This window comes from Sebastes fasciatus, chromosome 9 (genome assembly GCF_043250625.1).
Source record: "Sebastes fasciatus isolate fSebFas1 chromosome 9, fSebFas1.pri, whole genome shotgun sequence".
Classification (NCBI taxonomy): Eukaryota; Metazoa; Chordata; class Actinopteri; order Perciformes; family Sebastidae; genus Sebastes; species Sebastes fasciatus.
The window spans coordinates 448,301-698,623 of record NC_133803.1 but is presented as its reverse complement, the minus strand read 5'-3'; the positions used below and the strand labels follow the sequence as shown (position 1 = coordinate 698,623).

Below are 250,323 nucleotides of genomic sequence, written 5' to 3'. Positions count from 1 at the left end.
TCTCCGTCCACATGAATCCAACGCGTATGTATATATGTAGGCCTATATATGTATGTATGTATGTAGGCCTATATGTATGTATGTATGTATGTAGGCCTATATATGTATGTATGTATGTATGTATGTATGTAGGCCTATATATGTATGTATGTATGTATGTTTGTAGGCCTATATGTATGTATGTATGTATGTAGGCCTATATATGTATGTATGTATGTATGTATGTATGTATGTATTCATGTATGTATGTATATATGTAGGCCTATATATGTATGTATGTATGTATGTTTGTAGGCCTATATGTATGTATGTATGTAGGCCTATATATGTATGTATGTATGTATGTTTGTAGGACTATATGTATGTATGTATGTATGTAGGCCTATATATGTACGTATGTATGTATGTATGTATTCATGTATGTATGTATATATGTAGGCCTATATATGTATGTATGTATGTAGGCCTATATGTATGTATGTATGTATGTATGTATGTATGTATGTATGTATGTTTGTATGCATTTATGTATGTATGTATGTAGGCCTATATATGTATGTATGTATGTATGTATGTATGTAGGCCTATATGTATGTATGTATGTATGTATGTATGTATGTTTGTATGCATTTGTGTATGTATGTATGTATGTATGCCTATATATGTATGTATGTATGTATGTATGTATGTATGTATGTATGTAGGCCTATATATGTATGTATGTATGTATGTTTGTAGGACTATATGTATGTATGTATGTATGTATGTAGGCCTATATATGTATGTATGTATGTATGTATGTATGTATGTTTGTAGGACTATATGTATGTATGTATGTAGGCCTATATATGTACGTATGTATGTATGTATGTATTCATGTACGTATGTATATATGTATGTATGTATGTAGACCTATATATGTATGTATGTATGCCTATATATGTATGTATGTATGTATGTATGTAGGCCTATATGTATGTATGTATGTAGGCCTATATATGTATGTATGTACGTATGTATGTATGTATGTATTCATGTACGTATGTATATATGTAGGCCTATATATGTATGTATGTAGGCCTATATGTATGTATGTATGTATTCATGTACGTATGTATATATGTAGGCCTATATATGTATGTATGTAGGCCTATATGTATGTATGTATGTTTGTATGCATTTATGTATGTATGTATGTATGTATGTATGTATGTAGGCCTATATATGTATGTATGTATGTATGTATGTATGTATGTATGTAGGCCTATATATGTATGTATGTTTGTAGGCCTATATGTATGTATGTATGTAGGCCTATGTATGTATGTATGTATGTAGGCCTATATATGTATGTATGTATGTAGGCCTATATATGTATGTATGTATGTATGTATGTAGGCCTATATATGTATGTATGTATGTATGTATGTATGTTTGTAGGACTATATGTATGTATGTATGTATGTATGTATGTAGGCCTATATATGTATGTAGGCTTATATATGTATGTATGTATGTATGTATGTAGGCCTATATATGTAAGTATGTATGTTTGTAGGACTATATGTATGTATGTATGTATGTATGTATGTAGGCCTATATATGTATGTATGTATGTATGTATGTAGGCCTATATATGTATGTATGTATGTATGTAGGCCTATATATGTATGTTAAAACCTACCTGACAATAAACCTGATAGTGTTTCTGCTCCATCTGTCTCCATAAAGTCATGTGCAGGTATGCTGCTACTTCCCTGTAGGTGGCGCGTTATTGACGGTGTTGCCATTGGATGATGTCGCTCGGAGGAGGAGACCCCGCGGCAGTTAGCGCTTGATTGACGTCGAAGAAGAAAAAGAACACAAGATCGGATTACAAGATGGCGGTCTGTGGACGTTAGCAAGAAGGCCGTTAGAGTTGTTGGGTTCTCTGTGAATTTCACTGTTTGATAAGAGGCCTTCTGTTGACTTGTTTCACGTCGTGAACGTAATATGTTTATGAAATAGCTAGCGATACACGTCACTGCTGTTGGGAACTTGACTAAGACGTGCATGTTTTATAACATGCGGGTGGAAACCGAGTTAACAGGTCGAGGCTAGGAGGCTAGGAGGGTAGGAGGCTAGGAGGGTAGAACACAGCAGACGGGCTGAGCTGATAGCTTGTTAGCAGCCTGCTAGCCTGCTAGCCTGCTAGCTCCGACTCGGTTCACCATGTCGGACACTCGGCGGCGAGTGAAAGTCTATACGCTAAATGAAGACCGGCAGTGGGACGATCGGGGTACCGGACACGTTTCGTCTACGTTTGTTGAACGACTGAAGGGAATCTCGCTATTAGTTCGGGCCGAATCAGACGGTAAGTTCCCAGTTAGCATAGCCACAGTGATGTTCCGTTGGCTAGCGTTAGCTAGCGTTAGCACGCTAACTTAATACTTCAGTTGGCCAGTATGTAGAGCTACGTGGTTCACTTCTTGGGGTTGCTTCTTTGACTTTGTTGCAGCGTTTGTAGCCAGTGGTTTGAGTGTGTGGGAACAAGCAGTACTATCACTGCTCCTAGATACAAGTCCATCATGTATTGAGTAGCTGGTGCTAGCAGGCTCGTTAGTTTAGCAGGCTACGTGATCTCAGTAGCATGGGGGGTGGGGGCGGGGGGCCTTCAAAGTCTAGTCTGAAATTCACAAACTTGTTTTTGCTCAGGATAGTAAAACAGTGTGGGTCTACGCACAGATCTCCTCCAAAACATAAATCCCACTGGAATAGGCTAGCGATAGTGAGCCCATCTGTTGTTAGCTTTAACTTCGTCTTTTTGGAACATTGTTTTATTCAGCGTTTCACTTTGTCTACTCAGCGTTACATGCTCTCTGACTGCCAGGCACATTAATTGGCCTTAACCTTCAAGAATTGGTTACCTTATCATGTGATAATCTTTGTTGTGATCATTCACACTAGCTCGGAATTGAAAAGTTAACTAAGTCTTTGTGTTTTAGGATCTCTACTATTGGAGTCGAAGATAAGCCCGAATACTGCATATCAGAAACAACAGGTAAGAAGAGATCTGAGTCTGGATCAGCTACAAAAGACATGCACATGCATACCTCAGTATTTTCAAAGTTAGAGTGTGGAAATGTAACAATTTCAACATTGAGACTTGTTGATGGACAATTAACTACTACCATGATGCAGTGCAGACAATGGGAATTCAGTATCTGGAGAGTGTAAACCTGGAAACAAGCAATAGGCAGGTCACATCAGTATTTACAATACCAGCATGTTTTTCATCATGTTAACTATCAGTACCATGAATTTGTAACACACATGCCATATGATTTGAGATAATATATGTGATTGTAGACAAAGAAATCACATTCATCATTTTAAAGGACATTTAAAATGCATAAAAGTGCTTGTATACGTGTTGCTAATATGTGAGGTCTCCCTCTTTTTGTAATGTGTTTTGAGAATGTTACCTTTGTGTGTGAGCGCATGCAACCATGTTCTGTGAATATGGTGAGCATTTGTATACAGTTTAATGTTTCTTTCTCCTCCTTCCAGGACACACTGATTGTCTGGTCGGAAGCAGATAATTATGACCTTGCCCTAAGTTTCCAGGAAAAAGCAGGCTGTGATGAGATATGGGAGAAGATTTGCCAGGTAAAGTCAATCCAGTTATACCAAGTTTTGTGCTTTTAAAACATTTGTTTACCGAGGAGTACACAAACGGGAGTGGTGCCAGTTTGCTGCTGCTGAAATTCTATTGACACCACCACTCAGGGCAAGAGGTAGTACATTGCTATTTTTAGTTTAATTCTTCACTTCACATAAGCCATCAGGACTCTGAACTCATCCCTACACACACACCACTGACATGCTTAACCATGATTGTCTGCTGTTGTCCATTTATGTATTTGTATTTACGGATCTGTTTGCAGAGTCTACATACTGTATTGAAAACAAATTCCACCAGGCTTGGTTTTGTGGCTAATATACAAATTAATCTAATCTACCAACTATTTATTTCCCAGGTTCAAGGCAAGGACCCTGCCCTGGACATCACGCAGGACCCCATTGATGAGTCGGAGGAGGAGCGCTTCGAGGAGATTCCAGAGACAAGCCACCTGGTGGAGCTTCCTCCTTGCGAGCTAAGCCGACTGGAGGAGATCGCTGATCTGGTTACCTCTGTCCTGTCTTCGCCCATCCGGAGGGAAAAACTCGCCCTGGCCCTGATGAGCGAGGGCTACATCAAGAAACTCCTGGGTCTTTTCAGAGTATGCGAGGACCTGGACAACAGAGAAGGTCTACATCACCTCTATGAGATTGTCCGAGGTGTCTTGTTCCTCAATAAAGCGGCCCTCTTTGAGGTGATGTTCTCTGATGACTGTATCATGGATGTGGTGGGCTGCCTTGAATATGACCCAGCGCTTGTTCAGCCTAAACGGCATCGGGAATTCTTGACCAAGACAGCTAAGTTTAAGGAGGTGATCCCTATCACGGACTCTGAGCTGCGTCAGAAGATCCACCAGACCTACCGGGTGCAGTACATCCAGGACATCATCCTGCCCACGCCATCTGTTTTTGAGGAGAACTTCCTGTCCACACTCACGTCCTTCATCTTCTTCAACAAGGTGGAGATTGTCAGTATGTTACAGGTAAGGATCCAAACCAGGTAACTTATATCACTTTAAGGCACAATTCATCAACAAGCCATTGTCAAATGGGTCTCTCTATACCAAATTTAATTTCCAGTTGAACAGGTTGCAGTTGAATATTATTGCATGTACAGTATTTTAGTCTATAATCAATTGTCCCTGACTGACGTTTGTTTGACAGGTGTAAGGGAACCTGTCCCCCCTGTGGTTCCAGACAATAACAAAGCTCAGACTTTATGATAAATTAATAACTGTATTTTCATAAATTGAAATGGATAAGGATTGTGATAATCTACCTGTACTAAGGCTGGACGATATGGAGAAAATCAAATATCAGAATATTTTTGACAAAATATCTCAATCGATAATTTAGGGCCAGGGGTATAAAGTGTGTTTGGGGGACAATGCCCTCTTCCCCACTTCCTACCCCCCTACTTCCAGCGCCTTTGCTTGGACAACACCCATCTTCTAACTCTGCCTTCATATTGACCTCAACTACATACCTGTAAAGTTTTGTGTCTGCATCTTGCACGGTTGCACTGTTGCACTATCGCCATGACAAAATCTGTTGGCAGAAATATAAACACCTAGCAAAGCACTCCATAAAGCTTTTGTGGTAGTTCCCGATACAGTAGGCATCTCAAGGACCACATTTTGCCATGTTGGCACACACACACCGACTCACAAGGTGAAAACAATACCAGCGTCGCTGTCACAGCTGGTAATGAAAACATTTTTGAAAGGTCTTTCAGTGAAGGTCCACTGTATTGCTTGTAAGTGGATTTTAATATGGAGCTTATGTGAGGCGGTAAATTGAAAATAATTTGCACCATACAATATTTTCATGTTTCAAACCGTAACTTACAGTCCATCCATTTTATATTCAAGTGTTCGCCATCCAATGATTGTATTTTAGAGCTAGTCATTCAGTGAATTTCTCTGTGTTGTTGGAATAACTCACCCTTTTTGATTCTTATTGCTGCAAAACATGAATACAAACTGTCCAGGATTCAGTTTTGTATTCCTCTTTTTTGTCTTTGTATTTTAGCCTGATGTCTTCAGTATCTTGATTTCTTAACCCTGTTTTTCATGTGCCACAGGAGGATGAGAAGTTCCTAACAGAGGTCTTTGCACAGCTCACAGATGAAGCCACAGAGGACAGTAAAAGGAGAGAGCTTGTAAGTGATGTTAGCTTTCATTGCTCAGTATTACTGTTCTTGTTATATGGATTCATTCTGCTCTGTATAATGCCATTTCTTTCACAAGGGTTAAATATTTACTGCACAGTTTTCCATATTGTTTTTTTTACGAATTACCTCTTTGTCTATTGGCTTGTAATACAACAATGTTGGCAACATATTTTTTCATTCAACAGTGTAGGCTCTCATTGAGAGTGAAATAGGAAATAATTCCTTCATTGGTCCATTCACTTGTCATTTAATCAACTTTTGAAAAGCTTCACATCCTGGAATGGAGAAGATGACTGTGTTTGAGACCAGAAATAAATTCTCCCACTGCTGTACAATATGACCAATGAAACAATGCTTGGGGGTGGTATTTTTGTCATTGACCCTTGTTTTAATTGTCTAATGCTGATCAACCATTGCATCTGTTTTTTCCCTCTCTACTCCTCAGGTGAACTTTGTCAAGGAATTCTGTGCTTTTTCACAAACGTTGCAACCACAAAACAGGGACGCTTTCTTCAAAACTCTGGCAAATCTAGGCATTTTACCTGCTCTTGAAATAGTCATGGTATGTTCTGGCTGTTATGTGATTTTGCTGTTAATGAAACAGTTCCTTGGTTTAACATACTCCATATTAGTATTTTGTCTATGAATGGGTAAACCGTTTATTGTGTAGAATTGTCTCTTTGTTCTGGGCTTTAAATCGTTTTTCTCCTGTTCAGGGAATGGATGACCTGCAGGTGAGGGCAGCAGCTACAGACATCTTCTCTTACCTGGTGGAATTCAGCCCCTCCATGGTCAGGGAGTTTGTCATGCAGGAACCACAGCAGACAGACGACGTAAGCTTCTACACATCACGCTCAACAAGCTCGCTTGCACTTTTTAGATGCTAGGGAGTAGTTAAGTTCACCCCAGGATTGCATTTATAAAATTCTACATCTTTCAAAAAGTTTTATGTAGCACAGCATTATTGTGACAAAAGTAATAGTTGAACAGAATATTTAAATGATGTATTGTGCTCAAGATGGGTGAGTGATGTACAAACATAGCCTGACTTGTACAGTATTTCCCTCATGCAATTTTTATAGCTTTGTGCTGCATCAAGTTTACATACAATCCATGTGCAGAAATAACTGCACATGGCAAAAAGCTTTCCAAATGAAAACCTAAATGTGCACGTAAAGCCTTACAGGCCCTTAGAGCAGTGCTCCTTCCGAGGACTTGGCAATCGAGGTGAACTCTAAATATCAAATAAGCCTTTTATACCCATGTGATTGTGAGCATTTTGCTTTACTCCAGTCTATGAGATATACAGTGGAGTAAAATGCAGACCTGCCAACCTGTACGCATTTTGACATGAAAGTACGCTGGTACGAGTTGTAACTTAAAGCTAAGCTAAAAGAGGCCATTTGTCTTTTTTTGTGTGTTGTCACAATACTGGAATTTCTAACTTTGATACAATACCTTGAAAAATAATGATGTTCGATGCCATTTTCAATACCACAGGGAAAAATTGACAACATTGAGGACATATATTTTAAGAATTTTATTAAAAGATAAATAGCATTGTGTGTGCCCAACTCGCTGTGGGAGAGAACAGACAGCAGAAAGCGCCGCTGATACCAGTGTATCAATACCGCAGAAAATGAGTATTGAAACAGCTTCAAATATTCAGTATTGATGTATACAGTATATTGATACTTCTATATTTTTGACAACACTACTAAGTAATGGATAAGAAATATAGCCGAGCTATTCCAGAGAAACGGGGTGATTGTTCCTTCTCCTACCAATAAACAATGACCAATAATGGTTTACCTCAGACAATAGCTTTTAATCTCAGTCATGCCACACTGTGTGGACCTAGAAGCTGCTGCAGGAAGCCTCCCAAATTGGTAAAGTCCATGTATTTTTATTCATCTGTCCAATGTTCTCAGATAAGTCCGTTTTCTTGTGGGATAATATTGATGGGAAAATCCTAACTGCATGTTTGCAAATGATGTACTGTAATGCGTACGTACAGTGTTTCCCATTAACAATTGTGGCCCGCCTTAATGTAATTTGTCCCGCCACAGTTTCATAATGAACTGAAAATATCTTTACACCTCTCAATGGTTGAGCTGCGTGGCCCGTCACCAGGTGCATTTCCTCTGCGGCAGTGCGCCACGCCAGGCTCGAACTTAAGGGCGTCCCGTTGTCCCGGGGCCGGAAAAAATAAGATCGGGGAGGATGAAAATTAAATTCGAGAAGAATTTGGGATGAGAGTTGAAAGAAAAATACCCATTACATTAGAACGAACGGAGATGAATATTACTGCACGTTTGCTTTGTGTAGCGCGCCGTTATCATTAATCCATGACAACATCCGACCCAATCCGTCCCGTACGTACACACACGGCACATACCTGTGACTACTCCCAAGTCAGTGAGGTAAACGTTCTAGTATTAACGTTACCAGTTAGCTAACGTTAGACTGTCTGATGTTAACGGTAACTTCACAGTTAACGCTCGCTAACGAGTCAGCAGCCGACGTTTGCATTTACAGTGAGTGAGCTGATTATAATGTTACGTTAACTATGAGGAGTCAAAACTCTGCAACAGCTGAAATCATGTGTCTAATGTTAACCACTTATTTACTTACTTACTCCTCTTTTGTCCCCTATGGGTAATAAGGCTGCAATGAGATCTCTCCGTGGCAACATGCTGCGTCTCACCCCACGACGGAAGCATCTTGTCCAACAGCTCCACCCACTTTAGGATGTGCAGCTAGCAGAGCCGGTTCTAGCTTTTTGGGGGCCATATACAAAATCTTGTTTATTGACCAAATGCTACGTTTTACACATAGAACCTTTTTAAATTTAATTTAGCTGCATTGTTAACATCAAAATCAAAACAAACATGCAAATTATAAATAAAAAAACAGACAAAAAATAGAATTACTCTATAAAATAAAAAAGTTTGATCTACTAGTTATCGACGAGGCCCTCTTGTGTTTTACTTCCACTTCTATACATAAAAGAAGCGGAGCCTGTCTAGTTCAGGGAATCCACTATCTTTCTTTGAAATACATTTCCTTCCAGTAGGGTTAGGGTTACTTTACTGTCATGCAGAGTTTTTGTTGATTTTCCCTTTTAATCTGAATACACTATTAGACCGAAACTGCATTGTTTTGACTGTATCTCCTTCTTCTGCTGTGTGTTTCCTTGTGTTTACAGGACGTTCTGCTGATAAATGTTGTGATCAAGCAGATGATTTGTGACTCTGACCCAGAGTTAGGAGGGGCTGTCCAGCTGATGGGTCTGCTCAGGACGCTCATAGACCCTGAGAACATGCTGGCTTCCACCAATGTAAGCACAAGAAGTTCAATAAAATTACGTATTGATGGCCAGGGTTATATTTTACATTATATTTCCCTTAAAGCTGAAGAAGGTGAGATTGGAGCAAATATGAAAAAAGAAAATATATATAATATATATAAATATAAATATATAAAACGATCGCTATATCGTGACAGTAGTACATGAAACAGGTAACCTGAAAAAAATCATGTTCCTCTGTGTCCTCCGGTGCTCCTAACGGCATCTGCAAGATTTCACAGACCGGAGGAAAACATGCAGTAAGAGCTGATCTGAGGTCTGCTGTCCATCTGCTGTCTATGAGAGCCAGCTGTCAATCACTCGCCAACTCTGATCAAACGGTCAAACTAGGCAGCGCTGATCAAATATGAATCAATATTCTGTTACGTTAATGTCTATTTCTCTCCTCAGATGTTCTCAGAATCATCTTGTAGTGTAGTGTTCAGCTGTAAAATGAGAAAGTTTGTGACGCTGCCGCCATTGTGAAATCTGGTGAAGGAATGCCATGTTTTTTCAGATGCACTGTGGCCAACTGGTAAATTGCAAACCCCTGTTTGCTATGTTCAACACTAAAACATTAACAGCACTTATCAAATCTTCTTGTCATTTGATTCCTTTTAGAAAACTGAGAAGACAGAGTTTCTGAGTTTCTTCTACAAGTACTGCATGCATGTCCTGACTGCTCCTCTGCTGGCCAACACTGCTCGTGACAAAAATTCAAAAGGTGAGCTGGGGACAGAGGCGTCCCATAAACTGAGCTGGAGTGTTTCAGACTGTAAGATAAACAGAGAATTTGACTGATTATTCTGTGTCATGGCCTTACAGATCTGCAGGAGGGATCAGCTAAGATCAACCCGGTCTGTCCAGGTGAGTGTTACGTAACTCAACATCAACCACGAACCTCCCAACTGTCAAAAACCTGTTCATGTCAGAGTTTACTGGAAATGATTAGTCTTAGATCATAGTTATAGTAACATTACATTTTAATTCAGTTTTTCTTTCACCTGCACCCACCAGAAAAGGATGAAATAAATGACCAAGTACTTCTTCATAATAGCTTAAAGGTCCCATATTGTAGAGAGGGAGATTTCCTTGTCTTTTTTTTTCTTTTTAATAAAGCAGGTCTAAGTGCTATAAATACTGTGAAAATATCAAAATGCTCTATCCACGGAGAAATGCACACACCCTGTATCCAGAAACTGTGCCTTTTAAACACATTTTTAATCCAAATTTTCGTACGGTTGTGATTTCACAACTGTACAGTCACTGGTAGAATTTCAGCTAAACTCTGTGTCACCCAGTGAGTCCCCATCTGCAGTGACGCTGTGAAGACGGTGACAGCGCAGATGCGGAAGAACGGAAATACTAACCAATCAGAGCAGACTGGTCTTTTTTGGGAGGAGGTCTTAAAGAGACAGACACTAAAACGGAGTATTTCAGACAGAGGGTGAACACGGATATTCAGAAAGACAGTCTGAGAAAGATAATGTTTTTGAATATTGAAGCAACATGTTCTAGTAGAAACCCAAAATAGAAGTATGAATCTGAAAAGGAGCCCCCTTTAACTGATGATGTGGCTGTGATTTTCTGCATCATATGAATAGTCCCAGAGCGGTAAAGCATTATAACTAGTTCTGTCAATCAATTAGAATATTTAATCGTGATTAATCACACATTTTTTTTCTGTTCAAAATGAAACCTCAAAGGGAGATTTTAATAGTCTTGTCAACATTGGAGTGGATAAATACTGTATGCTGCTTTATGCAAATGTATGTATACATTTATTATTGTAAATCAATTAGCAACACAAAACAATGACAGATATTGATCCAGAAACCCTCACAGGTACTGCATTTAGCATAAAACAATATGCTCCAATCATAACATGGCAAACTGCAGCCCAACAGGCAACAACAGCTGTCAGTGTGTCAGTGTGCTGACTTGACTATGACTTGCCCCAAACTGCATGTGATTATCATAAAGTGGGCATGTCTGTTAAGGGGAGACTCGTGGGTACCCGTGGGTACCCATAGAACCCATTTACATTCACTGATCTGGAGGTCAGAGGTCATGGGACCCCTTTGAACATGGCAATGCCAGTTTTTCCTTGGCAAAATTGAACGTATGTTTGGAGCGTTATTTAGCCTCCTTCCCGACAAGCTAGTATGACATGATTGTACCGATGGATTCCTTCTAGTTTCATATGATACCAGTATCTTCACTCTAGCTTTAAAACTGAGCCCGCTACAACCTCTGAAAGATTGGCGTCCCATCGAGGTAAATTTAATGCGTCAAAGAAATTAGTGGCGTAAAAAAATAATTTGCGTTAACTTTGACAGCCCTAATTATAACCAATGCTGTTTTGTTTAAAAGAACTTATACGATAATTGTATATTCTTGCATTTCACACTTGCTTTAAATTGAATAATTGAACATTATCAGGCTTGTAAGGAAACATGGCAGGACCGTAAAGTTTAGTCTGCAGCTTAATGTGAATTTTTGGAAATTTGCTTTGTTTTATTTTGTGTAGACAACTTCCAGACAGCTCAGCTCCTAGCACTGATCCTGGAGCTGCTGACCTTCTGTGTGGAGCACCACACCTATCACATCAAGACCTACATCATGAACAAAGACCTGCTCAGGAGAGTGCTGATGCTCATGAACTCAAAACACACCTTCCTTGCTCTTTGTAAGTTTCCACAGAGTTCCCGCACATGCACACTCCTTTCTGCTGCTTTCTCAATGAACACACTCACTAAGTTGTTGTCTGGTTTTGTCCAAGGTGCCCTGCGTTTCATGCGCAGGATCATTGGTCTGAAGGATGAGTACTACAACCGCTACATCATCAAAGGGAACCTGTTTGAGCCCGTCATCAATGCCCTGCTGGACAACGGCACCCGATACAACCTCCTCAACTCAGCCATCATAGAGCTCTTTGAGTTCATTAAAGTGGTGTGTAGACTCACAAAACATACCTTAAAGAGGACATATTCTGCTTTTGTGCTTTTTCCCTTTTTTTAGTGTGTTGTATAGTTTGTTTTGTGCATGTAAAAGGTCTGCAAAGTTATAAAGCCCATAGTCCATGCCAAAGGGAGTTATTCTCCCCTACAGACACTCTGCTCCTGAAACGCCTTGATTGAAGTCCTGCCTTTCTTCTGTAACAAGGTGATGTCACCAAGTAACACATTTGCATAACGGGTAGTTTGGCACGCCCTCAAACAAAGCTAGTTAGAGCGGAGCTGGAGCGGAGTCCAAAGAGATTGGTTCGTTGACCAATCACAACAGTGGGCCAGCTGACCAATCAGAGCAGACTGGGCTTTTCAGGAGGGCGGGGCAGGAGCTCAAACAGAGTGTTTCAGACAGAGGGTGAAAAGAGGTGCTGCAGCACAGCCGCTATGAGAAAAGAAGAAAAAAGTTTCTTAAGTATGCACCTGAAATATGCACATGTCCTCTTTAATTAAATGTGTTCATGTGGATGTGGCACTGAAAGTGGATTGATTGTGATTTTCCACCATTTCTTCTCTTTCCAGGAGGACGTCAAGTCTCTCATAGCTCACATTGTGGATAACTTCTACAAAGCACTTGAATCCATTGAGTACGTCCAGACCTTCAAGGGTCTGAAAGGCCGGTACGAGCAGGAAAAAGACAGGCAGAGTCAGAGACTCAACAGGTCAGTAGACTGATTCAACACACGTCAATTTTATTATGCCTTTTTAAAATATGTCCAGTTCCCACTGCTCCCCCATCCTTAAAGGAAACTGATTTATGGTTTGTAGATAACTGTACTTCATGAAGTAAATTTTCCCCTGTAGATATCGCAGAGATGCACGGTCGTTGGACGAGGATGAGGAGTTGTGGTTCAATGACGACGATGACGATGATGATGGAGAGGCTGTGGAGAAGAGCCGAATGGAGGACGACTTCTCTGACAGCTACGGCAAGTACATGGAAGCCAAAAAAGGTAAGCTGCTCTGGTATTGTTGTATGTATAGTTTCCCCCCAGATTGCAACAACCCTTAAGTTTGATACTCACAGTCTCTGTTACTGCAGGAGCTGCCAACGGAGCTAATGGTGCCAACAATAACGGGAAAGCTGCTGTCATCCCACCTGCCTCACCAGCCGTCACCCCAAACAACAGTTCAACTTCCTCTGTCAAGACAGTCGCTCTTCCTGCCACACCAGTAGTGAAGGTAATGACAAACTGACAAACTTATTTCTTCCTCGTGTAGAAATGAGAACTGATCATGATTGACAGACAGAACCTGCAGAAATCAGTGTTGAGAAATAGTGTTTTTTTGTTTTTTTTTAACTTTTCCTCTCCCCCTCTCATTTCATAGACCCGTTTTTGTCCTCTTTAGGGGGCTACAAGGGGTCTTTAGGAGGAGATAGCAGGTCAACAGTAGATGTCACATAGAAGTGGTGTACATCATCTGCATGCAACTCCGCGCTGTGTGTCGAATTGTTCTTGTCATTATTTAATGAATTAAAATAAATTGTGAAAGTGTATGAGCGTAGAACATGATGATAGAAGTATATGATGGCTATCCCCATGCTCACTTTTGTCTCGTAAGTTGTTGTAGTAATTTTTGGGTTGATATCATTTGTTACACAGATTTGGTGCTAAATTTAACCATTTTTTACCACTGGAGAATTGATAAAAATTATCAATAATCCCTCCAAAATCCCACAATAAGACACCAAGACGTTGAGGAACACTACATAAAAAGACATGCTGTATTTAGAGATTTCTGCAAGACTTCATTTTCCGTCAATAGGATGGCAAGCACTTGTGTTGTGTAAACTGCTAAAAAAAAACGTATTGTCAATGTAGTTAGGAAGCCATCCATCCTCTGAATGCTAGTAGGTCTCTAGTTTGATCCATCCATCCTCTGAATGCTAGTAGGTCTCTAGTTTGATCCATCCATCCTCTGAATGCTAGTAGGTCTCTAGTTTGATCCATCCATCCTCTGAATGCTCTAGGTCTCTAGTTTGATCCATCCATCCTCTGAATGCTCTAGGTCTCTAGTTTGATCCATCCATCCTCTGAATGCTCTAGGTCTCTAGTTTGATCCATCCATCCTCTCAATGCTCTAGGTCTCTAGTTTGATCCATCCATCCTCTGAATGCTCTAGGTCTCTAGTCTGATCCATCCATCCTCTGAATGCTAGTAGGTCTCTAGTTTGATCCATCCATCCTCTGAATGCTCTAGGTCTCTAGTTTGATCCATCCATCCTCTGAATGCTAGTAGGTCTCTAGTTTGATCCATCCATCCTCTGAATGCTCTAGGTCTCTAGTTTGATCCATCCATCCTCTGAATGCTCTAGGTCTCTAGTTTGATCCATCCATCCTCTGAATGCTCTAGGTCTCTAGTTTGATCCATCCATCCTCTCAATGCTCTAGGTCTCTAGTTTGATCCATCCATCCTCTGAATGCTCTAGGTCTCTAGTCTGATCCATCCATCCTCTGAATGCTCTAGGTCTCTAGTTTGATCTATCCATCCTCTGAATGCTCTAGGTCTCTAGTTTGATCCATCCATCCTCTGAATGCTCTAGGTCTCTAGTTTGTGGCTGTAAAGTTTCATGAGGCTGTGATTATCCTAGAGGTCACCACAGGTCATTTTATATAGTGAGCTCAAGTTTAAAAAAATGGTCTCACTAAAATGAAATGTCTCCTATGGGGACTAACATCATCACACATGAATACAGTTGGGCTCATTGGATCCACCTGAGTCTCAGCTTTACAGTAATACCCAGAATATATAATTCTAAGACTGTTTAGGGACCCCAGTATACAGAAATATTCAAATACATCATTTTAGAATAGGCGAAGATAACACATTTGTACTGCATTAAAAAAAACTGCATGTGATTATCATAGTGGGCATGTCTGTAAAGGGGAGACTCGTGGGTACCCATAGAACCCATTTACATTCACTGATCTGGAGGTCAGAAATAGGGATGTTAATAATTAACCGTTAATCGACATTAAGCATTTTAACCGATTAACGCTTGTCGGTTAAAATAAATATTAATAATTGATTAAAAAGCTGAGCAAAACTCAGAGGAGCTGCTCGTCACTCTAAGGAGAAATGGCCTAGCAGACAGAGTATGGTTACGCCGGGCAGACAGAGTATGGTTACGCCGGGCAGACGGACAGGGCTGGACTGGGACAAAAAATCGTCTCTGGCATTTTGGCCCAGACCAGCCCCATGACCAGACATTTGTGCTGTGTGTACCACGTTTTGTTGAAGGCTCTGTTCAACGAAATCCCTTCAAATGTGGTTGTTGTGTATACTTGCTAATCTTCAGAACTCAAAAAAAGTGCGGATTTCAAAACCAAAGTGGGGGATCTGGGGGTTGTCCCCCAGAAAAAGAGTTTCAGAGACTTTGTTTCCTGAATTCTAGTGACTTTAAAACAATGAAAATAACAAAATAATAAGTACACTGCAACAGCATTTTTATGTTAAACTTCTAATTTTACCTTTAAATCTCAGGAAAGAAAATGAATAATTCGCCCCTCTGGCATAAACTTTGCGTGTGAATATCTAGCATAAACTAATATTCATCAGTTATAATTCTTTTTTTTTGCCCCTGCTGTCCCTTTTTAGGATTATACATGCTGTACATTGTCAGGAACAGGTTAAAAAAAACTAAATTTGACATAAATTGCCCTTGGCTTGGCAAGTATGCTGTTTTGGCCCATCTGCCAGATACTGGGATATGTCTGGGAGGGAAAAGGGATTCAGTTATAAAACTGAGTGATACATGGTTGTTAATTTATAACTTACACTGCATTAAGTCACAATATCAATGATGCTGAATTCCTTATTAAAACATGTTGTGAACTTCAGATGGGTCTCATACAGTATATCAGTAATACATTAGATCATCATTAATGTTTGTTGAGTCTTATCGGACCTATCACATTCAGACTCTGATGGAGGTGGCACTTGGGGGTGGCCGGTTCCATCCCCGGCTTCACTTTTGCCCCATCCCTGGCAGACACACATAAGCAGACAGACACAGAGAGACAGATGGATAGTAAACAGTGGAGGATCAGAAGAAGCAGAGAAATGTGCTTCTGATGTGGGCTAGGCTTCAGCTCGTGCAGAGATTAATAGCGTGGCGCTTCAGTTCACTACGGAAACGCACGCAGCGCAAATCCGCTGGCGCTGCGCCGTTATGTATCTCCATTATGAATCTCCTAGTGACCTGATATGGAGAGGGCAGAGGAGATCCGGCAGCTTGTGAGAAGCTCCAGTATGCATGGAAAAGTCACGGTACGCCAGAGTAAAATGAGTAAAATAGTGCGTACCGCTACCTACTACCTACTGCTCATCTCTCATGACATATGTTGAGCCAGGCAGCCCAGAACTGCTTACCGCAAACTCTACACTCCCTCCCTCATCTCTCTCTCTCTCCTCCTCACTGTGGCCGCTCGGCACAGAGCGATTGGGCCAGCCCAGTGGCAATTAAGGAAAAGAAAAAAGGACGTCGGCCCACCGGGAAAACGCCCGGTATGCCAGATGGCCAGTCCAGCCCTGCAGACCGAGTATGGTTACGCCGGGCAGACACAGCTGAAAACCTGCTGAACTCAACTAAATGGTGGTGGTGGAGACCTTTACTGGGAAAGTGTCTGCCTGTCAGCAACACTACACGCAGCACCATGGCTGCTACAGTAACGCTCCCGGACGGGTGAACTGGGGACTCAGTTATCTGTTGTGCTCATACACTGCAGCTGGCGCACCGCTGCATGCGAGGCACAAATCTTTTCAGTTAACGGTTCATAATTGGTTAACAGTAACGCTCGGTTAAGAGTTTTTTCAAAATTAGCATCCCTAGTCAGGGGTCAACGGACCCCTTTGAAAATGACCATGCTAGTTTTTCCTGACCAAAATGTAGCCTAACTTTGTAGTGTTATTTAACCTCTTTCCTGACATGTCAGCGTGTTTTAATACGTCCATGGTTGGTACCAATGGATTCCTTAGGTTTTCTGGTTTCATATGGTACCAGTTCAGCTCTAAAACTGATCCTGCTACAGCATCTGAAAAAAGTCAGGTCAGCTGAGGGCGCCCTAAAGGAGTGGAAGAGGTTCAAATGATTTAAGTTGCCTTGCTTGTGCTTCATATGTGGCCATTTTTGTCATTCTGTCTCTTCCTGTTTCTCTTAGACTGCTCTGGTTGGTTTGGTGGACTACCCTGACGATGAGGACGAAGAGGAAGAAGACGAGGAGGAGGAAGAGCAGTCTCCAAGGAAGCGGCCCCGTCTGAGCTCTTAAGGCTAATTGTCCTCTGTTTGGTCGTAGTGGACGGACACGGAGTCCCTCCCACCCTCCCTCCTCTGGTCGTCTCATCGGTCTTTGGCCTGCCTGTGCCACCTGTCAGTCTCACTGAGGAGACGGGCAAAGACGAGCTCCCACCTCACCCAGTCCCTCCTGATCTCTGCTGCTCTATTCTCCCTCCGTGGAAGGAGACGGAGAGCTTCTCTTTTGGAAAGAAAGACAAATCAGTCTGTTCCTTCAGCCTGTTGATTTTACCTCTTCCTTTTCACCTTCAGGAGATCCAAATATCTCCTTTCTTCCTCCTGAGGAGAAAGTCATTGACCCTTTACAAACTCACCCCTCCTCTCTTTCATAACACACTCCCAGTTCTGACCTCCTCCTGACCAACTTTCTCCTTCACGTCCACCATCTTACGTACCGACCAGAGAGGCTGCAGTGGAAGTACCAGTGCCAAGGCGGTTCCCAACTCTGCTCTGTTGCTATAGCAACAGTAGCAAGGAAGCTGCGGTACTACAGCAACCCCACAGGAACCGTCACGTCCTCATTTTGAACTCTCCCTTCCATCCTCCTCGAACCCGAACCAATGAGCTCCAGAGACAGAGGATGCCACAACACAACCAGCCAGTGTATGAACTGTTCAGCAGGCCAGTCAGGCTAGCAGGACTAGCCGTCATAGTTATAGAGAGCTTGACTGGCTGAAGCAGCGTGTGCCACCCTACCACACACCTGTTCACTTTTGTCTGGGCGAGAGGGATCTAGGCAACATAGAAGAATTAAACGAAATGTTGAGAGACGAGGGAGGTCACAAATGACAAAATGTACCAGGATGAAAACTCAGCAGCAATGGGGCTCAGATCCAGAGGAGCAGGACTCAAAACCTACTAAAGCCATGGCGTCAGTTTGGCCACGGCACACACACAACACACACGGGGTCTCACACACAGGACTGCGTTTGCCAGAAATCCTGAATTTCATGAATTTGTTAAAAAGTACTGTACAGATGTTTTTTTCTTTTTAATCATTTTTTCCCTGATCTGATTTTCAAAGGGGAGAGACACCTACCTACCTGTGTATTTTTGTTGTTGTTGCACAAAAGGTGGGGTCACTGTTCACCCTTTCAGTCCACTTAATTTGATTCAATGTAAAATGCAGAGAAGTTGCAAATGCTGGTTTTAAAAATAACGTATTAAAACTGCAGTAAAGTCATTTTTGCAGCCAACATTTCGAGGATGTCTGGATTTTTGTATTTTAGCGGATTTAAGAATTTAGTGGCCTCATTGCGATGCACACATAGCCCAGATTTAGTTTTAACTGGGTGACAAACCTGAGCTGTCGGTGTGCTTAGAGTAGATTTAGTGCACACGTTTCAGTAGGTTCAAGATTTGGCGCCCTTCTCTCAGACAGATCTCAGGTTCAGAGTTGAGAAACAAAAAGCTACCCGTCTGGTCTGTGCACTGTAACACTGCTAGTTGGTAAAACATCTCCCATTTCTTACTGAATGAAGAATGATTCTAGAGCTACGAGGGCCGTGAGGTGCCAGGGGCTTTATCCCAGTTTGAAGGTCCAGAATGATCCAGGTTTGGTTTGTGACATAAAACAACTCAAAATCAAGTTAAAAAATGAGTTCAAGGAAAACATTTTTTTACAGACTAATTCAAACTCCATTATTGGATGATCTGTATTTATTAGTTATGATTAAGATGATTTAACCCAGAGTTGACAAAGTGCTGTTTTAGAATCAAACGGTGTTTTTGAAGTGGAGTATTTCTGACACAACACACAGGTTTGACAACGTCACAAGGCAAAGAGACATTTTATGTCGGGTTGACACATTTCTCGTGTTGTATCTTCACCACAAGCACACTGAGGCAGATTGAAGGGAATCCAAATTTGCTGGAAATGCCAGATGACACAGACTTCTGTCTAAAACTTGTGAGTCGTGAGCGGCCGGGTAGGAGCACAAGTAAAACCATTATTACCAATGTGCTTTTCAGGAGTTCAGCAGTACACGAGCAGGCGAATTGTCTTTCTTCCTGTCTGTTAGCGTCATCCAACAATATGACTGTTTTGCTCCCCCTTGATGAATTTGTACCAAGTGCATTTACTACCACTATCCATTCTTAACATTTGTATGAATTTATTTGATAAGTTTTGAAATTAAATGTGACCCTGACATGGAACTTGTGAATCTAGCTTTGTTTGAATAATTTACTGATTTGGCAATTGGAGCTACAAAATTTTTAATTGATTCTGAATTAATCATTTGAGTCCAGATGGTTGTATTTGATCAACTCATCCCAAACTTGACTCTTAAGCAATTTTAGGTATTAGTTATTACTTATTATTACACGGATTTGTTGAATTCTTGATTCTGATTGGTCAATCAGTGTTCTACGATCTATTCCTTTCGTGCTATGTATAACAGACCGTTGCTATGTATAACAGCCCGTTGCTATGGGCGCAGCTCTGATGTCGGACTCTGGAGGACCGTTTTTTGTGTCAAATTATTGATTCCTTCAGTAAGTAGCTGTGTAATAAGCGGGGTAATGTACAGCTAGCGGGTCATTGTTGTGAAATGTACCGCATCACAACAACCGGCTCGCTGTAATCCCTTACGTGCAATACAATTTGTGCGATTTTGTACCAGGAAAATGATTCATACACAGTATTCTGTACTCAGGAAAATGTTTCAAAACAAATGACAACATGTAAGGGATAATGTACAGCGAGCCGGTCATTGCTGTGAAATAAACCCTGACTAGCTAGCTCTACATTATCCCGCTTATTACAAGACTACTTAAGGAATCAATCATTTGACACAAAAATGGTCCTCCGGAGTCCGAGATCAGAACTGCGCCCATAGCAACGGTCTGTTATACATAGCAACGGTCTGTTATACATAGCAACGGTCTCTTATACATAGCAACGGTCTGCTATAAAGAAATAATGGACCATAGAACGCTGTGATTGACCAATTAGAATCAAGTATTCAACAAAGCCGTGTAATCAATGGTAATCAATGATAATAAATATATATATATGAATAATATAAATATGTTTCTGAAATAGGCATTACAGCAGAATATTGATTCATAATTGATCAGCGCTGCCTAGTTTTACAGTTTGATCAGAGTTCACCAGTGATTGACAGCCGGCTCTCATGGACGGCAGCTGGACGACAGACTCCAGATCAGCTCTTACTGCTTGTTTTCCTCCGGTCTGTGAAATCTTGCAGATGCCGTTAGGAGCACCGGAGGACACAGAGGAACATGATTTTTTTTTCAGATTACCTGTCTCATGTACTATTGTCAGGATATAGTGACCATTTTATAAAAATAACTTTTAACCTTTTTTTGATCATATTTGCTCCGTTTCTACCCGCTGCAGCGTCAAACGGGGGCTTCTGCAGCTACGGGCATTTTAAAGTCCCTGCAATGAAATTTTGGATTTATGTTAAAATTTGCAGTGCAATGCTTGATAATATATTATATAGTGTTATTACCCATCTTATCATAAAAAATAATCACTAAATAATGTGATTTAATGACATTTATGAAGCATTTTATGGGTCCAAACACCACTTTTCTTCTTTTCCCACAACTGTGATCTCAATGTTGAGATAAATGAGCTAATTCAGTTATAATATGACATGTCAAATGGAATTGTTTCATAAACAACTTGACACCATATTAAAATGATTTGTTTTGTTTTATGAATCATTAACATGATTTTTTTCATCTAAATGTCCTGTCCCACACTTCTGAGTCCTTGCCGCACAACACTGAATAAATACCACGGTAAAAGTTTTATTCAAAGCCAAACCAATCTGGTTTCCATGGAAACAGAAGTTAAAGGGTGGGCACATGGATGACAGGTTGGGCCGCCCACACAGGTGACTCTCAAGATCCAGAAAAACCAGGTTAAGATCACCCTTTCTTCTTATCGTGTGTCCTCACCACACAGCTTAGTGATTGTGTGTTTTGAACTACATTTAAACATAACTTCATATTACAGTTGAATTCATGAATCTTAGATGCTAAGAGTCAAAGCTAATGTAGCACACCGCGCTAGCTGACATTTATTCAAGATTCAAGATTCAAGATTCAAGATGTTTATTGTCACGCCGGTTGTACAGGTACAAACGTGTGAAATACTTTTCGCTAGGAAGCTCCATTAAATAATAAATTATATTACATTTACATTACAATTATAAAAGGAAATACTTTATACAAGGGCATATTAAGAACATATGTATTAACAATATATACAGTATATACAGTATAAGAAATATTTTTGTGTAAGAATGTGTCAAATTAATTATAGATTTAAAAGTCTGATGGCCTGGGGGAAAAAACTGTTCCTCAGTCTGCTGGTGAGAGTCCTGGGGGTCCTGTATCTTCTACCAGAGGGCAGGAGGGAGAACAGGCTGTTGTGGGGGTGTGTCGTGTCCTTAATGACCCTCAGGGACTTCCTGAGGCACCGCTGGGTGTAAAGCTCCTGCAGGCTGGGCAGCTCGCACCCGGTGATGTGTTGGGCCGAGCGCACCACCCTTTCCAGCGCCTTACGTTCCACGTTGGTGCAGCTGCCGAACCAGGTGGTGAAGCAGCCTGTCAGGAGGCTCTCTATGGTGCCCCGGTAGAAGTCCCTGAGGATTTGCGGTTTCAGTCTGAAAGTCTTGAGTCGCCTCAGAGCGTACAGTCTCTGCTGGGTCTTCCTGACTACAGCGGTGGTGTGGGTGGCCCATGTCAAGTCCTTATGGATGTTGAGGGCACTATGGTGTTGAACGCTGAGCTGTAATCCACGAACAGCATCCTCACATAGGTGTCCCTTCCTTCCAGGTGGGAGAGGGCGGTGTGTAGTACATGGGCGATGGCGTCCTCTGTGCCTCTGTTTGGGCGGTATGCAAATTGTAGGGGGTCGAGTGTAAGGGGAAGCATGGGGCAGATGAGGGATTTAACCAGTTTCTCAAAACACTTGCTGATTATGGGGGTGAGGGCTATGGGGCGCCAGTCGTTTAAGCTGGTTACTTTTTGTTGTTTGGGGATGGGGATGATGGTGGTGGATTTGAAGCAGGTGGGGACAGTCCGGAGAGATAGTGACAGGTTGAAAATTGTTGTGAAAACCCCCGCCAACTGGTGTGCGCAGGACTTCAGGACGCGTCCAGGAATGCCGTCTGGGCCGGCCGCTTTGCGTGGGTTGATACGCAGGAGGGTCCGGCGAACATCAGCCTCTGTGATGGAGAGGGGACGGTCCTGTTCTGCAACAGTCATGGGGGAGGGGTGTGGAGGTGGTGGGCAATCCAGGTTTTCAGCTGAGGTGGTGGTAGAGGGAAGGGGGTTGTCAGTGTTGGATGGTAGTGGTTGTAAGGGGGGGTTCTGATTGTCTGCAGGGGTGGGGGTGGGGCAGGACATGACACAGGGTCTGACAGAGGAGTCAAACCTGGCATAAAAATGATTGAGTTTGTCTGGGAGGTTGGGTGCTGTGTCTGTGATCTGTTGTCTGGGTCCTTTAAAGTCTGTCATGGTTTGGAGTGCTTGCCACAAGTGCCTTGGGTTGTTGGAAGTGAGTTTGGACTCCACCCGTTGTCTGTAGTCTCTCTTTGCCTGTTTGATTACTGTCCTTAAAGAGTAACGTGAATGTTTGTAGTCGTCTGGTGAGCCTGAGGTGAAGGCTGTGTTCCGTGCATTGAGGGCTGCACGGACATCACAGTTTATCCAGGGCTTTTGATTTGTCTTTGTCTTTATGGTTTTTGTGGGGACTACTTCCTCCGTGCATGTCCTGATGAAGCTGGTGACTGTGTCTGTGAAGCCACTGATGCTGTCGTTTGCAGTCCTGAACATCTCCCAGTCCACGTGATCAAAACAATCCTGAAGGATGGCGTCTGATTGGTCTGACCAACAGTGAACGGTCCTGTAGGCGGGGGCTTCACGTTTCAGTCTCTGCCTATAGGCGGGGAGAAGGAGGATGGAGGAGTGATCCGATTTGCCGAAAGGTGGGCGGGGGAGGGCTTTATAGCCGTTGCGGAAGGGTGTGTAGCAGTGGTCCAGTGTGTTGTCCCCCCGTGTGTTGAAGTGAATGTGTTGGTACAGTTTTGGGGAAATGTTCTTCAGATTGGCCCGGTTGAAGTCCCCCGCAACAATGAGTGCGGTCCTCGGGTGCGCGGTCTCCTGCACGTTAACTGCCCTGTGTAACTCCCGGAGCGCTCTGTCCGTGTCGGCCTGGGGGGGGGATATAAACACCGGCGATGGTAACCGATGTAAACTCCCTTGGGAGCCAAAAAGGCCGACACTGCAACATGAGGTACTCCAAGTCAGGGGAGCAGAAGGTGCCGATGGTCCTGATGTTCTGTTGGACACACCAAGTCCGGTTAACCATCAGACATACCCCTCCGCCCCTTGTTTTCCCGGAGAGCTCCTGGTCTCTGTCCGTCCGATGGACGGTGAAACCCGGGGGCTCGATGGCGTGGTCCGGTACCTCAGCTGATAGCCAGGTCTCCGTGAGGCAGATAATGTTACAGTTTCTGATGTCCGGCTGGAAACATATCCGCGCCCGCAGCTCGCACAGTTTGTTGTCGAGCGACTGCACATTTGCCAGTAACATGGTGGGGAGTGAGGGGCGATGAGCGCGCCGTCTCAGTCGAACCAGGACCCCGGCTCGCCGGCCTCTCCTTCTCTGTTGGGACCCGGACTTCGGTCGGACCCCGGCTCGCCTGTCTGTCCTCCTCAGTTCAGGAAAGAGAGTTAGATCCGGAGTGAGGAGGTCCCGGCTGTGGTGAATGCTCCTCTCTCTGATGTTCAGAAGAGTCTCTCTGTTGTAACTGATCCTGGGGGCTTTGTTATTAGGGTTATAGCCCCGAAGGGGCATAACCCTTCTAAGTTTGCTCCGATTTGTTATTATTCTTATTATTATTATTATTTGTTGTCTGCCGAATAGGCGCAATTTGCCGTGAGCTGGAATGAGCGAGAAACATGAAACTTGGCACACTAACTGGAAATGATGTGCAGCTGCTTCTCAAGAACTATGACCCCAATCGACCACATGGTGGCGCTGTAATTAACGCCCAAACATGCGATGTTGGCAAGGCCACGCCCCGCACACCGTAAGTCCGATTGACTTGAAACTTGATACACATGTGCAGCTCCGTGTGATCTACAATAAAGCCTCTGGGACCACTAAAGTCCGCCTAACTAGATTTTCCGCCATATTGGATTTTTTGAAAAACACATTTTTGACATCTACTCCTAAACCGTTTTTCCGATTTCTACCAAATTTTCTGAGAATCATTATTGGACTAATGTCATCTAATGTTGCATAAAGCGTGTTGATACCTCATTGCGTTATGAATCTGTTGACCAACGAACTTTTCAATGGGAGGAGCTTAGCAGGAAATTGGCCATAATTCATTGACCATTAGTCAAATCATCACAAATCTTGGTAGATATCTTCAGTACGTGTTTGGGAATTGGCGTACCAAAGCATTTTCCGCTTGACCCATAGGGGGCGCCAAAACTGTCAAAAACTTATATCGCAAGATCCGGTGGACAGATTTTTATCAAATTTGGTGCATATACTCTGGGGGCAAGTATTAACACAGACCTGAAGTGTGATATTGATCGGTGCATGTGGGCGTGGCCTATTCAGCATTTTATGCTAAATTATGCCTTTGCTCAATTTGCTGTGAGCTGGAACGAGCTAGAGACATGAAACTTGGTACCATAACTGTACATGATGTCATAATGCTTCACATAAAATATGAAAACAATTGGCCACTTGGTGGCGCTATATACATTTTCAAGGCCAGCCCCCTCACACCATAAGTCCCATCAATGAGAAATTTGACAGACATGTGCTGCTGATGGTGATCTACAAAAAAGTCTCTTGGACCACGAAAGTCCACTGACTAGTTTTTCCGCCATGTTGAATTCTTTGAAAAACACATTTTTGACATCTCCTCCTAAACCGTAGGTCTGATTGCTGGCATATTTTCTGCGAATCATTATTGGACCAGGCTCATCAAAAGTTGCATATAGCTTGTTGATATGTCATTGTGTTGTGAAGATATTGACCAATTCATTTTTAAGGGGCGGGCTCAGCACATCAATAGACCTAACTTCACAAGCCTTTGGCCCATCGTCTCCAAATTTGCAGCATATGTTCACAAGAGTAGCTGAAACATTCGCTGAAAGTTTCATTGAAATTGGCCACTAGGGGGGCGCTTTAAGCGCGAAAGGCTATAACCCGCGAAATGCCGCTTGCGGCTTTAATTGTTGTTGTTATTGTCGCCGTCGTCCATTCTTTGAAGTTGCTTTACTTAACTGATACTATAGAGCCTGAAACTATCACGAGACATAAAACTAGCAAAACTTAACAAAATAACATAAAACTGGCCTAATAATAAAAATGAATCTTTAAAAAAAAACACTAAAATAACCTTAACATGTACGGAGCTCCTGGCATGTCGCCCTGTCTCTACGGCGCCATGGTAACCGAATCTGACATTATCTGACATATTAGCAAAAATGTCATTACTGCAACATGTCCAAAGCTGTTGTGATAAAGACATTAGAATTGCAATATCTGTCATATCACAACATATTTTATATTTTGTGTGTATGAAGACTGACATCTATGATTACTGTCTACATTTTTCAGGGTTTACAGAAAATCATGCAATCCCCTATTTTTAAAGTTTTTATATCAATATTTACAAAGATGCACAAAGCTTGATGAAAATTAATTTAAATGTCTTAAAATATTGTAGAAATTAAAAAAGCAAAATGTATCAAATTAACCTTATTGTAATGTAAGGACATTTACTAAGAACAAGTGATGAAAACCATAAAAAAAGAAATGTTACAAATTAAAATCTCAACCCATCTATGTAACTTTGTGTACCTGTTTATATGCATTATATACTCGATGGTTAAAATTATTGTAAAAGTATTGACTTTTTTTAGTTTGGGAGAGTCAAAAGTGACTGTAGTTGCAGAAACACTTATTATACATACAAGTATAATTTCCTTAAATGAACATATACGTTATCGTATCTCTTCCATTTGTTCTTTAAACGCTCCTTTTAAAGCACTTTTGTTGCTACATTTGATGCTTTTCAGCTTCGGTTTATGACTATTAAAGTATTATCTTATGAGTCGTTTCTTAAACATCTTTTTCGAGGATACAAATAACTGATAACGTTACTTGCGAGAATTGTCAAACATTTTACACCTTTACATTTGCACCTACGGGCTCTATACAAATAGCAAAATTGTCATCGGATAGTATTTATCAAATGTAAAAATAAATCAGTACCTGTTATAGGCCTATATACTGTACAGGCAATATGACTCAAGTGCCTCTTTAAAACAATGTATATGTCTCTGGAAGTAGACTGGCTTAAGAGAGAAGGGAGCAGCTTGTAAACCTCAAAGGTGTTGTTTGAAATCCTTACCGCTAGGTGTCAGGATTGTCTTACCAAAATCATATTTCAACTTGAAAGAACATTTATAGACATTGATCAACCACCACCTCCCTTTCATAAGACATAAACCATACTGTAGCCTATATAATTTAGAAATTAAGTTAATGTCTAGGGCTGTCAATCGACTAAAATATTGAATCGCAATTAATTGCATGATTGTCCATAGTTAATCGCCAATAATTGCAAATTAATCACACATTTTTTGGGAGATTTATCAAATATTTAATCCTCTTATCAACATGGGAGTGGACAAATATGTTTGCTTTATGCAAATGTATGAATATATTTATTATTGTAAATCAATGAACAACACAAAACAATGACAGATATTGTCCAGAAACCCTCACAGGTACTGCATTTAGCATAAAACAATATGCTCCAATCATAACATGGCAAACTGCAGCCCAACAGGCAACAACAGCTGTCAGTGTGTCAGTGTGCTGACTTGACTATGACTTGCCCCAAACTGCATGTGATTATCATAAAGTGGGCATACCTGTAAAGGGGAGACTCGTGGGTACCCATAGAACCCATTTACATTCACTGATCTGGAGGTCAGAGGTCAAGGGACCCCTTTGAAAAATGGACATGACAGTTTTTCCTCGCCAAAATGTAGCGTAAGTTTGGAGCGTAATTTAACCTCTATAAGCCACTATTTTCATTAGTTTGATCAACCCCACTTTTCATATAGCCGACACATCAATGAAACATCAATGGCCTTTTAATTATTGGAGTTTACAGCAAGCCTGAGTGTGTTTGTATGTTCTTCATATCGTCAAAAGGCTCCTCTTCTCAAGCCAGCTGTTCCAACTGTTAAACTGTTACCCGTGACATGTTTCTGAAAGAAATGGACTGTATAGGCTTTAAACAGCCAGTTGGTTGGACTGTCAGTAAATCAGTGGCCTGCTGATCAGACAGTAAGTCCAGAAGTTAGCTTAGCAGCCAGACAGCCCTCCAGGTGGTCAGTGCGCCAGCTCACTAACAGTGGGGCTGCTGCAGTTGTTATGGGAACAGATGAGAGTTAACAGCATCTCTTCTGACACTCTCTGGATTACTTTGCACATGCACACACACTTGCACACAAACACATGTACACACTCTAGTACATTGCAGGATTTCACACAAGCCCACACTCACTGAAAAACACAAGCACACACTCCCATTATTACCAAGGTTTCTACTGGTGTCCTCTGGTTTCCATGGCTCGGGGACACACTGAGATCTCATTACAACCCAGTCAGTGTTTCGTGGTAAACTACAAGGAGCATAAACAGCTCAGTGGAGGATGCTGTTGCTTTGTGGCTTCTCATGTAAATGTCCATCGAGCAACATAGAAATCAGTTGTGGACCGTCTGTCAATCTATCCATCAATTCTTTATTACAATTTATACAATTGCTTAAGCACAATTTTGAAAACAGGGCTCATTTTATCAAAACACTACACACAATTCACACAACCAATCACACAAGTAGCAAAACACCTCAGATCTTTTGCAAAACCTCCTTCAAAGCTATGCAATGATTTATAAAAACACAGTTCTGTCACCATATGGCACATCCATGGTTCAAACGATCTGATTCTGTGTGAACCACACCACTGTGCTCAATCTGAAACACTTCTAACATTTCTCCTTTTAGAATGATATAGTTTGTTTAATTTTTTCAGAGATTGTTAGAGTAAAGTACATGAATATACTGACCAAACACAACTCAAGTGTCTGTTGTTTCTGCAAACTGATAAATATATTTATTTCTCTCCACATTGTAAAAATCTGTAGTAACACTTCATTTTACAGCTCCACAAATGTCATGGTAATTAGGGGAAAATTAGCAAGTAACCGATTTGAAATTTCTTTAGAATTACTTCCAAATTACCCCAATATTTAACTCAAAATGTATCGAAAATGACTATTATAAACATGATTTAATAATTATATCCTGAAATAGCATATAATGGTTCAAATAGGGCCCTTAGGCTTGAGAAGAGGCTGTTCGCTGCTCTTCGTCGGAGGTAGAAAACCAAAACTAAGAGAAAACACTTGTGATCAGGCACAAATCTCACCATTGTGTAACTTATTGTCGACACAGATGTAACCTGGTAGCTGATGTGATGATTCAGGGAGGTTTTTAAGATCTCAAAGAAGTTATTTGCTAATTCTTATTTATTGACCAGAAGACATGGAAGTAAAGCATATCAATTAACATCGTATTCTTTTCTTGGAAATGTATTCAATAAATTACCAGCTATTTATTACTGCTTATATGGAAATAGTGGAATTTAATTATTAAATACTGTTTATAATAGATATAAAATAATAATAATAAAAGTCCAGAATCAAGTCCCAAGTCAAGACAGCCAAACAAAGTAATTTTTGATACATTTTGAGGTAAATATTGTGGTAATTCCAAAGAAATTTCAAATAGGTAATTATCAGCTAATTACCATGAAATTTGCGGACCTGTAAAATGAAGTGTTACCAAAGCATCCTGCAGTTCCAACGGTTGTATTTTGCACTGAAAATCAGAACAGAACATATTTTTAAACACAGGTCTACCTCCAACTCTACCTCTTCCTCTCCCTACTCCTCTTCCTCTGCGGTTTGCCCCTCTCATCCTTCTTCCTCTTTCTGCAATGTTGCCTTCCATTTTTTTTGAAGACAGGTACATTCACCTGTTGCCTTTTATGGTGATTACGCCTGGTTTATGAGTTTACAATGAAGCACCTAAGTGTCTGTACACCTGATGGCCGTCTTTGATCATAGGAAAAAAAGACGGCCATAGGAAAGTAGATTTAAAGGCAGTGCCTTGAAATGGCAAAGAAGTGACATCATGTTACATTTCTGTGTCTAATGTAGATTTGTGTGTAGTGTTGTGTGAGACTGAGAATATGCTTATAGTTGTGCACATCTGAGGTTTTGCTCCATGAGTATCAGTTTCAATAATTGTGCTTTATGTGTCATTTTAGTGTGTTAGCAACTGAGAAAAAACTGTAAACCATCATGTCGTCATCTTACAGAGATCTCTGTGACCTTTAACATTATTTGGACCAAGCTGTATAAGAGATGATTGATCAATGGTTGTTATTGATGAGAAGTGATATTCAAACAGGCCACATTTCAACAACCAAGACAAACTAAAGAACACTAAATGAAATAATAGTCCACCTTCCCTTGCTTAGGAACACGTCAGTGATAACATTTTTGGAGAAAATTTCCAAAACAATTTGAGCCATATTAGTCTTCAAATTAATGGACCATGTATGAATCGATAAAATACAGACAGATTTTTTTGTTTGTTGTTGCACCGACCGATCCGACTTTTTTAAACCCAATAGAGAGAGCGATACCTGGGCTTTCGGTATCGGCCGATGCCGAATACCGATCTGATACCAGTGTTTAATTAATCAGCTGTATGCCTCACTGTGTGGAAGTGACTGGATCATTCTGTTATGTGTAAGGAAACATATGGCTGAACTTAAACATTGCTTTCTTAACTTAGTAAAACAAAATGTACTAAATAAATACAGAGATATACATATATTAAATTGTTATTTATTATTAAAATAATAAATGGTACACCAACAACTTGGCAAAATCTTTAAAATTAAGTTGAATTACAATTCAAGTGTGAACCTTTTTAATGCAGCAACAAATTGCTCAACACTTAACAGGATTTAAAATGCCAGTATATAAAATAATATGGTATATAAATATAGAATTTAATTGAATAGATCGGCCCCATTGTCACCGATACCCGATCCAAATATTTGAGTCAGTATCGGCCCAATATCCGATCCGGTATCGGTGCATCCCTAGCCCAGGTTTAGGAATAATGTCAAAGACTAAACTAGCTTTGGTCTTTCCCTGTGTGTGTGTGTGTGTGTGTGTGTGTGTGTGTGTGTGTGTGTGTGTGTGTGTGTGTGTGTGCGTGCGTGCGTGCGTGCGTGTGTGTGCAAGCTGGAGGGAACCACCGCAACATGAATTGGCAACGCATGATTTCCTTTGTGACAAGCGTGGTAATTACATTATGGCACATGGCAAGGTTCCACGTTAAAGGTTCCCCCCCTCAGAACAAAGAGGAGCAGGATTTTTCCACTACAAATGAATTTAAGCTATCTTAAACTACTTTCTCTTTATGTTTGATCAGAAAGTATTTATCCAGCGGCCATTATGTGCCTGTTATGGTACATCAGGGTTTATGTTGCCATGTAAACCCCTCCATCTAAAGAAAGTCAGCTATCCATAAACATACAGCTCAATGGCAGGTTAGCTTTGTCAGTATAAAGTTCCAATGATTAATGAAGCTCACAGGATCAGTCTAATGATTGGATGCAGATTAGAAAACCCCCATGATGTGTGTATTTGTGTGTGTAGACACAGTGTTTGAATATGAATGATGATTCATAGATGAGTGGATAAGTGTTTAAGCCTGTATGATACGTGCACAATGAACAGCCAGCTGTTGCAGCACTGATCAATCAAATCTAAGTAACATTCAATGATTAATAAAGAACAGGGAGAATAAATGACACAGAGAAGACACTTTTTTCCACTAAGTGTCTTGGTAATCCAATTTTTGATGGGCATACAGAGTAGAAGATTAATTTGAGGTGCAGTTCAGAACTGTGTTTCAAGTTGTTCTAGTCATTAATAACAAATAAAAATGAATTAATAAATGAATTAATCAATTAAAATAAATTCTGAAAGTGTATAAGGGCGTAGAACATGATATAAGTATATGATGGTCATCCCCATGATCTATTATGTCTCATAAATTGTTGCAGCAATTTTTGGGTTGATATCATTTGTTACAAAGATTTGGTGCTAAATTCAGTAATTTTTTACCACTGGAGAATTGATAGAAATGATCAATAATCCCTCCAAAACACCACATTAAGACACCAAGACCTTGAGAAACACCATAGAAAAAGCCATGCTGTGATTTGGGATCAAACAATTTTGACATTTGGAGATTTCTGCAAGAATTTTATTTTTCGGCGTTTGGATGGCGAGCACTTGTGTTCTGGAAACTGCTCAGAAACCCCCTTATTGTCAGTCTAGCTAGGAAAGCCACCCATCCCCTGGATGCTCTAGATCTCTAGTCTGATCCATCCATCCTCTGAATGCTATAGGTCTCTAGTTTGATCCATCCATCCTCTGAATGCACTAGGTCTCTAGTTTGATCCATCCATCCTCTGAATGCTCCAGGTCTCTAGTTTGATCCATCCATCCTCTGAATGCTCTAGGTCTCTAGTTTGATCCATCCATCCTCTGAATGCTCTAGGTCTCTAGTTTGATCCATCCATCCTCTGAATGCTCTAGTCTCTAGTCTGATCCATCCATCCTCTGAATGCTCCAGGTCTCTAGTCTGATCCATCCATCCTCTGAATGCTTTAGGTCTCTAGTTTGATCCATCCATCCTCTGAATGCTATAGGTCTCTAGTTTGATCCATCCATCCTCTGAATGCTCTAGGTCTCTAGTTTGATCCATCCATCCTCTGAATGCTCTAGGTCTCTAGTTTGATCCATCCATCCTCTGAATGCTCTAGGTCTCTAGTTTGATCCATCCATCCTCTGAATGCTTTAGGTCTCTAGTTTGATCCATCCATCCTCTGAATGCTCTAGGTCTCTAGTTTGATCCATCCATCCTCTGAATGCTCTAGGTCTCTAGTTTGATCCATCCATCTTCTGAATGCTTTAGGTCTCTAGTTTGATCCATCCATCCTCTCAGTGCTCTAGGTCTCTAGTAAAGTTTCATGAGGCTGTGATTATCGTAGAGGTCACCAAAGGCCGTTTTATACAGTGAGGTCAAGTCTCAAAAAATTGTCTCACTACAATGAAATGTCTCCTATGGGGACTAACATCATTCCACATGAATACAGTTGGGCTCATTGGATCCACCAGAGTCTCAGCTTTACAGTGACACCCAATTTATGGAATTACAAGACTGTTTATGGACTCCAGTATGCATAAATATTCAAACATCATTTTAGAATAGGCAAAAATAACACATTCATACTGCATTCAGAAAACTGCATGTGATTATCATAAAGTGGGCATGTCTGTAAAGAGGAGACTCATATAGAACTCATTTTCATTCACATATCTTGAGGTCAGAGGTCAAGGGACCCCTTTCAAAATTGCCATGCCAGTTTTTTCTTGCCAAAATTTAGCGTACCTTCGTAGCATTATTTAGCAATCTTCCCGACAAGATAGCATGAAATGGTTGGTACCAATGGTATTGAATAGGTATTCATTGAGGACTGTAGTGGCTATCTTTAGTCTTCATACTTCTATCTTCGTATTAACTTACTTTCTTTCGTTAACCACACTTCAAGAACGACATCACAATGTTTTACGCGTTGAGTCGGCCCGGTAGCAACGTCAACGGCAACGCCAACGGCAACGGTAAAACAACCGTGTTGCTCCGCCGGTAACTCATTTATTTACAACAGAACCGTTTCACAATAAAAGTCATTTCACAATAAAAGTTCACTTCCTGTCCCTAAGTCACATGTGTACGGAAGCCTCACAGGACTAAACTCAAAGTCACAGTGGTAAACATACAGGAAGGAATCACCATATATAGTCATAATATTCTCTTACATTTAACTGAAATATATTTCTGACTGAACTTCAGCAAATAATATTATCAACACAATAAACATAAGCTTGGCACTAGTAAATGGCGCTTACAAGGACTGTATAGGTGTTGGTTGCAGGTAGCGATGTAGCCTTGGTGTGTCGGTAAGAACACTCAGGACGCTCTTATAGGGTTGATTCCTCCTTTTACTGGATAGTCTTTAACATAACACCACAGTATTCCACACACAGGCTTACAGGTTTCCAGATGAACAATGTGTGATCTTGAATGTGTGTCTATAACAAGAACATAAGAAAATGCCACATTATAATTATTAAATTAACCAGTTATATTCAACTTAAATGGCTTATTAGCATTAAATCAGGTACAGATATTGTTCTGGAACCAGATCTGTTTGAATTGCGTTTGTCACCCCCTGGTGGTTGTTCTGTGTATGTTTTATTGTTGACACTGGAAACAGGAAGTGCTTCACTTCCTCTCCAGATCTTACCTGAGACAGCCACATGTTACTGCTGGCCACAATCCAATGCCATCCTCTCTTTCTTGGTTTATACATGGCATCATCTGTGAGTAATATTGTTTATTAACATAATAGTGACATGTATGCATTGTTATTTGTTTGAATATGTGTGAGATACTGTGCAGCATTTTGATTTGTATTTTTCTGTACTTTGTCCACAGTTTTACACTTACTCCTATTAAACTGCCAAATTCAACACATCAGCCTGTTCCTTGGAGCTTGATAAGGAGAGTGTTTAGCTGCCTGTATAGCTGAGTATACGTTCATGGGGACAACACTTAGCGAGGACAGAACAGATATATAAAGGAATAAATTATACTGACTGCTGCTTTAAGTTGCAGTACAAACATGCTTCCAAGTCATTTAAACCTATATAGCAGAATGCCAAAATTATCTACATCTAACAGTATACCAGAAAAGAGCAGCTAACGGCATTAGCATGGACAAACATTAGCATGAACAGATTAGCTCAGCATCTGTAAAACAGCCCCAATCACATAAACCAAACTTCTCAATCAAAGTCGTGTTCAGTGGGAAATAGCGGCGTTTACTCAATTTTCATCAGACGCACACAAATCACACCACTTAGATGCAGTAAAGTCCACTTTTTACACTCTCTGTTCAACGTGCTTCTTGCTCTGCCTCTCGCTCTCTCTCTTAATTACCGAGTGCGCAGCTCCATGTGCTCAATAGCGCAGCTTCACATTCTGCCACACGAGGTCGCTGACAATAGCCTTTCCAACAAATGGATTCCTTAGGTTTTTCTAGTTTCATATGATACCAGTATCTTCACTAGCTTGAAAACTCAGCCCACATCACCCTCGAAAGCGTCAGCAGGGAATTAACACACACGATGGCGAATGTGGCAGCACAAACAAAGTCAATAGTCCACTGTGATCCACAGGGAAACTCACACTGCGATACCGTTGTCGGAAAAGCACCAAAAAGCCCAGAGGAGCAGACAGAAACCAGGAACGCTGAGGCAGAACTTGTGGTCGGGGACAGAAAGCTGAGGTTATTTCCTGATTACGACGAGGCAGGTAAATCAGAGACAGACAAGGTGCTGGAGAGTCTTGCATGGAGGTGAAGAACAATCTGGAGTGAAACGGGGAGGCATAAATACTGGGATGACGTTGGTGGAACTCCCTGATGAGCTTGGCATCCAGGATATGTCGTGCCGGGACCCATGACCTCTCCTCTGGACCATATCCCTCCCAGTCGACTAGGTACTGGAGACCCCTCCCACGATGACGGGAACGAAGACGGTGGCGAATGGTGTAGGTAAGACCCTCATCGATGAATCGGGGCAATGGAGGAGGAGGAACTGTGGGGACCAGAGGGCTCTCACGGACTGGCTTGACCTTGGAGACGTGGAATGTCGGGTGGATCCGTATGGACCGGGGTAATTTGAGCCTCACTGCAGCTGGGTTGATGGCCTTCTGGATCTCGAAGGGACCAATAAACCTGGGTGCCAACTTCTTGGACTCCACCTGCAAGGGTAGGTCACAGGTGGATAACCACACCCTTTGGCCCGCCTGGTAGGTGGGAGCCTCGGTGCGGTGACGGTTGGCTGCCGTGGTGTAGCGGTCGACGGACCGAAGGAGAGACGCTATGGCTTGAGTCCAGGTCCTGCGACAGCGGCGGATGAAGACCTGGACTGACAGGCAGGAAACCTCCTTTTCCTGGGTCGGGAACAAGGGAGGCTGGTACCCATAAGCACACTGGAAAGGGGAGAGTCCGGAGGCAGAGCTGGTAAGGGTGGTGTGGGCGTACTTGACCCATAACAGCTGTTGAGACCAGGACCAGGGGTTCTTGGCCGCCATGCAGCACAAGGCTGTCTCCATCTCCTGATTTTTCCTCTCTGTCTGACCGTTGGACTGAGGATGGAAACCGGACGACAGGCTGACAGTGGCTCCTATCAATGTGCAGAACGCCCTCGAGAATGCTGAGGTGAATTGAGGTCCCCGGTCGGACACCACATCGGACGGGAACCCATGAAGTTTGAACACGTGTTGCAAAATTAGTTCTGCAGTCTCTTTGGCTGAAGGGAGCTTGGGTAGGGGCACAAAGTGAGCCATCTTACTAAACCGGTCCACCACTGTCAGGATAGTAGTGTCACCGTTGGACAGTGGCAGACCGGTAACAAAGTCCAGAGATATATGGGACCAGGGGCGATGAGGCACAGGCAGAGGTTGCAGGAGACCAGCGGGAGCCTGCTGGGATGGTTTGTGCAGGTTGTAGACGGGGCAGGCATTTACAAATTCCCGAGTGTCCTCCTCCAGGGTTGCCCACCAGAACCTCCGCTGCACCACCTTCAGGTAAGTCGGGAGCTGTGGGCCCACTGGAGAACGTCAGATCGCAGAGCAGAGCGAACAAACAACCGATCAGGGGGACAGGAACTAGGACCAGGCTGTTCCTCCAGAGCCGCCTTGACCCTTTCTTCCACCTCCCAGGAAACCGGAAGCAGAGTCCTCCCTCTCCAGGAACTGCTGGGACAGGGCATCGGGCTTCATGTTGAGGGACCCGGATCGGTAAGGGAGGGAGAAATTGAACCTTGTCAGGAACAACAACCACCTGGCTTGTCTGGAGTTAAGTCTTTTGGCCGACTGGATATACTCAAGGTTCTTGTGGTAAGTCCAAACCAGAAAGGGTTCCTTAGTCCCTCGAGCCAGTGACGCCATTCCTCCAGAGCCAGTTTGACAGCTAAAAGTTCACGGTTCCTGATGTCTCTGCTGGGGTCAGCCGTCTGGAGAAGAAGGCGCAAGGATGAAGCTTCTGGTTAATGGCTGCCCGCTGGGAGAGAACCGCTCCCTCCCCCACGTCGGAGGCGTCCACCTCCACCACAAACTGTCTTTCGGGGTCTGGTATTTGAAGGGATTGGAAGGCCTCGTTGGCAGCGTGGGACCATCGGAAGGGAACCTTGGATGAGGTCAGGGCCGTAAGTGGAGTGGCCATGGTGCTATAGCCCCTAATGAACCTCCGGTAGAAGTTGGCGAACCCCAGGAACCTTTGCAGCTGTTTGCGAGAGTGGGCCAGGTGGCGACGGTGGAAACCTTGGCAGGGTCCATCTGAATGCCCCCCCCCTCCCACCATGTACCCCAGTAAAGAGAGGGAGGAGGAATGAAATTCACACTTCTCTGCCTTAACGAAGATTGAGTTTTCCAAGAGTCGCAGCAAAACCGCCTGGACATGGTGGACTTGTTCCTCCTTAGTCCTGGTGAAAATCCGGATGACGTCCAGGTAAACAAACACGTGCTTATTCAATATGTCTCTGAGCATGTGGTTAGCTAGGGCCTGAAAGACAACTGGGGCATTGGTGAGGCCAAAGGTCATGACCAAATACTCAGTGTCCAGTGAGAGTGTTGAAGGTTGTCTTCCACTCATCGCGAACCAAATGAGAGGAGTTGCGCAAATCCAACTTGGTAAAAATGGTGGCCCCTTCCAGGAGCTCGAAGGCAGAGAAGATGAGGGGGTAACGGTTCTTAACAGTAATATCGTTACTGGTCGTTAAGAACCCGGTAGTTGATGCAGGGCCTCAGGGACTTATCCTTCATCTCCACAAAGAAAAAGCCTGCGCCAGGCGAGGATGAGGGACAAATTATACCAGTGGCCAAAGAGTCATTGATATATGTTTCCATGGCAACCCTCTCTGGAGCAGACAGGGAGTACAAACGGACCCTCGGGGGGTCGTACCGGGCTGTAGGTTGATGGCGCAGTTGTGAGGACGGTGCGGGGGAAGGGAAGTCGCCTTCGCCTTGCTGAAGACCTCCCTGAAGTCGTGGTAATCGACGGGCACCCTGACAGATCTGGAGCTGGACAGGAAGGAGAGGGTGACTGGGGAGCGGTGGCCTGCTTCAGGCAAAATTGGTGAAAGGCCGGGCACCAGTAGCCCAGTCAATATTGGGATTGTGGCAGCGGAGCCAGGGGTAGCCCAAGATGAGGGGCAGCTGGGGAGACTGCAGGATGTGAAACTGGATGGTTTTGTGGTGGTTACTGGAGAAAAGCATGCGGACTGGACCGTCTTATGGGTGACCGTGCCCATTATATGACTGTCAGGAGCGCTGACAGGAACAGGACCTGGAAGGTGAACCTGATCGATACCCAGCTGCTGGGTCAAGTCTGCATCTATCAGGCTGACGTCGGAACCACAGTCAATAAGAACAGAGAGGGTGTGAGACCCATTGTCTAACATCAGTCAGGCATGACAAAGGTTGTTGACTAGGGAAGTGTTCAAAAGTTCGACTCACCAGTAATCCCCTCTCTACTGATCTCGACTGCCTTTTACTGGACACTTCGAGACGACATGGCCCGCCAGACCGCAGTAGAGGCAAAGGTTTCCTTGACGGCAGCACTCCCGCTCCTCCGTGGTGAGGCTGGTACGGCCCACCTGCATAGGCTCGGGCTCCCTCATCGGCTGACTAGTAGGAGGACCCGCAGCCTCATGACTGGAGCGTGGTCGTCACTCTGTCCCCGTCGTTTCTCCTGGCGCCTTGCCTGGATGCGGCGATCCAACCGGGAAGCCAGCTCGACCAGCCCGTCCAGTGAGTAAGGAAGGTCATAGGAGACCAACTCGTCCTTGATGTAATCCCGAGTTCCAACAGGAAGGCATCACACTGGGCCGCCGCATTCCATTCATTTTAGCGGGCCTTGGTGCGGAAGTCGATGGCGTAGTCGGTGACAGTCTGGGCCCCCTGGCTCATGCTCAGAAATCCACCAGCTTTCGGTCCCACGGATACCACCCCGAAAACTTTACGGAGCTCCATGGCAAAAGGCTTGGAAGTAGACACAGGCCGGAGTTTGACGCTCCCACTCGGCAGTTCCCCACAGACGTGCCCTTCCAGGGAGATGATTAATAGTGAAGGCCACTTTAGCTTCCTTGGACGCAAAAGTGTGGGGCTGCAGGGCAAACAGGATGGAACAGTTTGTGGTAAACGGGTTGCAGTTCTCCGGGTCTCCAGCATAGCGCTGTGGGGTGCCCACCAGGGGCTCTGGTGACGGCCCTGGTGGAGCTGGCTTGATTACTGATGATTTGCTGCTGTGAGCTGATGAGGCGGGAGTGGCTGACTGGTGGGGTGAGGTGAGGGTGGAGTAGAAAAATACTGAGTGCAGGCATGAAGAGGAGCAGACTGTGACAAACGGTTATGATAAAACCAGATCCTTTGGTTTTAAAGAGTTGCAGGGTGCAGTTAGCAGAAACCAAATTGTATCAGAGTGTAAAACTCATATGTTTAAACATGAAAAAAGATTTCAGCAGGGAGATTAATCTTCACAATAAAGCAAAATCAATTGTGTATTTGATTTTTATCTTCCAATGGAAATGTTCATGAAACATACAGAGTAACTCCAATTGTTTCATTACAACTCTGACCCCTGCAGAAGTGTTGGCTTCTTGCAGCGCTGTTGATCGAAAAAGCCTCTCAGACAGATAGAGTGATTCAAAGCCTTGAGGAGGAATGGACTGCAAAGAGCTGATTACTTTTTGGTCTCAAGCCTTGAATCCAGAGCTCATCTTGAGATCGTCGGACTCTTCTGTGGCTCATGATGGGTTAAATGATAAAGCACAGCTTGGTGTTTGAGACAGGAGAAAAGAGAATCACATTCCAATCATGGTAAAATAACAGTGTATCTCTATGTTTCTATGAAAGAAAATACTTATTTAATCTCTCTGAGTTAAGGGATGCATCAGAGTTTACAGGATGCAGAGGTTTGGGACACACATCACACACATCTTCATTGCTATGTAATGTTATGCATTATTAGGCTTTGACTCTGCCACAGGGGGTCTTAATCATTTGAATGTCAGGAATTGATTTCCTATAGCAGCACATAGAGGATGGAGACAAACCGACAAAGAGAGGATGGTCAGAATGACCTCCGCTTCGAGGATAGAGGTCAGACCTTTACATTATTTAGTCAATCCAGAAAGGTGGCGTAATGTTGGTTGTAAAATTAGTGTTTTTGTGCTGTTGTTTCCATGAAGATATGTTATTAATGTCATGTCTCTGATGGTGCATTTTTATGTTTGTCTCTGCTCAACATAATTCATAAAGTCCACTTAACCACCTGATCATCAGTCCAGAGTATGACTCACAGTGTGAGTATTTATTAAATTTACAACTGGCTTGTGTAAGTGTTGTAATGTTGGCCTGTCTGTTCAACACTTTGGTCCAAAGCAAGATATCTCTGCAACTACTGACCAGATTACCATTCAATTTATTTCATGGTAATACAGGGGTTCTCACCTTTTGTAACTTAAGGCTCACTTCTAATTGTTGGAAAATTTCTGAGGACCACCTTCCCAAATAATAAAAAAACAAAAAACAACGTGACAAATAAAGAAGAAAAGAATAAACCGGGCTGTGATTATGTGTTATGCCACTGCTGTATTGAAAAAAAAATAAGATTCAGCTTACCCTCACCCAACATTGCCTGCCATGTTGAATCCAAATGGAATGTATTCAGGGTCATATTTCCTTACCACACGCTTTGGTGCTTTTAGTGGCACGGGTGTCTCTCACATCACTTTTTTCCATTTTGTGTCACTGCATCATATTAGCTAGCTCACAGTTTCTAAACACATTTTTATCTACCTGATGATGTGTCGTAAATGACGTGGTGATGTTCAAATGTAACTGGTCTTTGAAATAGTGCTTTCGTTGAATTGCCATGTTTTTTTTTAATTATGTGAATTGATGAGCACATTTAGATATAATTACCAAAAAATATATACAGTATATATAAAAAAAAAACACATGGCGCTCTGAGGCCCACCAGTGGGCCCCGGCCATAGACTGTATATAAGAACGACATAGTCACCGTAACGTCACCCATTGGTTTGTGGACTGCCGTTTTGAAGCCTCGAGTTCAGCATATTGGCCGTCGCCATCTTGGTTTTTGTCCCTCTCCATCTTGGTCTTTTGCAACCAGAAGTGACACGAGTATGAGGGGTGGAAGTAGCAAAGATTAAATGATAAAAATGGAAGTGATGAAAACGCATGTGAATTGGAAAATGGAGCTGTAAAAATTTATGTGAATCAAGTGATTTGATTAATTTGAAGCCGATTTGATTAAAACATCGTGATATGATAAAAACAGGGCCATGTTTCATCATTTTCACCATCTTACATTCATCATTCATCATTCACACAAAAATTGGCATTTATCATTTAAGGAAAGTGGCTTGAAGGATGGAAGTAGCAAAGATTAGTTGAAGAAAAGGGAAGTGATACAAATGCTTATGAATTAAAATTGGAAGTGATGAAAATGAATGTGTATTGAAAGGCCTTCTCAAATGAACTAGAGCAGCATGCACCAACATTATCTGTATAGAAAACACTTTTCATAAAGATCAGGGACCACGTGTAAAAATCTGTGATACATCTGCTACAAACTTTTGTTTTAACAGCCAACACAATTGTCAATGTAGTAACACGATATGAGAACATGAGACAACGAATCCTGCTGCTTTCTTTGGACGATGACATTTTCAGATTTTTGACCAAAGTGTGTTACTTTTCTGAACACCCAACAACATTACGGACATACAGTATGTAACATATTTTATGGACACTATGGAAGCTGTCTCAATACTATTATAAAATGTATTTGTGTATCAACATTTTCCTAATTTAACATGTAGATTTAGATTTAAATGGCTTGATAAATAAATAAATAAACCCAAACTACAATATTTATATTGCAGATTATAGAGTAAAACTGCTTTTCTGCAAAAAACTTTTCTCTAAGAGGCAAAAATATACATTACCTTAAATATTACGCAATACACAGCACCCCAAATCAATATACTTCAACTAATCTTTGCTACTTCCACCCTTCAGGCCACTTTTCTTAAATGATAAATGGCAATTTTGTATTGTGAATGATGAATGATGAATGGAAGATGGTGAAAATGATGAAACCTGGCTCTGTTTTTATCATATCATGACTGTTTTAATCAAATCGGCTTCAAATTAATCAAATTACTTGATAATTTATCACTCCATTTTTCAATTCATATCAATTTTTACAGCTCAAGTACAACCAAATGCTGAATATGACATTTTCAGGCTACCAAAAAGGTTATAATCAACTTTCATGACTTGAATACACACTGTGAAATGGTTAAAGTTCTAGGATGAAAACACAGACAACTCCCAGACCGGACAACATGTGGTAGCGACCTGTTCATCACAAGGTACCTGCATTAAAGCATCCCCTGCTTTATGGTCTATTTGACTCTAAATGGGACCATAACTTACTAAATGAACATCATGATGTATTGAAGAAGACTTAAAACTAACGACTGAGACCATAAACTCATGTTTACAATGTTTACTGAGGTAATAATAATACAATCAGACTTCTTTTTACAACCAGAGGAGTCCCCGCCTGCTGGCCAAACCGGAGTTAGCCTGGGCTGGACTGGCCATCTGGCATACTGGGCATTTTCCTGGTGGGCCAATGTCCTATTGGGCCGACGTATGTCTTTGTTTTTTTGGTCCATAAAACAGGAAAATCGGCCCATTTCTTTTCCTTAATTGACACTGGGCTGGCCCAATCACTCTGTGCCGGGCGGCCATAGTGAGGAGGAGAGGGAGAGAGATGAGGGAGGGAGTGTAAAGTTAGCGGTAAGCAGTTATGGGCTAGCTGCCTGGCTCAACTTATGTCATGAGAGATGAGCAGTGCTCGAAGTGGGCCAGTAAGTAGCAGTACGCAGTATTTTACTCATTTTGCTCCTTGGCGTACCGTGACTTTTTCATGCGTTTTTCAGGCTTCTCGCAAGCTGCTGGTCTCAAGGTTGGCAAGTATGCAAAACAACCACATTTGAAGGTATTTCCTCGAACAGAGCCTTCAACAAAACGTGGTACACACAGCACAAATGGACGGTGATGGGGCTGGTCTGGGCCAAAATGCCAGGGCCGATTTTTTGTCCCAGTCCAGTCCTGGCCCTGGCCCAGTGAGAATAGCTGGCCTATAGTATGATTCCTAATGATGTTGGTCAACTCCGGACATGGTGTCAAACTCAATTGGCCATATTGCCATGAAATTTGGTATAAATATTCATTGTCCCGGATGAATCCCAAAGTTTATAATGTAATATTTTTGACTATGTAATTCTAATTATAGCCTACAGAATTTCATTAAATGTGTTAAACATGCGCTTTACTCAGAATGTGCTGTTTGGTTTTGACTTGTGTTGTTTCCTATTGTATGAGAATTACTAAAGAGCACGAGGGATCTCTCCTTATCAACTTAACTACACTGTACCTGTAGTATTAGTCATACTACCCTATTAGGGGAAGTCAATACAGGTTGTTACTTGAAGAAAGATGAAATGCAAACAACTCAATTCTGTCCAGCATTACTCAGCTCACCCTGCATTCAAGGCCACATTAGACCAGCACAGCTCCAAATCAAATGCTTGTGGTCACTTACTGGTAAATGCCAGTGAAATAACTAACAGGAAACTACAGTCTCATAAAGAAGACGGAAGGAGAGTGTTATCTGAAAGAGGAACTGCAAGGTCATCTGGTTGTTCATATACTGTATATCATTTATTTTTTCTCTAGTGGATTTCAGAGCAGCAGACTTTATATCCCTGGGCTGGATTAATACCAAGAGGAAACATTTCCATGTGTTTCCATGCACACTGCTTCTGTATAGTTTGAGCCAAAAGAGGCAGTCAGTGGGTTTCCTCTACATAGTTTTGCCTGCTGCCATAGCTGAGTGTGTGTGTGAGGAATGCTGCGATAGGTCTGCACAATCACTGAGTCATTAGGTGGAGGTGGAAGCCGCTTTGCGACAAAACCTCTTAAAAGCATCATGAATAATAGATTTGAATTAAACAGGCAGGAGCAATCCTAGGTTAATGAATCCCACACTAACGCAAATAAATGCTATAACGCACAAACACGATCATAAACACACTGAGATATACAAAATATCCACCTCCTCCTCCATAGTAACTGAGCAGAGTGTTCAGGCAGCAGGCGCTATAAACGAGCCATGAAAGGTTTTCATTATCCGCGTCAGGGCTTAATCATGTGCTGGGGTGACAAGGTTAGTAGAGAGTGTGTGTGGGTTGCCACAGGAAAGGGCTATATTTGATTTAAAAGATTTGATTTGTGTAGATTCTGAAGAAAAATTACCCTTTTTGATTTTTGACATCATTAAGATCAACGTTATTGATTTCTAAGGAGGAAATTAAGTCATTGTGGGAGCAATGGGCAGAGGTATGACTAGGGAACAAAAACCTATTTTCACAATCAGCTTCTTATTCGGAATGCATATACGTGAACACAACATTTTCTGTTGAATTTGGTCAGTTTTGGTTGTTTTACATGAGAGATTTTCTGTGTTTTCCAGTTCTATCCATGCTCTTCTAACAGGTTTCAAGCGGGTGGGACTCAGTGCATTACAATGATGTCACATTTATGTATCTCTACCAATACAGATTTTGCCACATTTGAATCAAAATGTGATGAAAGATGTGTGGGGCTGTTTGCTTATGTTGCCAGACCAGTATCAATCAAATCTGACAAAACCACACCCACACAGTCCTGATGAAGCAGAATAGCTAAGTTTTCGAAGGTTAAACTCTTACATTAATAAATATAACTAAGGATGTTTGATTGTTGTACAATTAGAAATTAATATTTAATGTTATAGAGAAATACTTAGTGAGAATGTATAACCTTTGAAAAAAGAAACTATGCATTCTTCGTCCTATATGGAAAGTTTAATTTGTGAGCAATAAAACACACTTTTGCTCAATCCAGTACACTCAGGGGTTTTGCTGCTACAGCCTCACTTGGTCTGGTATGACCAGTAGTGTATATTGGCTAATATTAGCTAATGCTAATGCTGTATAAAGCATATTACTGAGTCAGTCTTGTTGACTTCATGAACCCTCTCTGCTTGTGCTACTGCTACACTCATTTTTTACACCATTCTACTGTAATTGCCACTTTAAAAAATAAATTTGTTTAGATATAAAACAAGTAAATTATTGCAATAGGGCCGGTATTCAGTATGCAAGAGATGTGATATTGTTGCATCTCTACAAAAACAAGTATCTTGGTTGACTCATGACACATTTGGTTTTGAAGAAGGTAAAGTCTCCAAATGGCAGGTTTTCAGTGTAAACATGTCAGATCTTACCCCAAATAAGCTTCTACATGGAGATACAGGTGGCCACAGACACAATCAGACATGATATTTTAAAACTTATGTAACTTTGAAGCTTCACCGTGATGCTGGATCTAATGAGCATTTTTGCTGTCTGTTAAAAAGAGAGCCTAATATTGAACGTCTAGATGAAGATGTAAACTTCATTGTGACAGTGACGGCTAAATAAAGAAAATTAAATCTCTTTTTCTTTTTTTTTTTAAATACATTGATAGTTTTTGGTGGGCTGTTTAGGCATACATTCGATTTTCAAGAAGCTGCACTTCATGCTGTAACCTCCTGACGTGCACTCACTGAGCTTACAGCCCTCCAGTCAAACACGTTTAGCAGAAAACAAGAGACAACAGGTCTAGTCAGGATCCCATACTGTATAGCCTCAAGCTGAAGCACCAACCACAGCTACCGACCGTTACTCTAAATGCAAATGAGAACCTCTTGTTATCCAAGAGAGCTGCTGCTGCTGCTGAAATGTGCTTACTAAACGATTTAGGGGAACATACAATAATCTATTTGTTCCTGACCCAGGTCCCCAGCTCCCAGATCAGTGATTGTGTTTTAATTGGCTATTGGGCCACACAGCCTCTCCACACCAACACAGCCTTGGGTCCCTCGGTCATTACCTCGCTGCTGAAGAAATACTGTGTGTTTAAAATAAATCTTTATTTATTTATTCATTCATTTATTTATTTCAGTCAATTGTTTTAATTCCTGCAAATTTCTTAAATGGGCTTTTATTTAGATGGTATATCTTTGGTATCTTGGCATAGTTACAAAAGATCCAGCCACTTTTTTGGGTGCCAACTAAAGCTGCAACTAATTATTTTCATTTGATAAATCTGCCAATTATTTTCTTGATTAAACGTCAGAAAACTGTGAAAAATGACAATCATGATTTCTTAAAGCCCAAGTTAACATCTTGAAATGTAGGTTGGTGTGTCTAACCTACACACCAACCCCCCCCCCCCAAATATTCAGTTTGCAATGACATAAAAGACAGAAACACAGAAATTCTTCGCATTGGAGAAGCTGGAACTAGGTAATGTTTGGCATTTTTGTTTGAAAAATTCTTTTGAATGATTATCAAAATAGTTGATTAATTTAGTATTTTCTTTTCATCCTGCATGATAGCTTACACTTTTGAGACTGTCCCTCTATTTTGCCAAACAGGATGTGATATGATTTTAATATCTGGATAAAACTCACAGACTAGTCATTTACTGTACATTTACAGTAGTCTCTTTGTACATTACCCACCAGGTGTCACTAGCCCGCATGCCTTGTTGCTTTAGTGCACTGTATGGTGTAAATGTAGACAAAAGGTATGCATGGATCCCCAGTATTTTCTACTTACCAAGGAATAAAATAGGCAGAAAATGTTTAGCATGCCATAGTATACAGTATCAATTACAGCACGAGCTGCACCCAAACGGATTTCCATCCCATTTATGTCTTCTTCATTCCTTAAATACAGTTCCTTCTTTCCAACACAGCTCTTCAAATAACATATGACCAAATGTTTTCAAAGAACAAACTAATCTAAATAAAAAGGGATGATTTGATAAATGGCCTATTTTTTCTTTCAGAGCAAAAGAGGCGGAGGGAGATGCAGAGGGAGGCGGTGCTGAGTGTCCTCCAGTCATCCTCTCAGCTCTCTCTGTTCACTAGGTTGCTGCATCTGAACGGTGGCAGACAGTAACAGTAACCGGCGGTTAAATGACATCACAATTCATGTGAGGTGGAAACGGACCATTTTAAACCACGACCCCTCTGGATTTTGTTTCGCACTGGATATTTTCCTTTATTTAGTCGTGTTGGAGGAATATTTTCCCTTAACGTTAAATTCCCCTCTGTGAGACCTTTTTCCATTAACGGTCTTTTTTTTTCCAGAGCTAGCTTCAAACCATACCCGGCTCATGTTCTGTAGTTAGCGAGCTAAACCAGCGGAGGCTCAAACAGAGACGATCTTTAGCTAATGCTTTTTCCTTTAACAGAAATGTGGCTTATGTTCCTTCCCATGAGGTAGCCAGAACAGCCGTTGGCATCTCAAACAGCTGGCTCGTGTGGAGAAGATTGTGGATTACCGTTCCCCCCCTCCTCCAGTATCTCAGAGAAAGCCCGGACCCGGTTCTTCAGAGTCCATCATGAGCGTCGTTTTAATACAATCAAGTACATGAGTGGAGTGAGAACAAACACGTCTTCCTCTCAAGGACTGCTCATTCTTTAAACGGCGCCAGTTGATCTGGGAAATATGGAAAGCGAGGTTTTCACTCCTTTGCTGGAGCAGTTTATGCAAACGCCTCTGGTGTGCTGGGTAAGCCCCCTGATCAACTATTTCCATGTGTATTAAGCTCACTAATTCAACAGCCCTGCCCTGGGAAAGCATTTCTTTCAACTGATTATTGATTATCTTAACACCTCGCTATTCGCATTGTCCCATTTCTTTTCAGGTGAAGACAGTCGGGCAGGCGACATTGACGGATGGCACCCAATTATCGGAATATATTGAATTAGTGGATGGGATTTACCTGAACGAGATAATGCTTGAGATGTAAGTAATTTAACACATATTCAGAAATGTTACAGACCGATATAGCCTATCTGTTCCCTGCACCACCATTGTGTAACAGGATTGGTCAAATAAGAGCATGCAGACCTTGGGACCTCAAATGCACCATGTCAATAGATGTGTGAATAGTACCTAAAAAAACTTGCATGATATAGTATAGGGCTGCACCGATATCAATACCAGATCGGATATCGGGCCAATATTGACTCAAATAGCTGGATCAATTCAGTTCTATGTCTATATACTATATACATTATATACTGGCATTTTAATGCCAAGTTGTGAGCAATTTGTTTCTGCATTAAAAAGGGTTTACACTTAAATTGTAATTTCTGATAATTTTATTTAATTCTGGTATCGGATCGGTACTCGGAATCGGCTGATACCCAAAACCCAGGTATCGCTATTGGTATCCCGACTGAAAAAGTCGGATAGGTGCATCCCTAATATAGTAGCCACTTTTAATAGTTAGGTAAGTAGATATATACAGTTTGTTTGCTCAATGACAGGGTCTGTGGTTGTGGACCAGAGAGACAACAGATCATACCCTGGGGCTTGTAGTTGCGTCATCCCCACATGAGCAAATTGAGCATTTCTTCAAGAACTCCATCCTCTGCCCAGCACTTGAAATTGTCTGCTGAAGTGAATGTAGGCTGCGCACAAAGGGACCTTGTATTGGGGGCAATCATGGGTCAGAAATCTTTGCAGACAGTTATAGTCAGGATCCCTTGGAGCTGTGTAGGTTGCTCGCAAGCATCCGTGGTGCAAGGAGGCAGCTAGCAGATCCCCAACTTCTAGTAGCCTTGTTTTTTCAGTCACCCTACACTGTCATCTGCAGCCGACTTGAACACACACCGCCCCTCGAAGCTCCACAGCTCACGTTTCCTGCTATGCTGCAGATTAAACTAGAAATAGTAGCCCTAAGCAGACAAACACTGGAATCACTGCAAAATCTGAATGCAGATTACACAGCAAATGCAGATCCGTCATTAATGTAGCAGACACACACATTTGTTTGTTATTATTCAAGTAAAACAGAATGATAGTGAGAGGGTGGATGCTGGAGAAGATGAGGCATTAACTGTCTTTCCAGTCACCTCTTAACATATAGCATGACAGAAGACAGCTTTCCATTCCTTTGTCTGGCTCAGGGCTGCTACTTCCCGCTTGCAGGGCAATTTTTTCATATTTTCCGGCGCTTATGCCGCACTCTACGCTGTCAGCATTTACTCGTCCTGTTTGCATGTCAAAAGAGCGCTCAAAAAGCCGGCTCCCAGTGGAATTGATTTTCACCTCAGAGGAGATTATAATGAAGCACTTACACAGGCTAGCTTCTTGTGTCACCTCGCTAGAGTATCTCTCATATTCCAAGGTCAGATTGGCAGAATTGTCTTGGTATGGGGAAGCTTGAGTGTCTCTGTATGTGCAGAGTATACCTCAGTGTGAATTGTTTTTAGAAGGGTTAAGCTGTAGCTGTGTTGCATGAGGAGCTGATTAACTCTGACTGGTCGTTTCCTGTCTCTGGTTGGTGTCCTCTTCCTCCTGCTCTGCCCTCTTCCACTGTCCTCGATCCCCCGCTGCTCAGCTGCATCGCTCCACTAAACTGCCTACCTTCAGGTTTCAACTACCTCCTCCACTTCTCTTCCCCATGCTTGTTTTTCCCTCCTCCTTCTCCTCCAGGCCGTGTCTCCACTCTCAGAGAAAGGTGTTTAAGGAGGCCATTGCAGGTTCAGTAGGACAAGGGCGTTTTCCTCTTCCAGACGATGAACAAGTCAGCAGTATTAATAGAGCATTTTCCCCTATGGGACATTATATAGTGGAAAGCAACCGGAAGGATATGAGGGGGAAGGTTTCGAAGCGTAAGCGAGACAGAAAATGATCTGCCAAAATGGTTGAAAATCTTAAACATGACAGAGAAAATATGCAAAGAAAGAGCAAGAGGGTGACATGCAAAAGACTAAATTCCAGCCCCAGTTTGTCGAGCCACATGGCAACTCCTCAGATGTACATATCGAGACTGAGATGTTTGACCACAGGCACTCGGTAGCATTTCTGTCCGCAAATAAATGGAATGAGTTGCCGGATGGGAATTTTCTGTGGTGCGTTGAATTCTCCTGTACAGAAGAGCCAGCGTTGAGCTGAAATGAACTGTGACTGGCTTAGTGATCGCCTGACAGGATGTCGGGGATTGCCAGTCACAGCCAGCTCTGTATTTGTGTGTGTGTGTGTGTGTGTGCTTTTCTGTAGGGCTTCTGTGTCTGAGTGGGAGTGTGTGTATCTGTGGGAGTTTTTTTTCTGTGCAGTTTCTTTTGGACTGAGGCAGCTGTTGGTAGTCGTCTAGCCCAGCCACCCTCCCACACAAAAGGCCTACAGTATTGGTCAGATATTATGTTGTTGAGACTGCTTTTTGTCTGCCTCTCCCACTTTACCAGCACCACGTGGTCCCCTCCAGTAGGCTGAGCTAACTAAAATAGACTGTATCATAAGCTAAAATACATGTTACCGCTCATGCATCTTAACCACCCTCGCAGGAAGTCAGTCATCAAAGACATACGCTATATCTTTTTGTCCTTGTCTTTTAATTTTAAGACTTAATGAGTTAATTCAGTATTAAATGACAGAAATGTAGTTGAAACATGCCACATGATGCAAAGTTTGTTCACATTTGAAGCTGGTTGTGTTAAGAATTACTCTCATTAACCCTCTGAGACACACAATAAACCCGTTTTGGTCTTTTTTAAGGGGGGGTGGGGGCATAAGGTCTTTAAGGGGACATAGCAGGTCAACAGTATTGTTGTAGTGGTGTACATCATCTGAAAGCTGGAACCTGAGGATTCATTTGAGATGCAGCTCAACACTGTGTGTCAAGTTGTTCTAGTCAGAAAACGAATGAATTAAAAAGTGAAAGTGTATAAGAGCTTAGAACATTATGATAGAAGTATATGATGGTCATCCCCATGCTCACTTATGTCTCATAAGTTGCAGCAATTTTTGTATTGATGCCATGTGTTACAAAGATTTGGTGCTAAATTTACCATTTTTTACCACAGGAGAATTGATAAAAATGATCAATAATCCCTCCAAAATATCACATTAAGACACCAAGACCTTGAGGAACACCATAGAAAAAGCCATGCTGGGATTCGGTATCAAAAACTGTTGACATTTTGAGATTTTTGCAAGAATTGGATTTTTTTGGCAATTGGTTGGTGAGCATTTCTGCCCTAGGTCTCTAGTTTGATCCATCCATCCTCTGAATGCTCTAGGTCTCTAGTTTGATCCATCCATCCTCTGAATGTTCTAGGTCTCTAGTTTGATCCATCCATCCTCTGAATGCTCTAGGTCTCTAGTTTGATCCATCCATCCTCTGAACGCTCTAGGTCTCTAGTTTGATCCATCCATCCTCTGAATGCTCTAGGTCTCTAGTTTGATCCATCTATCCTCTGAATGTTCTAGGTCTCTAGTTTGATCCATCCATCCTCTGAATGCTCTAGGTCTCTAGTTTGTGGCTGTAAAGTTTCATGAGGCTGTGATTATCCTAGAGGTCACCACAGGTCATTTTATACAGTAAGGTAAAATAAAAAAAATAAAAAAATGGTCTCACTACAATGAAATGTCTCCTATGGGGACTCACTTCATCACACATGAATACAGTTGGGCTCATTTGATTCCCAAGAGTCTCAGCTATTTATGCAATTCCAAGATTGTTTAGGGACCCCAGGATGCAGAAATATTCAAACACACCATTTTTAGAAGAGGGGAAAATAACACATTTGTATTGCATGTAAAAAACACTGCATGTGATTATCATAAAGTGGGCATGTCTGTAAAGGGGAGACTCGTGGGTACCCATGGAACCCATTTTCATTCACATACCTTGAGGTCAGAGGTCAAGGGACCCGTCTGAAAATGGCCATGCCAGTTTTTCTTCGCAAAAATTTAGCATAACTTTGGAGCATTATTTAGCCTCCTTCCCAACAGCTTCAGTCTCTGAAAGACAATAAAGTCGGTCGGGATCACCCGAGATCCCGCAGGTCTCAGAGGGTAAAAGTAGCTTAGAAACAACAGGCGAGTTTTCCAACTTCTTTGAGGGACTGTAGATGATAATTAACAGACATTGTTTTCGTTCCAATGCTCGGGCTTCCACAAACTCCCTCTCACTTACTCATTCTGTGTTTTCCTCACACCCCTCTGTTTTGACAGCTTGAAGTGTTTTGTAGCCAGTGTTAGTTGGCATTGCGCTGCTTGCGATTGATCCATTCTTGCTAAAAAGGCTCCGCCGTTGTTAGCCTCCAGTCAGTAGCTGCTGTTTACGCTGGGGGGGGAAAAAGCTGGAGTTCAGAAATGATTGCACTGCCATTGAAGAAAATGTTCTCTGCAGCCAAGAAACCCTCTTGTCTTCCAGAGTGGATGATAAAACTCCAAAGATATTCACACATTAATAGATGAAAGTCAGCGTGCAGTAATGTGTGCACGAAACCTTGTTAAACAGGGTTTAATTATTTTACTTCAAACTATTTTTCTCTTTATCTCTCACAAGCTCACACTTACAGTACTGTAGCTGAAGAAACTTGAGCTTTTTTTTTATTGGTGATGTCAGCTGTTGTAGTATAAGCCATAGTGTTGCTGTGTGAATGTCTTTGTATGACCTTAGTGCAGACATGGCTGACAGGGTGGCAGCAGTTGTCATCGGAACAGCATGGGAGAGCAGAAGAGAGAGACCCCAGGATTATCTAACGGTTTGCTGACACCCAGATGGCACCACGTCACCTCCCACCCCCCCTGCCCTCTTGTGACAGACATTACCCAGCCAATTAGATTGCCTCTTCAGTGCTGTCAAACCAATTAGTTTTCCCGCTCAGCAAGAGGGGGCCAATTAAAGTTTTGTCAGAGTGACAACTGTCAAGTTGAATTCTCTGTTTTCATGCCAAACCCGTAGACCCATGCTGGCTCATTGGCCTGTCTGGTGAACCGGTCAGTCTGTCCTCTACGGGCTGTTGGGACACAGTTATGTGAGTGAGACAGATACATGCCAGAATAAAAAAAGGAGATTTGATGTGATCTACTTGATTTTTTTACTAGGCCTGTCAATCGAAAATAGTTACTCATGATTAATCGCAAATTAATCGCAATTTTTTTTTGATTTGTCAAGTATTTAATTGATAATACTCTTATCAACGTGGGAGTGGGCAAATATGCTGCTTTATGCAAATGTATGTATATATTTATTCATTTGAAAATGGCCATGCCCGTTTTTCCTCACCAAAATGGATCGTAAATTTGGAGCTTTATTTAACCTCCTTCACGAGAAGCCAACCATGTTGGTATTCCTTACGTTTTCTAGTTTCATATGATACCAGTATCTTCACTCTAGCTTTAAAACTGAACCCGCTACAACCTAAAAATCAGTTTTTGATGCGTTGAAGAAATCAATGGCGTTAAAACGAATTAGTGTTAATGTGTTATTGCTTTAACTTTGACAACCCTATGTCTTACATAACATTTTTCATGTTGACTTACACAGTGAGTTATGTTGTCTTTTTTTTAAGATCTTAACTTGTACTGCAAAGTTGTGGACCTGAAAATTAGTTTGAAAACTGATTGTTTGCTAGTTTGAGTGAAGAAAGTGCACGTATAGAGAAGTAAAACATGGATTACGAAAAGAATGCTGTTACGCATGCTGTACAGGTTAATTTCTGTTGGCTTGAGTATTCAGACAGATCCATGCATGTCTATAAATCTGTCTGAATGGCTGCACACATGGGGATGAGAGTGTAAGAAACGTGAAGGTACCGATCACCTTCCAGCAGTTTCATCTGCATATTTCTTCTGCTTATAACATGCAGACAAGGGTGCTTGCCATTGGTTGCCCTACCAGTAAACCTGCTGCTCTAGTAGAGTGTTCTGAGGTTATCAACCATCTGGGAACGTTTCATTATTACTGAATGCAGATTTAAAAGCCTATTTTTTCTCTCAAAGCCATGTTACAGTAAAACCACTATGTAGGCTCACATACACAGGATGCAGTCCTCACTTTGCCTCCTGTCATCACTTCCTTTAATGACAGAATTGGGTTTTCAACACATCATGCATACACTAAACACTTGACCAATGGGCTCTGTTGAAGAGTTTTGGTGTGGGAGGGACACCACTGAAAGATGTGTGTTGGTTTAAGCCTTCCACCCAGTTGGTCTTTTGTTGTAGACTATCAGATGTATCATTTGATTCTCTGGTAATTGTTATGCTAACATATGGAGGCTACATTATGTTCATACTCAGCTTTTTATGGCTTTGCTGCTCTAGTAGAATACTCTTAGGTTACCAACCATCTGGGAACGTTTCATTACTACACGCAGAATCGAGAAAAGACCACATACTAGAGCTGTGAAATCATAATCATGATTATTTTGGTCAATATTGAGATCACGATTGTTTAACATGACTACTCATCGACTTTGGAAACTTCACGTGTTTAGAGAGACAATTTTGTTAAAGTTAAATGCATCAATCTGGTGCACTTTGAGAGCAAAATTAAGAGGCTTGATCTATGAATAACTGTGCTCTTGCAAATAATTTAATCATACACTCTATTGGTTGTATAGATATGAATGGTGATGACACAGCAAAAAACATCACACCCACAAAGCATGGCAAACAAGACGGGGTCCGGGGTTCTAGACAGCAAAAGCGCCCTGCTGTAAAGGAACGGGTGCGCTGGATTTATAACATGACAAAACGAGAGCATCATCGCGAATCGGAATGCGGCACAATAATCATTTTATGTTGATTATATAATTTTCATAATCGTTGGAAGCCATAATTGTAATTAAAATTAGGTTAATTGCACAGCCCTACCACGAAAAAAGAAACTTATGAGTCTGCTCTTCTTAAGATTTTTATTTCAATCTTACATTCAACTTATTCTTCATCAACATACGGGGAAAATGAAACGCAGTCCTGTTTATGTTGCCCTTTTAGACCTACTGTAATCAAGAATAAGACATGATTGATTCATGAGGGATCTTTAATTTGCCATTTTGAATTAAATGCTTAGAACAAAGAAGTTTCCCACACTTCCTTTACTGGCTTTCTCCCTTGTTGTATTCATCTGATTGGACTAGAGCTGCAGCAATTTATCAAGTAGTTCTAAAGAAAAAAATCTGAAATGAATCTGCAGCTGTTTTGTTAATCGATTAATCATTTCAGTCCCTTTTTCAAACAAAAATACCAGAAATTTGCTGGTCCCACCTTCTCAAATGTAACAATTTGCTAATTTTCTTCGTCATGTAAATTAAATATCTATAGGTTACTGGACTGTTGGATGAAACAACACATTCACATACATTACCTTGGATTCTAGAAATGGGCCTTTTTAGTCGTTTTTGACATTTCATAGATTAAATGATCGGCAGATTCAACGATAATGGCAACAATTGTTAGATTGGACTATGTTTCTTGTTGTCCTAACCCTCATCTTGTTTTTCTCTCTTCCTAATTCAACTAATTTATCTCCCTCTTTCTGTCCTCCCTCTTTTTTTTATCATGTCTCAACACCCACTGCTACTGTACCTCTTGCTCTTTCCCTCTTCCCCCCTCCCCTCCTCCTGCTGGAGTCTTTTTCCTCTTCATCTCTGCCTGCTCTCCTCTCCATGCCTCACCTCTCTCGCGCTCTTTCCCTCCTCTGTTTTCTTTGAGCAGCATGTTGAAGCCTTTGTTGCTTTCTCTAGGGCTAGACATAGTTGGGATTCCAGCTCGACTATGGAAAAGAGGCAGGCAGAGGTACTGCTGGGGTGTCAGTCTGTTCAGTTTTCCCACTGATGCTGCCTGGACTGTGGGGTCCACAGCCCTCTGCATCAAAGTGTAGAATCACACATTAATCTGGCATCTCTCATAATCATCTTTGTGTCATGCTGTTCTCGCTGTGTCTGTCTAGCAGGAGGATGTACAGTATATCAAGTCAGACAGGAAACAACAGCTGTGACCTTGAGTCTTTAACAAGGCTATGTTAATGTGAGGCACTCAAAATCCCACAACCAAGGACATGGTAAACCCATCGGGACCATTTTAGGCTTTTAGACACAGGCTTGTTCTCAGTCCTAGCAATTCAATGGCAACCTGATTTACAGGGATCAGCATCTGAAGAAATGTATTCTCGGGATTAGTTTGGATTTCTGGGCTGCACCGTGTTCAGCATGTGTCAGGTAATGGCATAGATATTACCTTTTTACTGGATATCTTGTTAGAGACCGGTGTTTGTTTCGAATTTCCCATTTCCCCTGCTTTATATTTGATTATACTTAATCAAATTTGTTAATTTTGCTGTTGCTGCTGTTTGCTGTTAATGCAAACAACACTTCCTCCATCTGCTTCATGTTACCGGACCTTCAGGGGGCATAATTCCTTCTGTTCCCTGGAAGTACTTTGCTGTCAAGCATCTGCAGTAAGTGTTGAGTTTCATTAACAGCAGCTTAACATTGAGAATGAGCAGCACTGAATTAGTCAGTGACCAAGAACAACATTTCTGTTTAAAAAGAGGAACTCTGAGCAGCAGAGCAGTGAGTCTGGGTGACTGTGTTGTTGTCATAGACTGTATATAAGAAGCAGTCACTGTGACATCCACAATTGGTTTTGTGGACTGCTGTTTTGGCATTTTGGCCGTTGCCATCTTGGTATTTTGCCGTCGCCATCTTGGTATTTGGCATCGCCATCTTGGTATTTGGCGTCGCCATCTTGGTATTTTGTTGTCGCCATCTTGGTATTTTGCCGTCGCCATCTTGTTTTTTTGCAACCAGAAGTGACAAGAGAGGGTTGAGTACAACCGAACACTGAATAAGACATTTTTAAGAGATAGAAAAGGTTATAATTAACTCTCATGAACTGAAAACCCATTGTGAAAGGGTTACAGTTGTAAGATGAAAACACGGACAACTCCCAGACCCGACAGCGCGGTGGGAGCGCCCTGTCAACCAGGAGGTAGTCACGCCCTAATGCATACCCTGATTTATGGTGTATGTGGATGATTTGACTCTAAATGGGATCATAATTTACTAAATGAACATCATGCTGTATTGAAGAAGACTTGGAAGTAGTGATTGAGACCATAAACTCATGTTTACAATGTTTACTGAGGTAATAATAATACAATCAGACTTCTTTTTCAAGAGAGAAGTAGGCTCATTTTCTCAGACTTCTATACAATCAGACTTCTTTTAGCAACCAGAGGAGTTGCCCCCTGCTGGCTGTTAGAAAGAATGCAAGTTTAAGGCACTTCTGCATTGGCTTCACTTTTCAGACCCACTGGTTGCCCACTGGTTGTTGCACTAAAGGAATCGTTTGGTTCACTTTATGAGCCAATATGATATACACAATTGTGCCGTTTATTTGAGACATTGAATTGCATTTCAGTGTTCTATGGTCTAAGTGCTTGTTGTCCAGTACAAAGGTCACGTCCAGTTAGGCAGTAATGAGTTTAGCCGCAGTCCCTATGGATACAAAGCCAGAGGAGAGGAATGGGAATAGGCCCTGTGGAAACAGAAAGACAAAGACAGGAGAGAAACGAGTCCATGAAAAGCCAAGACTAGGAAACGGGATGATGAGAACCACATACCAATGGTCAGATCCTCACTGGGCTATTTATATACTGCTGTTCTCATGGGAAAAGGGTGGGGGGTGAGAAAATAGGATGTGGTCATGTTGAGCATTAGGTCTGCATGATGGCAAAATATCAAATATTTACATACCTGCAATACTAATGAGTTGTGTTTTGTAATATCTTCGTATTGCAAACTGATAATTGGTGGTGTGCACTGAGTGTAAAACAAACAGTATTTTTGTACGTGGTATGTTGATATTAGGGATGCACCGATTTGTCGGCCGAACATTGGTATCGGCCACAAAAAAAGGAATAAATAACAACGACAACAAAAACATCGGCATCGGCTATCGGCCAAATTGTTATGTTAAACATCGATATTGGCCCAGAATTTCACAATTGGTGCATTCCTTGCTAATATGCATTAATGCCCTAATTCAGAAGTAGAAGGCTGGTGCGTTCGAAACATACTGTATGACATATGAAGGTCATCGCGTCATTCTTCTCTAGTTTGAGATTAATTGCATTTGTATAAGTACTGGCTAGCCTGCCTGTTTGTGCTTATAAATGTAAATGTACTTAGTCTTCCATTTGGAAAAGCAGTCAGTGTGTTAACATGCACTCCGGTATAACAAGATTAAGGCTGAATTCCAATAATTGGAACTGGCGTGTAATTATTTAAACAAAGTTACCTTGCTGTACTCTGAGTACTCATCATATGATTTACAGAGTTGTATCACTCATTACTCTCTTGGATTAGCCTACTCCTGCCATGTTGATTCTGTGCATACGCCATAAAGGTCACAGAGGGATGTGTTTGGGGAGTGGCATGGCAATATTTAAGGTGTAAAACACACAATCCTATAAATTCATTAAAAGGCGGGTCCATCTGTGTTCTGTTACGTTTTTTTCTAATGGAAATGCCCACTTAGCTGTTTCAAATAGCAGTGATGTAGGTAACCAAAGTAAGCTAATCAATAAGGTCATGAATAATGTGTACACTAGCTGAGGCAAAGTTAGCTGTGCTAAGTTTGGAAATAACTGAAAGAGTTACTTTGGATTTTTTGAAGTGGGGTTGTATGTATGCTGGGGAAAAAAAGTTCGTAAACTTGTGTTTGGTGGATTATTTCTCTGTTGTTACAATGCTAATGGTCATCGTATTTTACATCGTTGGAAAACCTGTTTATTTACCTTCACAATGATGTCCAACTTGTAAGGATCATGCATTTGTGGGATGAGCAGCACAGCTGATTATGTGGGTAGCGCCCAAGAAAAATGTTCCAAAATGCTTTGCCCCAATGGTAAACAGTGTATTCTCATAAGGCTACCAGGAAGCCTGCAATGACTGCCCTTCACCGTCAGGCCCGTTTGCGCTGGTGTCGACAACACAGACAATGGAACCTGAACATGTGGGGGAATGTGATGTTCAGTGATGAGTCCAGGTTCTGTCTGCCAAAGTTGGATGGCAGGGTCAAAGTATGGAGACGACGTGGAGAACGCTATGCTGATTGTTGCACCGATGGAGTAACAGCTTTTGGTGGGGGCAGTGTCATGGTGTGAGGGGGGGCATCTCCCTCACTGGCAAAACAAGGCTTGTCATCATTGAAGGCCATCTCAATGCAGGGAGATATCGAGATGAGATTCTGCAGCCAGTGGCGATCCCATATCTCCACAATCTGGGACCTAACTCCATCCTCCAAGATGACAACGCTCGCCCCCACAGAGCCAGGGTTATCACAGACTACCTCCACAATGTGGGAGTAGAGAGAATGGAACGGCCTACCAAGAGTCCAGACCTCAACCCAATTCAACACTTGTGGGATCAGCTTAGGCGTGCTGTACGTGTTAGAGTGACCAACACAACCTTGTTGGCTGACCTGGAACGAATCCTGGTTGAGGAATGGAACGCCATCCCACAGCAACGTGTGACCCGGTTGGTGACCAGCATGAGGAGGAGGTGCCAGGCTGTTGTGGCTGCGTATGGATCTTCCACCGCTACTGAGGCTCCTGACGGTATATTAAATGAATAAAGTGTAAAATAGCCAGTATGTCTTGTTTGTTCCCTGTTACTGATAGAGAGTTCAATCATCCAATCCACCAAACAACTCAAAACAAGAGTCAACACCAACAGGAGAATACACTGTTTACCATTGGGAGAGCATTTTGGCAAATTTTGAAGGTAAATAAACAGGCTTTCCAACCATGTAAAATACAATGACCATTAGCATTGTAACAACAGAGAAATAATCCACCAAACACAAGTTTCCGAACTTCTTTTCCCAAGTTTATACTCGCGTGTTCTGCGAGGTAAAATGGCTGTTTTGTGAATTGAGTTAGGTCTGATCTTGAAGACCGTGATATAACGGCTTCAGTTACTGTCGGAACGCGCTGTCTGATGGCGAGGTAAAGCGGCTGTGGACGAGAGCAGCAGAAATACGTATTTTAGCCACCTAAAAAAACAAACATCCGTTTAAGTGTAGGCTATATTTAGAATATTTTCACCCTTTTACCTCGCCATCAGACAACACTTTCTCATGGGGGACTAAAGACCAGACCAGACTCCATTCACAAAAACATTAATTTGACCTGTCAGAAGAGTTGCTGGTCTACCGCTGCATCGATCGGTTCGTTTGATGGTGTTATTGTTCTTATTATTCTTATCCAAACTAGCGTGGCGTCCACACAGCAGTACATTGCTTAGCTTCTGTGCCGTTACTCCTGTCTGCTTCTCCAAACTGGGAGCATGCTAACCGCCATCAATGTTACTATATGTAACGTTAATACACTGACTATAAGGATGTGTATTAACTGTACATGTAGCAGCATATATCATTGTGCAGAAACCTACGTCAGGTCACATGGAATAAAGGTTTTAGAAGGGCTTGGGAAAATAGCATTTTGACACTAAAACATACATACTTTGACCATAATTTGAATGTTTGGATTTGAATACATAAGGAACACCACTGTGAAGCTACAGAATGATATAAAAACCTAACAAAATATATGGATATGGATCCACCCTTTAAATATGGTAATTCATTTTCCCAATCTTATTTCCTCTTGGCCTGTCAGCTACTAAGAAACTTCACAAACAAAAAAAAAATGTACATCTTATTGATTGCTGGGTTAGTTGTGTTTCTGCAAGGCGTGTAAATGGTTTAATTAAAGTACAACTTTGATATGGGTAATTGAGAGAAGTGTACTGAGGGGTATTAGGACACACTGGCATGTTCCAGTTAGTTTTGAGTGGATTACTACTCATGTTGTCCTCAGACACATTTTAATTTGGATGTTACAGGAACAGACCCACAGACTTATCCTGAACTGAACTGTTTAACTTAGCAGGTCTGCTAATAAGTGCTCATCCTCCAGATTCCTCTTTACTGAAGCTCTTTGGCTTCCTGTTTGTGCTGTGTGTGTGTGTGTCTCTCTGTCTCACATACACAGACACAAACACACACTCCCCAGCTGTGTTTGGACAGTACAGCTCATAAGCTCTATCCTCAACACGTGGCCAAATGTAGCCTGCATATTTTTTCTTTGTGTGTGTGCATTTAGCCTGCTTTGTTGCATGCGTGCGTGTGTGCGTGTGTGCGTATGTGTGTATGTGCCTGGCTGCCCATGCTGACTGTAATGTAGCCTGTCATATATAGGTTAACACTACTCTCTGACCTACCCAGCCAATCAGAGGCAGGAGAAGAGAAGAGAAAGCCCAGTGGCCCTGGGCTACGCATAAGGCTGCAGTGCCCATCGACAGAACCGACGGACCGGCTTATTGACTGGCCGTCTGGCTCACTAGTTGTCTGCCTTGCTGGCTGTTTAGCTGATTTTCTGCCTGTCCATACCTAATCTATTTGTCTATTTAACGTCTTAGGTTTTCTGTATCAGCAGGAACGGGGAGGGAGGCAATAAGGGGGGTATTTGACCCCCGTTAGCGTTCTAAGTCCCTGTATTTATTCGCCTGCCGCTCTACAGGGGGGGGGGGGGTGTCGGCCTGTCGCGTGCTTGTTTGTGGCATTAGAGCCAAAGAAACGAGGGCTGGATTGTGTGGAGTTGTCACGGTCATGTTGTTGTGGCCGCCATGTTCTTGGCTGACGCTGATGGTGAAGGAATGCATGAATGGGCAACCCTTTACTTGCTGTTTTTCTCTCCTTTAGTCTCTTTCTCTTACACACACACACACACACCTCATTCACCACATCACCCGGCTCGCCCTGACAGGATTACAGCCTCCTCTGCTTTTTAATTAACGGGTTAAATAGACCCCCCACTATGGACCTCGAAAGGGGCTGAGTGTGTGAGGAGGGGGGAGATGGGGAGGTCACATGACTGTTCATTTAGACCAGTATTAAAAAGAGCCCTGTGTACTTCTGATTAGCATGATTGTGTTTGTGGGTGTGTATATCAGAGCGGAGGCTCATCAAAAGACTAATTAACACATCCACACTGCAGCCGGTTGATTTAAGAGACAGGCATTCTGCCCTTTTTCTAGGTGTAACAAAATAAGCTTATTCTAAATTATACTAGAAAATTATTTAAGAGTTAAAGGCAGGGTTGGTAAACTTAAGAAACTAGAAAGAGTACACTATATTTTAAAAATGATCCAACTGAAAAACCCAGCCCAGTGTTGCCAACTCTTTTCCAATGAAAGAAGGTAGCAGTGCTAGCTCCAAAAGTCCCTAAATCTAGAGAGAAAGTCACCAATTTGGTATGCTGACAAGCCGTCCCTTCAGGCCTCCAAAGCCACTCCCCCAAATGTATCATAATGAACGTAAACGACAGCCAGAGATACCAGATTTTTAAAAAGTTTTTGATTTATTGATTGCTGTCGGGATGTAATGACAATTTCAGCAAATATAACAAAACATGTATTTAAACAGCACTACCAACCGTTAGGGGTGTAAGAAAATATTGACATACATGACTATCGCAATATTATGTTTTGCGATACTGTATAAATTTTCCAAAACGCTCTATCGATTTTTAATTAACCTCTTAAAAATCTGTCTGTTATTATGTCCTTAAGAGGTTGTAGCGGGCTCAGTTTTAAAGCTAGAGTGAAGGCTGGCATTATATGAAACTACAAAACCTAAGGAAACCATCGGTACCAACCATGTCATACCTGCATGTTGCGAAGAACGCAAAATAACAATCCAAAGTTATGCTAAATTTTTTGCCAAGGAAAAACTGGCATGGCCATTTTCAAAGGGGTCCTTTGACCTCTGACCTCCAGATCAGTGAATGTAAATGGGTTCTATGGGTACCCACAAGTCTCCCCTTTACAGACATGCCCACTTTATGATAATCACATGCAATTCTGGGCAAAAACCATACAGTTTTTTTTAATGCAGTATAAATGCATTATTTTTGCCTATTCTAAAAACGTTGTGTTTGAATATTTCTGCATACTGGAGTCCCTAAACAGTCTAGGAATTACATAAATTGGGTATTACTGTAAAGCTGAGGCTCTTGTGGATCCAATGAGCCCAACTGTATTCATGTGTCATGATGTTAGTCCCCATAGTAGCATTTCCCATAGTGACTTTTTTTTACTCAGATTTTACACATATGGTGGTGTGTTCTTTATACTATGATAGTTTTCCTAAAATTTTATTTGAAAAAATTGCAATATATCGCCTTGCTTACAGTATCGCAATATATTGCAACATATTAAATCGTTACCCCTGTATCACGATACGCATCGTATCGCCAGATTCTTTCCAATACACAGCCCTACCAACCATGCCTTTGAAGCTACTAAAGCATTAAATATATAGTCCAATGAGGACATTAAAAAGATAAAAACACTGTTTCAGCAGATGCTTGGCAGCACAGTTTATATAGCTGGAAACTTGGGATATTTATGTTTCTGGGTATAAGACAGGTTTTATAGATGTATGTTTAATCAGTCATAGTAGAAACAGGGCAGCACCACGGTAAAGTGATTAAGAAGAGCCATTCAACCAGATGTCTGAATGTCCTTGAGGAAGATAACTTAGACCTCTCTCAATCAGAACAGACAGACAATACAAACAAATATCTTGATTTCTATACTACTTATAAAGCCGTCTTTACGGTATTTCAGGATTAAGCTTTTTGTTAGCCCATAATAGGGATGCTAATTTTGAAAAAATGTCTTAACCGATAACCGACCCTCATTAACCGATTATTAATCGTTAACCGACAAGATTTGTGCAGTATATGAGCACAACAGACAGCCGAGTCCTCAGTTCACTGTCAGGAGAGTTACTGTAGCAGCCACGATGCTGCGTTCACTGTCTCCAGTTCACCGTCAGGAGAGTTACTGTAGCAGCCACGATGCTGCGTTCACTGTCTCCAGTTCACCGTCAGGAGAGTTACTGTAGCAGCCACGATGCTGCGTTCACTGTCTCCAGTTCACCGTCAGGAGAGTTACTGTAGCAGCCACGATGCTGCGTTCACTGTCTCCAGTTCACCGTCAGGAGAGTTACTGTAGCAGCCGCGATGCTGCGTTCACTGTCTCCAGTTCACCGTCAGGAGAGTTACTGTAGCAGCCGCGATGCTGCGTTCACTGTCTCCAGTTCACCGTCAGGAGAGTTACTGTAGCAGCCGCGATGCTGCGTTCACTGTCTCCAGTTCACCGTCAGGAGAGTTACTGTGGCAGCCGCGATGCTGCGTTCACTGTCTCCAGTTCACCGTCAGGAGTTACTGTGGCAGCCGCGATGCTGCGTTCACTGTCTCCAGTTCACCTTCAGGAGAGTTACTGTAGCAGCCGCGATGCTGCGTTCACTGTCTACAGTTCACCTTCAGGAGAGTTACTGTAGCAGCCGCGATGCTGCGTTCACTGTCTCCAGTTCACCGTCAGGAGTTACTGTAGCAGCCGCGATGCTGCGTTCACTGTCTCCAGTTCACCGTCAGGAGAGTTACTGTAGCAGCCGCGATGCTGCGTTCACTGTCTCCAGTTCACCTTCAGGAGAGTTACTGTAGCAGCCGCGGTGCTGCGTTCACTGTCTACAGTTCACCGTCAGGAGAGTTACTGTAGCAGCCACGATGCTGCGTTCACTGTCTCCAGTTCACCTTCAGGAGAGTTACTGTAGCAGCCACGGTGCTGCGTTCACTGTCTCCAGTTCAGCTTCAGGAGAGTTACTGTAGCAGCCACGATGCTGCGTTCACTGTCTCCAGTTCACTTTCAGGAGAGTTACTGTAGCAGCCACGATGCTGCGTTCACTGTCTACAGTTCACCGTCAGGAGAGTTACTGTAGCAGCCACGATACTGCGTGTAATGTCGCGGACATGCAGCCACTTTCCCAGTAAAAGTCTCCACCGCACATTTAGTTTAGTTTAGCTGGCCTGTCAGCTGTATGTCTGCCCGGCGTAATGATACTCTGTCTGCCCAGATTAACGATAGCGATTGAACGACAAACAGTGTGTGTGTTTGTGCTACGTTAGCAGCTGTAGCTCTGCTGATAGCTTCATTGTCACACACATACGGTCAGTCAGCCTGGCGTGACATCAGGGAGTTTCTGACAGATGTGTGTGTGGTGGCGGTGAATGTGGGTTTTGTCGGTGGCGTTCTAGCTGTGAATGTAGTGTAGCAGACAGTGTGTGAACAGTTTATTTGTCGGTGAATAAATGCTACGATGCTACAACTCGCTCCGCTCAAGAGCTATAGACCGGAGCCAACTTCCTGTATCTGTAACTCCGGCTCAGACTCTCTTAAGGTGGACTCTTAAGGTGGACCAGCTTTTCTCCTTAAAGTGACAAGTTTTTCTCAGCTTTTTAATTAATTATTAACATTTCTTTTAACCGTTTTAACCGATAGCGTTAATCGGTTAAAATGCTTAATGTCAGTTAAACTGTTAATTATTAACATTCCTAGCCCATACAGACACTATTCTGGAGTGCTAGAGCACAGATGCAGACATGCACACATATGCATGACTACACGTGTGCTACACACTACATGCATGCATGCATACATTCACAAGCAGCCAGGACTCTCCTCCCCCCTACTTGGAGCATGTTGACCCTCACATATAGGTCATGGGATGGATGTACATGCTTTGAAGTCTGAAGTGCATATCATTATAAAGAGAGCTGCTCTTTAACAGTGTTGGTGTAAGGCTCTACAAATCTAGTGTAGTGTTGAATAATGTTGTTTTCCCAGACAATCCCAAGGCAGTTGTATCATGAATTAATTACAGGGTAGTTTTTTTAGGGAGGTGGGTGGGACTATATATATTAGAATATATTAGAAAATATATTATTCAAATAGATAAAGTGATGTTTATCTTGATATTTGATTGAATAATCTTTCAATTATTCATTGTCAGTTGTGCTGGATTTAATTTAACTATGAATTTAGTAGGATCCCAGTGCCTTACTCAGATAGTTGAGGCCTGCAAAGTATGCAAGTGTCCAATTTTTCAAAGTGTCCCTGTCTGTGAAGTAAGGAGTCTAGGAAATAGGAATTTCCCTCAATCATAAGATATAACATTGAAGCCACAGGTCTTGCATAGTATTAGTCAAGAACTGCCATTTCAACAAGCTTTTAATCAATACTACTACTACTAGGGCTGGGATGATACACTTATCTCCTGATTCGATACTTGGGTGCCGATTTGATATGTATTGCGATTTTCAATTATTGCGATTCAGTATTTGATTTATTGCGGTTTTTGTTAACTTTTTTAACTCTAGACCATGGGAAAAACTTGAATCATACACTTCTAGGGATTTTTACTTTTGAAAATATCTAAATGAATCTTGTAAAAATGTTTGATTTTCAGCATGTATGTAGTCAGAGATGTCCTGAAGTCAAATATATCAGGATCATTGTCGGGCATTATTTTTTAATTTTTTTCCAGCAACTCAAAAATCAAAGAATAAAGACATTTCCCTCACAGATTAGTGGTATTTTCTTTTTAATTTATAAGGGACATGTAATGTTTTATATTTCTGGTGAATATAATCCAATCAAATTTTGTATATACAGTTCCATTTGTTAACACCTTATTTTCCAAACCGGACGTAGTCACATGTGTCTACTTCCGCAAACTTCGCCAAGTCCGTCGCTAGCTCTCCCGTCAGCTCTGTTCTCTTTATCCATTCATGGTCAGCTCCATCGGGGCCGTTTGAATGCAGAGAACAGAAATGTCAGCATATGGGTGTTGTACAGTTGTAGCGTCGGCCCATTTGACCACGGAGACGAGAGCGACTGCTGGCGTGACCGCATTTTACCGCAATACGTTAACGTTTCCTGTCCGTGACACAGTTAGCGTGCAGCTTTAGCCATGATGTCTAGCTCTACTTTTCCTGTCAATGTGTGAAACCCAAAGTGTTTCCATCCTTTACTGCAGGGGTTCTCAACCTTTTGCAACTGAAGGCCCACTTGTGATTGTCAAAACATTTCCGAGGACCACCTTCCCAAATAAATGAGTAAAAAACCTAACATGTTTATACAACAAATAATAAACTGGGCTGTAGATATGTGTTATGCCACTGTCAGCTGTAATGACCAAAATACATATTCTGCTTACCCTCAGTGAGACACTTGGGCTTGCCTCTGGGAAATAATGAGATCAAGTCGTGGTGGGATGGGTGAGAGGCTGACACGCAGAGTAGCATTCAAAGTTGCTTTCAGTTTGTTCCTTGCCTTTGATTTTGTGACAGTCACAATGGAAAACCCTGACTCACATAAATAGGTGGTGGTGAAAGGCAACAGAAATTTGATTGCCCGTTTTGACAGAGAGGGATATTGACTGGCAGCCAGTATCCAGAATGAAGCAAGGTCTACTTGTGTGAGCTGAAGCTTCAGGCTGCTGTCTGCTGATAGTTCCATCAGTTCATTTTCCAACACAGTGGAGAGAGCTATGTCTTCTGAAGCAGGATCCACAGAGAAAGGGTCCAAAATCCAAAGGTTTCCATCTCGTGCATCTTCTGGGAAGTAGTCTGTAAACTTTCCTGACAACTGAGTCAAATGCTGGGTTATAACACTGGATATGTTGACATGAGGAGTGGCTTCCAAAGTTTCACTTAGGAGTGAAAACACGTCAAATCGTCCCTCCTTGACTCTTCTGTTCCACAGAATAAGTTTTTCCTTAAAGCCCTCAATTTTGTCTGAAACCAAAAACACTGTGCTGTTTCTGCCTTGCATTGATATATTGAGCTGATTTAACTGGTCAAATATATCTGATAAGTAGGCCAATTTTGCACAAAAGTTACCATCAGTGTAATGCTCAGCAAGAGGGGAGTGCTGCTTTTCCAGAAATGTGTGCACTTCTTCTCTCAGTTCAAAAAGGCGATTAAGCACGAATCCTAATTTAATGTATTCAGGGTCATATTTCCTCACCACACGCTTCGGAGCTGTTACTGGCGCAGGGTTGTCTCCCACATCACTTTTTCGCTTTAAAAACCGATCCATTTTGTCTCACTGCATCCGAGAACGTTAGCTAGCTAACAGTGGCAAACGGGTTTGTCTCTACCTGATGATGTTTGGTGTTTTTACACAAGGCCTATTGAAGGAGGTTGGGTCACACTTAATCAACGCGCCTTCGGGGTACCGCACATGCGCAGTAATATCTGCTCTGCACTCGCCGAAATTGAGCCGATCGCAACGCACGACCGCAGCTCCAGTTACACTGCGCATGTGTTATACCCAATACAAGACCCGTGTCCGCCCGTGTCTCAGCCTCCTTCAATAGGCTTTGATTTTACAGCAGCTGGCATCTTACCTCCTTTAGGTTTTACCTGTTCACTTTGCTAAATAATAATAAAAAAATAATCTAGTACCACTGCCTCCGCGGCACACTAGATGGCGCTCTGTGGGCCGCAGAGCGCCATCTGGTTGAGAATGGCTGCTTTACTGGATGTGTAGTGTTTACCACGCTGGATTTAACATGGGAGGGTGCAGGTCGTGTCCACGCTGACCCTCCACCGCTTTCTACTTTCTCGTTTCGGCTCGCTGTGGTTTGTTCTGGTTGATTGATACGGAACGGATATGACATCACATTACTCAGACTACAACAATAAAAGTGGTAACTTCCTTCTACCTCAATATAGATTAAATGAAGCAAATATATCGATTCTGGCATTAAAATAAACAATTTCAAAATCTTAAAAAAAAAAGAAATCGCGATGCATAGGTGAATCAACTTTATTCCCCACTGTACTACTAGCAGTTCTAAGAAACCCTGGCATGATAGCTTTACAGTTCAAACATGGTAAAGTAATTAGCTGATAAATGCATGGATTGCTGACTTTACTGACCATGTCTCTGGCAGATAGTTGGCATGTTGAGCATCCAAAGAGACAGAAGGACAGACACAGAAATTGCCAGGAAACTCATCTCTTTGCATCAGTTAGTTACAACAATTACCTTGTCAGTAACTCTGGTTTTAAGAGGCTTGAGATGAAATGAGGTTTGGTATTTTAAATTGAACTTCCATGGATATGCAAATGGTGGTTTGGATTGTTGTAGATAACAGCGACTGGGGAGGTGGTGCTGTGTGAGTTTGTGGAATGTCTACGAGGCTCACTAAAACATGTTGACACCCGTAATAACACCAGTCGTCATGCATGCTCCTTTTAATGTCCCTTGGGGAACACACAGTAAGATAAAACTCACAGGCTCTGTATTCTGCAAGCACTAAAGAGATACTTCTTCTCTTTGAGTCAGACAGATGAAATGGGGATCATGGTTACAGGTCACAGAATTACTGACATACATGCTCTCTTTACCATGCTAATGAAATTCTTCTCAGTAGTTTGAAGTACAGTCTGCAGAGGGTCTCTTGTAGAATGTAATGGTTATCACAATGTAGCCGGAAAATGTCAGTGCTTCATAAAGATGTTTGAATTGTATAACTGACTTAACTTAACTGACCGAAGAATTTGGTTTGAGCGCTGGAAACAACATGGTCTGAATCATTGGGGCCTCCAGATTAGGTAGGGCGGCATTTCTACTTGGCTCTGTCTTTGAATGCGTCTGTGCTTTCTTTAATATGGTTATGGCACTGACCCGGCTTGGACAAGGGACCATTGTCACTGTGTTGCTAATGATTTTAGTCAAATACACACTTGTTCCATGACATAGAGCAACATAGTGTCAAACAACAACCCAGTCACACGCGCCTTTGAAACATTCATTTTAAAATGTATCTGTCTACATCTTCAACTGACTTTGCTACAAACAGAGATTAAATAACTGTATGCCTTTTTTTCCCCCACAGAAATCCTAAGGCCACGGTGCAGAGGACCAACAAGAAGGTGAACAATGACCCCACACTGCGCATCCAGAACCTTTCTGTTCTCATCAGACAGATTAAAGCCTACTATCAGGTATGATTTCTTTCTGCTGAACAAGCTGCAAAGTCCGTTATCACGTGTTCCTCTTTTTGCTTGATCAGAAGTTAAGGTTGTCCAACAGTGGCCATGTTGAGGTGAAGGTTGCAAGCTGTTTTTGCAGAATCTCTGGGTCAAAATCATAGACTGTATATAACGATGGACGACATGACAGCTCCCTAAAAGTGAAGCCAAAACAAAGAATGCAATTGCCAAGAAGTGAAAGTCAATTGTTCGTTCAATTGCAACATCAGCACCTACCAGCAAAGCTACACCTCCGCCATTTTGGACTGAAAGGGACTACCGGACGTCGGTAAAACATCTGCCTACAAAGTGCCGTACAAAAGTAAAACAAAATTATTTCTATTGTATTGTCATATTTCTTGTCTTTACCAAAATGGCCCGTGTTGAACAATACAAATATTATAAATATAATAAGCTTTTTCAGTCCAAAATTGTGGCAGCAAAACCCCGGAGTTTCGTCTCTTTGCTTCTATACTGTTTGGCCAAAACATCTTGAGCGCCCCCTGGTGACTGGCTGCAGTGTAGGTCATAAGACGCCATTTTAGTTAGTTCTTATCACGCTGATGTGTGTTCATGTGTTATAAGTTTGGTTTTAATTAGTTATTTGATGCTATAAAAAGGGGATGAGACGTCATGATTGACAGCTGCGAGTCTCTCGCAGACAAGCTGCGGCCGTGCTCGGCTCGTTTGGATGGATGACCTTGATACCACGGCTCCAGTCCCCGATCACTACCGCGCAGACTCTGGCTCCAAATGACGTCAAAATATCAAGATGGCAGCTCCCGTATCTGGAATATTTTGGTTTCACTTCTGTACAGTGCGAGGAAGTGGAGGCGTGTCGTCCATCTTGATATACAGTCTATGGTCAAAATCATGATGAATAACTTGCATAAACGCCTTCATGCGTGGCTTGGGCTGAAGCTAAGCTCTAAGTAAAGCCGAACAATGTTCTATGTTCCCTTCTGCCTGAGCCGGGTGGTCTGCATTCAAACAGTGGGTTCTTACCCCTTAGGGTACAGGGAAAACATGCAGCAGACAACACAGCTTTCACATGCCACACAAAGTCTTGGCAGTATAAATAGAGATATATTTGTGTATGTGTGTGACTGCGTGTGATGTGGTATCATGACCCCCCATCCAGATGCCAGAGAGGGACCCGGTAAATATACAGCGACACCAGGAATGTGAAACACATGAAGCCACTGATCTCTGTCTCTCTTACTGAGATGAATCAGTCAATTCATTTACTTTTCTCTTTTTATTTAAAAAATGATCTTGTGCAACAAATTCCCTCTTGGATGATGACCTGATATATCAGCTTCAGCTTGTCTCGGGTGTCCCAGAAAGAGACCCAAACTACAAAAAGCAGCTCACGGCAGCAGAGAGATGTGAAGGTGATAGAAGCACACTAAGTCACATGTAGCGAAGTCTTATCTCATGTTCAGTCTGTGTTTACTGCTTAGCATGGTATCAGCTCATCAGGCCCTGAAACATGCCGGTTAACTCTCTCACCACAGTTCATCTTTACATTTACCAAAAGGATTGAGACTTAAAGAGAAAGTGGAAGAGGATGTGTGGGGGATTAAAGATGGAGGAAAGATGAAAGATGGGCTCCTTGATCACAAGATATCAGAGAGTGAGCTCCACACTCTTTTTGGTGATGTGATCACATGTGGAAAGCTGTAAATGCAGGTGGGAGTGATGCATTGACATAGAATTAGTCAGGAAAATGTTGTGCTCATACTACATTTGTACACATGCATCCTGACCTGGACCATCTCTTAACCACATAGTCCACTTTGCAGTACACACATATAGCACGCTACGCGGTTGATTTGCCTGTGTCAAACAACTTTGACCAGAGTTTACAGCCCATATCCGAGGCTAGATGTCAAATATTTGATGTAATCCTAATCTGTAATCCATCTCACTCTGTATGGCTGAGACTATGGCTAAATCTGGGTAAATGTAGATGCAATATACTATGTCTGAACTAGGCTTGCTGCAGTAGTCAGTGTTAACGGTGTTCAGGCATACACCGATTACATTACTTATCCACTGCCCCCGCTGTCGTTTGGCTTTTTCTAGAGAAATAAAACCCATTTATTGTCATTGCGTATCAGCATCGTGTTATCCATAGTCGGACGACAAATGCTACAAACTGAAAGTGAAAGTGTCTCCTCTGTACAGCACAGGAGTCAGATTTCTCACACGGGACGAGACGATGGCGGAGGATTTGGTGTCGAAGCGAAAAGCAAAAGCGCCTCTTTGGCAATATTTCGGATTTAAGTCCAGTGAGGCAATCGCCGTGCAGAGGTAGCGTTCACAGGCCGTGTGCATGGCGCCGGGTGGAAACCTGCGGTCCCGCAGTGAAAGCTAAACTGGAGAGGCCAGACACACAGCCATCCAACGTTTAAGATCAAAGTAAGCGCTCGACATATATTGAGTGTATTCCGTTGTAATTGGTAACACCAGTGTTGTCACAAGTTTATTAACTGGTGGGAAAACTCCTGTGAAAATGGCTGAACCGAAGCCTGGCTTCGCATGATAGCACATGGTCCTAGTTTTCTCTGCATTGTGCAAATTAATGTCGACTCTTAGACAGTGCGTTATTGTTACATAATCATATCACCCGTACTATCGGGTCATCTTGACAGGTGTTAAGAAATATGTGGTGATTTCTGCTAATACACAAAAATTTGATTTCAACACGAATCAGAACAAACATGGTACACACAACCAAATGTCAAGTTGCTGTTACAGTTGTACAGTTCTTTGGCTTTACTTGAAATGTGTATTTCTTTTTTACTGTCTGCTGTCATACCGTATTACTTAAATGCTCAGTAACGCTTAATCCAATTGTGAAACCTGTGAGTTTAGCGAATTGAAACAATCCAGAGAGAATAGGATTCATTACATTGCTGCAACAGTGTCTCAACTGTGTTGATGATAACCAGGAATTGAGCGTGACCTAGCATGCTGTTGCGACAGTGCAGTGAGTTTAGGAATGTTATCGTGGCCAAGCAGTCGCACTGACGGAGACACAGATTTCCCACACCTCAGACTTATGAGTGTGACCCATATCCTCAGGGGCTGTAGCTGTGAAAAGGCACTTACTTATCATGTCATTTGGTAGTATGAAATGGAGAAACAGTGCATTTTACAGCCTAGTTTTAGCTGAATCTAATTCCATTTTTCGTACTGGATAAGACTAAACAGTTCTTGAGGTTGATGTGTTTTAGATAGTTTATAATTCTGCTATTTCTATTTCTGAAGTTCCATTTTTAATTTTTCCCCATAGCCAAGTGAGGAGTGTCACTGGTTGGTTAATTGCTTTGTTAGCTCCAGCGCCTTGGTCCTAAACATCCTGTTAATCCCTCACCATATCCTTTAAACAATCAGCCTATTGTATAGACTTTGACATTATAAGCCGACTAAAGCTCCACTAGGGCGCCTCAAATGGCTAGCAGAATTATGGGGCTCAGAGTCAGTGGCTGCTGGGGTTAAGTAGTGACCAGCAGACTCGGTGGATGATGAGATGACAGGAAGGGTTAAAGACATGAACTGGGAGCATCTTCGTGACTCGGTTAGTAACAGGACATACCTTGTATCTTTACCATCCTGAATCTAGCATGTTAATGCAATACTACTCACCTTGTTTGTCGAAAACAAAACCCATTACTGAAAATATAAATAGTCTATTTTGTCATTGAAAGGATGTGTACATTGTAAACCTTGTAAAAACCTTGTAAAATCTATTTACTTTTAGTTTCATTTTTAGTCAAGTTTTACTTCTGTTAAGCATATTTCAGAATGTGTTGAAAATATACTGAATTGAATCATTGTTGTGTCTTCAATAAAAGTCGAGTCAGCCAAGATCCATGTGGCCAAAATGTTTAATATAAAGCGAGTTTTTGGCATAATTGGGCAAAGATTCTATAATAACCTTTCAGCATATTGTTCACTGTTTAGCTGTAAAATGAGAAAGTGTGCTCTGTCTGGTGGGCGGTGCTTGGTATGTCCTCAACAGATCTCAACATGGCTGCCGGGTCACAAACTTTCTCATTTTAAAGCTAAACAGTACACTACGAGATGATTCTGACAACGTCTGAGGAGAGAAATAGACATTAACGTAACAGAATATTGATTCATATTTGATCAGCGCTGCCTAGTTTGACCGTTTGTGAGTGCGCCTGCTCAGAGACGGCAGGCTCCAGCTCGGCTCTGATTGGTTGTTTTCCTCCGGTCTGTGAAATCTTGCAGATGCCATTAGGAGCAGCGGAGGATTACCTGTCTCATGCACTACTGTCAGGATATAGTGACTGTTTTATAAAAATAACTTATATATTTGTTTTTACCCATACTATTCAGAGCTGTTTTAGCTTCAGGAGGACATTGTAAGCCAACAATGAAACTCTTGTTCGTCTATGGTGTTTCGATAATCTTCTCTGTTTGCCGCTGCATCGCTTTGTTGACCTGCTGGTCACACTATTGTTCAGCCACTTGTGTCTGCAGGCTCTGCCTCACAGAGACCACCTGCACGTTAAATATCCCCAGTAGATCCCTGCTGTCCTTGCTGTCCGTCTGTCTGTCCCCTTAATGGCCTTTCAAAGACTTAACCACCCACTGAAATGGACTGATACTTTTATCGCAATTTAGACAAAAGCCAGACTGTATCATCATGTGGTTCTCAGTTGCCTTGTTCACATGGGGATATCAGTACTTCATGCCAAAGGGTTTGAGGTTGGATGACAGAAACAGTCAGGAGACCCTCTTGATTGTTTGCTCTTTGAATTATCTCAGTTCTTGCATGCATTTCCCTTTAATCTCCGACTCTTTGATTTATAAGTAGTAGACTATCAGGGACGAGACTTGAAGTTGTTCTTATTTTACTGCTGCAATCATTGCAGTTGCTAATCAGCTGGAAGTGTCAAGAAGGTGGATAATGTGTATTTAAACAGTAAAGAGACTGAAGGTGGGTTTATGGTTGCAACGAGGTGCGTGAACCTTAAAATTACGTCATCGCGGCTTCTACGCCCCCTGGCATTTCGGAGCATACTGCAACAAATAATGCGCTGATCATAAAAGTCTGTGTGTGTGCTAATAGCACGCATGCCATCTACGGAGACCTGCGTCAAGGTGTCGCGCACAAGTAGAAACAAAGCTTGACTCAGATTAGTAATGGTCAAAATAGGTTTTGAATGCAAGACCACTAAGGAAGAGAGCAAGTCAGAGAGCAGAGGAGGGGTATGTAGCAGACCTGCATCCATCCGTGTGGTCTTGTTCTGTTATTACTCGTCAATGAGTATTTGGACAGTGACACATCTTTTGTTGTTTTGGCTCCGTACTCCAGCTCATTGGACTTGAAATGAAACAAAGACTTTGAGATTGAAGTACTGACTGTCAGCTGTGGATCTGTGGAGGTTTTTTACAGCAGAAAATGTGTCTAAATACATACTTCTGGATCCCACTGTACTACTCACACACCGTTTCTGCTCTAAAGTCAAAAGGAGACAGTTCTTATTGAGATAATGATGAGGAAAATTGGCTTTGATATATGGTTTTGCAGTGGTCTCCATTTCCTGTGGTTGTTTTGTCGCTTACTGGTTTCAGATTTCTAGAGCAATATGGATGAAGACGGAACCATTCAGATCCTACTAGGCTAATGGACTTACCAGGTTTTCAATTTACTGTACTACTCAGCACTTGAAAGATGACTTGAGTGAGTGGAAGCCTTGTATGGTTGGTTGCTTCCTGTGATTCAATAAATTGATCTCACTTGAGAGTCTTTTAATTAAATTTTCCCAGAAAGGGTTAGAAACCACTCTGGGTAAAGATATCACTGTATGGCAACAGAGCAAATGGTCAATATGTTTTCTTCATTGGAGCGTAAGAGAACAAACCTAAAAGTATTAAAAGCTGAATTCACCTACATAAAGTCAATGTCTAACTGAAGGCTACAGTGAACTGGCTCCAATTCAATAAAGTCTTCCCCTCCTCCTTCCTCCCAAAGGCTCCTCTGGTGTCAAGAGATGACTCTTCATTATCCTTCTTGAACCTTCGTCAGAGGCAGTTGAGGACGTTTCCTGGGACTTTGTCCCTTTCCTCCCCATTCCCTTACCTTCACTACTTTTCCACTCCTCCTCCCTGCCCCTTCACTTCTGTACCAGATGTAATCCTAGCAGTATCTGTGTGTCATTTTCCACATGGGGAACCCACGGAGATCGACTTTGTGCAGAGGCTGTGAAATGTGAATTGGCGCAAAACAAGAATTTCAATAATAATTTGGTTGCTCTCTTTAGCCGAGCTCGAGTGTGTGTCTGTGATCAGAGTCTCTGTTATTGTTCTGGTACAGTAGATTGTGTAGGAGGAGGTCAATGTCTAGACTGGCTTCAGACTTTGATTTCAGAATCTGGTGAACAGATCAAGTCTGAACAGCTGCAAGTGTGTGCGTTTCTGTATGAAAGCTAGCAATTATCACATTCTGTTTCGGGGGTGGGCTATCAACTTTGCCGGTCATTTCTGTACAGCAGACTCCACTGAAGGTTTCATTTCCCTGGTGGTCAGTCCAAATATATACTGGGCCTCCTTTTTAATTTAGTGGCCTTGGTTTGGCATTCTTAAGCGGGGTGTAATATGGAGGTTCAGCCAGCTGAACTAAATTCTTTGTGCTTTTACTGGCTTTTTCAAAGCTTGCTAAGTGAATCCCTTCATCCTGGTTTATGAAAATCAGGCTCAGAGAGCACCAGAGAGTGCCATTCAATGTCAAAACTAGTCATTCAAATTGACGGGATGGTGATCTTTTTTTTCCAGTGACAAATAGTTGGGTACTTTAGTTGGTTTAGTTTTATAAAATTCTATAATTGAATGTTGATTAGTTTTATTGCAGGCTGATATGCACTGTTAAACAACATTTTTCTCTGTTCCTATCCTTAAAAAAGGTTAAGACGTTACTTTTGGAAATAAGAGCAGTTCTGTCCTCTGCTTGCCACTGCTTTGGTTTGGGGTGTGGTGTAACGGCTGGGAGCTCTGTTTGGACTGTTTAAAGGATGACAGAGGGCACCATTCATGTTGAGTGGGCCTGGCCCCAAAGGCTCTGAAAACATGTAATGTAGGATCGGTTATCAGGCCCTCTTGTGCCTTTTTATTTGTTATCATTTGTAGGCTACGTTGAGACCAGACTGAGAATATCTAGATTTTGATGTTCCTCGGCTGAGAGAATACACTTGTTTCATTACTGATATTGCCAAATGTTTTTTCTGGCCTGCTATTTAAAATATTCTGAATTATCATGTGTTATACTAATTTTTCTGCAAATGTTCTTCTCAGTTAAGCATTTATTAAGATGAAAAAGATTTCAGGAATTCAGAGAATTCAACTATTGCCTGGTTTGGGGCTTAAGAGACTGACTTTTTCCTCTCCTGACCCAAAGCTTCACAAAGATGCTCTGTTGCTGCTGGGCCAGAGTAAAGTTGAAACACATACAGTACACTCTCTCACCCTCACTCCCAGGCATACATGCACACACATTCTGCTGCAACATACTGTATGCTTGTTTGGTTTTGACTTCATCAAAAAAGGAGAAAATCATTGTTCATCCTTATTACATCTTTAGCCTCAAGCCAACAGTTATTTCTATCGCCTTCAACTAGAACTCAGTCAAAATAAACACACATTGCTTTTAACATATGTTTGTTTTGTAAGTCTGGAATTCCCTATTGACTTCCTGTCTTGCTGCTCCTTTCAGCATCATTCATGGGCAAATCAGTTTATTAGGGCATGTGCTTGTAGCTGCAGGCTTAATGCGTGTTGTCATGCAGAGTCACATGCTAATAGTATGAATATCCTGTTGATGATGGTGTAGCAGCTAACTAACTAGCTAGGTTTTAAAACAGTCACATAGGCAGCAGGCAGTCAGACATCACAAAGCTGCAGGCAGTAACTGTGAGCAAATATGATATGTTTTTATAAAACAATCACTATATCCTGACAAGTAGTGCATGAGACAGATAATCTGTGAAAGAACTCATGTTCCTCGGCCTCCTGTTAGTGCTCCTAATGACATTTGAAAGTACCCAAATGAAAACAGTCGGTCGTTCGGTCGTTCGGTCGTTCGGTCGGTCGGTCAGTGTGTATAAAATAATGTATAAAATGGATTTAGAGACTAATGCACCAAATCAACCAATATAAAAGTTAATTGAATAAGAAAGCAATAAGAAAATAAAAATAAATAAATAAATACAAATTACAAAACTACACAAAATAAGCAGACTGTATTAAAATAATGAAATATTAATAAAATAAAATAGAATAAAAGAGATAATAATGATCAGCAATAAAATGTTGATTAAACAAAATAGAGTAAAATAAACACTATAATGATGATGATAAATAAAATAAGTATAAACAATAAAACCATAACATTATAAAACTATAAAACACTACATAAAAGCCCGACTGAATAGATGGGTTTTAAGTTTACGTTTAAAAATCTCTATATTTTCAGCTCCTCTCAGTTCCTCTGGGAGGTTGCTCCAACAGCTGGGGGCGTAATGGCTGAAAGCAGCTTCACCAGGTGTTTTTGTTCTGCTTTGTGGAACAACTTAAAGAGAAGAACCGGAGGACCTGAGGGGCTTTCCTGGTTCATAAACCAAAAGCATTTCTGCAAAGTAGTCTTTTATAGTATATACTATAATATACTTTTTTACAGTCTGTGATATCCAGGCCTTTATATCTAAAATACAGTTAAAAAGTGAGTCAATCGGTCTGGTGTCATAGAGCTAAGTGTCATCAGCATAGCTGTGGAAGGAGATGCCATGCCTCCTGATGACACTGCCCAGGGTTAACTTGTATAAATTAAAAAGTAGAGGTCCTAAAACTGATCCTTGTGGTACCCCACATGTAACCTCATAGTTTTTGGAGGAGTGGCCATCTTTACATACAAAAAAATTTCTGCTGCAAAGATATGAGGTAAACCACTTAAAAACAATTCCAGACAGTCCAACATGCTCACTTAGTCTATCTAAAAGAATGTGCTGGTCAACAGCATCAACGGCAGCACTAAGGTCAAGTAGCACCAGAACTGAAGGCTTTCAAGTTTCAAGTTTATTTGTCACATACACAATTCTACAAGTATAATGTGCAGTGAAATGCTTATGTACCTCTCTGGCTTTTTGCTGTTCTAATATCGTTCACTACTTTAAGCAGATCTGTCTCTGTGCTGTGATGTGTCCTAAAACCGGATTGAAACATTTCTAATTTAGTGTTTGAATTTAAAAATGTACTTTGTTGATTTAAAAACTAGTTTCTCTAAAATTTTGCTTAAAAACGGGAGATTTAGTGGCGCCGCTGTAGCTTTCCTGGTAGAGCAGGTGTGTACCAAGGCTGAGTCCTTACCGCAGCGGCGCAGGGTTCCAATGCCACCTGTGGCCCTTTGCTGCATGTCATCCCCTTCAGTTCTGTTACTATTCTACTGAGTGTTCCAGCATCAACCAGGTCAAAATGTTCCAACTTGACATCACTCTGTACACAAGATATAGGTAAAAGTGCAGTGTGCTTGTTCTGCTGGCAGATACCACATTTAATGTTGATTATTTTCTCCCAGAAGTAGCCAGCAAACTCTTCACATTTAGAACCTGGAAGCTCGATACTAGAGTTGGATGTGGGGTTTACCAGAGAGTCTATTGTACTGAAAAGCAGTGTGGGATTGTGAATGTTGGTGTGTATCAGGTTTGAAAAATATGCTTGCCGTGATGTTTGAATTGCCTTGTTGTAATTTTTAAGTTTTTCGGTGAGTATATTGTGATGTATTATTAATTTAGTTTTACGCCATCTGCGCTCAGCAGTTCTGCAGTCTCTTTTTAGTTCCATGGTTTGACTATATTTCCATGGGACAACCTATTTTGTTGTTATTTTCCTGGTTTTAACTGGAGCGCCTGCGTCAAGCACTGTTTTCATTTTATGGTTAAAAGATTGAACTAAGTCTTCACAGGATTATGGTAAGACATCATTTTTGTAACTTGCAATATGTGATGTGAGAGTTGTAGCTACTTCAGGGGTAATGCTGCGTTTTCTAACAAAACGTTCTGTGGCACTTGGCAGAGAATGATCAGAACTGTTTAAAAGCACACAGTGGTGGTCTGACAGAGCCAGATCAGTGACAGAGGATATATTGATATTAAGCCCATATGATACTATAAATCCAAGGTGTGTCCATGTTTGTGAGTCGGTATGTTAACATGTTGTTTAAAAGCCATACATTCCAACAATTCTAACAACTCTTTGGCTCTGGTATCTGCCAGATTATCAACATGTATGTTAAAATCACCAAATAAAATGCATGTATCATAGGTCGTATGAATGACAGACAGTAGGTCTGAGAATTCCATTCAAAATGAGGGGACAGATAACTTACGGAGATCGATATACAGTTACTGCAAGAAAACGAGGCTGAATATTTGAAAGAGTAGCATTCTATTCAAAGGCATGAAATGTGCCTAGGTCCACATCCCTGCCCTTCAGTGTCTCTGTATATTGCAGCTGTCCTTCCACCCTTCTTTCCCACTCTGGACGAGTAGGAAAAGGTGTAGCTGGGTGGACAGGCCTCAGTGTGGCAGGTGCATCTGTGCCCAGCCAAGTCTGAATAAGAAAAAGGCCGTCCAGATGGTCATTAATGAGGTCATTGACACAAAATGAATTGTTTGTTAGTGCCCTTATAGTGAAAAGAGCCATTTTTTATTTCCGTGTTAAAATGAGTTCCAGTTTATGGGAATTATAACCACGTTCTTTATATTCGGCCCCTTCCTAGCTCTGTTGGCAGTGTTGTTTCTAATTGAGATGATGGGTTTTAGAACATCAACAGAGGTGGGTGGGGTAGTTAGTCATGGAGATATACACTGATCAGCCATAACATTCAGACCACTGACAGGTGGTTTACAACCAGAACCACTCACCAGCCACATCCTAATCGCAGCCTGGAGTGTGAACTGAGCATTGGCTTACCAAAATAACAGAGTGCATTAGGGTTGGGCGATATTGAAATTTCCCTATTGATGATATTGCTTTAAGAAAAAAGACGATATACGATATTATTGTCCAAAAAAAGCTGAAGACAGACGCACGTAGATGTAAATATCTATGGACTGGAGACACATACACATACATAAGTGGCCACAACGTATAGACAGTTAGCACTATTTTACACAAGGACATGCTGAGATCAATAAATCCGATCGATCAGCTGGTGACTAGTAACCTCGTACAGTCTCTCCACCGTTTCTATGTTGTTACCTCTGATTGAGGGCTGACTGCTCAGCGTGGGAGGAGTTCTGGTCTGGCTACTCTCTGTGGAGGGAGTCAGTGGCAGACTAGTGTATTCTGGATGGAGAGGTTTAAGAAGGGTTTGTGGCGTTTTCATCTTTAGTCCAGACTTGTTTATCACACAGTTTACAAATCACTTTGTTCGTTCATGTTCACTGGCTCTCCTTTTTCGTTTGGTTTAAAATCAAAGAATCGTCAGTGACCCCCCCCACCCCCTCCCACCACCCCTTCTCCCCCTCAAACAAGTGTGCAGGAGACCAGAGACAAAGACGATGTGTGTTCAGCTTTCACTACTTTTGTAGCTTCTAACTGAATCTGCTTCACTGTTTGTACTTTCACACAGTGGCGGCTGGTGGATTTTTTTTTGGGTAGGGCCAATCAATTTCAACAAACATCCTAGTACGATTCAATGCAAAAAAAGGTATCAAAAACGCATTACTACTTTGCAGTTACATTTTTATCATTTATTCCAACACTGACATAAGGACATCTTATTCATACAATTCAGTATGTTAATATAACATACGACAGATCATTTATAAAGGAAATGGGCTGTGAGAGAAGAGAAGTGGAGAGAAGCGAGAGACGAGAAGACAAGATCACGCGAGAACTGACATGAGCCCTGACGAGAACAGAGAGAGACACATGTGAACGTGCGCGCGCACACCATGGGCCAAATCAGTTTGGCCCTCCCGGAAGTCTTTTTTACGGCGCTGATTGGATGAATTGTATGTCATTCATGCTTGTAATCATATATATTTAATCAGTGATTGGCTGTACTGCTTATTAGACCCGCCTTCCTTGGGCCAAATCCATTTGGCCCCAGAAAGTGCACGTGCAGCAGAGCAGCTGAGAGGTGCACTAGCAGAGAGTTCAAGGAGGAAAGCAGATATTTGGCGCAGTTATCCTATTTTACAAATATTACGGGTATATTCCATAGGTCAAAAACACACATATTGACAATTTTTAGAATTTTTAGAATTAATAATTTTATAATTTTTTTTTTTTTTTTTTTTTGGTGGCTCAAGGTGGGTTGGGCCAGGCCCCGTGGCCCTCTATTGGCCGGCCGCCACTGCTTTCACATATCTGTTTTATTTTAATGTTTCACTTTTCAGCTGCATAGGAGTCGAGTTTAGTTGCTGTTGATGAAAACCCAACATATCCTGATTTTGCTGCTTCAAAATAAAAGCTTTTAAATAACAAAATAACGGGGGACTTTTATTGTGAAGAATATAGGAAATGAAATGTGTTTATCACTGTTTTACGGACGGTCCTTTAAGTAGCGGTTAACTGTTGTAATGAAGATGTAAATCCCTGCCGTGCTGGGCTGACGCGCCAAGTCATGTATGTAAAAATCCTACAAGACACAGGAACTTGGCTTGCGCCTTGAGGAGTTGTAGCATTTATTCACCGACAGCCTAAACTGTACACACTGCTACGCTCACAGCTCGTTCCAGCTGACTTCCTCTCACCGTCACTCTGTCACACACACTCACAATCTCTCTTGACCACAAACACTGACACTCGCTAACGTAAAGCACTCAACCTACGTATGGAGTTATTCCTTAAAGCAGTTTGCTACTTGCATAACAAATTACAGTTTAAAAAACATCTTAAAAATACATATTTCTCCGATGCTTTGCCCCTGCGGGGAGTCATCTCAGACCCGCCAGGCTTCTGTTATCGTGGACATGTTGGGACCATTATCGTGGCCAATCAATATCGTGTCTAACGATGTTCTTGTTATAACGCCCAAGCCTAGTGTGTGTACATTTCTGCAAGCACTTACTTTGTGTGTTAGTTTGTGTGCCTAGTGAGATAGAGTACATGTGAAGGGGAAATTGCAGCAGTTATGATGTAGAGTAGGTTCCATATGCCGAAGGGAGGCTATTTTAGGCGCTAGCAGAGTTGCTGTATTAAGGGGAAGCTAGAAGCTAGGTTCTTCTTTTCCATCAGTGAACTAGAGCATGTGGATTGAGTCTGCAGGAGTCACTGGACTGTGGTAAAACAATCAAATAAAATCCAGCTATAAAATTAAAACAAATTGTAGTGATAGTAGTAGTTTGAAGGTTTTTGTACTGTGTTCTTTCAGTAGTTGCAGCTTTTATAATACAAAATGGGGATAACAGGAAGCCCACTTTAAATTGACCACTTTTTATTGTAACATCCAAACATACAGGTTGTAGCAAGTAAACACATTTACTCTAAATCATCATTGCAAAAAACAATTATCACAGCAGCTCTGTAAGTTAAATCCAACAAAGCTATTAAAGGGGGGCGTTCTTTTCCATTTTGTTCGAATGGAAACGCCCACTCAGCCGTGTGAAGAAGCCGTAACGTAAGTTGCCAAAGTAAGCTAGATTAGTCCAAGCTAGCTGTGCAAAGTTTGAAAATAACTGAAGTGGGGTTGTCTGTATACTCCTGTGTTCTGCGAGGTGATTTAATAATAATAATAATAATAAATTCAACTTATATAGCGCTTTTCAAAAACTCAAAGACGCTTTACACTATAGGGGGGAAACGGTGTGAGACAAACAGGAGACAAACGACACACACAGGCGCACTCTCATACATACACACGGACAAAACCACAAGACCAGACTCTAAGGCTGTATAAATACTGTATATGTAGTAGCGTCATCATGTGCAGAAATGTCAGGTCATGTGATTGAAAAGCTTGAATGGGCTTGGGAAAATAGCATTTAAACGCTAAGACATATGTATTTTGACCAAAATTTGAATGTTTGGATTTGAATACACAAGGAACACCACTGGGTGTTCTGTAGCTACAGAATGATAACAAAAACCCCTCCAAAAAAAACCCCAGCCCACCTTTTGAGACGAGCAGCAGGAACAACTCGTCCACTCGTTCAGCCTCAGGGGTCTGTTGTAAAAAGCACTCTAGCTGATAGATAACAGCAGAGAACAAAAGAAACGGGTTACTAATGGCTCGTTCTCTCCTCCTCCTCCTCATGTAAGAGATGATCTGTCCATCTGGCTGACAGTAGACCCCAACTGCTGCTCTTTTCACTGGACTTTACTGTTGAGCCAAGAGCAACTGTTGATTTTTTTTGTCAGGTCAAATTGAATTAACTAGTAGTTCAACAAGCACATTTATTTCACTTCTTTATTTATTCAATTTGCACCAGGAATAATTTAAATGATTAATAGAACAGCTTTCACAGGGTCACTCTTAATTCTCCATAATTCATTCTTTTTCAAGTTAAAAGCTCATGTCGTACGGCAGGGCTTCATAGACACGTTTTTTAAGTTATTGTCAAAGTAAATTAGTTTGAGCTGTAAATTTAATCAAACAATAATGACTTTCTTAGTTGAGGAGAGTTAACATTAACATTGAGGCTATTCTTATTAATCTTCTTTGCACAAATGATTAGAATCTCTAGATTTAAAGAAATCCAAAGTGGTGATCTGTAGACGATCACTCTTAAGATCATTGTTATTTTCCTGAATCTGAGGCCACATCCACACGTACTCTGGCGTTTTTGAGCCCCTAAAACGGAGACGTTTGAAAACGCTGCTCACCACGTTACAGTTTTAAAACTCCAGAGTTTTAAAACTAACATTGTCAGCAGCGTTTTCACCCGTGTTGCGTTTTAGTCTGGACGGACAGAAACAGAGACCTTTCAAAACGATGACGCAGACGCCCATGTTCGCTTCTTGATTGGGTCTTATATCAGTCATGACGTGTCCTTCCCTGATTTGCCATGCCCCATCACGTGAACCTTTTCCAGAAGGAAACAAATGACATCAGCCTCGACCACCAATGGTTAATTTCAACATGGATAATGAGTTACAAGCGTTGCTGACCTTGTTGTCTATTAGGGGTGTAACGATACGTTTTTACTACGATACGATACGATTTCCATGGTTCCGATACGATTCAGGGCGATATCTGGCTCATCTAGAGCGATACGATACCATTCAATGATTTGAAATGGATACAGTAACTTTCTTTGCCAAATATTCAATCAGTGTGACTGAGGAATCCTGACCTGCTCTGTCCAATATCCAGCTATTTATTTCGCAAGTTTTTCCTGTGAGGGAATCAGGGATAAATTAATTATGGATATAAACAAGTAAACAACGATTAATGGCAAATACATACAGCTTTTATTAGAAAATAATAAAAAGTGCAACTGCAGGACCTGCTGCTTCAGTTCTCCAGATACAAGGCAGTGCAATATTGAACACTACATATAATAAACCAACTTCTATTCAGTATAGTATTCTAGTGATCAACAGCGTGGGACAGAATCATTCCTCTACAAACGCTGTTTAAATAATCTGCTGATAGTAATCCAGTAGTCCACCTACAGGGTTCATTTGGGCTCTTTTCATACATGAAAACATCTGGAGAAACATCTGGAGGAACATGTTAAAACTACGTCAGACTGCCGTTAGCTGAGTTTCTGTTTTGTTTTTTACTTTACTCCCGTCGTGATAATTCACCTCGTGGACCGTCTGCTCTCCGGCTGGATACGTGAGGCTGATGCTGCGTGCACGTAGATATCATGACGGGGAAAGGAAAGGAATTTTCTCTGAATGAAACAAAGTCAGTGCACGGGGAAAGCTCCGGTGGGTGAAGCCGCCCTCGTCAAGTGATCGATAGCACCTGAAACTCTGCCGACCGGCTCCTCTAGCGGGTCAGAGAGCGAGGAGTCCAGTGCGCCGTTCGTCTGCATGCACGCCATGGATACGCCATAGGGCAGAGCTGGCAAGCTGGCGCATGTCTGGAGAGTGAACCAGAGTAACATTTAAGGGGATATCGATGCAATTGATTTTTGCGTTTCAAATGGATTTTATATCGATGTACCTCCCCTGTGAAGGACAACTTGCCGAGTACCTATGGATGTAGTTGGATCGTAGGAATATAAATCGATACCGATCGATGTAGTAGATGAATCGTTACTCCTATTGTCTCTGCTAGCAGCTGTTGTGCAGTTAAATTCTGCATTTTATAATGCTTCTACTGCCTACATGCGCAGGAGGCAAGCTATTATTCAAGCGCTTTGCATCAATTCCCGTGTCCAGCGCTGCTTCCTGTTTACACCGGCACGCACATGCCCAGTGTACGTCAAGGCTCATGTGATGTGCGTTTTCAAGCGTGGTAGTATGGACGAAGATTAATTTTGAAACGGCCCTATGATGCTCATCTGGATGGAGATGGAAAATTTATTAGTGTGGATGTAGCCTGAATAAGAGGAAAAAAAGAGGTTGCCTTTATTCATCTATCCAATAGGCTACTAGAGGGATGTTGAACTGCAGTGCGCAAACCCCCTTTGTGTTCTTATGGGTCTATTACAGGGCTGAACAGCAGGAAACGCTTTCTTTGCATTGATTCAGTTCCTGGGGATGTAGTGAGATCTGGTGTGTGTGCGTGCGTGCGTGTGTGTGTGTGTTAGCTGTGAGGGAAAGAGGAAGCATGCTCCTTCCTATCGTTGGTGGTAATAACCTTTTCAAGTTCATAATTTCTGCAGTTTTTCAGCAGGAGAGAAGTCTGCAGTGCCATACCCAGGAGAGGGCGTGTGTGTGTGTATGTGTGCGCATGTGCGTTTGTACATGTACCTTACTGTGTGTCAGACTCACTAGCTTGGGGAGAATAAACCCATCTCCTCGTTTCTATGGTAACACTTCATGTCTGCAGAATGGGTGTGATTCAGGGTTCAGGCTGCATTTGTTCACACACACACACATATACACACACACAGTGGCAGTACAATTAGTCCTCTGTTAAAGCCGTGCCGGCAGCGGAACTTGTGCTTGGGTGGATAGATGGGAAAGAGTGGTTGGGAGGTGTGTGTGTCTGTTAGGGAGGGCTAGTTGAACAGACAGGGCTCCTGTGAGACAGAAATACAGCAGCCTTATAACCTTTCCTCTGATACCACTTTAACACAAACTCACACACCTACCTACTGTACACCGGCCGGTCAGTATACAGAAGCACAATGATGTGTCTGCAGTGTTTTTGTAAACTGTCACTGCCAGATAGACGCCGGGTGCCGGGTAGACAAAAGTCCCCACTAGAGAGTTGAAATTTGAGAAAGAATTGTCACTGCAGGCCACAACAATGCTCACACCGATGCACCCGTTTTCCACTATCTAGCTAGCTAGCAGCTAGCAGCTAGCTAGCAGCTAGCTTGCGCTAGATAGCTAATACTGGCTAGCTAGCCAGTTAGTTTTTTTTTATTTATTCACATCTCCAAATTAGAAAGTTAGAAAAAGCTATCTAGTGCTAGCTAGCTGGGTTGTTATCTATCGCCAAATTGCTAGCAATAAACAGTTATGGCTAGCGCTAGCTATGAATAGCTATGGCTAGTGCTAGTTAGCTGCTAGCTATCTGTTGTCAAATTGGTGTGTTTTTTTAAAAATTTGATTTAACTTTATTAATATTGTTTTTGTACCCAATGGTTAAACCTGTACTGCGGACCTGTCTAGCCCTTCTAGCCGTAAGAGTCATTACTAAAACACTGTTGACGTGTGCTTTTGTACGCTGACTGGCTGGTCTCACAGCTCCAAAGACATCGGCGCAAATTTCCAAATTCATGTGGATGTCTGGTATTTTCGTTCCAGAAGAAATGTCTGAACAGCACAGGAAGGATGAGGCAGATCAATATGTCTGTTAGAGTATACCAGTTTAACAGACCTGCAGTGCTAATAAAAGACTGTATTCACATATACATCAACGCACATGCCCAATACTACATCTCTTTGCACCAAATATATTGAATCAGTAAATCCCATTGTGTTTGACAAGCTCTCCTTTAACCAACGCCTCATTCTATCAGTCTGTCTAAATGTCTCTATGGGATGGAAGAGGAGCCAGTGTTGAGGAGCTGTGAATCCTGCTGGAATCAATAATACAGCAATATAGTGTCAGGATAGGGGGATGGGGGGAGAAAAGGAAAGATGGTGAGAGGAGGAGGAGGAGGAGGAGAAGGCAGCTCAGCCCTGCGTGCCTGGAGTGAGAAGTGTTGGAATCAAAGCTGCATCTCTCTTTCTCTGTCTTCCCTTTCCCCTCTATTAGTCTTTTTCCTCCATCATCACTCACTTCTCCTCCTCCCTGTGTGAATATTATCTTTTTATGAAAATGTAAATGACAGACTCCTCCCCATTCCCCATGTGTGAATTGGATGTGATTAGATACTGAATATTGCAGAGTGACAAAGTGACCAAGCCAAGGACGTTTATGCTGTCACAGCTACGGTGAAGCTTTCCATTTCAAAGCACTGTAAGCGTGTGTGTGCACTTGCATGCCTGTCGATGTTTGTAGCACATTGCCATGACATGATCAGCGTGGTGGCTGGTCTCCCTCCTGCAGTGTCCATCATGTTTTATGTATGAGAGCTAAGCCTTCACCAGCTAATCCAAGACACATATTAGTCTACTGTAGTATAGCTTTATTAGCCTGCAGCTAATCCTCAAAGCATGTAATTACCCACATCTTCCAAAACTTTATGTACATGCACTATTTGACTGGCAGCATACTTAAAGTGTTGTGTTAGTTATCCATCCATCCATCCATCCATCCATCCATCCATCCATCCATCCATCCATCCATCAATCAATATGATACAAAGAATGCTGGCTGGACTTGCATGCCTTTTGTTAGCTTTGGATTGGTTTTATTGGTAACCTCTTTGTTTTGGCTATTTCATTCCATCTACAGCTCCTTAAGCAGTCCAAGTGTTGTAGTTTGTAACTAGTGATTTCTCTCCATATGTCATAAAATATAGATGTTGTGCTGCACAATACTCTGTGCACATTAGGTGGGAGGGACGAAGCAGTGACGGATAGTGCCATGCTCTGTGGGAAAGACACAGTGGTGTTAGCACTCTGAACATATATACAGCATTTAGTCTGCATTAGTCCTGTAGTGCTACAATCTGTCTTTCTACTGTTATAAAGTCATCTACAGAATACAGATTAAATATGACAGGAAAAAATCTCAATGCATTGAGATATCGGGATGAGATTCTGCAGCCAGCGGCAATCCCATATCTCCACAATCTGGGACCTAACTTCATCCTCCAAGATGACAACGCTCGCCCCCACAGAGCCAGGGTTATCACAGACTACCTCCACAATGTGGGAGTAGAGAGAATGGAATGGCCTGCCAAGAGTCCAGTGATAGAAAATCAAAGATCCCATAGACTTCAATGAAATTTGAAGTATATTTTGATTTTGAAGTTCGTATGCATTCATCTCTTGTCATATAAACGTTTGTTTTGTACACATGTCTAATAATTATTTTGCTGATCTTGCCTGAACCTTAGCATTCGTGATACCTCAATAAATAAAGGTTGCGGTCATGTCCCTTCAGTCTAACCCCCGTCCAACACAGTGGCCGGATATTGCTTATCCAGATATCGTAGGCTTAGTGATGTCTGTACAAATCCAACGTGTTAATAGACAACTGTTTAATCTATAGGCTGAGATTTAGTTGGAGATGACAGTCTGATGCTGCTATGGTATGTATGACTGTATTACTGCAGCAGCAGCCTCCCACTCAAGCTAACGTTAGCTAGCCATGCTAGTCACTGTCACCAGCATAATTTAGTGAATATTCTCGTATCGTATGAGCCTCAGATGTCAGTGTGAAAGCCCCGGTTAACCCGCTACACAGCAGCTTTTCATCATTTTCTCTCCTGTGACAGCGAGTTTCTTTCCCCCAAAAGGGAGCGCAGCCTCGGCGATGACTCCATGCTGGTCAGGTCTATAGCCTGGAGCCATAAAGCCATGCTGCTCAGGTCTATAGCCTGGAGCCATAAAGCCATGCTGGTCAGGTCTATAGCCTGGAGCCATAAAGCCATGCTGGTCAGGTCTATAGCTTGGAGCCATAAAGACCCTCTATTATATATTTTTTAGGACACGGCAGGGGAACAAATCAGAGATCGGCGTATTTGGATTTATTGTAGGTACCAACAACACAGCAACTCTTCAGCATAGCGTTATTACTATTACTGGTTTGTTTAAAATAGAAGTTTGGAGACATGTTTCAACTTCTTCTCTTTACGCTGTTACCATCTATGTGGGACTGTTTTACCCCAGAAGGGGGCACAGTCATGAGAGGCTACTCTGGATGACGTATTACCGGTGTGAGCATGTGTTGATGGGAAGCAGTGGTCAGAGCTGGGACAGGTGGGAGAGAAAGCGTGTGTGTGATGGTGTATTGTTGCCAAACTAAAGATCCAGTTGAAGTGTTCTTCTCTGTGGTGACTCATCATTTTCTACAAAGCTAAAAGGACAATTAGCAGTTTGCACAAGCCTGCAAGATATGTACAAACACATGCTCTTTTAAAGTCCTGTCTGATTTCTGCACAAAGCGGTTGTCATGAGTTCTACATGGTGGATTGTCTTTCAGGCACACCAAACGCCTCTTGGTGAGACACCAACTGTGGCTGTCTGGGCTACACTGATTATTCTATCTGATGCTTATTATGTCAATTTGTCTTAGTCTGTTTGGTCATTTCTGACTGGAACTGCCTGATTGAGTATTAGTCATCATGAGTATCAGAGTCACCATGTAATATTATATTTGATACGTTATTATCAGTGTTGTTTTTGGCATCACCATATTTGCTTATGTCTATGCATATATATATATTGCATATCTGAAAAGGTAATAGTCTCATTAATTTTCTGTTGACTGGTTTGGAAATGGCTGGCTTTTCTGTCAAGGATAGAATCATTCATAACACACCATAACCTCTCTCCCTGCATGCCCCATTCACCAGTGTAAACAGAGAGATAGACAGACAGGGCAGATGGGGTCAGTGCTCTTATCACCCGTCAGAAAAACCGTGGTAACCATGCTCTTCATTTAATAACTGTGACTGACGATCAGTGCAACCCCAACTTTGACCTTCACCTCAAGCCATAGAAGCTTCTCTGTGTGTTTGACAGAGTGTGTATATGGAGGTTAAAGAAGAAGAAGAAAGGCACTTTATTGATCCCCGAGGATCACTCGATTCACTCTGGTATTTTATACACACAGTATTTTTTTACACAGGCCTGAAATACACACACATGCACAAACAGGACCTATATACATGCATTAATGGAGAGACGTCAGAGCGAGGGGGCTGCCCCTGACAGGCGCCTCGAGCAGTTGGGGGATTGGTGCCTTGCACCTTGGCAGTGCCCAAGAAGCAAACTGGCATCTCTCCAGCTACCAGTTCACACTTGGTCCATGCGGGGACCTGAACCGGCGACCCTCCGGTTCCCTATGCACTGATCTACTGCCATCCCCAAAGCATGGGTCTGTTCCTCATGATTTTGAATACATTTAGTTAGCACCTACAAAACAGATTATTTTCTTTTGGCTGGACCGCAGAGGGCCAGCCCTCTGTCACTGAGTGAGTGACTGATGAAGTTACACTATTGGTCGGCTGAGTGTTGAAGTTTCCTCATTGGCCGTTGCTACTTCAAAATGAAAAGGCGGGAACAGTCCTTTATGCAAATGAACACGTCCAGCGCGATGTGTCTGGCTCATGAAACATGGACCAAGCTGTCAAACTAGGCGATCTAGTTCTAAAATGAGACAAAATTTAGCAGAGGCATAGCCTATTTCTCGCTTAAAATGTTTTCAGAAGTAGATTTTGGTGGATTGTTTAGACGGGATAACAGAAAGTTTACGAGCAGGCAGCCATGTTGTTTCCTGTTTGAAATGACAAGCAGAAAACCAGGGATCAGTCAGGTGCATTCCACAATCGGGTACGTCACCGTTTGAACGGCTAGTTGAGTGGAGCAGTGCGTCCACTAGTCAAAGAGTTTAGAAGCAAAGAGACGAATCTGTGGTGTTTTTTGACGGCGGCCGCTGCCGCCCTTTTGGATTTAAAAACGCTTATTATATTTATAATCTTTTATTGTTCAACACAGGCCATTTCCGTAGAATATGATAATAGAATAGAAATGATTTTGTTTTACTTTTGTACGGCACTTTTTAGGCGGACGTTTTACTGGCGTCCAGTAGTCGCTTTCAGTCCAAAATGGTGGAAGCATAGCTTTGTTGCTGGGTGCAGATGTTGCAATGAAACAAACAATTGACTTTAACTTCTTGGCAATATTGATTCTTTACCCTAGTGTCCTCTCTGGACCTGATGGACATGTACCGCTGCATTCAACATTATAGACATGACCACAGACTAACCTTACACGGTCCATCCATATACTCGGTTTTGACCGAGTCTTGTTAAATGTGAAAATACATTAAAGGGACAGTGTGTAACATTTCAGGGACCTATTGGCAGAAATGGAATATGAAATTCATACCTATGTTTCCTAGTGTATAATAACCTGAAACAAAGAATTGTTGTGTTTTCGTTAGCTTAGAATGGGGAGCAGGTCCTCTGGCGGAGTCCGCCATGTTTCTACAGTAGCACAGAACAGACAAACCAAACACTGGCTCTACAAAGAGACATTCAAGTTTTTAACGTTACCTGAAGGCCACCGTAGTTCTCCGACACGCTTGTGAAACTGTGGTAACGTGAGCCGCAGAGTGCAAAACTGTTTCCTCCGGCCGCCGTCTGACTGTTATGAGTGTTATTATGGTATGAATGGCCTCTGAGCGAGACAAACGGCGTAACCATCGTTTTGCTCTTGGCGGCTCACGTTCACGCAGTCTTGGAAAGGGAGGAGTGAGCGGAGGGGTACTCAGTTGGTTGCAATCTGCAACCACACCACAACCACAAACCCCAGATGGCAACAAATCCTACACATTGCACCTTTTAGTTTATTTAAGTTGGTTACATTGTGAGTTTCGTAACGGGCAGTGTCACCTGTTTGGTCAAATGAAAACCTGGTAGTGTATGAAGCACCGGTACTTTGAGGAGTTAACTGCAAAACCTGACCCACAATCATCATCACAGGGGTGGGTAAAACAATAAAAAGACTTTACATTACAGCATGGTGCACAACATCTTGTTGCAGCTCCTGTTTGTCTGCAGGGCTCTGTAGTACTATCTCCTTGAAACCAGATGTGAGTGATCCACTTTAAATCTGCCACCCCATTCTCCACGTCTTCCTCTGTAAACCAAATAAAACAGCCCACAAAGATCACCTCTTCTGCAAGCTCTGATAAGGAGGACATATCTGAAGTTGTGTTTGCAACTGTACTGAATACATTTACCTTGACATGGATAAACAATGAGACATGTAAGTTCTTCAAACAACAAGCACATTGTGTACAAACACAGGTAGATGGGAGAAAGGAGGAACTGAAACAGTGTTGAAGAAAGAATGCAAATTTGACATTTTTAAAACTACAGCTTAGGAGTTCGGAAACATAGGAAACATTTTGAGGTAGATTGGAAATGTGTAGAAGATATGTTGGGTATACAGTTTTGAATTCATCAGCTCTCAGTCAGATTGATTGGTTGCTGCTTTCAAGCATTCTCAAAATAATCACAGTTGTGGCTCTATTTTTAACCAATCAAATCCCCCCTTTACCTCCACCATGAGGTAATGCAATATGTATAGGGCAGATGGTTAGGCTTCTCCAAAACCCCTTACTTATATAGGCCTAAGGCTCATTGTCATGACATCAGCAGAAACCTGCATAGAATAGTCAAACTGTCGGGTCAGAGGAGTTCTTTGTACCTGATGGCAGAGAACAGACATGAAATATTCAAGTTAGCTGACCTTTATGTCCCTTCAGCTTGAAGAAACCAGCCTTTCTTTTCAACACAACTGTGGTTTGGACTTGGTTTATACTGCCCTAAAGGTTAGGACTACAAACATATGTTGGCAGGCTGTTGAGTGATAGCCTCCATGTATGATTTTATAATGCACCACCAGGGATGGGAATCACGAGAGGCCCCACGATAAAACATAATCACGATACTTAAGTCACAATACTATCTTATAAGATATTGCGATTTATTACCTTTTTTCAACTGCAAATTATGCAGTTTGTCAACTTCTGTTTTATCTAAGACTGTTAGATACTAGGGCTGTGTATTGGCAAGAGTCTGGCAATACGATACGTATCATGATACAGTGGTTACGATTCAATATATTGCAATATATCGCGATAATAATAATAATAATACATTTTATTTAGTGGCGCCTTTCTGGACACCCAAGGACACCTTACAAAAATCTGTTAAAACATAGACAGATAAAACAATATAAAAACAATAGGACATGACAGAGACATATTTGTACAAACACATAGGATGGGTGATGAGTTCTAGAGAGAGTAGGCCAGTTTAAACAGGTGGGTTTTCAGGAGGGATTTGAAAGATGTGATATTGTCAGACTGCCGGATGTGTGGGGGGAGTGAGTTCCATAACCTGGGAGCAGAGCAGCTGAATGCCCTGGCTCCCATGGTGCTGAGGCGTGAGGTGGGGGTGGTCAGAAGTCCGGCTGATGATGAACGGAGGGAACGGGAGGGAGTGTACTCCTGGAGGAGGTCTGTGAGGTAGGTGGGGGCGAGGTTATGGAGGGCTTTGTAGGTGAGCAGAAGGTTTTTGTAGTCGATCCGGGATTTAACAGGGAGCCAGTGCAGCTGGATGAGGATGGGGGTGATGTGGTCGGAGGATTTGGTGCGGGTGATGATCCGGGCGGCAGAGTTCTGAATGATTTGGAGTCTGTTGAGTAGTTTGATGGGAATGCCAGAGAGGACAGCGTTGCAATAGTCGATCCGGGATGTAACAAAAGCGTGAACCACGATTTCAGTGCTGGAGTGGGACAGGGATGGACGGAGTCTAGAGATGTTGCGGAGGTGGAAGAAGGCAGTCCGGGTGATGTTTTTTATGTGGGATGAAAAAGAGTGTGCTGTCCAGGGTGACCCCAAGACTCTTGACATGGGTGGAGAACGGTACTGGGAAACCATCAATGGTGATGTTTTGAGCAGTGGTGTGTTGAGTTTTGGAGATGTTGTTCTTGGAGCCGATGAGCAGGGCCTCGGTTTTATTGCTGTTGAGTTTCAAAAAGTTCCTGCTCATCCAGCTCCTGATGTGTTGTAGGCAGGTGGTGAGGGAGGTGGGTGGCAGGGCAGCAGTGGGTGTAGTTGAGATGTAGACCTGTGTGTCGTCGGCATAACAGTGGAATCGGACATTATGATGACGGAGGATAGTGCCAAGGGGAAGGAGGTAAATGATAAACAGGAGTGGACCCAATACTGACCCCTGGGGGACACCCAGTGAAACAGCGGAACACCTTGACCTGTGATTACCCAGTTTTACAAATTGTAGTCTGTCGGTGAGGTATGAGGAGAACCATGTGAGTGCAACACCGGTGATACCAATATCAGTCAGACGTGTGATGAGTAGTGGGTGGGAGATGGTGTCAAAGGCAGCAGTGAGGTCGAGGAGGATGAGGATGGTGAGCAGTCCAGAGTCAGCTGCACGGAGGAGGTCGTTGGTGATTTTGACCAAGGCTGTTTCAGTACTGTGTTTGGGGCGGAAACCAGATTGGAAGGGTTGATGGAGGTTGTTTGAGTTGAGGTGGGACTGAAGTTGGGCGGCGACCACTCTCTCAAGGGTTTTGGAGATGAAGGTGAGGTTGGAGATGGGCCTGTAGTGGTTCAGATCAGCTGGGTCAACACCGGGTTTTTTGAGGGTTGGTGTAATTGCAGCAGTTTTGAGGGTGGGGGGTACAGTACCAGTGGTGAGGGAGGAGTTAATGATTCTTGTGATCATGGGGGAGATGGAGGGCAGACAGGCTTTGACGAGGATTGTGGGGAGGGGATCGAGCTGACAGGTAGTGGGTTTGGCTTTATGGATGAGCTCAGTGATGGTTAATTCCGTTGTGGGTGTGAAGTTAGAGAGGGTGCTGATGAGTGGTTGGCAGGAGGTTGCCATCCAGGGTGGGTCACATGGGGAGGTGCAGGATGAGGCCAGCTGTTGGTGGATGGTGTTGATTTTGTTTTCAAAGAATTGCAGAAAGGCAGTGCAGTGATCAGTGGAGGTATTTTGGGGGAGGGTTCTCGGTGGCTGAAGAAGGTGGTTTACTGTTGAGAAGAGGGTTCTGGTATTACCTTGACCGGTACTGATGAGGTTGGAGTAGTAGGAGGATTTGGCGGTGGAGAGAGCGTTCTTGTAACGGTGGAGGTGTTCTGAGTATAGTTGGATGTGCACTGAAAGTCCAGTCTTTTTGTATAAACGCTCAAGTTGACGGCCGGTGGTTTTGAGATGGCGGAGGTCAGCGGTGTACCAGGGAGCTGTGTGGGTGAAGGAGACTGTGCGGGTTTTCAGGGGAGCCAGGGTATCCAGGGAAGAGGAGAGACAGTTGTTGTAATGATTCACCGGTTCAGCAGGGGAGGCGGATGGGGGAGGACTGGGGGAGGAGTTAATAAGGGTGATGAGATCTGTGGGGTTGATATGCTTGATGTTTCTGAAGGAGATGGTCCGTTGCTCTTTTATTTTGGATAGGGGGGCGTCGATTTCAAACAGGATGACTTTGTGGTCGGAGATGGGGAGGTCAGCATTAGTGAGGTTTTGAGGGGTGATACCAGTGCAGCAGATTAGATCAAGTATGTGTCCTTTGTTATGGGGGGGCTGTGGCTCAGAGGGTAGAGCAGGTTGTCCACCAATCGGAAGGTCGGTGGTTCGATCCCCGGCTGCTCCGGGTCACATGTCGATGTGTCCTTGAGCAAGACACTTAACCCCAAATTGCTCCCGGAGGCATAGCCATCAAAGTTGGCACCTTAGTAGCCTCTGCCATCAGTGTATGAATGTGTGTGTGAATGGGTGAATACTGACATGTAGTGTAAAGCGCTTTGAGTGGTCGGAAGACTAGAAAAGCGCTATATAAGTCGAAGTCCATTTACCATTTACCATTTATGGGTTGGGAAATTGACATATTGGGTGATATCTAGACATTCAAGGAGTGAGGTGAAATCATTTGTAAAACCAGAAGAGTTGTCAATGTGGATGTTGAAGTCTCCTAGAAGGATGACAGTAGGGGACATGGCACACACAGAGGTTAATAATGCTGACAGTTCAGTGATAAAGAGGGCAGAGGGCTTTGGGGGTCTGTAGATGGTGATAATGATGATGGGTGTGGAGCCTGTGAGTTGTATGGCTAAGCATTCAAAGGTGGAATGAGGGGGGACGGTGACTGTACAGACTTTAATGCTGTCACGATAAAGTACAGCAAGACCGCCCCCCCTCCCTGATACACGAGGTTTGCTGGTATATTTAAAGCCAGGTGGGACAGCTTCATTGAGCTGGGAGAAATCGTTTGGCTGTTGCCAGGTCTCAGTGAGGCATAAGAAGTCCAGTTTGTTGTCCATAATAAATTCATTAATCAGCAAACCCTTGCTAGTGAGGGATCTAATGTTAAAAAGAGCCAGTTTTAGACAGACAAGTGGTGTATAGGCGATACTATAGGCAAGGTGATGATAAATGGACTTGCATTTATATAGCGCTTTTTTAGTCTTCCGACCACTCAAAGCTCTTTACACTACATGTCAGCATTCACCCATTCACACACACATTCATACACTGATGGCAGAGGCTGCTAAGGTGCCAACTTTGACCATCAGGATCTGATCTAAATACTCATTCACACACCGATGGCTATGCCTTCGGGAGCAATTTGGGGTTAAGTGTCTTGCTCAAGGACACATCAACATGTGACCCGGAGCAGCCGGGGATCGAACCACCGACCTTCCGATTGGTGGACAACCCTCTGAGCCACCATGATATATTGCGATTTTAAAAAAATCATAGTAGTCATAGTATAAAGAACACACCACCATATGCATACAATCTGAGTAGAAATACGTATTTTTTTTATTCAAAAAGAACAGTGGGATCTTCATTTGCATTTATCACAGTCCCTGTAAAATCATAGCACTACTTTCAGAGGGCACATCTCTTTGCATGTAAACTATTAATTAAAAATCGATAGTGTTTTTGAGAATCGATACATTATCACAAAACATAACATTGCGATATTCATTTTTTTTTTAAAGACAGAATAACAGCTGGGCCGGCTGTTGGATTGTTAAGAGGTTAATAGTTTTATAATAAAAGATAGATACTTGATGTACGTTTATCAATATAATATTGCCACGCAAAATATCGCGATACTATCCTGTATTTGTTTCCCCTACTATCCTGGTTGTGTTTAAGTGAATACATTTTGCATTATGTCAGTTGGGGCAAAGATTAGGCAATATGGTAAGTCATTTGCTGTTGTTAGCAGCTTGTTTATGCACTATTGCAGTGCCCATACTGTAATTTGATGATCCGACTTAAACCAAAACATCAACACTAATTAAGTCTTGCCCACCTTTACACGCTGTGTGTCTGTGTATGTGTGTGTACACATGTATTTATCTGTGCATGTGTCTGCAGGAGTGCTGTAAACTGCAGCTCATAGTTTCATGATTGACATGTGAATGGAGGGGGCCCTGCGGCAAAACCCACACCAGCAATTTAACCCACATAAATACCACTGTCACTTGGATCATTTCGCACGCACGCACGCACGCACGCACGCACGCACGCACGCACGCACGCACGCACGCACGCACGCACGCACGCACGCACGCACGCATGCCAGACGCACATAAGCACTCACACATTGTATGACATCCCCAGTGCACACAAGACCATCACTGTGTCCATTATAGGAGATTAATAGTGTTAATTTTGCTGTCTCTTTGACTGTCTTTATAATCTTTTAAAGTCCACAACAGTGTTACAGACACTGTCTGAAAAAGTCTTAAATCCAATAACCCGTATTTAAGGCCTAAAAATGTCATGAAATGTCTTAAATACAATTTTGACATATCTTAAAAATTCATTAGTGTTCCTTTCATTTAATAAAAGCAATGCATTATCTTGCTTTTAAATGTTTCGTCTTTTGAGCACGCTGTAACAGAACTATAAAACGGAACCAAAAGGGAATGGCTGTGCTTTTCGGATCAAATTTATCAGAGCACACCCATTTCACGTGCAGTCAAGGGGAGTGCTACGGATGTATTAATAGAACTGGATGGGGAGTGCAGGGAAACGAGCCATCATGTTTTGGTTTTCGGCTGGATTGCTGCAAAGCGGAGCGACAGTGTTTCCGCTGGTAACTTTTTCGCCACCACAGCAAAAAACATTACTAAAATAAACAAAACTCCTTTTCCCTCTCGTTTGATGTTTTAATCTAGTTTTATATTGCTAGTTGGCGTTAATAAATGCCGTTCCTAGCGTCAGTCTGTGTCTGTGAAAGCTGCTCTATCCGCCTCTTTACACGTGTTTCTAAACATTTTCATATTGAAGTGAAAATATTTGTACACTTCTCAGCGGGTTGGCTGGCTGGTCCTCACCCGTTCTCAGATCTTTTACTTAAGTAAAAGTAATACCACAGTGTAAAAATACTCTGCTACAAGTGAAAGTCCTACATTCAAAATGTTACTGAAGTACAAAAGTATTAGCATCAAATATATACTTAAAGTACCAAAAGAAAAAGTATCCTACTCATTATGCAGAATGGCCCATTTCACAATAATATATATTATGGTATTTTATTGTATTATAATGTCTGATGCATTAATGTGTTCATCACTTCAATGTTGCAGCTGGTAAAGGTGCTCATTTTAACTACTTTATATCCTTAATGATATACTACTTAATAATAGTTTATTAGTTGATTTTTATGAAGTATCTGAATCGGTACATAGCTAGTATCTAATATTGTTAAATAAATAAATAATTGAAGTAAAAAGTACAACATTTCCCTCTGAGATATAGTGGAGTAGAAGTGGGCTATAAAGTTACGTAAAATAGAAATACTCAAGTACAAGTGCCTCAAAATTGTACTTAAGTACAGTACTTGAGTAGCCTACGGTCCTCCAAGAGCACAAGATGTAGTCTCTTAATTTTGCTTCAAAGTGCAGCAGATTGATGCATTTAACTTTAAAATGTAAACATTTTTAAAAACTGAAAACCTGGAACAAAGACTGGGAAAACTGCTGGAAGGAATATGTTTCAGTGAATAAATAAATTTACTTTGCAAGTAATTCCGGGGTTCCAATTTTCTTTCATACCCTTAGTACTTTCTTGCCAGTATGGACGTAAAGTAGGTCTTAAATTGCATTCTTGGTCTTAAAAGGTCTTTAAAAGTCTTAAATATGACTTGTTGAAACCTGCAGATACCCTGAATGAAATCAGTCAAATATAAACTCTACGGTAGTTTTTGATCAATTCCAGCACCCTCACAAAACCCAACACTCAAAAACTCCTTTGAATAATTAGATCAGGTTATTTGGGCTTCGTTAGGGTTGTGTAAATTGTATCTCGGTATTTTCTTACCCGTAATTCTTTTTGAATGCCAAATAGTGATCTCTCTTCCTGACTTTTCTTTTTTGTGTAACAGGAGACTCTCCAGCAGCTGGTGATGATGCCTTTACCAAATGTGTTGGTCCTGGGCCGGAACCCTCTGTCTGGTAAGTGTCAAAATGCTAAACAATACTACCACAACATTATACACACTAATACTTTGACCAATGCTGTGCAGGCTATAATTTGAAAACCATTAGCAAAAAAAAAATATATTCATATCTGCTCCAAGACGTTCCTCTAGGGTGTCAAACTCAATTTCATCCCGGGCCACATCAGCATTATGGTCGCCCTCAAAGGAACGGTTGTAACTGTAAAGCCTCGGAAACACCAGGAACGTCAGGATCGCGTGGCGGCTGTGTGGCGTGGTTGGTGGCTGCCTGATTCACGCATCGGGCGTTCACCCCAGCTGCGTGTCAGCTGCGTGTCAGCTGCGTGTCAGCTGCGTGTCAGCTGCGTGTCAGCTGCGTGTCTGCTGCTGCAGCTGCTGCTGTCAGCCCTTTCTTTCTACATAGAGTTTGCCTTTTAATGGCCGTTTCATTTCATTATAAATATCATTTATATTTATTTTAGACAGAGAAAGGTTAAGAAAAGTGTGGTAATTTGTAAATAATAGTAATAATCCACAATTAAACTCCGTACTATATTCATTCATGGAACTGCATGTTCTAGAACACTGTCCGGCACATATTTCAGAATAAAAGACTAATGTTAACAAATTAAGGAATTCTGAAAAAACGCTTGAGGGCTTTTATTTCGAAATGAAAGCGGGAAGTGTTGATTTAAACCCCATACTTTATAAATTCATGGAGCTTTCTAAGTCACTGCATGTTCCACAGCACTGACTGCTCATATTTCAGAATAAAAGCCTTGTGTTAACAAATGAAGGAATTCTGTCCACAGAAAAAACGCTTGAGGGCTTTTATTTTGAAATGAAAGCAGGAATTGTTGATTTAAAAATAAGTCTTTCCTTTTTTTCATCTCCTTAGCATATTCTATAGATGTCTAGACATCGAAACTGTAGTAATGTAGCTGGTATGATGTTAATATACAGTCAGTAGATCACTTTCACTGTCTGTTGCTGCTGTGAGATGTGCGAGGCATGCGCCAAAACTAGGCGAGACCTCTATTCCCTAGAAGAGACGCAGCTGAGACGTGATGCGCGTCTCAAGCGGGCAGTGTGGCTGCTATAACCTGTTAACACGGACACGTAATAAAAAAACATCAGGTAACGCAGCCGCCACGCGCTCCTGACGTTCCTGTTGTGTCCGGGCTGTTAAACTATATAAATATATCTACTCTTTATCATATTACATAATTGCCTCTGCATTCGATTATTATTGGCTTTAGTAATAACTTCATTAATAACTAGCTCTGAAAGCAGAAGTCTAGGAACAATTATTGCAAGCAGACATTCAAGTGTACAACTGTTGTACAATTTATTTAAAAAATGAGTTCAGTAACAAAAACACATGCTCGATATATATATATGTATGTACGTAGACACAAAAATACTGAATGTGGGCACACACACTCACATTTCTATGTGTTATTATAACATAGATACCATGAATTTATGAGATAAGAAACCCTCATCATTACTCATCCACCAAAGATCAACATTTTCAAGGGTGAATAATAAAGTTCTTTTTTTTACCCTCACACAAATATTATCAAGCACTATTTATTACATAGACAATGTTTAACTTTTTGGTCACAGTTGAGAGGGGCTGAACTATGATACAACAATATGACGGAGTAACCGTCACTGACGGTGGGTAGCGCACACACACACACCCCCAGGCCACACACACCAACATTTCTCCGCTGCGTCGCTGGCTGCAGGCAGCGCGCACACACACACACACACACACACACACACACACACACACACGCACGCCAAACATTTCTCCGCTCCCTTCCTGATTCACTAAGGAGTTAAAACACCTCGCGACATCCCTCTCCCCTAAACTGTTTTTCAGTAGTACGACCAAGGGTGCACACTTTATTGTTCTGCTGTTTCCTGCACGCATATTTTCACACAAACATTATTCTTGGACATTTTGGCGACCACATCACTCTGCTAGAGTGCCGCTACTGGAAATGGCTGATACTGAGACGCTACAGCGCGCAGGTAACAAAATCGAGATGCATCGAGGGACATGTAGTTTATGGACACCGTACTTCTGGAAAGCGGGATAGAATTGTATGATAAGCAAATTATACTCTTTGCAAGCTCTCCCGGGCCACATAAAAAGAGGTGCCGGGCCAGATTTGGCCCGCGGGCCTTGGGTTTGACACATGTGCTCTAGTGGAATCACGTGAACAACGGGCGTGTGTACGTTTCACAAAAAGGACACATGCACCTCTTTTAATTATCCATTGCTTTGATGTTTCAACTGACTTTCTCTCTGGCTTTAGATTTCATTTTCCAGCCACCTCTCCATGTGCTTGTTGAGCTGATGAACTACCTATTGGACCGTCATTTATAACCCACGCCATCAAAAAATGGACTTGATGGCAGAATTAAAAAGGACTTAACAGAAGAAAGTGAACAATGCTGATTTCATTGTTGAGTTCATGGGAAATTGGACAGATTGATGGGTTGGTTTCAAGGACAAAACCAAAATGTTCTCATTAACACTAGTCTTTAAACAAGACTACGAAAAAAATCTGAGTGTATTGCTGTACTGTGTACGGTCAGTCTGTGAATTTGTGGCTAAATTGTTACACAAATAGTCAGTGGTCATGTCTATAATGTTAAATCCAGCAGTACATGTCCACCAGGTCCGGCGAGGACACTAGGAGACGCGCTCAGTCAACTGGCCGTTCAAGCGGTGACGTACCCTATTGTGGAATGATTGGTCCCTGATTTTCTGCTTGCTGTTTCAAACAGGAAACAACATGGCGGCCTGCTCGTAAACTTTCTGTTATTCCGTCAAAACAATCCACCAAAATCTACTTCTCAAAACATTTGGAGCAGAGAAATAGGATATGCTACTGCTTAATCGCGTTTAATTTTAGAACTAGATCGGCTAGTTTGTCAGCTTGGTCCAAGTCCACCTTGAGCTGGAAGGGCTCATCTGCATAAAGGTGAGATCACGTTGGTGAGAGGAACCGCTGACACGCCCCCCCTGAAAACGTAAACAAAGGACTGTTCCCGCCTCTTCATTTTGAAAGAGCAACGGCCAATGAGGAAACTCCAACAATCGGCCGATCAATCATGTAACTTTTTTTCGTTGCGTTTGTAGGGCTGGCCCTCTGCGGTTCACCAAAAAACAAAGGCAAATGAATGTTTTTACGACCCCGTAATGCTCAAATACTCTGGGACCCACATTCTAAGCCATAAGGACTTTTATGTGGTCAATTAAATATTATTGTTATAAAGCAGGGGTCTCCAACCTATATTTCCTCTGAGAGCTACATTGACAAAATGAAAGTGGCCGAGACCTACTCATATTTTATATTATTAGTAACATTTATTCGGGGGCGGCTGTGGCTCAGAGGGTAGAGCAGGTTGTCCACCAATCGGAAGGTTGGTGGTTCGATCCCCGGCTGCTCCTGGTCACATGTCGATGTGTCCTTGAGCAAGACACTTAACCCCAAATTGCTCCCGAAGGCATAGCCATCGGTGTATGAATTAGTATTTAGATTAGATCCTGATGGGCAAAGTTGGCACCTTAGTAGCCTCTGCCATCAGTGTATGAATGTGTGTGTGAATGGGTGAATGCTGACATGTAGTGTAAAGCGCTTTGAGTGGTCGGAAGACTAGAAAAGCGCTATATAAGTCGAAGTCCATTTACCATTTACATTGCTCAGCTCCAACCAAACCAGCTGAATAAGCTTCTTTTGTGTTAACAATTAGAAAATGTTGATATCCAACACTCATATTTTGACATCATCAACATTTTAAATTCAGCAGCATGTGCATGTTTTTTTTTCTGTAAGCATTTCTTTACATTTTCAATGTTGTTCACACTATTACATTCACATCAGATTAATGTCATAGAAAACAAAACTATGTTGTTACTTCTTTTACTGTCTGTCCACATATCACTGTATCACATCACTTCCCTTCACATTCCCTTCATCATCTGTAGTTCACATGCATGTATTACATGCATTCAGTCTTTTTAACAGTCAACAAGAGAGGTGTCTGCTGGAGGGATCCACTTAGGATCACTCTTATGGAGTCATTTAAATGTTCATCTGTCAGTCTTGTTCTGAACTTAGATTTCATGACATTCAAGACAGCCAGCTGGGCCGTATCGCTGGAGTCAAGCGACTCATCACACTGGATGGAAAACCATTTGCACCGGTCCATGTCCCGTTGTAGCTGCTCCACAGCATTCGCAGACAGCGCAGACACTCTCCCTGCCACAGTATTAGCACCAAGTTGTAAATCGACGATAGCAGACCTCATTTCTGTCTTATTTTTATGGTCCTTGAATAGCGTTTCAGTCATCGCCATCGGGTGAAGGTTTTTTGTGTTTCGTTAGGATGTTCGCCACTTTAAACGAAGCCTCTGTTGCTGCGTTGGCCTTCTTCGTCGGTTTGGTAAACAGAGACTGTCGTCTTTTAAGCCTTGTTTCAGGTCCTTTACCTTCTCTGTTCGTAGACCGCTACCAGCCGGAAAGTCCTGTGAAAAGTTGCTGTGGATTTTGGTGAAGTGGCGCTCAACATTACATCTTCTACCGACTGACACGCTCACACCGCAAATGAGACACACACACTTGTCATTCACATTCGTGAAAAAAACTCTGTTTCCCATTCCTCATGAAAATAGTAGGTTTTTTATTTCTTTTCTTGGCCTGGCTATTTTCCGCAATCATTGTCAAATCTGTTGTGTGCTTGCTAGCCTGCTAACATCTCCTAATGTGATCACTGATGTAACCAAACTTGGCAGCAGCGTAACTCCTTTAATTGATAGCTGATTGGCAAATAATCAGTTTGTGTCAGAAGGGGGCGGGATGTCTGTGAATTGGATTGCATAGAAGTTTAGGTTTACTAAGTGACTTTGTCTTATCAAATTTGTTTACATATTCTTTGAACCTTTGGCGAGCGACTCAGTTGGTTGCAAGCAATGTGTTGGAGACCCCTGTTATAAAGTATTGTTTCTTAGAAGGCACATTTGGAGCATTTGATGATAGATTCTAACCTTGACTACACGTGTTTCTCTGAGTCACGGTTAAAGGAGTCATTTCCATCTGTGTCCTTTAGCTTCGCTACAGGAAGTTAAAGAGGGACAGGAGAGATGGCACATTTAGAGACCATTTTAAGTCAATCTCATACAGTGGAACAGCCCAGTGACTTAGCGTGTATGGGGTTGAATGTTGCCATTTCCCCAAATATGTTCTTTATTATAATAGCCCTATACAGAGCACCATCTACTGACAGCATGTTTTATGCATACCATTCTCAAAGAATGTGATTATCAGAAGGGGAGCATGCTTATGGGTGACTTTAAGATTAATTAGGGGAACAAACATGCAGGAAAAAGCAGTAATTCCTAAGAGGGAGAAGCATAATCATACATCTGTGAGTAGTCGAATTGATTGGTCCAATGTGCTGTCCAGTGAGGCTGTTGAGTCTGGCTATAAAACACTGTTAACAGTGCTTGATAGCGTCACTATGTCCTTTACAAGAACAATTAAAAGTAAACCACAGCGTAAAACGTCTTTGCCATGGCTTAATGAAGATCTAAGAAGACAGATAAAAGAAGGAAGTGTTCAAAATACTTTAACCATTTTGCAGCAAAGCTTGGACCTCCTGAACCCAGACGTGTTATTTGATATGTCTGAGCAGCCTCAAAGCAACAGTAGTGCAGTGTCAAGTGTTTGCAATTCATCTTGACCTCTGTAGCCCCAACAGCTACTTGATATTCCAATGGGACGTTGATGAAGCCACTAAAGAGATGAGATAACAAGTCGCAGGCCAGCATTTAAGATCATGATGTTCTGGCTGTGGAAATAAAAGGATTAGGGGTGGGGTCGATTCACCTATGTGTCGCGATTTCTTTTCTTGTAATATCGAATCACAATACTTGTAGAATCGCGATACTTAAAAATTGCAATGCATATTGAAACGGCACCCAAGTATCGTGATAGCATCGAATCGGGAGATGGGTGTATCGTCCCAGCCCTAGTATGGATATCAGGACAACTATGGCCCTGTTTAGACCTGGTATTAACATGCGTCCTCAGTGATCGGATCACAAGTGGACAGCTTTAAGTACAGGTGTGAACTCACTCAAGACGCATTGAGGACACATTGAAATCGGATCTTTCAGACCACATTCAGAGGTGGTCTGGGCCACATATGACCACATTCTTTTAGCAGTGTGTAGTGAATGCGTCCTGGGCCACATTAAGGACCGCCTACTCATCTGATGTCCAGCTGGGATCCGTGGGTCTCTGCGCTCCTCAGATGAATAAACAGGCAGACACGGGCGCTTGTCACCATGGAAACAGCCTCTGTGCTCTACTGTATGTAGACTAGGCACGAGGAGTGCATTATTATCATACTGTCGGAGATGTGTCGGTGTTTTTGTTCTGCTGCTTTGCGCGGAGCTGACAACCGCCCGCCCGCCCGCCTGTTCTCTGTCCTCCCCGGCTCTCGGGAGCGTTGTACCCCGCTGTTGTCTGGCATAAACAGCGGTGCCGGCAACGCAGCTTTTGCCACTATAATACAATAACCTTTTATTTTGATGTTAATACAATGTACCAGAATTAACGAATATGTAGGATATTACTACTGACATTCATGTAATATTACATCAAAACGGCTGCTGTATTAGCCATGTGTTTACTACTACTACTACTACTACTACTACTAATAATAATAATAATAATAATAATAATAATAATAATAATAAATTGGACTTATATAGCGCCTTTCAGAAACCCAAGGACGCTTAACTACGTGTTTATTTACATATGGGGCGGGGAAGTGAGATCGGATCACAAGTGGTCACTGGAGACGCATGTGGAGACGTATTTTAATGCCAGGTGTGAACAGAAGTACTCAAAGCTGTCCACTTGTGATCGGATCACTGAGGACGCATGTTAATACCAGGTGTGAAAATGGCCTCTGTGATGAAAAAAATGTTTCCTGCCTCGCAGCCTGCATAGATCAATTATTGGCCCAGTAGCCCCCACTGCAAAACTTTAGCTAACACCACGACAAGGTCATTGGATTGGTTGTTTTTACTTTTGGAAAAGTGCATCCATACAAAGATTCATAGCCTTTGTGTACATCTCTTATGTAATCATCAGCTCTTCACAGTGAATTGTTTCCAGGCTCAGCTAGCGAAGCTTGTTGAAGGATAGCTGTACCTTTTTTACCTTCTAAGCTGGTGATGAAATGGCCTCTAAATCCCTGTCCTCCCTCAGCTGCCTTTGTCACACTTTCACCACAGCCATTGCTGTTATTTTGGGCTTTTCATCGCTTTTCAATGGTCACAGTTTTCTCTTTAATTTTCATACGCCCCCCACAGCCATGAAGGGTAAATAAAGGAACAATGAGAGGCTGCAGCGAGTACACACATTTGTGAGCGTTGTTGTGTTTGAGTGTGTTTTTGTTTCACGCAATAAGTTGGCTGTTAATCTACCACTGCCCTGCAAAAGAAACAGTAAAAACAAGTTTTCATAAGTAATTTTTAATGAAATATTTGTTCAGCTACTAATGATAACGAACATCAGCGGGATACTTCATAAGTCTACTCATTGAAGCCAAGAGGGATTCTTTCATGAACATAACCCCCAAAATAATGTATACTGTTTGAATTTCACAGCACTACATTGCTGAAGATCTACTGTATGTACAGCGCCTTGAAAATCTCCCGAATCTACCGCCTTAAGGTCTTTGCACACAAAGTCCGTATTTTTGGTCCGAAATTGTCACATGTTTAAAAATAAATATGGCCCCACGTTGTGTCAATCACATTTACACACCGTCTCCAAAACTTTTGTCTGTCATTAAAGTTTTCGGAACAGGATTGACTTTCATTGTTTTTTCGCATCCGTCAAAAGGCAAAAGAGGGTTGTTTGACCACTTAGAGCCACCGTCCCAGCCAATGTCAATCCTCCATGTCACCGTCCGTGCATGGAGGATTGACATTTAGGAGTGACATGGATATATATATATACATATATAGTGTATATATGTATATGTGTATATGTGTGTATATATATGTATGTATATATATACATACATATATATATACATATATATATTTTTTTATATATATAAATATATACATATATATTTTTAGATATATATATACATATACATACATACATACATATATTCTTGAAATTCTTGCAGTTTTATTAATGCATGCATTTATATATTTCTTTTAGATCCTATTTTTCAGCATTAATATTTGCACTGTTCCATATATTTCTTATATTTTCTTATGATTTCTTATGATTTCTTTATTTTTATATATTAATATTCTAGAACGGTAGCAAAACGTAACTCAATTTCCCCCCCGGGGATCAATAAAGTATTTCTGATTCTGATATTTACTTCCTTGCCGAAGAGAGGGGAGTTGGTCCCGAAGTGGCTGCCGTATTTCTTTTTTTTTTTTAAACTTTGATTTTTATTTAGCATTTTCAGCTCTGGGTTGAACATCATGAGCATCCATACAGAATTCAACAAACAATACAACACTTAACAAATTCAGCTAACAGTACAACATTTAACAAAAACAGTTGTCAGGGGCAGTCAAACATGTATATATTCTCCAACAACACATGTCTCATGTTCCATGTAAATGATCCATTTTACCCAGTTCTTGCCATTTTTAGTTGGTATTTTAGCTTTTCCATTGAAAAACTATCACGGACAATCTCAAACCAGTGATCTTTCCCAGGAGGTTCCGCTTTATACCAGTTTCTTGTTATAGCTTTTTTGCTGGCTATAAGTACAATTTTTGCCAGATATCTATCTGCTCCATGCACAACCTCTTCAATGTTCCCTAGGTACATTACAGCACAATTGTTTGAAATAGCATATCCCATAATGTCATTAATAGTTACATTTACATTATTCCAGAAAGGCTTTAGTTTAGTGCAGCTCCAGAAAACATGGGTATGGTTGGCCTCCAGATTGCCACAGAGCCTCCAACATGGTTGCTGGGTCTTTAGCTGTCTGCTTTTGATTTGCGGTGTTATGAAGAACCTAGTAAGATTCTTCCATCCAAATTCTCTCCATACTCGTGAACTAGTAGTGGTACACTGTGTCGTACACATTTTATACCATTCTTCGTCTGAAATTTCTATATTTAGCTCTGATTCCCATTTGTTTTTTATATATAGTGTTGAGCTTCCTCTATTCTCCCCTAAGGCTTTGTAGAAGGTTGAGATGACACAAGATCTACCCTGGTGATATGAATCCACTATGATTTTAATAGCTGGGAGGAGACCACGGGGAAGACCCAGGACTAGGTGGAGAGATTATATCTCTACTCTGGCCTGGGAACGCCTCGGGATCCCCCAGTCAGAGCTGGTTAATGTGGCCCGGGAAAGGGAAGTTTGGGGTCCCCTGCTGGAGCTGTTGCCCCCGCGACCCGATCCCGGATAAGCAGTTGAAGATAGATGGATGGATGATTTTAATAATACCATTCAGATCTATTTTAGGATCAATTTTCACCTCTTTCATAAAATAGTCTCGTATTTGTAAGTATCTAAATAAATCTTGTCTTTCCAGACCAAATTTCACCTTTAGGTCTTGAAAACTCCTCCATGTCCCATCTTTAAGAATGGTACATAGAGCAGTGATACCTTTCTCTGTCCATTGTTTGAACCTAAGTTATATACCCCTGGTATAAATTTTGGATCATATGCAACCCAGTTCAGTATATTTCTTTCCCTTTCAAGTTTATATTTTTTTATTACTTTATCCCAGATTTCTAGTGTAAATGTTGTAATTGGATCCATTAAATGTGTTGTAGTTCCTGTTCGTTCTTTGTTTCCTACCAAAACTGGAATTTGTAGATCCTGAACTTTCATCTCTATATCCTTCCATCTTGCTTCATAATCTGAGGTGCCTAGAGGCCTTAGCTGTGCCGCGTAGAAGTTTTGGTAAGGACAATCCTCCTTCATCTTTAGGGAGTTGGAGTGTTGTATATCTTGTTCTGGGTTTTTTACCATTCCAAGTGAACCTTGATATTTGTTTATCCCAGGAGATGAATTTGTTTTGTGGTATTGTTGTTGGTAAAGACTGAAATAGATACAGCGACCTTGGTACAATATTCATCTTAACCACCTGGATTCTAAAGCTGAGGTCCAGGGGAAAAGTTGACCATCTCTGTATATCTTTTTGGATATTTTGTTCTAGGGGCGGCTGTGGCTCAGAGGGTAGGGCAGGTTGTTCGGAAGGTCGGTGGTTCGATCCCCGGCTGCTCCAGGTTACATGTCGCTGTGTCCTTGACACTTAACTGTGTCCTTGACACTTAACCCCAAATTGCTCCCGAAGGCATAGCCATCGGTGTGTGAATGAGTATTTAGATTAGAACCTGATGGGCAAAGTTGGCACCTTAACAGCCTCTGCCATCAGTGTATGAATGTGTGTGTGAATGGGTGAATACTGACATGTAGCGTAAAGCGCTTTGAGTGGTCGGAAGACTAGAAAAGCGCTATATAAGTCCAAGTCCATTTACCATTTACAACACTTCATACAGTTTGCTGAGTCTCTTGGTTATAATCACTCCTAGATATTTTATAGTTTTATAGTCCCATTTTAAGTTGTATGTATCCCTAATTGGTTGAGATGGAGAGTAATTAAATGTAAGGATTTGAGTTTTTGCCACATTGATTTTATATCCTGAATAGTAACCATAGATCTTTAGAAAATTCATCAGCAGGGGTAATCCTCTCTCGGGATTCTCTAAAAAAATTATTATATCATCTGCGAAAAGGCCAATAACTATTCCCTTCAGATCTTTATTTTGCCTGATTGCTTGCGCTAAAGGTTCAATATAGAGAGCAAGGAGCGTGGGGTTCATACAACAGCCTTGTCTGGTGGCCCTTTCTAATCCTATTCAATTAGATAAATGTCCATTCACCTTGATTCTGGCAGTCGGATCTTGATATATGGTTCTAATGCTCTGGATTGATTGTTTGTTTAACCCGAATTTCTCAAGTACCAAATATAACAATGCCCAGCTGACACTATCAAAAGCCTTTTCTGCGTCAAGGCTGATCAAGGTCGCGCTAATGCCTTTACTTTGTATTTGTTCTACAATGTGGAGAGTTCTTCTAACATTATCCTGGGTCTGGCGCCCTTTAATGAACCCAGTTTGATCCTCATTAATTAATTCCGGTATAAAGGTCTCAAATCTTTTACATAGTATTGAGGTATAGAGTTTATAATCAACATTTAGAACTGAAATTGGTCTAAAGTTACTGCATTGTTCTATATCCTTGCCTTCTTTGGGTATGAGGGATATAATCGCTTCTCGCCATGACGGGGGGGCCTTTCCCTCTCTCAGAGTCCAGTTAAAGGAAGACGAAAGCAGAGGAGTTAGTTCATTTTTAAATATTCTGTACCACTCAGATGGGAACCCATCACTACCAGGAGATTTATTGGCCTTCAGTCTACTAATTGCATCTTGTATTTCTTCACTTTTTATTTCTGCAGTAAGAGTGTTATTCTGCATTTCGCCAATAGATGGCAAATCGAGTGAGTTGAGGAAATTTCTGATTGTGTTTTCAGCAGCTAGGGGAGGTTCCGAGTATAACTTTTTATAGTATTCCTCAAACACATTTAATATTTCCTCTGGTTCATGTAATATTTGGTTGGCCTGAGGTTCTCTTATCTTGTTAATCATGTTAGAGGCCTGCTGTTTACGCAGACGCCTTGCCAATAATCTAGTTGCCTTGGGACCTGATTCATAATAAGTCTGCTTTATAAATCTAGCTCTCTTTTCTATCTCACCTTTCAGGATGTCATCTATTTCTCCCCTTACCTTTTTCTTTTGTTGAAAAACTACCGGATCATGTGATGCTTTATGTTGTTTTTCTAATTCCTTCAAGATTTCCACCTGCTGTTGATATCTGGCTTTTTGAGCCTTCTTCTGTACTGTCATTAGAGCAATACATTTTCCACTAATATCTGCTTTTAAAGCATCCCACTCTGACAGGATCCACCTCACCATTATTATTTTCTTTTATTTATCTTTTGATCTCCGTCCTTATCTGTTCCACTACTGTCCTATTATTCAAAATACCAACATTAAGCCTCCATAAAGGGTTTTGTTTTCTTTTGTTTAGGCGAATTGTCACAGAAATTAGACTATGGTCTGAGACATCCACCACCCCAATAACACTCCTCTCCACTCTATACCTTTCATTGATGTTCATAAAGAAAGATTCCATTGTGCAGCAGACAGAATGAGGAACTGAGTGGTGGCTGTCGCCTCTTTCCAGGGACAGAATGAGGAACTGAGGGGGGGGTGTAGTCTCTTTCCAGGGGATGAAATTCCCTCCAAACATTCCCATTTCCTGCAGTGTTGTTGATAAACCTTGTTAAATGCATTTTGTTTTTACGAGAACTTGTTTTGTCTAAACTATGACACAAAATCACATTAAAATCACCTCCACATATCAAGATGCCTTCGGCTTCTAGTGCTATAAGATTAAACATGTCCTCCTCTCTGGAGGACATGTTTCATACACATTAACTACAGTTACCACCTCATTTTGTAATTTCCCTTTAACCAAAACGTATCTCCCGTCTTTATCTCTTACTTCTTTATAGCTTTCAAATTGTACAGAATTTGGTATGAGTATTGCTACCCCCCTTTTGTGCTTAGGTTCGTAGGAGCTGTAAAAAGTCTTTCTGTAACCCTATTCTTTTAGTTTCTAATGTTCTTGTTGATTCAGCCTTGTTTCTTGTAAAAACAGTACTTGAGCACTTTCTTTTTTTAACTTGGAAAAAACCTTATTTCTCTTAACGACATTATTCAGACCATTTACATTGAGTGATACCACTTTCACACTGTTATGCATTGTCCCTGTTCATAGTCCATTCATGTGCACCCTGACAACTGAGAACAATTCAGACCTGAACATTTGGCCTATTAACACTAAAGAAAAAAGAAACGGAAGGTGTTGACTTCCAAATGAGGACGATGACGTTTCACCACCCTGAGTCCCCGTTGGTGGGAAGAGGGGAATTCCTCTCACGTGAAGAGGGCCCCTCACTAGTGGTGAAAAGGGATATTCCACACATTCTAGCAGTCCAACTGTTTATGGTTCAATTGTTCCCCGATAGAGAAGACTGTATAATCCAGGCGAGGTAACTGGTGTTGGTTAATTAGTAGGACTATTTATCCTCTGAGAGATCTAAAAGTCTGATAATACCTGCATGTGAAGGATTGATTACTGTGGGGGAATCCGCTCAAATCCCTGCAGCCTCTCCTTTGCTCGTCGGGCCGCGCTGCCGCCCTCTCTCCCTCCTCCGACTCGTTGCCATGGTTGCGCCTGATGCAGCCGCTCCATCGTTGCATCTGTATCCATGGTGGTGGATCCCGGTAGCTCCACCGTATATCCCCGTTTCCTCAGGTCGTAGGCTGCGTCCTGCGCGGTCTCATACAGTTTCGGTCCAGAGTCCCAGTGAATTCTCATTTTGGAGAGGGGGGTTTGAAAACGGATCCCTTTCTCCTTTAGTATTTTCTTGATCCCGCTGTATGCCTTACGTTTCTGAACCACTTCTGTTGCATAGTCGTGGTCAAACATCAGCTGTCGTCCTTCCATGACAATTTTCTTCTGCCAAGCTTTTTTCAGAACCATGTCCTTAACAGTGAATTCCATAAAGTTAACAACCATGGACCGTGGTGGAGAGTTGCGGTTGGGTTTCTGAGCTAGCGCTCTGTGGGCCCGCTGGATGTGAAGGTTAACGTCAGGTGGCAGCGACAGCTCGGTTACGAGTAGCTGCTCAACAAACTTTATGGTCGAGTCCCTCTCTTTGTCCTCCGGTATACCATACGAATGTTGTTTCCTTATGCTCCTACCTTCGATGTCTGTCAGCTTGTTTTGCAGAAGTCTATATTCTCTGAGATCTGCATAGTGCGTCCTTTACTTCCAGATTCCACCTCTCTATTTCCTCCATTCGTTCCTCTGCTTCAGTAATTTGGACATCGTGTGTTTGTATGGTTTTGGTGTTAGCCGCGAGTTGCTGGTATATGTCCTGCTTTAGCTCGTTGATTTTAGACTTCACGTCTTTCGTGGCTTGGTCTTTGAGTGTATTTAAGTCCGTCTTCATTTCAGCTTTGAGTTCACGTATCTCTTTGCTAATTGTATCCAGCCCCAAGCACATTGTTCTGGTTAGCGGAGTTTCGAGTTGCTCCACATTGTCCTCCGTCTCATCCATTACGGGCGAATTACGTCCTTTCTCCTTGTTACGGTTTTTCTTTTTACCTCTTGTTTCAACTCCCCTACTCATTACACTTCTGGTCTGTTAATTGGTTTATGAATTATGGGTAGTTAGTTTAAGCTAGCTATCGGGAGCCATTTGCTTCACCTACCGGAAGTCCCTTCGGCTGCTGTATTTCTACCTTCCACCTTAAAGAAGGAGCTTCATTGAGCTGAGAGTGTGACTACAGACGGAGTTCACTCCACCACGGAGTGGAACGGGGCCTTAGTCAGGGCCAGCTGAAAGTCATTGGCCATGTGGCTTTTATTATGCTCTCTTTAGGGGGCAGGGGATGACCATGCATGTGTGTAAGTGTGTGCACGTGTGTTTAGTTGGTGAGTGGGGGAGGGGTGTCTTCAAAACTGTGAACAGTGGGAATGCACTGTAGTATCCCCCCAGGCTTTGATTTACCTCAACCTGCCTTGCATACAGAGACACACTCCCTTGTGCATGCAAGTTGTGTTTAGTGAGTATGCTTGTGTTTAGTGAGTATGAGCACGCACGCACGCACGCACGCACGCACGCACGCAGGCACGCATGCACGCACGCACGCACGCACGCACGCACACACACACACACACACACACACAGACACACACAGTGATCTGATCTTCTGAGAACTTCTTTCCCCACAAAATCTGTTTGTGACTATCAGGGTTCCTCCCTCACCCCAAAATGTCAGATGCTGCTCTGTAGCTGCTTCACCCAAGTCACTAGCAGTCATTTATGTTATCGTTATTTCATAAATTCAGTTTGCAACAGTGATTGACTACAAAAACATTGTATCCTCTATCCACTGCTCCTACTGATGGAGAACACTGGACCGTTGACAGATTGCCATATACAAATCTCAGATGCAATCCAGAGTTTTGTTTATCTTTTATTAATATTAGGGCTGTCAAATTTAACGCGATAAAAGAGTTAACCCAAATTCGGTTTAACCCCACTAATTTCTTTAACTCATTAATGCAATCGATCTTTCGAAGGTTGTAGCTGGTATCCTGGTATCATATGAAACTAGAAAATCTAAGGAATCCATTGGTACCAACTACCTGTAGGCTTGCCGTGGTAGTCAGTGTTACCGGTGTTACACGGTGGTCGGGCACACACCGATTAGATTACGTACCCACCGCCCCCATCGTCGTTTTGCTTTTTTTTACATAAATAAAATTCATTTAGTTCATTTTCGTGTATCAGCGCCGTGTTATCAATACATAGTCAGACGACAGACGCTACAAACTGAAAGTGAAAGTGTCTGCTCCATACAGACTCCCAGCACAGAGCAGCCGGTGTCAGATTTCACACCCACGGGACCAGAGAGAGATGACAGACGAGACGATTGCAGAGGATTTGATGTCAAAGCGAAAAGCAAACGCGCCTATTTTTGGCAATATTTGAGATTTAAACCCAATTCTATAAGGGAACCATAACGTCAATGAGGTATTTGGTGTGAGGAGGACGGAGCGGTCAGGGCTGGCGTGCGCAGCGGAGCAGCGCTGGGTTGAAACCTGCGGCCCCGCAGTGAAAGCTCTACCGGAGAGGCCAGACACACAGCCACCCGATGTGAAAGATCAAAGTTTGCCATGTTACGATTGTTTTATGCTAAATGCAGTACCTGTGAGGGTTTCTAGACAATTTCTGTCATTGTTTTGTGTTGTTCATTGATTTCCAGTAAAATATATAAAGCAAGCAATATTTGCCCACTCCCATGTTGATAAGAGTATTAAATACTTGACAAATCTCCCTTTTAAGGTACATTTTCAACAGATAAAAAATGTCTGATTAATTTGCGATTAATCACAATTAGCTATGGACAATCATTTGCGATTAAATATTTTAAAGGGACTGTTTGTAACTTCTTACAGGTATAAATCTACTGGGTCGGGATCCCATGCGCACTTGCATATGCGCGCTCGCGTGTGGCTATGCTGTTCAGACCGCTCCTCTGCCTGCCTGCACTAGCACAACTCGCGCGTTCTCGCTCCACCTCACGTTCATGCGAGCACACTCCACACTGCAGAAGAGTTAGTTTAGCTCTGAGAATATCTAGTGAATGTTAAGTGGATGTTTGTGCAGAAATAACTGCTGCAGCTCCTCCAGACCAACAGAGGTTTCCCGTGTCTTGTGAAGTGACGGGGCTCTGCAGAGAGAAACGTTATCACCGGCACCCGGTCGGAGGTGATAACATTTCTCTTCCTGCTTCAGTCCCGGAGGCTGAGGCAGGAGAAGCCAACACTAGGATCAGCATTGATTCATGGAGAGACCTTCGTCTGGTCAGCTAACATTACTGCCAAGCAGCTGAAATATAGAGTGATATTGTGCTTTTAGCTGACGTGTCTCCTCACTGTGTTGAGCGATGCTCCTTCATGTCTATGTAGAGCGAGCACAAGCGCGAGCAACAGGACGCTGACTTTCGTTGACTTAACGGACACAGGTGAAGCTGTTAACAAGACATTTCTGAAAGTTACAAACAGTCCCTTTAATTGATTGACAGCCGTAATATGAATACTTTTAACCATAAATATGGCCAAACATGAGGATGACTCATAACATGGTTTTAAATGAGCAATGATCAGAATTCGTATTAACAGTAGCAACAACAGAGGAGACAACTGTTGACAGCTGGCAGTGAGCATGAACCAAAGGGCTTGACGGTTATGTGTGTGAGTAAAGGAGTAACTTGTCTAGCAAAAATAGCAGGCCTGACTTTTTAACTCAACTAAACAGTGTTCCATGTGTGTAGGCGAATGTTTGGTTTGTTTATACAGTCTGCTTTCACAGTGTTGTGGTGTCTAGTGTCTCCAGAAAGAATAGAATAGACACAATGGTTTGTGTGTGTTTGAGAGAGAAGCGCTGTGTTGGCTCTGAAAGTTCTGAGAATGAGACAATGAAGATAAGCAGGAGAAAATGCCAGTTTGACCAATATGTTTTTTTTTTTTATTATTTGTTTTTTTTTGTGATCATGTTTATCTGGGGCGGCTGTGGCTCAGAGGGTAGAGCAGATCGTCCACATATCGATGTGTCCTTGAGCAAGACACACCCCAAATTGCTCCCGAAGGCATAGCCATCGGTGTGTGAATGAGTAGTTAGATTAGATCCTGATGGGCAAAGTGGCACCTGAGCAGCCTCTGCCATCAGTGTATGAATGTGTGTGTGAATGGGTGAATGCTGACATGTAGTGTAAAGCGCTTTGAGTGGTCGGAAGACTAGAAAAGCGCTATATAAATGCAAGTCCATTTACCATCTGGTTCAGTGCTCCTTGTGTAAAGGCAGACTTTGGCTCATTTTTGCTCATGACACTGACCTCAGCTCCAGGCTGTCTGTCTTTGGTGTCCATTGACACTCTGTCTTGTCCTTTAAAGCACATATGCCTTGACATAATGTTAAAATAAAGTTGAGCCCACTCTATCCTCTGCTCCAGTGAGATGGGCTGAATATACTCTGGCATGCTGTCAAAGCAATATCAGATTGCTTTTACCAGTTTCACCGCTAACATGCAAGTCATGGGGTCCTGAATGAATCTATTCATGATGGCAGAAGACAGGGTTGGAGCAATTGATTGCACATGTACGCAGCCACACTTTTTTTTAATTATTATTATTCACTCACATCCTCACACACAGATTAACAATGGCATTGCAGGAAGAAGGGTTGGTCACTGTCCGTCTGACCTCCTTGTTTCCTGCTCAGAGGATAAAGTGGGGCGGAAGGACAGGAGGTGAAAAAGGAAGCCTAGATGAGTGAATGCGAACACTCGGGAGGCACAGATGATCTGTAACAATGTTGAAGGAAGGAAGGAAGGAAGGGAGGATGGGTGGATGCGTGTTGCAGAGAATAAATGGATGGATGAAGTGAGTGTGTGTAAGAAGGGAGTAAGAGAGGGAGGGAGAAAAGATGAGGCTAGCAAAGAGATGGTAGCGCCTCCTTGCTGCTGCTGCTGCTGCTGCTGCTGCTGGGGGGAGATTTCTCTTTTCTATTTTCAACCTTGCCTCTTTGCCTTCCTCCTGCTCTCTTGGTTTCTCTATTTCTATACGCCTCCCTTGTGTTTGTGTTGCTTTCCCTCTTTTGTCTCTTTTCCTTTCATCTCTCCCTCTTACCATTTCTCCCTCTTGTTCTCCCTCTCTAGCTGTATAAATAATTTATATTATGAGGGTCCTTATCTTTCCTATGTTGCCTCAGTAGATTTGCTGAGTTAAATCCCTTCCCTTACTAGAATAGGTTCCTGTGGCTCAAATTGTGTACCATTACGTCCTGCAGCTGTGAGAATTAACTGTTATCTCCATCTATGCCCAAATTTGCTCATATTCTCTTTATATGCTTAATATTTCTTCTTATATCATGAATGCAGCTGCTGATGATACATTTTCCAGTACTAACTAAGCACACAACAGTGACATCCTCTTGACTGATAGCACACCACCATCAGAGCAGGAATGGAAATTAGGTTTTCCAAAGTGGATAGATTGCAGGCAAGAAACTCAAGTCTTCATTTGAGCTTTTCCAACAGTGTCCCAGTTAACACGCATAAAGCCCTGTCATTTATGTCTGGATGCTACTTGGTACAATCAGTCCTCTGCAGGTGCACTTATTTAATCAAATTAGTTAGGGCTGTTGCAGGAATGGACATCATTAAGGCACGGGTATGCTTTTTTGGAAAATTCTGTTTATTCCTTTTTTTCCAAACAAAACATAACACCGGTGCCATAATACAAAAAAAATTATATCTTACATTTAACATTTAATATGTACATACATAAATACACACATCGCCTCCCACTCCCACACAGAGACAGGTCCAGCCTTCTTCCCACCCCTAGAGGTAAAGTTACAGAAAAAATAACATAAGAATTAAATTTTTAAATCATTTAATTAGTTAGTTAGAATTCAAAGTAATAAGTACTACAGTAGTATAGTTCATGGTGGTAAGATAGAAACCTTAAATAAATAGATTAATTAATTAATTAATTAAATAAATGTAGAGAAAAAAAGAAAACAGCAGGTAGAAAATAATAGAAAATAATAATTAATAATTAAGTAAATACACTAGAAAGGTTAATAAGAATTATATAAGTGATCCATGGATCCCATACCCTGTAGAAAAACTGTGGGCTACCTCTTATAACATAGGTTATTTTTTCCAAGGGAGCACATGAATTGACTTCATTAATCCACTGAGTAATATTAGGGGGATCCTCATGATTCCACTTAGATGTGATGCATCTATTGGCAGCCGTGATTGCCAGGTTAACAAAACCCCTTAACCCCTTAAGATTCAGATCAGTCAGGTCCCCCAACATAGTAATCACAAGGGAAAGAGATATTTTACTTGATAGGACTTTTCCAAGAATGTTACTGATCTCCAGCCACCACCATTCAAGCTCGACACAGGACCACACCATGTGTACCAACGTACCAGTTTCCAGTTTGCTGCGGGGGCAGAGAGGCGATGAGTCCGTTTTAAAACGACATAGTCTCTCAGGCGTAACATATGCTCTATGTATAAATTTGTAACTACAGAGTTTGTACCTGGTACTATGCTCATTAATATCACTCCAGAGCTCATCCGTGATCTGGATCTCCAGATCCCTCTCCCATTTCTCTTTTAGTGCCATTGTGTCAGCATTAGAATACTCAGATAGTAAACTGTATATTTGTGATATAGGTTTGTTCACATTTTCCTTGAGCAATAGAAACTCCAATGGGGAATAGTTGGGCCTAACCAGAGAGCCTCCCTGCTTAGATTGTATAAAGTGTTGTATCTGAAGAAACCTGGATAGGTGTGTGGCCGGAATCTGGTAACGTTCTCTCAAGTCCCCAAAAGACATCAATGTGTCCCCTTGGTATAAATCCTCTATTTTTTCTGATACCCTTCTGCAGCCACAGTCTAAACTCTTGCTGCTGCCTCTTGGCCAGGTCATCATTGTAAATGAGAATTGGTTCTCAATTGATTTGACCTGGTTAAATAAAGGTCAAATAAATAAATAAATAAAGGAATGGTCTCTTAAGGCTAACGGTAGAGTGTTATTAAGCACAATGGCTGTCTTGGGAGAGATAAAAATTGGATGCTTCAAGTATTTATGAACATCTTCCCAAATCTTCACTGAGTGGCTAAGAAGGGGGTTAGCTGTAAATGTCTAAACATTTTTTGACATAAAGCAGTAAGGAATATAGGATAGGTCTTGTGTCTTAAGAATATGCCTTTCAATTTGGGTCCATGCTGGGCAGTGTTCCCTATTAATCCAGTAATATAGGGGCCTTACACCACCCTACACAAAAAAACATGCTGTCAGTCACTAATCTGGATGTATTAATAGGAATTAGAACCATTGTTAGCGCTCATTACACCCTGGGCCACATGATGAGCTGGCAGCACTGTTCAGCATCACATCCCTCAGATGAGCTCAGGCCTGTTGAGCATGCTAGCAGCTGTTTGTGGGTTTCAGCGGTTACTGACAATATGTCCTGACATGTGGAAGTGTACTGGAAGTTCATCCGGCCTACTCTCTACTCTATGGAAAACATTGTGGCACTGTTACTAGAGAAGGGGGTTTTATTAAAGGGAAATTGTAACAACCGGAGAATTTCGTTAAAGCAGCAGCAATGGAGCAAATATGATTAAAAACAGTTATTTTTATAAAACGGTCACTATATCCTGACAGTAGTACATGAAAAAGGTAATCTGAAAAAAGTCATGTGTCTCGGTGTCCTCCGGTGCCTTCTGGTTTTCTCCGAAGTCCTCCGGGTCCTCCGGTGCTCCTAACGGCATCTGCCAGATTTCACAGACCGGAAGAAAACCAACAGTCAGAGCTGATCTGGAGTCTGCCATCCAGCTGCCATCTATGAGAGCCACGAGTAAATCACTCAACTCTGATCAAACAGTCAAACTAGGCAGCACTGATCAAATATGAATCAATATTCTGTTACTGTAATGCCTATTCCTCTCCTCAGATGTTCTCAGAATCATCTTGTAGTGCACTGTTTAGCTGTAAAATGAGAAAGTTTATGACCCAGCAGCCATGTTGAGATCTGCTGAGGAAATACCAAGCACCGCCCACCAGCCAGAGCACAGCCAATAGGAACGCTCTCTCTCTGAAATGACCTGTGATTGGTCAAAGTCTCCCGTCACAAGCTCTATTTTCTAAAGCCTGAAAACAGAGCCATGAGGAGGAGCAGAAGTCTAGTTTTCTCTCAGAACACTTGAATTACAATATGCTGAAAGGTTATTATGGGATTTTTGCCCATTGATGCCATAAACTTGTTGCCTACTGGAGCTCTAATTGGTATTCCTAAGTAAATGCGGGATATATGGATGATTTTTCCAAGCATACCAACCTTGAGATCTCAAAAAGAGGGAGGATTTCAAAACCAAAGCGGGGGCTTGGAAGTCATCCCCCAGAAAAATGTGAGTTTCAGAGACTGTTTCCTGCATATTGGTGACTTTTAAAGAATGAAAATAAAATAAGTGCACTGCAACAGAATTTTTATGTTAAAAAGGCCTACTTTTAATTTTACTTTTAATTCTCAGGAGAGAAAACTGAGTAATTTGCCCCTCTGGTGTGAACTTGTTTGAATCTCTGGCATAAACTAATATTCGTCAGTTTTTATTAATTATTTCATTTTTTGCCCCTGCTTGAGTATTTCTTTCTCTTAGTGCTCTCCATTTCTCTCTCTGTTTCTCACTCACTGAAGGCCCTTTCACGCGACAACGGCACCACCGCGCTCTAAAACCCATTATTTCCAATGGCTAGCGCCACACATTGACTGCTTTTTGCTGCATCTTTAGGTGCTGCCTGCTGTGATGTGCGGCGAGCACAGCTCAAACCACATTGTGTCACAAGCATCTCTTCCAACGGGAAACAATATGTGGTGTAGCTCTATTGTCGTCCGGGTGGAAACAGTAGGGCTTATACTGTACAGTGTCAGAAACAGGTTGAGATAACAAAAAGAAAAAAAAAGGTGTGAAAATCTGCCATAATCAGGAGAAATATGGGATAATTGTGACCACGGGAGGATACAGAGAGAGGGCGATGAAAATCAGGAGCGTTGGCAAATATGTTTGCAAGGTGGCATCTCTACTGTGACCTACGATATCTTGAATTCTTTTTCTTTTTTTTTAATAGAAAAATGACTTTAAACATGTGCCAGAGCAGGCAAATGAGTAAGACCCCATTTGCCCAAGAAACATTAGGCTATAACCTAGATAATTGTACAGCTCTATTTGAAGAAAATTACAATGTTTTATTACAAAGCACTTTGTAAGACTTCATTGTAAAGAACGGCTTTACAAATATAATCATGTCAGTTATCACCCTCCATCAATCACCAGATCTCCCATTTTGTGGTGAGGTGCTTGTGGCAAAGATTTCTACCACTATCAATAGTTATCTATCGTTGTTAGCCTACTCCTTCTTCAACCAAACACGCTGATTGAACAGAATGTCAGACAAGACAAAACAGAAACAAATGGTTGCAAATAGTTTGTTGTTTGGTGTTTCATGCAGACATACTTGAAGTGGTTTGGCTGTATTCATAATACTCTGTATCTTTGTATGTTTTTCTTTAGAGCAAGGTCTGGAGGAGGTGGAAAAGCTGTTGCTGCTGCTACTAGGCTGTGCTGTCCAGGTAAGAGCACAGTTTAGTCCACTTAAACGCTTTCACAAGCCAACATTTAGTCTGTTTTTAATCAAACTCTGGTGCGGTCTTCAATTGAGCTACAGTAGTTATTGGTCATCTTTTAGTGATTCCAAAGCCAGTCTCCATTTGGTTCAGCCTCCTTTGACTACAACCATTTGCTCCCTTTGATAAAATGAATGAACTCAAACTCTTTTGTATAGCTAATACTTTGTAATAAACATCTTCCTGTCTTGTGACAAAGACCCATTCAGCTCTTACTCACTGCATTTCAAACACGGGCATTGACCTTTCACCAGCTCTATTGTTTTAGCAAAAAGACACTATAGTTGTATTCATGCGGGTAACTCCGACTTAATATCCTGTCTACTTCCAGAAAAAGAGCTTACATCTGTAGTGCAGAGTCTTTCTGTTCTAATCTCATCTTCTGCCAGCAAGAGAGGAACATGATCTTTGAATGAATGAATCTTTGTCTGATCCACAAGATAAAGTTGCGTTGGAGACTAGCCTAAGTACAACTAATTCTGCCTCTGCCTTGTGTCTGCAATGTTGGTCTACTAACCTCCAGTTGACCCTCAACCCACTCTCTAACATCTCAAAAATGCCCCCCCCCCCCTCCTCCCCCACCTCTGTTTACAGTGTGAGAAGAAGGAAGAGTACATTGAGTGTATCCAGACTCTGGACTTTAACACCAAAGCTGCCATAGCATCCCACATCCAAGAGGTATTTCTCCCCCATAGAAAACAAAAGTGGAGAGAATACATTAGACCGACCATATTTCATCCTGAGTAGGCTTGCATGACCACACCTCCTTTTGGGGGAAAACAATCCTGTGTCCCTCATAGATGGTAACAGCGTAAAGAGAAGAAGTTGAAACATGTCTCCAAACTTCTATTTTAAACAAACCGGTAATAGTAATAGCGCTATGCTGAAGAGTTGCTGTGTAGTTGGTTGAACCAACAATAAATCCAAAAACTGATCTGCGATTTATTCCCCTGCCGTGTCCTAAAAAAGATATAATAGAAGGGCTTTATGGCTCCAAGCTATAGACCAGAGCGGTATGGCTTTATGGCTCCAAACTATAGACCAGACCAGCATGGCGGCATCGCTGAGGCTGCGCTCCCTTTTGGGGGAAAGAAACTTGCTGTCAAAGGAGAGGAAATGATGAAAAGCTGCTTAGTAGCGGGTTAACCGAGGCTTTCACATTGACATCTGAGGCTCATACGATATATGAATATTCACTGTGAGTGTGGTAAATGGCTAACTGCTGCTGGTGACAGTGACTAGCATGGCCAGCTAATGTTAGATGGATTGTGAGGCTGCTGCAGTAATACAGTCATACATTAACGTTCTAGCAGCATCAGACTGTTGTCTCCAGCCTATAGATCAAACAGTTGGTTATTAACACGTTGGTCATTTACAGACATAAACACCTAGCCTAACGGGATTCAGTCAGATATGTAGAGATGTCTGGATCAGCTATATCTGGCCACTGTGTTGGACAGGGGAAGACTGAAGGGACATGACGGCGATCAACCTTCATTTATTAAGGTATCATGAATGCTCAGGTTCAGGCACGATCGCAAAATGATTATTAGACATGTGTTTAAAATAAACGTTTTTGTAACGAGATGAATGTATACGAACTTGTCAAAATTACAATCCAAATATACGTCAAAATGCATTGAAGTCTATGGGATCTTTGGTTTTCCATCACCCAAAAGGGGGCGCGGCCTTGAATTTTTGCGAAGTACCTGTATGTGCCGGTTTGATGTATTAAGATATTTTTTTTTTTTTTTTTTTGGGGGCATTTTCCATTTTTTTTTATGACAGGACAGTGGATAGAGTCTTGAAAGGGGGGAGAGAGAGAGTGGATGCGGAAAGGGCCACAGGCCGGATTCGAACCCGGGCCGCCGCGGTCAGGACCAAGCCTTAATACATGGACGCCCGCTCTACCAACTGAGCTAACCCAGGCGCCCTGTATTAAGATATTTTAACTACTAGACCTCCTTTAGCTCCAATAATGTACAGTATGCTAATAGTTTAATAGTTGAATATAAACTTTTGAGAAATGTACCGGGGTCTAAATTTGAATGGTTGTCGGTGATATGGTGTTTGTGGTTTTAGGTGACTCATAATCAGGAGAACGTGGTGGACCTGCAGTGGTTGGAAAGTGGGGAAATGCCTCCTGAGGACCTGGATGGCCTCTCCAGAAACCTGGCTTTCCACCTCAAACGCCTGGTGGATGAGAGGGACACACAGCTGGAGGTAATAACATATACTGTATAAAGTAAGGCTGTCAATCGATTAAAATAGTTAATCTATCCATCAATCAATCGCAAATGAATCGCACATTTTTTATCTGTTCGAAAAATTTGCCTTAATGGGAGATATGTCACGTTTTTAATACTCTTATCAACGTGGAAGTGGGCAAATCTGCTGCTTTATGCAAATGTATGTATATATTTATTATTGGAAATCAATTAACAACACAAAACAATGACCGATATTCTCCAGACTTGACTGTGATTTGCCCCAAACTGCATGTGATTACAGACATGCCCACTTTATGGTACTCATGGGTAGCCATAGAACACATTTGCATTCACATATCCAGAGGTCAGAGGTCAAGGGACCATGACAGTTTTTCCTCTCCAAAATGCCAGCATGACATGGTACCAATGGATTCCTTAGGTCTTCTTGTTCCATATGATACCAGTATCCTCACTCTAACTGAGCCCGCTACAACCTAAAAATCACAAGTTGCGTTAAAGCGTTAAAGAAATTAGTGGCATTAAAACAAATTTGCGTTATCACGTTAAATTTGACAGCCCTAATATAAAGTTTTTATGTGTGCTAATATGACTTTATTGAGCAGTCTTGGAAATCTCTTTTATCACTAAAGCAACATCAGCCAAACAGCAATAAATAAGTTCAATAGACAAGGCAGGAAACTTGGAAAGTGTTGTACATCGTGTGTTTTCATATTCTCTTTCTATGGGTTAGCGGGGAGGTTGTTGTGTGCGGATGTGTATTTGTGGATTTTTGTTACAGTTCTACGAACAGAACTTTGCAAATGAAACTGACGGGCTAATTCTAGTCAGGGTTATGTGGAAACTTTTCCCTTTTTTGCCGTTACCACAAGAGAGCAGCCTCAGGAAGGAAGGGTTGAAACCGTTAACTGTGTGTGCGTGTGCGTGTGTGCGCGTGCGCGTGCGCGCGTGTTTTACATAGAGTATATGCGTCATTAATTGAGTTTCCAACCCATCGGGTGCAGATGCCCACAACTGATATAGCCTATCTTTGTGTGCGTGCGTGCATCCGTGTGTGTGTCTCTAATAGCCTCCAGATTATCACTGTGTAGTCCAGCCGCTCTCAATTAAAATCCCATTTCCTGTCACGGGCAATAGATGAAAATAGTCTATGTGGGGGACTGTGTATGTACTTTTGCTAATGCCTATGTTTTGGGTTTGAGTGGTGGGGTTGCTTTGGTTGAATCTATAAATTAACTCTCCTCTTTGCATCTAGTCCAATTGTTCAATCCTTCTTGTAACTGTTGCCGTTGCAGGAAATAGCAACACTGGTTAGTTCTGTACAGATTCCCCTCAATACAGATTCAACATTCTATTTCTGTTTAACTCTTTTTGCAATGTGTTTTCTTCTTGAGTCTGGTTTTGAGTAGTCAAATGTGAACTCACACAGTCAGACTTCTATTGAATTGGCAGTAGGCAGAATATGTTTGGCATAATTGGGCAAAATTTCCATAATAACCTTTCAGCATATTGTAATTCAAGCGTTCTGAGAGAAAACTAGACTTGTGCTTCTCGTCATGGCTCTGTTTTCAGGCTTTAGAACATCTAGCTAGTGACGGAAGACTTTGGCCAATCACAGGTCATTTCAGAGAGAGAGAGCGTTATCGTAATCTTGAAGGTAGGTTCATACCCAGAGGGAGGGGAGTTTGAGTTGGATATTGGGAGGACCTCGCTCTTCGACCAATTGATCTTATATCCGGAAAACTGACTGAACGTTTCTATCACACTCAACAGGGCCCTCAGCGATAGATGAGGTTTCGACAGATATAGTAAGATATCGTCAGCGTACATCGATACCTTGTGCTCTGTGTCTCCCACCAAAAATCCTGCAATACGAGAGTCCTCTCTTATCTTCTGAGCAAGGGGTTCGAACATTAGTGCGAACAGTAAGGGACTCGGGGCAACCCTGTCTTGTGGATCGACCAATAGGAAAGGGATCTGATACCATTGCTCACTCTGGCAAGGTATCCTGACATAGAGGAGTCTTATGCAGTTAATTAAGTATTTCCCAAAATTAAAGTGCTCTAAAGCCTTGAAAAGATTCTCCCACTCTACGCGATGAAACACTTTTTGAGCGTGGAGGGATACCACTATTGTAGGCTCCTCTGACTGTTTTGCTTCGGATATAACGTGAAAAAAGGCGTCTTAAATTATTACTCGACATTCTATTTCTGATGAATCCGGTCTGGTCTTCATTTACTAGCGAGGGGAGATATTTCTGTAGTCTAAGGGCAATAACCTTTGCATAACCTTAGGTCATTGGGTAAAGAGACTGGACTATATGAACTAGGTAGGGTGGGGTTCTTCTCTGGCTTGCAAATCAGTGAAATCAGAACCTCTCGTAGAGTTGGAGGCAACACACGCTTGTCAATAATGTATTGATACATTTCCATTGGCGGGCCAATCAAATGTTGTTGGAATTTCTGATAAAAATCGACTGTGTAACCATCTAATCCTTGGGATTTTCCCGATTGAAGACACGTGAGAGCACTCAGTGCTTTCCTCTGGTTATTGGTTGGTCTAGAATATCCCTCTGATAAAAAAAAAAAGAAAAGTTTATGGCCTTTGTCTCCAAGCTCATAATAGCGCTGTCTAGTTCTCAACATAGCCTTCTCTACTTTATAAGTGTTGTAATGTCGTACTGATTTCTTTTTTGAGTTAGAGCTTTATCTAAACCTGCTGATCTAGTGCGGAAATTTTCCTTTTCTAGTTGTTTGATGTCTAGTTCTAATTGTTTATGTGACTCTTTTTTGATCCTGGAGGTATATGAAATAATCTGTCCTCTCAGGTAAGCTTTTAAGGATTCTCAAAGAATAGATGGAGAGGAAGCAGATGGGGTGTTGATTTCTAGGAAGAAGCGAATCTGTTAGGATATAAATTCTTCAAATTTCGAATCATTCACCTCCACATCTCACACAAACCATAATCCTTCATGAAAGTGTTGATTGCCTTTGCTGAATTAGTTTTCTGAACTTTTCTATCGGAAAAGCGATCTAAACTTTGGTCCAGTGTCAAATTAAAATCTCCTCCCATGATGACTTTACCCTCAAGGCTGCTCAGCTTCAGAAAAATGTTCAAGTCTTGTCAAGTCAAGTCTGGGAGCGTAAATATTCACCAGAGTAATCCTCTCAGAAAACATCTTGCCTTTGACTATTACACACCGTCCTCCAAGGTCGCTCTCTATCTTTTCAGGTATAAAAGGCACCTGTTTGTTTACTCGGATGCAAACCGCTCTTGAACTAGATGTGAATGAGCTGGAAAATATCTGACCCCCCAGAGCCTACCCAGTTCCTCGTGTTCTTTCTCACATAAATGAGTTTCTTATAGGAAATTAATATCACATTTTTTTTTATTAAGATACGTGAGAACCTTCTTCCTCTTGAGGGAGGAGTGTAAGCCATTTAAATTCCACGAAATGAAACGAAGAGCCTTATCCGTACTCAAAGGTAAATAAAATCCGTATTTAAACAGTGATATTATTGTAAGAGTGTGCTGTAAGGATGTACACAAAATACTTTTAATGTCTGGCACAGTAAACATAAGAACAGATTATAACATAGAAACTTCCTTTTCCCCCCAGAAATGGTGATACTGATAATAAGTAGCTCCACTAACAAACAAAATAGTAAAATAATAATTCTAATAATAAAAATAAATGAAGGAAAGTGAAGACGTTTTATAATCATGGCAGATCAAATCAAAGCTACTTACATAGCCAAATCAACTTGGTAGGACAGATGAATTTATCAAATGAGTTGAAGGCCTCTTGATGTGGCGTTGAATATGGGCCATAGCCTTCTCAGAGTGTCAAAGTGGTGATCTCTCCCATCATGGGTCAGCCAGAGACGGGCAGGGAATCGCAATCCATATGTGGGTGGTCTCGTAACTGTCTCTTGACGTCTACGAAGGCAGCGCGTTGTTTTGCCACCGTAGGGGCCAAGTCCTGGTAGATAGAGAACTTCTGTCCCTGAAACTCCAGTGTAGCATTGCGGGCTAGCCGTAGAATCTCCATTTTAACATGAAAGAAATGCACCCGGAGGATAAAGTCACAGGGCCACTGGTCTTCTCTGGGCTTTGGGCGTGATGATCTGTGTGCACGGTCTAGCAGAGGCTTCTCATCCATAGGAAAAGTGTCTTTGAGCAGCCCTGCGACTAAGTCTGTAGGACGAGGGCCTTCAACTGACTCTTTAATCCAGACTATTCTCACATTGTTTCTGCGTGAAAAACCTTCCAAAACATCAATCTGTTCTGTGCCACTTTTAGCTCATCCGATAGCCGCTTTATTGTCTCCCAGGTGGTAGTTAAACCTGAGACATTAGTAGCCGCTGATTCCAGGTCTGTGATCTTTTTGCAGTTTACTTTGCTTGTATGTTTGAGCGCGGTGATAGCAGGGCGAAACTCGTCTCTAAGAGAGTCAATTTCCATTCGAAACATCTGCGACACCGTTTCAATATGGGCATCAATTGTGGAGCATTGATGGAAACTACCTCAGAGCGCAGACCTCGGATGGCCTCGAGTACAGGTGCTTGTTCCTCCTGGAGCATATCGCTATGTGTTCGGGCTGTGATGAGTTGGCGAGGTCGGTGCTGGCGACAGGCCTTTGTTGCTCTTTCCTCTTCCTCTCCCTCTAGGCATCGGGCTCTCTATTGGGCTGGCCAAAAGAGTTAAAAAAAAGTCTCGGGTACTTCCCGTAAACACAACCAACTAAAATTATATGGAATAAAAAACAAAAATTGCAGTATAATTCACATATTTTCAAAGTTTTTTCAGGAGCGATTGGAAATGTGTCACTCGTTCATTGCGCCCCGCCCCATCTTTTCAGTTATTTTGAAAATAAAAAATCATGAGACTTGTTTAGATTATACTGCACGAGTTGTCATGGTCCAGGGTTTTGGTTCTAGTTTGCTTCCTGTTTTATTTTGAAAGTCTTGTTTCCCCTCTTTTCATGCAGACTATAGTGGAGTTAACCCAGGAGAGAGACTGCGTGCAGCTGTCTCCACAGGCTCCCTGGCCGACCCAGTCTCCCAGTGACTCCCCCAGTATGAGGAGGACCGAAAGCCGACAGCACCTCTCTGTGGAGTTGGCTGATGCCAAGGCCAAGATCAGACGCCTTCGACAGGAATTGTGAGTGCCACGGCTTTATCAGCTAGATAAAACAAATACTGAACTGAATTCAGTAAAACGGGAACTATAACTCCATAAATAGCCATAGACCAGCTCAAAGACTACATAGAAAAAGGGCATTTGCTGGAATTAGACTGTAACTATTTACCCTAATCTTGTTTGCTACTGTAGTTCCCATGTTTGATTTGTTTACAGTCCTCTGTATCAATCTGAACAGGGAACTCAAAGTCCCAGATTGTCATTGGCTAGTTCAGTGGTTCCCAAACTGGGGGGCGCGCCCCCTTGAGGGGGCGCAGTGGATCAACAGGGGGGGGCACGGCTTCATCACCAACCCGCACACACAGGCACACACAAACACACAGACACACACACACACACCGGTAAAACAATATAAAATAAAATTATAACAAATACAATTGCAAACAAGTTGTAAAGATAGGGCACTATATCACATGGTTGCACCTAACAGTGTGGACACACATACAGTCAGGAGCGCGTGGCGGCTGCATGGCGTGTTGTTTTTTATTTCGGCGTCCCTGTTAACAGGTTAGAGCAGCCACACTGCCCACATGAGACGCGCGTGAGACGAAGACGGGCGTCTCTTTTATAGAATAGAGGTCTCGCTTTTGACGCGAGCCACGCGCGTCTCAGCTGCGTCTCACAGCAGCAACAGACAGTGAAGGTGATCTATTGACAGTATATTAACATCATACCAGCAAGAATTTACTACAGTTTCGAGGTCTATCTGTAGAATATGTTACGGAGATGAAAAAAAGTAAAGACTTATTTTTAAATCAACACTTCCTGCTTTCATTTCAAAATAAAAGCACTCAAGCGTATTTCTATGGACAGAATTCCTTCATTTGTTAACACAAGGCTTTTATTCTGAAATATGAGCAGTCAGTGGTGAGGTACCTGCAGTCACTTTGAGAGCTCCATGAATTGATAAAGTGCGGGGTTTAAATCAACACTTCATGCTTTCATTTCAAAATAAAAGCCCTCAATCGTTTTTCTGTGGACAGAATTCCTTCATTTGTTAACAATGTTCCTATATCATCGAAGGGGGGCTTGACAGAAAAGGTTTGGGAACCACTGGGCTAGTTCATGATGATGATGTTGGGTCCTAATGGTAGACATTCATCCAACTTTTTTTGGCATAGTTATCTATTATTTAATGCTTAATTAGATAGCGATAGTGGAGATATGACAGGAAACGAGGGAGAAACAGAGATGCATTGAAGTTCCCTGGTGGAATTCGAATCAGGGACGTTGCTGTTTATTGGTGGCGTGACATCTTTACCTTTAAGTCACGAGGACAAGGTCTGAAATTAACACCAGCCACCTGCAAAATAAACTAGATAATTATACTATTACCACTATAGATGGTGATAGCAAAGTACAATACTGTGTACAGTACCATCTCACCCCTGAAAATAGGGCTCCCCCTGAAGCTATGGTGTAATTCCAACACTGTAATTTACCATGTATACAATGTTTTTTATGTAAAATATATCGAACATTGAACGACATCAGATCTAAAATATTGTTCCTTTATTTAGCGCAGAGATTTCAAAAGTGGCAGATAAAAGAATACTTACATGCCACAGTGGCAGGCAGAGGAAAGCCTTCATTTCAGACCCTGACGGTTATTGCATTGGATGGTGTTTTTTGCTGTTTGGAGACTTGACTGGTTACATCAGAATGGGATTCTTCATCATGATCCTGACAGGAACACACGATGACTGTATGCTCTTAGTTGTTATTGGGAGTTTTAATGACTGCATTCAAGCCTCAAACATGATGCTTAGAGAACAACAGCGACAATGCAGAGAGGAAGAGTCATGGAGACCAGCAGTCAAGTTCCTCCTACATCTGTGTTACTCACATAAGACCAGGATGTTGTGATGTCATACTGCACCACACACGCACGCACGCATGCACGCACGCACGCACACACACACACACACACGCAAACACACACACACACACACACACACACACACACGCAAACACACACACACACACAGTAAACCCCCTCTCACAAAGCTTGGAAAGGCCTTTTAAATTCTGCCTATGAATAATAGAACTTCCTTTTTAAAGTGCTATAATCCCTTGCCAGACAAAGGCTTAATGGTCAACACAGACCAGTTAGAAAGGGAGTACCTTCTGACAAGGGGAAGTATTTAAGTGTTGCTGCACCAACATTACCTCTAATCTAACAGACTGGCTGGCATCATGTGGTTGCTGTTGATACTGAATGCTGTGACAGAACCGGTTTTGTTGTAAGAAGGTGAAGAGGTGTTGTATGTTTCACAGCCTATCCTTCTTTTACACAATGTTTTCAAGATGAAATGCTGTAAAACCTCTAACCGTGGATTAGATTTCAGTGATGGTCTATGACAGATATTGTGTACAGTAGTCTCTCATTGAGCCTAAAGTCATTCGTTGTGGTTCTCGTGCTGAAAAGGTCTGACATTCATCACTGTAGACATCTCCCTTATACTTCTTTGACCTACATTATGACCATTTCTTCAGTAGACCTAAATAGGGCCACAGAATAACACCCGACAGCCAATGAGTTGCTTTGTTTGTTGGTTGCCATGGTTTTGTTTACTTGTTGCTGTGATGGACCCGACGAGGGACAAAAAGGGCTTTAAGTCAGTCTGTGCTGATGTCGTCTGGTCACATGATTGCAGTTTCTTCTCTCAGGCAGAGGAGGAGTGTGTTTATTGTGTCTGGTTGCATGCACATGCACAAATATTGTCACTCTGCATACAAATGTAAATGTGTGTGTCTACTGTGAGTATGTGTCGGAAGGAGACCAGGTCAGAGCCGGGGGGTATGGTTCCCACAGTGGTCTGTTTGTTCATGTTTCTGTGTCTTGGCTGCTTTTCCTGGTCCTGTCCAAGCTCAGAAACACGCTGAGTTTATACATGAAACACTTTGACAATCCTATTTAGAGCTGCTTTTCCTCAATAAGTGTTTACCCAATTCCCTTGCCAAAAATGTATTTTGTACTGCTTCCATTCATCTGCCTCTAAAAGTTCTGTATTAGCTTTAAATATAGGTGTCATGTACCTGTTTTTGTTTTTCAGCACAGTCAGGGATATTTAAAAAAATGATTAGGGCTGTCAAAGTTAACGTAACAATAACGCTTTAACACAAATTCATTTTAACACCACTAAATTCTTTAGCGGGTTAACACCTTTCAGAGGTTGGGGCTCAGTTTTAAAGCTACAGTGAAGATACTGGCATCATATGAAACTAAAGAACCTGATGAATCCATCGGTATCAACCATGTCATACTAGCTTGTCATGAAGGAAGTTAAATAACGCTCCAAATTTATGCTCAATCTTGTTGAGGAAAAACTGGCATGGCCATTTTCAAAGGGCACCTTGACCTCTGACCTCCAGATATGTGAATGTAATACACTCAGTTTATTAGGTACACCTGGCTAAAACTAATGCAGTCTAATACAACAGTCTTGCAATAAATGCTACCTTCATGAATGTTATAATGTTCAGTTTTTTCTAAATGACAGTAACACCTCTATGTATAATGCAACACAGTTCAACAGCACCACAAAATCTATTCTAATCTTCATGAAGGTAGAATTTATTGCGGGACAGTTGAATTAAACTGGCAACGGAGTGTAAATGTTCAGTTTAGACTGACCTAGAAAAATCCAGATAAAAAACACATGAATTAGTCGAGGTCTTTGGATCTGAAATAGGGTAGTCGTGATATACCGTATTGACGATAATCGTGATATTTAAAAATGAAATATTAATATCATGTTAATAATACACATATGATAATGTGTAAATAATCCAGTGCCTCTTAAACCATGCTTTTGTACAGTTATGGTTACAGACTTACAGACTCCCTATACTATTTTGAGTGTACTTCATTTGCCAAAAAAGAGTCAAAAGGCACAATAAACAAAGTTAACGATAAATTTGACTGATTTTATTATTTTTATTTTTATTTTTATTTTTATTTTTATTTTTACTCCAGACCAACTTTTCAAGTGGACTCGAGTACGGATCGATGAATTGCGCCCGAGTATGGTACGGAGTGTTCACACTAATCAATCGAACTGGACTTTGGGGACAAGTGTACTCGGATCCGGGCCCGGGTCCCTGATGTGAAAGCACCCTTACTCAGTGAGATGAAAGGCAGGAATGCATATTTTGTTCCAGACTGATTAATAGTCGGTCGACTAACACACGTTCCTGCAGGACTCATTCATTGAATACATCATTTGTTTATTGTACAATTAAATACTGAAGGTTGATTTTTTTCTTTTTATTCATCTTGTTTGGAAATGTTTTTTTATTTATTTTTTTTCAAAAAGGCTGTCAATCGATTAACGTTTTTATTCGTGATTAATCACATGATTGTCTTTGGTTAATTGGGATTAATCGCAAATTTATCAAATTTTTTATCTGTTGAAAATTTACTTTAAAGGTCACCTATTATGCAAAATGCACTTTTCCATGTCTTTTAAACATCAATATCTGTCCCCAGTGTGTCTACAGGCCACCATAGTATCATAAAAGACCATCCTCTCTCTTTTTCTCCTCCTCCGTTTGTCCGGAAATGGGTGCAGAAAAAAAATTCGCTTTTTTCCTTGTATCTTGACGTCATTAGGGAATGCAAGTCACGTGAGGGTTTCCTGGTCGAACCAGAGAGAACCTTCAGTAGCTGACCCCGCCCCACAGCGCGTCACTGTCTCTCCTCCTCAACCTAACTTGAGCAAAGTAGCTCCCTACAGTTAGTCTGCAAGAACCAGCAGAACAGGCTTCATGTACTCCCATCATCTAAATATAACATGTTCATTCACAAAGGCTTTATGTAATTACACTGTTTAAACAGATGATATTTATATATTATATATATTTGATGTCATGCATGTAGCAGATTACAGGTAGTAAATAGTGACTTGTAAGCAACACAACACATTTCTGTTTCACAGTCAAACTTTATTTGAGTAGACAGATGACAATATTAATTATTCACAGCATTTGTAATCATCTCACCTGTTAGTTAGTTAGTTATGTTAACATGGTACAGGAGAAAGTCTTCAGCTCTGGTAAACTATGGTAAGCTAAGCTCCGGTGGTCTGTAGTCATGGTAACACAGAGACAGCTACTACTGTAAATAATATACCATTACTCTGATCTTCCATACATTTATCTTTTAGCAGAAATAATGAACTGACTACTGTTTCACATCTTCTATTTTCCACCCTGATGGTCGCTGTGTTTACACACCGTGTCATAGCGGTAGCATGTAGCTAACCCGTTAGCATGTAGCTACATGCTAACGGGTTAGCTACATGCTACCGGGTTAGCTTTGTATCTCCATGTAAACAGAGCCATCTGCCCACAGCTGTCTGCTCTCCTCTGGGATGATTCTGTCGGTCATTTCTCACAGATGGATCTGTAAAGACAGACGTAAAACAGAGTGTATGTTTACGGTTTACAGAGTTGATGCATGAGGTAAACACTGAGCTAACTAACAGAGATATAAACAGCATTATTTACCTGAGAGAAACCGTCAGGAAAACCTGGAATCTGGACCGCAGATGTTCATCATGTGTCGCCGATTTCTGATCAGATTCCTCCGGTAACGTGCGCTGGGTGAAGTTTCTGGTTTATAAACTTTAAAGTGGTTTATAAACTTTATTCTAGCTGCTATCTCTCCACTCGTCTCTCTCTCTCTAGAGAGAGAGAGAGAGAGAGAGAGAGAGAGCTTCTCCGGGAGGGAGGGGGAGGGTGACGCTGTTGTTGAGGACGTTTGATTGACAGAAAACGCTGACCAATCAGAGCAGAGTGGGAGGAGACAGAGGCTACAGACACAGAAATCAGCACTTTTGGAAATGGGCTGAAACAGAGGTTATAGAGACATGCTGGAATGCATGAGCTGATTGTTTTTTTGAAAAAAAAACTTCAGAGACATGGTTTGGAGGTGTCTGAGACCTATAATAACTAGTTTAAATGGAGTATAATATGTGACCTTTAAATGGAAATTTGTCAAGTATTTAATCATCAACGTGGAAGTGGGCAAATATGCTGCTTTATGCAAATGTATGTATATATTTATTATTGTAAATCAATTAACAACACAGAACAATGACAGATATTGTCCAGAAACCCTCACAGGTACTGCATTTAGCATAAAACAATATGCTCCAATCATAACATGGCAAGCTGTCAGTGTGTCAGTGTGCTGACTTGACTATGACTTGCCCCAAAGCATGTGGAGCGTTAGTTAGCCTCCTTCGTGACAAGCTAGTATGACATGGTTGGTAGGTACGAATGGATTCCTGAGGGTTTCTATCACTTTAGCTTTAAAACTAACTGATCCCTACGACCTAAAAATCACAAGTTGCGTTAAAGAAATTTGTAGCATTAAAACAAATTTGTGTTATCATCGCATGAACTTTAACAGCTCTACTTACAACCACACTGAATGTGCATATTTAGTTTGGTTTTGTAATTTCAACCAGTCCGCTGTATTGTAATCCTCAGTGAACTAACACACGTTCCTGCAGGACTCATTCATTGAATTCATCCTTTCTTTACTGTACAATTGAATACTGAAGGTGAGGGTTGATTCTTTGTTTCATTCATCATGTTTGATCATTTATTTTTTTATATTTTTATTTCTGTACTGAAGAGTACAGGTACATCCCCCTGTTCCTTGACAAGCTATTGTAGTTAAGAAACAGTTCAAATATTACACAGGAAATGTTTGGTAATGTTTGACCCAACATGTGTTTCTATATACAGCACATGTGAATGGGAGTGGTTTGTGTAGACAAAAGTCAGCCACTTCCAGGTGATAGTGATATATTTGCTTATAACAATATTTATTATTGCTACTTCATATTTGAAATGCTTTTTGCTGGTTCTCAGAAAGACACGGTTCTGTTTTTAGAATAGGGTCCAGATGTAGGGTGACTGAAATATTAAGATGAGGGTACCAGTTAGACATGTAGTAAACTGGAAAAGGTTGCCTTTGTTTCTTTGCTTTTCAAATACAGCAGTGCATAAAAGTGTTTGTGTCTGTGCTTGCGCAGATGCAGCGCATGTTAAACCATTAGCATAAGCAGCAGAGCCAGCTGCATCCATAATATGAGCCCAGAGGTAATCCGCCACGCTACAATTGACAGGTGTTTGTGATTTGGGGAAGGGGAGTTGCAGGGGGGACGGGGAGGGGCTGCAGGAGGTGGAGGGGGTTAACTGATGAAACCAAAATAGAAATGGGTAAAGGAACATCCTGCCTGCATGTCGACTCCAACTTCCCAAACATTAGATGTGGGAGGAAGGAGATAAATGAAAGAAAGTAAGAAGAAAAGAAGAATGCCTTTTCCTTATTGAGATGCACCCTGAATCTCCAGAGAGCTGTAATCAAATAGGCCATCAGATGTTCAGTGGAGCGCTTTCTCACACACACACACACACACACACACACACACACACACACACACACACACACACACACACACACACACACACACACACACACACACACACACACTCACACAGAACAGCATCTCAGGAATGCAGTCATTTTACTTCAAAGCAGTGCGACACATTTTCCCTCTCTGGTAGGAGCCCGGAGAATTTGTGCATGCACGATAAGGGGTTTGAGTCCCAGGGGCAAATTTACATATGTTTACCCCTGAAGTAGTCCCAACAAATCAACATGTGAGTTGCGGAGTCCTAATATGCCTAATGGGATGTTGTGTATGCTATGATTTAATGCTAACAGTAGTTTTTGAATTAAGAAGCCTTTAACTTGGACTCTCAATTGATTCAAATATTTAATCTAAGGCTGTCAAAGTTAAGGCGTTAATAAAGCGTCAACACAAAATCGTTTTAACATCACTCATTTCTTTAACACATTAACGCAATCAATCTGTCGGAGGTTGTAGCGGCTCAGTTTTAAAGTTAGAGTGAAGATCCTGGTGTAGGGGATTTACAAATGGGAACAGGTTTGGTTATTAGCTAATTAATAAATAATATTCATAGAATTATTATTATTATTAGTAAGAATTATCAATAAACATTAATACTGAACGGGGCACCACCCTGGAATCAGGGACCAATAACCAAAACGTTAATTCAGTCTCATAAAGGGATTGTTCACTCCAAATGCCAGTATTTAATCACTACTTTACATTTAGGAGATGAACGGTGAAGGGTGAATCCGAGCACTAACTCTCACAACCAGCTGTTACTACAATATAAATGCACAATAAACACAGACAACTGCTATTTAAAATAAGACCATTTATTTAAATATAGTGATCTCAATCAACAATAAACAACACTCTAACAACATCAATCTAAATCAATAGTTATTAAACAGTAGTAATTAAAGATTAACAACACTTTTAATAAACAAATGGATATTCTACAATGCAGCTCTAAGCACTAAACTAGAATTAAACAAAACACAAAAGCAAGAGAAGGTGTGTGTATGAATGTGTGTATGTGTGTGTGTGTCTAGGTGTGAAATGGGAGTGTCTGTGTGTGTGTGTGGTATGGGAGGAGCAAAGGACGCCCTAAGTGGACGTCACCACGTAAATGGTTACGTCCCGTAAGGGGGGGGGGGGGGGGGTTGCTCGAACGTTACAGACCACGCACAAACGGGAGGTGAATCCCACGTGTCGATAAAGTAATGGATGTGTAAGCCTATGTGAGGAGGAGTGTCTGTGTGTGTGTGTGTGTGTGTGTGGTGTGGGAGGAGCAAAGGACGCCCGCGGTGGACGTCACCACGTAAGTGGTTACGTCACGTGAGGGAGAAGTTGCTCTGGTGGCGGAAGCGCCACGAAAGTTACCGACAACGCACGAACGGGAACGTAAAGTCCCCACGTGGTCGGTAAATAGGAATGTTGTGTGTAGTAGGAGTGGAGAAAAAGAAAGGCGGGGAGCACACAGTGATCACAGTCAAAACAGTAAACACCGCAGCAGCAGGAATCCTAACTGCCGCGCGAGAGATGTAATAGCTGGATTATTATTACTCAGGAGCTCGGCAGGCAAACTCACGTTTGTCAGCCGTGCACTGGTCTTTTGCTAATAAACTACAGCTACAGATCTTCCCGTTTTGGCAGAAGCTAACACAAGGAGCACACAGTGATCAAACAGTCAGCAACAGTAAACAAAGCATAACAAACAAGCAAAGCAAAGCAAGTAAAGTAAACAAAGCAAACAAACGGACTCGGCGGTCCGTACGTTCAGTATAAATCAACAATAGTTATTAACTTATTGGAATACACAATTTCACTAGTCTCTGCCCAGACACAAGCCTCTTACTTGAATCGCTTCTTCGGAGCGATAGTGGAGTATATCGTCGTTAATTGGTCCGGCGGCGTCACGCAGGCTCGGACAATAACGGGCCATTATGATGCTCGTCAGCTGATGAACGGCAGGCTGGACCTCCGTGTGGCAGCGGAGGGGAAAGCAGCCAGAAATGAAGGAAAAGGCGGTGCGCTCGTTTCCTTTTGTGAAGAACGGGGTCCTTGTCGTCTTCCTTGGTGAAGAGCGGGGGTTGTTTCTTCCTTCTGCAGGTATGATGATATCAAAGTCTGATGGACACAACAATAGCTTAACTCATCCGGCGAGGTCAGGAACTGTGGCTTGGTCTTAAGGTGAACGCGGCAGCGTTGGGTACCTCCTGTAGCAACGTGAAGTCGCAGTGGAAAAGGGAATGATTCTTCAGGTTGGCGTGCTTTTATCTCCTGTGAGATTGTGGGCGTGTCACCGGAAGGACCCCACATTTCCTGTTAGCCTCGTCCAATGGGAACCCTTATTTGGATTCAAATTAAATTTCACACCCACCCGAGAGATTTCAAGAGTTGGCCGTTAGTCTGTGTTACTGTTATCAGGCTTCTAATTTCCCATGTAGGCCGGTTCCTTAGGCCTATTCCTAAAGCTCTGCTTTAGGCCGCTCTTTGTCTGGTGAGGTCCCTACACTGGTTTCATATGAAACTAAAAAAACTTAAGGAATCCATCGGTACCAACCATGTCATACTAGTTTGTTGCGAAGGAGGCTAAATAACGCTCCAAAGTTACGCTCAATTTTGGGGTACGCATAGAACCAATTTTCATTCACATATCTTGAGGTCAGAGGTCAAGAGACCCCTTTGAAAATAGCGATACCAGTTTTTCCTCGCCAAAATTTGGCGTAAGCTTGGAGCGTCATTTAGCTTCTTTTGCGACAAGCTAGTATAAAATTGTTACCAATGGATTCCTTAGGTTTTCTAGTTTCATATGTTGTCCCCTCGCGCAAATCAACGGAACAAAAACACCAACACATCTCCGACAGTATGATAATAATGCACTTCCTGTTCCCAGTCTGATAGTCTGTAGACTATGTAGCCTATAGATGGTCTATAGATGCTGGCCATGATGAAATTAGTAGTTCATTAGTAAAAGAGGTATCTAATTACATATCGGAACCTCTCACTCATATTTGAAGTCGATCTATGGTATATATCGGGTATTGTTCCCAGGGATCTTTAAAAAGCAAAAATGATACTTTTATTTAAAACTGGTGATCCATCTAGCTTTACAAACTATCTTACTACCTTGCTTTTCAAACATTTTGGAAAACTTAATTTACACCAGAATTCTAATGCATTTAAATGATAATAACATCTTATATGAGCATCAATATGGATTTAGAAAGGGACATTCAACCTACAGTATATGGTGTTTTTACAACTCGTAGATAAAATACATGCAGCTACAAATGATCACAAATTTGCACCTGGTATTATTTTAGATCTCTCTAAAGCATTCAATGCTGTTAATCATGACATTTTGTTAACCAAATCGGCAACTTTGTCAAACTCTAAGGAGGCCTCCGTTCCTCTGTTCAGGAAACTGAACATTCTTTCAGTTTACGACATAAATATTTATCAGATATGTGTGTTTATATATAAATACATGTTCTGGCCTTCTTCTTTACCATCATCGTTTAGCAACTTCTTTAAATCTAATTCTCAAATTCATTCCCATGATACTAGACGGGTTAATCATCTTCACCAGAACGTGGCTGGTCCTCCCTCAGATATCCTGGTGTACAAATATGGAACACCAAAATACACGTTATCAACAGCTCGTTATCCTCAGAACATTTTAAAAGGAAGTTATCATCACATTTAATTCATGATGTCTAACTATCTTTTGATATGTTTAGAAATATATTTTTTTCTTTTTCTCTGTACTGTTTTTTAATGTATTTCATTGTTTTTATTGGATTGTTTTCCACTGCTCATTTTGTGTGCTTCTTGTTGTTGTTTAACTTTTGTTGCATTTTTTAAAATGATGTAAGTTTAGATCTTTCTTCCATTTTTGTTATTGTTTTTTTCTCCTAGGGTTGGGGGGGGGGGGGGATTGTGCAGTTTTATGTATGTGCAAATAAATTAAACTTAAACCTAATAGATAAGGTATATTTTAATAAAATACAGATGTACCGACAGAATAGAGTATAAAGCAAAGAGGCTGATTCCATGCTGCGAGGCAGACGAGCGCTCGTCTGTCGGTTCACCTGAGGAGCTCAGTGATCCTGTGGATCAGATGAGTAGGCGGCCCTTAATGTAGACCAGGACACATTCACTACACGCTGCTAAAAGAATGAGGTCATATGTGACCCAGACCACCTCTGAATGTGGTCTGAAAGATCCGATCTCAATGCGTCCTCGATGCGTTCACACCTGTACTTAGAGCTGTCCACTTGTGATCGGATCACTGAGGACGCATGTTAATACTCAGTTAACAAAGATGTTTAAACTCTAAACTCCTGCTTTATTAATAACGATCATTTACTGAAACAGTCCAAAATATTATCAAAATGTCAACCTACTGAAACTAAAATACTTCAAAGTCAGTGAAGATGGTGAAGCTATTCAGGCAGATTATGTAACATGTCGTTATTCTGTGTAACTATGTCAATAGGTTGCTACCATTAAACCATTTAGCAGCAAGCTTGGAAATGGAAACAGCCTAAAGGAATGTCCTTGTTAATACTCTGAATTGGTACAAAGACATGCAGGCACATAATAAAACAAACTTGGCACATGATTTTTGTTGTACGGTTTAATCGTAATCACACAAGCAGAGGCACAAAACATCATACTTTCCTGCTTTTTTGCTGCAGAGAAACCTGTATCTTTCTCTACCTCCTTGCATTCTCTCTGTCCTTCCTCTCTCTGGGTTACATTCTACCTATTTTCCATTTTCTCCTTGTTTAACTCCTCTCCCTCCCCGTCTCTTTTTCAGGGAGGAGAAGAGTGAGCAGCTTTTGGACACCAGGCAGGAGCTTGAGAACATGGAAGTGGAGCTCAAGAGGCTTCAGCAAGAGGTAATGCAAATTAATCACACACCTACACAACACACACAGACACTTTCATATGACTTCATCTTTCCTTCCCCTGCTGCTCCCTCCTCTTTCTAAGCACTTTGTGTCTGCAGCTCTGCCAGGCTTTAATCAGCTAACTAGTGACTTAGCTCATTACAGGCTATTAGAGCTATCTTTAGTCTAGCAACAGCCTCACATGGCTTTTGATTCGAAGTGGGCGGCAGGCTGGATGCTGTAAACAAGGTGGATGAGTTCAGGGCACGGAGGACGTGTGTGTGTGTGTGTGTGTGTGTGTGTGTGTGTGTGTGTGTGTGTGTGTGTGTGTGTGTGTGTGTGTGTGTGTGTGTGTGTGTGTGTGTGTGTGTGTGTGTGTGTGTGTGTGTGTGTGTGTGTGTGTGTGTGTGTGTGTGTGTGTGTGTGTGTGTGTGTGTGTGTGTGTGTGTGTGTGTGTGTGTGTGTGTGTGTGTGTGTGTGTGTGTGTGTGTGTGTGTGTGTGTGTGTGTGTGTGTGTGATAATTAATAGTGTGGAGACTTTGTTCTGTTCTTTATCCGTTTATATAACAGACATGACTGTTAGTTATTCATAGATAAGTTACCAGTCATACCACATTACAATCCACTGACTTCTAAAAACATCTGTAGCTTTTCATTTAGGATTGTTATCTGTTGACATCTTTGTTTGTTAGTCCTTATTTCAAAATATGCATATATTCATGCTATATATTTGGCTGTCAACTCCTGCAGAGCTTCCAGTTGGCGTCAGATGCCCGGTCGGCGCGGGCCTATCGCGACGAGCTGGACGCGCTCAGAGAGAAAGCGATCCGCGTCGACAAACTGGAGAGCGAGCTGAGCCGATACAAGGAGAGGCTTCACGACATTGAGTTTTACAAGGCCAGAGTGGAGGTACACAACTCTTCACACAGAAGACAGTGTTTGTTAAGGGACACCCCCTGGATGATTTAGCATTATGTAGCTGACATTAAAGGAACTACATATTGATGAAACAGTCTTGATGATATTAGTTCAAACTGGCCAAGTTGTAAACAGCACACAAGCAACCAATATGCAAGACCCCCAGCAACTTGCAATTTTCAGGTTGTAGCGGGCTCAGTTAAAGCTGGAGTGAAGATACTAGTATCATATGAAACTAGAAAACCTGATGAATCCATTGGTACCAATTTTATACTAGCTTGTCGCGAAAGAAGCTAAATAACGCTCCAAGCTTACTCCAAATTTTGGTGAGGAAAAACCGGCATTGCTATTTTCAAAGGGGTCCCTTGACCTCTGACCTCCAGATCAGTGAATGTAAATGGGTTCTATGGGTACCCACGAGTCTCCCCTTTACAGACATGCCCACTTTATGATAATCACATGCAGTTTGGGGCAAGTCATAGTCAAGTCAGCACACTGACACACTGACAGCTGTTGTTGCCTGTTGGTCTGCAGTTTGACATGTTATGATTGGAGCATATTGTTTTCTGCTAAATGCAGTACCTGTGAGGGTTTCTGGATCAATATCTGTCATTGTTTTGTGTTGCTAATTGATTTACAATAATAAATATATACATACATTTGCATAAAGGGAGCATATTTGCTCACTCCCATATTGAGAGTGAGTATTAAATACATGACAAATCTCCCTTTAAGGTACATTTTAAACAGATAAAAAATGTGTGAATATACAATTAATTGCGATTAACTATGGACAATCATGCGATTAATCATGATTCAATATTTTAATCGATTTAATTGATTGACAGCCCTAGTAATAATACAAATTTTCTGAAAAAGACGTCTTCAAAACCTTTTTCTTGTACTAGCTGCAGTGTTGATGTTTTGTTGTGTAACTTGTACTCTCTGCTGATGTGGTGGTTTGTGTAGGAGCTGAAGGAGGACAACCTGGTCCTGTTAGAGACTAAGAGCATGTTGGAGGAGCAGCTGGATGCTAGCAGGACACGCTCCGACAAACTGCACCTCCTGGAGAAAGAGAGTCTGCAGCTCAAATCCAAGATCCATGACTTTGAGATGGTGAGATGATGGATTTCTATATCCCTGTGATGAGTGTTAGAGCTAGACAAATCCAAAATCGGGGGCAGTAGTTTGGGCAGTCATTTCAGCAGGTTTGTTTATCTCAACACACTGTCTATGTCTCTATTATCTCCAGGAGCGGGACATGGACCGTAAACGTATGGAGGAGCTGTTGGAGGAGAACCTTGTGCTTGAGATGGCCCAGAAACAGAGCATGGACGAGTCGCTGCACCTGGGCTGGGAGCTGGAGCAACTATCCAAGACGCCAGATCTGACTGACGGTAAGATGAAGATGGAGCCAAGGATGTTTTTAAAACCAGAGAACAAGAACACGTTTCTGTATGTTGACTGAAAGTTAAACTACGAGGAGTGTTAAGGAAAGCAAAGGATGGAGTGGTGAGTTAAAATACCATGAGGCTGCCACTCACCTGAGGCTGCCACTCACCTGAGGCTGCCACCCACCTGAGGCTGCCACCCACCTGAGGCTGCCACCCACCTGAGGCTGCCACTCACCTGAGGCTGCCACTCACCTGAGGGTGAGACTCACCTGAGGCTGACACTCACCTGAGGCTGACACTCACCTGAGGCTGCTACTCACCTCAGGCTGACACTCACTTGAGGCTGCCACTCACCTGAGGCTGCCACTCACCTGAGGCTGCTACTCACCTCAGGCTGACACTCACCTGAGGCTGCTACTCACCTCAGGCTGACACTCACCTGAGGCTGCTACTCACCTCAGGCTGACACTCACCTGAGGCTGACACTCACCTGAGGCTGCCACTCACCTGAGGCTGCCACTCACCTGAGGGTGAGACTCACCTGAGGCTGACACTCACCTGAGGCTGACACTCACCTGAGGCTGACACTCACCTGAGGCTGCTACTCACCTGAGGGTGAGACTCACCTGAGGCTGACACTCACCTGAGGCTGACACTCACCTGAGGCTGACACTCACCTGAGGGTGAGACTCACCTGAGGCTGACACTCACCTGAGGCTGACACTCACCTGAGGCTGACACTCACCTGAGGGTGAGACTCACCTGAGGCTGACACTCACCTGAGGCTGCCAGGCTGAAGGCTTCAGAAGGCCAACAGATCAGGCTTTAGTTTGCTCATTGGCTCTTGGCCCTGGTGTCATCCCCATGGCCCCTCTGCATTTGCCAGCCCCCACTGGGTTTTTTCTCCACTTGATTAAGACCTGTAATTAATATTCAGTGGCTCTTGGAGGATAATCTGTGCGTTTGGATTATGAAAGCTGTTAAGAGGTTTAACTAGCCAGGGATCTGGATAAAGACTTTGTGTTGTGTGTTTGTTAAAAGGCACTTTAAAAGCTTTAAGACCTGTGAAGTTAGACCCTAGGGCTTTGTATTCATTTATTTTTTGACGTACTGTGGTTTTGACTTTGAACACCAAAAATCTAAACCGAACTGTGATTTATTTATTAGTATTTGTTAAATCATTGATGTATAATCCACATTTTCTTGCTGTCATTGACTCAGCCCCTCAGAAGTCTCTGGGCGCAGAGGTGAATGAGCTGACCTCGAGCCGCCTGCTGAAGCTGGAGAAAGACAACCAGACCTTGCTGAAGACTGTGGAGGAGCTCAGGGGAGCAGCCAGTCAGGACACTGTGACAAAACTGGCCAAAGTCAGCCAGGAAAACCAGAAACTGAACCAGAAAGTAAGCCTTTTCTGTGGTTGATAGTTCAACCTTACTAATCATTGTAGTTAGTAAGTCATTTCCTGTCTTTTTCTTCTGGATAAACACACGTATGACGTATATTTCATTTGACATCATTGACATACTGATCTGATACAGTCTCAGTCCACAAGATTATTTCCGATGCTCTTCTTTGAGGGGTACCTCAGGGCTCCATTCTTGGTCCAATGCTCTTTCTAATTTACATCAATGATCTACTATCTCTGCTTCTTAAGAAATATTGCCCACACTGATTGCAGATGATACAAATGTACACATTTCACAATTTGATATAGTTCTAATAATGTTATTCAAAGGTCGTAGGTGAAATGCACGCTTCAACCCATTTCCATATACTAATCAAAAAATGGAACTTTAAAGGGACTATTTGTAACTTTCAGAAATGCTTCTTAACAGCGACACCTGTGGCCGTGAAATCAACGAAAGTCAGCGTCGGGCTCGCGCTTGCTCGCTCTCAATATACCTGAACGAGCATCGCTCAAAACAGTGAGGCGACACACGTCAGCTAAAACCACAATATCACTCTATATTTCAGCTGCTTGGCAGTAATGTTAGCTGACCAGACGGAGGTCTCTCCATGAACATGATTTAGATCTGATCCTAGTGTTGGCTTTTCCTGCCTAAGTGCAGGCTGAGGCAGCGGGGCTCTGCAGCATGTCTCCCCTGCTCTCTCCGCCCGCAGCCGGAGAGAGCAGGGGAGACACAGGCACCCGGTCGGTAACGAGAAGACTACGTAAAGCTCCGTCACTTCACAAGACACGGTAAAGCTCTGTTGGTCTGGAGGAGCTGCAGCAGTTATTTCTGCACAAACGTCCCCTGTGCATTCACTAGATATTCTCAGAGCTAAACTAACTCTTCTGCAGTGTGGAGTGAGCGCGCGTTCACGTCTAGAGGTGGAGCGAGCTGAGCTGTCTGAGTGAAGGAGAGCAGGCAGAGGAGGAGGGTACAGCGGTTACACGCGAACGCGCATATGCGAGCGCGCATGTGTGACGACCCGCTACATTTACGCGCGTACAAAGTTACAAATAGTCCCTTTAATTAGTCATCTTATGCCTATCATACATATGACACCCTCTCACATCTAAAGTGTGTCTTAAGTCACAGAGTTTTTAGTCACAGACTATAATATTTTCAAAGACTGTCTTGCAGGGTCACTATTTGACTTACTTTGCCTTAAGCCTCTTTATTCCCTGCGGAGCATAGGCCATCGACGACCCCTCGCCACTTTCTCTTGTCTTGTGCTGCCCTTGCCAGTTCTTGCCAGGTGTGTCTGCTCTGTTTCATTTCGGCTTCAACGTCCCTCCGCCAGCTGTTACACGGTCGCCCTCTTTTTCTTTTCCCTTGGGGGTTCCATGTTAGAGCTTGCCTGGTGATGCTGTTGGGAGGCTTCCTGAGCGTATGGCCGATCCAAGTCCATTTCCTCCGCCTGATCTGGGTATCGATGGGTACCTGTCTTGTTACTTCCCATAGTCTGATGTTGCTGATGGTGTTTGGCCAGAATATGCGTAGGATCTGTCTCAGGCATCTGTTGATAAAGGACTGGATGTTTTTGAGAGATGTTTTTGTTGTTCACCATGTTTCTGAGCTATACAAGAGCACCGATTTCACATTTGAATTGAAGATTCTGATTTTTGTATGTGTGGTGATTTCACTTGAGCTCCAGATCTCTTTTGGCGATTAAAAAGCAGTTCTAGCCGTCCCTATCCTTGTTTTGGCGTCTTCATCTGAGCCTCCTATGATGTTAACGATACTTCCCAAGTAGGTGAATGATGAAACCTCCTCAAGAGCTGTGTTCTTGATGTAATAGGGGCATCATTCTTGTTGTTGATTCTCATGATCTTTGTCTTGGTTAGGTTGATGTTTAGTCCTAACTTTCCGATGTTGTGGCAAGATCGATAGTATTCTCTTGCATCAGTGTTGCTTCTGTGTGAGAGAAAAGGTTGCAAGGTCGTCTGCAAAATCCAGGTCCTCGAGATGTTCTGTGAAGGTCCACTGGATGCCTCTCAGTTTCCCTTCAGTTGTCTGCCTCATGATCCAGTCGATGGATAGTAGGAACAGGAATGGAGATAGTAGACATCCCTGCCGCACACGGTGTTGACTTGGAACTTCTCTGAAGTTGCGCCATCATGTAGGACTTGGCAGTTCATTCCTTCGTAGGTGTTCTTCACTAGAGGTGATTTTGTAGGGAATTCCATAATGTGCCATTAGTTTCCAGAGGGCTGACCTTTTTCGTAATCAATGAAGTTGACGTAGACTGTCGTGTTCCATTCTAGTGACTGTTCCAGAATGATTCTCAGAGTGGCTATCTGGTCTGGACATGATCTTCCTTGCCGAACGCCTGCCTGGTTGTCTCTGAGTAAATTGTCTACTGATTCAGGGTCACTATTTACAAGACTACAACTAGATTCCTTTTGAGATGATGTCACATCCAAATTTACATGAAGAAAAACTGTTGAAAAAGAAGTGTACAGAAATTGCTGCAGCCCTCGAAATGCTCTTTGAGTATGCTATAGCTAGCTAGCTAGCTAGCTAACCACTGCCCTGAATGGGGCTACTTGCAAGCTAATGTTAGCTACTGGAATGTTTGCTATTAACCTACGAGCTAACTGTGTTTCAGCTGAAGATTGATGGCTTCAATCATATAAATCGACACACATGTATATATGAGAGAAAGAGAGCGAGCGAGTACTGCAGTCAGATTTATATGATTGAAGCCAGAAATCTTCAGCTGAAATGTACATTTAGCTCGTAGGCTAATAGCAAACATTCCAGCGCGTTAACGCGCTAATATGCACGCACCAAAGGCTTTTTCATGAGGATGGCTAACTTGCCACACCTGTGGCGCATTTGAGCACGAAGTGGGATCAGACAGAAGGCATTATTATAGGGGGGTACATTAGAGGCTGTGACAATCAGGACACATTCACTACTTTCTCCCCCTTTAATCACAGACTATCCCCCTCATGACGCACTGCCAGTCTGGGAGTCTTGTAGAGAGTTTCCCTCAGAGGACACTTATTGTTGTCTGGGACTATGGAGATTATTTTTCAACTTTAGTTTTGAAACCAAACAATCTCTATCACATCACGTTGCTCGCCACAGCCTCAGGCTATTATAATAAACATTGTGGAGCTTAGAGGACATTTTGTCCAGGATGAAGACACCGGGTGAAAGACTGACAGGAACGGACGGTCCTGAGGGAGTTATAAGCGGAGTGAACTGCCTGTTGATGCACAGAAGGAACTGTGTAGAATATTTAATCAAAACTACACGTTTAATGTGCACATAAGCACGCTGGTTACACCTAATGTAACCAGCGGATATCTGTTGTGTTTTTACGCACGCCGTAATTGTGGCTTGACAGCGTGCAACATCACTCTCTATTGCAGCGGTGCGCTGTGCTGGCTCTATATATACTTATCTCATACGCACAAATTAATTAATGAGTGGAACATGATTAACATCTATGTAAGTATAATATTGTTATTATTTTAATTGTAGTGAAAACCGGGACAATTTGTCAGTGACTGTTGAAAACCGTGACATTTGAGTGTTTTACAGATATTTGTCGGGACTTGGGACACCCAGCTTGAAAACCGGGACTGTCCCAGACAAACCGGGACTGTCCCTGACAAACCGTGACGTCTGGTCACCGTAGTGTAAGGTCAACATTAGTTATATCGTTTTTTTAAAAGGATTTTTAATTTCACTTTGCAGCCTTGGTTGGAATTGCAGTTTAAGTTTCTGACCCTCATCAGGGTCCCCACCGAGATTAGCATATTGGACCAGCACTCCTCCATAATATATCACCCCAACACTTGACTTTAGACCTTTTCACACAGCAACAGTGAGAAATAAAAAAAGAAAAAGAATGAGAGGGTATAGAGGAGGGTGGATAGGAGGATGAAAGCAAAGCTGTAAATCCAGACAGCCCCGCATCGCCTTTTCTTTCCCAGTCTTTGACACCCAAACGCCCCTCGCTAAGAGAAGTCTCTCAGCTATTTTCAGAAACATAAGCCTCTCTCTGTGCCCTCTGAATAAAAAGCATAATTGTTTTTTTCTCTCACAAAGGGAAAATCCAGAGTGGGAAATTCATTTCCAAGTGACTTGAGGTCTAGAGCCAAAACACATTAAAATGTGAATGCAGCTCCTGGTAGACTCATTTAATGAGTATCAGTCTGATTGTGTGAATACATTCACTTGTATGCGTTTGTCTGCAGAGTCGTGACAGAATGAGGTGAGGTGATGTATTATATGTTTCTATCATGGATTAATAATTGCACCAGCTTCTTAGGGACTGGGAATCACATGTAAAATATTTGGCATTACTGAGCCTCCATCAGTGTTGGTTATTAAAACCAAATCAAGATAATGTGTCTTCTTAAAATGTTGCTTAAACATTGTTTCCAGTTGGAGCAGCTGGGGGGGGAACTGACAGCAGACAGAGAGTCGCTCCGCACCGCTGAATCACTCAGTACGGACCTGATGAAGGAAAAGGCTTTACTGGAGAAGACTCTGGAAACACTCCGAGAAAACTCTGAGAGACAGGTACACACACACACACACACACACACACACACACACACACACACACACACACACACACACCATATTCTACATTTGAATATATATTCGAATAATAAAAAACATTGTGAAAAAAAAGCAGCACTACTGCAGCTGTCTGCCTTGTGCACACTGAATGCACATCATGACGGGAGTTGCACGTCACTTTCATTAACTGAAAATGAAATGTAAGGTCAAACTGAACGAAGAATAATTCAACAACATCCGTAATGATGGCAGAGAAGTCCGTCACAGAGAGAGTAACTCTTTGTCCTAACAGCAATATATGTTAAAACCACATTCCTATCAGCTGTGAGCTCCAGATCAGACTGGAGACGGAACCACTTAAAAGATGGGAGAGTAGTGCATACTATCCTCCGACATTTTTACTTTTTAAACAGAAAACACACATTTAATATTGTGATATTTACTGTGCAGTGCTGCAGCAATCACTGCCAGTTATGACACGGTGTCATGGACATAATGCACAAAATTAGATATTTGAATTAGGGCTGTCAATCGATTAAAATATTTAATCGCAATTAATCACATGATTGTCCATAGTTGATCGCGATTAATTGCAATTTTTTTTATTTGATCAAAATGTACCTTGAAGGGAAATTTGTCAAGTATTTATTACTCTTATCAACATTGGAGTGGACAAATATGCTGCTTTATGCAAATGTATGTATATATTTATTATTGGAAATCAATTACCAACACAAAACAATGACAGATATTGTCCAGAAACCCTCACAGGTACTGCATTTAACATAAAACAATATATGTTAAAATCACAACATGGCAAACTTAAGCCCAACAGGCAACAACAGACTTGACTATGACTTGCCAAAAAATGCATGGGATTATCATAAAGTAAAGGGTAAAGGGGAAACTCGTGGGTACCCATAGAACCCATTTGCATTCACATATCTTGAGGTCAGAGGTCAAGGGACCCCTTTGAAAATGGCCATGCCAGTTTTTCCACACCAAAATGTATTGTAAATTTGGATCGTTATTTAACCTCCTTTGTTGATACTAATGGATTCCTTAGTTTTTTTAGTTTCATATGATTCCAGTATCTTCACTCCAGCTTTAAAACTGAGTCCACTACAACCTAAAAATCACAAGTTGCGTTAATGAATTAAAGAAATTAGTGGCGTTAAAAAGAATTTGCGTTAACACGTTATTATCACGTTAACTTTGACAGCCCTACTTTGAATAGTTCAAACGTGGGTGTTTTTAGAACGAATATTCAAATCTAATTTTAGCCCATTTTGACAGCCCACACACTCCGATTTGATTTGGGAAGTTTATCGCAAAACAGAAGGTCATCATTTTAAATAACCCTCACTTATTCTTGATTTGTGCATCAGTATAAAGTATGTTAGTGTATTAAATCTTCTGAGTGATAATTACGTGTATGCCATTTCTGCTGAATGATTATTTACAGATTAGGCCCTTGTGTTGGTGATGGCAGAACAAGTTAGCGCAGTAAACCTAATATGTTATAGAGACGGACTTGATGAGAATGACTATAATCATAGCTTTGGAATATAGTTGATGTTGCAGTCTATATACGGGACAAGCTTATGGTCGGACACCCCAACACATTGAGACAAACGGGGCATTGATCCTATGCGTCATACTGTACACGCTGCTCTCTACAAAACTAGCATTGATTCTCGTTCCAGAAACCTCCAAGAAAATGTGTCATTTACTAAAGCTTATACAGAATTCTTTTGAGATCAATCTTTGTGCAATGTTTTGCATTTGGCTCAAAAAACTATTGGTGGAACTACCACTATGTTTTATTGACTACACAGATTTCTGGTACTCTGTGGCCCAGATGCAGTCGCTTGTTGTGTGTCTGCAGGGACTTTGTAGCTCTTAGACCCAAATCTGACACCTTTGATTAGTTTAACCATCTGATTTGTAAAATCCGCCTTCGGTGAGGCAGAGAAAACACGACATGCTGCTCTCACAGATTACTGTGATCAATTATATCCAGTTGGTTGTAAACATAATGAGAAGTAACTAATGCAATGTGGTTCCAAAACACATAATATTCAAATGAACTGTAGAATCCATACATTTCAATTATTCTGCTTGATAATTAGTTTAGTTTAATTTTTCATCTAATTTAACTAAAATGAGAATTTGAAGCAGAACCTTTTCCAGTCTCAAATCTCTCTCCAAGCATCAGCTCATACAACCATTCTCATTACAGCGAGCTGGAATCCTTTCAAAAATAAAGTCACAGAACACATGAGAAAACGCGCAGAAAAAGTGAACCTTAAAGAGGACCTATTCTGCTTTTTGTGCTTTTCCCCTTTCCTTTAGTGTTTTGTATCATTTGTTGTGAATGTTAAAGGTCTGCAAAGTTACAAAGCTCAAAGTCCACGCCAAAGGGTGTTACTCTCCCCCACAGAAAACCTGCTCCTGAACTGCCTGAAATGCCTTGCTTGAAGTCCCGCCTTTTCCTCTGTAACGTGGTGATTTCACAAAGTAACACATTTGCGAAATACCCGTCTAGCGGCTAGTTTGGCACGCCCTCAAACAAAGCTAGTTCCAGCAGAATCCCAAGAGTTTGGCTCAGTTGACCAATCACAAGATTGGTTAAGAGCAGAGCAGATTAGGCTTTTTGGGGGGTTGGGGGTAGGTCTGGGCTCAAACAGAGTGTTCCAGCCAGAGGGTGAAAAGAGGTGCTGCAGTACAGCCGGAATGAGAAAAGGAAAGAGTTGTTTTTTTTACATTAAATCATGTAAACATGTTCTAGTAGAAACCCAAGATACAAGTATGCACCTGAAAATAAGTCCTCTTTAATTTGGTCAATTTAACAATTAATAATTCTTAAAACTAAGTGGCAAAATTGTTTAAAATGTCACTGGCACTTTTTTGCTAATTTTTTTTTTAGTCAATTAGATAATTTATTTATAGTTTTTTTAACGCAATAGCTCAGGGATAAAAAATAAAATAAATTTGCAGTTATCCAAATAACAACTTTCTCCGAACAGCATATACTGTACATTTGTGGATCAAATGTTTTATCATGACAACCAAATCCTTACTCTGATTTTGTCTCATGATACATACTTTGAGCAGCACACACAAAATGCACTCTTTTTGTTTGCTTGTTTTTGTCATATTGAACTTGATGGTGATTGTTGAGGGCACAGTGATGGTTTAGTTTGACCGTGATATATGAACATCATTTAGAGGCAGCACATTAAAGCATGTAAACACGTTTTAGTAGAAACCCAAAATACAAGTACAGTATGCACTTTAAAATAAGCAAAATAGGTCCCCTTTAAACATTTTCCACTCACTTCACTCACTTTAAACATGGCCCTAGGACATCATTAAAACTCTGCTATCTGTTCTCCAGCTGAAGGGTCTGGAGCAGGAGAACAAGCACCTGTGCCAGACGGTGTCGTCTCTGCGCCAGCGCTGCCAGGTCGGAGCTGAGGCCCGGGTCAAGGATGTGGAGAAAGAGAATCGCGTTCTCCACGAGTCCATCTGCGAGACAACCGCCAAACTTAATAAGATGGAGTTTGAAAGGAAACAACTACGTGAGTGACATGTTATTTGATAGCTTTTATGTGTCATTGGAATCAGTATCTTGACAGCTTCCTTTTTTATACATCAACTTCCTTGTGTTTTCATTTTGAATTCACAGGATCAACATTCTGGTTGTTTGTTCTTTTTATTTCTGCAGGTAAGGAGCTTGAAGTGGTGAAGGAGAAAGGTGAGAGAGCAGAAGAGTTGGAGATTCAGATGCAGAAGCTAAAAAGGGACAATGAGAGCCTGCAGAAGAAAGTTGCCAGTCTTGGAATCACCTGTGAAAAGGTTCGGTGCATGTTGTTTTCTGCCTGCTTTATATTTTGAGTCAATGTCAGGGTGTCTGTATGCTCTGCTAGTCAGTCATTGCAAGTTTCCCCACATGGTTCCTCATCAGTTCCCTCTGCGTCGTGTATCAAATAAGATGTGGGATATTAGTTATTCTCCAAATCATTTAAGTAAATGTAGCAGTAACATGAGAAATGTACAGTATGTTTGTATTTGGCTCTGGTGCATCCTAGCGCATTTTCATATTAGGTACGATTGATCCGTACCGTGCCCGAGTACGATTAACCCCCCCCCCCCCCCCCCCCCCCCCCCCCCTCTGGTCAGCTTTCACATTAGTAAAGTTGTTCCGTACCCGAGTACACTTGCGTCATCATCCATGTGTATTTGTTTATGTTGAGATCAGCTGTTCTAGCAGCGTAGTTTCGTAAAACACTTCATTCAAACTGGACAGAAACTAAATAAAACTCACCTATACTGTTGTCGTTAGTCTTTCCAACAATCACCAACTCTGGTTTGATCTAAATAAACTCTGATTTCACAGAGTTTGATGTGAAAATAGGCCGACTCTACAGTTTGTCTCCCGTCTCTCTCTCTCTACCCGCTGAGCAGCTGAGCATCTCGTGTTCTTCGCAGACAGACAAATAAACCAGCTGGATAAAATAACAAAAATTTGCCCGACCCTAGCGCCTATTGTCTATATTTTAAGGAACCTCTGCCTGCCTTCCTACTGTATCATCCACGGCCGTGCAGTTCAGAGGATGAGATCGGTACATGCTGCGTGCAGATACAGACATACTGTAGATATGAAACAGATTTATATGTATACAGATTTCGGAGGAGACGGGCGGCGTTGAAAAAAGCCTGACCTTTCAAAACTACTACTACTACTTCTCGCGTTAAATAGCGGTCCACTTGTGTTTCGGTACGGTTGGCTTTCACACCTGATGCGAACCATACCCGAGTACACATGATCCGTACTCCAGACCACCTTTTCAAGTGGACTCGAGTACGGATCGACGAACTGCGCCCGAGCACTGCAATGGTGTCGCTCCCGCGTTTGAGCACATTTTAGTGCGCCTGCCACTACATTGACAACAATGAATTTGAGCACGCAAAAGACGTGCCATGTGTACGGCCCCTTCGGCTGCCATTACACAACACCATCAGGACCAGCTTGGTGTTGTGAGACAGAAACGCTTTACTCCTCATCTTCAATCATCACGTTTGTATGTGTGTAGGTGTCTTCCTTGGAGAAGGAGAACGCTGACCTGGAGGCAGAGGGCCGTCGTCTGAAGAAGAAGCTGGACACTCTGAAGAACATGGCCTTCCAGCTGGAGATGCTGGAAAAGGAAAACTCCCAGCTGGAGCATGAAAACCTGGAGCTTCGGCGCTCGGCTGAGAGTCTCCGGTCAGCGGGGGCTAAGGCTGCTCAGCTGGAAGCCGAGAACCGGGAGTTGGAGAGTGAGAGGAGCCAGATGAAGCGCAGCCTGGAGCTGCTCAAAGCCTCGTCCAAAAAGACGGAGAGATTAGAGGTAAGACTTCAGCACTGCCAGTTATACAGCGGGTACTTCTGTGACTGGAGAGCAGTGAGACGCAGCTAAAATTTAACTATGTACGGCAAGAAGCTTTGTTTGAGAAATACAAATCAGACTACTGCTAGTTCTAGTGTTTAGTCAGCATCAGTGGTGCTTATGCGAGAGTAGTATTGTTATGAGAACCGGTACTTCGGTACCAAGTCGATGCCAAAATTCTAGAAAAGTGACTGTACTTTTTCTACAGTACTGAAGGTACCGTACGATGCCTGTAATGGTCGTTGGTAGGGATGTGACTGTGAGGAACATTTTCCCACCGGTTAATAAACTTGTGACAACACCGGTGTTACCGATTACAGATGAAGGTCAACATGTGCAGAGCGCTGACTCTGATCTGTACCATCGGGTGGTGGTGTGTCTGGCCTCTCCGGTAGAGCTTTTGCTGCGGGGCTCCGCTGCGGGGATCTACCTGGCGCCGCTGCTCCGTGACAGCTCCATCCACCTTGCGGCAATAACCTCATTAACGTTCTGGTTCCCTTATAGCACTGTGATTAAACGTGAAATATTGCAGCTTATTCCTGCTCCTACTTCTCTGAGCTGATGGACCAGATGCGTTCATGGTCAGTATGTAGCGTCCGTCGTCTGACTATTGATTGATAACACGCCGTTGATACGCCAAAATGAACTAAATGGGTCAATTCTTTTCATTTATTACTAAAAGGCTACATGCCTCTGTTTTTTGTAATGTTCAAATGCTTTTAATAAAAGAGTACATGTTGAATTACAGTACAGGGGATTTATTGTTATTGTTGTTTTGTTTTTTGTACCGTGGTATCGAATTTGTATCGAGAATCGTGGAAATTCACTGGTATTGGTATCGACTACTAGATTTCTGGTACCGTAACATCCCTATGCGTGAGTTATCAGGTCCTTAACGGAGACGTGTGCCGTTACACAAGCTCATGCAGAACAGCTGTAGAGTCAAAGGCACTTTACATGTTACATTTTTGTAATTTATTGTCAACAATGAATATTTTTACAGGTAAATTACAGGGCATCTGGAATATAATGGCATTAGGGAGCAGCGCAACTAGTTCACGGATGCTTTTAATATCCTAATGTGGCTTCTTCTCTCCCAGGTGAGTTACCAGGGCCTAGATACAGAGAACCAGCGCCTGCAGAAGGCATTAGAGAACAGCAGCAAGAAGATTCAACAGTTGGAGGTCGAGCTGCAAGAGGTGGAGACTGAGAATCAAACCCTCCAACGCACCCTGGAGGAGCTCAAGATCTCCAGTAAACGCCTAGAGCAGCTGGAGCAAGAGGTAGGGAAAAAAATAACCTTTAACTAGGGCTGTCAATCCATTAAAATATTGAATAGTAATTAATCGCATGATTGTCTGTAGTTAATCGCGATTAATCGCAAATTGATTCCCAGCAGAGTTGGATTATCCCAGATTATTTGTCAAAATCGATTTTTGGCCTTTTAAATTAATCTGTGTCCACTTTTAGCCAAACATGTATTTACAAAGCATTTAGACTAAAAGTAAATCCCATCCATCTGCTCTGCATTACGCCCTCCTCTACCCCCCCGTTATCCCTCAGAACAAGACTCTGGAGCAGGAAAGCTCCCAGCTAGAGAAAGACAAGAAGCTTCTGGAGAAGGAGAACAAGCGGCTGAGGCAGCAGGCCGAGATCCGTGACTCCAAACTGGATGACGACAACCAGCGGATCTCCGCCTTGGAGAAAGAGAACCGGACCATGGGCAAGGAGATGATCTTCTTCAGGGACTCCTGCACGAGAGTCAAAGACCTGGAGAGGGAGAACAAGGAGCTGGTCAAACTGGGTACTATCGATAAGAAGACCCTCAATGCACTCAGAGAGGTAAGAATAGAAGTTAGAGTGTCATTTGCTTCCAGATTTATCTATCATGATCCTCCGTTGGTGCAGGAAGTGCCAAACTATTTTTCTTTTAAAGTCGTGAAGACACTTGAAGAAACAGACAAAAATAGTTTTTTCAATTACTCTACTAAATTCTGTTTTAGTGGTAATTAATGGGCGGGTCCATCTGCGTTCTTTTTCTTTTTTTTCAAATGGAAACGCCCACTCAGTCATTAGTAAAAAGCAGTGATGTAGGTAACCAAAGTAAGCTAATCAACAAGGTTATGAATAATGTGAACACCAGCACTAGCTGAGGCAAGGTTAGCTGTGCTAAGTTTGGAAATAACTGAAAGAGTTATTTTGGCTTTTTTAAAGTGGGTTTGTATGTATTCTCCCGTATACTACCTTCTGCGAGGTCAAATTATTGTTTTTGGTGTCTTTGAAGACCGCAATATAACGGCTTCCAATCCCCGTCGGAAAGGGCTGTCTGACAGTGAGGTAAAGCGGCTGTGGACGGGAGCAGCAGAAAAACGTATTTTACGCTATATTTAGAATATTTTCACCGCTTAACCTCACCATCAGACAGCCCTTTCAGACGGGGAACTGAAGCTGTTATATTGCTGTCTTCAAAGCCACCAGACACCATTCATAAAACCAGTCATTTTACCACTCAGAACATAGGAGTAGCTGGTCTACCGCTGCATCCATCGGTTCGTTTGATGGTGTTATTGTGCGACCTTCAGATCCGAACTAACGTGGTGTCCACAGCAGTACATCGCTCAGCTTCCATGCCGGTACTCTTGTCTGCTTCAAACTGGGAGCATGCTGACCGCCATCTAAGTTACTGTATGTGAATTGAATACACTGACTATAAGGATGTATATTTACTGTAGATGTAGCAGCCTCATCATGCAGAAACCTACGTTAGGTCATGTGGGAAAAATAGCATTTTGACGCTAAAACAAACATACTTGGACAAAAAATTTGAATGTTCGGGTTTGGTTCATTATTATGCATTATTATGAGTTATTGAAGAATTAATGGAAGGTGGTAGTACTCAGTGTGTGCATGTGTGTGTTTAGGAGCTTGTGAGTGAGAAGCTGCGGACTCAGCAGATGACTAATGATCTGGAGAAACTGACCCATGAGTTGGAGAAGATTGGACTGAACAAGGAGAGGCTGCTGCATGACGAGAGCTCTGACTACAGGTATCGTCTCACAAAGGCACACACAAACCACAATGTTCACCTTCCTGTGATGGCTCTTAAAATGGAGAACTAAAATAAGAAATGAGTCGATCATCTTGGGGTCAGAATCAATAAAAGTGATCAGTACAGGCCAAATAAGTCAGCCCTCTGGCCCATTTGACATCAAGTGTTGAAGTTTTAATGAATCAAAGCCTATTGCAGAATCCTCCTGTGGGACTTTTCTGAGCCAATACCTCCCCCACCTGCTGCTACACTCTTGCCAAGAAGTCAGTCGGCCTTGCTATACTGTGGCTATGACGATAATGCATTATCTGTGTTAAGGATTACAAATGTGTGATCACACTCTAGACTGGAGACCACAGAGCTAACTGGAGTATTTATTTTCAGGTTCAAGCTCCTGGAAACCAAACTGGAGTCGACTCTGAAATCATCTTTGGAGATTAAAGAGGAGAAGATCGCCGCCCTAGAGGCCAGACTGCAGGAGTCCTCCAACCTCAACCAGCAACTTCGCCAGGAGCTCAAGACAGTCAGTAACACATACATACGAAAATCTATACATTTAAATATAGAAATAGACGCACAAACATCCAGTATGTTGGATGTGCTTCATGTAGATGCTTAGCTCCAACACAATACAGTATTAAAAGTAGGGCTGTCAAAGTTAACACCATAATAATGCGTTAACGCAAATTCAAACGCCACTAATTTCTTTAATGAATTAATGCAACTTAAGATTTTACAATTAAAGTTAGAGTGAAGATAATGGCATCATTTGAAACTATAAAACCTGATGAATCCATCGGTACCAACCATGTCATACTTGTCGTAAAGGAGGATAAATAACGCTCCGAACTTACACTAAATGTTGGCGAGGAAAAACTGTCATGGCCATTTTCAAAGGGGTCCCTTGACCTCTGACCTCCAGATCAGTGAATGTAAATGGGTTCTATGGGTACCCATGAGTCTCCCCTTTACAGACATGCCCACTTTATGATAATCACATGCAGTTTGGGGCAAGTCATAGTCAAGTCAGCACACTGACACACTGACAGCTGTTGTTGCCTGTTGGGCTGCGGTTTGCCATGTTATGATTGGAGCATATTGTTTTATGTTAAATGCAGTACCTGTGAGGGTTTCTGGATCAATATCTGTCATTGATTAGTGTTGTTGATTAACTTCCAATAATAAATATATACATATGTGCATAAAGCAGCATATTTGCCCACTCCCATGTTGATAAGAGTATCAAATACTTGATAAGTCTTCCTTTTAAGGTACATTTTGAACAGATTAAAAATGTGTGATTCATTTTTGATTAATCGCGATTAACTATGGACAATCATGCGATTAATTATGATTCAATATTTTAATCGATTGACAGCCCTAATAAAAATACATTCCTCCCACTAAGCCAAAACACCAGCCCGTCCACTTGAGAACAGCGTGTCCCAAAGTCTTTCCCCTGCAGTCCAAAACACGAGAAACACTGAAAACACTGAGGCTCAAGGCCGATACATTATTTATTCATCCAGTCTTCCACTTCTATCGCCAGCTTATCTATTCATGAGGCAGCAGGAGTCTGAGAAAGAGGTGGAGTGGAGGATGTCTGCTTTCCTTTAGGGAGGCATTTGTGTTTTGAACCCGCTGACACAAATCTGATCCAAAGCTAAAGGGCTGAGGTCTCTGTATATGAACTCTGAGTTACAGCTGTGAAACTATAATGGATCCTGTCTGCTGTTGTACTCCACCATTACTCATGCCATCTTCTACTAGTGTAGTCTGTAATTTCACAGTCAAGCCTGGAGTCTTATTTTGTTTTCAATGGTCCTGGATTTACTGTACATGATATTTATGTTGAAGGAATTCAATTTATTGTACTGAAGGACCACAAAAAATACTCAAAGTGAAGTGTTGACTCACGTCTCTCTCCAGGTGAAGAAAAACTACGAGGCGCTGCGTCAGAGAGAGGAGGAGGAGAGGATGGTGCATAGCTCGCCCCCTAGAGGAGGGGAGGAGCCTCAGGTTGTCAGTAAGTGGGAGAAAGAGAGTCACGAAGCCACCAGAGAACTGCTGAAAGTCAAAGACCGACTCATTGAGGTGGAGAGGAATGTAAGTCAGCACAATATCAGGACGGCTTTTGGGACTTTTCCCAATATGAATTGTGAACAAACACATTTGGGTTGTGTGCTTTTCTCTGAATGTATTCTTGTATATCCAATGTCTTATATTATGTGTCTGTTTTTCCCAGAATGCCACACTGCAGGCAGAGAAGGCGGCCCTGAGGAGCCAGCTCAAACAGCTGGAAACTCAGAGCTCTAACCTGCAGGCTCAGATAGTGGCCGTTCAGAGACAAACGGCTTCTTTACAGGAGAACAATACAACGCTACAGACGCAGAACGCCAACCTGCAGGTAATCCCCTCCACATCCTACACAATATAGTGTCCAGTACTTCTCACAGAGGAAGACATTACACATATAGATAACAACGCTACCAGTTTAGTGGTGTACAACTGAAATCTAAGCATCAAGCATGCAATCAATAGAACTTAGTGTCTCACTAAAATACACGAACATGAGCAGACAGAAGCACATTTATATTATTGTTAGAATACTCTGCCTCACACTCACAAGACACTATAGACTACAATCAATGGTAGACACACTCAGCTGACACATCAACCAAATGTGAAACAGATCATGGAAGTGAAGATTTGAAGATATCGCACACTAGCTTGACTTATTTCAATACGAATGACCTGATAACCATTTTAAAGTGCATCCAAAGTGCAGTGTGCTGGCGGCTGTAGCTCAGTGAGTTGAGCGGGTTGTCCTTAAACCACAAGGTTAGCAGTTTGATCCCCGGCTCCTACTGTCTGCATGTCCTTGAGTGAGACACCGAGGCTCGTCACAGCAGCCCACTGCTCCTAAATGCCTAGGTAATATTTCATGTATGTGCCTGTATGTATATGACGGATATTATAAAATTAAGTTTTAATTTTTTAATTTTTCTTTTTTAAAGGGACTGTTTGTAAGAATCAGAATGTCTTGTTAACAGCGACACCTGTGGCTGTTAAGTCAACGAAAGTCAACGTCGGGTTCGCGCTTGTGCTCGCACACGTCAGCTAAAAGCACAATATCACTCTATATTTCAGCTGCTTGGCAGTAATGTTAGCCGACCAGACGAAGGTCTCTCCATGAATCAATGCTGATCCTAGTGTTGGCTTTTCCTGCCTCAGCCTCCCGACCGCGGTCGGAGGGAACGGGGGAGATGCCGGAGTTTTGGTCGGAGACGATAACGTTTCTCTCTGCGGAGACCCGTCACTTCACAAGACACGGGAAACCTCTGTTGGTCTGGAGGAGCTGCAGCAGTTATTTCTGCACAAACGTCCACTGTACATTCACTAGATATTCTCAGAGCTAAACTAACTCTTCTGCAGTGTGGAGTGAGCAGCATGCACGTGAGAGGTGGAGCGAGCTGTGAGTGAAGGCGAGCAGAGGAGCAGAGTACAGCAGAGACTCCGGTCCTGGAGACCAAAGCTACGGTCTCCCCCGCGTCCTCCGACCGCGGCCAACACTGTTTAACAGACGGGCTTCACCAGATACAACCAAGAGGTTTTGGTGCTTCATTGTAGTTTGTGTTGGAGTCTGAGTCTGAACAGCATAGCCACACGCGAGCGCGCATGGGACACCGACCCACAATGATTTATACCTGTAAGAAGTTATAAACAGTCCCTTTAAGTCATTTGAAAAAACACCTCAACATTTTTATCTGTTCAAAATCTACATTAAAAGGGAGATTTGTCAAGTATTTAATCCTCTTATCAACATGGGAGTGGACAAATATGCTGCTTTATGCAAATATATGTATATATTTATTATTGGAAGTCAATTAACAACACAAAACAATGACAGATATTAGGGCGGCTGTGGCTCAGAGGGTAGAGCAGGTTGTCCACCAATCGGAAGGTCGGTGGTTCGATCCCCCGGCTGCTCCAGGTCACATGTTGATGTGTCCTTGAGCAAGACACTTAACCCCAAATTGCTCCCGAAGGCATAGCCATCGGTGTGTGAATGAGTATTTAGATCAGATCCTGATGGTCAAAGTTGGCACCTTAGCAGCCTCTGCCATCAGTGTATGAATGTGTGTGTGAATGGGTGAATGCTGACATGTAGTGTAAAGAGCTTTGAGTGGTCGGAAGACTAGAAAAGCGCTATATAAATGCAAGTCCAAGTCCATTTAACATATTGTCCAGAAACCTTCACAGGTACTGCATTTAGCATAAAACAATATGCTGCAATCATAACATGGCAAACTGCAGCCCAACAGGCAACAACAGCTGTCAGTGTGTCAGTGTGCTGACTTGACTATGACTTGCCCCAAACTGCATGTGATTATCATAAAGTGGGCATGTCTGTAAAGGGGAGACTCGTTTACACTCACATACCTGGAGGTCAGAGGTCAAGGTGCCCTTTGAAAATGGACATGACAGTTTTTCCTCGCCAACATTTAGCGTAAGTTTGGAACGTTATTTAGCCTCCTGCCCAACAAGCTAGTATGACATGGTTGGTACCGATGGATTCCTCAGGTTTTTTATAGTTTCATATGATGATCATACAATAAAACTGAGCCTGCTGCAACCTAAAAATCGACTAAAAAGTCTCATTATGCGTTAAAGAAATTAGTGGCATTAAAACAAATTAGCATTAATACGTTATTATCGCGTTAACTTTGACAGCCCTAATAAATACCTAATATGTATGATAAATATATGATTATACTAGGGTCATGATTGTTCCTAATAGGATCAGATAGTTGCATAACATGTTTCCTGGAATATTCTATACAAAACAGCATAAAGAATTCTACATTTCAAATACACACAGCAAAGCTATCTGTCCTTCTGTCAACAGGGCTCTGTTTGTACAGTTACCTTGTCAGACTGCTTAGCTCCCTGCTATGGATTTAGACCAGTACTCCCTGGTTGGCAGCAATTCAAACCCTACTTATGGGTGACGGGATTTACCCCGACCATACAGTAGCTTCTAGCTGTGTGGGTGTGGCTGTACATCTCTTGATGTGTCTGGGTTGTGTGTATGTGAGAAGAGGTGTGTGCACTGGACGTAAAAAGCTGTTTCTGTTTAAATGTACAGAAAGTGTGTCAGCACCTGGACAGAATGTGTGTGTATTCATGATTGAAGAGGGATTTGAGACGAGGAAACCACTGTGACCACAAAGGAAACATGAAAAGAAGCAGTTTGTGTAGATGGAGCTACAGAGACAGAGACACAGTGCCCCCTGTAGACAGACACCCCAACCACTTGTACTTCCTTTACTTTATGTCCTTTGATAGTTGATTTGAGACGGGTCTGATTGCAGTCGTGGAGGGGCGTTTCTGTAGAGCATGACAGGAACGCCCACTGCTTTGTTTGGCTTGTGGAGTACAGGAACACTCCCTTTTTCTTCTTCTCTATGTTCTCAATGCACAGTTGTTATCACCGTACGTACGTAAACCAAAAAGACAGCAGATAACAGTAAAGCAAGATGAAATTTATTCATATGTTTTCATGACACGGTCAATAGTTATCTTGTGTAGGTTATGTGAGGACAGTTGAGGTTGATGGTGGCAGTTCTAGCACACCTATTTTGATATTGTGTATATAATGACTTTATCTGTTTTCAGGACTAAGCTTGATAGAAACTCTGAGAATTCAGATAGAAATTCAGAATATGGGCCTGGAGCGCGGTACACTATAACAAATAAAATTGGCTGTAGTGCTTTCCAGGTTGGGTGTGAAAGACTAAGAACAAGGCTTTCAAATGAGTTATAATTTAGTTTAGTTTTAGGGTTTATTAATAGGCTTGAGTCGAAGATGGCTGCAACTCCACCTCCTCGGCCGGTGTCTCGAGGAATGTGAGTATTAATATGACTCGGGGGAGTGGATTCGTTTAGGCTGACATATTCTTCCTGACACAGCCAGGTTTCAGTAAGACAAAATAAATCAATGTGATTATCTGATATTAAATCATTTACTAGTAGAGCTTTAGATGACAGAGATCTGATATTTAAGAGTCCACATTTAATTCTCCTGTTTTGTTGCTTTATTGCAGTGCTAGTGTTAGATTTTATTAGATTATTATGTTTAACTCCTCTTCTGTTTACTTTTGATTTAATTAATTTAGGTGGGGCAGACACAGTCTCAGTTAGGTTTGGGGTTAAGCTATGGGTGGGTAACTGCTCTAATGGAAGCGCAGAGAAGTGTGTAAGACTACAGCTCTGCGTCCTGGAATGACCCCTGGTTTGTCATGGATTTGTTCCACCAACAATCTTGGTCAGATTTCTGGATAAGAGAGAAACCATCCAAAGTAGGATGAATGCCGTCTCTCCTAATCAGACCAGGAATTCCCCAGAAAGGGTTCCAATTGTCAATGAAGCCCACATCGTTTGCTGGACACCACCACGACAGCCAGCTGTGGAATGACTTCATGCGGCTATACATGTCGTCACTGGTCAAATTGGGGAGGGGACCAGAGAAAACTACGGAGTCCGACATTGTTTTTGCATATGCACACACCGATTGGACATTAACTTTAGTGACCTCCGATCGACGTAACCGGGTGTCATTACCGCCGACGTGAATAACAAGAATACTATATACATTATACTGTATACTGTCATTTTAATTCCCGTTTAAGTTTTGACCATTTTTTTGCTGCACTAAAGATGTTTACACTTGAATTGTAATACCTTAAAAGATTTTTTTACCAAGTTGCTGGTGTACGATTTATTAGTTTAACACAATTCAGTAAAATTGTAGGCTATCTCTGTATGTATTTGTTACATTTTGTTTTACAAAGTTAGGAAAGTAATGTTTAAGTCAAGCCTGATGTTGCCTTACACATAACAGAATGATCCCAGTCACTTCCACACAGTGAGGCATACTGCTGATTAATTAAACACTGGTATCAGATCGGTACTCGGTATCGGCAGATGCCCAAAGCCCAGGTATCACTATTGGTATCGGGAATGAAAAAGTTGAATCGGTTCATCAATAGAATTTGACAAAAAGTGAGTTCTATCATACATAGAACCGCTGGCTGGACTGACTGAAACCTACGGGGGTGTTCTTATCAAGCTCTACAGGAACGCGCCCCCCCCCCCCCCCCCCCCCCCGTGGCGGCAATCAGAATCTACTGTTGGATTTGAGGCCGATACCGAGTACCGATCCAATACCAGTCTTTAATAATAAGCTGTATGCCTCACTGTGTGGGAGTGACTGGGATCATTCTGTTATGTGGAAGGAAACATCAGGCTGGACTTAAACATTGCTTTTCTTTGTCAAACAAAATGTAAAAAATAAATACATAGATACAAATTTAGTGAATTGTTATTTATTATTAAAGTAAAAAATCATGCACCAGCACCTTGGCAACATTACAATTCAAGTGTAGATCTTTTTAATGCAGCAACAAATTGATCAAAACTTAAACAGGAATTAAACTTCCAGTATAATGTAAATGGTATATAAACATAGAATTGAAGTCAGTATCGGCACGATATCCGATCCAGTATCAGTGCCCCCCTACTCCTTGTCTGCCCCTTATTCACCTCCAAATCTCACCCCAATTCTCCCATAAGCCTTGTTGCATTTTTTTCCCCACCTACTGTATATGATTCCTTTCCTCTTTTCTTCTTTTCTCTGCGGTATTCATGCTCCATTCATTCTTTTCACATTCATCCCTCTCTTCTTCTTCTCCTCTGGATCTGGACCAACAGGTGGCAATTCTCCTCCTCCAGGTTTCCTTTCAGCTGGCACATGCACACATCTCCTTCCTCAACCCCCCCACCCGCCTCTTTGCACCTCCTTACTTAATGTATCTCTGCCTTCGTCCTGTCCTTTAGGTGGAGAACTCCACCTTGAGCTCGAAGAGTGCGGCCCTCATGGCTCAGAACGCCCAGCTGCAGAGCCAGCAGAGCAGTGTGGAGGGCGAGCGCGAGGGAGCTCTGAAGGAGAAAGAGGAGCTGAGGTCCACCTACGAGCTGCTCCTGCGCGATCACGAGAAGCTGGCGGCGCTCCATGAGAGGCAGGCGGCCGAGTACGAAGCCCTGATCGGAAAGCACGGGGGCCTGAAGACCTCCCACAAGAGCCTGGAGCAGCAGCACAGGGACCTAGAGGACAAGTGAGGCTGGCTTTAGCTGCAGGGGATGGGCACTCGCTCACGTCTAATTACAGTTCATGCGTCACTCATGACTTTATACTCTACTGTGACCTTCTTTTGTACATTGTCTGATGACAGCAATATTAAACAATCATAACAACAATCATGCTGAGTAACTAGGGGAAACTGTAGACCTGTGGGGATAATGAAGTTATTAGTGCTTTGTATTCCTTCCTGTCTTATTTAAATCCTTTTGTTTATGAAACTAATTGAACGTTTTCTAATGTGTTTGTGTGTTTTTAATGTTTGCAGGTACAAGCAGCTCTTGCAGAGAAAGGGAGAGCTGGAGGATCTGGAGAAAAATCTGAAGGAGCAGCAGGACAAAATAGCGCTGGAGAACCAAACTCACCAAGCCACAGCTGACCAGTACAAACAGCTCAAAGAAGAAAATGATAGGTCAGATCCACCTGTATCAATATTTTTGCCTTAAACACTAAACAAACGTATGAATAACATGTTAATAAAGTGACTCATCCTTTTAAAGGTCCCATATTATGCTAATTTTCAGGTTCATTACAATGTTCAAAAACCCTTTATTTTCCTCATACTGTCAGCCTGAATATACCTCTATACCTCTGTCTGAAACACTCTGTTTTAGCGCATTTTGACGGAATTGCAACGGAATTGCAACGGAATTGCAACAGAATTGCGTTGCTGGGCAACAGCTTGGGTCCATGTGTACTTCCTGTCGGCTGATGACATTCACATACACTGCAACCAGGAATAAACTGGGACACATTTAGAATGTTTATGTTTAAAATTGTGTAAAGGGTTTAAATATTGTATATTTGTGACATCACGAATGGACAGAAATCCTGACAGCTTGTTTCAAATGCAGAGTTTCTGAATACGGGCCGTGTGTATTTCCCTGTGGATTGAGTGTTTCGATACTTTCACAGTATTTATACAGAACTTAAGCCTGCTTCATAATAAAAAAACATGAAAATCTCACTAATAATATGGGACATTTAATCTCCTGATATTTTCTTTAGATTACACCTCATGTTACTATGAATTTAGAAAATCCCAGTGCTGGCCCTGACAAATTTGGTGTCCAAGGCAAGATTTTAGCTAGTGCCCTTAACAGTGATTTTTTTGTGCATACAGGCATAATGACATAGCCTCTTAACCTGCTTATAACATAGCTATCATATTGACCTTGATTATGAGACAAAAAAATTATGCGCGTGTGCTTAGCGCCGGCGCCGGAAATGTCTATATATTGAGGAGTCCTTCTGCTCTCTCCTCAGGCTGAATAACACCTACCGTCAGCTGGTGAAGGACAACGACAATCTCCAGCTGGACCATAAGAACGTAAAGAGCCAGCTGAATAGCGCCAAGCTGGACCAGACCAAGCTGGAGGCCGAATTCTCTAAACTGAAGGAGCAGTACCAGCAGCTGGACATCACCTCCACCAAGCTCACCAACCAGTGTGAGGTGAGGAGACACACATGTATCTTCTCTGTATTTGGGAGCAGGGTTTAGGCTAGACAATTTTTTGACAGACAATATGGCTGTTAATATTCCAGAATTCCGGCCATATAGAACAACTACTGGACATATATTTTAAAATAACCATATAATAGCCTACATTTGACACAACTTGAAAATAAGTTCAATTAAGAAGCGGTCTAAAAAATAAGATAACAGGGTCCGATTTCTTAGATATTTTGAAGCTTCATTCATAACGTTGACATCCATCCATAACCGCTTATCCCGTTAGGGGTCGCGGGGGGGCTGGAGCCGATCCCTGCGATGGACAGGTCGCCAGTCCATCGCAGGGCTGACACATAGAGACAGACAACCATTCACGCTCACACTCACACCTACGGGCAATTTAGAGTCCACAATTAACCTAACCTGCATGTCTTTGAACTGTGGGAGGAAACCGGAGTACCCGGAGAAAACCCACGCTAACACAGAAGGGTCCCAAGCCGGATTCGAACCTGCAACCCTCTAGCTGTGAGGCGCCAGTGCTAACCACTGCACCACCGTGCAGCCCCCATAACGTTGACATTCAAATTATTATTAATAACTTACCGAAACATTGCATGCCGTCCACCTTCTCTAACCCTCTCTGTCTCTCAATCACGCACACACTCATAGCGAGCCCAGAGCCCCGCTCTTCGTCCTGTCGAGCTGTCTTTTTGCTGGTTTACCTCTTTTAACGTATCATATTTGTAGTTGAGCCAAGTGTCTAAGCATCTCTTTGATATACATCTCTCTGTGTGTGTGTGTGTGTGTGTGTGTGTGGGTGTGGGTGTGGGTGTGGGTGTGTTAGTTGTTGAGCCAGCTGAAAGGAAACCTGGAGGAGGAGAATCGCCACCTGTTGGACCAGATCCAGACTCTGATGCTACAGAATCGCACGCTGCTGGAGCAGACCATGGAGAGCAAGGACCTGTTCCATGTAGAGCAAAGACAATACATGTAAACCCCTGATGATACGCTTTCTTTAAAACGGACAGCAAGCATGTCCCGGTCTACAATTATTTATGTTTGATCATAGGATATTCAAATCAAATTGGTTGAATTTATATTTGGATTGTATGCATTTCACTCATCTCATCAGAGACAAACTGAATGAGCTGAGGAGACAGAAAGAGAAGCTGGAGGAGAAGATCATGGACCAGTACAAGTTCTATGACCCCTCACCTCCACGCAGGTAATAAGCAGCTTCATCTACACATAGGGCTGAACAATTAATCCAATATTAATCGCAATCACGATTCAAGATCACGGCTTCCCACAATGAAATGAACATGATCGACTATGATATTGACGTTTAAAATGTGTGCTCCGCTTATAGAAAACTGTGCTGCATAAATCAAGCGCTTCCTAAACTAACAGCTAGAGATGCACCGTCAATCAGAAGTCCCATATCAGATTTTTTTTTTTAAATGAAAACACTCACACTGCAGCCTCAGGAAGGGATACATCAATATGAATGGTCTGCAGAGCTTTAAACAGCTGAATACCGCAACATTTAGTAAACATATGGAACAAATGAGACAGTTGGAATCCAGCCTTCATATTCTTTATATGTCATTATGTGATGACTTTATATCCCATGTTGTTTTCTCCTCGTGTTGCTGATGGTCTCCCTGCCTCGGCTCTCCTTTGTAGGCGTGGCAACTGGATCACTCTGAAGATGAAGAAGCTGATCAAGCCGAAGAGCCGGGAGAGGATGCGCTCTCTCACGCTGACTCCCTCCCGTTCAGAGTCCGGCGACGGTTTCCTGGTGTTTCCACCGGATAGCCAGGACAGCTCGTCCATAGGCTCTGGCTCCAACTCGCTGGACGACACACTCACACAAAAGAGGAGCAGCAGTGAGTACAACGGAAACACACGTACACACACGGAGGTAGACCCAACAATCAAGATCTGAGTAGTTACATGACTGAAGGAACTTGTCCCGGCATGCTCAAGATAAATCATATAAATATACACTCACCTGCCACTTTATTAGGCACACCTGTTCAATAGCTAATCAGCCAATCACATGGCAGCAATACAATGCATTTAGGCATCTAGACGTGGTGAAGACGACTTGCTGAAGTTCAAACCGAGCATCAGAATGGGGAAGAAAGGGGATTTAAGTGACTTTGAACGTGGCATGGTTGTTGGTGCCAGATGGGCTGGTCTGAGTATTTCAAAAACTGCTGATCTACTGCAATTTTCACGCACAACCATCTCTAGGGTTTACAGAGAATGGTCCGAACAAGAGAACATATCCAGTGAGCGGCAGTTGTGTGGACGGAAATGCCTTGTTGATGTCAGAGGTCAGAGGAGAATGGGCAGAGTGGTTGAGATTATAGAAAGCCAACAGTAACTCAAATAACCACTCGTTACAACCAAGGTATGCAGAATACCATCTCTGAACGCACAACACGTCCAACCTTGAAACAGATGGACTACATCAGCAGAAGACCACCCGGTACTAGCAAGGTGTACCTAATAAAGTGGCCGGTGAGTGTATACTCAAACTACAGTATCAAACAATGCTTTACTGGTCATGGTCTGATACTATAGGGTAAGAGGCTGTGATCAGATATCAAATACTGAGACAGTATTTCATACACAAATGTACATGCAAAGAGCTAGTTCCATTAATGCTGAATACTCTTTCACAGACACCCACTCAACCACTCACACACACACACACACACACACACACACTCAACCACTCACACACACACACACACACACACACACACACACACACACACACACACACACACACACAAACTCACACACAAACTCGCACACAAAAACACACACACACACACACACAAACTCACATATCTACAAAGTCACAAAACACACTGCTGCTTGGGGTGCGTGCGTGCATGTGTGCGTGCATGTGTGTCTTTCCTCCCCTAACTGCTCCTCTGCTTCTTTATGTCTCTCTCTCTCTGCAAAGGGAGGAGAGGGCAGCAGTCCCATGCCCAGGGGCAGGGTTCCACCAATGGTATGCTGCGGATGGGGAGGGTGGGCGGGGTTTGTGACCCGACTGTCACGTCTCTCGGGGCATGTTTTCGTGAGTCCATTGTCTGTGTCACTCGGCTGTCCTAGAGGTTACGGTTGAGCTGCGCAGTACTCCATGGTTGACTCTCAATCTCTGGCCTGGTTTGAGGAGTAGATGTGTTTTATGTGTTCAAAACAACAGAGGAAGCGCTTGATTTCTGTAACCTCATGTAATTGGATACCAGAATTATGGAAAATACCACCACCATTAGACGCTTCATTTTAGTCCCAAGAACAATATCTTTTTGTGTATTTAGTGACACTAAATTTTAAAGGGGAGCTCCATCGATTCAATCCATCAAGGCTCGTTTACAGGTCTTAGCGAGTAATACCAAAGAACGCATATTGATAAGGAGTGAAAGCCAGTTTGTCGTTCTATTGCAGCACCAGAGCCCATCAGCGAAGCTATGCTTCCGCCATTTTGGATGTCCGCCTACAGAGTGCCGTACAAAAGTAAAACAAAATTATTTCTAATCCATTGTCATATTTAATGTCTCTACCAAAATGGCCTGTATTGAACAATTAAAATATGGTCCAGTAGCTAGTAGTGCTAGGTTGTTCCCGGTTGTTTGGGAACAGAGACGTTAATACATCCGCCACGGTACAGGCTGACGGCATACAGCCCATGGGTGTATTAGAAGATAATAAAAGTGATGAATTATATATATATCTGTTATTACACCCGCATACAGCTAGCAGGAAGCTGGCAGAACCAGATATGTCATATGAGCGTATGGAGCGTCCCGTGGGTCTGATAAAAATAATAATAACTCTGGATTCAGCTATTAGTTCATTTTACAACTTTTCAGACATCATGATTTAAATGAGGGGTATTTAAGTATTCCTACTGGGAAGGTGATTTATATCCTCTGATCTACAGATGTCTCTTTATACATCCATGGCCATGGTGTCATTGGCAGTGGCATCTAGCGGCTATTGGAGTGTCTCTTTGCTTCTATACTCTTTGATAATAATGCATATGTGAAAAAAAGCCTTTTGTGGCTCCAGTGAGAGCTGTGTGAAATCTGATAAATGGTCTCAAGTGATGTCAAGTGTTGGTTTGGGCGGAAGATTACAAGTTTGAAAATGAAAAGAGTTGTGGTCTGGGAGTTAGAAAGAAGTGATGTTCCAGACCTCTGTAGCCCTCATCTGTGCTTAAGGCTACATTAGCCGCTACTAGCATAACGCATCAGATTCTCCAACCGAATTATCGACGGTCAATTTGCATTGTGGGTAATGTAGGTGTCAGGTTTTGACAAGGAAGGAAAATGTGTGGAATAAAAAAAATCGATATCTTACATGTGAGTCCAACAATGTTGTAGGAGTGCGATGCTAAATCGGTGGAGTCCCCTTTCAACGGTGTTTAGGTGTCAAGCTGAATCAAGTGCATCTCATGTGGTTGAAATATTAGACAACACTTAAGGTAATGTTGTTGCAGGTTCAGTTCACTCCTAACTTGTCCCCAACAGGTCTAAGGCTCATTAGCTCTCTGTCACAGTCAACCTGCTGATCTGTGCAGTTCACTTGTAAATAACAAAGAGACGCACTCTAGTGTAGCATCCAACCTATTAAAAGGTGCAATGCATTGTAGCTGACCTCCAGTCAATGCAGTGTGTCAAGATCCGGGTTGTCTGGATTTGGTAGAAGATATGGAATCAATAATACAGGTTGGACATGGGATAGTAGGTTTACATTGTCAAATTATAAAGCAGGTCTGTGCTTCAAGATTAAACTGTTGAGTTGTGTAGTGAAAATATCTGTTGTGTAAAATCAAGAAGCTATAGCCAGCGTAAGTAAACTAGTATAAGCGAGTCAGTATATTTTTCACACAAGGACCACAGAAATGAGTGGCTAACACACACATTAAAGTACATATTTTATAAATTTTTTAAATTTTCATTTGAAGTAGACAGTAAACACTATAAGAGAAAGAAAAAGAAGCTTTTATCATGTAGTATAATGTAATTAAAACAAAATAGATATGAATCAAACATGAAGACATGTACCAAAGACATTACACAGTCAGATGTTCAATAATACAGCTGGTGATGTGTATGAAGACACTGCTGTCCTCCCTGATGCTGACCTCCGACCTTTTCACTCTCCTGATTGCACCCTTTAATATTCTTCATCCTCCGTGTTTCATGTAGCTGGTAATGTGTTGACAGTTGTGTCGTGTATAATGTGTATTACAGAATACAACACTCATGACCATGCACATGAGACAGTGCTTGTGTGTGTTGTTGTGTGTAGATAAAATGTGCGCAGGTGTGTTTGCATAATATGTTTACATGTTTGTGTTTGTTTGCATAATGTGTGTTTGTACAGAAGTCTGCTCTTAAGTCTTCTTCAGGGTTCAAAGAAGTCTATGGGAGTCCATCCCAAAAGCTCTATAAATGGAGAATAAATTATCATATATTAACAATGCTTGTAAAAATCAGTGGGGCTGAATACAATCTCTCTGGGGAAATGAAAGATAAAAAATTTACATAACCCCCTTAACACAAGCTTCACAATACCAACCATCTATATGTTTTTGTTAGGACTGTCAAAGTTAACACGATAACGCGTGAACGCATATTTGTTTTAACGCCACTAATTTCTTTAACGCATTAGAGTGAAGATACTGGTATCATCTGAAACTATAAAACCTGATGAATCCATCAGTACCAACCATGTCAGACTAGCTTGTCAAGAAGGAGGATAAATAACGCTCCAAACTTTTGCTAAATTTTGGCGAGGAAAAACTGGTATGGCCATTTTCAAAGGGTCCCTTTTCCTATTAAATACTTGACAAATCTCCCTTTTAAGGTTCATTTAGAACAGATAACAAATGTGTGAGTAATTGGCGACACGATTAACTATGGATAAAAAAGACGCTATCTTACATTATGTGTCCGACAATGTTTTGGAGTGCAGTTCTCTCTTTAAGGTGAAGAGCTAAAAAATTCATTAACTATTTAATCGATTGTCAGTTTTTGTAGAGAAATTGTTTACAGCTCCATTAACTTCTTCATCTAGCATTGCTAATATATTATAAAAAACATATTTCCATGAAATACCGAGAAGGGAGTATATTTGTATAGATTGAAATCCCTTACACTTGATGATAAATTGAATATGCTTTGTAATAATATGATCCGCCTCAAGTTCTGAGTCCTATATTGTAGTGTGTCTATTGCATTGTTTGTCTGTTGTCCGGTTGAGTGTCCAGGGTCTCAGCTCTCTCTCTGCAGCTCTCCCCTGGCTCTCTTTGTGAAAACATTAACCTCATCCCTCTGTTCTGCCCTCCTTTTTCTTTTGTTTTCTTTCCTCCACCTCCCTCGGGCTGGTTTCTGTCTCTCTCTCTCTCCCCTGTCTATCTGTCTATCTGTCTGTCTCTGGCTGTGTTCTTGACAGCTATAAAAAGGTTGCCTTTCATGAGGAACAGATCCAAGGACAAAGACGAGGCCAAGGCCATCTACCGGCGCTCTATGTGTAAGACCTCCGTTAGCCGCCACGCTAGCCTTCCTCCGCCTCCTCTCCCTCTCATCGCCACTCTAGGAGAAACAAAGGAGGAAAAGCCACTGATGTCAGGGTGGCTGCAGTGGGCAGGGGGGGCAGTATGGCAGTTTCAGGTTTCAATCACAGCACTTCAGTTATTAAATATCCATTTAATATTGGAGACAGAGTTTTAGTATTTCACAGTGGTAATGTAATCTGATATATTTTAGAGATTGACCAAAGATTCAAGTTTAACTTTTGTTACATAGTCACCGAACCCCCATGCTGCTGCATCTGTTGACATCAGTGACTTGTCCTTCTACTTTCTGCCTAGTAACCCCCATCCCTCCGTCAACTCCTCCGCCCTGCGTCTGCCACCTGCACTCCCTCCTGTAGTATCTGCTCTTAGCTTTTTATCAGCTTTCACCAGTCACTATGTTCTCACTATTAGCAGATGAATGATTAACACAAACTTCACCAACATTGCCTCAAAGAAAAATGTAGGACTAACCTCAAAAAAGCAGTAATGGCCAAAACTGATGTGTCAGTTGTTTCTCTTGTAGTGTGATGCAGTTTCATCTCTCTTGGTCCTGAGTGTCAGCTACCAAAGCCTTATTTTTCAGTCTGCTCACTGTGGGGATAACTATGCAGCAGGGACACTATCGTGCAGCTTTGTCACGTGCTCTGTGCTTTCATTGTATTTGTGTGTACTGAATGAAAGGCTGTGTGTGTTTGTGTTGTGTATGAGGGTGTGTGGTCAGGTGAGATAGTGGGAGAGACTGCAGGTTTGCCTTTCATGTACTTGTGGTGTGTTTGCCTCCATATTTGATTACAGCATGACTTAAAAAATAAATCACCAACCGCCTGATCACCTCCACTCAAACTCACACTCACCATGGAGGACTGGAAATGGAGCCTTTACACTCTCTCTCTCTCTATCTCTATCTCTCTCTCTCTCTCTCTCTCTCTCTCTCCTCTCTCTCTCTCTCTCTCTCTCTCTCTCTCTCTCTCTCTCTCTCTCTCTCTCTATCTATCTATCTATCTATCTATCTATCTATCTATCCCCCCATCTATCCCCCCAGCCGGTCTCGGCAGATGGCCGCCCGCCCTGCGCCCGGTTCTGCTCCAGGTTTCTTCCCAGTAATCGGGGAGTTTTTCCTGGCCACAGTGCTCTCTCTCTCTCTCTCTCTCTCTCTCTCTCTCTCTCTCTCTCTCTCTCTCTCCTCTCTCTCTCTCTCTCTCTCTCTCTCTCTCTCTCTCTCTCTCTCTCTCTCTCTCTCTCTCTCTCTCTCTCTCTCTCTCTCTCTCCTCTCTCTCTCTCTCTCTCTCTCCTCTCTCTCTCTCTCTCTCTCTCTCTCTCTCTCTCTCTCTCTCTCTCTCTCTCTCTCAGTGTGCTGCATTTCAGATCTTATTCTGATGACATGGACTCTTGCTGTGATCTGTTGTGTGCAGCGCCGCTGTGTTTGCATACCTTCATGCTTCTTTACTGTCGCATACGGCTCAGTAAATGAAGTGCATAAAGACAGTGGCCTCTTAAGGTTATCTGTTCAAAAAGGATCTGAAGGATGACAAATCATGCAGCTGCCATCTTTATGCACTTTGGCTGATATTTATAAAAAAGAAAAAAAAGAAAAGTGTAATACTGTATGCTTGCACGTGCCTCAATTTCCAAAAAGGCTAGACCTGATTTTATTGTTTTCTAAAAAAAAAAAAATTTTCACTGACTTTATAAAATAATAATTTTCTTTTTTTCTATTTACTTTTGGAGTGGAAGCTGCTTTTTAAAGGGATACAAAATGTCTCTCTGACGTTAAGTTAAAGTTAACAGTTCTTTTGGGTAGGGATGCACGGTCCAGATAGCGATACCTGGGCTTTGGGTATCAACCAATACCGAGTACCCATCCAAAACCAGTGTTTAATTAATAAGCTGTATGTCTCACTGTGTGGAACAGATAAATATAAATAAATACATAGTGTGGATATAAATTTACTGAATTGTGTTAAAATCATAAATCATACTCCAGCAATTTGGTAAAAAATCTTCAAAATTAATAGGAACTAGAATGGCACTCGGAGAGCGCAGACCTCCGCCAAGGTGCGGGACTTTAAAAACAGATCCCAGCTCCCAGCTGGCGGTACTGTGAGGTGGTCGTCTTGTTATTAACACGGTGTGTTTCCGTGTAACGTTTCGGCGGATGCCTCTCTCATTCAGCAGCTTTGTTATGTCTGTATAACGTTACACTACGTTGTCTCTCATCCCGTCATCTACCGCTTTGTTCTTTCTTACCGCGGACGGACAGCAGCTCCACGCACACATCCACACACGTATCTCTCTGCTCTCAGAAGGAGGCGGGGTCACGCGTCATCAGTTACTCTGCGCATGTGTTCTACCCTGTGGTTTTCATGCTCAGGCTGAACAGAATCCTTAAAAAAATTCATGAATCCGGATCATCACTAAAATATAAGGGATTGCTCATTGTGCCACACACACACACACACACACACACACACACACACCCCTCAAAAACATTTCATTCAAAGCAAACTTTTGGACAGACAGACACAGACAGACACAGACAGACAGACAGACGCCGGTGAAAACATAACCTCCTTGGCCCAAGACCTTTGGCATGGCAGAGGTAATTACAATTCAAGTGTGAACCTTTTTAATGGAGCAACATCTTGTTCAAAACTTAACAGGAATTCAAATTCCAGTATGTAATGTATATAGTATATACATATAGAACTGAACTGAATAGATCGGCCCCATTGTCACCAATACCCAATTCAGCTATTTGAGCCAGTATCGGCCCGATATCCGATCCGTTATTGGTGCATCCCTACTTTTGGGTACAAAAAGCTGGACAAGCTTGACTTGAGGTGGATGGCTAATGTCCCTTTCATGGCCTAACTGCCGTCTCTCCGTTCATCCATTCAGCCATGAATGACCTGTTGCAGACCATGGCGGTGGCAGGTGGTCCAGGGGCTCAGTGGGCGAGCAGCATCGAGAACCTAGACGGCGCCGAGGCGGGAGATGCCGGCTTGACAGGGAGCAGCAGGCGCGGCGGGCAGCGCATGAAGGAGCTCGCCTTTTCCACCAATGCCATCGACTGTGCCGCCCTCACCTTGCCCACCGCAGGGCATAGCAGGGCCAAGCACCGGCTCCAGGTCAAAGGTCAGGATGCTGGTTTATGTGTGGGGGAAGGGAGAAACGAGCATATTGAGAATCTGACACCTTTTTTGGCGTTTTACTGACCACATTTCAGGTAATAGAATGGGTCTGCAGATATGAAATATATATCATTTGATATGTTCATTTTTCCCCTGTTAATGTCCATCTTTAGTAGACTGGACTCATTTGTGTGAAGATTCATATGAAGGTGGGGATATTTTTGTGAGATCAGAATGAAAAAAGCAGATGTAGTATCACTCTCTTCTGTGTCTCAACAGATAATGCTTCCTGTGAGGATGTCGCCGGCTCCTTAGACGACCCCAAGAGTCAAGGTAAGACTTGACATGACCTTAGAGAAGTAAAAGGATGGGTAATTGCAGCAGCTTCTCAACACCAGCCGGCCTTTCAAACGAGGAATAAGAAAAGACTGAATAGTCCCAAAAAAAGCAGGTCATGTCATCAGCAGTCCCACTGCTAATCTTTTGGCTGCCTTCCTGCACTTCCATTAAGCGTGATCTGCAGTTGGAAAAGCAATTTTAGTGGAGAGCAAAAGAGAGAGAGAGATCAGCCTCCACTGAAAGTAGGATTGACTCTAATTCAGGCTTTAGGACGTTATCCAGGGCAGTTAATCTGCGGCCAACCAACGATTCATTAGTTCTGTGCTGCTCTAATGAAGATGACCCGGTTGTTAAACAGCCACCAAACTACTTACACACATTCCTGGCACTTAAGCTAAGTCCACACCCTGTTGCCATCAGTTTGGTCTCTTAAAATGCTTTAATTATTAGTTTTAAGCAATTTATACCTTTTAGTCTGCAAGCAGTTAGTTGAGTTAAGTTTATACTAGGGCTGTCAATCAATTAAAATATTTAAGCGTGATTAATCATAAATAAATCACCCATTTTTTTATCTGTTCAAAATGTACCTTAAAGGGAGATTTATATACAAGTACTGTATTTAATACTCTTAACAACATGGGAGTGGACAAATAAGCTTGCTTTATACAAATGTATGTATATATTTATTATTGGAAATCAATTAACAAAACAATGACAGATATTGTCCAGAAACCCTCACAGGTACTGCATTTAGCATAAAACAATATGCTCCATGTGATTATCATAAAGTGGGCATGTCTGTAAAGGGGAGACTCGTGGGTACCCATAGAACCCATTTACTTTCACTGATCTGGAGGTCAGAGGTCAAGGGACCCCTTTGAAAATGGCCATGACAGTTTTTCCTCACCAAAATTTAGTAACTTTGGAGTGTAATTTAACCTCCTTCATGACCAGCTAGTCTGACATGGTTGGTTTTCTAGTTTCATATGATGCCAGTATCTTCACTCTAGCTTTAAAACTGAGCCGCTACAACCTAAAAAATTGCAGGTTACGTTATTATTGCATTAACTTTGACAGTCCTAGTATATACCAGACTTAATACTCCTTTGCATCAAAGTACTGTATGTACAGGACATCCATTCCCAGGACTTTGGCAAAGCATTAGTGCCCAACCTGGCTTCTACTTAGCTGATGAGTTCCGAGAATGCACTCATAAAATCCAATGTATTGTTGTGAGACCCATTTCCCAGTACGTCTCATAGGCTGTATATAAAGATACCGGTGTATATATAGTATACAGTATATACAGTCTCTGTAATGGCTGGAGAAAACTCTCACTACCACTCCGGACATTGCTTCTAATGTATCAGCCATTAGGCCATCTCCTCTCTCCTACGTGTTTCTATCTGTGCTTCCAAGCATGAATAGATATTAAAGCACTGTAGGTAGCATTAATGAGTAGTGTGATGTACCCTTCAAACATGTCACGAGTCATAACCAGGGTGTGTTGAGTTGTGTATGTGTGTGCTTCATCAGACCTGCAGGTGTATAGCAGTGCTCTGTGTCCTTCTCCTGTTGAGCTGGGCGTTATGTGCAGAGTGCCCTTTAGCATCTGTTGTAAATGACCACTACTAGGCACTTAAGGCCCAGACACTCCAAGCCGACATCAAAGAACTAGTGGCGATGAAGGCCCACTATTGTGTCGCCTCACGTTGCCTTTGTCTTGGCCGACAAGTTGCATTTGAACACACCGCAAAGACTACAGCCGACGGCCAACTACCACGTACGTTCTGCGCCTGCGTGAGAGGAAATAACTCTCCACACCAGCAGGTGGCGGTAGTCTGTATTCGTCATTCTAAAAGGGAAACCAGAAGTCCGAGGACGGCGGATACACAAGCCTTTGTTTTGATAAGTACATGAAATAAAGCAGCGTTTGCCGACTATTTTCACACCGTTCACCACTTAGCTTCATTCCAGATGTTCATGTCGTGAAAATATCTGTGTGTTGGAACGATCAGATGAGATGATGATGAAAAAGGAGAAGAACCTTTTGTGTGTGTCCTCTTGACTTTACTCGTTGGCTTGCTTTCCTCACTTCCATTTCTCTTCTCTGCAATGATGGGTTTAAGCTGAACAGCCAATCAGAGTGATTTTTCTCACCAACGGGCTCCGCTGCCGATTCAACATGCTGAATCGGCCGAAAAACCTCAGACACGGGCAGAGTAGGGCCAACGGTGCGGCACACACGGCAAAAACTAGGCCGAAGGACGCTCACCGGTGGCCCCAAACTGTCTGACGTCTGACGGACGGCGTGTCAGGGCCTTTAAGAAACTGGGATTACAACACACACAGAGGGAGAGTTGTTTGCTGCTATATTAACGCTCTGGATATTGTATAGAGCACCTTTAATTTTAAATTCTAATTTGATGTCACCCATGTCCTGAAAACCAGTTTGAAATGGTAAATGGACTTGCATTTATATAGCGCTTTTCTAGTCTTCCGACCACTCAAAGCTCTCTACATGTCAGCATTCACCCATTCACACACACACATTCATACACTGATGGCAGAGACTGCTAAAGTGCCAACTTTGCCCATCAGGATCTAATCTATATACTCATTCACACACCGATGGCTTTGCCTTCGGGAGCAATTTGGGGTTAAGTGTCTTGCTCAAGGACACATCGACATGTGACCCGGAGCAGCCGGGGATCGAACCACCGACCTGCGATTGATGGCCGACTTGCTATACCCTCTGAGCCACTCAGCCGCCCATATGTTTTGAAATGATTTCACAGTCACTGGTTTCCAGCTGAAAATTTGTCACCACCTCTTTTCTTTCCTTTCTTCCTTCTCAATCCTCCTCTTCAGTTTCACACAGTCACCTGTTTCTCCTTTTTATTACTAATCTTACTCTATCGTCCTCTGTTATTCACTATTGTCTCCATCAGTTCCCCCTTTTCACAAGGTGGGTTGGTCCTTGGATTGAAGCACCCCTGTCGTCTCCGTCAATAGTTTCTTTGTTTACTGACTGGACATATTGGCGCTGCAGCCTGGCACTGGGCCACCCTTCCTGTCCCTCTGCCTGGCCTGTGCCATCTGCTGCCCCAGCAGGAGACATTCTGTCAAACTGTTAGCGTACTTCTACGTGTTACTCTTTGTGTTAGTGCATGTTTGTGTGGATACATGGAAGTGTATATCTATAAATCCTAACTGTGTGTGTGTGTGTGTGTGTGTGTGTGTGTGTGTGTGCGCGTTCCCTCTTGTCCCTTACCCAGCCTGCAGACCCACCAGTCTCCATAGCAACAGGACCACCAGTAGTAATATTAACAATAACTCCCACCTCACTTCTCCTTTGGAGGGAAAAGGTATGCTCCTCCTCCTCTCAACTAACCTTTCTGTCCTTCCTCCTTTGCTCCCTTTATCTTTTTCTTTCACGCCTACTTCAATGTGTCTTCCTGTGAAAATTGGATCAAGTCGGTTTGTCCTGATTTTAAAAGTTAAGGTTTAAGTTTTTATTTCAAAATCAATATATTGGGGTGATCAAGTGCCATTTAAGAGAGTCTGACTGCTAGCTATGTTTAGTCTCTAATGTGTTAATGACACTGATCACTCATTTAGTAAGTCCAAATGGGTTACAGGTGCACTGTTACTGCACGAAGGATATAGTTAATAGTCAATGTGTGTTTTGATGTACCTACAACAGATAGCTTATTGAAATGTCATCACACTCCTAAAATCGTCCTCTTTTCTCTCATTTTCAAGTTGTCAGTGATGGACAGTGTTGTAAATGAGCTATCAGATAACTACAATACATATCAGTTATGAAGGCTTAATAAGAAATCTCACTCAGCAAAAGCAAATCAAGCAGTATATTACAGTATTTAGTATTTTACATTTTGCTTTTAAATGATACTGTAGCCCCGTTTCCAACACAGGAACTTTTCCAAGGAACTAAGAACCTTTTGAGGAACCCATGGCCTGCAGACTGCAGGGACCAGGGTCTAACTTATGTTCTGGGGACATGTTCTGGGTCTTTTTTACCTCCCAAAAAGTTCCTGGTCGGGGGGTAGTACTTTCTGAAAGTACAGGAACTTTCGGGGGGGAGTTTGCAGGGATGACCGTTGGGGAAACACACACAGCGCTGCTGCTTCAACTGTACCTCTTCATTCATAAACAACAAAGTACTCTAGTATTGATTTAGGAGCATTTTAGGACGAGGGGAGAACATTTCTCTTTGTTTATAAAATTCAAAGTAAAGTTAGGCTCTGCTGTCGGCTTCCCGACTCATTTGAAAAAGACAGAGAGAAAAAGAGAGAGAGATCGTGCAAGCGAGAGGGCGATCGGTAGAAGAGAGAGAGACGTAGCGCGGTGGTGTTGTGTTATTTTCTGATTGTTTCACGGCGTTAACGTTCTAAAGCACAAATAGGAGTGTAGGAGAAGAGGTGTACTAATGCAGTTCCTAGCGGTGAATGTTAAGGTCAGTAAAGATCCCCATGTTCTCATCGCTGCCTCCCCTCCCACAGGGACGTTGAACGGCAGCCTCAGCAGGCCTCACAGTGAGAGCAGCGGAGAGTTCAGCCTGAGTCTGGACCAGGAGGTGTGGTCCAGCAGCGGCAGCAGCCCCGTCCAGCAGCCCAACTCCTCGCGCTCCTCCCACCAGAGCCCCCTGCAGCTGCGCAGGTTGCTCGACCCGCCCGCCGCCGCAGGCAGCCCCGGCCAGACCCAGGTCAGGAAGACGGGATCCCCAGCCAACGAGGTGCTTTCCCTGCAGCAGTTCCTGGATGAGGGTATAGATCCTGCAGAGGTGAGGTTCAGGTTTAATGTTGCTGTTCTGATTCTGTTTGACTAAAACGTGCAGATGAAGTAGATCAAGCTTTTATGGAAACTTTTTCTCAGTTGTGACCATGCTGGATTCATTCAATCATATAGGGATCAATTTAGAACTGAGGATTATTTTCATGAACAATGAATCTGCTGATTATTTTCTCCATTATTGGTTTTTATCTGTAAAGGGTGATTAACAACCAAAACCCAAAGATATTTGGTCTACTACCTCCTATGACAAAGAAAAGCAGCAAATCCTCAATTTGGAGAACCTGGAATCTGTTTGGCAATTTTAGTTTAAAAAAAAAAAATGGTTAATACATTTTAAAATAGTATGCTGATCAATAATAAAAAAGATTAAAAAAAAATAAAGGCTGTCAATTGTTTAAAATATTTAATTGCAATTTAATCGCATGATTGTCCATGATTAATCACGATTAATTGCAAATGAATCACATTTTGTATCTGTTCAAAATGTATCTGTTCAAGAGTATTTAATACTCTTATTGACATGGGAGTGGACAAATATGCTGCTTTATGCAAATGTATGTATATATTTATTATTTTAAATCAATTAACAACACAAAACAATGACAGATATTGTCCAGAAACCCTCACAGGTACTGCATTTAGCATAAAAAATATGCTAAAATCTTAACTTGGCAAACTGCAGCCCAACAAGGATTCCTTATGTTGTCTAGTTTCATATGATAGTACCTTCACTCTAGCTTTAAAACTGAGCCCACTACAACCTAAAAATCACAAGTTACGTTAATGCAATGAGAAAGTAGTGCCGTTAAAACAAATTTGCGTTAACTTTGACAGCTCTAATAAAAATACCTTTAATATGAAAGGATTGTACAACAGGATGGTACTTTACTTGATACTGTTTGTTTTCTCTGTCCTTTGCAGTCTGGCAGTCAGGAGAACCTCACTGTAGACTCTCCTCGCCTCTCCACTTTCTCTGAGCATGTGCAGAAAGAACTTACTTCCACCAAGGGACGAGGCATATTACGCTCATCCAGTGGGAAAGCAGCGCTCATCAGCTCTGATCGCCCACCGAGATCCACCGGACCACCAAGTCGCCCAACCCTGCGTAAGGCGGAGAGCACCCGTGTGAGAGGCTCTGCCCCGGTCCGCTCCAGCCTGTCATCGCAGGGCAAAGCCACGTCCGTGTCCGGACGCCTGGATGTGGCTTCCTCCACGCTGCCCCGGGCCAGCAGCGTCATCTCCACTGCCGAGGGCACCACACGCCGCACCAGCATCCACGACCTGCTGTCAAAGGACAACCGGCAGCCCGTGTCCGTCGACCCCTCTCCTCCCGTCGCCTCCACCGAGGCTGGGGTACGCTCCCAGCCTACACCCAGTGAGTACCACCCCAACAGCACCAGCCTAAAGGGACCCCTCACCACCACCACCCCCCTGCCCAAGTCACTCAGCTTACCTTGCCATAGCTTGGAGGATCCCGACCTCTCCACCCTCGAATCTTTCCTGGGCCCTTCCTTCACTGTAGAGTCGGTGTTCATGGACTCCATTTTTAGTGAGTCGGCGGGCAAAAACCTCCCCTTCCTGTCTCTAAACCCCACCCTAGTCAGCAACATCAGTGGGCCTCCTGCTACTAATAAAACACACCCTCCTCCTGTCCCCAGCCATATATCCACCCAAGACCAGGCCCCTCACAGCCAATCAAATGGCCAGATGAGATTCAGCCCAGCCAGTCTGGAAGAGTGTAACGAGGGTGTTGATCCCAGTCGTGTGAATAATTCGGAGCAGTCACTGAGCCCAGAGGACAAGCAGTCTCTGTGGTATGAGTATGGCTGTGTGTGAATGACAGGCAGATCTTTTCACCAGACTTGGCGTAAAGAGGGGAGAATGAAAAGATGACAAATTCTCATCCTCTGCATGTATTTATTGGAGCACTATCTCTGTGTGGTGTAATTGTTTCGTTCTTTTCTGTTTGCCATGGTGCTGATTGGTCAATCGCTGTTTGTTTTTTTGTCACTTCCTGTTTTCTGCCTTGTTTTTTTCTCCACGGTGGGATTTTGATGAATGTTCTTTCATCCAACAGCCATATTATTGTTTCCTCATCAGATCTGTTTCACTGGCTAACACTATACTATTATCTGCAGTTTGGGGTTAATACATCACAGTTGAGGTGTAGTATTTGTGTTTATAGCTTAAAGGGGACATATCATGAAAAACTCACTTTTTCAGTGCTTGTGCACATCCGTCTGGAGTGTTTACCAACCCACAAACTGTGAAAGAAGACAACCCAGTCAGTTTTTTGTCTAGATCAGAAAACATGTGATTTCAACAAGCCAATCAGATTTGTCTCCCCTTCCTATGTCACATGCAGGAACATTAGAATATACCGCCCACAGCTGGAGAACTACCTTGGCAAAGGTGCTCCCATAGAAATAGAATATAGGAGTAGAACGGACATTCTCGTTTAAATCAACCAAGCAGGATGGTCAGAGTGGCGACCATTTTTATGTGTACCGTTGCCATAGCGACCGTTGTAGCAGGCTGCCTTGCGCAAAAACTAAGCCAACTAGTGGCAAGTCGCAGACTCACTGAGATGACTAAACAAGCAGTGGAGTAGTAACGTTATGAAGCACAACTTAATGTTTCATCCACACACTCACAGCAGAGGAAAGCTCATTGAGTGATCATCTGAGTGATCATCTTTGTCCGCTCGTTTTCTGTATGCAGTGTGGCATTGAAGCATGGTGGAATTAGCAATAGCTAGCTAGCGGACAGCTGGCCGGTTAGCTCTTGCGCCAGGCTTTGATGCTGCACTGATTACGGAAAAATGAGCAGAATAGCGGGCTGGTGGCTGGCATGCCGGTGGCCGGCATGCTGGCGGGCCGGTGGCCGGTGGCCAGCGGCAGCGCCAGGTCTAAACGATCCCTTTACCTGGAGACAAGCTACCTAGCTAACTAAGCCAGTTGTCTCTGGGAGCTGCGTCCGTTCTCTTCCTGGCAAGCTGTGACCACACACTTCACTGCCCACTTCTGTCGGCTCCGTTATCACCATAACAACTAACAATTATCGGCGTTTTCTTTTATACTAGTCAAATTACCCCAGTAAACAGTTCAGTGACCCTTCTACTCCTATTTTATTTCTATGGGTGCACCATATTTCTCTAGCAAGCCAATCAGAACAGACTGGGGGTCTTAAAGAGACAGACGCTGAAATGGAGCATTTCAGACGGAGGGGGAATCCAGGTATATTCAGACAGACAGGAGGAGAAAGACTGGGTGTTTTTGAACATTACAGCATGTAAACATGTTCTACTAGAAACCCAAACTACAAGTATGAACCTGAAAATGAGCATGATATGTAGAAATAGTAGTCTCTGATAGAGCAAAGCATTGCGGGACAGATCTCGTAGCTGCAATTTCTTCATTACAAATCCTAATGAAAATGTTTCCATGTGTCAGATAATAGATTAACTTTCTACCCACTCTCTGTTTATGATGATGTTTGGGTGACTGTCTGGTTCACTGCTTTCTAACTCGGTTGCATCGTCCACTAAATTGCACGGCTTTGTTCTGTCCGACCTGGAATGCTAATTTTGATTGCTGTGATCAAAATGGTTGTCATGTTTATCTTCTTTTTGTTTGTATTAATGGTAGTTATGGTTTGTTTTTGTATATTTGACACCTTTTCTGTATTTTCTTTTATATAATATTAACGGGAGCATTTGCTCTGCGGGTTTTGATCTGGTGGGTCTTAACTGACATCTTGGGCTGATGACAAAATGATGAAGCTTCATTCCCTAAATGATCTGAGGGAAGGTATGGTTGGTTAGTGAAAGGTGACAGATAAGGTAGTGGAGGGTGACCAGGGTGTAGGGCTGTCCAGAATACGAGTGATGGCGAGATAGAGCTTCATGAAGCTATGAAGCTCTCCAGCAAATAGATTTTCAAAAGGGTTCATTTCACGAGGCTTCATCTGGGCTTCATGTGCACACAAAACAGTAAAACAGGCCGATATATTCCAGATATGTGGCAGTAGTTTAACCGGGCACAGGGCAGTGAATGTGCTTGTGTAACTATAGGAAAATGACTAGAGATGTTTTTATTCAGGAATAGTAAATTCTCAACTGTATTTCATCTTCGGGCGTCTTCAATGACATCATTAGTCTAAAACGATAAAGCCTCGATACGCGCTTCACAGAAAACTTCCTGGATTACTCGACACGCTGCGTAGCCTCGGCACAGCCCGTAACATCACTACAGAATACAATTTTGGCCTCAAAACTTCGGTGAGAAATATATGAATGTATTGGAAGTTTTGTGTTCTTCTTACTGTCTCCAACACTACTATACACACGTGCACGTCTAAACACAACAAACAGCGATATCCGTCTGAGAATAACTACTAACAATTAATGTTGAATATGAGTAATGAATAATGTTGTGGATTATTCATTATTTCGTGGGCATTTGGGGATTTATACATTATTATTACATACTTTTATATAAAAAAGAGGAAGAAAAAAAAACCTGAAGCATTTGAATAGTGATTTGGAGATTGATTACCATGGCAACGGTCAAAGCTTGGAAGCTTTCGGGTCGTCCCTACCAGGGTGATTATTATGTTTTCATTTAAGGCAACCATTTATAGTTATTATATAGTAAGTTGAGAATAGTTTTCAGTGGTCAGATTGTTTTGTGAATGAAGCAAACATCATTTCTTTTGGTGTCTGGAAACTTGTATTTACTCACTGCGACGCACCACAACTTGAGAATGGATCATTTTTGATTATGTATTTTAGACTGACAAGATCTTGTACAGATTGTTGTAATCATTAACTTCTAATCAAAGACCGAGCACTGCTTCCTGTGCCGATACTAGTAGTCCTGTCCTCCTCTACATCCTTATTTATTTCTGCTTTGTACTCTACTTGCTGTTTAGAAGCTGTTTTAATGTATTTATCTTAATCCACAGTATATGCAGGAAAGAGTAAATGGACATTTCTTGTCACTGTTTACAGATGTAACATAAACACTGCCTTTGTCCTACAGATGTGGAGGGCAGAAAGGCTAAAAGCAGGAGCGGGGAGCCGCAGCAAAGCTGCTAAGCCCCGCCCCCACCACCCTCGTCTGTCTGCTACCATGCTGTGAGCGCGTGGTGAGTGAGCGCTGCTCGAGCGGGAGGAAGAGGGATCGGGGTGGGGGGGGTCGTTCTTGTCTCCATGGGAACATAAAACATGGTGTAACAGATGTCGTCCATCCTGCCGTGCACTTGCTTCCCCTGCTTCTCCCCCCGTCCCCCCTCACTGTCCTGTCCGTCGCCCCACCGTCCCTGTGGTGCCAAACGCCTGTTCACAGAGCCTGATGGGACCCCGGTCTGCATGGCATATGGGCCGCTGTTACTCTGAGGGGCTGAACGCTTTGCCTGTTTGTGTCCCCAAATCCCAACAAGAGGAGGTATGTGACTCCAGTATGTCAGCGTGTCCCTCCTCCATGATGCTCCTTGTGTTGTTGGTGAAGGTGACTGCTGAGTGATGGTCCTACTGGTGAACAAAATAGACCCTTTGTTGTTTTCAGGCTGCTTGTTGTTGCTGCATGGCTTCAGTGTAGTGCTGAAATCCTTCCCCCTTCTCGTTCCCCTGACAATGCATGTAGATCCAGGCTGGCTGCTTCCTTCTGTCTCCTCTTGTATATCACTGTCTACGGATACACTTTCTGACTTTTAATCTTCTTTTTTCTCTCTCTTTTACTTTGTGTAATGTTCTTTTTTGTTTCTTTCAACTTTCTAATCTGTGTCCTTTTCTTTCTTCTCTTACTCTTTCATCTCCTATTTGCTTGCCTGGGACTCAAAGAGAAAGGTGGCCTTGGAGCTGTGTGTCTGAAGCCTAGTAAAGTTAATCTGCTGAGTCTGTCTACAGTGAGAAAAGATTGTATATCCAAGTTTTCCTCCCTTTTTGTTTGTTTTTTTCAACCCGGGACACTTCAGTAGAGAAAAGTGGCTTCCTTCTCTGTTTACTTTTTCTTCCTTGAATCAAGGAAACAGAAAAATCCTAGGAAATGTTGCTGTGACAGTTTCTTTTCTTCTATAAAGACTAAAGCTGTGGCAGATTCCACTGCCACATGTCCTTCAGTGTGACGGACTGCTAGATGTGCACTAGTCTCTACGGACTAAAATACATGCCAATGTTCACACAACAGCCAAAAGGGCGATCTTAAACCAGACTGATGGATCATCTGTGCAACTTCAAAGTCAGCCGGACCTCCCTCTGCCCAACGCCATGATCATAAAATGTCTTTTTATGAGTGGGCAGCACGGACAAGCAAAGACTACTTTCAGTCAGACTCGTACACATCATTTTCAGAGCATGTCTGCACCGAACATTTCCCACTCAACCTGCTTTCGGACTGAAGAATCACAATCTGCATAGAGCAATCAATCAGCCCACTTCCTTTGTCCAATCAGAGAGGAGGACGACGTTCAGTGGGGACTGCACTTGGACAGGAAGCCATGACCGCGTGATTGGCGTCTGTTGCCTGCCAATCACGACTGATGGCTGTGTGATCTGAGAGAGACTAATCATGGGAGTTTTCCAGGTCACCTATATAACAGTTGGCAGCCATGGCTCATGCCACCACACACACACACACACACACCCTGAAATAAACTACACACTCTTCATCCTACAGTAGCTTAAATCATATATCATCTAAATCATCTCATTTATCGCTCCCCATCCTGCCATGAGAAGGAAAGACAGTGAAAGCACACTTCCAGTTAACTTCATACAGTATGGTGCATTTACTTCCCTCAGTATACTGTAGGTGACCTGTGACCTACCCTGTACGTGCACATTGCTGTTGCTGTGTTGAACATGATGGTGATGATGAGACCCAGTGTTTTCCTCCTTTTCCACTTTTTACATAAATCCATTTGATGTAATTAAAATCCATCAAGACTACTGTGTGGCTCTTGTTGTGTTTTATATGCTGAGCCCATCCAGAACACACAGACCCAAATGTTTATGTTATTTTCAGGAACGTGGGCAGAAGATCCCCCTGTTCCTCACCAAAACCCTATTTTAAAGAGTGAGAATGATGGAAGAAAGCTCCACTATTTTCTTGCTCTTTTTCAGTGTTGCACTAAATTGAGAAGTGCACATGCGGAAATGGAGAATTTCCCTTAAAAAGTTTTGTTTCTCTTTAGTCTGATCCATTTCACCTCGGACACTAAAATTGTTGATGTTGTACAAATGCTCACTGTATGTTAGAAATGATGCCACTTGCCTTGTAACTTCTGTTCAGCTCAACTTTAGGTTGATTTGTTAGTCTTTGGCACTCCCTAGAGGTGACTGTTGGTACTTTAGTTAGAACAGATGTAATAATTAATAAATATGACAGTAGATATTGGTCTGTGTGAATGGAAACCTCAGTGTAAATTAACTGTTTTTTGGGTTGATATCATTTGTTACACAGATTTGGTGCTAAATGTAACCATTTTTTACCACTGGAGAATTGCTAAAAATGATCAATAATCCCTCCAAAATCCCACATTAAGACACCAAGACCTTGAGGAACACCATAGAAAAAGCAATGCTGTGATTTGGGATAAAAAACGTTTGATATTTGGAGATTTCTGCAAGAATTGCATTTTTTGACGATTGAATGGTTAGCACTTGTGTTATGTAAACTGCTCAGAAACCCCCTTATTGTCAATCTAGCTAGGAAAGCCATCCATCCTCTGAATGCTCTAGGTCTCTAGTCTGATCCATCCATCCTCTGAATGCTCTAGGTCTCTAGTTTGATCCATCCATCCTCTGAATGCTCTAGGTCTCTAGTCTGATCCATCCATCCTCTGAATGCTCTAGGTCTCTAGTTTGATCCATCCATCCTCTGAATGCTCTAGGTCTCTAGTTTGATCCATCCATCCTCTGAATGCTCTAGGTCTCTAGTCTGATCCATCCATCCTCTGAATGCTCTAGGTCTCTAGTTTGATCCATCCATCCTCTGAATGCTCTAGGTCTCTAGTTTGTGGCTGTAAAGTTTCATGAGGCTGTGATTATCCTAGAGGTTTTTTATACAGTGAGGTCAAGTCTCAAAAAATGGTAACTTGGTAGCGTTATTGAGTTTTCTAGTTTCATTTGAGGGCAGTAACTTCCACTACAACCTCAGAAAGAATACTTAAATATGTATAATTAAACAATACCTTTTTTCATAACATTTTTCAACATACAATTGTATGACTTTTTTTTTTTTTTTTTTTAATTTCAACATACTAATATGACCTTTTTTCAAGAAACTTTTCGTCATACAAATTTTTCGACATACTATACTGACGTTTTTTCAGGAAATTATAGTATGACTTTTCAGGAAATTTTTAGACATGTTCTACTAACAGCAGCTAGGTGTTGTCTCACATTCTGCAATGCGTATCTCATGCTGTACACATGTATGCACTAATAAATATTTGAACACACTCCATCATGCGAACAAAGCATAGAACACAAATAAATACTGTAATACTGTATAGCTTCACATTACGGTAAACAGTGACAAATGCCCCTGATACTGATTTACAGTTTTGTCTAGGTCACCAAGTGGTGTCAATCCTTACTATTTTAAATACACCATATAGTTTAATTAATTTACCTGGAGAGCCATAGGGAGAGGGAGTCATATAGCTCTGCACATGACAACACACTGAAAAAGTTACTTTAAGACAGTGAGTGGTTGCCACTGCCTCTATTCTAGTATTTCTAATGCAAATATGATGGCAGCCATGCTGCCAAGGTAGGCGAGTACTGTAGTTAGTAAAATATTTTTTGACATAATTTGTTCAGTTTCCCCACAAAATAGGCAGCAATAACAGGTTGTGTTCATATTCTACAATTATACGCACTGTGGCTCCTTGACAAACTGCTTGATTCGCTTTCCAACATATGTTGACATGAACAGTTAATCTACAAATCCAATTATCCAAACATGCAAAAAATATATAAATTGGAAATAAGTGAGAAGTGCACCAACCAGACTTGCTTAGTTTAAGAAATATTGGTTGTACAGTAGATGCATGCTTGTGACAAACAGTAATAAAGCAAACATCTTTTTAAAAAATGATTTTGTCAATACAGATTACTTAGAAATGTCAATGTCTAGAGTACACGCATACAAGGAAATACAGGACGCATGTCTGTTCACTTTTCAGTCAAATATATATTTTTATGAGCATTTCAGATATCCTATTTATACCTTTTAATAGACTGAAAATAAAGAAAAATTTACCAACGGCATCATGTACAGTCCATAATTTTAAGTATCGTCACTATCAGAGTCTAATAGGAAAAAACAATTTAAATTTAGCTGAATACAGACGCCACCACCTGTAAGAGCACAGAGAAAGAGAGAGTGGTTGTTACAGAACACATGCAACAACATACAAGCACTGTAAAGGTAACCTTAAAGGATAGTTCAACATTTTGGGAAATATGCTTATTTACTTTCTTGTCATGAGTTAGATGATGGTGTCACTGTGTTTCCACTATAATATGACCGCCACTGCTGAATTTTTTTTACAATTATTAATAATTATTAAGCATGCCATGCCAGCCACTCACTCTAGGTAGGCCCATCTTCACAACCATCATAACTGCCTTTATGCTGTCTTTATTCAGAATTGATACAAGACCAATCATTTCAAGCCAACAGTTGCTGCAAGTCTGCAAATTATGGCAAAATCAGTTCATTGAACAGAGGTGGGTCGTACCAGGCTACACTGACTTAAAGTGTCAATAAACAAGTTTTTTATTTCAACTTATCCTTATGAAGTAAATGTTGATTGCACAATGTAATGGCTATAGAATAATGACACCATAGGCTTCGGTTCCCTATAAGCCTCACTTTCACTATGCAATTCTGTCTGCCACCGGGTACGATCTCCCGGGAAAATGAAGGCTCCATCTACGGCATAAAGGAGCAGTTGCGCCTATACATATGAAGGTAATAAAATAATGCCACCAAGGCTCCGTAGTCTGAACCAAGACGACAAACTCTTTATTGCTTTCCATATTGTCAAATGCGATATTTGGGAGCATTTCTATTGCCTCTCCATGGCTCTCAACATAGCAATGGCTGAGCCGGGGGCTAGTAGCTAACGGTGCTAACAGCGCTAGCAGTACAAACTACTACAATAGTTCTGACAAAGCCAACAGTGTTTACCTGTGGGGGGTACCGCATTGTGGGGGCTATGCTTCCACACCAACGCTGTCGGTCAGGACGGCGTTATCAGCTGTAATCGGCGTATGAGACCAGTGCAGAGCGGCAGCCTTGAGCTAGCCAGTGGGGCACGCACACATGCACTAAAAGGACAGAAAAGCTCTGATTACAACATGCGAGAGAGAGACTGCATTCTCTGCTCAGGTAGACATTTCTCCTCTATATCTTTACATTGACAATAGTTAATGATGATATATTAATGCTGATATCATAGACTCAGGTAGATATTACTCCTCTATATCTATATATAGACAATAGTTGATGATATATTAATACTGATATCATAGACTCAGATAGACATTACTCTATATATTTACATAGACAATAGTTAATGAGGATATATTAATGTTGATATCATAGACTCAGGTAGACATTACTCTATATATTTACATAGACAATAGTTGATGATATATTAATGCTGATATAGACTCAGGTAGACATTACTCTATATATTTACATAGACAATAGTTGATGATATATTAATGCTGATATAGACTCAGGTAAACATTACTCTATATATTTACATAGACAATAGTTGATATATTAATGCTGATATAGACTCAGGTAGACATTACTCTATATATTTACATAGACAATAGTTGATGATATATTAATGTTGATATCATAGACTCAGGTAGACATTACTCTATATATTTACATAGACAATAGTTGATGATATATTAATGTTGATATCATAGACTCAGGTAGACATTACTCTATATATTTACATAGACAATAGTTGATGATATATTAATGTTGATATCATAGACTCAGGTAGACATTACTCCTCTATATCTTTAGTTGTTGATATATTAATGCTGATATCATAGACTCAAGTAGACATTACTCCTCAATCTCTTTACATAGACAATAGTTAATGATAATATATTAATGTTGATATCATAGACTCAGGTAGATATTACTCCTCAATCTCTTTACATAGACAATAGTTGATGATATATTAATCCTGTGATATCATATTTAGCACCTTTAACAGTAACTGTGGAAACTACCCAGCAAAGAGGCCCCGTTGATGAAGAAGGCAAAGATGTAAAATCTTTCTACTAAGCAAGATCAGTAAGTAACATAACCTGCCTTCCTATTAATACTACTGGGTGTATATTCTGCCTTTGGCACTGGGATCTGGGTCTGTAGTTTTCAAACAATTTGAATAAATAAAGTGGGGGGAAACAGCTGTGGAGCCAGAATATTTTCACATCCAACACAGGGAATTAAAGCTGAAGTAGACAGATTGGAGCAAATATGATTGAAAACAGTTATTTTTATAAAATGGTCGCTATATCCTGACAGTAGTACATGAAACAGGTAACCTGGAAAAAATCATGTCCCTCAATAAAAAGTCATGCCGTCGAAATGTAGAAAATAATAAAATACAAGTCATGTCAAAAACAAATAAAAAGTCATGCTGCAGCATGTCGAAAATCATAAAATACAAATCATGTCAAAAACAAATAAAAAGTCATGCTGCAGCATGTCGAAAATCATAAAATACAATTCATGTCAAAAACAAATAAAAAGTCATGTAGCGGCATGTCAAAAATCATTAAATACAAGTCATGTCAAAAACAAATAAAAAGTCATGCAGTCGAAATGTCGAAAATAATAAAATATAAGTCATGTCAAAAACAAATAAAAAGTTATGCCGCGGCATTTCGAAAATAAAAAAAAATAGTCATGTCAAAAACAAATAAAAAGTCATGCCGCGATGTCAAAAATCATAACATACAAGTCATGTCAAAAACAAATAAAAAGTCATGCCGCGGCATGTCGAAAGTGATAACATACAAGTCATGTGAAAAACAAATAAAAAGTCATGCCACAGCATTTCAAAAATCAATAAAAAAAAATTCTTGCCGAAAATCATAAGTCATGTCAAAAACAAATAAAAAGTCATGCCACGGCATGTCGAAAATCATTAAAAGAAAGTCATGTCAAAAACAAATAAAAAGTCATGCTGCGGCATGTTGAAAATCAAAAATACAAGTCGTGGAAAATAATAAAAAATTATGCCGCGGCATGTCGAAAATCATAAAAAAAAGTCATTTCAAAAACAAATAAAAAGTCATGCTGCGGCATGTTGAAAATCAAAAATACAAGTCGTGGAAAATAATAAAAAATTCATGATAAAAACAAATAAAAAGTCATGCCGCGGCATGTCGAAAATCATAAAAAAAAGTCTTGTCGAAAATCATAAAAGTCATGCCACGGCACGTCAAAAATCTTTAAAAGAAAGTTGTGTCTTTAAAATAATAAAAGTCATGTCAAAAACAAAAAAAAAGTCATGCCACGGCATGTCGAAAATCATTAAAAGAAAGTCATGTCAAAAACAAATAAAAAGACATGCTGCGGCGAAAATGTCGAAAGTGTCGAAAATAATAAAATACAAGTCATGTCAAAAACAAATAAAAAGTCATGTCACGGCATGTCAAAAATCATAAAATACAAGTCATGTGAAAAACAAATAAAAAGTCATGTAGCGGCATGTCAAAAATCATTAAATACAAGTCATATCAAAAACAAAAAGTCAAGCCGTCGAAATGTCGAAAATCATGAAATACAAGTCATGTCAAAAACAAATAAAAGACATGCCGCGGCAAGTCGAACATAAAAAAAACAATAGTCATGTCAAAAACAAATAAAAGTCATTCCGCGTCAAAAAATACAAGTCATGTCAAAAACAAATAAAAAGTCATGTAGCGGCATGTCAAAAATCATTAAATACAAGTCATATCAAAAACAAATAAAAAGTCAAGCCGTCGAAATGTCGAAAATCATGAAATACAAGTCATGTCAAAAACAAATAAAAAGTCAGGCCGCGGCATGTCGAAAATCATAAAATACAAGTCATGTCAAAAACAAATAAAAGTCATGCCGCGGCAAGTCGAACATAAAAAAAACAATAGTCATGTCAAAAACAAATAAAAGTCATTCCGCGTCAAAAAATACAAGTCATGTCAAAAACAAATAAAAAGTCATGTAGCGGCATGTCAAAAATCATTAAATACAAGTCATATCAAAAACAAATAAAAAGTCAAGCCGTCGAAATGTCGAAAATCATAAAATACAAGTCATGTCAAAAACAAATAAAAAGTCATGCCGCGGCAAGTCGAACATAAAAAAAACAATAGTCATGTCAAAAACAAATAAAAAGTCATGCTGCAGCATGTCGAAAATCATAAAATACAAGTCACGTCAAAAAAAAAAAAAAAGTCATGCCGTCGAAATGTAGAAAATAATAAAATACAAGTCATGTCAAAAACAAATAAAAAGTCATTCCGTCGAAATGTCGAAAATCATAAAATACAAGTCACGTCAAAAAAAAATAAAGTCATGCCGTCGAAATGTCGAAAATCATAAAATAAAGGTCATGTCAAAAACAAATAAAAAGTCATGTAGCGGCATATCAAAAATCATTAAATACAAGTCATGTCAAAAACAAATAAAAAGTCATGCCGTCGAAATGTAGAAAATAATAAAATACAAGTCATGTCAAAAACAAATAAAAAGTCATGCTGCAGCATGTCGAAAATCATAAAATACAAATCATGTCAAAAACAAATAAAAAGTCATGCTGCAGCATGTTGAAAATCATAAAATACAATTCATGTCAAAAACAAATAAAAAGTCATGTAGCGGCATGTCAAAAATCATTAAATACAAGTCATGTCAAAAACAAATAAAAAGTCATGCAGTCGAAATGTCGAAAATAATAAAATATAAGTCATGTCAAAAACAAATAAAAAGTTATGCCGCGGCATTTCGAAAATAAAAAAAAATAGTCATGTCAAAAACAAATAAAGTCATGCCGCGATGTCAAAAATCATAAAATACAAGTCATGTCGAAAACAAATAAAAAGTCATGCCGTCGAAATGTCGAAAATCATAACATACAAGTCATGTCAAAAACAAATAAAAAGTCATGCCGCGGCATGTCGAAAGTGATAACATACAAGTCATGTGAAAAACAAATAAAAAGTCATGCCACAGCATTTCAAAAATCAATAAAAAAAAATTCTTGCCGAAAATCATAAAAGTCATGTCAAAAACAAATAAAAAGTCATGCCACGGCATGTCGAAAATCATTAAAAGAAAGTCATGTCAAAAACAAATAAAAAGTCATGCTGCGGCATGTTGAAAATCAAAAATACAAGTCGTGGAAAATAATAAAAAATTATGCCGCGGCATGTCGAAAATCATAAAAAAAAGTCATTTCAAAAACAAATAAAAAGTCATGCCGCGGCATGTCGAAAATCATTAAAAGAAAGTCATGTCAAAAACAAATAAAAAGTCATGTAGCGGCATGTCAAAAATCATTAAATACAAGTCATATCAAAAACAAATAAAAAGTCAAGCCGTCGAAATGTCGAAAATCATGAAATACAAGTCATGTCAAAAACAAATAAAAAGTCAGGCCGCGGCATGTCGAAAATCATAAAATACAAGTCATGTCAAAAACAAATAAAAGTCATGCCGCGGCAAGTCGAACATAAAAAAAACAATAGTCATGTCAAAAACAAATAAAAGTCATTCCGCGTCAAAAAATACAAGTCATGTCAAAAACAAATAAAAAGTCATGTAGCGGCATGTCAAAAATCATTAAATACAAGTCATATCAAAAACAAATAAAAAGTCAAGCCGTCGAAATGTCGAAAATCATAAAATACAAGTCATGTCAAAAACAAATAAAAAGTCATGCCGCGGCAAGTCGAACATAAAAAAAACAATAGTCATGTCAAAAACAAATAAAAAGTCATGCTGCAGCATGTCGAAAATCATAAAATACAAGTCACGTCAAAAAAAAAAAAAAAGTCATGCCGTCGAAATGTAGAAAATAATAAAATACAAGTCATGTCAAAAACAAATAAAAAGTCATTCCGTCGAAATGTCGAAAATCATAAAATACAAGTCACGTCAAAAAAAAATAAAGTCATGCCGTCGAAATGTCGAAAATCATAAAATAAAGGTCATGTCAAAAACAAATAAAAAGTCATGTAGCGGCATATCAAAAATCATTAAATACAAGTCATGTCAAAAACAAATAAAAAGTCATGCCGTCGAAATGTAGAAAATAATAAAATACAAGTCATGTCAAAAACAAATAAAAAGTCATGCTGCAGCATGTCGAAAATCATAAAATACAAATCATGTCAAAAACAAATAAAAAGTCATGCTGCAGCATGTTGAAAATCATAAAATACAATTCATGTCAAAAACAAATAAAAAGTCATGTAGCGGCATGTCAAAAATCATTAAATACAAGTCATGTCAAAAACAAATAAAAAGTCATGCAGTCGAAATGTCGAAAATAATAAAATATAAGTCATGTCAAAAACAAATAAAAAGTTATGCCGCGGCATTTCGAAAATAAAAAAAAATAGTCATGTCAAAAACAAATAAAGTCATGCCGCGATGTCAAAAATCATAAAATACAAGTCATGTCGAAAACAAATAAAAAGTCATGCCGTCGAAATGTCGAAAATCATAACATACAAGTCATGTCAAAAACAAATAAAAAGTCATGCCGCGGCATGTCGAAAGTGATAACATACAAGTCATGTGAAAAACAAATAAAAAGTCATGCCACAGCATTTCAAAAATCAATAAAAAAAAATTCTTGCCGAAAATCATAAAAGTCATGTCAAAAACAAATAAAAAGTCATGCCACGGCATGTCGAAAATCATTAAAAGAAAGTCATGTCAAAAACAAATAAAAAGTCATGCTGCGGCATGTTGAAAATCAAAAATACAAGTCGTGGAAAATAATAAAAAATTATGCCGCGGCATGTCGAAAATCATAAAAAAAAGTCATTTCAAAAACAAATAAAAAGTCATGCCGCGGCATGTCGAAAATCATTAAAAGAAAGTCATGTCAAAAACAAATAAAAAGTCATGTCACGGCATGTCAAAAATCATAAAATACAAGTCATGTGAAAAACAAATAAAAAGTCATGCCGCGGCAAGTCGAACATAAAAAAAACAATAGTCATGTCAAAAACAAATAAAAGTCATGTAGCGGCATGTCAAAAATCATTAAATACAAGTCATATCAAAAACAAATAAAAAGTCAAGCCGTCGAAATGTCGAAAATCATGAAATACAAGTCATGTCAAAAACAAATAAAAGACATGCCGCGGCAAGTCGAACATAAAAAAAACAATAGTCATGTCAAAAACAAATAAAAGTCATTCCGCGTCAAAAAATACAAGTCATGTCAAAAACAAATAAAAAGTCATGTAGCGGCATGTCAAAAATCATTAAATACAAGTCATATCAAAAACAAATAAAAAGTCAAGCCGTCGAAATGTCGAAAATCATGAAATACAAGTCATGTCAAAAACAAATAAAAAGTCAGGCCGCGGCATGTCGAAAATCATTAAATACAAGTCATGTCAAAAACAAATAAAAGTCATGCCGCGGCAAGTCGAACATAAAAAAAACAATAGTCATGTCAAAAACAAATAAAAAGTCATGCCGCTGCATGTCAAAAATCATAAAATACAAGTCACGTCAAAAACAAATAAAAAGTCATTCCGTCGAAATGTCGAAAATCATAAAATACAAGTCACGTCAAAAAAAAAAAAAAAGTCATGCTGTCGAAATGTCGAAAATCATAAAATAAAGGTCATGTCAAAAACAAATAAAAAGTCATGTAGCGGCATGTCAAAAATCATTAAATACAAGTCATGTCAAAAACAAATAAAAAGTCATGCCGTCGAAATGTAGAAAATAATAAAATACAAGTCATGTCAAAAACAAATAAAAAGTCATGCTGCAGCATGTCGAAAATCATAAAATACAAATCATGTCAAAAACAAATAAAAAGTCATGCTGCAGCATGTCGAAAATCATAAAATACAATTCATGTCAAAAACAAATAAAAAGTCATGTAGCGGCATGTCAAAAATCATTAAATACAAGTCATGTCAAAAACAAATAAAAAGTCATGCAGTCGAAATGTCGAAAATAATAAAATATAAGTCATGTCAAAAACAAATAAAAAGTTATGCCGCGGCATGTCGAAAATGAAAAAAAATAGTCATGTCAAAAACAAATAAAAAGTTATGCCGCGGCATTTCGAAAATAAAAAAAAATAGTCATGTCAAAAACAAATAAAAAGTCATGCCGCGATGTCAAAAATCATAAAATACAAGTAATGTTGAAAACAAATAAAAAGTCATGCTGTCGAAATGTCGAAAATCATAACATACAAGTCATGTCAAAGACAAATAAAAAGTCATGCCACGGCATGTCGAAAATCATTAAAAGAAAGTCATGTCAAAAACAAATAAAAAGTCATGCTGCGGCATGTTGAAAATCAAAAATACAAGTCGTGGAAAATAATAAAAAATTCATGATAAAAACAAATAAAAAGTCATGCCGCGGCATGTCGAAAATCATAAAAAAAAGTCTTGTCGAAAATCATAAAAGTCATGCCACGGCACGTCAAAAATCTTTAAAAGAAAGTTGTGTCTTTAAAATAATAAAAGTCATGTCAAAAACAAATAAAAAGTCATGCTGCGGCGAAAATGTCGAAAGTGTCGAAAATAATAAAATACAAGTCATGTCAAAAACAAATAAAAAGTCATGTAGCGGCATGTCAAAAATCATTAAATACAAGTCATGTCAAAAACAAATAAAAAGTCATGCCGTCGAAATGTAGAAAATAATAAAATACAAGTCATGTCAAAAACAAATAAAAAGTCATGCTGCAGCATGTCGAAAATCATAAAATACAAATCATGTCAAAAACAAATAAAAAGTCATGCTGCAGCATGTCGAAAATCATAAAATACAATTCATGTCAAAAACAAATAAAAAGTCATGTAGCGGCATGTCAAAAATCATTAAATACAAGTCATGTCAAAAACAAATAAAAAGTCATGCAGTCGAAATGTCGAAAATAATAAAATATAAGTCATGTCAAAAACAAATAAAAAGTTATGCCGCGGCATGTCGAAAATGAAAAAAAATAGTCATGTCAAAAACAAATAAAAAGTTATGCCGCGGCATTTCGAAAATAAAAAAAAATAGTCATGTCAAAAACAAATAAAAAGTCATGCCGCGATGTCAAAAATCATAAAATACAAGTAATGTTGAAAACAAATAAAAAGTCATGCTGTCGAAATGTCGAAAATCATAACATACAAGTCATGTCAAAGACAAATAAAAAGTCATGCCACGGCATGTCGAAAATCATTAAAAGAAAGTCATGTCAAAAACAAATAAAAAGTCATGCTGCGGCATGTTGAAAATCAAAAATACAAGTCGTGGAAAATAATAAAAAATTCATGATAAAAACAAATAAAAAGTCATGCCGCGGCATGTCGAAAATCATAAAAAAAAGTCTTGTCGAAAATCATAAAAGTCATGCCACGGCACGTCAAAAATCTTTAAAAGAAAGTTGTGTCTTTAAAATAATAAAAGTCATGTCAAAAACAAATAAAAAGTCATGCTGCGGCGAAAATGTCGAAAGTGTCGAAAATAATAAAATACAAGTCATGTCAAAAACAAATAAAAAGTCATGTCACGGCATGTCAAAAATCATAAAATACAAGTCATGTGAAAAACAAATAAAAAGTCATGCCGCGGCATGTCGTAAATCATTAAATAAAAGTCATGTAAAAAAAAATAAAAAGTCATGCCGCGGCAAGTCGAACATAAAAAAAACAATAGTCATGTCAAAAACAAATAAAAGTCATGTAGCGGCATGTCAAAAATCATTAAATACAAGTCATATCAAAAACAAATAAAAAGTCAAGCCGTCGAAATGTCGAAAATCATGAAATACAAGTCATGTCAAAAACAAATAAAAAGTCAGGCCGCGGCATGTCGAAAATCATAAAATACAAGTCATGTCAAAAACAAATAAAAGTCATGCCGCCGCAAGTCGAACATAAAAAAAACAATAGTCATGTCAAAAACAAATAAAAAGTCATGCTGCAGCATGTCGAAAATCATAAAATACAAGTCATGTCAAAAACAAATAAAAAGTCATGCCGCGGCAAGTCGAACATAAAAAAAACAATAGTCATGTCAAAAACAAATAAAAAGTCATGCTGCAGCATGTCGAAAATCATAAAATACAAGTCACGTCAAAAAAAAAAAAAAAGTCATGCCGTCGAAATGTCGAAAATCATAAAATAAAGGTCATGTCAAAAACAAATAAAAAGTCATGTAGCGGCATGTCAAAAATCATTAAATACAAGTCATGTCAAAAACAAATAAAAAGTCATGCCGTCGAAATGTAGAAAATAATAAAATACAAGTCATGTCAAAAACAAATAAAAAGTCATGCTGCAGCATGTCGAAAATCATAAAATACAAATCATGTCAAAAACAAATTTAAAAGTCATGCGCGGCAAGTCGAACATAAAAAAAACTAGTCATGTCAAAAACAAATAAAAGACATGCCGCTGCATGTCAAAAATCATAAAATACAAGTCACGTCAAAAACAAATAAAAAGTCATTCCGTCGAAATGTCGAAAATCATAAAATAAAAGTCACGTCAAAAAAAAATAAAGTCATGCCGTCGAAATGTCGAAAATCATAAAATAAAGGTCATGTCAAAAACAAATAAAAAGTCATGTAGCGGCATGTCAAAAATCATTAAATACAAGTCATGTCAAAAACAAATAAAAAGTCATGCTGCAGCATGTCGAAAATCATAAAATACAAATCATGTCAAAAACAAATAAAAAGTCATGCTGCAGCATGTCGAAAATCATAAAATACCATTCATGTCAAAAACAAATAAAAAGTCATGTAGCGGCATGTCAAAAATCATTAAATACAAGTCATGTCAAAAACAAATAAAAAGTCATGTCACGGCATGTCAAAAATCATAAAATACAAGTCATGTGAAAAACAAATAAAAAGTCATGCCGCGGCATGTCGTAAATCATTAAATAAAAGTCATGTCAAAAAAAATAAAAAGTCATGCCGCGGCAAGTCGAACATAAAAAAAACAATAGTCATGTCAAAAACAAATAAAAGTCATGTAGCGGCATGTCAAAAATCATTAAATACAAGTCATATCAAAAACAAATAAAAAGTCAAGCCGTCGAAATGTCGAAAATCATGAAATACAAGTCATGTCAAAAACAAATAAAAGACATGCCGCGGCAAGTCGAACATAAAAAAAACAATAGTCATGTCAAAAACAAATAAAAGTCATTCCGCGTCAAAAAATACAAGTCATGTCAAAAACAAATAAAAAGTCATGTAGCGGCATGTCAAAAATCATTAAATACAAGTCATATCAAAAACAAATAAAAAGTCAAGCTGTCGAAATGTCGAAAATCATGAAATACAAGTCATGTCAAAAACAAATAAAAAGTCAGGCCGCGGCATGTCGAAAATCATAAAATACAAGCCATGTCAAAAACAAATAAAAGTCATGCCGCGGCAAGTCGAACATAAAAAAAACAATAGTCATGTCAAAAACAAATAAAAAGTCATGCTGCAGCATGTCGAAAATCATAAAATACAAGTCATGTCAAAAACAAATAAAAAGTCATGCCGCGGCAAGTCGAACATAAAAAAAACAATAGTCATGTCAAAAACAAATAAAAAGTCATGCTGCAGCATGTCGAAAATCATAAAATACAAATCATGTCAAAAACAAATAAAAAGTCATGCGCGGCAAGTCGAACATAAAAAAAACAATAGTCATGTCAAAAACAAATAAAAGACATGCCGCTGCATGTCAAAAATCATAAAATACAAGTCACGTCAAAAACAAATAAAAAGTCATTCCGTCGAAATGTCGAAAATCATAAAATACAAGTCACGTCAAAAAAAAAATAAAAAGTCATGCTGTCGAAATGTCGAAAATCATAAAATAAAGGTCATGTCAAAAACAAATAAAAAGTCATGTAGCGGCATGTCGAAAATCATAAAATACAAATCATGTCAAAAACAAATAAAAAGTCATGCTGCAGCATGTCGAAAATCATAAAATACAATTCATGTCAAAAACAAATAAAAAGTCATGTAGCGGCATGTCAAAAATCATTAAATACAAGTCATGTCAAAAACAAATAAAAAGTCATGCAGTCGAAATGTCGAAAATAATAAAATATAAGTCATGTCAAAAACAAATAAAAAGTTATGCCGCGGCATTTCGAAAATAAAAAAAAATAGTCATGTCAAAAACAAATAAAAAGTCATGCCGCGATGTCAAAAATCATAAAATACAAGTCATGTCGAAAACAAATAAAAAGTCATGCCGTCGAAATGTCGAAAATCATAACATACAAGTCATGTGAAAAACAAATAAAAAGTCATGCCACAGCATTTCAAAAATCAATAAAAAAAAATTCTTGCCGAAAATCATAAAAGTCATGTCAAAAACAAATAAAAAGTCATGCCACGGCATGTCGAAAATCATTAAAAGAAAGTCATGTCAAAAACAAATAAAAAGTCATGCTGCGGCATGTTGAAAATCAAAAATACAATTCGTGGAAAATAATAAAAAATTATGCCGCAGCATGTCGAAAATCATAAAAAAAAGTCATTTCAAAAACAAATAAAAAGTCATGCCGCGGCATGTCGAAAATCATTAAAAGAAAGTCATGTCAAAAACAAATAAAAAGACATGCTGCGGCGAAAATGTCGAAAGTGTCGAAAATAATAAAATACAAGTCATGTCAAAAACAAATAAAAAGTCATGTCACGGCATGTCAAAAATCATAAAATACAAGTCATGTGAAAAACAAATAAAAAGTCATGCTGTCGAAATGTAGAAAATAATAAAATACAAGTCATGTCAAAAACAAATAAAAAGTCATGCTGCAGCATGTCGAAAATCATAAAATACAAATCATGTCAAAAACAAATAAAAAGTCATTCCGTCGAAATGTCGAAAATCATAAAATAAAAGTCACGTCAAAAAAAAATAAAGTCATGCCGTCGAAATGTCGAAAATCATAAAATAAAGGTCATGTCAAAAACAAATAAAAAGTCATGTAGCGGCATGTCAAAAATCATTAAATACAAGTCATGTCAAAAACAAATAAAAAGTCATGCTGCAGCATGTCGAAAATCATAAAATACAAATCATGTCAAAAACAAATAAAAAGTCATGCTGCAGCATGTCGAAAATCATAAAATACCATTCATGTCAAAAACAAATAAAAAGTCATGTAGCGGCATGTCAAAAATCATTAAATACAAGTCATGTCAAAAACAAATAAAAAGTCATGTCACGGCATGTCAAAAATCATAAAATACAAGTCATGTGAAAAACAAATAAAAAGTCATGCCGCGGCATGTCGTAAATCATTAAATAAAAGTCATGTCAAAAAAAATAAAAAGTCATGCCGCGGCAAGTCGAACATAAAAAAAACAATAGTCATGTCAAAAACAAATAAAAGTCATGTAGCGGCATGTCAAAAATCATTAAATACAAGTCATATCAAAAACAAATAAAAAGTCAAGCCGTCGAAATGTCGAAAATCATGAAATACAAGTCATGTCAAAAACAAATAAAAGACATGCCGCGGCAAGTCGAACATAAAAAAAACAATAGTCATGTCAAAAACAAATAAAAGTCATTCCGCGTCAAAAAATACAAGTCATGTCAAAAACAAATAAAAAGTCATGTAGCGGCATGTCAAAAATCATTAAATACAAGTCATATCAAAAACAAATAAAAAGTCAAGCTGTCGAAATGTCGAAAATCATGAAATACAAGTCATGTCAAAAACAAATAAAAAGTCAGGCCGCGGCATGTCGAAAATCATAAAATACAAGTCATGTCAAAAACAAATAAAAGTCATGCCGCGGCAAGTCGAACATAAAAAAAACAATAGTCATGTCAAAAACAAATAAAAAGTCATGCTGCAGCATGTCGAAAATCATAAAATACAAGTCATGTCAAAAACAAATAAAAAGTCATGCCGCGGCAAGTCGAACATAAAAAAAACAATAGTCATGTCAAAAACAAATAAAAAGTCATGCTGCAGCATGTCGAAAATCATAAAATACAAATCATGTCAAAAACAAATAAAAAGTCATGCGCGGCAAGTCGAACATAAAAAAAACAATAGTCATGTCAAAAACAAATAAAAGACATGCCGCTGCATGTCAAAAATCATAAAATACAAGTCACGTCAAAAACAAATAAAAAGTCATTCCGTCGAAATGTCGAAAATCATAAAATACAAGTCACGTCAAAAAAAAAATAAAAAGTCATGCTGTCGAAATGTCGAAAATCATAAAATAAAGGTCATGTCAAAAACAAATAAAAAGTCATGTAGCGGCATGTCGAAAATCATAAAATACAAATCATGTCAAAAACAAATAAAAAGTCATGCTGCAGCATGTCGAAAATCATAAAATACAATTCATGTCAAAAACAAATAAAAAGTCATGTAGCGGCATGTCAAAAATCATTAAATACAAGTCATGTCAAAAACAAATAAAAAGTCATGCAGTCGAAATGTCGAAAATAATAAAATATAAGTCATGTCAAAAACAAATAAAAAGTTATGCCGCGGCATTTCGAAAATAAAAAAAAATAGTCATGTCAAAAACAAATAAAAAGTCATGCCGCGATGTCAAAAATCATAAAATACAAGTCATGTCGAAAACAAATAAAAAGTCATGCCGTCGAAATGTCGAAAATCATAACATACAAGTCATGTCAAAAACAAATAAAAAGTCATGCCGCGGCATGTCGAAAGTGATAACATACAAGACATGTGAAAAACAAATAAAAAGTCATGCCACAGCATTTCAAAAATCAATAAAAAAAAATTCTTGCCGAAAATCATAAAAGTCATGTCAAAAACAAATAAAAAGTCATGCCACGGCATGTCGAAAATCATTAAAAGAAAGTCATGTCAAAAACAAATAAAAAGTCATGCTGCGGCATGTTGAAAATCAAAAATACAATTCGTGGAAAATAATAAAAAATTATGCCGCAGCATGTCGAAAATCATAAAAAAAAGTCATTTCAAAAACAAATAAAAAGTCATGCCGCGGCATGTCGAAAATCATTAAAAGAAAGTCATGTCAAAAACAAATAAAAAGACATGCTGCGGCGAAAATGTCGAAAGTGTCGAAAATAATAAAATACAAGTCATGTCAAAAACAAATAAAAAGTCATGTCACGGCATGTCAAAAATCATAAAATACAAGTCATGTGAAAAACAAATAAAAAGTCATGCTGTCGAAATGTAGAAAATAATAAAATACAAGTCATGTCAAAAACAAATAAAAAGTCATGCTGCAGCATGTCGAAAATCATAAAATACAAATCATGTCAAAAACAAATAAAAAGTCATTCCGTCGAAATGTCGAAAATCATAAAATAAAAGTCACGTCAAAAAAAAATAAAGTCATGCCGTCGAAATGTCGAAAATCATAAAATAAAGGTCATGTCAAAAACAAATAAAAAGTCATGTAGCGGCATGTCAAAAATCATTAAATACAAGTCATGTCAAAAACAAATAAAAAGTCATGCTGCAGCATGTCGAAAATCATAAAATACAAATCATGTCAAAAACAAATAAAAAGTCATGCTGCAGCATGTCGAAAATCATAAAATACCATTCATGTCAAAAACAAATAAAAAGTCATGTAGCGGCATGTCAAAAATCATTAAATACAAGTCATGTCAAAAACAAATAAAAAGTCATGTCACGGCATGTCAAAAATCATAAAATACAAGTCATGTGAAAAACAAATAAAAAGTCATGCCGCGGCATGTCGTAAATCATTAAATAAAAGTCATGTCAAAAAAAATAAAAAGTCATGCCGCGGCAAGTCGAACATAAAAAAAACAATAGTCATGTCAAAAACAAATAAAAGTCATTCCGCGTCAAAAAATACAAGTCATGTCAAAAACAAATAAAAAGTCATGTAGCGGCATGTCAAAAATCATTAAATACAAGTCATATCAAAAACAAATAAAAAGTCAAGCTGTCGAAATGTCGAAAATCATGAAATACAAGTCATGTCAAAAACAAATAAAAAGTCAGGCCGCGGCATGTCGAAAATCATAAAATACAAGTCATGTCAAAAACAAATAAAAGTCATGCCGCGGCAAGTCGAACATAAAAAAAACAATAGTCATGTCAAAAACAAATAAAAAGTCATGCTGCAGCATGTCGAAAATCATAAAATACAAGTCATGTCAAAAACAAATAAAAAGTCATGCCGCGGCAAGTCGAACATAAAAAAAACAATAGTCATGTCAAAAACAAATAAAAAGTCATGCTGCAGCATGTCGAAAATCATAAAATACAAATCATGTCAAAAACAAATAAAAAGTCATGCTGCAGCATGTCGAAAATCATAAAATACCATTCATGTCAAAAACAAATAAAAAGTCATGTAGCGGCATGTCAAAAATCATTAAATACAAGTCATGTCAAAAACAAATAAAAAGTCATGTCACGGCATGTCAAAAATCATAAAATACAAGTCATGTGAAAAACAAATAAAAAGTCATGCCGCGGCATGTCGTAAATCATTAAATAAAAGTCATGTCAAAAAAAATAAAAAGTCATGCCGCGGCAAGTCGAACATAAAAAAAACAATAGTCATGTCAAAAACAAATAAAAGTCATTCCGCGTCAAAAAATACAAGTCATGTCAAAAACAAATAAAAAGTCATGTAGCGGCATGTCAAAAATCATTAAATACAAGTCATATCAAAAACAAATAAAAAGTCAAGCTGTCGAAATGTCGAAAATCATGAAATACAAGTCATGTCAAAAACAAATAAAAAGTCAGGCCGCGGCATGTCGAAAATCATAAAATACAAGTCATGTCAAAAACAAATAAAAGTCATGCCGCGGCAAGTCGAACATAAAAAAAACAATAGTCATGTCAAAAACAAATAAAAAGTCATGCTGCAGCATGTCGAAAATCATAAAATACAAGTCATGTCAAAAACAAATAAAAAGTCATGCCGCGGCAAGTCGAACATAAAAAAAACAATAGTCATGTCAAAAACAAATAAAAAGTCATGCTGCAGCATGTCGAAAATCATAAAATACAAATCATGTCAAAAACAAATAAAAAGTCATGCGCGGCAAGTCGAACATAAAAAAAACAATAGTCATGTCAAAAACAAATAAAAGACATGCCGCTGCATGTCAAAAATCATAAAATACAAGTCACGTCAAAAACAAATAAAAAGTCATTCCGTCGAAATGTCGAAAATCATAAAATACAAGTCACGTCAAAAAAAAAATAAAAAGTCATGCTGTCGAAATGTCGAAAATCATAAAATAAAGGTCATGTCAAAAACAAATAAAAAGTCATGTAGCGGCATGTCAAAAATCATTAAATACAAGTCATGTCAAAAACAAATAAAAAGTCATGCTGCAGCATGTCGAAAATCATAAAATACAAATCATGTCAAAAACAAATAAAAAGTCATGCTGCAGCATGTCGAAAATCATAAAATACAATTCATGTCAAAAACAAATAAAAAGTCATGTAGCGGCATGTCAAAAATCATTAAATACAAGTCATGTCAAAAACAAATAAAAAGTCATGCAGTCGAAATGTCGAAAATAATAAAATATAAGTCATGTCAAAAACAAATAAAAAGTTATGCCGCGGCATTTCGAAAATAAAAAAAAATAGTCATGTCAAAAACAAATAAAAAGTCATGCCGCGATGTCAAAAATCATAAAATACAAGTCATGTCGAAAACAAATAAAAAGTCATGCCGTCGAAATGTCGAAAATCATAACATACAAGTCATGTCAAAAACAAATAAAAAGTCATGCCGCGGCATGTCGAAAGTGATAACATACAAGTCATGTGAAAAACAAATAAAAAGTCATGCCACAGCATTTCAAAAATCAATAAAAAAAAATTCTTGCCGAAAATCATAAAAGTCATGTCAAAAACAAATAAAAAGTCATGCCACGGCATGTCGAAAATCATTAAAAGAAAGTCATGTCAAAAACAAATAAAAAGTCATGCTGCGGCATGTTGAAAATCAAAAATACAATTCGTGGAAAATAATAAAAAATTATGCCGCAGCATGTCGAAAATCATAAAAAAAAGTCATTTCAAAAACAAATAAAAAGTCATGCCGCGGCATGTCGAAAATCATTAAAAGAAAGTCATGTCAAAAACAAATAAAAAGACATGCTGCGGCGAAAATGTCGAAAGTGTCGAAAATAATAAAATACAAGTCATGTCAAAAACAAATAAAAAGTCATGTCACGGCATGTCAAAAATCATAAAATACAAGTCATGTGAAAAACAAATAAAAAGTCATGCTGTCGAAATGTAGAAAATAATAAAATACAAGTCATGTCAAAAACAAATAAAAAGTCATGCTGCAGCATGTCGAAAATCATAAAATACAAATCATGTCAAAAACAAATAAAAAGTCATGCTGCAGCATGTCGAAAATCATAAAATACAATTCATGTCAAAAACAAATAAAAAGTCATGTAGCGGCATGTCAAAAATCATTAAATACAAGTCATGTCAAAAACAAATAAGTCATGCAGTCGAAATGTCGAAAATAATAAAATATAAGTCATGTCAAAAACAAATAAAAAGTTATGCCGCGGCATGTCGAAAATGAAAAAAAATAGTCATGTCAAAAACAAATAAAAAGTTATGCCGCGGCATTTCGAAAATAAAAAAAAATAGTCATGTCAAAAACAAATAAAAAGTCATGCCGTGATGTCAAAAATCATAAAATACAAGTCATGTTGAAAACAAATAAAAAGTCATGCTGTCGAAATGTAGAAAATCATAACATACAAGTCATGTCAAAAACAAATAAAAAGTCATGCCGCGGCATGTCGAAAGTGATAACATACAAGTCATGTGAAAAACAAATAAAAAGTCATGCCACAGCATTTCAAAAATAAATAAAAAAAAATTCTTGCAGAAAATCATAAAAGTCATGTCAAAGACAAATAAAAAGTCATGCCACGGCATGTCGAAAATCATTAAAAGAAAGTCATGTCAAAAACAAATAAAAAGTCATGCTGCGGCATGTTGAAAATCAAAAATACAAGTCGTGGAAAATAATAAAAAATTATGTCACGGCATGTCGAAAATCATAAAAAAAAGTCATTTCAAAAACAAATAAAAAGTCATGCCGCGGCATGTCGAAAATCATAAAAAAAAGTCTTGTCGAAAATCATAAAAGTCATGCCACGGCACGTCAAAAATCTTTAAAAGAAAGTTGTGTCTTTAAAATAATAAAAGTCATGTCAAAAACAAATAAAAAGTCATGCTGCGGCGAAAATGTCGAAAGTGTCAAAAATCATAAAATACAAGTCATGTGAAAAACAAATAAAAAGTCATGCCGCGGCATGTCGTAAATCATTAAATACAAGTCATGTAAAAAAAAATAAAAAGTCATGCCGCTGCAAGTCGAACATAAAAAAAACAATAGTCATGTCAAAAACAAATAAAAGACATGCCGCTGCATGTCAAAAATCATAAAATACAAGTCACGTCAAAAACAAATAAAAAGTCATTCCGTCGAAATGTCGAAAATCATAAAATACAAGTCACGTCAAAAAAAAAATAAAAAGTCATGCTGTCGAAATGTCGAAAATCATAAAATAAAGGTCATGTCAAAAACAAATAAAAAGTCATGTAGCGGCATGTCAAAAATCATTAAATACAAGTCATGTCAAAAACAAATAAAAAGTCATGCTGCAGCATGTCGAAAATCATAAAATACAAATCATGTCAAAAACAAATAAAAAGTCATGCTGCAGCATGTCGAAAATCATAAAATACAATTCATGTCAAAAACAAATAAAAAGTCATGTAGCGGCATGTCAAAAATCATTAAATACAAGTCATGTCAAAAACAAATAAAAAGTCATGCAGTCGAAATGTCGAAAATAATAAAATATAAGTCATGTCAAAAACAAATAAAAAGTTATGCCGCGGCATTTCGAAAATAAAAAAAAATAGTCATGTCAAAAACAAATAAAAAGTCATGCCGCGATGTCAAAAATCATAAAATACAAGTCATGTCGAAAACAAATAAAAAGTCATGCCGTCGAAATGTCGAAAATCATAACATACAAGTCATGTCAAAAACAAATAAAAAGTCATGCCGCGGCATGTCGAAAGTGATAACATACAAGTCATGTGAAAAACAAATAAAAAGTCATGCCACAGCATTTCAAAAATCAATAAAAAAAAATTCTTGCCGAAAATCATAAAAGTCATGTCAAAAACAAATAAAAAGTCATGCCACGGCATGTCGAAAATCATTAAAAGAAAGTCATGTCAAAAACAAATAAAAAGTCATGCTGCGGCATGTTGAAAATCAAAAATACAATTCGTGGAAAATAATAAAAAATTATGCCGCAGCATGTCGAAAATCATAAAAAAAAGTCATTTCAAAAACAAATAAAAAGTCATGCCGCGGCATGTCGAAAATCATTAAAAGAAAGTCATGTCAAAAACAAATAAAAAGACATGCTGCGGCGAAAATGTCGAAAGTGTCGAAAATAATAAAATACAAGTCATGTCAAAAACAAATAAAAAGTCATGTCACGGCATGTCAAAAATCATAAAATACAAGTCATGTGAAAAACAAATAAAAAGTCATGCTGTCGAAATGTAGAAAATAATAAAATACAAGTCATGTCAAAAACAAATAAAAAGTCATGCTGCAGCATGTCGAAAATCATAAAATACAAATCATGTCAAAAACAAATAAAAAGTCATGCTGCAGCATGTCGAAAATCATAAAATACAATTCATGTCAAAAACAAATAAAAAGTCATGTAGCGGCATGTCAAAAATCATTAAATACAAGTCATGTCAAAAACAAATAAGTCATGCAGTCGAAATGTCGAAAATAATAAAATATAAGTCATGTCAAAAACAAATAAAAAGTTATGCCGCGGCATGTCGAAAATGAAAAAAAATAGTCATGTCAAAAACAAATAAAAAGTTATGCCGCGGCATTTCGAAAATAAAAAAAAATAGTCATGTCAAAAACAAATAAAAAGTCATGCCGTGATGTCAAAAATCATAAAATACAAGTCATGTTGAAAACAAATAAAAAGTCATGCTGTCGAAATGTAGAAAATCATAACATACAAGTCATGTCAAAAACAAATAAAAAGTCATGCCGCGGCATGTCGAAAGTGATAACATACAAGTCATGTGAAAAACAAATAAAAAGTCATGCCACAGCATTTCAAAAATAAATAAAAAAAAATTCTTGCCGAAAATCATAAAAGTCATGTCAAAGACAAATAAAAAGTCATGCCACGGCATGTCGAAAATCATTAAAAGAAAGTCATGTCAAAAACAAATAAAAAGTCATGCTGCGGCATGTTGAAAATCAAAAATACAAGTCGTGGAAAATAATAAAAAATTATGCCGCGGCATGTCGAAAATCATAAAAAAAAGTCATTTCAAAAACAAATAAAAAGTCATGCCGCGGCATGTCGAAAATCATAAAAAAAAGTCTTGTCGAAAATCATAAAAGTCATGCCACGGCACGTCAAAAATCTTTAAAAGAAAGTTGTGTCTTTAAAATAATAAAAGTCATGTCAAAAACAAATAAAAAGTCATGCTGCGGCGAAAATGTCGAAAGTGTCAAAAATCATAAAATACAAGTCATGTGAAAAACAAATAAAAAGTCATGCCGCGGCATGTCGTAAATCATTAAATACAAGTCATGTAAAAAAAAATAAAAAGTCATGCCGCTGCAAGTCGAACATAAAAAAAACAATAGTCATGTCAAAAACAAATAAAAGACATGCCGCTGCATGTCAAAAATCATAAAATACAAGTCACGTCAAAAACAAATAAAAAGTCATTCCGTCGAAATGTCGAAAATCATAAAATACAAGTCACGTCAAAAAAAAAATAAAAAGTCATGCTGTCGAAATGTCGAAAATCATAAAATAAAGGTCATGTCAAAAACAAATAAAAAGTCATGTAGCGGCATGTCAAAAATCATTAAATACAAGTCATGTCAAAAACAAATAAAAAGTCATGCTGCAGCATGTCGAAAATCATAAAATACAAATCATGTCAAAAACAAATAAAAAGTCATGCTGCAGCATGTCGAAAATCATAAAATACAATTCATGTCAAAAACAAATAAAAAGTCATGTAGCGGCATGTCAAAAATCATTAAATACAAGTCATGTCAAAAACAAATAAAAAGTCATGCAGTCGAAATGTCGAAAATAATAAAATATAAGTCATGTCAAAAACAAATAAAAAGTTATGCCGCGGCATTTCGAAAATAAAAAAAAATAGTCATGTCAAAAACAAATAAAAAGTCATGCCGCGATGTCAAAAATCATAAAATACAAGTCATGTCGAAAACAAATAAAAAGTCATGCCGTCGAAATGTCGAAAATCATAACATACAAGTCATGTCAAAAACAAATAAAAAGTCATGCCGCGGCATGTCGAAAGTGATAACATACAAGTCATGTGAAAAACAAATAAAAAGTCATGCCACAGCATTTCAAAAATCAATAAAAAAAAATTCTTGCCGAAAATCATAAAAGTCATGTCAAAAACAAATAAAAAGTCATGCCACGGCATGTCGAAAATCATTAAAAGAAAGTCATGTCAAAAACAAATAAAAAGTCATGCTGCGGCATGTTGAAAATCAAAAATACAATTCGTGGAAAATAATAAAAAATTATGCCGCAGCATGTCGAAAATCATAAAAAAAAGTCATTTCAAAAACAAATAAAAAGTCATGCCGCGGCATGTCGAAAATCATTAAAAGAAAGTCATGTCAAAAACAAATAAAAAGACATGCTGCGGCGAAAATGTCGAAAGTGTCGAAAATAATAAAATACAAGTCATGTCAAAAACAAATAAAAAGTCATGTCACGGCATGTCAAAAATCATAAAATACAAGTCATGTGAAAAACAAATAAAAAGTCATGCTGTCGAAATGTAGAAAATAATAAAATACAAGTCATGTCAAAAACAAATAAAAAGTCATGCTGCAGCATGTCGAAAATCATAAAATACAAATCATGTCAAAAACAAATAAAAAGTCATGCTGCAGCATGTCGAAAATCATAAAATACAATTCATGTCAAAAACAAATAAAAAGTCATGTAGCGGCATGTCAAAAATCATTAAATACAAGTCATGTCAAAAACAAATAAGTCATGCAGTCGAAATGTCGAAAATAATAAAATATAAGTCATGTCAAAAACAAATAAAAAGTTATGCCGCGGCATGTCGAAAATGAAAAAAAATAGTCATGTCAAAAACAAATAAAAAGTTATGCCGCGGCATTTCGAAAATAAAAAAAAATAGTCATGTCAAAAACAAATAAAAAGTCATGCCGTGATGTCAAAAATCATAAAATACAAGTCATGTTGAAAGTCATGCTGTCGAAATGTAGAAAATCATAACATACAAGTCATGTCAAAAACAAATAAAAAGTCATGCCGCGGCATGTCGAAAGTGATAACATACAAGTCATGTGAAAAACAAATAAAAAGTCATGCCACAGCATTTCAAAAATAAATAAAAAAAAATTCTTGCCGAAAATCATAAAAGTCATGTCAAAGACAAATAAAAAGTCATGCCACGGCATGTCGAAAATCATTAAAAGAAAGTCATGTCAAAAACAAATAAAAAGTCATGCTGCGGCATGTTGAAAATCAAAAATACAAGTCGTGGAAAATAATAAAAAATTATGCCGCGGCATGTCGAAAATCATAAAAAAAAGTCATTTCAAAAACAAATAAAAAGTCATGCCGCGGCATGTCGAAAATCATAAAAAAAAGTCTTGTCGAAAATCATAAAAGTCATGCCACGGCACGTCAAAAATCTTTAAAAGAAAGTTGTGTCTTTAAAATAATAAAAGTCATGTCAAAAACAAATAAAAAGTCATGCTGCGGCGAAAATGTCGAAAGTGTCAAAAATCATAAAATACAAGTCATGTGAAAAACAAATAAAAAGTCATGCCGCGGCATGTCGTAAATCATTAAATACAAGTCATGTAAAAAAAAATAAAAAGTCATGCCGCTGCAAGTCGAACATAAAAAAAACAATAGTCATGTCAAAAACAAATAAAAGTCATGTAGCGGCATGTCAAAAATCATTAAATACAAGTCATATCAAAAACAAATAAAAAGTCAAGCCGTCGAAATGTCGAAAATCATGAAATACAAGTCATGTCAAAAACAAATAAAAGACATGCCGCGGCAAGTCGAACATAAAAAAAACAATAGTCATGTCAAAAACAAATAAAAGTCATTCCGCGTCAAAAAATAAAAGTCATGTCAAAAACAAATAAAAAGTCATGTAGCGGCATGTCAAAAATCATTAAATACAAGTCATATCAAAAACAAATAAAAAGTCAAGCCGTCGAAATGTCGAAAATCATGAAATACAAGTCATGTCAAAAACAAATAAAAAGTCAGGCCGCGGCATGTCGAAAATCATAAAATACAAGTCATGTCAAAAACAAATAAAAGTCATGCCGCGGCAAGTCGAACATAAAAAAAACAATAGTCATGTCAAAAACAAATAAAAAGTCATGCTGCAGCATGTCGAAAATCATAAAATACAAGTCATGTCAAAAACAAATAAAAAGTCATGCCGCGGCAAGTCGAACATAAAAAAAACAATAGTCATGTCAAAAACAAATAAAAAGTCATGCTGCAGCATGTCGAAAATCATAAAATACAAGTCACGTCAAAAAAAAAAAAAAAGTCATGCCGTCGAAATGTCGAAAATCATAAAATAAAGGTCATGTCAAAAACAAATAAAAAGTCATGAAGCGGCATGTCAAAAATCATTAAATACAAGTCATGTCAAAAACAAATAAAAAGTCATGCCGTCGAAATGTAGAAAATAATAAAATACAAGTCATGTCAAAAACAAATAAAAAGTCATGCTGCAGCATGTCGAAAATCATAAAATACAAATCATGTCAAAAACAAATAAAAAGTCATGCTGCAGCATGTCGAAAATCATAAAATACAATTCATGTCAAAAACAAATAAAAAGTCATGCTGCGGCATGTTGAAAATCAAAAATACAAGTCGTGGAAAATAATAAAAAATTATGCCGCGGCATGTCGAAAATCATAAAAAAAAGTCATTTCAAAAACAAATAAAAAGTCATGCTGCGGCATGTTGAAAATCAAAAATACAAGTCGTGGAAAATAATAAAAAATTCATGATAAAAACAAATAAAAAGTCATGCCGCGGCATGTCGAAAATCATAAAAAAAAGTCTTGTCGAAAATCATAAAAGTCATGCCACGGCACGTCAAAAATCTTTAAAAGAAAGTTGTGTCTTTAAAATAATAAAAGTCATGTCAAAAACAAATAAAAAGTCATGCTGCGGCGAAAATGTCGAAAGTGTCGAAAATAATAAAATACAAGTCATGGAAAAAACAAATAAAAAGTCATGTCACGGCATGTCAAAAATCATAAAATACAAGTCATGTGAAAAACAAATAAAAAGTCATGCCGCGGCATGTCGTAAATCATTAAATAAAAGTCTTGTAAAAAAAAATAAAAAGTCATGCCGCGGCAAGTCGAACATAAAAAAAACAATAGTCATGTCAAAAACAAATAAAAGTCATGTAGCGGCATGTCAAAAATCATTAAATACAAGTCATATCAAAAACAAATAAAAAGTCAAGCCGTCGAAATGTCGAAAATCATGAAATACAAGTCATGTCAAAAACAAATAAAAAGTCAGGCCGCGGCATGTCGAAAATCATAAAATACAAGTCATGTCAAAAACAAATAAAAGTCATGCCGCGGCAAGTCGAACATAAAAAAAACAATAGTCATGTCAAAAACAAATAAAAAGTCATGCTGCAGCATGTCGAAAATCATAAAATACAAGTCATGTCAAAAACAAATAAAAAGTCATGCCGCGGCAAGTCGAACATAAAAAAAACAATAGTCATGTCAAAAACAAATAAAAAGTCATGCTGCAGCATGTCGAAAATCATAAAATACAAGTCACGTCAAAAAAAAAAAAAAAGTCATGCCGTCGAAATGTCGAAAATCATAAAATAAAGGTCATGTCAAAAACAAATAAAAAGTCATGTAGCGGCATGTCAAAAATCATTAAATACAAGTCATGTCAAAAACAAATAAAAAGTCATGCCGTCGAAATGTAGAAAATAATAAAATACAAGTCATGTCAAAAACAAATAAAAAGTCATGCTGCAGCATGTCGAAAATCATAAAATACAAATCATGTCAAAAACAAATTTAAAAGTCATGCGCGGCAAGTCGAACATAAAAAAAACTAGTCATGTCAAAAACAAATAAAAGACATGCCGCTGCATGTCAAAAATCATAAAATACAAGTCACGTCAAAAACAAATAAAAAGTCATTCCGTCGAAATGTCGAAAATCATAAAATAAAAGTCACGTCAAAAAAAAATAAAGTCATGCCGTCGAAATGTCGAAAATCATAAAATAAAGGTCATGTCAAAAACAAATAAAAAGTCATGTAGCGGCATGTCAAAAATCATTAAATACAAGTCATGTCAAAAACAAATAAAAAGTCATGCTGCAGCATGTCGAAAATCATAAAATACAAATCATGTCAAAAACAAATAAAAAGTCATGCTGCAGCATGTCGAAAATCATAAAATACCATTCATGTCAAAAACAAATAAAAAGTCATGTAGCGGCATGTCAAAAATCATTAAATACAAGTCATGTCAAAAACAAATAAAAAGTCATGTCACGGCATGTCAAAAATCATAAAATACAAGTCATGTGAAAAACAAATAAAAAGTCATGCCGCGGCATGTCGTAAATCATTAAATAAAAGTCATGTCAAAAAAAATAAAAAGTCATGCCGCGGCAAGTCGAACATAAAAAAAACAATAGTCATGTCAAAAACAAATAAAAGTCATGTAGCGGCATGTCAAAAATCATTAAATACAAGTCATATCAAAAACAAATAAAAAGTCAAGCCGTCGAAATGTCGAAAATCATGAAATACAAGTCATGTCAAAAACAAATAAAAGACATGCCGCGGCAAGTCGAACATAAAAAAAACAATAGTCATGTCAAAAACAAATAAAAGTCATTCCGCGTCAAAAAATACAAGTCATGTCAAAAACAAATAAAAAGTCATGTAGCGGCATGTCAAAAATCATTAAATACAAGTCATATCAAAAACAAATAAAAAGTCAAGCTGTCGAAATGTCGAAAATCATGAAATACAAGTCATGTCAAAAACAAATAAAAAGTCAGGCCGCGGCATGTCGAAAATCATAAAATACAAGTCATGTCAAAAACAAATAAAAGTCATGCCGCGGCAAGTCGAACATAAAAAAAACAATAGTCATGTCAAAAACAAATAAAAAGTCGAAAATCATAAAATACAAGTCACATGACTTGTATTTTATGATTTTCGACTTTTTATTTTATGATTTTCGACTTTTTATTCGCGGCATGACTTTTTATTTGTTTTTGACATCAAAAACAAATAAAAAGTCATGCCGCGGCAAGTCGAACATAAAAAAAACAATAGTCATGTCAAAAACAAATAAAAAGTCATGCTGCAGCATGTCGAAAATCATAAAATACAAATCATGTCAAAAACAAATAAAAAGTCATGCGCGGCAAGTCGAACATAAAAAAAACAATAGTCATGTCAAAAACAAATAAAAGACATGCCGCTGCATGTCAAAAATCATAAAATACAAGTCACGTCAAAAACAAATAAAAAGTCATTCCGTCGAAATGTCGAAAATCATAAAATACAAGTCACGTCAAAAAAAAAATAAAAAGTCATGCTGTCGAAATGTCGAAAATCATAAAATAAAGGTCATGTCAAAAACAAATAAAAAGTCATGTAGCGGCATGTCAAAAATCATTAAATACAAGTCATGTCAAAAACAAATAAAAAGTCATGCTGCAGCATGTCGAAAATCATAAAATACAAATCATGTCAAAAACAAATAAAAAGTCATGCTGCAGCATGTCGAAAATCATAAAATACAATTCATGTCAAAAACAAATAAAAAGTCATGTAGCGGCATGTCAAAAATCATTAAATACAAGTCATGTCAAAAACAAATAAAAAGTCATGCAGTCGAAATGTCGAAAATAATAAAATATAAGTCATGTCAAAAACAAATAAAAAGTTATGCCGCGGCATTTCGAAAATAAAAAAAAATAGTCATGTCAAAAACAAATAAAAAGTCATGCCGCGATGTCAAAAATCATAAAATACAAGTCATGTCGAAAACAAATAAAAAGTCATGCCGTCGAAATGTCGAAAATCATAACATACAAGTCATGTCAAAAACAAATAAAAAGTCATGCCGCGGCATGTCGAAAGTGATAACATACAAGTCATGTGAAAAACAAATAAAAAGTCATGCCACAGCATTTCAAAAATCAATAAAAAAAAATTCTTGCCGAAAATCATAAAAGTCATGTCAAAAACAAATAAAAAGTCATGCCACGGCATGTCGAAAATCATTAAAAGAAAGTCATGTCAAAAACAAATAAAAAGTCATGCTGCGGCATGTTGAAAATCAAAAATACAATTCGTGGAAAATAATAAAAAATTATGCCGCAGCATGTCGAAAATCATAAAAAAAAGTCATTTCAAAAACAAATAAAAAGTCATGCCGCGGCATGTCGAAAATCATTAAAAGAAAGTCATGTCAAAAACAAATAAAAAGACATGCTGCGGCGAAAATGTCGAAAGTGTCGAAAATAATAAAATACAAGTCATGTCAAAAACAAATAAAAAGTCATGTCACGGCATGTCAAAAATCATAAAATACAAGTCATGTGAAAAACAAATAAAAAGTCATGCTGTCGAAATGTAGAAAATAATAAAATACAAGTCATGTCAAAAACAAATAAAAAGTCATGCTGCAGCATGTCGAAAATCATAAAATACAAATCATGTCAAAAACAAATAAAAAGTCATGCTGCAGCATGTCGAAAATCATAAAATACAATTCATGTCAAAAACAAATAAAAAGTCATGTAGCGGCATGTCAAAAATCATTAAATACAAGTCATGTCAAAAACAAATAAGTCATGCAGTCGAAATGTCGAAAATAATAAAATATAAGTCATGTCAAAAACAAATAAAAAGTTATGCCGCGGCATGTCGAAAATGAAAAAAAATAGTCATGTCAAAAACAAATAAAAAGTTATGCCGCGGCATTTCGAAAATAAAAAAAAATAGTCATGTCAAAAACAAATAAAAAGTCATGCCGTGATGTCAAAAATCATAAAATACAAGTCATGTTGAAAACAAATAAAAAGTCATGCTGTCGAAATGTAGAAAATCATAACATACAAGTCATGTCAAAAACAAATAAAAAGTCATGCCGCGGCATGTCGAAAGTGATAACATACAAGTCATGTGAAAAACAAATAAAAAGTCATGCCACAGCATTTCAAAAATAAATAAAAAAAAATTCTTGCCGAAAATCATAAAAGTCATGTCAAAGACAAATAAAAAGTCATGCCACGGCATGTCGAAAATCATTAAAAGAAAGTCATGTCAAAAACAAATAAAAAGTCATGCTGCGGCATGTTGAAAATCAAAAATACAAGTCGTGGAAAATAATAAAAAATTATGCCGCGGCATGTCGAAAATCATAAAAAAAAGTCATTTCAAAAACAAATAAAAAGTCATGCCGCGGCATGTCGAAAATCATAAAAAAAAGTCTTGTCGAAAATCATAAAAGTCATGCCACGGCACGTCAAAAATCTTTAAAAGAAAGTTGTGTCTTTAAAATAATAAAAGTCATGTCAAAAACAAATAAAAAGTCATGCTGCGGCGAAAATGTCGAAAGTGTCGAAAATAATAAAATACAAGTCATGTCAAAAACAAATAAAAAGTCATGTCACGGCATGTCAAAAATCATAAAATACAAGTCATGTGAAAAACAAATAAAAAGTCATGCCGCGGCATGTCGTAAATCATTAAATAAAAGTCATGTAAAAAAAAATAAAAAGTCATGCCGCTGCAAGTCGAACATAAAAAAAACAATAGTCATGTCAAAAACAAATAAAAGTCATGTAGCGGAATGTCAAAAATCATTAAATACAAGTCATATCAAAAACAAATAAAAAGTCAAGCCGTCGAAATGTCGAAAATCATGAAATACAAGTCATGTCAAAAACAAATAAAAGACATGCCGCGGCAAGTCGAACATAAAAAAAACAATAGTCATGTCAAAAACAAATAAAAGTCATTCCGCGTCAAAAAATACAAGTCATGTCAAAAACAAATAAAAAGTCATGTAGCGGCATGTCAAAAATCATTAAATACAAGTCATATCAAAAACAAATAAAAAGTCAAGCCGTCGAAATGTCGAAAATCATGAAATACAAGTCATGTCAAAAACAAATAAAAAGTCAGGCCGCGGCATGTCGAAAATCATAAAATACAAGTCATGTCAAAAACAAATAAAAGTCATGCCGCGGCAAGTCGAACATAAAAAAAACAATAGTCATGTCAAAAACAAATAAAAAGTCATGCTGCAGCATGTCGAAAATCATAAAATACAAGTCATGTCAAAAACAAATAAAAAGTCATGCCGCGGCAAGTCGAACATAAAAAAAACAATAGTCATGTCAAAAACAAATAAAAAGTCATGCTGCAGCATGTCGAAAATCATAAAATACAAGTCACGTCAAAAAAAAAAAAAAAGTCATGCCGTCGAAATGTCGAAAATCATAAAATAAAGGTCATGTCAAAAACAAATAAAAAGTCATGTAGCGGCATGTCAAAAATCATTAAATACAAGTCATGTCAAAAACAAATAAAAAGTCATGCCGTCGAAATGTAGAAAATAATAAAATACAAGTCATGTCAAAAACAAATAAAAAGTCATGCTGCAGCATGTCGAAAATCATAAAATACAAATCATGTCAAAAACAAATAAAAAGTCATGCTGCAGCATGTCGAAAATCATAAAATACAATTCATGTCAAAAACAAATAAAAAGTCATGCTGCGGCATGTTGAAAATCAAAAATACAAGTCGTGGAAAATAATAAAAAATTATGCCGCGGCATGTCGAAAATCATAAAAAAAAGTCATTTCAAAAACAAATAAAAAGTCATGCTGCGGCATGTTGAAAATCAAAAATACAAGTCGTGGAAAATAATAAAAAATTCATGATAAAAACAAATAAAAAGTCATGCCGCGGCATGTCGAAAATCATAAAAAAAAGTCTTGTCGAAAATCATAAAAGTCATGCCACGGCACGTCAAAAATCTTTAAAAGAAAGTTGTGTCTTTAAAATAATAAAAGTCATGTCAAAAACAAATAAAAAGTCATGATGCGGCGAAAATGTCGAAAGTGTCGAAAATAATAAAATACAAGTCATGTCAAAAACAAATAAAAAGTCATGTCACGGCATGTCAAAAATCATAAAATACAAGTCATGTGAAAAACAAATAAAAAGTCATGCCGCGGCATGTCGTAAATCATTAAATAAAAGTCATGTAAAAAAAAATAAAAAGTCATGCCGCGGCAAGTCGAACATAAAAAAAACAATAGTCATGTCAAAAACAAATAAAAGTCATGTAGCGGCATGTCAAAAATCATTAAATACAAGTCATATCAAAAACAAATAAAAAGTCAAGCCGTCGAAATGTCGAAAATCATGAAATACAAGCCATGTCAAAAACAAATAAAAAGTCAGGCCGCGGCATGTCGAAAATCATAAAATACAAGTCATGTCAAAAACAAATAAAAGTCATGCCGCGGCAAGTCGAACATAAAAAAAACAATAGTCATGTCAAAAACAAATAAAAAGTCATGCTGCAGCATGTCGAAAATCATAAAATACAAGTCATGTCAAAAACAAATAAAAAGTCATGCCGCGGCAAGTCGAACATAAAAAAAACAATAGTCATGTCAAAAACAAATAAAAAGTCATGCTGCAGCATGTCGAAAATCATAAAATACAAGTCACGTCAAAAAAAAAAAAAAAGTCATGCCGTCGAAATGTCGAAAATCATAAAATAAAGGTCATGTCAAAAACAAATAAAAAGTCATGTAGCGGCATGTCAAAAATCATTAAATATAAGTCATGTCAAAAACAAATAAAAAGTCATGCCGTCGAAATGTAGAAAATAATAAAATACAAGTCATGTCAAAAACAAATAAAAAGTCATGCTGCAGCATGTCGAAAATCATAAAATACAAATCATGTCAAAAACAAATTTAAAAGTCATGCGCGGCAAGTCGAACATAAAAAAAACTAGTCATGTCAAAAACAAATAAAAGACATGCCGCTGCATGTCAAAAATCATAAAATACAAGTCACGTCAAAAACAAATAAAAAGTCATTCCGTCGAAATGTCGAAAATCATAAAATAAAAGTCACGTCAAAAAAAAATAAAGTCATGCCGTCGAAATGTCGAAAATCATAAAATAAAGGTCATGTCAAAAACAAATAAAAAGTCATGTAGCGGCATGTCAAAAATCATTAAATACAAGTCATGTCAAAAACAAATAAAAAGTCATGCTGCAGCATGTCGAAAATCATAAAATACAAATCATGTCAAAAACAAATAAAAAGTCATGCTGCAGCATGTCGAAAATCATAAAATACCATTCATGTCAAAAACAAATAAAAAGTCATGTAGCGGCATGTCAAAAATCATAAAATACAAGTCATGTGAAAAACAAATAAAAAGTCATGCCGCGGCATGTCGTAAATCATTAAATAAAAGTCATGTAAAAAAAAATAAAAAGTCATGCCGCGGCAAGTCGAACATAAAAAAAACAATAGTCATGTCAAAAACAAATAAAAGTCATGTAGCGGCATGTCAAAAATCATTAAATACAAGTCATATCAAAAACAAATAAAAAGTCAAGCCGTCGAAATGTCGAAAATCATGAAATACAAGTCATGTCAAAAACAAATAAAAGACATGCCGCGGCAAGTCGAACATAAAAAAAACAATAGTCATGTCAAAAACAAATAAAAGTCATTCCGCGTCAAAAAATACAAGTCATGTCAAAAACAAATAAAAAGTCATGTAGCGGCATGTCAAAAATCATTAAATACAAGTCATATCAAAAACAAATAAAAAGTCAAGCTGTCGAAATGTCGAAAATCATGAAATACAAGTCATGTCAAAAACAAATAAAAAGTCAGGCCGCGGCATGTCGAAAATCATAAAATACAAGTCATGTCAAAAACAAATAAAAGTCATGCCGCGGCAAGTCGAACATAAAAAAAACAATAGTCATGTCAAAAACAAATAAAAAGTCATGCTGCAGCATGTCGAAAATCATAAAATACAAGTCATGTCAAAAACAAATAAAAAGTCATGCCGCGGCAAGTCGAACATAAAAAAAACAATAGTCATGTCAAAAACAAATAAAAAGTCATGCTGCAGCATGTCGAAAATCATAAAATACAAGTCACGTCAAAAAAAAAAAAAAAGTCATGCCGTCGAAATGTCGAAAATCATAAAATAAAGGTCATGTCAAAAACAAATAAAAAGTCATGTAGCGGCATGTCAAAAATCATTAAATACAAGTCATGTCAAAAACAAATAAAAAGTCATGCCGTCGAAATGTAGAAAATAATAAAATACAAGTCATGTCAAAAACAAATAAAAAGTCATGCTGCAGCATGTCGAAAATCATAAAATACAAATCATGTCAAAAACAAATAAAAAGTCATGCTGCAGCATGTCGAAAATCATAAAATACAATTCATGTCAAAAACAAATAAAAAGTCATGCTGCGGCATGTTGAAAATCAAAAATACAAGTCGTGGAAAATAATAAAAAATTATGCCGCGGCATGTCGAAAATCATAAAAAAAAGTCATTTCAAAAACAAATAAAAAGTCATGCTGCGGCATGTTGAAAATCAAAAATACAAGTCGTGGAAAATAATAAAAAATTCATGATAAAAACAAATAAAAAGTCATGCCGCGGCATGTCGAAAATCATAAAAAAAAGTCTTGTCGAAAATCATAAAAGTCATGCCACGGCACGTCAAAAATCTTTAAAAGAAAGTTGTGTCTTTAAAATAATAAAAGTCATGTCAAAAACAAATAAAAAGTCATGCTGCGGCGAAAATGTCGAAAGTGTCGAAAATAATAAAATACAAGTCATGTCAAAAACAAATAAAAAGTCATGTCACGGCATGTCAAAAATCATAAAATACAAGTCATGTGAAAAACAAATAAAAAGTCATGCCGCGGCATGTCGTAAATCATTAAATAAAAGTCATGTAAAAAAAAATAAAAAGTCATGCCGCGGCAAGTCGAACATAAAAAAAACAATAGTCATGTCAAAAACAAATAAAAGTCATGTAGCGGCATGTCAAAAATCATTAAATACAAGTCATATCAAAAACAAATAAAAAGTCAAGCCGTCGAAATGTCGAAAATCATGAAATACAAGCCATGTCAAAAACAAATAAAAAGTCAGGCCGCGGCATGTCGAAAATCATAAAATACAAGTCATGTCAAAAACAAATAAAAGTCATGCCGCGGCAAGTCGAACATAAAAAAAACAATAGTCATGTCAAAAACAAATAAAAAGTCATGCTGCAGCATGTCGAAAATCATAAAATACAAGTCATGTCAAAAACAAATAAAAAGTCATGCCGCGGCAAGTCGAACATAAAAAAAACAATAGTCATGTCAAAAACAAATAAAAAGTCATGCTGCAGCATGTCGAAAATCATAAAATACAAGTCACGTCAAAAAAAAAAAAAAAGTCATGCCGTCGAAATGTCGAAAATCATAAAATAAAGGTCATGTCAAAAACAAATAAAAAGTCATGTAGCGGCATGTCAAAAATCATTAAATACAAGTCATGTCAAAAACAAATAAAAAGTCATGCCGTCGAAATGTAGAAAATAATAAAATACAAGTCATGTCAAAAACAAATAAAAAGTCATGCTGCAGCATGTCGAAAATCATAAAATACAAATCATGTCAAAAACAAATTTAAAAGTCATGCGCGGCAAGTCGAACATAAAAAAATACAAGTCATGTCAAAAACAAATAAAAGACATGCCGCTGCATGTCAAAAATCATAAAATACAAGTCATGTCAAAAACAAATAAAAAGTCATGCTGCAGCATGTAGAAAATAATAAAATACAAGTCATGTCAAAAACAAATAAAAAGTCATGCTGCAGCATGTCGAAAATAATAAAATACAAGTCATGTCAAAAACAAATAAAAGACATGCCGCTGCATGTCAAAAATCATAAAATACAAGTCACGTCAAAAACAAATAAAAAGTCATTCCGTCGAAATGTCGAAAATCATAAAATAAAAGTCACGTCAAAAAAAAATAAAGTCATGCCGTCGAAATGTCGAAAATCATAAAATAAAGGTCATGTCAAAAACAAATAAAAAGTCATGTAGCGGCATGTCAAAAATCATTAAATACAAGTCATGTCAAAAACAAATAAAAAGTCATGCTGCAGCATGTCGAAAATCATAAAATACAAATCATGTCAAAAACAAATAAAAAGTCATGCTGCAGCATGTCGAAAATCATAAAATACCATTCATGTCAAAAACAAATAAAAAGTCATGTAGCGGCATGTCAAAAATCATTAAATACAAGTCATGTCAAAAACAAATAAAAAGTCATGTCACGGCATGTCAAAAATCATAAAATACAAGTCATGTGAAAAACAAATAAAAAGTCATGCCGCGGCATGTCGTAAATCATTAAATAAAAGTCATGTCAAAAAAAATAAAAAGTCATGCCGCGGCAAGTCGAACATAAAAAAAACAATAGTCATGTCAAAAACAAATAAAAGTCATGTAGCGGCATGTCAAAAATCATTTAATACAAGTCATATCAAAAACAAATAAAAAGTCAAGCCGTCGAAATGTCGAAAATCATGAAATACAAGTCATGTCAAAAACAAATAAAAGACATGCCGCGGCAAGTCGAACATAAAAAAAACAATAGTCATGTCAAAAACAAATAAAAGTCATTCCGCGTCAAAAAATACAAGTCATGTCAAAAACAAATAAAAAGTCATGTAGCGGCATGTCAAAAATCATTAAATACAAGTCATATCAAAAACAAATAAAAAGTCAAGCTGTCGAAATGTCGAAAATCATGAAATACAAGTCATGTCAAAAACAAATAAAAAGTCAGGCCGCGGCATGTCGAAAATCATAAAATACAAGTCATGTCAAAAACAAATAAAAGTCATGCCGCGGCAAGTCGAACATAAAAAAAACAATAGTCATGTCAAAAACAAATAAAAAGTCGAAAATCATAAAATACAAGTCATGTCAAAAACAAATAAAAAGTCATGCCGCGGCAAGTCGAACATAAAAAAAACAATAGTCATGTCAAAAACAAATAAAAAGTCATGCTGCAGCATGTCGAAAATCATAAAATACAAATCATGTCAAAAACAAATAAAAAGTCATGCGCGGCAAGTCGAACATAAAAAAAACAATAGTCATGTCAAAAACAAATAAAAGACATGCCGCTGCATGTCAAAAATCATAAAATACAAGTCACGTCAAAAACAAATAAAAAGTCATTCCGTCGAAATGTCGAAAATCATAAAATACAAGTCACGTCAAAAAAAAAATAAAAAGTCATGCTGTCGAAATGTCGAAAATCATAAAATAAAGGTCATGTCAAAAACAAATAAAAAGTCATGTAGCGGCATGTCAAAAATCATTAAATACAAGTCATGTCAAAAACAAATAAAAAGTCATGCCGTCGAAATGTAGAAAATAATAAAATACAAGTCATGTCAAAAACAAATAAAAAGTCATGCTGCAGCATGTCGAAAATCATAAAATACAAATCATGTCAAAAACAAATAAAAAGTCATGCTGCAGCATGTCGAAAATCATAAAATACAATTCATGTCAAAAACAAATAAAAAGTCATGTAGCGGCATGTCAAAAATCATTAAATACAAGTCATGTCAAAAACAAATAAAAAGTCATGCAGTCGAAATGTCGAAAATAATAAAATATAAGTCATGTCAAAAACAAATAAAAAGTTATGCCGCGGCATGTCGAAAATGAAAAAAAATAGTCATGTCAAAAACAAATAAAAAGTTATGCCGCGGCATGTCGAAAATGAAAAAAAATAGTCATGTCAAAAACAAATAAAAAGTTATGCCGCGGCATTTCGAAAATAAAAAAAAATAGTCATGTCAAAAACAAATAAAAAGTCATGCCGCGATGTCAAAAATCATAAAATACAAGTCATGTCGAAAACAAATAAAAAGTCATGCCGTCGAAATGTCGAAAATCATAACATACAAGTCATGTGAAAAACAAATAAAAAGTCATGCCACAGCATTTCAAAAATCAATAAAAAAAAATTCTTGCCGAAAATCATAAAAGTCATGTCAAAAACAAATAAAAAGTCATGCCACGGCATGTCGAAAATCATTAAAAGATAGTCATGTCAAAAACAAATAAAAAGTCATGCTGCGGCATGTTGAAAATCAAAAATACAAGTCGTGGAAAATAATAAAAAATTATGCCGCGGCATGTCGAAAATCATAAAAAAAAGTCATTTCAAAAACAAATAAAAAGTCATGCTGCGGCATGTTGAAAATCAAAAATACAAGTCGTGGAAAATAATAAAAAATTCATGATAAAAACAAATAAAAAGTCATGCCGCGGCATGTCGAAAATCATAAAAAAAAGTCTTGTCGAAAATCATAAAAGTCATGCCACGGCACGTCAAAAATCTTTAAAAGAAAGTTGTGTCTTTAAAATAATAAAAGTCATGTCAAAAACAAAAAAAAAGTCATGCCACGGCATGTCGAAAATCATTAAAAGAAAGTCATGTCAAAAACAAATAAAAAGACATGCTGCGGCGAAAATGTCGAAAGTGTCGAAAATAATAAAATACAAGTCATGTCAAAAACAAATAAAAAGTCATGTCACGGCATGTCAAAAATCATAAAATACAAGTCATGTGAAAAACAAATAAAAAGTCATGTAGCGGCATGTCAAAAATCATTAAATACAAGTCAAAAACAAATAAAAAGTCAAGCCGTCGAAATGTCGAAAATCATGAAATACAAGTCATGTCAAAAACAAATAAAAGACATGCCGCGGCTTGTCAAAAATCATAAAATACAAGTCATGTCAAAAACAAATAAAAAGTCATGCCGTCGAAATGTAGAAAATAATAAAATACAAGTCATGTCAAAAACAAATAAAAAGTCATGCTGCAGCATGTCGAAAATCATAAAATACAAATCATGTCAAAAACAAATAAAAAGTCATGCGCGGCAAGTCGAACATAAAAAAAACAATAGTCATGTCAAAAACAAATAAAAGACATGCCGCTGCATGTCAAAAATCATAAAATACAAGTCACATCAAAAACAAATAAAAAGTCATTCCGTCGAAATGTCGAAAATCATAAAATACAAGTCACGTCAAAAAAAAATAAAAAGTCATGCCGTCGAAATGTCGAAAATCATAAAATAAAGGTCATGTCAAAAACAAATAAAAAGTCATGTAGCGGCATGTCAAAAATCATTAAATACAAGTCATGTCAAAAACAAATAAAAAGTCATGCCGTCGAAATGTAGAAAATAATAAAATACAAGTCATGTCAAAAACAAATAAAAAGTCATGCTGCAGCATGTCGAAAATCATAAAATACAAATCATGTCAAAAAAAAATAAAAAGTCATGCTGCAGCATGTCGAAAATCATAAAATACAATTCATGTCAAAAAAAAATAATAAGTCATGTAGCGGCATGTCAAAAATCATTAAATACAAGTCATGTCAAAAACAAATAAAAAGTCATGTAGCGGCATGTCAAAAATCATTAAATACAAGTCATGTCAAAAACAAATAAAAAGTCATGCAGTCGAAATGTCGAAAATAATAAAATATAAGTCATGTCAAAAACAAATAAAAAGTTATGCCGCGGCATTTCGAAAATAAAAAAAAATAGTCATGTCAAAAACAAATAAAAAGTCATGCCGCGATGTCAAAAATCATAAAATACAAGTCATGTCGAAAACAAATAAAAAGTCATGCCGTCGAAATGTCGAAAATCATAACATACAAGTCATGTCAAAAACAAATAAAAAGTCATGCCGCGGCATGTCGAAAGTGATAACATACAAGTCATGTGAAAAACAAATAAAAAGTCATGTCACGGCATGTCGAAAATCATTAAAAGAAAGTCATGTCAAAAACAAATAAAAAGACATGCTGCGGCGAAAATGTCGAAAGTGTCGAAAATAATAAAATACAAGTCATGTCAAAAACAAATAAAAAGTCATGTCACGGCATGTCAAAAATCATAAAATACAAGTCATGTGAAAAACAAATAAAAAGTCATGCCGCGGCATGTCGTAAATCATTAAATAAAAGTCATGTCAAAAAAAATAAAAAGTCATGCCGCGGCAAGTCGAACATAAAAAAAACAATAGTCATGTCAAAAACAAATAAAAGTCATGTAGCGGCATGTCAAAAATCATTAAATACAAGTCATATCAAAAACAAATAAAAAGTCAAGCCGTCGAAATGTCGAAAATCATGAAATACAAGTCATGTCAAAAGCAAATAAAAGACATGCCGCGGCAAGTCGAACATAAAAAAAACAATAGTCATGTCAAAAACAAATAAAAGTCATTCCGCGTCAAAAAATACAAGTCATATCAAAAACAAATAAAAAGTCATGTAGCGGCATGTCAAAAATCATTAAATACAAGTCATATAAAAAAAAAATAAAAAGTCAAGCCGTCGAAATGTCGAAAATCATGAAATACAAGTCATGTCAAAAACAAATAAAAAGTCAGGCCGCGGCATGTCGAAAATCATAAAATACAAGTCATGTCAAAAACAAATAAAAGTCAAGTCGAACATAAAAAAAACAATAGTCATGTCAAAAACAAATAAAAAGTCATGCTGCAGCATGTCGAAAATCATAAAATACAAGTCATGTCAAAAACAAATAAAAAGTCATGCCGCGGCAAGTCGAACATAAAAAAAACAATAGTCATGTCAAAAACAAATAAAAAGTCATGCTGCAGCATGTCGAAAATCATAAAATACAAGTCACGTCAAAAAAAAATAAAAAGTCATGCCGTCGAAATGTCGAAAATCATAAAATAAAGGTCATGTCAAAAACAAATAAAAAGTCATGTAGCGGCATGTCAAAAATCATTAAATACAAGTCATGTCAAAAACAAATAAAAAGTCATGCCGTCGAAATGTAGAAAATAATAAAATACAAGTCATGTCAAAAACAAATAAAAAGTCATGCTGCAGCATGTCGAAAATCATAAAATACAAATCATGTCAAAAACAAATAAAAAGTCATGCGCGGCAAGTCGAACATAAAAAAAACAATAGTCATGTCAAAAACAAATAAAAGACATGCCGCTGCATGTCAAAAATCATAAAATACAAGTCACGTCAAAAACAAATAAAAAGTCATTCCGTCGAAATGTCGAAAATCATAAAATACAAGTCACGTCAAAAAAAAAAAAAAAGTCATGCTGTCGAAATGTCGAAAATCATAAAATAAAGGTCATGTCAAAAACAAATAAAAAGTCATGTAGCGGCATGTCAAAAATCATTAAATACAAGTCATGTCAAAAACAAATAAAAAGTCATGCAGTCGAAATGTCGAAAATAATAAAATATAAGTCATGTCAAAAACAAATAAAAAGTTATGCCGCGGCATGTCGAAAATGAAAAAAAATAGTCATGTCAAAAACAAATAAAAAGTCATGCCGCGATGTCGAAAATCATAACATACAAGTCATGTCAAAAACAAATAAAAAGTCATGTGAAAAACAAATAAAAAGTCATGTCACGGCATGACGAAAATCATTAAAAGAAAGTCATGTCAAAAACAAATAAAAAGACATGCTGCGGCGAAAATGTCGAAAGTGTCGAAAATAATAAAATACAAGTCATGTCAAAAACAAATAAAAAGTCATGTCACGGCATGTCAAAAATCATAAAATACAAGTCATGTGAAAAACAAATAAAAAGTCATGCCGCGGCATGTCGTAAATCATTAAATAAAAGTCATGTCAAAAAAAATAAAAAGTCATGCCGCGGCAAGTCGAACATAAAAAAAACAATAGTCATGTCAAAAACAAATAAAAGTCATGTAGCGGCATGTCAAAAATCATTAAATACAAGTCATATCAAAAACAAATAAAAAGTCAAGCCGTCGAAATGTCGAAAATCATGAAATACAAGTCATGTCAAAAGCAAATAAAAGACATGCCGCGGCAAGTCGAACATAAAAAAAACAATAGTCATGTCAAAAACAAATAAAAGTCATTCCGCGTCAAAAAATACAAGTCATATCAAAAACAAATAAAAAGTCATGTAGCGGCATGTCAAAAATCATTAAATACAAGTCATATAAAAAAAAAATAAAAAGTCAAGCCGTCGAAATGTCGAAAATCATGAAATACAAGTCATGTCAAAAACAAATAAAAAGTCAGGCCGCGGCATGTCGAAAATCATAAAATACAAGTCATGTCAAAAACAAATAAAAGTCATGCCGCGGCAAGTCGAACATAAAAAAAACAATAGTCATGTCAAAAACAAATAAAAAGTCATGCTGCAGCATGTCGAAAATCATAAAATACAAGTCATGTCAAAAACAAATAAAAAGTCATGCGCGGCAAGTCGAACATAAAAAAAACAATAGTCATGTCAAAAACAAATAAAAGACATGCCGCTGCATGTCAAAAATCATAAAATACAAGTCACATCAAAAACAAATAAAAAGTCATTCCGTCGAAATGTCGAAAATCATAAAATACAAATCATGTCAAAAACAAATAAAAAGTCATGCGCGGCAAGTCGAACATAAAAAAAACAATAGTCATGTCAAAAACAAATAAAAGACATGCCGCTGCATGTCAAAAATCATAAAATACAAGTCACATCAAAAACAAATAAAAAGTCATTCCGTCGAAATGTCGAAAATCATAAAATACAAGTCACGTCAAAAAAAAATAAAAAGTCATGCCGTCGAAATGTCGAAAATCATAAAATAAAGGTCATGTCAAAAACAAATAAAAAGTCATGTAGCGGCATGTCAAAAATCATTAAATACAAGTCATGTCAAAAACAAATAAAAAGTCATGCCGTCGAAATGTAGAAAATAATAAAATACAAGTCATGTCAAAAACAAATAAAAAGTCATGCTGCAGCATGTCGAAAATCATAAAATACAAATCATGTCAAAAAAAAATAAAAAGTCATGCTGCAGCATGTCGAAAATCATAAAATACAATTCATGTCAAAAAAAAATAATAAGTCATGTAGCGGCATGTCAAAAATCATTAAATACAAGTCATGTCAAAAACAAATAAAAAGTCATGTAGCGGCATGTCAAAAATCATTAAATACAAGTCATGTCAAAAACAAATAAAAAGTCATGCAGTCGAAATGTCGAAAATAATAAAATATAAGTCATGTCAAAAACAAATAAAAAGTTATGCCGCGGCATTTCGAAAATAAAAAAAAATAGTCATGTCAAAAACAAATAAAAAGTCATGCCGCGATGTCAAAAATCATAAAATACAAGTCATGTCGAAAACAAATAAAAAGTCATGCCGTCGAAATGTCGAAAATCATAACATACAAGTCATGTCAAAAACAAATAAAAAGTCATGCCGCGGCATGTCGAAAGTGATAACATACAAGTCATGTGAAAAACAAATAAAAAGTCATGTCACGGCATGTCGAAAATCATTAAAAGAAAGTCATGTCAAAAACAAATAAAAAGACATGCTGCGGCGAAAATGTCGAAAGTGTCGAAAATAATAAAATACAAGTCATGTCAAAAACAAATAAAAAGTCATGTCACGGCATGTCAAAAATCATAAAATACAAGTCATGTGAAAAACAAATAAAAAGTCATGCCGCGGCATGTCGTAAATCATTAAATAAAAGTCATGTCAAAAAAAATAAAAAGTCATGCCGCGGCAAGTCGAACATAAAAAAAACAATAGTCATGTCAAAAACAAATAAAAGTCATGTAGCGGCATGTCAAAAATCATTAAATACAAGTCATATCAAAAACAAATAAAAAGTCAAGCCGTCGAAATGTCGAAAATCATGAAATACAAGTCATGTCAAAAGCAAATAAAAGACATGCCGCGGCAAGTCGAACATAAAAAAAACAATAGTCATGTCAAAAACAAATAAAAGTCATTCCGCGTCAAAAAATACAAGTCATATCAAAAACAAATAAAAAGTCATGTAGCGGCATGTCAAAAATCATTAAATACAAGTCATATAAAAAAAAAATAAAAAGTCAAGCCGTCGAAATGTCGAAAATCATGAAATACAAGTCATGTCAAAAACAAATAAAAAGTCAGGCCGCGGCATGTCGAAAATCATAAAATACAAGTCATGTCAAAAACAAATAAAAGTCAAGTCGAACATAAAAAAAACAATAGTCATGTCAAAAACAAATAAAAAGTCATGCTGCAGCATGTCGAAAATCATAAAATACAAGTCATGTCAAAAACAAATAAAAAGTCATGCCGCGGCAAGTCGAACATAAAAAAAACAATAGTCATGTCAAAAACAAATAAAAAGTCATGCTGCAGCATGTCGAAAATCATAAAATACAAGTCACGTCAAAAAAAAATAAAAAGTCATGCCGTCGAAATGTCGAAAATCATAAAATAAAGGTCATGTCAAAAACAAATAAAAAGTCATGTAGCGGCATGTCAAAAATCATTAAATACAAGTCATGTCAAAAACAAATAAAAAGTCATGCCGTCGAAATGTAGAAAATAATAAAATACAAGTCATGTCAAAAACAAATAAAAAGTCATGCTGCAGCATGTCGAAAATCATAAAATACAAATCATGTCAAAAACAAATAAAAAGTCATGCGCGGCAAGTCGAACATAAAAAAAACAATAGTCATGTCAAAAACAAATAAAAGACATGCCGCTGCATGTCAAAAATCATAAAATACAAGTCACGTCAAAAACAAATAAAAAGTCATTCCGTCGAAATGTCGAAAATCATAAAATACAAGTCACGTCAAAAAAAAAAAAAAAGTCATGCTGTCGAAATGTCGAAAATCATAAAATAAAGGTCATGTCAAAAACAAATAAAAAGTCATGTAGCGGCATGTCAAAAATCATTAAATACAAGTCATGTCAAAAACAAATAAAAAGTCATGCAGTCGAAATGTCGAAAATAATAAAATATAAGTCATGTCAAAAACAAATAAAAAGTTATGCCGCGGCATGTCGAAAATGAAAAAAAATAGTCATGTCAAAAACAAATAAAAAGTCATGCCGCGATGTCGAAAATCATAACATACAAGTCATGTCAAAAACAAATAAAAAGTCATGTGAAAAACAAATAAAAAGTCATGTCACGGCATGACGAAAATCATTAAAAGAAAGTCATGTCAAAAACAAATAAAAAGACATGCTGCGGCGAAAATGTCGAAAGTGTCGAAAATAATAAAATACAAGTCATGTCAAAAACAAATAAAAAGTCATGTCACGGCATGTCAAAAATCATAAAATACAAGTCATGTGAAAAACAAATAAAAAGTCATGCCGCGGCATGTCGTAAATCATTAAATAAAAGTCATGTCAAAAAAAATAAAAAGTCATGCCGCGGCAAGTCGAACATAAAAAAAACAATAGTCATGTCAAAAACAAATAAAAGTCTTGTAGCGGCATGTCAAAAATCATTAAATACAAGTCATATCAAAAACAAATAAAAAGTCAAGCCGTCGAAATGTCGAAAATCATGAAATACAAGTCATGTCAAAAGCAAATAAAAGACATGCCGCGGCAAGTCGAACATAAAAAAAACAATAGTCATGTCAAAAACAAATAAAAAGTCATGCTGCAGCATGTCGAAAATCATAAAATACAAATCATGTCAAAAACAAATAAAAAGTCATGCGCGGCAAGTCGAACATAAAAAAAACAATAGTCATGTCAAAAACAAATAAAAAGTCATGCTGCAGCATGTCAAAAATCATAAAATACAAGTCACGTCAAAAACAAATAAAAAGTCATTCCGTCGAAATGTCGAAAAACATAAAATACAAGTCACGTCAAAAAAAAAAAAAAAGTCATGCTGTCGAAATGTCGAAAATCATAAAATAAAGGTCATGTCAAAAACAAATAAAAAGTCATGTAGCGGCATGTCAAAAATCATTAAATACAAGTCATGTCAAAAACAAATAAAAAGTCATGCAGTCGAAATGTCGAAAATAATAAAATATAAGTCATGTCAAAAACAAATAAAAAGTTATGCCGCGGCATGTCGAAAATGAAAAAAAATAGTCATGTCAAAAACAAATAAAAAGTTATGCCGCGGCATTTCGAAAATAAAAAAAAATAGTCATGTCAAAAACAAATAAAAAGTCATGCCGCGATGTCAAAAATCATAAAATACAAGTCATGTCGAAAACAAATAAAAAGTCATGCCGTCGAAATGTCGAAAATCATAACATACAAGTCATGTGAAAAACAAATAAAAAGTCATGTCACGGCATGACGAAAATCATTAAAAGAAAGTCATGTCAAAAACAAATAAAAAGACATGCTGCGGCGAAAATGTCGAAAGTGTCGAAAATAATAAAATAGAAGTCATGTCAAAAACAAATAAAAAGTCATGTCACGGCATGTCAAAAATCATAAAATACAAGTCATGTGAAAAACAAATAAAAAGTCATGCCGCGGCATGTCGTAAATCATTAAATAAAAGTCATGTCAAAAAAAATAAAAAGTCATGCCGCGGCAAGTCGAACATAAAAAAAACAATAGTCATGTCAAAAACAAATAAAAGTCATGTAGCGGCATGTCAAAAATCATTAAATACAAGTCATATCAAAAACAAATAAAAAGTCAAGCCGTCGAAATGTCGAAAATCATGAAATACAAGTCATGTCAAAAGCAAATAAAAGACATGCCGCGGCAAGTCGAACATAAAAAAAACAATAGTCATGTCAAAAACAAATAAAAGTCATTCCGCGTCAAAAAATACAAGTCATATCAAAAACAAATAAAAAGTCATGTAGCGGCATGTCAAAAATCATTAAATACAAGTCATATAAAAAAAAAATAAAAAGTCAAGCCGTCGAAATGTCGAAAATCATGAAATACAAGTCATGTCAAAAACAAATAAAAAGTCAGGCCGCGGCATGTCGAAAATCATAAAATACAAGTCATGTCAAAAACAAATAAAAGTCATGCCGCGGCAAGTCGAACATAAAAAAAACAATAGTCATGTCAAAAACAAATAAAAAGTCATGCTGCAGCATGTCGAAAATCATAAAATACAAGTCATGTCAAAAACAAATAAAAAGTCATGCCGCGGCAAGTCGAACATAAAAAAAACAATAGTCATGTCAAAAACAAATAAAAAGTCATGCTGCAGCATGTCAAAAATCATAAAATACAAGTCACGTCAAAAACAAATAAAAAGTCATTCCGTCGAAATGTCGAAAATCATAAAATACAAGTCACGTCAAAAAAAAAAAAAAAGTCATGCTGTCGAAATGTCGAAAATCATAAAATAAAGGTCATGTCAAAAACAAATAAAAAGTCATGTAGCGGCATGTCAAAAATCATTAAATACAAGTCATGTCAAAAACAAATAAAAAGTCATGCCGTCGAAATGTAGAAAATAATAAAATACAAGTCATGTCAAAAACAAATAAAAAGTCATGCTGCAGCATGTCGAAAATCATAAAATACAATTCATGTCAAAAACAAATAAAAAGTCATGTAGCAGCATGTCAAAAATCATTAAATACAAGTCATGTCAAAAACAAATAAAAAGTCATGCAGTCGAAATGTCGAAAATAATAAAATATAAGTCATGTCAAAAACAAATAAAAAGTTATGCCGCGGCATGTCGAAAATGAAAAAAAATAGTCATGTCAAAAACAAATAAAAAGTTATGCCGCGGCATTTCGAAAATAAAAAAAAATAGTCATGTCAAAAACAAATAAAAAGTCATGCCGCGATGTCAAAAATCATAAAATACAAGTCATGTTGAAAACAAATAAAAAGTCATGCTGTCGAAATGTCGAAAATCATAACATACAAGTCATGTCAAAAACAAATAAAAAGTCATGCCGCGGCATGTCGAAAGTGATAACATACAAGTCATGTGAAAAACAAATAAAAAGTCATGCCACAGCATTTCAAAAATAAATAAAAAAAAATTCTTGCCGAAAATCATAAAAGTCATGTCAAAAACAAATAAAAAGTCATGCCACGGCATGTCGAAAATCATTAAAAGAAAGTCATGTCAAAAACAAATAAAAAGTCATGCTGCGGCATGTTGAAAATCAAAAATACAAGTCGTGGAAAATAATAAAAAATTCATAATAAAAACAAATAAAAAGTCATGCCGCGGCATGTCGAAAATCATAAAAAAAAGTCTTGTCGAAAATCATAAAAGTCATGCCACGGCACGTCAAAAATCTTTAAAAGAAAGTTGTGTCTTTAAAATAATAAAAGTCATGTCAAAAACAAAAAAAAAGTCATGCCACGGCATGTCGAAAATCATTAAAAGAAAGTCATGTCAAAAACAAATAAAAAGACATGCTGCGGCGAAAGTGTCGAAAATAATAAAATACAAGTCATGTCAAAAACAAATAAAAAGTCATGTCACGGCATGTCAAAAATCATAAAATACAAGTCATGTGAAAAACAAATAAAAAGTCATGCCGCGGCATGTCGTAAATCATTAAATAAAAGTCATGTCAAAAAAAATAAAAAGTCATGCCGCGGCAAGTCGAACATAAAAAAAACAATAGTCATGTCAAAAACAAATAAAAGTCATGTAGCGGCATGTCAAAAATCATTAAATACAAGTCATATCAAAAACAAATAAAAAGTCAAGTCGTCGAAATGTCGAAAATCATGAAATACAACTCATGTGAAAAACAAATAAAAGACATGCCGCGGCAAGTCGAACATAAAAAAAACAATAGTCATGTCAAAAACAAATAAAAGTCATTCCGCGTCAAAAAATACAAGTCATATCAAAAACAAATAAAAAGTCAAGCCGTCGAAATGTCGAAAATCATGAAATACAAGTCATGTCAAAAACAAATAAAAAGTCAGGCCGCGGCATGTCGAAAATCATAAAATACAAGTCATGTCAAAAACAAATAAAAGTCATGCCGCGGCAAGTCGAACATAAAAAAAACAATAGTCATGTCAAAAACAAATAAAAAGTCATGCTGCAGCATGTCGAAAATCATAAAATACAAGTCATGTCAAAAACAAATAAAAAGTCATGCCGCGGCAAGTCGAACATAAAAAAAACAATAGTCATGTCAAAAACAAATAAAAAGTCATGCTGCAGCATGTCGAAAATCATAAAATACAAGTCACGTCAAAAAAAAATAAAAAGTCATGCCGTCGAAATGTCGAAAATCATAAAATAAAGGTCATGTCAAAAACAAATAAAAAGTCATGTAGCGGCATGTCAAAAATCATTAAATACAAGTCATGTCAAAAACAAATAAAAAGTCATGCCGTCGAAATGTCGAATATAATAAAATACAAGTCATGTCAAAAACAAATAAAAAGTCATGCTGCAGCATGTCGAAAATCATAAAATACAAATCATGTCAAAAACAAATAAAAAGTCATGCGCGGCAAGTCGAACATAAAAAAAACAATAGTCATGTCAAAAACAAATAAAAGACATGCCGCTGCATGTCAAAAATCATAAAATACAAGTCACGTCAAAAACAAATAAAAAGTCATTCCGTCGAAATGTCGAAAATCATAAAATACAAGTCACGTCAAAAAAAAATAAAAAGTCATGCTGTCGAAATGTCGAAAATCATAAAATAAAGGTCATGTCAAAAACAAATAAAAAGTCATGTAGCGGCATGTCAAAAATCATTAAATACAAGTCATGTCAAAAACAAATAAAAAGTCATGCCGTCGAAATGTAGAAAATAATAAAATACAAGTCATGTAAAAAACAAATAAAAAGTCATGCTGCAGAATGACGAAAATCATAAAATACAAATCATGTCAAAAACAAATAAAAAGTCATGCTGCAGCATGTCGAAAATCATAAAATACAATTCATGTCAAAAACAAATAAAAAGTCATGTAGCGGCATGTCAAAAATCATTAAATACAAGTCATGTCAAAAACAAATAAAAAGTCATGCCGTCGAAATGTAGAAAATAATAAAATACAAGTCATGTCAAAAACAAATAAAAAGTCATGCTGCAGCATGTCGAAAATCATAAAATACAAATCATGTCAAAAACAAATAAAAAGTCATGCGCGGCAAGTCGAACATAAAAAAAACAATAGTCATGTCAAAAACAAATAAAAGACATGCCGCTGCATGTCAAAAATCATAAAATACAAGTCACGTCAAAAACAAATAAAAAGTCATTCCGTCGAAATGTCGAAAATCATAAAATACAAGTCACGTCAAAAAAAAATAAAAAGTCATGCTGTCGAAATGTCGAAAATCATAAAATAAAGGTCATGTCAAAAACAAATAAAAAGTCATGTAGCGGCATGTCAAAAATCATTAAATACAAGTCATGTCAAAAACAAATAAAAAGTCATGCCGTCGAAATGTAGAAAATAATAAAATACAAGTCATGTCAAAAACAAATAAAAAGTCATGCTGCAGCATGTCGAAAATCATAAAATACAATTCATGTCAAAAACAAATAAAAAGTCATGTAGCGGCATGTCAAAAATCATTAAATACAAGTCATGTCAAAAACAAATAAAAAGTCATGCAGTCGAAATGTCGAAAATAATAAAATATAAGTCATGTCAAAAACAAATAAAAAGTTATGCCGCGGAATGTCGAAAATGAAAAAAAATAGTCATGTCAAAAACAAATAAAAAGTTATGCCGCGGCATTTCGAAAATAAAAAAAAATAGTCATGTCAAAAACAAATAAAAAGTCATGCCGCGATGTCAAAAATCATAAAATACAAGTCATGTCGAAAACAAATAAAAAGTCATGCCGTCGAAATGTCGAAAATCATAACATACAAGTCATGTCAAAAACAAATAAAAAGTCATGCCGCGGCATGTCGAAAGTGATAACATACAAGTCATGTGAAAAACAAATAAAAAGTCATGTCACGGCATGTCGAAAATCATTAAAAGAAAGTCATGTCAAAAACAAATAAAAAGACATGCTGCGGCGAAAATGTCGAAAGTGTCGAAAATAATAAAATACAAGTCATGTCAAAAACAAATAAAAAGTCATGTCACGGCATGTCAAAAATCATAAAATACAAGTCATGTGAAAAACAAATAAAAAGTCATGCCGCGGCATGTCGTAAATCATTAAATAAAAGTCATGTCAAAAAAAATAAAAAGTCATGCCGCGGCAAGTCGAACATAAAAAAAACAATAGTCATGTCAAAAACAAATAAAAGTTATGTAGCGGCATGTCAAAAATCATTAAATACAAGTCATATCAAAAACAAATAAAAAGTCAAGCCGTCGAAATGTCGAAAATCATGAAATACAAGTCATGTCAAAAGCAAATAAAAGACATGCCGCGGCAAGTCGAACATAAAAAAAACAATAGTCATGTCAAAAACAAATAAAAGTCATTCCGCGTCAAAAAATACAAGTCATATCAAAAACAAATAAAAAGTCATGTAGCGGCATGTCAAAAATCATTAAATACAAGTCATATAAAAAAAAAATAAAAAGTCAAGCCGTCGAAATGTCGAAAATCATGAAATACAAGTCATGTCAAAAACAAATAAAAAGTCAGGCCGCGGCATGTCGAAAATCATAAAATACAAGTCATGTCAAAAACAAATAAAAGTCATGCCGCGGCAAGTCGAACATAAAAAAAACAATAGTCATGTCAAAAACAAATAAAAAGTCATGCTGCAGCATGTCGAAAATCATAAAATACAAGTCATGTCAAAAACAAATAAAAAGTCATGCCGCGGCAAGTCGAACATAAAAAAAACAATAGTCATGTCAAAAACAAATAAAAAGTCATGCTGCAGCATGTCGAAAATCATAAAATACAAATCATGTCAAAAACAAATAAAAAGTCATGCGCGGCAAGTCGAACATAAAAAAAACAATAGTCATGTCAAAAACAAATAAAATACAAGTCACGTCAAAAACAAATAAAAAGTCATTCCGTCGAAATGTCGAAAATCATAAAATACAAGTCACGTCAAAAAAAAATAAAAAGTCATGCTGTCGAAATGTCGAAAATCATAAAATAAAGGTCATGTCAAAAACAAATAAAAAGTCATGTAGCGGCATGTCAAAAATCATTAAATACAAGTCATGTCAAAAACAAATAAAAAGTCATGCCGTCGAAATGTAGAAAATAATAAAATACAAGTCATGTCAAAAACAAATAAAAAGTCATGCTGCAGCATGTCGAAAATCATAAAATACAAATCATGTCAAAAACAAATAAAAAGTCATGCTGCAGCATGTCGAAAATCATAAAATACAATTCATGTCAAAAACAAATAAAAAGTCATGTAGCGGCATGTCAAAAATCATTAAATACAAGTCATGTCAAAAACAAATAAAAAGTCATGCAGTCGAAATGTCGAAAATAATAAAATATAAGTCATGTCAAAAACAAATAAAAAGTTATGCCGCGGCATGTCGAAAATGAAAAAAAATAGTCATGTCAAAAACAAATAAAAAGTTATGCCGCGGCATTTCGAAAATAAAAAAAAATAGTCATGTCAAAAACAAATAAAAAGTCATGCCGCGATGTCAAAAATCATAAAATACAAGTCATGTTGAAAACAAATAAAAAGTCATGCTGTCGAAATGTCGAAAATCATAACATACAAGTCATGTCAAAAACAAATAAAAAGTCATGCCGCGGCATGTCGAAAGTGATAACATACAAGTCATGTGAAAAACAAATAAAAAGTCATGCCACAGCATTTCAAAAATAAATAAAAAAAAATTCTTGCCGAAAATCATAAAAGTCATGTCAAAGACAAATAAAAAGTCATGCCACGGCATGTCGAAAATCATTAAAAGAAAGTCATGTCAAAAACAAATAAAAAGTCATGCTGCGGCATGTTGAAAATCAAAAATACAAGTCGTGGAAAATAATAAAAAATTATGCCGCGGCATGTCGAAAATCATAAAAAAAAGTCATTTCAAAAACAAATAAAAAGTCATGTAGCGGCATGTCAAAAATCATTAAATACAAGTCATGTCAAAAACAAATAAAAAGTCATGCCGTCGAAATGTAGAAAATAATAAAATACAAGTCATGTCAAAAACAAATAAAAAGTCATGCTGCAGCATGTCGAAAATCATAAAATACAAATAATGTCAAAAACAAATAAAAAGTCATGCGCGGCAAGTCGAACATAAAAAAAACAATAGTCATGTCAAAAACAAATAAAAGACATGCCGCTGCATGTCAAAAATCATAAAATACAAGTCACGTCAAAAACAAATAAAAAGTCATTCCGTCGAAATGTCGAAAATCATAAAATACAAGTCACGTCAAAAAAAAATAAAAAGTCATGCTGTCGAAATGTCGAAAATCATAAAATAAAGGTCATGTCAAAAACAAATAAAAAGTCATGTAGCGGCATGTCAAAAATCATTAAATACAAGTCATGTCAAAAACAAATAAAAAGTCATGCTGTCGAAATGTAGAAAATAATAAAATACAAGTCATGTAAAAAACAAATAAAAAGTCATGCTGCAGAATGACGAAAATCATAAAATACAAATCATGTCAAAAACAAATAAAAAGTCATGCTGCAGCATGTCGAAAATCATAAAATACAATTCATGTCAAAAACAAATAAAAAGTCATGTAGCGGCATGTCAAAAATCATTAAATACAAGTCATGTCAAAAACAAATAAAAAGTCATGCAGTCGAAATGTCGAAAATAATAAAATATAAGTCATGTCAAAAACAAATAAAAAGTCATGTAGCGGCATGTCAAAAATCATTAAATACAAGTCATGTCAAAAACAAATAAAAAGTCATGCTGCAGCATGTCGAAAATCATAAAATACAAATCATGTCAAAAACAAATAAAAAGTCATGCTGCAGCATGTCGAAAATCATAAAATACCATTCATGTCAAAAACAAATAAAAAGTCATGTAGCGGCATGTCAAAAATCATTAAATACAAGTCATGTCAAAAACAAATAAAAAGTCATGTCACGGCATGTCAAAAATCATAAAATACAAGTCATGTGAAAAACAAATAAAAAGTCATGCCGCGGCATGTCGTAAATCATTAAATAAAAGTCATGTCAAAAAAAATAAAAAGTCATGCCGCGGCAAGTCGAACATAAAAAAAACAATAGTCATGTCAAAAACAAATAAAAGTCATGTAGCGGCATGTCAAAAATCATTAAATACAAGTCATATCAAAAACAAATAAAAAGTCAAGCCGTCGAAATGTCGAAAATCATGAAATACAAGTCATGTCAAAAACAAATAAAAGACATGCCGCGGCAAGTCGAACATAAAAAAAACAATAGTCATGTCAAAAACAAATAAAAGTCATTCCGCGTCAAAAAATACAAGTCATGTCAAAAACAAATAAAAAGTCATGTAGCGGCATGTCAAAAATCATTAAATACAAGTCATATCAAAAACAAATAAAAAGTCAAGCTGTCGAAATGTCGAAAATCATGAAATACAAGTCATGTCAAAAACAAATAAAAAGTCAGGCCGCGGCATGTCGAAAATCATAAAATACAAGTCATGTCAAAAACAAATAAAAGTCATGCCGCGGCAAGTCGAACATAAAAAAAACAATAGTCATGTCAAAAACAAATAAAAAGTCATGCTGCAGCATGTCGAAAATCATAAAATACAAGTCATGTCAAAAACAAATAAAAAGTCATGCCGCGGCAAGTCGAACATAAAAAAAACAATAGTCATGTCAAAAACAAATAAAAAGTCATGCTGCAGCATGTCGAAAATCATAAAATACAAATCATGTCAAAAACAAATAAAAAGTCATGCGCGGCAAGTCGAACATAAAAAAAACAATAGTCATGTCAAAAACAAATAAAAGACATGCCGCTGCATGTCAAAAATCATAAAATACAAGTCACGTCAAAAACAAATAAAAAGTCATTCCGTCGAAATGTCGAAAATCATAAAATACAAGTCACGTCAAAAAAAAAATAAAAAGTCATGCTGTCGAAATGTCGAAAATCATAAAATAAAGGTCATGTCAAAAACAAATAAAAAGTCATGTAGCGGCATGTCAAAAATCATTAAATACAAGTCATGTCAAAAACAAATAAAAAGTCATGCCGTCGAAATGTAGAAAATAATAAAATACAAGTCATGTCAAAAACAAATAAAAAGTCATGTAGCGGCATGTCAAAAATCATTAAATACAAGTCATGTCAAAAACAAATAAAAAGTCATGCAGTCGAAATGTCGAAAATAATAAAATATAAGTCATGTCAAAAACAAATAAAAAGTTATGCCGCGGCATGTCGAAAATGAAAAAAAATAGTCATGTCAAAAACAAATAAAAAGTTATGCCGCGGCATGTCGAAAATGAAAAAAAATAGTCATGTCAAAAACAAATAAAAAGTTATGCCGCGGCATTTCGAAAATAAAAAAAAATAGTCATGTCAAAAACAAATAAAAAGTCATGCCGCGATGTCAAAAATCATAAAATACAAGTCATGTCGAAAACAAATAAAAAGTCATGCCGTCGAAATGTCGAAAATCATAACATACAAGTCATGTCAAAAACAAATAAAAAGTCATGCCGCGGCATGTCGAAAGTGATAACATACAAGTCATGTGAAAAACAAATAAAAAGTCATGCCACAGCATTTCAAAAATCAATAAAAAAAAATTCTTGCCGAAAATCATAAAAGTCATGTCAAAAACAAATAAAAAGTCATGCCACGGCATGTCGAAAATCATTAAAAGAAAGTCATGTCAAAAACAAATAAAAAGTCATGCTGCGGCATGTTGAAAATCAAAAATACAAGTCGTGGAAAATAATAAAAAATTATGCCGCGGCATGTCGAAAATCATAAAAAAAAGTCATTTCAAAAACAAATAAAAAGTCATGCTGCGGCATGTTGAAAATCAAAAATACAAGTCGTGGAAAATAATAAAAAATTCATGATAAAAAAAAATAAAAAGTCATGCTGCAGCATGTCGAAAATCATAAAATACAATTCATGTCAAAAACAAATAAAAAGTTATGCCGCGGCATGTCGAAAATGAAAAAAAATAGTCATGTCAAAAACAAATAAAAAGTTATGCCGCGGCATTTCGAAAACAAAAAAAATAGTCATGTCAAAAACAAATAAAAAGTCATGCCGCGATGTCAAAAATCATAAAATACAAGTCATGTCGAAAACAAATAAAAAGTCATGCCGTCGAAATGTCGAAAATCATAACATACAAGTCATGTCAAAAACAAATAAAAAGTCATGCCGCGAAATGTCGAAAGTGATAACATACAAGTCATGTGAAAAACAAATAAAAAGTCATGCCGCGGCATGTCGTAAATCATTAAATAAAAGTCATGTCAAAAAAAATAAAAAGTCATGCATCAGTCTTTTTAAGTCGAACATAAAAAAAACAATAGTCATGTCAAAAACAAATAAAAGTCATGTAGCGGCATGTCAAAAATCATTAAATACAAGTCATATCAAAAACAAATAAAAAGTCAAGCCGTCGAAATGTCGAAAATCATGAAATACAAGTCATGTCAAAAGCAAATAAAAGACATGCCGCGGCAAGTCGAACATAAAAAAAACAATAGTCATGTCAAAAACAAATAAAAGTCATTCCGCGTCAAAAAATACAAGTCATATCAAAAACAAATAAAAAGTCATGTAGCGGCATGTCAAAAATCATTAAATACAAGTCATATAAAAAAAAAATAAAAAGTCAAGCCGTCGAAATGTCGAAAATCATGAAATACAAGTCATGTCAAAAACAAATAAAAAGTCAGGCCGCGGCATGTCGAAAATCATAAAATACAAGTCATGTCAAAAACAAATAAAAGTCATGCCGCGGCAAGTCGAACATAAAAAAAACAATAGTCATGTCAAAAACAAATAAAAAGTCATGCTGCAGCATGTCGAAAATCATAAAATACAAGTCATGTCAAAAACAAATAAAAAGTCATGCCGCGGCAAGTCGAGCATAAAAAAAACAATAGTCATGTCAAAAACAAATAAAAAGTCATGCTGCAGCATGTCGAAAATCATAAAATACAAATCATGTCAAAAACAAATAAAAAGTCATGCGCGGCAAGTCGAACATAAAAAAAACAATAGTCATGTCAAAAACAAATAAAAGACATGCCGCTGCATGTCAAAAATCATAAAATACAAGTCACGTCAAAAACAAATAAAAAGTCATTCCGTCGAAATGTCGAAAATCATAAAATACAAGTCACGTCAAAAAAAAATAAAAAGTCATGCTGTCGAAATGTCGAAAATCATAAAATAAAGGTCATGTCAAAAACAAATAAAAAGTCATGTAGCGGCATGTCAAAAATCATTAAATACAAGTCA

The 250,323-nt window shown here is 39.5% G+C and overlaps 3 protein-coding genes across 13 annotated transcripts; 2 read left to right on the top strand and 1 right to left on the bottom strand.

Annotated features, from left to right (window-relative positions):
* Window positions 1–1,771: 1,771 nt before the first annotated feature.
* On the top strand, window positions 1,772–19,642 carry ppp4r3b (protein phosphatase 4, regulatory subunit 3B). 3 transcript variants are annotated; one of them, XR_012595159.1, is made up of 16 exons: window positions 1,772–2,353; window positions 2,985–3,040; window positions 3,550–3,648; window positions 4,020–4,643; window positions 5,744–5,821; window positions 6,279–6,395; window positions 6,550–6,666; window positions 9,042–9,173; window positions 9,804–9,906; window positions 10,008–10,049; window positions 11,713–11,871; window positions 11,965–12,134; window positions 12,713–12,852; window positions 12,995–13,143; window positions 13,233–14,046; window positions 14,697–14,821. XR_012595159.1 is itself a non-coding variant. In XM_074645447.1 (16 exons), exons 1-16 carry the CDS (start codon window positions 2,212–2,214, stop codon window positions 17,457–17,459), a joined length of 2,376 nt encoding a protein of 791 aa, XP_074501548.1. In that variant the 5' UTR covers window positions 1,772–2,211; the 3' UTR covers window positions 17,460–19,642. The 3 variants fall into 3 exon arrangements, 2 of the variants coding, with proteins under 2 accessions (XP_074501548.1, XP_074501547.1); XM_074645447.1 differs by lacking the exon at window positions 14,697–14,821 and adding an exon at window positions 17,352–19,642 and having other exon boundaries at window positions 13,233–13,372; XM_074645446.1 differs by lacking the exon at window positions 14,697–14,821 and adding an exon at window positions 16,629–17,335 and having other exon boundaries at window positions 13,233–13,372.
* Window positions 19,643–22,207: 2,565 nt separating this feature from the next.
* LOC141773472 (uncharacterized) lies at window positions 22,208–25,949 on the bottom strand. Its single transcript, XM_074645344.1, has 2 exons — window positions 25,883–25,949; window positions 22,208–23,566 (listed from the first exon to the last, which is right to left on the bottom strand). The coding sequence occupies exon 2, from the start codon at window positions 23,300–23,302 to the stop codon at window positions 22,208–22,210; it is 1,095 nt and encodes a 364-aa protein (XP_074501445.1). The 5' UTR covers window positions 23,303–23,566; window positions 25,883–25,949.
* Window positions 25,950–46,805: 20,856 nt separating this feature from the next.
* ccdc88ab (coiled-coil domain containing 88Ab) lies at window positions 46,806–191,520 on the top strand. Of its 9 annotated transcripts, none has more exons than XR_012595162.1 (38): window positions 46,852–47,561; window positions 47,698–47,798; window positions 69,621–69,729; window positions 100,417–100,486; window positions 123,361–123,419; window positions 124,068–124,151; window positions 125,556–125,696; window positions 130,692–130,864; window positions 143,165–143,246; window positions 143,988–144,146; window positions 145,125–145,271; window positions 145,408–145,552; window positions 146,771–146,949; window positions 151,399–151,536; window positions 154,940–155,123; window positions 155,270–155,400; window positions 156,639–156,932; window positions 158,072–158,254; window positions 158,535–158,813; window positions 159,893–160,017; window positions 160,405–160,543; window positions 161,950–162,126; window positions 162,266–162,427; window positions 167,920–168,197; window positions 168,489–168,632; window positions 169,487–169,673; window positions 170,518–170,663; window positions 170,806–170,898; window positions 171,360–171,562; window positions 172,657–172,704; window positions 176,160–176,237; window positions 179,182–179,418; window positions 179,694–179,747; window positions 183,032–183,121; window positions 184,280–184,560; window positions 185,493–185,946; window positions 189,614–189,719; window positions 190,420–191,520. XR_012595162.1 is itself a non-coding variant. In XM_074645459.1 (37 exons), exons 1-37 carry the CDS (start codon window positions 47,499–47,501, stop codon window positions 189,667–189,669), a joined length of 5,673 nt encoding a protein of 1,890 aa, XP_074501560.1. In that variant the 5' UTR covers window positions 46,852–47,498; the 3' UTR covers window positions 189,670–191,520. The 9 variants fall into 9 exon arrangements, 6 of the variants coding, with proteins under 6 accessions (XP_074501561.1, XP_074501556.1, XP_074501558.1 ...); XR_012595161.1 differs by having other exon boundaries at window positions 190,414–191,520; XR_012595160.1 differs by having other exon boundaries at window positions 46,851–47,561; window positions 185,493–189,719; window positions 190,414–191,520.
* Window positions 191,521–250,323: the final 58,803 nt, after the last annotated feature.

Excerpts from the sequence above, each read along its gene's own strand:
- ppp4r3b (XM_074645446.1), top strand. The coding sequence starts at position 2,212 with ATGTCGGACACTCGGCGGCGAGTGAAAGTCTATACGCTAAATGAAGAC. Across the intron at positions 3,649-4,019 it reads TATGGGAGAAGATTTGCCAG|GTTCAAGGCAAGGACCCTGC; the intron begins GTAAAGTCAATC and ends TTTATTTCCCAG. Across the intron at positions 9,174-9,803 it reads ACATGCTGGCTTCCACCAAT|AAAACTGAGAAGACAGAGTT; the intron begins GTAAGCACAAGA and ends GATTCCTTTTAG.
- LOC141773472 (XM_074645344.1), bottom strand. The coding sequence starts at position 23,302 with ATGTTCAGGACTGCAAACGACAGCATCAGTGGCTTCACAGACACAGTC.
- ccdc88ab (XM_074645460.1), top strand. The coding sequence starts at position 47,499 with ATGGAAAGCGAGGTTTTCACTCCTTTGCTGGAGCAGTTTATGCAAACG. Across the intron at positions 145,553-146,770 it reads GACGCCAGATCTGACTGACG|CCCCTCAGAAGTCTCTGGGC; the intron begins GTAAGATGAAGA and ends TCATTGACTCAG. Across the intron at positions 171,563-176,159 it reads CACACAAAAGAGGAGCAGCA|CTATAAAAAGGTTGCCTTTC; the intron begins GTGAGTACAACG and ends TGTTCTTGACAG.